The 286,520-nt window shown below is 41.5% G+C and overlaps 15 protein-coding genes and 4 long non-coding RNA genes across 35 annotated transcripts; 11 read left to right on the forward strand and 8 right to left on the reverse strand.

Annotated features, from left to right (window-relative positions):
* Positions 1-30,395: 30,395 nt before the first annotated feature.
* LOC109638726 (galectin-3-binding protein A) lies at positions 30,396-33,972 on the reverse strand. The gene is made up of 6 exons (XM_020101842.2): positions 33,832-33,972; positions 32,728-32,834; positions 32,350-32,553; positions 32,070-32,204; positions 31,666-31,957; positions 30,396-31,575 (listed from the first exon to the last, which is right to left on the reverse strand). Exons 2-6 carry the CDS (start codon positions 32,810-32,812, stop codon positions 30,576-30,578), a joined length of 1,716 nt encoding a protein of 571 aa, XP_019957401.1. The 5' UTR covers positions 32,813-32,834; positions 33,832-33,972; the 3' UTR covers positions 30,396-30,575.
* A 126-nt stretch (positions 33,973-34,098) lies between these two features.
* On the reverse strand, positions 34,099-42,441 carry cant1a (calcium activated nucleotidase 1a). 4 transcript variants are annotated; one of them, XM_069524793.1, is made up of 5 exons: positions 42,302-42,381; positions 41,420-41,490; positions 36,419-37,087; positions 35,123-35,326; positions 34,099-35,042 (listed from the first exon to the last, which is right to left on the reverse strand). In XM_069524793.1, the coding sequence occupies exons 3-5, from the start codon at positions 37,062-37,064 to the stop codon at positions 34,672-34,674; spliced, it is 1,221 nt and encodes a 406-aa protein (XP_069380894.1). In that variant the 5' UTR covers positions 37,065-37,087; positions 41,420-41,490; positions 42,302-42,381; the 3' UTR covers positions 34,099-34,671. The 4 variants fall into 4 exon arrangements, with proteins under 4 accessions (XP_069380894.1, XP_019957403.1, XP_019957402.1 ...); XM_020101844.2 differs by lacking the exon at positions 41,420-41,490 and having other exon boundaries at positions 42,302-42,441; XM_020101843.2 differs by lacking the exons at positions 41,420-41,490; positions 42,302-42,381 and adding an exon at positions 39,813-39,942.
* Positions 42,442-43,186: 745 nt separating this feature from the next.
* syngr2a (synaptogyrin 2a) lies at positions 43,187-46,780 on the reverse strand. The gene is made up of 4 exons (XM_020101889.2): positions 46,506-46,780; positions 45,008-45,245; positions 44,727-44,863; positions 43,187-44,586 (listed from the first exon to the last, which is right to left on the reverse strand). Exons 1-4 carry the CDS (start codon positions 46,602-46,604, stop codon positions 44,389-44,391), a joined length of 672 nt encoding a protein of 223 aa, XP_019957448.1. The 5' UTR covers positions 46,605-46,780; the 3' UTR covers positions 43,187-44,388.
* A 794-nt stretch (positions 46,781-47,574) lies between these two features.
* LOC138407690 (uncharacterized) lies at positions 47,575-48,422 on the reverse strand. The gene is made up of 2 exons (XR_011241020.1): positions 48,243-48,422; positions 47,575-48,111 (listed from the first exon to the last, which is right to left on the reverse strand). It is a non-coding gene; the product is annotated as an uncharacterized lncRNA (long non-coding RNA).
* LOC109638674 (transmembrane channel-like protein 6) lies at positions 47,633-55,503 on the forward strand. Of its 3 annotated transcripts, none has more exons than XM_020101764.2 (19): positions 47,633-47,755; positions 48,033-48,139; positions 48,419-48,550; positions 48,672-48,804; positions 48,903-48,990; positions 49,067-49,327; positions 49,407-49,582; positions 49,668-49,812; positions 50,234-50,377; positions 51,467-51,618; positions 52,378-52,468; positions 52,893-52,990; positions 53,079-53,174; positions 53,266-53,341; positions 53,423-53,556; positions 54,131-54,307; positions 54,585-54,663; positions 55,183-55,261; positions 55,358-55,503. In XM_020101764.2, the coding sequence occupies exons 1-18, from the start codon at positions 47,706-47,708 to the stop codon at positions 55,255-55,257; spliced, it is 2,214 nt and encodes a 737-aa protein (XP_019957323.1). In that variant the 5' UTR covers positions 47,633-47,705; the 3' UTR covers positions 55,258-55,261; positions 55,358-55,503. The 3 variants fall into 3 exon arrangements, with proteins under 3 accessions (XP_019957323.1, XP_069380892.1, XP_019957324.1); XM_069524791.1 differs by having other exon boundaries at positions 48,918-48,990; XM_020101765.2 differs by lacking the exon at positions 50,234-50,377.
* Positions 55,504-55,554: 51 nt separating this feature from the next.
* LOC109638703 (heterogeneous nuclear ribonucleoproteins A1 homolog) lies at positions 55,555-57,109 on the forward strand. The gene is made up of 5 exons (XM_020101797.2): positions 55,555-55,779; positions 55,960-56,042; positions 56,156-56,251; positions 56,351-56,497; positions 56,645-57,109. Exons 1-5 carry the CDS (start codon positions 55,701-55,703, stop codon positions 56,768-56,770), a joined length of 531 nt encoding a protein of 176 aa, XP_019957356.2. The 5' UTR covers positions 55,555-55,700; the 3' UTR covers positions 56,771-57,109.
* A 421-nt stretch (positions 57,110-57,530) lies between these two features.
* On the forward strand, positions 57,531-60,792 carry cenpx (centromere protein X). 3 transcript variants are annotated; one of them, XM_069524798.1, is made up of 6 exons: positions 57,531-57,635; positions 58,056-58,107; positions 58,204-58,257; positions 58,333-58,473; positions 59,447-59,522; positions 59,726-60,792. In XM_069524798.1, exons 1-6 carry the CDS (start codon positions 57,597-57,599, stop codon positions 59,787-59,789), a joined length of 426 nt encoding a protein of 141 aa, XP_069380899.1. In that variant the 5' UTR covers positions 57,531-57,596; the 3' UTR covers positions 59,790-60,792. The 3 variants fall into 3 exon arrangements, 2 of the variants coding, with proteins under 2 accessions (XP_069380899.1, XP_019957308.1); XR_002203352.2 differs by having other exon boundaries at positions 57,532-57,635; positions 58,333-58,421; XM_020101749.2 differs by lacking the exon at positions 57,531-57,635 and adding an exon at positions 57,749-57,966.
* Positions 60,793-62,427: 1,635 nt separating this feature from the next.
* On the reverse strand, positions 62,428-111,023 carry LOC109638671 (uncharacterized). The gene is made up of 3 exons (XR_011241016.1): positions 110,884-111,023; positions 109,540-109,677; positions 62,428-63,027 (listed from the first exon to the last, which is right to left on the reverse strand). It is a non-coding gene; the product is annotated as an uncharacterized lncRNA (long non-coding RNA).
* On the reverse strand, positions 76,942-78,259 carry LOC138407689 (uncharacterized). The gene is made up of 3 exons (XR_011241019.1): positions 78,118-78,259; positions 77,878-77,981; positions 76,942-77,072 (listed from the first exon to the last, which is right to left on the reverse strand). It is a non-coding gene; the product is annotated as an uncharacterized lncRNA (long non-coding RNA).
* notum1a (notum, palmitoleoyl-protein carboxylesterase a) lies at positions 97,986-103,565 on the forward strand. Its single transcript, XM_020101760.2, has 11 exons — positions 97,986-98,446; positions 101,122-101,174; positions 101,282-101,377; positions 101,687-101,747; positions 101,833-101,891; positions 101,983-102,085; positions 102,166-102,357; positions 102,522-102,619; positions 102,753-102,900; positions 102,983-103,030; positions 103,153-103,565. The coding sequence occupies exons 1-11, from the start codon at positions 98,118-98,120 to the stop codon at positions 103,454-103,456; spliced, it is 1,491 nt and encodes a 496-aa protein (XP_019957319.1). The 5' UTR covers positions 97,986-98,117; the 3' UTR covers positions 103,457-103,565.
* On the forward strand, positions 106,294-109,423 carry LOC109638670 (myeloid-associated differentiation marker-like protein 2). Its single transcript, XM_020101761.2, has one exon. The coding sequence runs from the start codon at positions 108,365-108,367 to the stop codon at positions 109,274-109,276; it is 912 nt and encodes a 303-aa protein (XP_019957320.1). The 5' UTR covers positions 106,294-108,364; the 3' UTR covers positions 109,277-109,423.
* On the forward strand, positions 110,940-115,596 carry pycr1a (pyrroline-5-carboxylate reductase 1a). 4 transcript variants are annotated; one of them, XM_020101868.2, is made up of 8 exons: positions 110,940-111,201; positions 111,488-111,559; positions 111,908-111,978; positions 112,143-112,322; positions 113,125-113,346; positions 113,446-113,538; positions 114,137-114,300; positions 114,597-115,596. In XM_020101868.2, exons 2-8 carry the CDS (start codon positions 111,493-111,495, stop codon positions 114,763-114,765), a joined length of 966 nt encoding a protein of 321 aa, XP_019957427.1. In that variant the 5' UTR covers positions 110,940-111,201; positions 111,488-111,492; the 3' UTR covers positions 114,766-115,596. The 4 variants fall into 4 exon arrangements, with proteins under 4 accessions (XP_019957427.1, XP_019957426.1, XP_069380896.1 ...); XM_020101867.2 differs by having other exon boundaries at positions 111,132-111,269; XM_069524795.1 differs by having other exon boundaries at positions 111,148-111,201; positions 111,492-111,559.
* On the reverse strand, positions 112,225-164,081 carry LOC138407688 (uncharacterized). Of its 2 annotated transcripts, none has more exons than XR_011241018.1 (3): positions 163,948-164,081; positions 163,660-163,735; positions 112,225-112,360 (listed from the first exon to the last, which is right to left on the reverse strand). It is a non-coding gene; the product is annotated as an uncharacterized lncRNA (long non-coding RNA). The 2 variants fall into 2 exon arrangements; XR_011241017.1 differs by lacking the exon at positions 112,225-112,360 and adding an exon at positions 123,460-123,594.
* Positions 115,785-131,937, forward strand: LOC109638744 (transcription factor MafG). Of its 3 annotated transcripts, none has more exons than XM_020101870.2 (3): positions 115,785-115,964; positions 126,478-126,543; positions 126,627-131,937. In XM_020101870.2, the coding sequence occupies exons 2-3, from the start codon at positions 126,508-126,510 to the stop codon at positions 127,077-127,079; spliced, it is 489 nt and encodes a 162-aa protein (XP_019957429.1). In that variant the 5' UTR covers positions 115,785-115,964; positions 126,478-126,507; the 3' UTR covers positions 127,080-131,937. The 3 variants fall into 3 exon arrangements, with proteins under 3 accessions (XP_019957429.1, XP_019957428.1, XP_069380898.1); XM_020101869.2 differs by lacking the exon at positions 115,785-115,964 and adding an exon at positions 116,437-116,720; XM_069524797.1 differs by lacking the exon at positions 115,785-115,964 and adding an exon at positions 117,890-118,049.
* On the forward strand, positions 134,803-144,735 carry LOC109638694 (ethanolamine-phosphate cytidylyltransferase-like). 2 transcript variants are annotated; one of them, XM_020101788.2, is made up of 13 exons: positions 134,803-135,274; positions 139,701-139,789; positions 140,256-140,417; positions 140,557-140,623; positions 141,099-141,183; positions 141,259-141,300; positions 141,865-141,997; positions 142,161-142,243; positions 142,338-142,415; positions 142,516-142,581; positions 142,675-142,740; positions 142,849-142,937; positions 143,394-144,735. In XM_020101788.2, the coding sequence occupies exons 1-13, from the start codon at positions 135,138-135,140 to the stop codon at positions 143,506-143,508; spliced, it is 1,212 nt and encodes a 403-aa protein (XP_019957347.1). In that variant the 5' UTR covers positions 134,803-135,137; the 3' UTR covers positions 143,509-144,735. The 2 variants fall into 2 exon arrangements, with proteins under 2 accessions (XP_019957347.1, XP_069380895.1); XM_069524794.1 differs by having other exon boundaries at positions 134,992-135,274; positions 141,259-141,299; positions 141,849-141,997.
* Positions 145,589-154,118, forward strand: LOC109638662 (guanine nucleotide-binding protein G(o) subunit alpha-like). The gene is made up of 10 exons (XM_020101753.2): positions 145,589-145,748; positions 146,080-146,215; positions 146,296-146,387; positions 146,488-146,580; positions 146,725-146,885; positions 148,704-148,832; positions 151,653-151,782; positions 151,914-151,985; positions 153,002-153,089; positions 153,762-154,118. The coding sequence occupies exons 1-10, from the start codon at positions 145,710-145,712 to the stop codon at positions 153,950-153,952; spliced, it is 1,131 nt and encodes a 376-aa protein (XP_019957312.1). The 5' UTR covers positions 145,589-145,709; the 3' UTR covers positions 153,953-154,118.
* On the reverse strand, positions 154,435-156,275 carry LOC109638663 (neuropeptide B-like). The gene is made up of 2 exons (XM_020101754.2): positions 155,826-156,275; positions 154,435-154,818 (listed from the first exon to the last, which is right to left on the reverse strand). The coding sequence occupies exons 1-2, from the start codon at positions 156,081-156,083 to the stop codon at positions 154,690-154,692; spliced, it is 387 nt and encodes a 128-aa protein (XP_019957313.1). The 5' UTR covers positions 156,084-156,275; the 3' UTR covers positions 154,435-154,689.
* Positions 158,502-161,477, forward strand: LOC138407687 (carcinoembryonic antigen-related cell adhesion molecule 6-like). Its single transcript, XM_069524792.1, has 9 exons — positions 158,502-158,760; positions 158,840-159,184; positions 159,279-159,536; positions 159,716-159,988; positions 160,419-160,497; positions 160,595-160,661; positions 160,985-161,106; positions 161,182-161,239; positions 161,316-161,477. Exons 1-9 carry the CDS (start codon positions 158,637-158,639, stop codon positions 161,331-161,333), a joined length of 1,344 nt encoding a protein of 447 aa, XP_069380893.1. The 5' UTR covers positions 158,502-158,636; the 3' UTR covers positions 161,334-161,477.
* rnf213a (ring finger protein 213a) lies at positions 163,590-193,596 on the forward strand. 3 transcript variants are annotated; one of them, XM_069524788.1, is made up of 67 exons: positions 163,590-163,911; positions 165,201-165,344; positions 166,206-166,360; positions 167,105-167,767; positions 168,223-168,383; positions 168,490-168,657; positions 169,029-169,234; positions 169,329-169,630; positions 169,720-169,979; positions 170,063-170,281; positions 170,385-170,577; positions 170,660-170,715; positions 171,014-171,188; positions 171,276-171,437; positions 171,549-171,647; positions 171,740-171,862; positions 172,010-172,193; positions 172,336-172,509; positions 172,652-172,804; positions 172,887-173,506; positions 173,639-173,798; positions 173,887-174,104; positions 174,399-174,536; positions 174,658-174,822; positions 175,096-176,368; positions 176,491-176,672; positions 176,785-176,940; positions 177,048-180,650; positions 180,746-180,870; positions 181,012-181,128; positions 181,209-181,333; positions 181,425-181,547; positions 181,651-181,706; positions 181,848-182,001; positions 182,093-182,234; positions 182,331-182,522; positions 182,624-182,754; positions 182,843-183,000; positions 183,076-183,282; positions 183,447-183,634; positions 183,767-183,884; positions 183,988-184,088; positions 184,176-184,358; positions 184,484-184,659; positions 184,767-184,869; positions 185,764-185,878; positions 185,969-186,176; positions 186,308-186,504; positions 186,598-186,720; positions 186,801-186,911; positions 187,138-187,380; positions 187,467-187,548; positions 187,661-187,695; positions 187,789-187,889; positions 187,974-188,130; positions 188,322-188,496; positions 188,853-188,947; positions 189,061-189,312; positions 190,223-190,355; positions 190,694-190,777; positions 190,871-191,051; positions 191,273-191,474; positions 191,557-191,634; positions 191,747-191,944; positions 192,165-192,254; positions 192,406-192,584; positions 192,783-193,596. In XM_069524788.1, exons 2-67 carry the CDS (start codon positions 165,245-165,247, stop codon positions 192,937-192,939), a joined length of 15,663 nt encoding a protein of 5,220 aa, XP_069380889.1. In that variant the 5' UTR covers positions 163,590-163,911; positions 165,201-165,244; the 3' UTR covers positions 192,940-193,596. The 3 variants fall into 3 exon arrangements, with proteins under 3 accessions (XP_069380889.1, XP_069380890.1, XP_069380891.1); XM_069524789.1 differs by having other exon boundaries at positions 163,633-163,911; positions 165,225-165,344; XM_069524790.1 differs by having other exon boundaries at positions 163,658-163,911; positions 165,222-165,344.
* Positions 193,597-286,520: the final 92,924 nt, after the last annotated feature.

Genomic DNA, 286,520 nt, shown 5'->3' on the forward strand with positions numbered 1-286,520 from the left:
ACCTCCAGAAGGGGTCAAACCACCAAATCTCAACCCAAAAGTACACAATATTTTTGAATAACTTTTTTTCGGAAAGTCGTAGAGACTTGGGCATTTCACACATAATAAAGGGGAGACAGCCACACACCCACACCAAATTTCATCCCGTTTCAAGCAAGCAGCGCAGAGTTATTCACCCTAGGGTGAATAGGGTTAGGGCTGAAATGAGGGTTAGGGTTAGGGTTAGGGCTGCAATTAGGGTTAGGGTTGCAGCCAGGGTTAGGGTTAGGGTTGGGGAGGAAATCCCATTGGAGATCAAGATATTCTTGAATAACTTTTGTTCTGAAGGTCATAGAGACTTGGAAGTTGGTTCCATCTCAACTAATGTGGGGATGCCCGATCCATTGGTACCATCCCCGAGCTTCTACGACCTCCAGAAGGGGTCAAACCACCAAATCTCAACCCAAAAGTACACAATATTTTTGAATAACTTTTTTTCGGAAAGTCGTAGAGACTTGGGCATTTCACACATAATAAAGGGGAGACAGCCACACACCCACACCAAATTTCATCCCGTTTCAAGCAAGCAGCGCAGAGTTATTCACCCTAGGGTGAATAGGGTTAGGGCTGAAATGAGGGTTAGGGTTAGGGTTAGGGCTGCAATTAGGGTTAGGGTTGCAGCCAGGGTTAGGGTTAGGGTTGGGGAGGAAATCCCATTGGAGATCAAGATATTCTTGAATAACTTTTGTTCTGAAGGTCATAGAGACTTGGAAGTTGGTTCCATCTCAACTAATGTGGGGATGCCCGATCCATTGGTACCATCCCCGAGCTTCTACGACCTCCGGAAGGGGTCAAACCACCAAATCTCAACCCAAAAGTACACAATATTTTTGAATAACTTTTTTTCGGAAAGTCGTAGAGACTTGGGCATTTCACACATAATAAAGGGGAGACAGCCACACACCCACACCAAATTTCATCCCGTTTCAAGCAAGCAGCGCAGAGTTATTCACCCTAGGGTGAATAGGGTTAGGGCTGAAATGAGGGTTAGGGTTAGGGTTAGGGCTGCAATTAGGGTTAGGGTTGCAGCCAGGGTTAGGGTTAGGGTTGGGGAGGAAATCCCATTGGAGATCAAGATATTCTTGAATAACTTTTGTTCTGAAGGTCATAGAGACTTGGAAGTTGGTTCCATCTCAACTAATGTGGGGATGCCCGATCCATTGGTACCATCCCCGAGCTTCTACGACCTCCAGAAGGGGTCAAACCACCAAATCTCAACCCAAAAGTACACAAAATTTTTTAATAACTTTTTTTCGGAAAGTCGTAGAGACTTGGGCATTTCACACATAATAAAGGGGAGAGAGCCACACACCCACACCAAATTTCATCCCGTTTCAAGCAAGCAGCGCAGAGTTATTCACCCTAGGGTGAATAGGGTTAGGGCTGAAATGAGGGTTAGGGTTAGGGCTGCAATTAGGGTTAGGGTTGCAGCCAGGGTTAGGGTTAGGGTTGGGGAGGAAATCCCATTGGAGATCAAGATATTCTTGAATAACTTTTGTTCTGAAGGTCATAGAGACTTGGAAGTTGGTTCCATCTCAACTAATGTGGGGATGCCCGATCCATTGGTACCATCCCCGAGCTTCTACGACCTCCAGAAGGGGTCAAACCACCAAATCTCAACCCAAAAGTACACAATATTTTTGAATAACTTTTTTTCGGAAAGTCGTAGAGACTTGGGCATTTCACACATAATAAAGGGGAGACAGCCACACACCCACACCAAATTTCATCCCGTTTCAAGCAAGCAGCGCAGAGTTATTCACCCTAGGGTGAATAGGGTTAGGGCTGAAATGAGGGTTAGGGTTAGGGTTAGGGCTGCAATTAGGGTTAGGGTTGCAGCCAGGGTTAGGGTTAGGGTTGGGGAGGAAATCCCATTGGAGATCAAGATATTCTTGAATAACTTTTGTTCTGAAGGTCATAGAGACTTGGAAGTTGGTTCCATCTCAACTAATGTGGGGATGCCCGATCCATTGGTACCATCCCCGAGCTTCTACGACCTCCGGAAGGGGTCAAACCACCAAATCTCAACCCAAAAGTACACAATATTTTGGAATAACTTTTTTTCAGAAAGTCATAGAGACTTGGGCATTTCACACATAATAAAGGGGAGACAGCCACACACCCACACCAAATTTCATCCCGTTTCAAGCAAGCAGCGCAGAGTTATTCACCCTAGGGTGAATAGGGTTAGGGCTGAAATGAGGGTTAGGGTTAGGGTTAGGGCTGCAATTAGGGTTAGGGTTGCAGCCAGGGTTAGGGTTAGGGTTGGGGAGGAAATCCCATTGGAGATCAAGATATTCTTGAATAACTTTTGTTCTGAAGGTCATAGAGACTTGGAAGTTGGTTCCATCTCAACTAATGTGGGGATGCCCGATCCATTGGTACCATCCCCGAGCTTCTACGACCTCCGGAAGGGGTCAAACCACCAAATCTCAACCCAAAAGTACACAATATTTTGGAATAACTTTTTTTCAGAAAGTCATAGAGACTTGGGCATTTCACACATAATAAAGGGGAGACAGCCACACACCCACACCAAATTTCATCCCGTTTCAAGCAAGCAGCGCAGAGTTATTCACCCTAGGGTGAATAGGGTTAGGGCTGAAATGAGGGTTAGGGTTAGGGTTAGGGCTGCAATTAGGGTTAGGGTTGCAGCCAGGGTTAGGGTTAGGGTTGGGGAGGAAATCCCATTGGAGATCAAGATATTCTTGAATAACTTTTGTTCTGAAGGTCATAGAGACTTGGAAGTTGGTTCCATCTCAACTAATGTGGGGATGCCCGATCCATTGGTACCATCCCCGAGCTTCTACGACCTCCGGAAGGGGTCAAACCACCAAATCTCAACCCAAAAGTACACAATATTTTGGAATAACTTTTTTTCAGAAAGTCATAGAGACTTGGGCATTTCACACATAATAAAGGGGAGACAGCCACACACCCACACCAAATTTCATCCCGTTTCAAGCAAGCAGCGCAGAGTTATTCACCCTAGGGTGAATAGGGTTAGGGCTGAAATGAGGGTTAGGGTTAGGGTTAGGGCTGCAATTAGGGTTAGGGTTGCAGCCAGGGTTAGGGTTAGGGTTGGGGAGGAAATCCCATTGGAGATCAAGATATTCTTGAATAACTTTTGTTCTGAAGGTCATAGAGACTTGGAAGTTGGTTCCATCTCAACTAATGTGGGGATGCCCGATCCATTGGTACCATCCCCGAGCTTCTACGACCTCTGGAAGGGGTCAAACCACCAAATCTCAACCCAAAAGTACACAATATTTTTGAATAACTTTTTGTCAGAGAGTCATAGAGACTTGGGCATTTCACACATAATAAAGGGGAGACAGCCACACACCCACACCAAATTTCATCCCGTTTCAAGCAAGCAGCGCAGAGTTATTCACCCTAGGGTGAATAGGGTTAGGGCTGAAATGAGGGTTAGGGTTAGGGTTAGGGCTGCAATTAGGGTTAGGGTTGCAGCCAGGGTTAGGGTTAGGGTTGGGGAGGAAATCCCATTGGAGATCAAGATATTCTTGAATAACTTTTGTTCTGAAGGTCATAGAGACTTGGAAGTTGGTTCCATCTCAACTAATGTGGGGATGCCCGATCCATTGGTACCATCCCCGAGCTTCTACGACCTCCGGAAGGGGTCAAACCACCAAATCTCAACCCAAAAGTACACAATATTTTTGAATAACTTTTTTTCGGAAAGTCGTAGAGACTTGGGCATTTCACACATAATAAAGGGGAGACAGCCACACACCCACACCAAATTTCATCCCGTTTCAAGCAAGCAGCGCAGAGTTATTCACCCTAGGGTGAATAGGGTTAGGGCTGAAATGAGGGTTAGGGTTAGGGTTAGGGCTGCAATTAGGGTTAGGGTTGCAGCCAGGGTTAGGGTTAGGGTTGGGGAGGAAATCCCATTGGAGATCAAGATATTCTTGAATAACTTTTGTTCTGAAGGTCATAGAGACTTGGAAGTTGGTTCCATCTCAACTAATGTGGGGATGCCCGATCCATTGGTACCATCCCCGAGCTTCTACGACCTCCAGAAGGGGTCAAACCACCAAATCTCAACCCAAAAGTACACAATATTTTTGAATAACTTTTTTTCGGAAAGTCGTAGAGACTTGGGCATTTCACACATAATAAAGGGGAGACAGCCACACACCCACACCAAATTTCATCCCGTTTCAAGCAAGCAGCGCAGAGTTATTCACCCTAGGGTGAATAGGGTTAGGGCTGAAATGAGGGTTAGGGTTAGGGTTAGGGCTGCAATTAGGGTTAGGGTTGCAGCCAGGGTTAGGGTTAGGGTTGGGGAGGAAATCCCATTGGAGATCAAGATATTCTTGAATAACTTTTGTTCTGAAGGTCATAGAGACTTGGAAGTTGGTTCCATCTCAACTAATGTGGGGATGCCCGATCCATTGGTACCATCCCCGAGCTTCTACGACCTCCAGAAGGGGTCAAACCACCAAATCTCAACCCAAAAGTACACAATATTTTTGAATAACTTTTTTTCGGAAAGTCGTAGAGACTTGGGCATTTCACACATAATAAAGGGGAGACAGCCACACACCCACACCAAATTTCATCCCGTTTCAAGCAAGCAGCGCAGAGTTATTCACCCTAGGGTGAATAGGGTTAGGGCTGAAATGAGGGTTAGGGTTAGGGTTAGGGCTGCAATTAGGGTTAGGGTTGCAGCCAGGGTTAGGGTTAGGGTTGGGGAGGAAATCCCATTGGAGATCAAGATATTCTTGAATAACTTTTGTTCTGAAGGTCATAGAGACTTGGAAGTTGGTTCCATCTCAACTAATGTGGGGATGCCCGATCCATTGGTACCATCCCCGAGCTTCTACGACCTCCGGAAGGGGTCAAACCACCAAATCTCAACCCAAAAGTACACAATATTTTTGAATAACTTTTTTTCGGAAAGTCGTAGAGACTTGGGCATTTCACACATAATAAAGGGGAGACAGCCACACACCCACACCAAATTTCATCCCGTTTCAAGCAAGCAGCGCAGAGTTATTCACCCTAGGGTGAATAGGGTTAGGGCTGAAATGAGGGTTAGGGTTAGGGTTAGGGCTGCAATTAGGGTTAGGGTTGCAGCCAGGGTTAGGGTTAGGGTTGGGGAGGAAATCCCATTGGAGATCAAGATATTCTTGAATAACTTTTGTTCTGAAGGTCATAGAGACTTGGAAGTTGGTTCCATCTCAACTAATGTGGGGATGCCCGATCCATTGGTACCATCCCCGAGCTTCTACGACCTCCAGAAGGGGTCAAACCACCAAATCTCAACCCAAAAGTACACAAAATTTTTTAATAACTTTTTTTCGGAAAGTCGTAGAGACTTGGGCATTTCACACATAATAAAGGGGAGAGAGCCACACACCCACACCAAATTTCATCCCGTTTCAAGCAAGCAGCGCAGAGTTATTCACCCTAGGGTGAATAGGGTTAGGGCTGAAATGAGGGTTAGGGTTAGGGCTGCAATTAGGGTTAGGGTTGCAGCCAGGGTTAGGGTTAGGGTTGGGGAGGAAATCCCATTGGAGATCAAGATATTCTTGAATAACTTTTGTTCTGAAGGTCATAGAGACTTGGAAGTTGGTTCCATCTCAACTAATGTGGGGATGCCCGATCCATTGGTACCATCCCCGAGCTTCTACGACCTCCGGAAGGGGTCAAACCACCAAATCTCAACCCAAAAGTACACAATATTTTGGAATAACTTTTTTTCAGAAAGTCATAGAGACTTGGGCATTTCACACATAATAAAGGGGAGACAGCCACACACCCACACCAAATTTCATCCCGTTTCAAGCAAGCAGCGCAGAGTTATTCACCCTAGGGTGAATAGGGTTAGGGCTGAAATGAGGGTTAGGGTTAGGGTTAGGGCTGCAATTAGGGTTAGGGTTGCAGCCAGGGTTAGGGTTAGGGTTGGGGAGGAAATCCCATTGGAGATCAAGATATTCTTGAATAACTTTTGTTCTGAAGGTCATAGAGACTTGGAAGTTGGTTCCATCTCAACTAATGTGGGGATGCCCGATCCATTGGTACCATCCCCGAGCTTCTACGACCTCCGGAAGGGGTCAAACCACCAAATCTCAACCCAAAAGTACACAATATTTTGGAATAACTTTTTTTCAGAAAGTCATAGAGACTTGGGCATTTCACACATAATAAAGGGGAGACAGCCACACACCCACACCAAATTTCATCCCGTTTCAAGCAAGCAGCGCAGAGTTATTCACCCTAGGGTGAATAGGGTTAGGGCTGAAATGAGGGTTAGGGTTAGGGTTAGGGCTGCAATTAGGGTTAGGGTTGCAGCCAGGGTTAGGGTTAGGGTTGGGGAGGAAATCCCATTGGAGATCAAGATATTCTTGAATAACTTTTGTTCTGAAGGTCATAGAGACTTGGAAGTTGGTTCCATCTCAACTAATGTGGGGATGCCCGATCCATTGGTACCATCCCCGAGCTTCTACGACCTCCGGAAGGGGTCAAACCACCAAATCTCAACCCAAAAGTACACAATATTTTGGAATAACTTTTTTTCAGAAAGTCATAGAGACTTGGGCATTTCACACATAATAAAGGGGAGACAGCCACACACCCACACCAAATTTCATCCCGTTTCAAGCAAGCAGCGCAGAGTTATTCACCCTAGGGTGAATAGGGTTAGGGCTGAAATGAGGGTTAGGGTTAGGGTTAGGGCTGCAATTAGGGTTAGGGTTGCAGCCAGGGTTAGGGTTAGGGTTGGGGAGGAAATCCCATTGGAGATCAAGATATTCTTGAATAACTTTTGTTCTGAAGGTCATAGAGACTTGGAAGTTGGTTCCATCTCAACTAATGTGGGGATGCCCGATCCATTGGTACCATCCCCGAGCTTCTACGACCTCCGGAAGGGGTCAAACCACCAAATCTCAACCCAAAAGTACACAATATTTTGGAATAACTTTTTTTCAGAAAGTCATAGAGACTTGGGCATTTCACACATAATAAAGGGGAGACAGCCACACACCCACACCAAATTTCATCCCGTTTCAAGCAAGCAGCGCAGAGTTATTCACCCTAGGGTGAATAGGGTTAGGGCTGAAATGAGGGTTAGGGTTAGGGTTAGGGCTGCAATTAGGGTTAGGGTTGCAGCCAGGGTTAGGGTTAGGGTTGGGGAGGAAATCCCATTGGAGATCAAGATATTCTTGAATAACTTTTGTTCTGAAGGTCATAGAGACTTGGAAGTTGGTTCCATCTCAACTAATGTGGGGATGCCCGATCCATTGGTACCATCCCCGAGCTTCTACGACCTCCGGAAGGGGTCAAACCACCAAATCTCAACCCAAAAGTACACAATATTTTTGAATAACTTTTTTTCGGAAAGTCGTAGAGACTTGGGCATTTCACACATAATAAAGGGGAGACAGCCACACACCCACACCAAATTTCATCCCGTTTCAAGCAAGCAGCGCAGAGTTATTCACCCTAGGGTGAATAGGGTTAGGGCTGAAATGAGGGTTAGGGTTAGGGTTAGGGCTGCAATTAGGGTTAGGGTTGCAGCCAGGGTTAGGGTTAGGGTTGGGGAGGAAATCCCATTGGAGATCAAGATATTCTTGAATAACTTTTGTTCTGAAGGTCATAGAGACTTGGAAGTTGGTTCCATCTCAACTAATGTGGGGATGCCCGATCCATTGGTACCATCCCCGAGCTTCTACGACCTCCAGAAGGGGTCAAACCACCAAATCTCAACCCAAAAGTACACAATATTTTTGAATAACTTTTTTTCGGAAAGTCGTAGAGACTTGGGCATTTCACACATAATAAAGGGGAGACAGCCACACACCCACACCAAATTTCATCCCGTTTCAAGCAAGCAGCGCAGAGTTATTCACCCTAGGGTGAATAGGGTTAGGGCTGAAATGAGGGTTAGGGTTAGGGTTAGGGCTGCAATTAGGGTTAGGGTTGCAGCCAGGGTTAGGGTTAGGGTTGGGGAGGAAATCCCATTGGAGATCAAGATATTCTTGAATAACTTTTGTTCTGAAGGTCATAGAGACTTGGAAGTTGGTTCCATCTCAACTAATGTGGGGATGCCCGATCCATTGGTACCATCCCCGAGCTTCTACGACCTCCAGAAGGGGTCAAACCACCAAATCTCAACCCAAAAGTACACAATATTTTTGAATAACTTTTTTTCGGAAAGTCGTAGAGACTTGGGCATTTCACACATAATAAAGGGGAGACAGCCACACACCCACACCAAATTTCATCCCGTTTCAAGCAAGCAGCGCAGAGTTATTCACCCTAGGGTGAATAGGGTTAGGGCTGAAATGAGGGTTAGGGTTAGGGTTAGGGCTGCAATTAGGGTTAGGGTTGCAGCCAGGGTTAGGGTTAGGGTTGGGGAGGAAATCCCATTGGAGATCAAGATATTCTTGAATAACTTTTGTTCTGAAGGTCATAGAGACTTGGAAGTTGGTTCCATCTCAACTAATGTGGGGATGCCCGATCCATTGGTACCATCCCCGAGCTTCTACGACCTCCGGAAGGGGTCAAACCACCAAATCTCAACCCAAAAGTACACAATATTTTTGAATAACTTTTTTTCGGAAAGTCGTAGAGACTTGGGCATTTCACACATAATAAAGGGGAGACAGCCACACACCCACACCAAATTTCATCCCGTTTCAAGCAAGCAGCGCAGAGTTATTCACCCTAGGGTGAATAGGGTTAGGGCTGAAATGAGGGTTAGGGTTAGGGTTAGGGCTGCAATTAGGGTTAGGGTTGCAGCCAGGGTTAGGGTTAGGGTTGGGGAGGAAATCCCATTGGAGATCAAGATATTCTTGAATAACTTTTGTTCTGAAGGTCATAGAGACTTGGAAGTTGGTTCCATCTCAACTAATGTGGGGATGCCCGATCCATTGGTACCATCCCCGAGCTTCTACGACCTCCAGAAGGGGTCAAACCACCAAATCTCAACCCAAAAGTACACAAAATTTTTTAATAACTTTTTTTCGGAAAGTCGTAGAGACTTGGGCATTTCACACATAATAAAGGGGAGAGAGCCACACACCCACACCAAATTTCATCCCGTTTCAAGCAAGCAGCGCAGAGTTATTCACCCTAGGGTGAATAGGGTTAGGGCTGAAATGAGGGTTAGGGTTAGGGCTGCAATTAGGGTTAGGGTTGCAGCCAGGGTTAGGGTTAGGGTTGGGGAGGAAATCCCATTGGAGATCAAGATATTCTTGAATAACTTTTGTTCTGAAGGTCATAGAGACTTGGAAGTTGGTTCCATCTCAACTAATGTGGGGATGCCCGATCCATTGGTACCATCCCCGAGCTTCTACGACCTCCAGAAGGGGTCAAACCACCAAATCTCAACCCAAAAGTACACAATATTTTTGAATAACTTTTTTTCGGAAAGTCGTAGAGACTTGGGCATTTCACACATAATAAAGGGGAGACAGCCACACACCCACACCAAATTTCATCCCGTTTCAAGCAAGCAGCGCAGAGTTATTCACCCTAGGGTGAATAGGGTTAGGGCTGAAATGAGGGTTAGGGTTAGGGTTAGGGCTGCAATTAGGGTTAGGGTTGCAGCCAGGGTTAGGGTTAGGGTTGGGGAGGAAATCCCATTGGAGATCAAGATATTCTTGAATAACTTTTGTTCTGAAGGTCATAGAGACTTGGAAGTTGGTTCCATCTCAACTAATGTGGGGATGCCCGATCCATTGGTACCATCCCCGAGCTTCTACGACCTCCGGAAGGGGTCAAACCACCAAATCTCAACCCAAAAGTACACAATATTTTGGAATAACTTTTTTTCAGAAAGTCATAGAGACTTGGGCATTTCACACATAATAAAGGGGAGACAGCCACACACCCACACCAAATTTCATCCCGTTTCAAGCAAGCAGCGCAGAGTTATTCACCCTAGGGTGAATAGGGTTAGGGCTGAAATGAGGGTTAGGGTTAGGGTTAGGGCTGCAATTAGGGTTAGGGTTGCAGCCAGGGTTAGGGTTAGGGTTGGGGAGGAAATCCCATTGGAGATCAAGATATTCTTGAATAACTTTTGTTCTGAAGGTCATAGAGACTTGGAAGTTGGTTCCATCTCAACTAATGTGGGGATGCCCGATCCATTGGTACCATCCCCGAGCTTCTACGACCTCCGGAAGGGGTCAAACCACCAAATCTCAACCCAAAAGTACACAATATTTTGGAATAACTTTTTTTCAGAAAGTCATAGAGACTTGGGCATTTCACACATAATAAAGGGGAGACAGCCACACACCCACACCAAATTTCATCCCGTTTCAAGCAAGCAGCGCAGAGTTATTCACCCTAGGGTGAATAGGGTTAGGGCTGAAATGAGGGTTAGGGTTAGGGTTAGGGCTGCAATTAGGGTTAGGGTTGCAGCCAGGGTTAGGGTTAGGGTTGGGGAGGAAATCCCATTGGAGATCAAGATATTCTTGAATAACTTTTGTTCTGAAGGTCATAGAGACTTGGAAGTTGGTTCCATCTCAACTAATGTGGGGATGCCCGATCCATTGGTACCATCCCCGAGCTTCTACGACCTCCAGAAGGGGTCAAACCACCAAATCTCAACCCAAAAGTACACAATATTTTTGAATAACTTTTTTTCGGAAAGTCGTAGAGACTTGGGCATTTCACACATAATAAAGGGGAGACAGCCACACACCCACACCAAATTTCATCCCGTTTCAAGCAAGCAGCGCAGAGTTATTCACCCTAGGGTGAATAGGGTTAGGGCTGAAATGAGGGTTAGGGTTAGGGTTAGGGCTGCAATTAGGGTTAGGGTTGCAGCCAGGGTTAGGGTTAGGGTTGGGGAGGAAATCCCATTGGAGATCAAGATATTCTTGAATAACTTTTGTTCTGAAGGTCATAGAGACTTGGAAGTTGGTTCCATCTCAACTAATGTGGGGATGCCCGATCCATTGGTACCATCCCCGAGCTTCTACGACCTCCGGAAGGGGTCAAACCACCAAATCTCAACCCAAAAGTACACAATATTTTGGAATAACTTTTTTTCAGAAAGTCATAGAGACTTGGGCATTTCACACATAATAAAGGGGAGACAGCCACACACCCACACCAAATTTCATCCCGTTTCAAGCAAGCAGCGCAGAGTTATTCACCCTAGGGTGAATAGGGTTAGGGCTGAAATGAGGGTTAGGGTTAGGGTTAGGGCTGCAATTAGGGTTAGGGTTGCAGCCAGGGTTAGGGTTAGGGTTGGGGAGGAAATCCCATTGGAGATCAAGATATTCTTGAATAACTTTTGTTCTGAAGGTCATAGAGACTTGGAAGTTGGTTCCATCTCAACTAATGTGGGGATGCCCGATCCATTGGTACCATCCCCGAGCTTCTACGACCTCCGGAAGGGGTCAAACCACCAAATCTCAACCCAAAAGTACACAATATTTTGGAATAACTTTTTTTCAGAAAGTCATAGAGACTTGGGCATTTCACACATAATAAAGGGGAGACAGCCACACACCCACACCAAATTTCATCCCGTTTCAAGCAAGCAGCGCAGAGTTATTCACCCTAGGGTGAATAGGGTTAGGGCTGAAATGAGGGTTAGGGTTAGGGTTAGGGCTGCAATTAGGGTTAGGGTTGCAGCCAGGGTTAGGGTTAGGGTTGGGGAGGAAATCCCATTGGAGATCAAGATATTCTTGAATAACTTTTGTTCTGAAGGTCATAGAGACTTGGAAGTTGGTTCCATCTCAACTAATGTGGGGATGCCCGATCCATTGGTACCATCCCCGAGCTTCTACGACCTCCGGAAGGGGTCAAACCACCAAATCTCAACCCAAAAGTACACAATATTTTGGAATAACTTTTTTTCAGAAAGTCATAGAGACTTGGGCATTTCACACATAATAAAGGGGAGACAGCCACACACCCACACCAAATTTCATCCCGTTTCAAGCAAGCAGCGCAGAGTTATTCACCCTAGGGTGAATAGGGTTAGGGCTGAAATGAGGGTTAGGGTTAGGGTTAGGGCTGCAATTAGGGTTAGGGTTGCAGCCAGGGTTAGGGTTAGGGTTGGGGAGGAAATCCCATTGGAGATCAAGATATTCTTGAATAACTTTTGTTCTGAAGGTCATAGAGACTTGGAAGTTGGTTCCATCTCAACTAATGTGGGGATGCCCGATCCATTGGTACCATCCCCGAGCTTCTACGACCTCTGGAAGGGGTCAAACCACCAAATCTCAACCCAAAAGTACACAATATTTTTGAATAACTTTTTGTCAGAGAGTCATAGAGACTTGGGCATTTCACACATAATAAAGGGGAGACAGCCACACACCCACACCAAATTTCATCCCGTTTCAAGCAAGCAGCGCAGAGTTATTCACCCTAGGGTGAATAGGGTTAGGGCTGAAATGAGGGTTAGGGTTAGGGTTAGGGCTGCAATTAGGGTTAGGGTTGCAGCCAGGGTTAGGGTTAGGGTTGGGGAGGAAATCCCATTGGAGATCAAGATATTCTTGAATAACTTTTGTTCTGAAGGTCATAGAGACTTGGAAGTTGGTTCCATCTCAACTAATGTGGGGATGCCCGATCCATTGGTACCATCCCCGAGCTTCTACGACCTCCGGAAGGGGTCAAACCACCAAATCTCAACCCAAAAGTACACAATATTTTTGAATAACTTTTTTTCGGAAAGTCGTAGAGACTTGGGCATTTCACACATAATAAAGGGGAGACAGCCACACACCCACACCAAATTTCATCCCGTTTCAAGCAAGCAGCGCAGAGTTATTCACCCTAGGGTGAATAGGGTTAGGGCTGAAATGAGGGTTAGGGTTAGGGTTAGGGCTGCAATTAGGGTTAGGGTTGCAGCCAGGGTTAGGGTTAGGGTTGGGGAGGAAATCCCATTGGAGATCAAGATATTCTTGAATAACTTTTGTTCTGAAGGTCATAGAGACTTGGAAGTTGGTTCCATCTCAACTAATGTGGGGATGCCCGATCCATTGGTACCATCCCCGAGCTTCTACGACCTCCAGAAGGGGTCAAACCACCAAATCTCAACCCAAAAGTACACAATATTTTTGAATAACTTTTTTTCGGAAAGTCGTAGAGACTTGGGCATTTCACACATAATAAAGGGGAGACAGCCACACACCCACACCAAATTTCATCCCGTTTCAAGCAAGCAGCGCAGAGTTATTCACCCTAGGGTGAATAGGGTTAGGGCTGAAATGAGGGTTAGGGTTAGGGTTAGGGCTGCAATTAGGGTTAGGGTTGCAGCCAGGGTTAGGGTTAGGGTTGGGGAGGAAATCCCATTGGAGATCAAGATATTCTTGAATAACTTTTGTTCTGAAGGTCATAGAGACTTGGAAGTTGGTTCCATCTCAACTAATGTGGGGATGCCCGATCCATTGGTACCATCCCCGAGCTTCTACGACCTCCAGAAGGGGTCAAACCACCAAATCTCAACCCAAAAGTACACAATATTTTTGAATAACTTTTTTTCGGAAAGTCGTAGAGACTTGGGCATTTCACACATAATAAAGGGGAGACAGCCACACACCCACACCAAATTTCATCCCGTTTCAAGCAAGCAGCGCAGAGTTATTCACCCTAGGGTGAATAGGGTTAGGGCTGAAATGAGGGTTAGGGTTAGGGTTAGGGCTGCAATTAGGGTTAGGGTTGCAGCCAGGGTTAGGGTTAGGGTTGGGGAGGAAATCCCATTGGAGATCAAGATATTCTTGAATAACTTTTGTTCTGAAGGTCATAGAGACTTGGAAGTTGGTTCCATCTCAACTAATGTGGGGATGCCCGATCCATTGGTACCATCCCCGAGCTTCTACGACCTCCGGAAGGGGTCAAACCACCAAATCTCAACCCAAAAGTACACAATATTTTTGAATAACTTTTTTTCGGAAAGTCGTAGAGACTTGGGCATTTCACACATAATAAAGGGGAGACAGCCACACACCCACACCAAATTTCATCCCGTTTCAAGCAAGCAGCGCAGAGTTATTCACCCTAGGGTGAATAGGGTTAGGGCTGAAATGAGGGTTAGGGTTAGGGTTAGGGCTGCAATTAGGGTTAGGGTTGCAGCCAGGGTTAGGGTTAGGGTTGGGGAGGAAATCCCATTGGAGATCAAGATATTCTTGAATAACTTTTGTTCTGAAGGTCATAGAGACTTGGAAGTTGGTTCCATCTCAACTAATGTGGGGATGCCCGATCCATTGGTACCATCCCCGAGCTTCTACGACCTCCAGAAGGGGTCAAACCACCAAATCTCAACCCAAAAGTACACAAAAATTTTTAATAACTTTTTTTCGGAAAGTCGTAGAGACTTGGGCATTTCACACATAATAAAGGGGAGAGAGCCACACACCCACACCAAATTTCATCCCGTTTCAAGCAAGCAGCGCAGAGTTATTCACCCTAGGGTGAATAGGGTTAGGGCTGAAATGAGGGTTAGGGTTAGGGCTGCAATTAGGGTTAGGGTTGCAGCCAGGGTTAGGGTTAGGGTTGGGGAGGAAATCCCATTGGAGATCAAGATATTCTTGAATAACTTTTGTTCTGAAGGTCATAGAGACTTGGAAGTTGGTTCCATCTCAACTAATGTGGGGATGCCCGATCCATTGGTACCATCCCCGAGCTTCTACGACCTCCGGAAGGGGTCAAACCACCAAATCTCAACCCAAAAGTACACAATATTTTGGAATAACTTTTTTTCAGAAAGTCATAGAGACTTGGGCATTTCACACATAATAAAGGGGAGACAGCCACACACCCACACCAAATTTCATCCCGTTTCAAGCAAGCAGCGCAGAGTTATTCACCCTAGGGTGAATAGGGTTAGGGCTGAAATGAGGGTTAGGGTTAGGGTTAGGGCTGCAATTAGGGTTAGGGTTGCAGCCAGGGTTAGGGTTAGGGTTGGGGAGGAAATCCCATTGGAGATCAAGATATTCTTGAATAACTTTTGTTCTGAAGGTCATAGAGACTTGGAAGTTGGTTCCATCTCAACTAATGTGGGGATGCCCGATCCATTGGTACCATCCCCGAGCTTCTACGACCTCCGGAAGGGGTCAAACCACCAAATCTCAACCCAAAAGTACACAATATTTTGGAATAACTTTTTTTCAGAAAGTCATAGAGACTTGGGCATTTCACACATAATAAAGGGGAGACAGCCACACACCCACACCAAATTTCATCCCGTTTCAAGCAAGCAGCGCAGAGTTATTCACCCTAGGGTGAATAGGGTTAGGGCTGAAATGAGGGTTAGGGTTAGGGTTAGGGCTGCAATTAGGGTTAGGGTTGCAGCCAGGGTTAGGGTTAGGGTTGGGGAGGAAATCCCATTGGAGATCAAGATATTCTTGAATAACTTTTGTTCTGAAGGTCATAGAGACTTGGAAGTTGGTTCCATCTCAACTAATGTGGGGATGCCCGATCCATTGGTACCATCCCCGAGCTTCTACGACCTCCGGAAGGGGTCAAACCACCAAATCTCAACCCAAAAGTACACAATATTTTGGAATAACTTTTTTTCAGAAAGTCATAGAGACTTGGGCATTTCACACATAATAAAGGGGAGACAGCCACACACCCACACCAAATTTCATCCCGTTTCAAGCAAGCAGCGCAGAGTTATTCACCCTAGGGTGAATAGGGTTAGGGCTGAAATGAGGGTTAGGGTTAGGGTTAGGGCTGCAATTAGGGTTAGGGTTGCAGCCAGGGTTAGGGTTAGGGTTGGGGAGGAAATCCCATTGGAGATCAAGATATTCTTGAATAACTTTTGTTCTGAAGGTCATAGAGACTTGGAAGTTGGTTCCATCTCAACTAATGTGGGGATGCCCGATCCATTGGTACCATCCCCGAGCTTCTACGACCTCCGGAAGGGGTCAAACCACCAAATCTCAACCCAAAAGTACACAATATTTTGGAATAACTTTTTTTCAGAAAGTCATAGAGACTTGGGCATTTCACACATAATAAAGGGGAGACAGCCACACACCCACACCAAATTTCATCCCGTTTCAAGCAAGCAGCGCAGAGTTATTCACCCTAGGGTGAATAGGGTTAGGGCTGAAATGAGGGTTAGGGTTAGGGTTAGGGCTGCAATTAGGGTTAGGGTTGCAGCCAGGGTTAGGGTTAGGGTTGGGGAGGAAATCCCATTGGAGATCAAGATATTCTTGAATAACTTTTGTTCTGAAGGTCATAGAGACTTGGAAGTTGGTTCCATCTCAACTAATGTGGGGATGCCCGATCCATTGGTACCATCCCCGAGCTTCTACGACCTCCGGAAGGGGTCAAACCACCAAATCTCAACCCAAAAGTACACAATATTTTGGAATAACTTTTTTTCAGAAAGTCATAGAGACTTGGGCATTTCACACATAATAAAGGGGAGACAGCCACACACCCACACCAAATTTCATCCCGTTTCAAGCAAGCAGCGCAGAGTTATTCACCCTAGGGTGAATAGGGTTAGGGCTGAAATGAGGGTTAGGGTTAGGGTTAGGGCTGCAATTAGGGTTAGGGTTGCAGCCAGGGTTAGGGTTAGGGTTGGGGAGGAAATCCCATTGGAGATCAAGATATTCTTGAATAACTTTTGTTCTGAAGGTCATAGAGACTTGGAAGTTGGTTCCATCTCAACTAATGTGGGGATGCCCGATCCATTGGTACCATCCCCGAGCTTCTACGACCTCCGGAAGGGGTCAAACCACCAAATCTCAACCCAAAAGTACACAATATTTTGGAATAACTTTTTTTCAGAAAGTCATAGAGACTTGGGCATTTCACACATAATAAAGGGGAGACAGCCACACACCCACACCAAATTTCATCCCGTTTCAAGCAAGCAGCGCAGAGTTATTCACCCTAGGGTGAATAGGGTTAGGGCTGAAATGAGGGTTAGGGTTAGGGTTAGGGCTGCAATTAGGGTTAGGGTTGCAGCCAGGGTTAGGGTTAGGGTTGGGGAGGAAATCCCATTGGAGATCAAGATATTCTTGAATAACTTTTGTTCTGAAGGTCATAGAGACTTGGAAGTTGGTTCCATCTCAACTAATGTGGGGATGCCCGATCCATTGGTACCATCCCCGAGCTTCTACGACCTCTGGAAGGGGTCAAACCACCAAATCTCAACCCAAAAGTACACAATATTTTTGAATAACTTTTTTTCGGAAAGTCGTAGAGACTTGGGCATTTCACACATAATAAAGGGGAGACAGCCACACACCCACACCAAATTTCATCCCGTTTCAAGCAAGCAGCGCAGAGTTATTCACCCTAGGGTGAATAGGGTTAGGGCTGAAATGAGGGTTAGGGTTAGGGTTAGGGCTGCAATTAGGGTTAGGGTTGCAGCCAGGGTTAGGGTTAGGGTTGGGGAGGAAATCCCATTGGAGATCAAGATATTCTTGAATAACTTTTGTTCTGAAGGTCATAGAGACTTGGAAGTTGGTTCCATCTCAACTAATGTGGGGATGCCCGCTCCATTGGTACCATCCCCGAGCTTCTACGACCTCCAGAAGGGGTCAAACCACCAAATCTCAACCCAAAAGTACACAATATTTTGGAATAACTTTTTTTCGGAAAGTCGTAGAGACTTGGGCATTTCACACATAATAAAGGGGAGACAGCCACACACCCACACCAAATTTCATCCCGTTTCAAGCAAGCAGCGCAGAGTTATTCACCCTAGGGTGAATAGGGTTAGGGCTGAAATGAGGGTTAGGGTTAGGGTTAGGGCTGCAATTAGGGTTAGGGTTGCAGCCAGGGTTAGGGTTAGGGTTGGGGAGGAAATCCCATTGGAGATCAAGATATTCTTGAATAACTTTTGTTCTGAAGGTCATAGAGACTTGGAAGTTGGTTCCATCTCAACTAATGTGGGGATGCCCGATCCATTGGTACCATCCCCGAGCTTCTACGACCTCCAGAAGGGGTCAAACCACCAAATCTCAACCCAAAAGTACACAATATTTTTGAATAACTTTTTTTCGGAAAGTCGTAGAGACTTGGGCATTTCACACATAATAAAGGGGAGACAGCCACACACCCACACCAAATTTCATCCCGTTTCAAGCAAGCAGCGCAGAGTTATTCACCCTAGGGTGAATAGGGTTAGGGCTGAAATGAGGGTTAGGGTTAGGGTTAGGGCTGCAATTAGGGTTAGGGTTGCAGCCAGGGTTAGGGTTAGGGTTGGGGAGGAAATCCCATTGGAGATCAAGATATTCTTGAATAACTTTTGTTCTGAAGGTCATAGAGACTTGGAAGTTGGTTCCATCTCAACTAATGTGGGGATGCCCGATCCATTGGTACCATCCCCGAGCTTCTACGACCTCCGGAAGGGGTCAAACCACCAAATCTCAACCCAAAAGTACACAATATTTTGGAATAACTTTTTTTCAGAAAGTCATAGAGACTTGGGCATTTCACACATAATAAAGGGGAGACAGCCACACACCCACACCAAATTTCATCCCGTTTCAAGCAAGCAGCGCAGAGTTATTCACCCTAGGGTGAATAGGGTTAGGGCTGAAATGAGGGTTAGGGTTAGGGTTAGGGCTGCAATTAGGGTTAGGGTTGCAGCCAGGGTTAGGGTTAGGGTTGGGGAGGAAATCCCATTGGAGATCAAGATATTCTTGAATAACTTTTGTTCTGAAGGTCATAGAGACTTGGAAGTTGGTTCCATCTCAACTAATGTGGGGATGCCCGATCCATTGGTACCATCCCCGAGCTTCTACGACCTCTGGAAGGGGTCAAACCACCAAATCTCAACCCAAAAGTACACAATATTTTTGAATAACTTTTTGTCAGAAAGTCATAGAGACTTGGGCATTTCACACATAATAAAGGGGAGACAGCCACACACCCACACCAAATTTCATCCCGTTTCAAGCAAGCAGCGCAGAGTTATTCACCCTAGGGTGAATAGGGTTAGGGCTGAAATGAGGGTTAGGGTTAGGGTTAGGGCTGCAATTAGGGTTAGGGTTGCAGCCAGGGTTAGGGTTAGGGTTGGGGAGGAAATCCCATTGGAGATCAAGATATTCTTGAATAACTTTTGTTCTGAAGGTCATAGAGACTTGGAAGTTGGTTCCATCTCAACTAATGTGGGGATGCCCGATCCATTGGTACCATCCCCGAGCTTCTACGACCTCCGGAAGGGGTCAAACCACCAAATCTCAACCCAAAAGTACACAACATTTTTGAATAACTTTTTTTCGGAAAGTCGTAGAGACTTGGGCATTTCACACATAATAAAGGGGAGACAGCCACACACCCACACCAAATTTCATCCCGTTTCAAGCAAGCAGCGCAGAGTTATTCACCCTAGGGTGAATAGGGTTAGGGCTGAAATGAGGGTTAGGGTTAGGGTTAGGGCTGCAATTAGGGTTAGGGTTGCAGCCAGGGTTAGGGTTAGGGTTGGGGAGGAAATCCCATTGGAGATCAAGATATTCTTGAATAACTTTTGTTCTGAAGGTCATAGAGACTTGGAAGTTGGTTCCATCTCAACTAATGTGGGGATGCCCGATCCATTGGTACCATCCCCGAGCTTCTACGACCTCCAGAAGGGGTCAAACCACCAAATCTCAACCCAAAAGTACACAATATTTTTGAATAACTTTTTTTCGGAAAGTCGTAGAGACTTGGGCATTTCACACATAATAAAGGGGAGACAGCCACACACCCACACCAAATTTCATCCCGTTTCAAGCAAGCAGCGCAGAGTTATTCACCCTAGGGTGAATAGGGTTAGGGCTGAAATGAGGGTTAGGGTTAGGGTTAGGGCTGCAATTAGGGTTAGGGTTGCAGCCAGGGTTAGGGTTAGGGTTGGGGAGGAAATCCCATTGGAGATCAAGATATTCTTGAATAACTTTTGTTCTGAAGGTCATAGAGACTTGGAAGTTGGTTCCATCTCAACTAATGTGGGGATGCCCGATCCATTGGTACCATCCCCGAGCTTCTACGACCTCCAGAAGGGGTCAAACCACCAAATCTCAACCCAAAAGTACACAATATTTTTGAATAACTTTTTTTCGGAAAGTCGTAGAGACTTGGGCATTTCACACATAATAAAGGGGAGACAGCCACACACCCACACCAAATTTCATCCCGTTTCAAGCAAGCAGCGCAGAGTTATTCACCCTAGGGTGAATAGGGTTAGGGCTGAAATGAGGGTTAGGGTTAGGGTTAGGGCTGCAATTAGGGTTAGGGTTGCAGCCAGGGTTAGGGTTAGGGTTGGGGAGGAAATCCCATTGGAGATCAAGATATTCTTGAATAACTTTTGTTCTGAAGGTCATAGAGACTTGGAAGTTGGTTCCATCTCAACTAATGTGGGGATGCCCGATCCATTGGTACCATCCCCGAGCTTCTACGACCTCCGGAAGGGGTCAAACCACCAAATCTCAACCCAAAAGTACACAATATTTTGGAACAACTTTTTTTCAGAAAGTCATAGAGACTTGGGCATTTCACACATAATAAAGGGGAGACAGCCACACACCCACACCAAATTTCATCCCGTTTCAAGCAAGCAGCGCAGAGTTATTCACCCTAGGGTGAATAGGGTTAGGGCTGAAATGAGGGTTAGGGTTAGGGTTAGGGCTGCAATTAGGGTTAGGGTTGCAGCCAGGGTTAGGGTTAGGGTTGGGGAGGAAATCCCATTGGAGATCAAGATATTCTTGAATAACTTTTGTTCTGAAGGTCATAGAGACTTGGAAGTTGGTTCCATCTCAACTAATGTGGGGATGCCCGATCCATTGGTACCATCCCCGAGCTTCTACGACCTCCGGAAGGGGTCAAACCACCAAATCTCAACCCAAAAGTACACAATATTTTGGAATAACTTTTTTTCAGAAAGTCATAGAGACTTGGGCATTTCACACATAATAAAGGGGAGACAGCCACACACCCACACCAAATTTCATCCCGTTTCAAGCAAGCAGCGCAGAGTTATTCACCCTAGGGTGAATAGGGTTAGGGCTGAAATGAGGGTTAGGGTTAGGGTTAGGGCTGCAATTAGGGTTAGGGTTGCAGCCAGGGTTAGGGTTAGGGTTGGGGAGGAAATCCCATTGGAGATCAAGATATTCTTGAATAACTTTTGTTCTGAAGGTCATAGAGACTTGGAAGTTGGTTCCATCTCAACTAATGTGGGGATGCCCGATCCATTGGTACCATCCCCGAGCTTCTACGACCTCCGGAAGGGGTCAAACCACCAAATCTCAACCCAAAAGTACACAATATTTTGGAATAACTTTTTTTCAGAAAGTCATAGAGACTTGGGCATTTCACACATAATAAAGGGGAGACAGCCACACACCCACACCAAATTTCATCCCGTTTCAAGCAAGCAGCGCAGAGTTATTCACCCTAGGGTGAATAGGGTTAGGGCTGAAATGAGGGTTAGGGTTAGGGTTAGGGCTGCAATTAGGGTTAGGGTTGCAGCCAGGGTTAGGGTTAGGGTTGGGGAGGAAATCCCATTGGAGATCAAGATATTCTTGAATAACTTTTGTTCTGAAGGTCATAGAGACTTGGAAGTTGGTTCCATCTCAACTAATGTGGGGATGCCCGATCCATTGGTACCATCCCCGAGCTTCTACGACCTCTGGAAGGGGTCAAACCACCAAATCTCAACCCAAAAGTACACAATATTTTTGAATAACTTTTTTTCGGAAAGTCGTAGAGACTTGGGCATTTCACACATAATAAAGGGGAGACAGCCACACACCCACACCAAATTTCATCCCGTTTCAAGCAAGCAGCGCAGAGTTATTCACCCTAGGGTGAATAGGGTTAGGGCTGAAATGAGGGTTAGGGTTAGGGTTAGGGCTGCAATTAGGGTTAGGGTTGCAGCCAGGGTTAGGGTTAGGGTTGGGGAGGAAATCCCATTGGAGATCAAGATATTCTTGAATAACTTTTGTTCTGAAGGTCATAGAGACTTGGAAGTTGGTTCCATCTCAACTAATGTGGGGATGCCCGCTCCATTGGTACCATCCCCGAGCTTCTACGACCTCCAGAAGGGGTCAAACCACCAAATCTCAACCCAAAAGTACACAATATTTTTGAATAACTTTTTTTCGGAAAGTCGTAGAGACTTGGGCATTTCACACATAATAAAGGGGAGACAGCCACACACCCACACCAAATTTCATCCCGTTTCAAGCAAGCAGCGCAGAGTTATTCACCCTAGGGTGAATAGGGTTAGGGCTGAAATGAGGGTTAGGGTTAGGGTTAGGGCTGCAATTAGGGTTAGGGTTGCAGCCAGGGTTAGGGTTAGGGTTGGGGAGGAAATCCCATTGGAGATCAAGATATTCTTGAATAACTTTTGTTCTGAAGGTCATAGAGACTTGGAAGTTGGTTCCATCTCAACTAATGTGGGGATGCCCGATCCATTGGTACCATCCCCGAGCTTCTACGACCTCCGGAAGGGGTCAAACCACCAAATCTCAACCCAAAAGTACACAATATTTTGGAATAACTTTTTTTCAGAAAGTCATAGAGACTTGGGCATTTCACACATAATAAAGGGGAGACAGCCACACACCCACACCAAATTTCATCCCGTTTCAAGCAAGCAGCGCAGAGTTATTCACCCTAGGGTGAATAGGGTTAGGGCTGAAATGAGGGTTAGGGTTAGGGTTAGGGCTGCAATTAGGGTTAGGGTTGCAGCCAGGGTTAGGGTTAGGGTTGGGGAGGAAATCCCATTGGAGATCAAGATATTCTTGAATAACTTTTGTTCTGAAGGTCATAGAGACTTGGAAGTTGGTTCCATCTCAACTAATGTGGGGATGCCCGATCCATTGGTACCATCCCCGAGCTTCTACGACCTCCGGAAGGGGTCAAACCACCAAATCTCAACCCAAAAGTACACAATATTTTGGAATAACTTTTTTTCAGAAAGTCATAGAGACTTGGGCATTTCACACATAATAAAGGGGAGACAGCCACACACCCACACCAAATTTCATCCCGTTTCAAGCAAGCAGCGCAGAGTTATTCACCCTAGGGTGAATAGGGTTAGGGCTGAAATGAGGGTTAGGGTTAGGGTTAGGGCTGCAATTAGGGTTAGGGTTGCAGCCAGGGTTAGGGTTAGGGTTGGGGAGGAAATCCCATTGGAGATCAAGATATTCTTGAATAACTTTTGTTCTGAAGGTCATAGAGACTTGGAAGTTGGTTCCATCTCAACTAATGTGGGGATGCCCGATCCATTGGTACCATCCCCGAGCTTCTACGACCTCCGGAAGGGGTCAAACCACCAAATCTCAACCCAAAAGTACACAATATTTTGGAATAACTTTTTTTCAGAAAGTCATAGAGACTTGGGCATTTCACACATAATAAAGGGGAGACAGCCACACACCCACACCAAATTTCATCCCGTTTCAAGCAAGCAGCGCAGAGTTATTCACCCTAGGGTGAATAGGGTTAGGGCTGAAATGAGGGTTAGGGTTAGGGTTAGGGCTGCAATTAGGGTTAGGGTTGCAGCCAGGGTTAGGGTTAGGGTTGGGGAGGAAATCCCATTGGAGATCAAGATATTCTTGAATAACTTTTGTTCTGAAGGTCATAGAGACTTGGAAGTTGGTTCCATCTCAACTAATGTGGGGATGCCCGATCCATTGGTACCATCCCCGAGCTTCTACGACCTCCGGAAGGGGTCAAACCACCAAATCTCAACCCAAAAGTACACAATATTTTTGAATAACTTTTTTTCGGAAAGTCGTAGAGACTTGGGCATTTCACACATAATAAAGGGGAGACAGCCACACACCCACACCAAATTTCATCCCGTTTCAAGCAAGCAGCGCAGAGTTATTCACCCTAGGGTGAATAGGGTTAGGGCTGAAATGAGGGTTAGGGTTAGGGTTAGGGCTGCAATTAGGGTTAGGGTTGCAGCCAGGGTTAGGGTTAGGGTTGGGGAGGAAATCCCATTGGAGATCAAGATATTCTTGAATAACTTTTGTTCTGAAGGTCATAGAGACTTGGAAGTTGGTTCCATCTCAACTAATGTGGGGATGCCCGATCCATTGGTACCATCCCCGAGCTTCTACGACCTCCAGAAGGGGTCAAACCACCAAATCTCAACCCAAAAGTACACAATATTTTTGAATAACTTTTTTTCGGAAAGTCGTAGAGACTTGGGCATTTCACACATAATAAAGGGGAGACAGCCACACACCCACACCAAATTTCATCCCGTTTCAAGCAAGCAGCGCAGAGTTATTCACCCTAGGGTGAATAGGGTTAGGGCTGAAATGAGGGTTAGGGTTAGGGTTAGGGCTGCAATTAGGGTTAGGGTTGCAGCCAGGGTTAGGGTTAGGGTTGGGGAGGAAATCCCATTGGAGATCAAGATATTCTTGAATAACTTTTGTTCTGAAGGTCATAGAGACTTGGAAGTTGGTTCCATCTCAACTAATGTGGGGATGCCCGATCCATTGGTACCATCCCCGAGCTTCTACGACCTCCGGAAGGGGTCAAACCACCAAATCTCAACCCAAAAGTACACAATATTTTGGAATAACTTTTTTTCAGAAAGTCATAGAGACTTGGGCATTTCACACATAATAAAGGGGAGACAGCCACACACCCACACCAAATTTCATCCCGTTTCAAGCAAGCAGCGCAGAGTTATTCACCCTAGGGTGAATAGGGTTAGGGCTGAAATGAGGGTTAGGGTTAGGGTTAGGGCTGCAATTAGGGTTAGGGTTGCAGCCAGGGTTAGGGTTAGGGTTGGGGAGGAAATCCCATTGGAGATCAAGATATTCTTGAATAACTTTTGTTCTGAAGGTCATAGAGACTTGGAAGTTGGTTCCATCTCAACTAATGTGGGGATGCCCGATCCATTGGTACCATCCCCGAGCTTCTACGACCTCTGGAAGGGGTCAAACCACCAAATCTCAACCCAAAAGTACACAATATTTTTGAATAACTTTTTGTCAGAAAGTCATAGAGACTTGGGCATTTCACACATAATAAAGGGGAGACAGCCACACACCCACACCAAATTTCATCCCGTTTCAAGCAAGCAGCGCAGAGTTATTCACCCTAGGGTGAATAGGGTTAGGGCTGAAATGAGGGTTAGGGTTAGGGTTAGGGCTGCAATTAGGGTTAGGGTTGCAGCCAGGGTTAGGGTTAGGGTTGGGGAGGAAATCCCATTGGAGATCAAGATATTCTTGAATAACTTTTGTTCTGAAGGTCATAGAGACTTGGAAGTTGGTTCCATCTCAACTAATGTGGGGATGCCCGATCCATTGGTACCATCCCCGAGCTTCTACGACCTCCGGAAGGGGTCAAACCACCAAATCTCAACCCAAAAGTACACAATATTTTTGAATAACTTTTTTTCGGAAAGTCGTAGAGACTTGGGCATTTCACACATAATAAAGGGGAGACAGCCACACACCCACACCAAATTTCATCCCGTTTCAAGCAAGCAGCGCAGAGTTATTCACCCTAGGGTGAATAGGGTTAGGGCTGAAATGAGGGTTAGGGTTAGGGTTAGGGCTGCAATTAGGGTTAGGGTTGCAGCCAGGGTTAGGGTTAGGGTTGGGGAGGAAATCCCATTGGAGATCAAGATATTCTTGAATAACTTTTGTTCTGAAGGTCATAGAGACTTGGAAGTTGGTTCCATCTCAACTAATGTGGGGATGCCCGATCCATTGGTACCATCCCCGAGCTTCTACGACCTCCGGAAGGGGTCAAACCACCAAATCTCAACCCAAAAGTACACAATATTTTTGAATAACTTTTTTTCGGAAAGTCGTAGAGACTTGGGCATTTCACACATAATAAAGGGGAGACAGCCACACACCCACACCAAATTTCATCCCGTTTCAAGCAAGCAGCGCAGAGTTATTCACCCTAGGGTGAATAGGGTTAGGGCTGAAATGAGGGTTAGGGTTAGGGTTAGGGCTGCAATTAGGGTTAGGGTTGCAGCCAGGGTTAGGGTTAGGGTTGGGGAGGAAATCCCATTGGAGATCAAGATATTCTTGAATAACTTTTGTTCTGAAGGTCATAGAGACTTGGAAGTTGGTTCCATCTCAACTAATGTGGGGATGCCCGATCCATTGGTACCATCCCCGAGCTTCTACGACCTCCGGAAGGGGTCAAACCACCAAATCTCAACCCAAAAGTACACAATATTTTTGAATAACTTTTTTTCGGAAAGTCGTAGAGACTTGGGCATTTCACACATAATAAAGGGGAGACAGCCACACACCCACACCAAATTTCATCCCGTTTCAAGCAAGCAGCGCAGAGTTATTCACCCTAGGGTGAATAGGGTTAGGGCTGAAATGAGGGTTAGGGTTAGGGTTAGGGCTGCAATTAGGGTTAGGGTTGCAGCCAGGGTTAGGGTTAGGGTTGGGGAGGAAATCCCATTGGAGATCAAGATATTCTTGAATAACTTTTGTTCTGAAGGTCATAGAGACTTGGAAGTTGGTTCCATCTCAACTAATGTGGGGATGCCCGATCCATTGGTACCATCCCCGAGCTTCTACGACCTCCAGAAGGGGTCAAACCACCAAATCTCAACCCAAAAGTACACAATATTTTTGAATAACTTTTTTTCGGAAAGTCGTAGAGACTTGGGCATTTCACACATAATAAAGGGGAGACAGCCACACACCCACACCAAATTTCATCCCGTTTCAAGCAAGCAGCGCAGAGTTATTCACCCTAGGGTGAATAGGGTTAGGGCTGAAATGAGGGTTAGGGTTAGGGTTAGGGCTGCAATTAGGGTTAGGGTTGCAGCCAGGGTTAGGGTTAGGGTTGGGGAGGAAATCCCATTGGAGATCAAGATATTCTTGAATAACTTTTGTTCTGAAGGTCATAGAGACTTGGAAGTTGGTTCCATCTCAACTAATGTGGGGATGCCCGATCCATTGGTACCATCCCCGAGCTTCTACGACCTCCAGAAGGGGTCAAACCACCAAATCTCAACCCAAAAGTACACAATATTTTTGAATTACTTTTTTTCGGAAAGTCGTAGAGACTTGGGCATTTCACACATAATAAAGGGGAGACAGCCACACACCCACACCAAATTTCATCCCGTTTCAAGCAAGCAGCGCAGAGTTATTCACCCTAGGGTGAATAGGGTTAGGGCTGAAATGAGGGTTAGGGTTAGGGTTAGGGCTGCAATTAGGGTTAGGGTTGCAGCCAGGGTTAGGGTTAGGGTTGGGGAGGAAATCCCATTGGAGATCAAGATATTCTTGAATAACTTTTGTTCTGAAGGTCATAGAGACTTGGAAGTTGGTTCCATCTCAACTAATGTGGGGATGCCCGATCCATTGGTACCATCCCCGAGCTTCTACGACCTCCAGAAGGGGTCAAACCACCAAATCTCAACCCAAAAGTACACAATATTTTTGAATAACTTTTTTTCGGAAAGTCGTAGAGACTTGGGCATTTCACACATAATAAAGGGGAGACAGCCACACACCCACACCAAATTTCATCCCGTTTCAAGCAAGCAGCGCAGAGTTATTCACCCTAGGGTGAATAGGGTTAGGGCTGAAATGAGGGTTAGGGTTAGGGTTAGGGCTGCAATTAGGGTTAGGGTTGCAGCCAGGGTTAGGGTTAGGGTTGGGGAGGAAATCCCATTGGAGATCAAGATATTCTTGAATAACTTTTGTTCTGAAGGTCATAGAGACTTGGAAGTTGGTTCCATCTCAACTAATGTGGGGATGCCTGATCCATTGGTACCATCCCCGAGCTTCTACGACCTCCAGAAGGGGTCAAACCACCAAATCTCAACCCAAAAGTACACAATATTTTTGAATAACTTTTTTTCGGAAAGTCGTAGAGACTTGGGCATTTCACACATAATAAAGGGGAGACAGCCACACACCCACACCAAATTTCATCCCGTTTCAAGCAAGCAGCGCAGAGTTATTCACCCTAGGGTGAATAGGGTTAGGGCTGAAATGAGGGTTAGGGTTAGGGTTAGGGCTGCAATTAGGGTTAGGGTTGCAGCCAGGGTTAGGGTTAGGGTTGGGGAGGAAATCCCATTGGAGATCAAGATATTCTTGAATAACTTTTGTTCTGAAGGTCATAGAGACTTGGAAGTTGGTTCCATCTCAACTAATGTGGGGATGCCCGATCCATTGGTACCATCCCCGAGCTTCTACGACCTCCGGAAGGGGTCAAACCACCAAATCTCAACCCAAAAGTACACAATATTTTTGAATAACTTTTTTTCGGAAAGTCGTAGAGACTTGGGCATTTCACACATAATAAAGGGGAGACAGCCACACACCCACACCAAATTTCATCCCGTTTCAAGCAAGCAGCGCAGAGTTTTTCACCCTAGGGTGAATAGGGTTAGGGCTGAAATGAGGGTTAGGGTTAGGGTTAGGGCTGCAATTAGGGTTAGGGTTGCAGCCAGGGTTAGGGTTAGGGTTGGGGAGGAAATCCCATTGGAGATCAAGATATTCTTGAATAACTTTTGTTCTGAAGGTCATAGAGACTTGGAAGTTGGTTCCATCTCAACTAATGTGGGGATGCCCGATCCATTGGTACCATCCCCGAGCTTCTACGACCTCCGGAAGGGGTCAAACCACCAAATCTCAACCCAAAAGTACACAATATTTTTGAATAACTTTTTTTCGGAAAGTCGTAGAGACTTGGGCATTTCACACATAATAAAGGGGAGACAGCCACACACCCACACCTAATTTCAGCCCGTTTCAAGCAAGCAGCGCAGAGTTTTTCACCCTAGGGTGAATAGGGTTAGGGCTGAAATGAGGGTTAGGGTTAGGGTTAGGGCTGCAATTAGGGTTAGGGTTGCAGCCAGGGTTAGGGTTAGGGTTGGGGAGGAAATCCCATTGGAGATCAAGATATTCTTGAATAACTTTTGTTCTGAAGGTCATAGAGACTTGGAAGTTGGTTCCATCTCAACTAATGTGGGGATGGCCGATCCATTGGTACCATCCCCGAGCTTCTACGACCTCCAGAAGGGGTCAAACCACCAAATCTCAACCCAAAAGTACACAATATTTTTGAATAACTTTTTTTCGGAAAGTCGTAGAGACTTGGGCATTTCACACATAATAAAGGGGAGACAGCCACACACCCACACCAAATTTCAGCCCGTTTCAAGCAAGCAGCGCAGAGTTATTCACCCTAGGGTGAATAGGGTTAGGGCTGAAATGAGGGTTAGGGTTAGGGTTAGGGCTGCAATTAGGGTTAGGGTTGCAGCCAGGGTTAGGGTTAGGGTTGGGGAGGAAATCCCATTGGAGATCAAGATATTCTTGAATAACTTTTGTTCTTAAGGTCATAGAGACTTGGAAGTTGGTTCCATCTCAACTAATGTGGGGATGCCCGATCCATTGGTACCATCCCCGAGCTTCTACGACCTCCGGAAGGGGTCAAACCACCAAATCTCAACCCAAAAGTACACAATATTTTTGAATAACTTTTTTTCGGAAAGTCGTAGAGACTTGGGCATTTCACACATAATAAAGGGGAGACAGCCACACACCCACACCAAATTTCATCCCGTTTCAAGCAAGCAGCGCAGAGTTATTCACCCTAGGGTGAATAGGGTTAGGGCTGAAATGAGGGTTAGGGTTAGGGTTAGGGCTGCAATTAGGGTTAGGGTTGCAGCCAGGGTTAGGGTTAGGGTTGGGGAGGAAAACCCATTGGAGATCAAGATATTCTTGAATAACTTTTGTTCTGAGGGTCATAGAGATTTTGAAGTTGGTTCTATCTAAACTAATGTGGGGATGCCCGATCCATTGGTACCATCCCATAGCTTCTACAGCCTTCGGAAATGGTGAAACCACCAAATCAAAAAAAAAAGTACACGATATTTTTGAATAACTTTTTTTCTGAAAGTCATAGAGACTTGGGCATTTTAGGATTAATAAAGGGTAACCTGCCACACAACCACACCCAATTTCAGCATGTGTCGAGTTTGGTTTTTGGGTTGTGATTAGGGTTATGGTCAGGGTTAGGGTTAGGGTTAGGGTCGGGCTGTGTTTGAAGTTGTGTTTAGGGTTAGGGTTGTTTTTAAAGTTGTATTTAGGGTTGTGTTTAGGGATAGGGTTGTTTTTAGGGTTAGGGTTTATGTTTGGTTTAAGTTTAGGGTTGACTGGTTGGCTGCTGACCAAGGGTTAGGGTCAATTGCAAAGCTGCCTCACTTCAATACAGGCATAAGCATATGAACCCTTCAAAACAGCATATTTTTAAAACCAAACAGTTCATGTCAGAGTCACTTCAGTTGATATTTTGGACAATAAGCCTCTGTCTCATTTCAATATATTTTGACGTCAGCTTGGCCCACCTTGAACTGACACGTCCAGTGTATGTCCAGTGGAGAAAAGCTTAAAATTAGTCCTGTTATCCGTCTCATCTGGATAAACTGGGTTTTAGAAAAGAAAAGTACAAACACAGAGTTGCAAACACTTGATTCATTATTTATTTCAAAATTTAAACAAAGCAGGTAGGGACACGATGATGAATTGATACATTTTTAGATTTGTGAAAACACAATCAGATGCATGGATAATCCAGTAAGTAGCTGATTGCAATCTGTGAAATAAAAACCTGAAAAACTGATCAGGTGGAAGAAGTAATCAGATTATGAGATATTCTGGTCTCACTACAAAGAGGTAGGTGAGCTGGTCATGGGGACAGGGGTAGGCAAGCGTACTGTTTTCAGCGACATGAGCCAGGTTGTCCTTGAAGTCCTGCACCTGACAGATGTACTTGCCTTGGCACAGCAGCAGCAGCTGGTTATGAAAGAGGATTTTCTCCTGGTCGTAGTAGCTGTGTGGATACAGCCTTGTCATAGGGAGCGACTTGCAGTGGAGCCCTCGGTTTGAACATTCATATTGATGGGTGAAGAGAGTTGCCTCCCAGTGAATCGTGCTGTCCTTAAAGATCACGCTGTTGTGGAGAGGTGTGTTGAACGACTTGCTTTTGGATTGACCAGGGGCGGAGCTAATAGAAATGCTCCATGGCTCGGCGTTGTAGAGCCTCGGCTGGTACTCATCATCGTCTCTGTTGAACTGTGGGTTGGACAACATTTTGCTGAAGAGGAGAACATTAAACTTAAATGCTTTCAACATGTTATCTTGATACAGTCTCTTATGAGTGCCGAAAAGAGAAGAGTTGGACTCAAGCTCATACAGTTTCTCCACAGGGATCATGGGGAAACGAATGTGATTCAACAGGTCAGCCTGGGTGTCCAAACTGATGGAGTTGTCTTGCTCTTCGATCCAGCTCTCTACTGTCTGGAGCAGAAAATACTCATCTGGAACCACCAGGTCTGAGCGGGCTAAGATGGCTCTGATGAGCTCCACGGACAGGTCGGCCCAGGCTGGAGATCTCGTCAGGTTTTCATAGTTCCAGGCCAGGTACTGGATGCAGTTCTCCTGAAGAACCAGGTCCTCGGTCTCCTGTGCGTATTTGTAAATGGACACCTGAGTGTGAAACAGTGGGTCCTCTGGAAGGACTTTGGAGAAAAGCCGGGCCGCGCCCTCCATCAGCTGCTTTACCCCAAATCTAGAGGCCATCCAGTGGAGGCACTGCACAGAGGACAAGGTCACATCTATCTTGCGGGTGTAAATGTACCTATTGAGAGGAAAAGTATAGAATATGTATTAGAATTTTGAAGGACTTCTGAATGTTAAAGCAATACAAATCCTCTTAGTTTAAATATACCTAATGAAGGAGGTGAAATAGGGTTGGCAGGGTTGGCTGATGTCGACAGTAATGTTAGAAATCTCCTCTGAAGCATTAAAGAAAGGAAATTGCGAAAGGATTATTTTGTGTGCACAGATCGTTGTTTCCACCGTCTCCAGAGTCCCTTCCTCTTGTCTGTTTCCAGTGGCGCTCTTGACCAAGATCAGGAAGTCACAGCCGTTTTCACTGTCAAATATTTTTCCGAGGTCATCAGAAAGACTGAAACCGTGGTCCAGCAAGTGTCTAGAATCACCGGTGGGGGAATCAGTGCCTGGAATCACAAATCATTGGGATGAAGATTTGAGTGAAGATGAGCATGAAGAGCTGAGATCAGACATTATCTATTTTTGCTGAATCAGAGCTGTAGAAGTTTCTCCACCTACTTTCTGTTTCACAAATGATTCCAACATCCTCTTTGTGGGAGCAGTCAGTTACTCCCCAGCCTTTGAAACCACAAGTAAACAGATGATTCTCTGTGCCTTCACAGTTGATATCATCCAGCCAGATGGGTCCAGTCACTGTGCGATGTGAAATTAAAGAGAATACATTTGTTACTTGTTATGACAACAAACAGCACATACAGAGGGCCTCAAATAACAATTCCTCACTCATAACAATAATTTCACTGCCCTCTGGTGGCAGATGAATGGAAGTAAAGGGCACCTTCTCCATAGTCCTTGCCGATGACAACTGACTTTGCCCCGAAAAAGCGGAGCTGACGACACACCACCTGGGCCTCAGCCATGTCCCAGCCGTCGTCACACACTGTTCCCCATTTGCCTTCATGGAAGACCTCCACGCGGCCCTCCGAATTGCTCTGAGAGCCAAACAGTCTCAGGTCACCTTCCTGGGGCTCCGCCTTCCTCTCTGTGTGCAAGGACAGGTCATATTCACTAAGGCCCCAAGGTCTCAAATGAGCAAGGTCTAAATATGCAGAAGTGCTTAATGTGGGCCTTGCAGAATATAATCAGTATTAGCCTTGTTTCATCATTAATTTACTTGTTTTATACAAATGAGGATGAGGTGTATGAGGTGACTCACTGTGAAGGTTGAATCTGAATGCACTTCCGGTGACATGGGGAAGAAGCAGAATCCACAGAGTGCATATGTTTCGAAGCATCAGCATTTTTACCCACAGCTGCAAGACTCTGATAGATAGATAGATGACAAAAAGGATATGCTCTCATTTCTGTCCTTAACATTTTAAAATTATTATTTTGCTTCATGGTTGTGTGGTGCAGGGCTTATAGAATTCGTTTTTGTAATTGTGATGGCCGCAGCAGCAGCCACACACTGTACCTCGGCACCATGGTGGTAGCCTTTCTTTCCTCTGTTTAATTTGCTTTAGGTTTTCTTTTCTTAAAATGCATATACACAGGAAGCAGATAATAGACAATAACTGGACACAAATTAATTAGCAGATTTTATAGGTTATTTATCTGGAGTAGCTTTTGCCCACTTTGCTGTATTTGTCAATTTATTTTTAGAGTTTTCAGTTCCTGGGGAAGTCGTCTGGCTGGGCCATCAACAGGAGGTCCAGCTAAATTACACAGGCTTCAATAGTCTTCTTTACCAATTGGACTGCACCATGTTCCTCATAATGATTGGGAGAGACATTGTTTTGTTATTTTGATTTTTGGTTGTTAACCTTTTGACTACGGTTATGATATTGATGTTTGATTATTGTTCATTAGTTAATATAAGATAGCATTATACCGGCATGTTTTGTGGTTGTTTAAATGTCTTAATCTACCCCCCGTTTGAATGGCCTGATCAGCCACTATATATAGATATATTGAGGTCAGTTTGTGCTGTTCTCTTCAGTTCTGTCAGGTTGACTTTTTTTTTACCCAAATTTATTGTAAGATTATTTTTGCTTTTTGTAAATACATTTTTTTTTTTTTTCATAAAGCAGCTTTGTTTCTCGTCTTCCTGCTTTGTCCCTGACAATAGTAATATATAGGAATTATGACAAACAATAATAATAATGATTCATCAAATATTTATCTGATATCATAATAAGTGCATTGTTAACATACCGATTCTTTTAAATAGCAGTTATCGTCATTGTGACACCCTCATGTGCATGGAATTATTAGGTGAAGTTTAGAAGAAAAACCCTTAGATATTAAGAATCCACATTACCTTCTTCTTCTTCTTCTCCTCAGCTGTCTTGTTTAAAGTGTGTGGTACAAGCATCAACTCTTTATGTCCTTCTAAAAACAAGGGGGGTTAGAGCTCCACTTCTCCAATTCTGCTGTTTTCCCTAAGTTTCATTTCCCCCCCAAAAAAACAAGGTGTTGCAAAACTGTTCTTTTGTCCAAACGAAACCGAACACTGTCTGACCTTGATTTAACCAGTCATGTAGCAAGAAGATCCAAAATATGTATTATATAACAAGAACTCAGAAAAGAGGAATCAAGATTTTACTCATTTAGCACACCTCCCCGACAAAAAACACATTGATACAATATAATTAAATTTTTTCCCACAACGAAATCCTTCAAAAAATTTTTTTTACGAAGAATAAAAACAGGCTTTCAGTGATTCCCCCTGATGATATTAATGTTTGGTGTGTACAGAGTGATGCAGTTTGACATGGAGCAAAGGGGAAACGACCTTTGACCTTTTGAGAGTGTACAGTATGTGCATGAAAATGTATACTAATCACAGTCTGATAAATCAATCGTTAGTACATTCATTATAAGAAAGGCTACAGTACTGTTGAGGAAGGAGATGATGCACAATGAGAAATGCTGGTATTGTCAGTTCTGACACTTTCTCTTAGCCACGGTGGGACCACGCTTCACAGTCTCAGCCCACATGTTCTCCTGCTCGTACTGAAGAGGATCCTTTAAGGGCCTGACTTGTGTCTTTTGCAAACTTAATGAGGAAGCAGCGAGTGCATTAACTTCAACAGTGACTGGCTTGTAAACAAAATAGAACTACAGTGCAGTGGCCTCAAGAGCAAGTCTCCGAGTCCCGTTATATGAATTCCAAGCCTTCATACTTCACGTCGCCAATCTTGGTTTCAGGTAAAAGGATGTGGCCGTCAAGCGTGAAGGCCATGATGTACGTGGCTACCTTTTCAGCATCCTCCTCCGACTTGAGTGCCAGAATGATCTGGTCATCTGTGTTGGGGACAAACTTGAAGGAGGAGAAACCGTGAGTGGGGTTGAGAGGACCCACTCGAGCCACGACGATGTCTTTGAAATCTGGCGAGCAGCTGAGGGCAAGGTTCGTGGCGCGACGCTCGTCCGCCGTCTCTTCGTAGCGGTCTGTGCTGGCGCGGCGGGGGAGGAAAAACCAGCGCTGCAGGTTGTCGCTCCACGCTGCTGACTCGTGGATAAGATAACCTGCAGAGATTAAGTGAAGAGTAAAGCATAGATAAGAAAGAGAAGCAAATGTGCATTACACCAGATTTACATTAATTTACCTGGAGGCTCTATCCCTGCAGCGGACTTCAGAGATTTGTACCTGGGGACCCAGTTCTCGTGTTGCACGTCCCCTCTGAAGCCAACTACTTTTACCCATTCCGGGTTGTTGTTGACAAACACGCCCTCAGTCGTGGTCCACTCCTTCCCCAGACCACCAACGTACAGGTGCTCGTCTTTCACTGCCAGCCACTCAGCTTTGAACCCTATCAGGGGAAAGTAACAGCACCAATACGTTAATGTAAAAATACTCTATCATTATCATTATTGTCTGTGTTGTTGCGGCCTCAGAGCCAGGCGTAACAATCCCCCAGATATGTGAAACATGCTCCCAGAGAACAAATCTCAGTTCTTTTAATGTAATACTGACAACTCTCCTGTTTGTCACTGCTTTTAAATACTAACTATTTTTTTAACACTGTACTATTACTGCCATTTTTATAATTGTTATTTATTTATTTTTTCTATGCCACAGTTTTTAATTTAATTCTAAAAGCTTTTTTTCTTTTGTCTTATGTGGCTTTTAGAATTGATCACACTGACTTATGCATATTTGACGTGGAGCACTTTGATTTTTATAATAAATAATATTGGCAAACGGTTAACTATTGTTTAACTAAATTAAATTTAAAAACAGCATTTTGGCACCGTATCAGTTTTAGTATTAAAATACTAAACATACTAACATGCCTGAAAATACCTATCACATGACCACTACACTGGGCAGTGTGTGCCGGTGTAAACATTTACTCAGACAACAGCTTGTCTCTTACAGAAGAATTTAACTACATAACAGCTGATTGCAAAGACGACAGGGTCAGCAACGCTTGTCATTAATTTTCCATGTGGCGTCATGTGGTAGGAGTCTGACGAATGAGTCACATGACTCATGACTGAAAAGACCCAATCAGCAAGGTGTCATAAAAGGGAAGTAGTGTGGCGTATCTAGGTTACGGTAGCTAATGCCTTTTCAAACTAAAATGTCTGAATGTCGCCTTCTCCTTTGTGGGCCTGGAAGAGTTATGTAAATCAAACTATCTTCAAGGGAAATCTCTCATACAACTCATCAACATCTGAAACATGACATCAATCTCTAACCTGACACTTTGGTTTAGTGAGAAATCAGTGGAGAACACTGATTTAGACAAATAAGTCTAAATCAGTGTAGTGCAGTTTAAAATTAAAGTAGAAATATTTGCAAGTGTTACATTACAAGTACAGAACTTAAGTACTTCGCTACTTTCCACCAGGGTATTCAGTCAGGTTCTGAATAACATAATCGTAGCATACATGCTGACCTTTGGCAACGCTGCCATCGCCATCAGGTAAGATGACCCAGGGCACAGCTTTGTCCCCGTCAATGTGGTAGACCACGCCCGTTCTGTCATCTACGCTGTACAGCTTCCCGTTGAACACCACCAGCTCAGACAGCTCCATACCCCTGCCTTTCTCCGACAGGTGGCTTTCCAGCACCACCTTGTCCGTGTCCCAATCAATATCCACCTTGTCGCCACTCTTTGACACCAGCAGGTACCCCCGCAGCATGTAGCTGAACCACGTCAGCTTCTTGTCACTACGAGAGTTTGTGTCCAGGTCAGCGATGACCCCGATGCGGTAGCGCGTGCCCTGCGGTGTGCGCTCAGGCAGACTGAGAGGGTAGGTGTCATTATAATGGCCATCGGACTGCCGGGTGTCACCGTGGGCGGCTCGCCAGCTTTGTGAGTTGTTGGGGCGGGAGCGAAAGCCTGAGCTCAAGTGCATGAAGAGCAGCAGGAGTAAAGAGAGGGCGAAAGCCACGGCCACGATGGACTTCCACTTGAGGCGGAAACGAGGGTCAGTGGTGTTGGCCATAGAAGCCAGAACGGGGAGGCCTCCTACGGAGATGTGCAAGGAGTTCATGGGCTCATTCTGCTCCAGTCGGGTGTAGCCTGGGGGGGCACGCATGGAAGACAGAGGTCTGGAGTGACCTAAAGAAAATAAGAGAAAGACAGATGATGAGTTATAACCCACTTGCAGACCACTAAAGAGACGACGAGTTACGGCCTCATCTGTGGTGTTCACTCATTCAAAGTTTGACTAAAACTTCTTTCAGACACACACTGAACTGGAGTCAGTTGCTATGGGTCTTTCTCGGGAGATTTTCCTGCTAGCCCTCTAGTAACATCTCCAGAGAATGTCCATGTGAGGAATAAGTCGGGAGAATTCACCATTGCAATGACGTTTCTAACATGTGACGGATGCAAAACAAATGATGATTCAAACTTCTCCAGATAAAAAAGAGAAACAGTACACGTAAATGACGCCAAAGAAAATGTAAACTTGGAAAGATGACAAGGTTCGGGAGCTTTTGATGATAAGGGCCGACTCCAGTGTCGATGTGCTGCAAACAAAATCACTTGCGCTCTACAGCAGAATTTATACGTCATGTCCTGCCTCTACGCTCCACTAAGGCGTCCACCCCTAGCCTGAACGCTACGGAGATTTTCCTGCTGCAATCTTCATATGTGATGGACCAGACCCATTTGTCCAAACATTATCGGAGTTCATGCCTTAAAACTGCTCAAGTGGCCGATCTACGGATTACAGTTTATACTAAAGGTCCCACAGTAATTCTACAAGTAGGAAGAGCTAGTATCTAAACAGTATAACCTTTTCCAAACCTTTTTAAAAAAGCTAATGTCACATATTGTTCCTTTCAAAGCCTCTTCCACAGTAAAACTACATTATGTAACTGTAGCTGCTGTCGTCTCAAGGATGATCGTAAATGGCAAAAATATTTACTTTTGTTAAAATGTGTTAAGATTGTCTAAGATTTTAGCAGCCGAAGAATAATGTGGACATCAGGTAAAGGAAGGATGTGATAGCAGTAACCGCCTCCATGTACCGGACTGAGTATTGGTGTGTTTGACTCCTTATGGATGTAATGTTTCACTTCTAAAAGCAAGAAAGTATGATGTCTTCTTTTAAAAGTCACAGTCTAGGTTTTCACTTTTTTGGTCTAAAAATTCCTTAATCCTGCTGATGAGAACTGAAGAAAAATTTTCTTATAAAGTAAATAAGCTTCCTTTAAAGCACAACATCTGTCATATTTAGAAAATAAACCTAATCTTACTCACCTACTCTCCATCCGGGTTCACCTGAAATGAAATCTATTCTCGTGACCACAGGCAGATCAGAATTCACAGCTATATTTTACACGTCGCTAAGTAGTTCCTGGTAGGCGCTGACCCAAGAGTGTTAGCAGGGTTAAACATTACACGTGGAGAAGAAAGAAGTCTCAGGTTGAGTGAATATCATATGGCCTCTGGAGAAGCTTGTCAACGTGGAGGCTGGGAGGGGCGAGCTCAGTAACAATGAACTGGTAAACAGGTGGAACAGGAAATACATGGTGATAATACAGATGGCTGATGTGGCCTCAACAGTCACAAATCACGAAGAAGAATTTGTGATCAAACTAAAATGTTGAAGTTCAGCTTATCATTAAAGTCATTAATTTAGTAAAAAAAAACAGCTTCTCTACTCTTTTTAATATGTTTGAAATAATACTGATGATAATAAAAAATAATCTTTAGATTAATCAATAATGGAAATATTAGTTAGTTGGAAGAACGTTTTGGAGGCTGATGCTGATTTTAAGGAGTAAAAAGTGATTCCTCCCATAACAATTTCAAACCCTAATGACACAGGCCTGATATTTTACAGTTTCACATAAACTTAATTACAAGTAACTATGAATAAAAAGAAAAAAAACTGATACAAGCAAACATATTGAACATGGAAATGAGAAAATAAATATACTATAATACTTTTTTTTGCCTTGTGCATTCTAGATAAGAACAAAATGTCATATCAGCAAACATAAACACTGATTCTGTCTGTGAAAGGTTCATATCAGCCGATAACTCAATCAGGCTCTAGTCGTAGCCTTAACTAATACAGAACTTTATGCCCTGAGCTTAAATGATTAGTAAACGGCAACTATTTTGTTGCAATTTGAAGTTTCCAGCGTTATAAAGGTACACATTTTTCTACTTTTCCTATTCTTATATGAAAGAAAATTAAATATCTTATAGATGTTAATATTACAGGGTTGTTTTCATTTATGTTTTCTATGGGGTCTAATGTCTGAAGCTAAACAGTTCAAATGATTCATGGAAAATAATGAAAAGAATAATCAATAAGGAAAAATAATCAACCATCATAACTTTGCATAGCTGAAGAAAATTATGTTAAGAAGTAGATTCTTCATTCTAGTAAATAAGAGCGGGAGAGGAGGAATATTTAATTATATGATATTCCTACATAAAGTTAAAATAAAAACTAATGAGATGTATAAATTAAATTGTCACTGGTCTGAAAGCTGCGTGTTGTTCTCAGTCAGGCTCTGTCGCCTTTAACTCGCAGCTAAATGCCTCTAAACGTGGCCTCGGGAGCGTCACACACACTGTGGCCTGAACACGACTGAGGTTCTCTGAAAGTAGAGCAGCCAGTGAAAGAGTCTTTCATGAGCGAGGGCCCTGAGCCAAAGAAAACAGCACATTATGACAGCAACATCAGGGCCCACACACTCCTGGCAAAAAAACGATCCTTCTCTGAAATGCACCACCAAGTGGCTTGTTGGTTATTTAGCTAAAAACACTGTCTCACAGCAACAGAGTCCAATTTGAACTTTAATTTACTAAACCAGCTTACCTCTTCGTCTCCTCCGACCAAAACCCTGAGCCGGTGTCATCAAATTTACCTCCACGACCAGCCCTGAGCTCTAATGTCTCGTTCTGCTCATTGTTTGTGGTGCAACTATGACAAGGGCTTGTTCTAGAGCAAGTGAACTTTAACTGGACTCGGAGGATTACGATTCAGTCCAAAGGGGCAAATCTTGACGGAGGCCAACCAGTTAATGAGGTCGCCAGTTCATGGAGTGGCCAGGCACCAGAAGTCAGGAAAACATTTGCACAATAACTTCACCTGCGTAAAGGTGAAAAGCCTCAAACCCTGCAGGATGAATAGTTAAAAGGAAAACCTGTGGCCACTATAATGACTTGATCACTGCATAACAGGTAAACTCCTGTGACGCAATGAGCCTCGAGTGCTCTGACCAGACCGAGGCCAGAGATCGGCCTGATAACGACGGCAGAGCAGTGAACTCTGGGGCCACGGGAACCTTCACTTACTCAGACTCTCTGTAACATTAACTGATTGAACTCCCTCTGGCCTTCAGTCCAGAATAAAGCATTTAAAGGAACTGCAGTGAGAACTGCAGAAATCATCAAACAAGACACTTGAGACTTTCTCAGTACAGCCCAGCTGCCTTGTTGGTTGGCCGATAAAACTTTTGGAAAACATTTTACATGAAAATAATGTTCATTATCTTTATTCAAGTTCTGTATATTTGGTTGAGTTTTCTTTCATTTATAGTTTAAATTGTAATAAAAAACATTTCATATACGTTTGATAACAACATCTTAGGGATCATTAGCAAATATATATACAATATATATACACATCTGCCTATATATCAGTAACACTAATAAGCATTACCCTAATATTGCTATCAGCATCAATCCTTTAAAATCCATATGAATTGTTTGTTTGTATATGCATCTATTAGACTGTAATGTGTCTACTTGTTACTCTCTGTGCCACTGGGACACTGTGCAATGACGATAAAGGCTTTGATTTGAATATCGGTCGGGCAAATTCTCAGAGTCAAATTGATGATTTCCATATATTTTAGGTTGTGCTGTAAAAACCTACTTCAGTCTTAAATGCTTGATTACAAAGTTCACTGACACTTTCAGGGAGGTATTAATTCAGCCATAACAAACTTGTTTTCTGCCGAGGCTGTAGTTTGCTTTACACTGGGAGGTGTTTCTAATGTGCCCAACCCATCGGCAAACATGAAGGCAGAAGAAGACAAGAAACAGCTTCTACTACAACTTCATGAATAATTATGTATTGGAATTAATATCAATAACTCCTGTTTCATTAGATCATTGAGGCCAGAGCAGTCATTTATAAAATCACTAGATATTTATAACAGTATTGTAATCTCCAGATACTATACTAATCAACTCTACTAACTGAAGACTGAATTATAGTGACGAGTCGTTCCTAACAAGGAGGATTTACGGGTGTGAAAATGTCAAGTGTTTCTGCTTTGAGCTCCGTGAAGGAGGACATCTGGGATGGTGGGCCTCAAGGGGAGAAGATCAAGGAGACAGCAGTGTGTGTGTGTGTGTGTGTGTGTGTATACTTTTTTTTGTTGCCTCTTTAGGACTTTCTCCAGCATAAACACTGACCTTGTCAGGGCCAGTAGACCTCATGGGACCAAAGCTCAGTCTTTATGAGGAACAACTTCATTCCTGAGCTCCTGGTTACATTTAGGGATTAGATGTGAGTTGTGGTTAGGTTAAGATTAGGGTTTGGCAAGAATAGGTAATAGTTACGGATAAGATTAGGCCGTCTACAATTAATATAAGTCAATTCAAAGACTTGTGTGTGTGTGTGTGAGGACCAGTTTGAGCCCACAACCTACAGAGTGAGGACATTTTGGCCGGTCCTCACTTTGTGACTGCCCCCCCCCCTTTAGTGGACTGTTTTGGGGTTAAGACTTGGTTTTAGGGTTAGGGTTAGAATTAGGCTTAGGTTAGGTTAAAGCTAGGTTAGGCATTTACGTGTGATGGTTAAGGGTTAGAGCAAGGGGCTAGGGAATGCACTTGAATGAGTGTCCTCACTAGGATATAAGTACAGACGTGTGTGTGTCTGTGTGTGTGTGATGCCATAAATAGTTCACATTTAGCTGTAAGGCAACAGTTGCACATCAAGGACCAAAAACAGATGTGTGTTACACTGAAAACATGATTGTTCATGTGTCTTTGTCCAGTGATATTTAAGTATCTGTCCTTTAGCTGCAGACCCCTGGAACTCTACTACTACTACTCCACTCGTCTACCTCTCCTCCACACACACACACACACACACACACACACACACACACACACACACACACACACACACACACACACACACACACACACACACACACACACACACACACACTTGCAAGTGGGATGTTTGTGTGTTGGATGTGTGTTTTAGCTGGTGTCCCTGCCCTGCCTGCAGCACAGAGGTTAACACACACACACGCCAGCAGACCTCAGTGGGCAGACTCACTCACTCACCGCAGATGTTAGATGTTGATCCGCAGCTCACATGTCAGTATTCTTCGGCTCCTTCTTCCTCCGTTGAGTCGATCAGCACAGACGCGATCATTACTTCCTGTATACCGATGACGACGGCACCGTGCACTGCCTGCGCGCGCCCTGGATACAACAGGCTCTGTGGAACGCTGCCTTCGCGTGCACTCGGAAATATGAAAACTGCAAACCAAACCGTACTGTAGATAGAGGTGAAGGACATGGCAGCTCCCCAGAAGTGTAGCCAAGAGCGTCTCAGGCTACTTGAAATGAAGCATAGGATAATAAGCATGCAAGTGTGGAATAGTGAATGGACCAGGGACCCAAAGGGTGAGAGGACCCCGGGTCTTATGTCTGCAGAAAAACTCAAAAATCCAAAATGTTAAGAAAGAGATGCAAAATGACCACACAAATGTAATCTTGACATGTTGCACAGCTTTGTGGCTTTTCTGCTAAACTGCACCCGTCAGTGGGGAAATTGTGTCTCCAGGATTTAATGACTGAAATATGACACTTTGGATCAAAATGAAAACAAAAATCACCCATTCTTATGGTAAATGTTATTCCCTTTCTATGAATCTATTTCGTCGTGTTTAGCTGCACTCTCAATGTAGATAGTTGGCTAGTTCAATGAGTTTATGTTGTTTATAGTCTAGATATGTGAGAATATATGAATCATACAGCATTCTTATGTAAAACATACATACAATACACTGGCTGTCTGTCATTGCACCATTATGGTGCCGTCTACACCCTCCACAAGGTCTCCTACACTCACCGACACAATCACAACTCAAATATTTACCAAGGGAGACCACAGCCCTGCAGAGTCCGGCTCCTTCTCTACAGGAGGATATAAATCACCAGAGCTTCAAAACCAGATCAGTTTTTATTTGACACACCTTGTGTTATACAGAGAACTGTATAAGGCACTTCAATGGGGGAATATTGTAAAGCATGTGTAAAAAGGTACGATTACAAACAAGGAAAAGCAAGAGGGGAAAAGAAATGTTGAAAACAATGGTTTGATTGTCATGCACCTGGACTGAAAGGATTAGGTAGGATAATAAATATTTCATTTTCCACAACACTGCAGAATTCCTGAAATCAAACATGTGATGAATCAGTTAAAGAATAAAAAGTGAAACTGAACTAAATAAGGCACATGGACTTCTACAGAGGTAACAGACAGAAATGGTTTGGCTACCTCAAAAATAAACCCCCTTAAATAATAAACTAAAATGTTGGATTTAAACCATCACAACTAACATTAAATCAGATATAGGAAATTAACTGCTCCCAGCCTCAGTGCATAAAAGCCATTTTTTCAGTGGTTGGTGATTTAAAAAAATTAACAAAAACATGGCGTAACAGTGGTTACAGAGGTAACATTTTCAAGGCACCCATAGATTAAATAACGTGGGTTTGTTTTATGAGCAAAAACGCACAAAGGAAAATTTTAAAGGGACCGATTTCCTGTTTTAAACTGCTGCAAATGGATTTGACATTCAAGAAAATGTGTACTTAACAGTAACATATTCATAAAAAATTTTTTATGCATCTGAACAATGCAAAGCAGATTTCCAGACAACAAAATATCCCTAAACTGTTTGTTGATTTGTGCTTTGACATTAGCAGCTCTCAAATTGCACTCAAAAATGAAACTAAATAAAGGAGCACAGGAAGAACTACTAATGTTTTGGTACAAAGAAACAATGGCACAGTCATCTTTACTCTTAACAAGACATCTCCTAAAAAGATTAGATCTTTAGAGTTCACTTGCTGTCTGTGTGTGTGTGTGTGTGTGTGTGTGTGTGTGTGTGTGTGTGTGTGTGTGTGTGTGTGTGTGTGAACAACTGTGAACCCAACAGCCAAAATCGACCAAAACTTAAAACATCGGAACGAACTTAAAATGCATCAGTGCACCCAAAAATATGCAAACACCTTTGCAGGAAGAACATTGGAGTGCAGAGAAGCATCCAGGTTGTAAATGAAAACATTGGCACATGTCTTTACTTGAAAAAAAAAAAGAAAACTCCCCTGTTCATTTCATGCGTTTGAATCTCAGTCCTTCAATAAGCTGGAGGTTGGTAGTCCCCTGGTTGCTCCTGATTGTGGGAGAAAGGTGACTGCTGGTAGCCTGTGGGACCACTGGGGTAAGGGGCTGGTGGGTATGGAGTAGTGTGGTCGGTAGCTGGGTCTCTGTAGTCCTGCTCAAAGTCATTCACGCCCTGACGATACCGTGCATACGCAAAGTAGGACGAGAGAGCCTGTTGAGAGAAGTGTGAGACAGTGAGTGTATTGTTTTCACGGCCCTCAGCTTTAAACCAGCTCAGCTCTGTGCTCTCAAATTAAAAACCTTTATTAGTCAAATGACAACCACCCCAGGACAAGAGGATGAGGGGCTTACCCAGGTGATGATTGAGAAGAAGGAGAAGGCCACAATAGCCCGTGCAGCATCACTAGGGAGAGCAGACTGATCGGGAGTGTGGGACCACTGGCTTGCCAAGACACAGAAGCAGATGAACCACAGAAATGTCCAAGCGGCTATAAAAACAAACAAACAATACAGCTCACAAATGTCACAACAAAATACGATGACAACATTTACCTTAACTGAACTGCTGCACTTCCTGTTTTTGGGTACATTTGCTTTATTTTAGTACAACTCCAGTGAAACCAGACTCTCACCTGAGAAGCCTAAATCTCCTATGACAATGTATTTTCTCTCCTTGGCGTTGCTGATCTGTGGGAAGTAGGCGTCCAGAACAAGGAAGACAACGCAAGCCAGGAAGGCCAGGACTCCGATTCCCACCCCGTAGCTGCAGGCACTCTCGTTGCTGTTAAAGATGCATTTGGCATCTTGCTGTTCAGCTGAGTTAATGTAGCCCTCTGCTGTGATAGTTGCAAATACAACAATGGAAAACAACTGCAGAGAAGAGACACACAGGGTTAATGCCAGGAAGTAAAAAGCAGCTGCAGGGCTGCGTGACTCCTTTCCCATCACATGATTCACATCACAATGAAGCTTTCACCATAAAAAGGAAACAAAAGTCAAATTATGTTAAAACATCTATTGAGCCACTTCACACAGTGGAGCTGAGCAGACGACCCAGGGGAATTTCAAACCCTGATCTATTTCAACACTGAGAGTGGAGATTAATCCATCAGTCGATTAGATGACTGACGGTAAATGAATCAGCAACAATTTTGGTTATCAACTACATGTTATGGTTTATCCAAGCAAAGGTGGTACATTTTCTCCTGTGAAGCATCTCATATATGAAGATTTCCTGCTTCTCTGTGTCTAATATAATTTCATATGGAAGATCTTTAGGTTAAGAATTGTTAATCAGTCAAAATAAAGATATTTCAACATGGACTCAGAACTTAAATTGAGTATTAATTGACAAAATCAAATCAAACTCTTATTGATTGTTCTTAAATCCTCTGCAGTTTTGTTTTTCTGGATTCAAGAACTAGACTCAAACACACAAAAAACTGCTTTATAGTGTTAAATAGTTTTTTTTTTTTTTTTACGTTTAATAAACTACGAAATATGTCAAATAAAAGAGACACAGCAGCAGCAAATAACTATAAACAGATGATGGAATACGCGAATGTACAAGTAGACCCTGTGCAGAAGTGTTTGAATAGTGTTTGTATGTTGTTAATAAAGTGAATCATCCATCTTGGTGAAATGATGCGTTGGAAAAGTTTGCATCGCAACAGGTGACGCGGCTGCACGAGTGCAATTTCCTGATGGTTTCTGAGGCTGAAAACACCAGAGACCGAATCAATCAATCCCCATCAAGCTTTCTACACTTGAAATAATCACTGGTCTCGTTTTTAAACCAGAATCACTGAGAAAAGCTATTTAAAAGCCAAAGTCATCCCCCATCTGGTGGCGGTTAGTGCGGTGACACAGCAACAGGACGTGCTGGCTAACGTTAGCCAACGTCTAACTGGTGCGACGGCAACAGACGAAACTGACACATGATTAAATGTTTATCTGAAGTTTTAAGCTTCGCTCCTGTTCCTGCTCGGTCTCATTACACCGAGCAGCCGCGTCACTGGCCGGCCAGTGTCGAGCCCGGCAGCGCACATCTGTTCACACGGGGTCGGTCAGATGACAGCTGGCTAACCCTGGTGCTAACTGTGATGCTAACGCAGTGACGGTCTCACTCACCCAGCTCAGGCAGCGCAGGATGGTCTGAGGCTGTCTGACAAAGTTCATCACATCGAAAGCACCACCGGCCAAAGAGGCCCCGTAAGCGCTGGGCTGCATTTCTAGAATGAAAGTGATTATCGATTATGAGCTATCGATGGCTCGAGCCGCTGGACGATCAGGAAACTTCCTGTCAAACTTTTGGACAGTTTCTTTTTTGACAGAGTGAAGCTTCCTGAAAACTTTACTGAGCCCGCCCCCTGCCGCGGTGCGTTCAGGTGCTCCTCGTCAACTGCGGACGCTAAAGTTTTCACCTTCACTTTTGTTCCTGCCCCACAAACTGGAAAAATACACACCTGTCCTTTTTCAATTTTAATAAAGTGGTTCATACTTTATCCTTCTTTAAATATTCATCCCTAAATCGTTTTAGCTTGCCAATCTTCAACGTGATGTACAAACTTGAAAATGTAAAACATCCCTCTCTCTTTACATCTAAAAATAAAATATCTACCATGTCTAAACTCATTAATGAATCCGTTGTCAGTCTTCTTTTAATTTGCACTTCTTTCTTTCTTTTTTACCACATTATTCTATCTTCTGTGTCTGCATGAATGGACACTGATTTGAATAATTAAATTTAGCATTACAGTTTCTCTCTGTGGCCACTAGCTGGCAGTAAACAATCAGGATTCTGAATGCACTCACTTCAAGAGACTGCAGTTCAAAGTAGCTTCAGGTTGATAAAACAGCTTAAAACCAGACTAATGCTTCCACGTGAAACTTTCAATAACACTATGCACTTAAAATGTTAATGTAGACATTGTGTACAGATATGCAGGCAGGTAATGCTGGGCACCAATAGCAAATAAGTCACAGCTGTGTTGAGAGAAAGGGGGAAGACTAAGAGACACAGGAAGTGAGATGTTTTTTTGCCAGACTTTGACTGCTGCTGCCATCCTCTTTGTCTTTCATCTGCATCGTCTCTACATTTGTGACATTTGGTGACGAGGGGGTTGATAACCCAGCAGCTCGGTGATAAGGTTCAGACGGAGGACGTGTGAGGATTTCAACAAAGAACAGTGAAGATTGCTTGACTTAACATAGTGGGAGGATAAACAGAGGAGGCCCTTTATTGTATGCAATTTCAGGTGATGAAGAGTGATCCTCTGGGAGCTGTGCATTTACAGTAAAATTTGATTATCCGAGAGCGTGGGGCACAGCATGAGCTTCAATGTCAACATTTGTCAAATGGATTCTGATTCTGACTATGAGTAAGTTCACTTTCTGACTTTCTGGTTTTTAACTTCTTTTACTTATGTTTTTAGATACACTAAATGTAAATCAATTGTTTGTCTGGACACAACAATGATGGGCCAGTATGCACATTTCAGAAATCTGAGGTACTGTATGAAAACTGGAGCCACTCTGTACCTGCAGCTTCAGCCGATGACAACTCAAAACGTTTAAGCTTCTGTTTGAAACTGTACATGCTCCTGTACTGAGGGTGCTCGGTGCTTATAAGTTCCTCCGTTGGTTGTTCTCCTGCAGGAATCTCAGAGAAGGTCAACCAGGTCAGGGCCTCATCCTCAGTGAACCAGCAGATAGCACCCAGGGGTCCCCTGAGACCCTGCAGTTGGATATGATTGAAAGCACAGGTACAAATACAGATTGTTTACAGTTTAATGCAACATAAATCTTTTGAACTTTGAAAAGTTGATCCTGCAACCCATTCAAAGTAAAGATAAATGGTTCTCTTACACTTTAGTTCCACTGGTCAGTGTTCAATTAAACTCTCTTGAAGGACTCAAGGGTATGGACGATGCATTCTGAGAATATACCACCATCCTTGCATCTGATAAACATGTGCAAAAATACAGAACGATAATACAATTATTGCTGCTCTGAAAATGTTTCTGTCTGAAAATGTATTTCAGAGAGCTGGTCGTCCTCAAGTGACCACATGAGGGATGAGGCTCTTGATGCTGAGCAGATCACATCCCTGCGGAGGCACCACTGGTCAGCTGCCACTCAGAAAGTCCTCTCTCACATGCCGAGCTGCACCACTGGTGAGCTGAAATGTGTTTTGACTGTTTAAGTTGTCGTCTGACCTTCTGTAGCAATTGGTAAGATGAGATGAAAGTTTCCATTGAAAAAGTCAAATCTGAGTATTCTCCATTGTCCACACAGGGAAACATAATGCTGCAGAAATGTCCAACAAGAGGGACCAGCTGGTGTCAGACCTCCGAGGCCTCGCTGTGAGAGAGGGCATGCGGAAGCTGCGGGCAATGCCACTCAGCCTGGGCAATAAGATGGAGCACAGGTACATGCGACCCTGGAAACATGAGGTTGCCAATAAAATAGAATACATACAACTGCGATAACACATTTTAAATAACTCCCTCGCCTGTCATTTACTAGGCGTCTTGCTTTCAGTGACATAGCTGAAGGTTCATATACCAGCAGAAATATTCCATGCCGCAGTGGTCACTGTGGGCGCATTTCAAGGGTGAGTATTAATGTTGTGCTTATTCGCAATGAGGTATAAATTATTGTGTGCATCATTCGTGTTTTTCTCCCCTCAGACTTGTCGTCACTGCCTGTTCAGCTGCCTCACCATCCTCGGTTCCCTCCAGCTGTGGAATTCAGCCATGAAGAGGGTGAGCGGACGTTTCGGAACCGGAGTGCTCTCCTACTTCCTGTTCCTCCGAACCCTCCTGTGCTTGAACCTCCTGCTCTTCGTCATCAACGGCCTGTTCGTGGTCATCCCTCAAGCCATCTACCCTCCTCCTGGTTATAACTCGAACCTGGACACTTTCACTGGCCTTGAGCTTTTAACGGGCACGGTGAGGTGGCGTTAGGTCAGAGCAGTGTAGATATGTTTATTCCTTTCTCTTGAACCGGATCTCTTGTTATCTGTGGCAGGGCTACCTCTCTCAGAGTGTGATGTTTTATGGCTACTACACCAACACCAACATCACAGTTTGTCATGCTACTCATTCGACCCATGGTTGCCACACGGTGCCATACAACATACCTGCGGCCTACTTCCTCACCATCGCCTTTGCTTTCTTCATTATCTGCATCATCCTGGTATACAGGTTTGACCACCAGAGAATTATTCATGCATTTATTTCATTCCAGTCCACATGTGCTGTAAGTTTTATGGCTATATTGTTCCTGCAGCATTTCCAAGTCCTTTGGGAGAAGTTTTCACGTCCTCAAGTCGAATGGTAATCTGGCAGTCAACGTTTTCTGCGCCTGGGACTTTAAACTAAGCAAGAAGACGTCTGTCAGATTTCAGTCAGAAAAAATCAGCAATCAGCTCAAAGTATGTGGTCACTTAAATATTCCTTCAGACTCACTTTAATGTGAAAAGGGATAGATGGCAGAAACCCTGACGATGATTTTTCGTTTCCTTGTCAAACCGAAGCGTTAATGTGAGGTTGTAAACCGTTAAAAAAATGAACATATCATTATTTTTTTAAATCCTCTGTAAAACTGAGAACAATCATTTTGACAGACTGAGCTCACTGTCAAATGCTTAGTCACTATAAAAAACACCATAAGTTTTAATGATGCATTTCACAGCCAGACTTCTCAGCCTGCACACAAACAGACTAAAGGTGGCCATTTTCTCACAAGGGGAAGATTTTTAAATATCTAAATCGAATCATCAATTGCAGCTGTCACATAGAGCTGAGACACAAATGTTGCTGGCTGAATATCATTCACGCTGCTTTTTCAAACAGGAGCTCCTGTCTGAGATGATTACAGGAGACAATGAAAAGAGCTGCATCCAGAGACTCTGCCGCCTCATCGTACACTTGCTGGCGTGGACTATGTGTCTGGCAGGCATCTGCCTGGGCGCCATGGCGGTCCACTACATGTCAGAGGTGTGAGAAAACTTGTGCAAAAACGGAAGTGCAGCCAGACACGACAGAATTCATGTATATATGCAAAACGTATGAACACTATATTACAAAAATAACCCTAATAAGTTCCTTCCTGTGCAACTTATTTACTTCCCCTTTGTCTGTCCTAGCAGATGTTCTAGATGTTTTTTTTCTTCCTGTTATTTTATGAAAAACTATGTGAAATGTTACACATACAAATATAAGAGGAAGATACGTGTTGGACAAAAAATGTTTCCCCCCGTCATGTCCTTTAGAAGTTGGGACCTCCCATCTGGCAACACACTTCTCAAAAGTTTCTGTTGAACAAAATGTGAAGTCAAAGTTGAACTGTCGAAGATTTAAACACAGATAACACAGTGACACTGACATTTTCAGGCTTATTCCTAATATAGATTTGTCTCGTGTTTCCTTCAAATGAGCATCATCAGATTTTTTTTCTTTTCTTTCAAAAAACTTGCGTTTTGCATTCTTAATAATAATAAACACAGTTACGCTATAATTATTATGCTTTGAAAGCCCCCAGTGCAAGTTAGGGCTCTGTGGTCTCAACCTGGTCTCTGTAACAGTGAGAACGTCTCTGCTGGAGGATCTCAAAAAATGCAAAGATCTCAAATATCACCAGGAGCCAGTATAAAAAGGCTAAAAGGGGTGTATGTGACTACTGAAGCAGAGCCGCTGAGTTCTGAACAGTCTGTACTTGTTCCAAATGCAACATTCATCAAGAAGCGAGTAGATAAAATCAAGTACGACTGTTTTGCCATCTCTAGGATTTCAAAGATTTTAAATATAGTTCTGAGGTCGGGATTTCCTTGCAACAGGCTTATTATTATGTGACGGGTTATTGGAGTAAAGCTTGGTAACACAATTCATTCTTGGCTCATTGCCTGTGAAGCAGATTAACATACTTTTTCCACAGCAGCCAATTTGACTTCTCTTAGCAGGAAAAGCCAAGATGGAACTAATAAAATCATTCAATCAATAAATTCAAATCCTGGTAAAAAGATTGATTCAACTTTACTTTTCCTCAACAAGGTGTTGGTCTGCTGTGAATTCTCTGTTCCTTCACAGGCCACCATTAAACCCGTTGGAGACGCTAAGGGGCTTCTCTTGTCTGCAGTGGTGTCAGGCATCAACCTGCTCCTCCCAGGCCTCTTCAACCTGTGTGCGTGGGTCGAGAAACATGACTCACCCAGTGTCTGTGTCCATGTCTCCATTTTCAGGTGAGACAGAACCATGGAAAAAACACACAAAAAAAAAATCACAATCATTCATAATGACTAAACATTCATCTTTTAACAATAACGTACTTTCAAATGTTCTTTGATTATTATTATTTCATTGACAGAGACAGTTTTCTCTTTCACAGGTTTTGATTAAAGATAAACCAATGGATGGCAACAAGTTGACTTATTTTTTTACTATTTACTTGGTCTTTTCATTTGGAGCTTTCAGTGGATAAATATAATTTTGGAAGATACAGCTCTAAGCACCATATTTGATATATTTGGTGTTTGAGATCAGTCTCCTAATACAAATTGGTAGTAAAAGAAACTGCTGAAATATTATCATAATATATTTGAATCATAAAGCTTGCTTTGCAAATGGATAAAAAAAAGTCAGAATTTTAATCATGAAACCCATAAAACAAATTTTGGAACATAACAGCATATACACCCCACACCATTGAGCCCATATATTGAAATTGGGTGTACAGGTGTGGCTAAACTGAAAATGTGCTCCAGTAAGGTAAATAAAAGTACAATGCCATTATGAAATGGCGTAAATATACTGCATTCAATTAAATTCTATAAAAGTTCATATAAATAGAAATGAAACAAGCAACAAGTACTATTTAGATTTACAAAAACAATAAAATTAAACAAAATACACAAGATTATCACATCTTGTATGTTTTATAGTGAAACCTTAAGCTGCTTCTGTCAAATGGAAACTATGTTGTTTCAACATATTCTTCTCAGGAACCTGTTGTTGAAGATCACTATTGTTGGACTGCTGTGTTACCGCTGGCTGGGGAGAATAGCTGTGGAACCAGAAAGGCAGAATATCAAGGTTCAAACAGTCCGATTTCAAACCACCATAATTAAAGTTTGTAGTTGGTGTAAAGAATGTTGTTACAACAAATAAGTCATAAAATAGAAGAAGAAGAAGAAGATTTACTTTTATTGTCACGTAGAGGTCAGATATACCGTTCTATCTATGCACTCTTACATGTGGCTCTCTGTAGTTTCTATGTTTTGTTTTTTCCCTGGTAAAAGGGGGTTGTTTCAGTAGTTTTTCCTGACTTTAAACTGAGGGTTAAGGGCAGAATAGGTTGCTCCTACTTAAACACTATGAGATAAATTTTGATTGTGAATATGGGCTATAAAGAAAATTTGATATATTGCTATATTTAGCAGATATGCTACTTTTGTGAAACAACATTGAGTCCACTTTTTGCAGATTGTCCACATTTATGTGTCTCTGTTGTCCACAGTGCTGGGAGAACTTTGTGGGACAAGAAGTGTATCGCTTGCTCCTGATGGACTTTATCTTCACGTTGCTTTACACCTTTTTGGGAGAGTTCCTGTGGAGGCAAGTTGGTTCTCTGCCCGCAAGTCATGTACCTTTATTTTTCTGAAAGCATTGTTCTCAGTTAAGCTAACCGCCATCTTTCCTCCAGGCTCTTTTCCAAGCAAGTGCGGGGAAGGAACAGAAAGCCAGTGTTTGACATTGCTCGTAATGTGCTGGAGCTCATTTATGGACAAACTCTTACTTGGTCAATACACAGCATTACACCACATTTTGGAAAGCATCTTAATTCATAAGAAAGGTGAGTTAAACATTAACTGGTCTTCTGTTCTTCCCAGGCTCGGAGTGCTGTTTGCTCCACTTCTACCCGCAGTGCAAATTATAAAACTGCTTGTGCTGTTTTACATCAAGAAGGTCAGTTTACAAAGTTCGTCTCACAGTTGCTCGCTGTGTCTTTTGTAACAAACAATATTGTTTGTCTGCTTTGTTTAACAGAGCAGTCTGATGGTAAACTGTCAGGCCCCCAGAAAGCCCTGGAGGGCCAGTCAGATGACAACACTGTTCATCACTATGTTGTGTATCCCGTCATTTGTCAGTGCTGCCGTGGTTGTCACTTATACAATTTGGACGTGAGTGAAATTTGCATATCTTATGCTCGCAAAGTTTCGACACCAAAAGAGTGAATGCCCCTCTTTCTGCAGCACATATTTCCTTAAACACCTGCTGACAGTAAAACATTTTACACACAATACTACCACTCACACAGGCTGAGGATTTTCTGCTTTTCTTTCTGGTAAAAGATCCCTTGAAAAGACCAAAACAAACAAAGATCTTTACCCACTGATAGGTGTTTGGACCAAGTTGCACACACTCATAACTATCAGTTTATCAGTTATTGTTTTTGTAAATCATGGTCCATGAACTATCTTCTAAGGTATCAGTGACAATGTCAAAAAATCTGTATTGCAATGTTTAAGAAAGTGGAAAGAAAATGTTTGCTTATAACTGCAGCACTAAGCTGTTTAAAGTAATTATTATTCCAAAAGGAATAGTTTTGCCAAAAAAATCTCAATTATAGTCCTGTTCTTTATAGACTTGAAGACACCATGAAAAATAGAATAACCATGTCAAACATAGTTTTTTCATATATCAGTGTGTTGCTGTCCAAGACTGCGTCATATACTCTCTTGTTTAAATTCACAGGATTAAACCCTCATCAGGGTGCGGACCTTTCAGGAATCTCGACACAATGTTTAAGTCAGGGAAAATGTGGGCCCAGGAGCTGAAGGAGGCCAACCCAGTCTTGTCTTGGCTCGGCTGGGTCTACAATTCTCTGGTGGAGAACCCAGTTTTCTTATTCCTCGCCAGTGGAATCTTTTTGTGAGTTTCCAAAATCATTTCTTTTGCCATATTATAATTTGATATGTAGGTTTTGCTGATTTTATGCTGCTAGCAGAGCCTCAGATTCTCCTTGCATAGAATTTGAGATTAAAATGCAACTTCAGGTGACTGTATCTATAGTTTTGAATGCATTATGATGGTTATATTGAGAATCTGCGACCTTGAAAACATTTAACAGTTGTGACCTAGTGTAAAAATGATCTATATTTATGCTCTTTGAGTTTAAATGGATCCTTTGTGCTTTTTGTTGTTTCAGATTGGTGATATACTTTCACGCCCAAGTTGTTGATGGCCAAAGGAAAATCATAAGTCGGTTGGAAAATCAAATTGAAAACGTAGGCATGATCATTTTCTTTAAAGAATGCAATGAGTCTAGAGCAGTGCTAGCCCTCTTTAGCAATAATGCTAACATCCTCACAATGACAATGCCAACATGTTTAATGTTTAAAACGCCCACCATCTCATTTTAGCATATTACCATTCTAATATTTGCTGATTGGCATGAAACACAAAAAACGATAGGGACTGATTGGAATGAGATTAGTATTAAACCATACTGGACTATTTGAATTTTTTACCGACTGATGGCGCCAGAGGGAAAAATGAAATTGAAAAGTTAGAGGCCATTCTGAGTGGGACATAAAGGTCTGAACCAAATTATGTGCAAATCCATGTCGAAGATATTTGAATTAATGAGTGAAAACGTTGTGGTGGCTGAGAAACTACAAAGGGATCGCCACAATCTGTACAAATCACTCTTCTGTGCTAGCATTGCTAAAAATGCATGACAGCTGCATGGCAGATCGATATTGAATTCAGTGTATATTGTGTGTATGTTTTGCTTTTATTTACAGGAGGGTAAGGACAAAAAGTTCCTTATTACCAAACTGCAAGCGATTTGTGAACAGAATAGTCTGGTTTCTCATTGATAAGGTGGGTGGTGTCATTGCTGTATATATTATTGTGGATGCAGTGTATCTTTTCACTGTTTTAAGGATCTCATATATATTCCTTTTTCTTGTTTTTCAGGTTGTGGCTGAACAGCCCATCAGTGACACCTCTGATCCTATCTCTGCCAAGATTGTTGTTGTTTTACTCTATATATACTGTACATATATTGTTTGTATACTATATGCAGAATTATGATATTAAATGTGTTGTGTACAAAGACAAAATACATTTACTGTTATTTGATTGAGTGACCGCCTTGAAGTGTTTTTGGGAAATTAGAAACATTGTTTCTTTTAGGCATTTCCCAAAAACAAAGGCAGAACAAGTTGAGTGACCTATGGGCAGTTACTCAGATCATTTCTACAAAATTCACAGCGAGGAGGAGGAGTCGAAGGAGGTGATGTAGAACAACACTGTATGAATGCACTTTGCAGCAGGTTACAGAGTCAGTCTACTCTGTAGAGCAGGTTCAACACACATCAGCAGCTCAGTGAACTCTGGTAAGTAAAAGCATCCTTGATTTCACTCCTCATCTGCAAAGAGACTCAGATAGTTAATCAAGATATTCCTAATTTTCAGAAATTAAAAAGTATTTTTCAGTTTTTTGCAAATTCTTAGAATATTCTCAGAATTATGTGATTTAAATCATTTTAATAATTCTGTACTCCTTCTTCCTCCAGATAACATGGAAGCAGCAAAAAGAAGTGTGTACATCAGCCTTCCAAAGAAATGCATGGCTGCTTTGGGTAAAAACTATGAACTGGTAAATAATTTTCTCGGATTCTTAAACTTGGGCTAAAGGGAGTGTCACTTTCTTTTTGACCTAAGCTGCAGTATAAATATATGAAGCTCATATTTTTTTCTGGTATTTAACAGGACCATGGACTGGTTGTAAAAGATCTTAACCCATATTTGAATGAAGGATACATACAAGCTTACTTTAGAGAATGGGGCACTGTCACAAGGTGTAAGGTGAGTACTGAAGAAAATACAGCTTTATAAGTGACTAATGTAATCATGAAGATCTGAGATTTGTCACAAAATGAAATCTTATGTTGATTTGGATTACAGATTAGCAAGATCTCCGACAAGAGCAACAAAAAGGCTGTGGCCTATGTGAGGTTTTCTGCGGAGGACGAAGCAGACAGAGCAGACTGGGCCGGTCCTCACTTTATTGGAGGCGATGAAGTGGAAGTGAGACGAGTTGTGAGTCCGAAGGTGAGCAGATGTCCCTCTCCTGTCAAAGCCTGTTCTCGTGACTGGATCTTATGTGAAGAAATGCTTGTATTTAAATTTTAATGTGTGGATTTGTTTTCTGCGTTTTTATTAGCTGAATAAATAAGAAAAAATTAATCTGTCTTTCAGATGGAAGAGGATGATTCAGACAAGCAGCTCGCCACAGTGTCTACAAAACCGAGACCACGGCGATCAGTGGGTCTGGGCTACATACTGGAAGATGCTCAGTGGTTAGATGATGAATTGGAAGAATAAAGAAACATATTTTTTTAAATATATACCCAGGATGGCATAGAACACTGTTTACTCACCTGATTATAAGCCTTGGATGTATATTGCGGTGAAATGGACCATATTAATCATATTTTGCATATGTTTATGTTTTGTTTGTCTACCATGAATGGGAAATAAAGTTGTACTCATTATTAGCAGTAAAATAGACATTCATGCCATTAATGTAGCCACTGTTGGAGAATACATGATTTACTTTCATCATTATTATGATACATAAATAAACTTCATGATTTCCCCACAATGCTGATCTTAACTTGTCTCTCTTTGTTTTTTTAAATAAACACATGAATGGTGTCAACAGCTTCTGTGTTCATTTTGCCTTATTTCCTTTCTCTCTTATGTCACCTCTTTATTTAGGATCAAATTATCCTTTATTCATCCTACAATAGGGGAAATTTGCAGAAATTCAGCAGCAAATGGGATGCTAACAATAAAAAGCTTCAATTAAAAAAAAGTAATACAATATAAACATGAGAAAATAGTAATAGCAGTAATATAAAACAAGTAAACATGATTGCACATGGAAAGATAATCAGATTGTAAATTGTACAAAATAAGTATTCACTAATTATATGTCGTGTTTTCAAATCCTCGCCAAGTAAAAAACAATAATAATAATAATAACAGCAGTTACATAAAAATATTCATTCATTTAAAGTAAAGTAAAATAACAAGTTGATTATTTCGGGTTTTTTTCTTTTATCGTCTACGTCAGCCTTTGCGTCTGACGTCAGAGATCACTGGCCAATCCCTAAGCAGAGCGCCAAGCTTCTCTCACAGAACAAACATGGCGGAGCAGCAGGATGCAGCACTTGGCTTCAGGAAGGTAAAATTAAACGATCGCTCTCCATAGTCAGATATTCACTCACCTTTACAGTCTGTTCTTGCATCTTTTTATTCTCATTAAAAATTGTCACCGACCAGAGTGTCGCTTTGTAGTCACAATTCTACTTCACTACTTTCGACGGAACTCTCGAGTTAAGTAAATGGAGTTTGGTACGAGGACAACACGTACTTGAACGCACCACCAGGTTGCAAACCAGCAGTAATATGTCTGAAATGTCAAGTTGTAGCTTTCTTTGTAAATGTGTATATTTGTACCTGCTGTGGGTTTTACAACAACTCTAAAGCTGTCTTTAAAAACTCACCACAAAAAGGTAAAAGTTCTGGAGTGTGTATTTACCCTTAAAATACGCAGATTATTATCCCCATATACACTTGAGTGTTTCATTCCTTTCACTCACAGGACACGGTGGATAAACTCTTGAAAGGTTTCTTCAGGGAGGAGAAAAACAAACGTGAGTTGTATAGATATTGTCCTGACACAAGTGACCTCCATAGTTTCTATGTTTTCTTTTTAATTCTACAACTCAACCATTCTCATTCTGTTACAGTAAGTGGTGATGCTGCCCTGCTGATGGCCGAGCTGCTGAAAGTGTTTGTGGAAGGTAAGAGACACGGTTGTGTAAAAGTCTGACACACAGCGATAAATGACCAAACTGATATTTCAATCTCATTTTCAGAAGCTGCCGTGAGATCACTGAAACAAGCTGAATCTGAGGACTGTGATCAAGTAGATATCGAGCACTTTGAAAAGATCCTACCTCAGCTGGTGCGTACATCAACACCGTTCAGACGTGTCCTGAGTGATCCGGGCACAAGTGGTCAGTGCTAAGTCTGAATGCACCCAAATGTGTCCTGAGATCAAATCACATGAGGACACATGTGGCCACATTTTTTCCTCTTTTTTAACACAAATGTGTCCTGGGCCACATATGAAGACTGCCCTTTCACCTTACATCCTCTGACCCAGAATGAATCAATCATATTTTTAAGCCTCTCAGGGCCCATATTTTGATTTGTTTGTAGCCACCATTACAATATCAAAACCGATTGATTGCTTACTTTTCTAAAATTGGCAAAATCTTTCTTCATAGTAAATCTGCAGCTCATATATTCCGGCTCTCAGACTCTCCTTACCCAGCTCTTTCTCTCTCTCGCGTCAACACATACTGACACACCAACATTTTCATTGGATGCACTCAGACTGGGTAAAATCAACATCATTTGGTCTTCGCAAACACAAATGCCATGCATGTTTATTTGCATATAGTATATACCAGTTGTGATCAGACCTCTCAGGATGGATGTTGATACCAGGTCTGAACTGAGGCAGAAATTCAGTTTTCATTTGTTACTCCAGAGCCACAAATTATAATCATGAAATGCAAAAGCCATTACCTGGTTGTTCAGAACAGGAAGAGTTTCATTAGGTGCTTTCTTGTTTGGTTCCTAAATTCTGAATTATTGTTATGATATACACTCTAGTTCTTTCAAAGGTCTTCCTCTTTTTGAGTTGCTAACTTTAATAATGCTAATAATGTGTTGTTGATTTATTCATGGGAAAAAATGTACAGTATGAAAGTGGTTCAGGTTCAACACCAACCAATCAGCATGTGAGATTTAGTGTTGTTATCAATGTTTTGATTAAGGTGATACCTGAAGTTCCATGTTTAAGTGGCTCTATCGGCTTGTATTCTTTATGTAATATGTAGTTTCTCGCATATATCATTATTGCATGGAAATATTTCCTTTCCAAAATTAATCCCATGGTTTTTCCTCTCTTTTGCATTGCAGCTCCTGGACTTCTAGCACAGCAAAGCCACAAGATGGAGCCAGAGTGCTGCCTGCGTGTCCCTACTTCAGTCCTATTGCAAGTAGTTTAGTTTAATGAGCAATGTTTATCTTTTTTGTATAACTGCAATTTCATTATCTCTCATATCAGAGATTACATTGAAATTCTCTGTCCATCTTTATATTAGTTGGGTTATTTTTATGTGCAAAGCAGCAGTGCTGTCCAATCGCCTCCCTGCTACCACCAATAAGGCCCACCTGTTCTTCTCTGTGCAACAACAGGTGCTTCCAGCGTGCTCCATGGCGCCCTTCATCAAAGCCTCCGGGAGCAGTTGGAAGCAATTAGAGTAATAAGGGGAGCAGCCAGTCCCTTAGATGATGACAAGTGCCAGGAAAAAAGGAGTACCCCCTCCAGCCACTTTGAAGTTCCCTTTTGCTGTCCTGCTATGTTTAGTTAGAGGTGGGGGGAAGGGCAAAGGGGACCTCAGGCACAGGGGGAAAGTTGAATGGGAGTGTGCATGCACAAATGTGTGCATGTGTTAGCCAAACATAGCAAGAGACCACACGCATAGATATTCTGTTTGAAAGGAAACATAACAAAACACATCGGAACATGGTCCAAGAGGAGCAGGGTGTAATTCTGAAGGTAAATAAACAAAAGAGGTGAGTAGTGGAGGTGCACTCTCTCCTTTCATCACAGCAAAGGGGGATGCTGGGGCTGCAAGGAAGAGGGTAATGTGGGGTTTTCTAACCCAACTGCCACTCATGGTTTTCCACTAGTGGGGTATTAGACCAACGTGTCTTCACTATGAGTCAGCATAGCTGCACAACACCTCACACTATTTATTTGTGTGGCTCTCGGGTGACTCACTATGCTTACAAATGCTGCTCACGTACAGCTGGAAGCAACTTGGGCTCAAACCTTAGAGCCCAGGCATCGGATAGGTGATCAAGGACGCAGCACCTGGAATTTGACCCAGCACCTTTGAGTAGAGCCCAGACTGGATTTGTGTTCCCAGGAGTGACTTCCACAGCAGGCCTTAGGAACGTTTGGTTGAGTGATGTTTACTTTAATGATCCTACAAGGACCATTAGGACAGAAAACTACTTTTTTTGAAGAAAATAATTTGTTGGGTTAATTATTACAGTCTTAATAGCAGTTGTGCCCCCTAGTTTTGTGAAATATTGTAAATTGCAGAGCTATTGCTTTCACAAGCTGGCTGTTTAGATGAAATGCCCGAGCAGACTCCTTTGTTAAAAAGTGTATTTTGTATAGATGTTTTGTAATGTATAACATTTCTGTTGATTTGTAAATCCTTGCAGATTAAATAAAATAATTGTGCTCTTGGGCCAAACTGTTTTTTTTCTTGTCCGGATTATACGTTTTCAGAAGTTCTCTGCACCGGCGAAGTGGTGCATTACTGCACGAGTTTCTCCTTATGCATCTTAGTAGAACAAATTACATCTGAAGGCAGTATTATTAAACATACGAAAGCAGTTAGGACAAGAATGGGGAGGGGCATTGAAGAGAGTAATGAGTTAAAGCTTTTCTTGATCATACATTAAAGGCAGGGAGTGTCGACAGCCAGTCCAGACGCTTTGGAGAAGCTCCGGAGTGAGAAGCTTTTCCCAGGAGACTGATCTGTCTCCAGCTCTCAGGCTGGGCTTTGAACGCCACTGCACATGGGCTAAGGTTCTCATCACTGCTGCGATATGTCTGTCTGATTGTAGCCATCAATATCGGTGCCGATTTTTATAGATGCACAAGTGATTGCCAGGGTGATTCTTTATCTTTTTTAATGTGAACGTCAAGTAAAATTTGTGGTTTTTTATTGATGTGACTGAGATGTGTTGTGGACAAAACCTGAACGTCTTAGGATAGTTTGGATAATTGGGTATTATTTCTAAAAATAAAAGCACCATCATGATAAAAATAAAGATAAGGACTATCCATTTATAAGTTCAGAAAGCAAAAATAGGGGCGTGAATCAGCTGAAGTCTGATAAGGCTGTGTGGTAACTAATCTTGGTGAAGGGTGATGTTTGATGGGGGGTGTAGTCGTCTGCATCGTTCTTCAGAGTTTCTGTGAGGGTATGTTAGGAGTATGTCAGATTTCTCTCCTTATTTACTCGCTCACTAGTCAGTTTTTTCTCTGTTAGAATGACCCAGCTTGTCACATCTTTCCAACTTTCTGTCATCTTGAAGCTCCTTTCTTCTGAAACTAAAGTCCCATCTGTGACTACTGATGATACAACCATTTCCCTGACTGCTGGCATCTCTGAAATATATGTAACAACATCCAAGCAAGCAAAATGTGAAATGCATGAGCTACATAAGAGCTTACTGGTGTGTATGACACATAAAGCTTTCACTTTAACCAATAATGTGTGCATAAAAACACTACTACAATACCACTTGCATCATTGCCATCATTAATGCTCTTTTAAAATGTAAGACCTGGTTCTTTTTTTAACCTGGTTGAAACATTTGTTAGAAAATATGTAGACCAATAATATCTGCCTTCAGAAAATCATAATACACAAATAAGCTACAGGTGCCATATATGCCCCCATCCTTTCAATTGCACACATTTGTGAGTACTTGTATGTATGATAAATATGCCATGGCGTGCATCTGTTCTCAGATGTATGTGCTTGCATGCATGTTATGCTTAATCTGGGGCTGTGATGCATTAGTGCTCAGGAGACAAGAGGCCCTTGTGGCCCCCTCATGGGCACAGAGCTGTCTAACCATGGAGGAATGCTGAAGGGGACATAGAGCGAGCACATTCTTCTAGGATGCTCCACACGCAACTTGTACACTCAGGAAAACTTCCAAACATTTACAATTCAGTATCCGTAAGCTTGCTGAGAAATAAAATGGATGGTTTACAATCTGCAGTAACACAACGTTTGATAATATTGGCATTCCTATCTGTAAAAAGGGCCATGGACACTTATAAAAGAATACATCAATAAGAGACATTTAGTTTAAGGCTCTGCTTTATTTCAGTTATAAATAGAATAGATATAAACCCTGTAGGCAGAGTAAAGAAGCACTGTTACGAAGGACTGATTGATGCAGTGCACTCCAAGCAAGCAACTGTCTTATTTTACAGTATATATTTTGTCTGTAACCTCTGGTGTACTGTCTTTGTGTTGTTTAGTCGAAATGTTTGTATCTGTTCTTTGTATTGTCTATTTGTGAACAAAACGTTTTACAGAAAGCTTGTGTGTGTGGAGAGAATACAACATCTCTGCTGACAGTATATATGTCTGCGACATGCCAGGTTCCCGGAGGCCCTGAGACTCTCTGAGGGGCCTGGGGTCCTAAGGCTTAGCTTTGTTAAAGAGCCACAGGGCCTATGCCGGGGATGATTAGAACATACCTGGCAGTTTGAACCACTTGGGCGCTCTGCTGGGATCACTCCTAACTGGTTGTGGCGCTTGGCTGTTAGTCTGAGGCTGGAGATGGTCTGCTGCTGTGCTCTTTGTATCGACGGGGCTTTGGTAGCCACAGGGGGCGGAAAGGATTCTTCCGGAACCAGTGAGGTGGATGATAAGGTCAAAGACCTTGGCATGCAGCTGAAGAGGGAAAAGGGGAGCAGGAGCGATGCACAATTAGGCCCACAGCTGGGTTATTTCTGGAGCTCTGCACTGCTACCTTAACTACATTACCCTCCTCTTCCACCCCAAGTCCCCTCTACCCTCTGTCTCCATCTCCCTCGTCAGTGTGGTGGCCTACGTGGTCAGGGCATAGGCAATAACAACAGAGTAATCCCCTTATATAACACTGCACAAACTCAACGAAACAAGACCGTTCAATTAATTTTGGGAGCACCTAAAAATAAAGAAGCTAGTTGCGGTGATGTCAAAAGAGTGTGTGTGTGGGTGGGGGGGGGGAGGAACTGGACTTGAACGACAAATTAATGCTGGGGACAGGAGGTCAGCGGAGCACGCTATTTTTAGGTCCCATCAAATGCAGTGATACAAAAATACTCCAGCATTGACCCTCACAAGATCTGTCAGTCACACTTAGAGCTGTGAACCTGAAGGTCACACACTTGGAATGATTAAAGGGCTGATGTTTGATGATACTTAAAAAGGAGCAAGTAACGATCTAAATCTCTTTATCTGGTGGTGGGTGGCACAGTGTGAGGTTAGCCTTTGTTAGACTTGTTAAAGGACTTCATCAGCAGACATGTGAAGCTCTCAGCGACGGGCTAATATTAACTGTAATAACACCATGCGGCTGTGGACAGAAGTGGTGAACGGGCCAAACTGCTGTCTGACTTTGATGTCAACTTTGAGCGATGATGGAGATCAAAAGAGATCACAAACTTTTTAGTATCAGCACAGCTTTATATCAGATTATCTGGAAAAAATGTCAAGCCTGAAGGAAGTTAACAAGAGTTTACACTGTGGGCATGTTTCCATTATTTTGCATTGAGCAAATAATGTTGTTCTCCTCACAAGTCTAGGAGCCAGCATGTTGACTGTCTGTCCTCACAGTGGTTGGGGGCACCGGAACTCTAAATTAGCACTGGTGAGTCAACAGGACAGCTTTCATGTAGACAAGGGCTCATGTCAGATTGCAGGAGAGGTCAGGGTGTAGGGGTCAAAGGTTTGGATGGAGTGTTGGTCCTTGTCTTTAACAGCTTCCTGTCTGCTGTGTTGTGCAAACCTTAGCAGTAATCCCTTGTGATACAGGTTCAAAGCAAAGAGCTTCCCTCACTCTATGGTACAGGCACGGGAATCACGACTCAGTCGCGTAGCTACCATTGGTCCCTTAATACACATTTAAATGAGCACTGAACCAAGGTTTTGCATAGTCTTACTAACAATAAAACAAATTGTTTGATTTTTATCATAAACTGTATGTGAAGATGGACGACAGTTTCCCAAAATTTTAAACCAAACCTTCTGAATCACCCCTGGTGGCTGGCTGTAGTACAGGTCATGAACCCAGATTCCATAGCAGATGGGACCTGAACAAAACTAAAAAGGCAAAGTACATTTTCAATACATTTTAGATCATTTCTGTCACTCTATGTAGTTCTTACAACACTGATGTATGTTCAAGTGTTTTCCAGCAAGTTTGGTTTTTAATTAGTTATTTGAGACTATAAAAACATGGTGAATCATGACTGACTGAGACTGACCTCAAATAGATCGAGTCTATGCATCAACAGGACATTGATACCATCTCAATAATAACTACTGCACAGAGTCTGGCTCCAAATGACATCAAAATGCAAGATGGCAGCACCCATTTTCCAAGATATTGGCATCATCTTTGTACAATGAGAGAAAGTGGACATGTGTTGTCCATTTTTATATACAGACATTGATTTGTATCCACAAAAGAAGCATTAGCCTGTCTGTCAGTGTGTTAGTGGGTAGGCCAATTGGTTGGTGCACCACTTTGATGCAGACTGAAATATTCAACTCAATGTTGGATAAGTTAACCTTTAACACCAATGTTTAATTTAAAAATATATAATGTACTGATGCTGCAGCAGAGATGGTGCACCTGTTTCTGCACATATGCAGTTCTGTAGTGCTGGAGGGAAAGGTGAAACTCTCGTTCATCGGAGACAAGGCAAAGGTGCTCTGCTGTGAGGTGTCTTTTTCTCATGAAAGTAAAGAGATATGGGAGAAGCAAATGGGGCTCTTTTTGTTTCTCTAGCATGTAAAAAAAGAGCGACTAGGAGAGATGATTTACCTATTTACCAACCTATTTTAACATCAGACTGAAAATAAACTAGACCTGCTAGAAACATACAGGCCTTGAGGAGGAAAGGTGGTTGGAGTTAATTCACCATTTTACATCTACATCACACAACTGGAGCTTGGAGGATGTATGGTTTCTGCAGCTCTGAAATACATCTTTAAGTTACATGTTTAGATTTTTTTGTTCTTAGGGAGAATTTCTAACAAAAAAGAAAGATACAGTAAAAGACGCTGCCAACACAAAATGACCTCTGACCTTTGCAGGCAGGGATGCTGCACTATTCTCTCCCATAATGTTCTACATTCATCTCCTCATTTCCAGGCATAAAATATAAACCCTCTCCAAAAACAGCAAGGGAGCAGATCCACTCACAATGAGCTGTAATGTAAAATACGCCTCTCCTGGAAAACAACAATAAATTTGAAAGGGCTTCAAAGGGGCTGCTGGTGCACTTAATTTTCTGTACATACAACAAAGCACTGGCATGTAAAACCACTCAATCGCTCAGCCTGAAAGGAAACACACATCTAACAACACACCGACAGAAACAGAGAGAGACTCCTTTGAATTTGACTTACTGTGCAAAGGCTTTTATGGTGTCTGACGGGACTGTTGGCAAAACTTTTTTCTCCTTCACATTTTCTCACTTCTGTCAGCCTTAATATGGCGATATTATCCAACAAAATAAGGAAGATGTCCACAGAGCTCCAAGTTTTTGTGTGTGCTCCTAATCAGTCTTGTTATGGCATTAAATGACCCAGCAGATGTATGTTCCTAATTTTTGCTAAAACCTAATCTTCTGTCAGGAACACAGCACGAGATTGTTTGGGTCAGACATGTTCACAACATGAAAATGTTTGAGGGATGGTTCCTTTATTGAGCATCCTGGTGCAGAAACCATGCTTTTTTTTTGTTTTACGGTACATCCCCACCAGCAGTGGTCTGCATCTTCTAAATATATGACAGCTCTTTTTTATCTGGAAATATTAATATTATTTGATTTGCATCCATCACGTTAAAAACGTCACTGACACATCAACTCACTCATTGTGAATTTTCCAGACATTTCTGGATATTCCACGGAAAAAGTTCCACTAAATGTCTGGAACAACTGACATTTGCACTCTCACATACGGCCCCTCTGGAAATTTTGAGGAAAATAACAGTTCATGTTTGTGCATGTCTAACAGCAGCCAAAGTAGAAACAGGACTATTCACTGTTACCAGACACCCTAGTGGCGTTAGATGTTGCAGTGATGCACAGGCTGAGGAACTTCAGGATGCACATCAATGGGAGGGCAATATCCTGCATCCTCGTTCCGTCATGTGTCAACGCCCAAAGAGAAAAGGCCAGGTGTCCCCTTGGTCCCCCTTCCATTTCCCCATCCAGTACTGATCCTGCTAACTAATGGAACCACCCTGGTACAGGAACCAAGATCGCTGAGCTGTGGAGATCTGTGGAAATGAGGACTTAGTTGACATGCAAATTGCTGCCTGACAGAAAATTTAGAGAGAGAAGTAATTTAGAGAATCGTTTCAGTGTTAAAGATAGGATGTGAGTTCAAGAGTTAACACTGATTAAATGATCTGTATAATTATACAAGAACATAATATACTCTGTTACCTACCCCATTTGACACCAAAACATTAAATAAAAACTGAGATGAAATGTGTTGCAGTGGTAGGAGTGACATTTGTACTGCAACATGCTTTTCATTAAGGTCTGTAAAGTGAGCTGCTGGTTTCTATTGTCTGGGCTAGATGAAGATTTTTTCCCGAAGTGAAAGTATTCGACAGAGAATGAGTTCAGAGTGATAATATGATAGATGATACTAAACAAACACTGATAGAAAAAATTCCTTTACTGAATCAAATTGAACTTTTATTGGTGACCCAACCAGGTGAAGAAATCGCAGACAGGACAGGGCATGACATGCACAGAGCTTTTGAGGTTATGAAACGTTGTGTTTGCTGACGGACAGCCCTATCTCCTTCCTTCATCTTTCACAGTTAAAGAAATATTGTCACAATATGAGAAGGAAGGTCAGACGCCCTGCAACAATATAGAAAAAAAACAGTCATCAGAGCAATTTTAGTCTTCAGTGCATGCCTGATGATGAGAGGGGAAGCGGAGCTTGTTCATCCACAGCTGAGTAAACTACTTAAGTCTATCTTATATGGCTACAGACATGATTTTTGAAATGGAAAACCTTCAAAATGTGGTAATGATAGAGATAGACAAACACAGCGATGTTTGATTGCCAGACTTCCTATTGTTATTTCACTGTGTTTGAAGTCGAGAGCGAAATCTTTGAAAAATGTCTTCAATTTCTGCACTTTCTCTGAATAAAAAAATAAAAAAAACTGGCGATAAAATCTGCTGGAAAGCATTCACAGAGGAGAATGCTTTGACACTGAGCTACCAAATACTACACAGGCAGCCAGAGCTGTGTCTTTCCATGAAATCACTTATTGTCCTCTCATACCATCTGTGTTAAACCTGTCCGCAGAAAGATAAGTATGTGTCTGTTTCTGAGCTGCCTATATGGCCTAATCACTTTCCAGTGAAGCTGCTGAGACAGATGGTACAGTTGCATCCCACCACTTTGCTGGAGCTCATATTGATGGTTCACAGACTGTTTACACAGTTTTCATTCATCTGTGCTATGACCATTCTCTACTGGATCCATTAGCCGAGCCCGAGTCGGGTGGTTTACATAGCAAAAGCCCTCTGGCATGTGGAGCCTGTGCCCTTTACCCTCTGCTTGTTTCGTGACTGCAAACGAGCAAAAACAAAGATGTATGTCCACGACTCATAAATGAACGGGCCTGGCGGGTATGGGATCTAAACACACACTGATGACTGTATATGTGTAGTAAATTAAACAAGTGACACAGAACATTATGCTTTGATCTGATAATTATGGAAGAAAATAACCTTGCAACAAGTGACTGATGGCATTACCTGAATTTCCCCCCCTACAAACAGCAAAACTGTCCAAGATGTAAATGTTGAGGCCCAGCAGGTGAAGCTTTGTTCTATGCTTGATTTTTCAATTAGAGTGTTTACAGAACCACAAACAAATGATTCCTGAAAACCTCCCTTAATAGTCTCAAGACTGTTTTGGTCATTTGGGGCAGTGGAGTTGCAAACACAACAGAAACATATTATCACCTTATGTGTTGATATGTGGTGCAACATTACCATACATTTTGAGTCGACATATGGTCACTTGACGAAAATTCACTCTCTTGTAGCTCTCACTACTGCAATCGAATGATGGATCACAGTGATGTGACTAGACTTTTTAACATTTCGAACGGTCCTTCAAACACAGCCGACAAATGTGTCCTTACATTCTCATACAACGAATGATCCAATGGGTGGATCCTCCTCAGTCCAACATAGCCCAGGATCCACTGCACAGCCGTTATAAAGCTAACAAACTAGCTATGCGTGCAGCAGTAAGTATGAAGTAAGTGCAGCTGCGCAAATTTGCTAACAATGCAAGAGCGATAGCGAGCAATAGCTTGAGTCGTCCGAAAGATGCAGCCCCTGATTGGAACACAGTCAAAAACTATAAGGGAAAATTCTGGTTTAGGCTGCTAATGCTATGTTCACCAGCTTGTTGCAGGCAGTTCAGCTAAGTAAGAAGCTGATGCTCATAAAGCTGAAGAGAGCTACATATTTCAGGGATATTTGTCATCACAATGAGTAAACCCCTCACACATTGTTTCCACATTGATATTATCAATACTACTATTTTTACTTTTCACATTTCAATCCTGGATAAAGGTAAGACACAGCGACCTAGCTTAAATGAACTATATCTTTCATTGTTATTTTTACCTCGAAAAGCCTTTGTGCTCCTTAAAGGCATTAATACCTGCACCTTGGTGATGCCTTTACTTGCCATTTAGCATTAAGTTGGCTCAACAATAAAGCCAAGGCTGAGGGGATGTTGTCAGGTTTAATGAGGCCCTCAGTGAAAGAGGGCTGCTGTGTCGGTACACCAAAGGCTGCTCCCTGAATTCACCTCCAGTGGACCAGAGTGGTCCTGCTGTGATTTGATGGGGTGGGGAGCACAGACTGTCTCTCCCCCACTGTCCGGGTGTGAAGGGCTGCAGTGGCAGTAGTAGCCCTTGCTTGAAGAGGTAGAAACCGCAGTGCCATGGAGCAAGGTGCCACAGAGCAGAGTGGCGTTGTGACACTGAGAAAGCCAGGCATTGGTGGGTGAGCACTCAAAGAGAAGATACCCTTACCAGGCCCAGCAACCGATGGGGGTCTTTCACATCAACTCAGTGCAAAGAGTAAAATAAGAGCCTTTTGGCCACTTCGGTCAACTTAAAGAATGAAAAAAAGTGCCAGCAAGGGCATAAACAAGTATGAACATATGGAGACAATGACATGTAAGAAAAAGGGGAACAGTGCCAAAACAATGACAACTGTGAAATCCTGGCCGGTATTTAAGAGGGGTACATGGGTCACAGTTTCACATGGAGTCCTCCGCCTCCAAACCCCATTCCAGTTACTTTGATTCTTTATTCATCCCTTTCCCCCGACTCCCTCAACCCCCCACCAACCACCCCATCCTTAAGTCCAGCTGATGGAGGCTCTTTTGTCCACCAGCACCCAGGCAACAACATCAAAGGGCTGCTGGGTGTAAATGCAGAGTGCCTGAAAAACAAAACAAAACTGATAAATAAAGAAGTCCTGGAGGGGATGGGAGATTTTCACAACAACCCTCCTGGAGAGGGAATGAAATAGAGCTACTGTGTACAGGAGGATATAAAGAAACTAAAGAAAGAAAGAAAGACCATCTCGCTTACTCAAAGTCATTTGTCAGACATTCATCATCATTTACTGAATACACAAAGGTGTAGGTTGGGTCATTCTCAGTTTAATGACAACAATAAGCAAATGAAATAAACGACATTAGGCTTTGTATGAGACCATTATGATGCTTTCTTTGTGCTGGATCATCAAAGCCCATTAGGGGATAGTGAAAGGCCTTCCACTGCCGTTCACGACCACTTCCTCATTCAGTGACAGCTGAATTGGAGGCTAGATGGATTGTTGTGCAAGACAATGTCACGCTTTTGGACTGAATGCTTTGCTTTGATCTTATTGGATGTCCTTCAAGCCTCAACAAGGGCTGATATGTTAACAACCAGTCTGGTTACTCTAGTTCTATCCTTCACCTACGGCCCTGCCTGTCAGAGCTCCGAGGGGAAGGGGACAGTGGGAAGGAGGGGGTATAAGTGGAGACAAAGACCTTTCATCTCTTCCCTCATATAGGACTCCTGTAGAGTCCCACTCGGTGTGGTGGCATTCCCTCGTCTTTTACCGTCAAAGTACCCGCCAGTGACACGCTGACTCCAGAGCCTGGCACCAGGTCTCCTGCCAGCTCCAAGCAAACCCTCTATTCAACAAGATGGAAGAAACACATCTACATCAGGGCCACAGCTTATAATTAAAAGTCCTAAGCCTCAAAGAGCACAGCATCTCCATCTCAATGGTAGGCTTCCATATGAGGCATTGGTTTAATACGTACTCAGTGTCCCACTAGATAGAGTTTTAGACAGAGGAGGAAAAGAGACATTAGGAGAACAAAGAACACATCTCCCATCCAGGATTAGAGGTTCACTCTTCCCTCAGTAGCCTGGATTGGACAGATCATAATCACATAATTGAGATCAAGAACCACTGTCTTCCTCTTGTCTCACTATTGCACAGTAACAACAAAAGCAGCAGCAGAGGGGAGTCCAGAAGTCGCAGAACGAAGATGAATGTAGCTCATGTTTGGAGAGCATGTTGTGTGATTAAGGGAAGCCCACATCAAACGCTGTGGCTTAAGAAAACCACCAGTTGAAAAACAAGATACTTCTTCTGTGCCAAGCAGCGCAGACTGGAGATGCTGTTGTTCAGAAGGCAGACCAGCCCAAACTAACCCGCCTGTCTGTCTCTTGAGACAAACAGGTAAATAAGAGACATCATAGATTCCTGAAGGACTTGGAACTTATTCTGAGTAAGACAGCAGGACTAGCTTCAGGGTTTAATTCATGATTAGTACCATGTATTATATAACATGTAAATTTAGCTATGTGTGAAATTTATTCTTAACCTTTAACCCACTACTCCCACATTTGGAAAAGGGACATGTATTTTCTATGAAAATAAATATAAAGGATTAAAATGCACTTTGCATACAATAGTTGTGTGAATGTAAGACATAGTAACAGGAATATTTTTCAGTCATTTGTTTGGCTTTGTATTTGGACAAAACCTCAAGGCTCTCGTGGGCTCTGTCATGTATCAGTGGGAAACATTGAATGGAAAGGATAGATAACACCCCCTTTTCCCACAGAGAGAACTGCCCTGGACAGAGGAGCAGCAATATTGTGGACACATGTGTGAGCTTGTTTACTTCACTTGGTTTATAACTGAAGGAATCTCATGATTCAAACCACAACATAGACTAAATTATTACCGCACTACACACTCTTTCCCTTTGATTGGAACTAGAGAAAGTGTGCATGTGTCGACCAACCTGCTGCTTCTACACACATAGGCACACACTTAGAGGACTCAGCAATCTCTTAGGTAAAGAGATGGAAAGTTTATTTCTAAAACGCTAATCATGAAATCTCCCTTTTAAACAATAAACTTTCAACTTCATTTCATCTCTCTCTCCTTGCCAGGACCACATCAAACAAACTCGTAGGTCAACAAGGGTCAGCAAGAGGATTTGGATAATGATGAGGCTCAAAAAAAAGATGGAGCATGGTGAAAGAGAGATGGTAGAATAAGGGGAGCCACTGGGAACAGAAAGGATGGGGCCATTGAAGAGAGAGAAGGTGCAAAGGCTAAGACTTGTAATGACAGACCCCCTGATTACATTGTTGCACAAATAAACAGGCCCTCTGCAGGCTCCCTGGAGTCCAGCTGCGGCACAGGACAGGAAAGCTTTCATTTCAGGGGGCGGAGGTCGAGCCAGGCAAGTGATGGGATGGGGCCTGGTTGTCTACCCACGCATTTTTCTCACATCTCCATCAGCAAGTCGGTGAACAACATCTCAATTTAGAAGCTTGTTGATTATATACCATTTCCTGCACCTACAGGCTTCCGAGAAAGGCCATCAGCATGTGGATTAATAACTGTCAGTCTCAGTGGAAGGAGGAGCTGCATATAGGTTAAAAAGAGAGGGTAAATAATGCTGGATATCTGTTTTTTGATGATGATGATGAGGGGGCCATCTGTATGGGGTCAGATAAGTGTTAGAGGAAAGAGGCTGAGAGAGAGAAGGTTCAGAGGCCCTCCAGCCACATCTGCAATCTTCTTTCCTTCACCTCAGACCATTACAGAGTCCTGGTCCTCTCTTCTTTCTGTGCCCTGCAGCTATAAAGGCCCACATCAAGGCATGCCCTTACAAATGTATGCCCCCCCATTAAGGGGCCATCATCAGATAAACAAGATAAACAAGTCCAATTCCTGGCAGGACTGATCAAAGGGCTCAATGTTAAGCCCATGGCCAATTTCAAGTATGAAAAAAATCAAACACAGATGAGATCACATGGAAATGGAGGAGGCTAATCCATTGTCCCTTTATGGGCACAGAAAACAGAAGGGACATTGAAGGGGAGGGGGATGGAAATGTTTTAAACGGGGGGGGGTTAAGGTTGCAGATAGATACTTTCTCAAGTGCAATCTAAGTTCCACCTGCATCTGATCACCAATACACATCACGAAAAATACATCAAGACAAAAAGGATTTGAAGGTAGTACCAAAGGCTCCACTTCAAGATGTTAAAATCATTTTGACCATCATAGCTGCAAAGACTTGGCTACAAGGATGATACAATTGCATCCCTCTACTTTCTATGGATTTACCTGTCAGATAATTGCGTCAACAGGACCAAAAATTTGCTTGAGTGGTATTTCATCAATCTTTTTCCAAAGATCTTGTGTCATCTTTCCCTTGTAAATCACCCCTTCCCCGAATGCTCGACCTTTTCACATGTCAAACTGAATAAATTAAAGTTGAAAGACAAAATCTTGCCAAGAACGCATACATGGATTCTTTTCAGATTTATTTTAAAAATTATACTCAAGACATCCACATAGTTTTATGTGAAAAGCAACATCAGGTGTAATAATAGTTTGTATGATGAAAAACAATTAACAAAATGAATATTGGTTAATTAGAATGTCTTCATGGGGTGTCAAGGTAGGACAGATGCCTGCTTTTGTGGGAGAAAAGGATAATTCAACTAGCTCTCTCTCAAGAGGGTCATATTGAATTGTAATCAAAAGATTATCCCAGAATAATCAAAGGGACCCCCCATGGGACCACCCACAGAGAGTAGAGAGACACATGAGGCTGGCCACATGCTCTTTTTACTAGGAGCTCCATGGTGTGTCCAGGACAGGAATGAGGGAAAACTACACAGTGTTTTTTCCCCAACATTTTCAAAGGCAGGGGTCCGTTTCTTGTGAATGACATCCTCATGTATTGGTGGCATAGATCTCATCTTAAGAATAAACACTTTTTCAGTGTAGGGTTCCTCTCATTGGCTCAAATCTATCATTTCAGAGCACATCAGACATATTTAATTCTACATTATAATTAGGTCATGCTCCCACAGCATAGATCAATGTTTGGGTTGCTGGCTTATCACATAATGGCAATAAGAAGCTGCAAGTAAGTAGTGGCTTTATTCTCAAATGATCCTGATAATGACAGGCCCAATCTAAATTTAGCTCTCGTCTCCATGACTGTCGTAGCTGGAAGGGAGAACTATAAACAAGGCTGGTAGAGCTTAGACAAGCATGTGATGGCTGCGCTGTACGAACCATGGGGGTGAGGGGGGTTGTGTGTGCACCACATGACGTTTACATACAAGGCCACAAACACTAGTTGATGCTTGTGGTTCATCTCAGAGCTTTGACTGACAAAAAATTGTATTAGATGAGTGCAGGGGTGAACAGTTCCTGTAATGACACTGTGGGGTATTTACCTGCAGTTTTTGCAATTTATCACCTGAGTTACAAAATAAAATGTCTCTTTAGATCCTTTAGACTCAGGGATAAATCCAGAGAGTTGAGACTGCTGCACTGTGAGCAAGAGGCACACCTTTCTCTCTATCTATTCTGTTCAGACCCGATCACAAGTGGACAGCTCTACTACGTCAGTTCACGCCTGGCTTTAGAATGTGTCACAGCCTGTTGTAAATGTGTTTGTGTGTGTTAGTGATTGAGAGAAAGAGAGTGAGGCCAGGAGAGGATGAGTGAATCATTGTGCTACATGCAACTCTACAGTGAAATTAATAAATCTATGTATGGGAAACTGATAAGCGAAACAATACTTTTGCTTCACTATAAAACTGTGGCAGTTAAGAGATGGAAACATTTGCTTTCACACTGCTAAAAGAATATGGCCACATGAGCTTAAATGCATCTAGGGTATTTTCACAGATGTAATTATTTTTGCCGGAACACCTGAGATGCATGTTATGGCCAGGCATGAACAGAACCAATGGCTGTCAGGAAAAACTTGAGCAGCACTTTGTTACCCAGAAGAGGGATTTGCACTGTCTCCATAACAGTTTCAACTATTCTCTCAATTTTGCACATTTATCATAAATGGTCCAGACTTGGTTTTGCCCTGAACTGGTATTCATCACAGTCCTACTTATACAGCTTTCCGATTGAGGAGATATTTTGCAATAGGGTAAAATCTGTTGTCAAGGGAACAATTTAGCTTGTGCTTGGGGTGAGATAAGTAAAGGTTTGCACATCAAGAAAAACTTTCCTTTTCTTCTCAGTCTGGGGTGTTGGGTGGAGGTGCTTGCGGTCAGTGGTGGGCATCGGATAGACAGACCCCACCCAATATCTTAAATCCTGGCTAATTAAAGGACCATGAGTCATCCATAGAGATTTGATGGGTTCAAAGAGACCTGGGTGTCCTCTGCTGTAATTTGAAATTACTGATTTCTGTTATTAATTATACATCTTAAGTGCCTTTGATGAAAGCTGCAGACTATTCTTGATCAAGACGACATCATGTCTGGAGTAAAAAAAAAAAAGACTTAAGAAAGCAAAGAAGCCTCAATGAATCAGATGTTCTGGGAAAAATCAGCTGGTCCCGTTTCATTGTATCATTATTGTATTTTTGTCTTGCTTTTTTGTTTGTTTTTTTCCGTTAAAACACCCACATCTGATGTCAGTGCACCACTGTCATTTCAAGAGTAGTCTTGGGAGCTGAGCAGGGATTGTGATTGAACTCCGAGAGCTGCCCCGAAGCTGCACTTTGAGGAAGAAACCGCACAACCACAGATAATGCTTTACAGTCTGCTAGTCTCAACTACTGTCATCAGATTTTCACTCTGTAAGATGCCAAAAAATATTGTCATCCCGGTTTTCCTCCGGAGCAAAGAGCTCCGCGTTGATGTAAAACTGAAGACAAGCTTAAGAAGTGTACATAACTCACTGATCACAGAAACTGAAATTGACGTCGTCTTTATTAATCCCTGAGACCTGGGAAAGGTTGTACATGAATGCACCCATTTAACAAAAGAAACTTGATTTAACCTGGTGCAACTAGCAGAATGATCTTTTAAGAGCTTCTCTATAGCTGTTTTCAGACATGAACTGCGGATGATGTCCACATTTTTTTGCAGACTTTTCCTCCAAGTTCCCATTTTCTACAGCGACCTCTACATGTTTAGCAACTCTTTTTTATCCTTAGATGTTTGCATTATTTTACTTTTTTTTTTACATTGCTAGAAACATAATCAACGCACGCTCTGAATGATGTCTCACCTGGGCTCAATTGGACATTCTTTTCAGTTTTTACTCGGAACCGGCAGACATTTTTGTTCTCACATACAGCCCCTACAGATAATTTCAGGAGAATATCCAGAGTTCAGTGCATGTCTCATCTTCAAAATGTCCATGTGGAAACTAAAATAAAGAGGCAACAGTGAGAGTTCTGGACAGACAGACTCTTCTCACATTGTCCTCACTGTTGGGATCATCCGGGCAGCCTTTGTGGAAGACAAAAAACAAAAGCATTTCTTTGAGCACACAATAAAAACAAAACCACCTCCATTGAATTGGTTGAAGACGAGGAAGGCACGAGATGCAAGTTCAAACACTGAGAGAGTCTCTCGCTCGTCTACTTTCCACTAGTGTAAAGACTTTTCAGGAGACAGGGGAAGGCATGTCTCTTTCATCCCTCACCACAGACAAACAGACATATAAAAACATCCATGTTGAAAAGTGGCAATAGTCCTTTTAATTCCAGACAAAACCAATGTGAAGAACTTAATTATAGAACGGGGGCAACCCATCCCCTTTGAAAATTACACTTACAGTAAGACCTTTGAAGCAAATACATCCTTTATCCTATTTTTTTCTTTTGTTCAATGCTTTGTCTCTTGTAAAGCATGCCATTGACTACTGTGGTTTCTAGTGGCTCTCAGTCTTTTCTCGTCTGTCTCCATCTTTGTCAGGCATCTGCTCATCAAAGGCTCACTATTGGACAAACACTAGAGGGCAAAAAAACTTGAAAGCCCATTTAATGTGTTGATTTTTAACACATTTTTTACATAATCAATTACCAGTCCCAGATTTGCATTCAAAGAGTTTACACAAAATAATCAAACATCAAAGCCATTGCTTTTGCAGCATATTAATCATTTACAATAACTTGCTATCAAATAAATACAATACATGTCAGAGGGGAAAGTATTAAGACACCACATTTGTTGTGGATGTTGTTTTTATTGCCTTTTGTTGACTGAAGTTGTAACACTGCGGTGATGTTCTTAAAAAGCCACAACTGTTGCTACAAATGAGCCAGGTGCTCCTTCCAAAACTGCTCCAAGTTGCCAGCTGCCAAAAGAAAGAACACAATCATCTATCAACTGTTTAATCAACACAAACATGTGGGAAATAATCCAACTGCACTTGGAACAACCTCAAAAGTGCAGTGCAATCCCATGACATAATGGCCATAAATGAAAAACAGACATCAACAGACATTTTGTTTGATAAGGATGCTGTTAATTCCATTCTGTTGTACGTGGATGTCTGATACAAGTTAAAGATTTCCTCTGTATTAGCTCATTAGTTTCTCCCCATAAAGCTCAAAATCTCCACCTGAAGCCAACGTAGTAAACCGCGGGAAAGTAAAAGAGGTGCATGCATTGGGGCTCTTGTTTCACTCTCATCTTTCTCTCAGGCAGGCATAGTGGATGTTCTGCCAGGTCTATGCTGAGGTGTTGGGTTCGGTAGTAAATCAGCTTGGTCTCCCATGATCAAACACTTGTCGTTATTTCCCGCGCTTTCATGTAATCTCATAAAAGGCAGACTGCTCTGATGGACTGAGCTCGCCTGCCAAGTCAGTCAGGCCTCCTAAACTGGCACCTCAGTGTGCGTGGCTCCGATGGTTTGTTTCAAAACTCAGGGTTTAACGACAGCGTGAGGAGCATCCTTACGTCATTGTGCTACACATTAAGTGTACTACCTTTTTCTTCATTCATCACTGAGATGGACCCAAGTAATGTACATGGCCTCGTTTCACATGGATTGGACAGTATATATATATTTTTTTTTTATGCAACACTTCATTAAGATCACTAGAAACAACTAGACCTGTGTTATATATTTTTTGGACTTGTGAACTTATATTACTTACATCAAACCGAGAGAAATCTCCAATTTCATTCAAGGTTACAGGAAATGTAGTTTTGGTCGCCTTTTAATTGCATCATATCAGCTTTCCCATTGCTTTGCCTGTCTCTGCGATAACCACCAGGGAAAACAAATTGCTAGCCAGTTAACAGTTTTTATCTTCCACTGTTTGTATTGGTCACTTGTAATCAATCGTGATTCTTCATTGCAGTCTGCTGCGTCAACATGAATAAAACTATATTACCTCATCTGTGACTATGATTTGCCCGGTAATAGTGATAAAGACAACTCCTGTGATCCCACACTGCATCAAGACATCATGAAACTAGGTCTTTGGTGAGCAAAGGCTTGAGAACTTTACATTGAGTAAATATTATCGGAAAACGTGCCATTTAGTTCCAGTAAAACATAAAAACTCCGAATGAAAAATAGGTGGCAAGAAGAGATGACGCATCTTTGTGGAAGACTAGTAAAATGTCCAAAACTGCTGCAACTCAGAATGAAAGAAACAAACATCAAAGTCAATAGACTCGCTGTTTGATCTCCCCAAGTTTTGCCTCTCTTTTTAACATTTCTCTGGCCCGTTTATACTCTGGTCTTCATTATCCTCCTCTGCCCTTAAAATAATTTAAAATCTATTAGGGTCTGACATGCGAATAAGGCTGACAGGGGAATACAGCCTTTCAGCTATAGAATAAGACAGATCTGTGCAGTGACCCCTCAGAACAACATTTACAAGCCAATATCACTTTATCTCCTACCAAATTACAAATCATATGTGGGATCTGGCGTCGCTTTGAACGACAGTGCTGAAATGGATGTTTTCCTCTTAACCTCCGGGGAGGTTTATGGCTTGCTTTTTGACAAATGGGCAAGAGCGACATACAATGCTTACACACAGACACAGAGTCCCTTCTTAAAATAAAATAAATCGATAACCATAAAAGGCAGCTGTGTTGGATCACTGCACATTAGGAATAAAATTGGGATTTTGGCTGCTGTGTAAAGGCTTTTCAAAAATGGAGCAGGCCGCACACCAAACTGATGAATGGATGGTGGAAGCTGGTGTGGTCAGGATGTATCAAACATGTGCTGGTAAGCCAATAAAGATCAGGAATACTGGCAGCTGCAGGATAACTCATTCACAGCTTTTTGACTTCTGGCCAGCTTAGGCAGGACTGAGAGACCATCAACATTACAGGTCCTCCACTGAAACATTTTCCATGGAATTAAGTAAGAAAACTGTGCCCGTGGTAATAACAGAATGTGCTTTGTATTTGTGTATGAGTGTTGTTTTTGTGTTTTTAGGTGGTAGTAAGTCAGCATGTGTTTGTTTGCGTGTGTGTGTTTGTGTGAAGCCTCAGAGAGACAAGGCCACTTGTGCCCATGGCGTCTGGTAGAGCTCGTGACTGCGCCTGTTTAACTCCACTAACAGAACACTGTTCCACAAAGCCCATCACGCAACCCACAGATGTCCCACAGAACAGACAGGACTGCACCGCAACCAACGAGAAGCAGTAATAACCCCCCAGCCCCCACACACACACACACACACACACACACACACACACTGCGGTCCAGTCAGCTGGGCTGAATCTTCTTCACAACATTAACTGTGGCTTTAAACATGGTGAATTTTTTTTTTTTTCTCATTTAAGTTGCAGATGAGCATAACTGAGTATTGCATCCAACAGTGAAGGTGAATAGAATTTTGTTTGCACAGCTGTAATAATTACATAAAATAAATCAATAATATGTAACGGACACAGCGCCAAATTTTTCATAGACATTTCCACACTAGAAAGCAGTTTCAGAATCACTGGAAATTGATCAAGTCATTAGTTAAGCTAAAATACAAAGCAGGAACATTTCTTATGAAAGACGTAGTACATAAAAAATTGTCTGGTTTAACTGTAATGCATAAAGATTGTTATTTGGTTTAAAAAAACAGCACAAAAGTCGAGGCTGTATTTATGGGGTAATTGCACAATAAATGCCTTGCATTTATAAATGCCTTGCAACAGTGCAAGATATTATAAATGATAAATAAATTAATCATTATTAAGTAAATTACATGGTACTATAATATGTTTATAAATAACTGTGGTGTTAAGAAGCATTACTGAGATTACATAAAAGATTTGGGGAATTTTTGTGCTTTGGATTGAACACATAATTGCAGTGATGTAAGTTTTACATTGAACAATATGGAAAATAATATGGAGAGTTGATTGACTGAATGCTCTCCATCATCACATATGTGAAAAGTTCCTCTATAAAACAATTGATTTGGCTTAGAGACTTAAAAGCAGTATGAACGAATATTGATGAATGAATTCTTGTTAGTCTGAAAGACTCTCTCTGGGAATGGAGCAAAAATTTTAGCGAAATCTGCATGTCTTTTGGTGTCTTTACATTCAGAGTTAGTCTGCTCGAGTTGCCTGGGGCTGCCATGCAACATGGGCTCTGACTTCAAAGCCTCCAAAGAAAATATATAAATACAAAACCATTAGCCAGCTTGTTTTCTTTAGTTAACATTTCAAACATACTGTGGAGTAGATCATGTTTTCAGTCCCCTTCCCTGTAACTAGAATGCTGATGTTGTTTTTCGGAGGGACCTGGGGCAAACTGCACTGGCCCAGCTGGAAAGTCTTCAGCACCCTTTAAAAAAAAGTGTGCACAAACACAACCGAGTCAGGCAGAAAACAACCTCCTTTGGATTGCGTGGACATAACTGCCAACTGCCTGCTAGGATACAATTTACATTTGGCCCTCAGCACAGTGGAGCCACAAGCATAGGTTTCAATGTCAGCAACGGGTTAAACATACAGTATACAAACCCATAGGGTAGTAGCCTCACTGAGGAGAACGAACAGTCGACGCTGCCGAAATACATTGTTATATCGGACATACCATGTGTGTGTGTATTTGAAGGGGGCGTTGGTAAAACCCATTTTTATTAGAGACGCTAAGACGTTTATAAACAGAGTCACTTGACACAGTGAACTTAAGATTTGAGGGTGATCCTCTGTGTAGACAGATTACCACTTCATTAAACAAACCAAGACCTCAAAGAGTAACAAGCCCTTGGATACGCATACCATTGGGAGAGCGAGCAACCCGGATCCTCCAACCACATGAGACAGTAAAAGGCTGTCTATCCCAGAGGTTATTACAATTCCAAACATTTATTGGAAGGAAATCAAAAAATGCTTGTCTTTTTTGTCTTCCTTCTTATTTCTGCCCACAAAATTACATTCAAGCAATAAAAATGTTTATATGTTAGGTAAATAAGTGCTTGGGAATAGCACTTTAGGGGCTATTTTTAAAACCATTCTGAGCTGAAATAACACCATAAAAAGACACATGAATCAGTAAAAATAATACTTGGAAGAAAAAAAAAATAAAGCCCTGCTCTGTTTTTTTTAAGTAGCTATTATAAAGGCACCGGCAGCTGTCAGCAGAACAATACAGCACGACGAGTTTGACTGACCATAAAGGCATAATAAGGCACTGGCTTCAGCAGTATGAAAGCATGCATGGGAAAACTCAGTAATAAAAAGTGAGAAAAGATACTTGGATTATGGTTCTATCAGCTAACATTGAAGGAGAGACCAGTCAGGACATCTATCTTCTTAAGTCCAATCATTCAATAAAGCCTAGTTCTACTCTCAGTTAATGGAAAAATATGACATTGAAAACAGGAATAGTTTGACATTTACACTTGTTCACTTTCTTGCCGAAATTAAGATGAGAAGATTAATAATACTAACAACAGTTCAGTAAAAGTGAAGCTAAACGCCGCAGCTGGTTAGCTTAGCATAAAAAATTTGAAAAAATTAAATAGCTAGCCTCTGTCACATGTATGCATTGCTTCAATGCTTGAAGTTGGGCGTGCCTGATGCTTGGTGATGGCGTAATCGCCATAACGACAATGTCAACAAAAGTGAAAGGTAAGACCAGGGATTTAATTTCTTGGACAGGCAATGAGGTCAACTTTGACTGACAGTAAAGGTGCTTAAAATCATGAACACCGGTAAATTTCAGCACAATTGGGTCCAGTCTTTTTCCAACGTTTTTCACATATGAAGAACGCAGCAGGAGATTATCTGCAACAACATGGACATCTCCAGAGTGTTCAGGCAGGAGTTAAGTGCATGTCTGAAAGCAGCTTATGTGGTAACAATGTTTTACATTCTTTGCTGGTTGAGAAAACCCAGTCAATGGTATTGTCTACCAGGTGAATGCAGTTGACTGTGTCGTTCAAAGCAGAAGTTGCATTAAGAGCAGTTGTATAAGTAGCAAAAGTGATGCGTTTTAAAACGCATTTAATAGCTTTGTGTGGATGTACTCTCACTAATTAACAAATTGTTTGCTGTATGCTACACTAAGCTAATTTGCTACTATCACTAGCTTTACAATTACCCAATAGTCACAAATGCTTTGTAATTATAATCATGTCGTCCTACATACGACAAGTCACCAGATTTATTACAACACCTTACAACACCTTTTCACAGAACTGCATGAGTCTAATTCTCATGTAACCAGTTTTTGGTCAGTCGAACCAGTCTGGACATTGAACCTCTGATCCAATCAGAGACAAGAAACAGACAAGCAGTGACACGGTGACACCACCGCAGAGGAAAAACAGACCTGTGCTCACTTCAAAGAGCCTGAGGGATGCTTTTAAAAATCACACCCGCAATAAACTGCAACAGGAGTTCATCTCTTTTCCATGACATGAAAGGGAATTTCAAAGTTACATCTCATCGAGTAGTCCCCCTCTCTCTGTCCCAACTCTAGTCCTAAACAAAGTTCCTATCAGTGATGGACTGGTGGCGCTGCGGTTCTTTATGTGGGAGGTGTTACCATGGGAGCAGCCAAATTATTTACATTTCAAAGACAGAGGACAACACGATGCTGTTTAATGTAAGGACGGAAGAAATAGCAGGCCTTAATTTTAAAATGGTGCTACTCACAAATCACTGTAGCGACTTAATATAATGTCTATGCATGAGGGGCTGAACCTTTGGTGGCTTTCATCCTGTTACCCCTGGACTAAAATGACAGAAGTTAAAATGATAAATATCTCATGGAAACCAGCGGAGTTGATCTTGGCAAGGGACTAAATTACATACCAGAGAAAGAGCTGAAACCCTCCTCCCCCACATGACTAATTGAAGTAATTACAGACAGGACATGAAAGAGGTGCCCTGCCCTGTCAACTAAATGAGTGCATTATATCAACTCTTCACTTACTCCAACAGGATAAACATGAAAACAAAACAAAAAAATGCCAGCAGAGGTATAAAATTACACACAATGTGAACAGAACAAAAGAGAAGGAAAAAAAATGGAAAACTTTTAGATCATCATTCGTCACCTGGAGGAAGTTGACCAGCAGGTTGTCAAACTCTGACATGAAAAGTATTCTAAGAGGTCAGATCACAGAAAGAAGAGACAATATAGGGCCGGAAATACTGACACATGCTGTCATGTTAGTTTCAGAGACCAGGTTTTTACTTTACAAACAGAGCTGCTCCATGAAAGGGAGGACGGTGGCACAGAAGACAGGTGCAGGTCGAGAAGGTGACAGCTGACAAAGACTGCAGTCGAGAGCTTTGAGTGAAATTATAGCTGCATCTTGAGCAGTTGCAGCTCCCTCCTGAGGTGGCTGTTAGAAACAGCATTGGCTGCTTCACACGTTCTCAGTTAGGTTCAGAAATATGACAAAAAATAGGTAATTGTTAATAAACTACTAAAGAGTTTATTTAAATCAAAGGGCTGCAGAATTTTTCTCCAGATGTGGTTATTCCCTCCTTCACAGCTACCTGAGCACTTGAGATTAGGCGTCAACAATAAAAATGTCATGAATGTACACAACCTTTCATTTGAGGATGTTGTGAAGATGTGTCATTGTGTCATTCTTACAACAAACTCCAAGTAACTATGCTGATTATAGTTTGTTTTATATACTTGTGTAATGAATATTATATCTTTAAAACCTTGAGTTCAAAAACCAGATGCAGTTTTAGAATGAGAACATCCCATGGCCTTTCAAGACCTGGTTTATTATTTTCCACCAGGCAGCTGGTACCATGTGATTATATTATATTAATTGAAGGGATTTAGTGTGATGTCGCATAGCCACACCTGCATCAATGCTGTCTGTATGCATCAATAACTAAACTAAACTAAACATGACATCAATAAGGGTTAAACTGCATTCATTTTGTGTCACAGGTGTGATTTAGTCCCATAGGAAAGGGAATATGACGCCCTGAGTCACGAGGACTGAAAACCAGTGGAAGATTTAACTCAAAATGATAAATTAATTAAATTGAATCAGTTTTTAACTATATATATTTCTTAGTTTTACAACTGAAATATCAAACACAGGAGCAGCCTGTAAACAGTGCTGTGAATCAGACCATTAAGATCATAAAGACAGGCTCTGCTCATTTCACCCTGTTCCATTTGATATTCACTTGTCGATCATCTAAAATAGATATAAGCACTTCTGTTTCCACAAATTTAATCAACAAACTGTTATGGTAAATGTACACAAGAAGTTATATTTTTGACACTTAAATGCAAACTCTAAAGCTTGTCACTTCCTCATTTTGTACTGCCTTTTAATCGAATGTAGATAAATCTAACCCCATGGTACAAATTTATTATAAAATGATTTCAACAGAGTCTAATTTGGGTGTAAAACGAAGAGCAACAACACATAGCAAGACCAGAGGTCTGACCGACCATCATTCATTTTTGCATTCATTTTTACCCAGGCACATTCCATGGTTTCCTTTGATTCGCACTCGTCATATTTGGCACTCACGCTGTGTTGAAAGAGAAATTAGAGGTAAAGATGACAAAAGCATTCTGCAAATTACAAGGCTTTGTGTTTACTATTCTGAGCTCGGACATGACATTCTGTTCAGCGGCATGCAAGTCTTTCGGCTTTTTTTTCTTATCTTCAGGAAAAAGAAAGAAAGTTTTAAAAAAAAGAAAATACCGCAGCCGAGTGGAAGTACAGAGTGAAAAAATAGGAAGGCCGTAATTATAGCTGAAGATGAAGAGTGAGTCCCCATCGGGAACACTCATCTGCTCATCTTCATTTGTCCCTCACATGAAAACGCGGCCAACTCTGGACTTGTTTAGCAGAACATGTCAACTGTCATTCCAGTAATGACTATATATGCTGATGTAAGAGTGTTTGGCCCTTAATGCCATCCTCTGATGACTTCGAATCAACTTGGGCTGGATTGAAAGAAAACTTGAGCTTTGTAACACCATTCTGAGAGGTAATCAGCTGAGACAGCGGTTTTGGCTCATGAGCTCAATGCAGCCGGAATATTTACAGTTATTTACATTCAAATGCCTGTGAGAATGGCTATTATCTGTGCATTGTTTTTCAATGTCTGCCATTTGGACATAGATGAAAATGGACTGTCATGTTGACTAAATACTTGTTTCAAAGATAAAAGATCATCCGCAGAAAAAAAGATGTCTGCAGAGGATAACAAAACTTTGACGTCTTGGATTTATTCCAAAGTTTTTCTAATTAATGTCAACGTCATCCTGTAGGAAGTAGTAATCTCTCTTTCGTTCTCTGTCTTTTGAACTGTCACAGCAAAACCAGGAGCAAAACCTTTGAATCAGTAGAATCACAATAACACCAATTTGATATGAAAACTCTGATATTAATAGTTGAATATCCATTGTTATAAAAAAAATTAATAATCAAGTGACTGTGACAGTGACACTAATTAGTTAATAGTTAAATGTAGGTGTCCACTTGTATGATAAAATGAAACTACTACTTTTTTAGGTTAATTGGTGTGGAGCTTTAGGGGTGTTGTTAGATAGATTTTGATACAACAATTTCCCTGTTTCCCAGTCTTTGTGCTAACCTAAGCTAATTGGCAGCTGTCTGATGTTGAGTTTTTAATGGTGCCACAATCAATTTTCTAGAATATACTAGAAAGCTCATGAAAGTATTTTAAACTAGAGGGACGCTTGAAGAGTGCCAACCTCTGCTATGGCTAACGTACACCTCACCATTTTACAAAGAGTGGAAAAAAAATCCTCAGTCCACCGGTTTCACCCGCATCTGCTCCAAAATTGAATAGATTCTTTCTCATCCCTGTGAAAAGTTTCCTGGAAATGGGTTTGGTAGTTTTTGAGAAATCTTGCTGACAGACAGACAAACAAAAGACAATGGAAACATACCCTCCTTGATGTAGGTAAAAATTTCAAACTACTCCTTTAACAATCTGAGGTCGTATTCATCAGGTTGGTGTCTAATTAAGTGTTCTTTTGAATCAACAAAAAGAAAAAAAATGTGACACCAGGAAGCAGACTGATGATGGAGACTTAATTAACAGCCATTCACAAGTCTTCACAGTTCAAATATCATAGTTTTACAGCTTTGATCAGGAAGTCATACCCTTGACCTCTGCCATATGTGTGTGAGCAAAGTGCACATACACAAACTAAGATCCCTGAGCATCATTATTTTTCCCTTCAGGCTCAACCTCCTGTTCTCAAGTGGATATCAAAGGCCTGCATTTACAGTTATCTCTGCCTGGCTGCGCCACGGAAGTAATCACTGCAGGTCAGGGGTCAGTGCTCTGGCCCAAGACAGAAACACAACTGACTGACGTCTACTTCAAAGGAAAGCGATCCTCTGGAAGACTGTTGTTCTAGCTCTGGATATCATAATCGGGAGGGTGGGAAGGGACAGTATGGAGAGAGAGCTGGGGAGTGTGTTGTCGGGATGGGTGGAGGGCAGGGGGGGGTGTCTCTGAGGAGAAGAAGAAGATTGAAAGACTACCTTTGAATAATTAGAATCAAAGAACGGGCTCAAGTTTGGTCTGCTTAACCTCTGTAACAGAAACAGAGAAACAAGACAAAAACATAATTTTATTCTGTCCTGTTATTCCTCTGGTAGGCGAAACCAAAAACCATGTCAAACATAATGGAAAATATTTGAGGTCTTCTTTTATTAACCAAGAACAGCTTTGATGTTTGACGTCTTTATTTGTTTTAGAAGAAGAAAGGGAAGGGGCGATATGGCATGCAAGCAATCGTTTTTTGTAGAGAGCACACAAAAAAGGGGGGAGGAATGAATGATATGAGTGCAAAATCAAACTTGTTCATTTTACATAATCAATTAAACATGATTATCGGCCCTTTCAAGAGCACCAAGATCAAAGACCAGTAGAAAATGATCAAAGTGGTAGCATTTCTTTGGAGCACTAACCCTTTTTCTGCTACTGTGTTCTGCTTCGCTACAGATTTGACGAAATGACAAAAGTCTGGTTTGCAGTAGTTTGTATTTTACCATCTATATTGATGCTGCAAAGAAGGCTGACTTATGACCAGAGTAAAATATCTTGTCATATATAAATGTGAATTGTGATTTGTTATATCTTGACTTAGTAAAAAATTTTGGAAAATGCAAATCCAGGACTGAGTCTGCTGACTGTCTTCAATGTTGTGGCTCTCAGAGGGAACATAAAACAGCTCTGTTATTGTAGAGTACGAAATATCCACACTACTTTTATTAGGTTCTACTTATCTATTTCTGATAGTTGTGACAATCAACCGGTAAACTGTGGAGCAGAGTAGGTGACTTTCACCACCTCAATTTGAGTCGTAATGAGGCAAAATGGATGAATAAACAAAAAGTGTAAACAAATTATTATTCCAGTAGGTTTAATGTGGATGAGATTCACATCTCTACACAGCCACTCTTATTCTACATGTCTGCAAAGCTGGAAAATAAAGTTGGTGCATTTTGACCCGAAGCTATGTGAGTAAGTCCAAAATAGCAGCTATCAAAGGCACAAACCACAGGCCGACTTAAATCCATGAGTTCAGCGACTAGACACTTCAAATGCAAAGAAACAGTATGAAAAGGAGCCTCTTCATGTTGCTGGGTGTGAAAACAGGTGGAGGGGGGCAAGACAGAATCTTTCATGGACATCCTGTCAAGAGCCAAGGGCGTGGGTGGAGCAGCATCACAGCAAATGCAAGAAAAGTCAGCGTTTCAGGGTGGTCAGCGGGAATGGGTACAGAGGGTCAGAGACAGTGTGTGAACTATTCTACACCAGGCCACACCATCCCATCTTGTCACTGCATCCTTGTTGGCTTCGCGTTTCCTAACTGGTGTGTGTGGGGGGGGGTCATCACCCCTAAATGACAAGTCTGAGCCACAGACACGTTGCTCTGTTAGCTCTGCATTGGATTAGAGGAAGAGGAAAGCTTAAAAGCCAAAATATAATACAAAATTTGCTCATTTGACCCTCTCTGACTCTCTCCACTCTTTGACTGCATTCTGCCCTGGAAAATGTGATGAGGAAAATATGGAGCCTATTGGAAGGGTTCTGAGAAAACAAAATTGTGCACTGCGGACTGTGCTTTGTTTAGGTCTAGTGTGTGTTATCTGCATTTACAAGCTCATTTCCTTACTTGTCCACTTCCAATTAATGCTGTTGCTCCAGTATTCGCTGCAATTCACCAAGAGGTCAGTAACGAGGTGGCACTTAATCAATTGGAGTGAATGGAGTTTAATTGCAAAAATAATAATTTACACCTGCATCTAGAAAAAAAGATCCACATTTTATTTCAATTTTGACAAATAAAGTATAAATTATATTAAAATATAATAATGTCCCTTTGTTTTTTTTTACAGGGAGGGCAATTTAATGATTGTGACAGGACAACCTTCCTCAAAGGAAAGTATGAAGGACCAGGGGGATTGTAAATAAAGTAGCGTATGGTGTGTGACATCACAAATACTTACAGAAGGGTATTTCACTATTGAAAATATAGAAATCTAATATAATCAAAATATATAAATTGTTGCTATTCCTTATATCAAAAACATAAAGAAAATTGGCACACTTTTTTTCATCCCACATAATTAGGGGCTTCAGCTAATAGACCCCCCATTCACTCTAAACCTTGCCAGTGCCTGCCATTGTCACTGCATAAAAGTAGTTGTTCTTCTTCGTCTTCTTCATTTGGTTTATTGCCGTCAAGGTGCCTCACCGCCATAGTTTTAAATATTGCATTTTGCAATGAGCAATTAAAAAATTGGTCTCCAATTAAATGTAATCTTGGAAGCAGTTTATACGACAGACACTCGGAATGCTTTATAGGAGCAAACAACCTGACACGGAAACAAGAGAAATTTTGGTATGTTCTAACAAGATCAACAAGTCACATCAGATCATCTGCTGGATAAACCTGTGAAAATAACATAGACTGCAGAAGACTTTGGTGTTACCTTAGTGTAAACAGTCTTACACAATGCATTACAGAAGCACAAGAGAGAAGAAATTTGATCTAAAGCCCAAGAGGTGGTCTGTTTAGTTTGTAACAACTCACACACATCCACATCCATTCACATGCATAGACATACTGCTGAATCATGCCAAAAAGGCTATTTGATTTGCGTAAAACCCGGGAGAAGTGACGTCCCATCCAACAGGATTCACACGCTCCCCGCTCTCCAGTACAAAGGGACAGAACAACAATATTATGGTGTCCACTGAGTGCCTACCCCCCAGTAAAAACATTTCTGTGAGAGTGGGCTTGACCGACCTCCTCTCCCGTATAAAAACACAAAGCCGAGTGTATTCTGACAGCTGCTGCCTGGGTGCCCTGCAGAGAACAGAAGAAGAGCTTTGAAGATCTTGACCTTCTGGAACAATAAACGTCCATCATCAAACGCTCTCCTGAGACAGACTGCTGACCCACAGAACCAAGTGCCTGCTTGTGATAATTCATATCAAACTGTAGGGATCACTGTGTCCCTGTATATGTGTCTTTGTTTCATGCTTTTAGGGGCAAAGATGTTGTGGATCTAGACATGTGACTGACAACATGTGGAGTAGAGTTTACTACACTGCTATATGAATCCTACCACCCTCTAATGCTTATGTATGATGACATAATCTCTATTATGATGTGGTTTCAGCATCATAGTGTATCCATGTCTGCAAGAAAATTGTCTCCTTTAAGTTGAGCATTACTCAGTTTGAATCATCCTGGATGTTAAAACCTTTTTCACACACTGAAATTGACTACAGGCACATCATTACATCAATACTAATCAGCATTTGGAAAATGAAGTGCAGTTGGTGCTGAGAGAAAAACAGCCAAGCCCGACAGGTACTTTTTTTGTGTCTGAACCACACCTGAACCTGATTTGTTAGAATAGATAGCCCAGCCAAAACTGGACCAGACCCCAACCGAAAGTCATTCCAAAAACAATTTCCAAAGCGCACCCAACTCATTGGGTACGACAGCCTCAAGTATCCATACTCTAGTGCAAAAAGGATACCATTGACAACAATCAGAGCCCACTTCTCCCTAAAATGTGAACTTTTTATTTCACCATCTTCAGTAAAAGATCATTTGGAGTAAACGTCAACTCAAACAAATAGTTTCACAGTTGGAAAAAGCCGTGATTTGTGGACTTGTCAATAGTTAGACAAGAAGATTGACATCATTCTCATGTAAGCACAAATAAATATGCATCCGCGAGCGCATGGGTAACTTAGCTTAGCCCAAAGGCTGGAAACAGACTGGAGACAAAATCTGCTAACCAGAACATTTGTAGCTTGCTTATTAACAAGTTGTATCTTGTAATACAAATATGTCAAACTTCTCCTTTTAAGATCAGCTAATAAAGCAGAATTAATAACAGATGAATACTATGGTGGTATTATCTTGAAAATTTGAAATACCTTTCTACACAAGGCCTCTGTAGTATCTGTAATGGGATCAGAGGGGTTGAAGGGTAAAATGGCTCATCTGAATTGTCTTCAAATGTAGGCACACCCGTGTGCAATATGGAGCTTTGTGTGGCTTCAAGGTCAAGGCAAGACCTCTTTCCCTTTGATGGCAAAAGGAGGAAGTGCTGCTATTTACCACCTTGAGAAATAGGCCAGGTGGTGTTTTTTTTGCACATAGTGAAACACAAACCCAAAACATGAAAGCAGAGCACAAACAAACCTGCTGATGGGGACGAACTTTAGGAAACACTTTTATTGATTTCCAGCTCCCATGCTCTTTCAGTGTACACAAACTGTTACACTCTCATTCACTCGGCTTTAGTGATGAAAAGAGATAAAACAAGCCTTTTATCTTATATAACCTTACATTAGGATAACTGGCAAAAGGTGTTGCAGGGCAGAGATGCCAGCTGGGTTCTCCTGTTCAATACGCAGGGGTACGAAGGCCCCTTGTCTCTGTCCACATGTTAATCTTTACAGGGCACTCAAGGAAGTGGCGTTGACAGCCTAGATTTGAGGTCAAGAGAGGGCCAGGGGTCAAGCACTTCCTGCAGACATGAAAGCACATCCAAGCACACCTTGCTCTTGGTATCTGTCGTCCGCCCCCCTGACCATCTGTACCTACATAATCTGGGGCTCATCGGGCCTAAACAAAAGCCATGTGTTAATTACCTTTGAAGGTGTAATGACTTCAGGGCTGCAGCCGATCTTCATCTGGTTTCAAAGCAAGGGCCAGAGAACAGGTTACGCTTCAGACACGTTACAGTTGTCCTGTACCTGCCCGCCATGCTTTCATTTTGGAGGGATAACGAAACCTCTTGGTTTGCCTAAGAATCGTCACCCGTATCGAATTCAGAGGTACAAAACTGGTTCCCTCTCACTTTTGAGTCCTAAACAAGTAAATTAGGGCGAAAGTTCTGACATGTGAGAATTGGGCCTACACCTGTCCTCCAGATGTGAGGCCATTCACTTTGGTGGAATCTCGGTTTTACTTTCCATCATAATTGTGTTTGCACTCCACACTATTAGCAATATGACTAGTTGGTGGTAGCACCTAGTATTTAATTTTAAGGACCTATGGTAAAGAGAAAAAAAACTTTTATGCTGTAATTTTTTTTCTGATACAAGGAATGTGCATTATTAAGCGATAAAAACAAGATAGCAATGAACAAAAGGTGTTGGTAACAATGTGCTCATTAGTCATCACAAAAACAAGATGATGAGTCCTGATGACGGACCTTCCAGCACTCTTTGTGAGTAAACTCTGAGTAACACTTTCTTCTTCTGACCACCCTCTTCCTGACACAGAAGAAAGGGAAGTGGGTGCAGTATGTTCTCAAACAGATATGTTACCTTGTTTTGAATAAATGTTTCCACTGGCTGACCACAAGTGACCTTAAAAGTAAAGATGAGATCTTTGCGGGAAGACACCCAGATTTCAATGGCTTAGGTGGCTTTGTAGGAAGTAGTACTCTACCTCGATTAAACTGGCTTCAATACATCTCAGTCCATGTTTCTAATTAGATCACACGATTATAATTATACCTACCAGTGTTTGTAAGAGGATATGTGCTGTATGCATCGGAATACATCAAAGAGCAGTGCGGACTTGGCAGCCACATGAGTTATGTACTGTCAATCCCACTTCAGCCTCTTGAAGATATGCAGTCATTCTCTACATCCTCTCAGCTGAGAATAAGCAAACAAACTCTATAATCCTTTGAAAAGCTGTTTTTTTCTTTTGAGAATCCTAAACTCTAGTTTCCAGTCAGGGGGCCCCCCAGACACCTCTTGATCCTCAGGGCATCTACGGGAGAGTCTGTATGATGTGGGAAGGAGAGCCCTTCTGAGCTCCTGACCTACAGGTAAAGACAGACAGTGGTCCTGTGATGCTGGCGCTCTGCAGAGAGGCAGTGCTGCCAGCCAAAGAGGTTGGTTATAAATATCCACCTCACACGACACTTTCCTCCGTTTCCTCCAAAAGCAAACACTTCAGATTCTGCCTTGTAATTTATCACTGGGCTCTCTCCCCCGCGGAGGGAAAATCAAGGGAAGGGAAAATTTGACTTGAAAGATTGCAGTGTGTTCATTTGCTTTTATTTTCCATGTTTCACTTTGTCTCATCATGTTGCATGTTAATATTTATTAAACTCCATCTGGTTTCAAAAGCATCGCAAAGTACACTGTATTAGAGAATCTGAAAATGGAACTCGGCTTCAGAAAGACTCTTTTTTTCTCCAAAATGACACTTGACAGTTAGTGTACTGTTAGTGTACTGTTAACTTTAAGTACTAATACTGTATGTGTGACGCACAAGCTAATGTGTGTCTCAGATGTGTGTTTCTTTTATTTCGAGACGAAGGGTGTAAAAGCAAAGATGATTTCGGATTACTGGGAGAAAATTCCCAGGCCTGGATCAGCCTGTGGAAAGTAATCAAGTAGCACACTGATGTCACTCTGATGAAAGGCGGGCCTGTCAGACAGTTGGCGACTATGGGTGCTCTTTGGCATGGGCAACAGCCTGCTATACACCAAAATATGACATCAAAGCAGGTACCAGGCCAGGATAAGAGGCTGGCACTGATCATTGTCTTCTTCGATTACAGTAGCCTCATCTTCTTGCTGAGAGGATAAAAGAAAACGTCTGCTTGGTGTTAAGAGAGTGTCAAAAATAATGAGGCACATACCATGCGCTTACGGTGTCCCAGTGGCTCAATGGACTGAAGCACATACCATGTACTCACAACAGTGAGGGCCGACTTCCCGGACATGGATTAAAACTAGTCCAAGACTACGAAGTGGATATTTCTGCCTTAAGTCTGGGAATAGTTTTAATCCCTGTATAACATCTCTTTATTCTTCATGTTATTGTTCTTTATAAAACCACAATAGAACTAAAATCTTTAAAAATGGCAATTCTAAACTCTACTCACATTCCTTCTTTAAAGTCTACATTCTCAAGAACAGTTTCAAATACAGCTGTCTCTCATAATTGAATAATGAACATGTTTTACAACAGGGTGTGGACTTCAAAAGAATTTCCCCATAGAGACTTCCAGGTTAAAGGACAGAAAATGAATAATGTGTTGTGGTTCCACTGTCATGACCTGTAATAAGGAGTTTTCAATGTCTTTTGGCAAATCTGTGGCATAAATAAACATTTCCGAGACAAAAAGACTAAATTCTTCTTCTGTCTGTGTGGAGATGAGAGTGGGCGCAGCAGGAAGGAGGGCTGCCGCCTCTCTGATGATAATAATAGCAGGTCTCAGATGGTAATTGGTCTACGCTCCCTCCTCTGTCGCTACCTTACAGAGGGCATTGCAAAGGGTGATTCAGGCGCTAGGTATGAATGGAAAACTCCAATGCCGCACACACACACACGGGTACCTCAAACAGCAGGTCCACCTCACTCATCCTACTGTGAACCGACACATTCCTGCACATGCATAACATGCATGTACCCACATCCTGACAGACACAAACATCCATCCTGCTTATTATGAATGATGAGAAAAGTGTTTACAGGCCACAGCAGCTATGTTGTGACCACCAGTCAAATGAATGATCAACAACAAACAGCTGACCTGTTAGCTGAACTATTTGGTTACCCCTTGTTGCCCAAGAGACCCCTAATGCATGCTGTCCTATCTTGAAAGAGTTCATTTTTATCAGACAGGGCATCATCTGTAACCAATAGACGGCCCCGCTCTTACGAAATGAGAGCCTGCTCGACAGATGTCTCCTGCACTCTCTCTTCTACCCCTTTACATTCACATCTAAGATGGCACCTCTTGACTTAAGAAAGGATCAAGGTTGTTTACTGATTCTCTGGGTAATATCAGGGACATGTGGTGAAGGCACATGAAAGCAACTCCACAGTGTGTTAACACCCAGAACCTCTGTACATGTTTGTTTTGGGTTTTAAACAATAGCTTCAACATGAAATTAAGGGGACCCGTTTCCGGAGGTTTGCCTCAAGTTGACACAGAACAGAAGCTGAGGCTGAAAATGTTTTCACAGGGGAGGTAGTGTCAAACATCATAAATGATAGATACACTTTCTTTTTTTTATGCAGAACGGCGTCTCCTTTGTGACAACAAAATATCAGGTCTTTTTGAAAAACTCAGCAGAAAATTGTTAGCCAGAGGAGAAATTGAGAGTCATTACTGCAATATACACAAAACTTCTGAAGGAAATAATTTGTAACAACTGAGTTTTGCTCCATAGATCTCCAGTTGCTGTGGCTTAATACCGATAAGTGTCAAGCCAAATGCAACCTTTATGGGATTTAATGTCGTCCCTGACCTGATGTATGTTTTATGCTGGTGCTGTTTAGTTTACTGTTTAGGAGAGGGTGACAATTCAAAGGAATTTAAGGAAACTCTTCAATAAAATATAAAAAATATAAAAGTTTTATAGATGGTGATCTCTCCTTTGTTCTTCCAGTGAGGACCTCCACCTGTTTCTGATGATGTGAGCCAGAGCCTGTCCCTTTCAAGAGGCTGATCCCTCCTGATCTCTTTGATGTAACCTGACCTAACAGTTCCAACTAGCAGGATTTGATGATCACGGATGGATCCTCGACAACAGCATGTGCAAATCAAAACTAACAGGCATGGAGAGACGGACAATGGGGATGTGTGAGCAGAACTGGCAGGTAGACGTAGACAGTGAATGCTCGCAGAGCTATGATGTGTCCAAACACCAGGCAGGCAACAGTCACATGATCGATGCTGCCAGCCCAGACTTAAGCAGTAAAACCTGTGGATCTGTGAGGGCACATGCAACTGATCGGAGATGAAAGACAGGCTTTGACTTTCACAGGAGGCCAGGGGTTGGGGTGGAGGCTATAGGGGCACTTCTGAGGGACTGCCATCAGAACAGCTGGGTCATATACAAATTACCTAATTCTAAGATTAATCCATTAGGGCTTATATGATTAAATTTCTGACTACACTACACAAAGATGATGGGAGGCAAAGAAAAAGAGGGAGAATTACCAGTGAAAGCCAGAAAGGCTTAGCACTCTCAGTTCAAACAAGGTGCACAGGACAGAACAAACCACTGTGCGCCAACAGTAGCAAAGCAAACCAATGCTTCTATCTCCGTCTCCAGTCTCACACGGTTAGATAATTTCAACACAGAATCCCTTGTGCTCTCTCTCAACCAACACATTTAGATCCCTCGAAGCGCGATCATCTGCAGCTCACACCTCTCACTCACTCGGGTCAGAGGATGTTTTGACACACAACCGGGGCATCTCTTCATGTTAGTGAGTGTGTCAGAGGCCAGCGTCCATCTGTGAGTGATTTAAGGGTTACATTTTTGGGGATGACGTGTGATAAAACAGGGAGGTATGGGTCAAAGTGACTAGACTCAATCTGTGACAGAGTCTCTCCTCCTGGGCCCTACCACATGTTTTAATCTATGCAAGCATCTGTTTGAAGTTCCCAATGAATACCATCAGTTCTGCTGGTGACTTCATATCCATCTTACCTGGCTCAGAACAGTTCAACATGGTTTAGGCACACTCATTAACCACAGGGGCTACATTAAATGATACATTTTTTACTTTGTATTTATGCTGGGGCTGAGTTTCTATCAATATTTTCATACTTCAAGTCACAAAGAAGTCCCACTCCCCATTCAGAAATGTGTCAAACGAAATTTAGACTTCTATGGTTGGTCCCAGCTGTCACCACTCGACGTGATTTCTTCAAAAACTACACCAATGTCTGTAGACACATGATTCACATCTGTGCTGTTGTAGACATTCAAGACATTATTGTCACCGTACAGGTAAATGCAATTTTGTGTGGAGCAAGCCTGAATAATTAGGTTACACACACAAATTGAGATGATAAAGTAAATGAAAAAGCGTGAAATAGCAGCTATAAACATATCAAAATAGGATGATTATATATGTAAATAATTATATAAGGAATCAAACTACGGTAAATTAAGTGATAAATCCAAATAGAGGGGATATTGCACAGAACAAAACATTGTACAGATAATTACAATATATATTGCACTTGGGAGTAGTGGATAAATATGACAATAATAAATAAATGGCAAAACATCTTCTAATCTTCTAAACTGACGTAACAGTGACTTTTTGCTTTTCATAAAAATGCAAAAAGAACAGCAATTGACGTAAAAATATGTATAACCGCTATTTAATGTGGAATTAACTTTAGGAATCCTGGCAATGTCCATTCCTTTCAAATCTAAACTGATTTACAGAATTAGTCTTCCTGTTGTGTGATGAATGAGCTCAGTCTGAGACAAATATCAGTAAAAACACCACCATGGAGAGTATACCTTGATGAGTAATTACTTCTGTTGTGTGGGCTCCGTGTAACTTAAATGAGAGGTTGTTCGAGGGAAGCCTACCTCAACCATAACGAGGCATTCCTGTGTTAAAAAGCTGGCTTCCCATCGGGATGCTCTGCTTGACTTAAAATATACAGTAGACCAGGAAAGTTTGGAAGAGACTGAAGAGGGAGGGAGGAGGCGAGACTCAGGGGGGAGAAAGACTGATGGTCGCTTTGATCTTCGGAGGCCTGTCTGGATTTACAAAAAAAAGAAAGAAAGAAAGAAAAGAAAAGACAAGTGTCCAAGTCGCTTTTTCTAAACCCTAAGAGAACGCGAGGAAGGCAAGTATTCAAGTGATTCTTAAAAAGAAATATGTGCATTTTAACATAGGCTTAATGATGATACTCTCTTAACAATATCATACTTTTGCTTATCTTAAAAATAACAAGTGAAATATTAACACTCTTGATTTTATTTTTTCTTGGTCAAACATTATCTGCAAGAATTTTTATCATGATTTGTTTTTGTGTTTTGTTCCCACTTGAGTGTGTAACAAAATGCGTATTCTCACCTCATAAATTTGTGGTGGAATGGGAAATGGGCATGTTAAGGCCAATAAAAGCCACCAGATCAAATGAAACATCGCGGATCAAAAGAACCAACGCATGGGCATTTTTTCCCCTCTATAAATTAAAAAGGGGGGTAGTCTGCCACGCTTGATCATGCCCCGAGTCCTGCCCCGCTCCTGCGATTGGCTGGATGGACACGCAAGGGGGGAAAGTTTGAATAAAATACAAGAGCATGGCACGAGTGTTGTCGTTCAAGCTTGCGCGCTTGTCCAGCAGTTCTCTTGGATAGATGGGTAAAGAGTTATAGGCACACTTCTTGAAAGTTTCAAATACTCAGCGAATTTGACGGATGACTGTGACTGATCTGAGGACTTGTGCTTTTAAGTAACATTAAAACGTATGCCTTTTTCGGAACGGCCGGCGAGGTTGTGGGGTCTTTTTTTGTGCGTAGTAGTCGTTTATTTTCTCCTCTCCATTTGTGAAAACGGTTGTGGCTCCGTGACGAAACGCTGCAAGGACGGGCATCTAACCCCGAGGATACGATGACAGCGATTAGAATGGTTTCATCAGTGCTGGTGCTGGTGCTGATGCAGTCCGGAGCGCTTTGCGCACGGAGGTTCCGGGGTGGCCGCAACCCACAACCGCGGCGCGCACCACCTCCTCCTACGTACCGGGCCGACCGGGGCGACACCACGGAGAGCTTCCCTCTGGATTTCACCGCCGTGGAGGAGAACATGGATAACTTCATGACACAAGTCAAGAACCTCGCGCAGTCCCTGTACCCGTGCTCTGCGCAGAAGCTCGACTACGACATGAAGCTGAACTTTTTGGAGAATACATCAGTCACCTGCAACGACGGAAGTCCTGCGGGGTATGTACCAAGTGAGAGACGCATTAAAGTGTAACAGTTCCGTGATTTCCATGAGATTGGATCACCATCAGGTCAAAGCAGAGGCAACTGTGCAGCAGTTCGCCCTGGAGCTACAGTAGGAATTGTTATTTTGCGTAAAGAGTACTTCAGCAGGGCGCACCTCATCCTGGAGGACATCCTGCTAACCGAAGTAAACCCACATGTATCTGGCTTCAGGACACCGGTGCTCGTCTCAATAAACATGTTAGCAGACTGCGCGCAGAGTATATCAGTCATAGTTTCCCAAATTCGTTTTAGAATTATATGAAATAGGAACATTTTCAAAAAATAATTTTCCGCGACAGTACAAAGGTCCAGTCGGGATAAGATAGACAGCTGCTTTGTGTCAGCGAAGCGTGAAATTTGCGGATAGCCACATGGCCTATGCTTCATTTCCTTTGCTTCAAATTAGAATGCAGGATTTGCGCTGCAGAAAGTTTAGATTTAAGTTATCAGACCCCCGCCCATCTTTCTTTCTCTGCCTCCCGCTCCGTCTCTCTCTTTGCTTGTTGCACTCAGTGCGCAAACTGTTGACCGTTTTAACAGTAGGTTTTCTCTACTCATTTCTCTGTTTGCTTGTGAACAATGGATCACTACTTTGACATCCACTCCTGACACTGTCGTTAAGCGAAAATCAATTTGGCTGTAATTTGGCCTGCATGATTTCTCTACTAAAGGGGGATAAGCCATGGCACTAAAAGCACATTAACATCCGACAGAGCCTTGTCTCTTCTATTGTTTAACACATAAACACGTCTCAGTCCTATAGGCACTATGTTATGTTCCATTTGGTAAAGCAGAGAGTAAAACTGTGGGTTAAACCAATTCTTATATAAATAATACTGTTGACTGAGTAATGGCAGGTGGGGATGACTCAGATAAGAGGGGCTAGCAGTTTTAATTTTTTCAATATGAGCCATGCCTTAAGGATAGTGCACACAACTTATTCTACAAACATATTCTAGATTCTTATAATAAAAGTTTGTGCCACAATGAAAGAAAAGCATTTAAATTGCGTAGCCACATGAGGCTTTAATGCCATCATGCAAGGGAACTCATCTGGGACCAGTTCAGTGCAGACTAGACTGAGATGTGTTTTGATGTATATATGTGTCTTTATGGATTTACTATCCTGTCTTAATTCCTTTTAAACCCCAGAGTGCCTGGTAGGGATAGATGTCCCCCCATTGTGGTAAAGCTCTTAGCTCTTTAGAGACGCAGCATGAGGACGAGCACAGAGGACAGTTCTGGCAGATGGCCATTCCATTCACTACACATTCGGTAGTTGAAATACTAATCCATCAGCTGCTAGCAGTAATTTCCAGAGATGTATTGTCACAGTTAACAGACAAGTGAGGATGAAAGGTTAAAAAAAAAAAAATCCTTCACTGGACAGGATGGTGGAACTATGTGATTCATCTTTTGGAGTTGCACTTGATAGAGCGAGTGGGTTGATGCAGCAGCGCCTTCACTTCTTGGCTTGTTTCGCTTGCCAAACCCGCCTTCACTTTGTTGTTTGGAAGTAGTAAGTAGAGTGCACGGTCCTCAGCCTACATCACTGACTGTGGCTCGAAATAATAGTACAAGACATCAGCTTTAGCCAAAATGTGATTTGGTGTCTGAGAAAACAGCTCAGAGCTTTAGCCAAGTCTGTTTTCTTTTTCTCTTAAGTTTAGTCACTGGTAAAGTCGGATAAATATTTGTAGAATTAAACACCCCTAAGCCTCACAGAACTACATTTGGAACAACTCATTTCTGTGGCAAAAGCTACTCTGCAGAACAGAAATGCCGTCGTATCCATCATTATGTTTGTACCTGGTATTGATCATTAAATGTGTTGAAATATAGGTGATGATCAGGAGAATCAAGGGGTCTTCTGGGCTGAAAACATAACGCACATAAAAAAAACTCACACTTATCTTTCCCATGGGGCATTTAAGGATCCATGGGATATCTTGAGCTTGTTATGCACAGCCACAAGCCAAATTATGTTATGTCTCTAATCGTATCATTACTGTGGACAGGAGCCTTGATTATATCTATACTGCGTGGGATGACATCAGCTGAGGAATGATGAGCTCAGACTGGAGAGATTATGATGGTACATTACCAATTCTTGCTACATTAAACATGAGGAATACCATCTACAGGCATCTAGAGTGCAAAAAGGGATAGGGGACTGAAGGATGTTTATCTTCTGCCTGATCACTAGATCAGTTCCCTAAGTGCAGAACATACACACAACACTCATTGTTCCTTTCACTGATTTTATGTTGGCAGCATTACATTTCTGCTGTTTTCTGTCACCTTTTTTAAGATAACAATCCAAAACAGGACATCTTTGTTTAGATAAAAACGATGAGGTCATGTTTGTTTTTGTTTCATGCCTGGATACCATGGCTGGCGGTGGAAACACTGAGGTTAATACTTTTCAGTGTTTCATCTTTCTCTCTCCAGTGCATCGTATTGAACTTGTGGAATGTGTCTGTTCCTGTTTGATGTTTATCATGTTTGTATTGCTACGCATGGCAATGTAAAATAAACTTTGAGGAGTCTTATTCACATATTTTCAATATTTGCATAACTTATACACCTGCTATAATTTGTGGATTTTATGTTTTTTGGGTGTCTTGTAGGTACTATCTGAAAGAATCGCGAGGCAGCAGACGGTGGTTGATATTCTTAGAGGGTCAGTATTAACGATGCATCTTACCAATTTCATTTCATCCTAAAATTCATGATCATTGACTGTGGTTGATTTGTGTGAAAAATTAAACATGCTGTGTTTTTGTCCAGGTGGCTGGTACTGCTTCAACAAGGAGAACTGCGACAGTCGATACGAGACCATGAGGAGATTGATGAGCTCATCCAAGTGGCCCCAAACTAAAACAGGTCAGCCTCAACAAGTCATGAATGTTTAACTATTCAAACTGCTGTGTGACACTGTGGTCTGACCCTCTCACACAGTGAAAAAAAGTGCTCTTAGATCCCACTGTGTCTCAGAATTTAAAAGGATCAGTGCTCATCTTCAGCGTTTTTGAGACGAACACTCTGCCACCTGGCGCCCACTGCTGTCGGAACAGAGATGCCTCCCTCTCTCATTGCAGTGTAATAACTGTAATCAATGTGGTAATGATGATGAGGAAGAAGAGGATGTTGTCTGGGAGTGCCAGGACGGTTAATGATGATCTGTTTCTGCAGGCACGGGGATCCTGTCTCCACTGCCGGAGGAAAACCCTCACTGGTGGAATGCCAACATGGTGTAAGTTGACTCTTGTTTTTGTGCTTAGTGACACTCAGCCTTTTAATCATAGGTGGTAAATTTAACCTTTACATTGGTTTTGCAGGTTCATCCCATACTGCTCCAGCGACGTGTGGAGTGGCGCTACGGCCAAAACTGAGCAAAGTAAGAAATGACTGAAAGATCAAAAATTATAACATACTGTACATATCTATAGTGCTGATTTACAGTGCTACTTTCTTTGTCTTTTATAAAGGTGGCTATGCCTTCATGGGCTCACTGATTATCCAGGAGGTGGTGAAGGACCTGCTGAACAAAGGTCTGGACAACGCAAAGGTCCTCCTCTTAGCAGGGAGCAGGTGTGTACACATGTGAGCACCCTTCCACATCTCATTCCTGTGTAGCTACCAGTGTGAAAAAGTCATGTTTCTATGTGCAGCGCGGGTGGCACTGGGGTCCTGCTGAACGTAGACCGTGTGGCGGAGCTACTGGAGGGACTAGGGCACACTGGGATACAAGTGCGAGGTCTGTCGGATTCTGGCTGGTTCCTGGACAACAAACAGTACCACTGCACAGACTGTGTGGACGCTGTCAACTGTTCACCCACTGAGACCATCAAAAGAGGCATAAAGTAAGTGAGACAATTACTGTTATCATAAAATATTAGAAGTCAAGATTTTGTAAGATGGTAGCACTAGTCACCAAAATAGTCATAGTAGTGTTTGAGTCAATGTGATCATCAGGTGTATTGTACAGACACCATGTCTCATCTGTACTTTTGACCTTCCTGGTCAGGTACTGGGGAGGAGTGGTGCCAGAGAGGTGCAAGCAGACACATCAAGGAGAAGAGTGGAACTGTTTCTTTGGATACAGAGTATTCCCGTCAATAAAAAGTGAGTCTTATTCTCTACTACGTATGTATGTATGTATGTATGTATGTATGTATGTATGTATGTATGTATGTATGAATGTATGAAGCAAGGTCCAAGTCTAGTGTTATATTAACCTCCTGTTTGCCCTGTTCAGGCCCTGTGTTTGTGGTCCAGTGGCTCTTTGATGAGGCCCAGCTGACAGTGGACAACATCCAGCTAACTGGACAACCTGTGCAGGAAGGCCAGTGGCGCTACATCCAAAATCTGGGCATAGAGCTGAGAAACACTCTCAAAGATGTCCCGTAAGTTTCTGCATTTTATTTGGAAAATCTAAATTATGTCTAAAGCATGGGTTCGGATTGATTTTTTTCTTTTCTTTTTCAGGGCTATGTTTGCTCCAGCATGCCTATCTCATGAAGTTATCACCAGGAAGTGAGTATGATGTATTGTTCTCACCTCCCTTTCTAGTGTGTTACTGACAGAAGGAATTTGAAACCGTGAGCTCAGGCTGTTCTACATGTGAGCTGACACTGCCCCCATGTGTTGTCTTCTAGTTACTGGATTGACGTGCAGGTTAAAGGTACCTCCTTGCCCCGAGCACTGCACTGTTGGGACCGGAGCCTCCACGACAACAGGAACAACAAAGCCCCGCCCAAAGGCTGCCCGGTGCATTTGATCGACAGCTGCCCATGGCCACACTGCAACCCCACCTGCCCGACCATACGAGACCAGTTCACTGGACAAGAGATGAACGTCATTCAGTTCCTCATGCACATGGGCTTCGATGTGCAGAAGATGGCTCAGCAGCAGGGCATGGACCCCAGCAAGCTACTGGGCATGCTCAGCAGCGGCAGCTAAAGGGACGGACGGACACACACACACACACACACACACACACACACACACACACACACACACACACACACACACACACACACACACAGACACACACACACACACACACACAGCGTCTCCAAGCTATAAGCCTGGGCAGTGCTGTCTGCTCTTTCTGGCCAGTCTCCCATGCCAAATACCTCCAAGTACCCATTCACCATCACAACCCATTCTACCTATGGTCTATTCCCCTCTGACCTCCTGTTTACTATAGTCCAAACCTCATGGTTATACAAAGGGGCTTATATTTTGACACACAATCCCTTTCCTCAATGTACTGGTGACAGGTACAGGGGCAACACGCCACCATGACAAGGCACGAGACTCTCTGCTACTCTAATTATCTTTTGCTTTGTAAAAGAAAAGAAATTATCACAAATGTAATCCAGTTTTAAGGATGCTCATTGATGTTCTGTTTTTTAAAAATATTATTTTCATCCTTCCAAATAGACTATATTAAGTGTTAAAGGTTCATGGTGTAGGATTTAGTGATATCTAGTGGTGGAGTTGCATGTTGCAGCTGAATACCCCTCACCTCAACCTCCGAAGGAGAATGAAAGAGAACCTGTGGTAACCTTCAGTTGTCATAAAAACTCAAAAGGTGTTTAGTTTGTCCAGACTAGGCTACTGAACAAAACATGGTGGCCTCCGTAGATAAGGCCTGCTCCCGATGTAAATATACAGTATTTAAATATAAAGGGCCCATTCTAGGGTAAAGAAAACAACAATTTGTTACAACTTAGATTAAACACACGAGTGAAAACAACATTAGGATCATTGTATATTCAATTTCTGCCAATAGATCCTCTCTTTCACACTGGACCTTTTAAGAATGAAAGAAAATGTCACATTGATTAAAGGATGCTAGTAATTAGTAACTATATAGTATATAAGGGTATGATTTTGTTCAAACTGTTATAAGGTTGGGTTATTTTACAGCAAAAAGCTAAAGTATCGTTAACAGGGACATATGATAAGTTTAGAAAAGCATTAGATCAGAAAGAAAATGTCATATTTACCTCTACAACAGAGAGAAACAACCTAATAACACTGTAACCCCTTTTATCAACACTCTACATAGTTAGGCTGCAAACTAGGGCTGGACGAAAGGGCCAAAAATCATATCAAGATAAAAAAATATCCCATCAGTCTATACTGATGATTGTAACAATAAATGTCACATTACTATTTCGTTAAATTTAAAGATCGATTGTTGCTCCTGAGTGATGGTTGTGGTTTTTAACTCTTCCTTATGTGCAGAAAATTACAAAAAAACAGTAAAACATTTTACAAGTATGAGGTAGACAAATATCTGCCTCCACATGCAATATACTGTATATATATATTAAACAGTTGTTCTATTCTTGAAAATTATATTGCAATAATTATCAATATTGTTCTATTGTCCTGCCGTACTGCAGGCATTGAGGTCACAAAGAGACAAATATCAGAGTAATCAAAAAAAAAAGAAACCATATATTATTGTTGTGATTATTACCCTCTTGACAGTGTTTAAATCGGAGTGGCATATATTCGACAGCTGTGAAAGATGCCACGGTGTCCGGTTCAGTCTTGTTCTGAAACTCATTGCGGTGCTAAAGTGGACCTGGAAACACTTAGCTGGTCTGTCAGTTATTGTACGTACACACCACAGTGCCATTACATCTAGTCTATACCTCTTTCTCACAGGCTAAATTGCCACAATAAGATGGTTCAGACCCAATCGAAGGTGTCACATTCATGTTAGGTCACCTCAGTAGCTCAGCAATCCTCAGATCAATGCAATGAACATTTAAAGGGAGACAAATACTGTGTATTGTATATTTTTTTAAGTATTTGTATAGGTTCTTTTAAGTGTTCACTATTGCAACTCCCTTATTATATTTCATAATAGAGATCACTTTTTAATATAATGACAATGTTGTATGTAATGATGTCTTTATATATGATGTTTTTTAAAGGACCTCTATTTTGCATTACACCGGAGAAGGAAAGGTATTACAAATTGTAATTTTATTCTGTAACATATTTTTTAACAGATTAAAAAAAACTCAAGCTACATTGGTAATTTACATATTTATTTTGTTATGTAAATCATATTTATAAGTGCTATTTTGACAGAGAAGTGATTCTTTGTAAATTGTAAATACATTGCTGTTTTTTTTTCTCTTTGTGTTGATTGCATGTCTTTGTATCAGACCTGAAAGAAACGTCACATTACATAAAGTACAAGGTAAATATTGCTGTGTGGTCTTGCAATTACTGTTCAGATGATGCTAATTACTGAAGCCATTACTAGCACTATTCCTTGTAACATAATTCTCATTCCTATTTTACACTGAGTAAAAATCTGTTTATCAGGTGGGAAGGTCAACAGCTCCCCGAGGCACCAAACACAGATTGATAATAGATATAATGCTCTTTACATTTTTAACAGTTTCTGTTATTTATTATAAATTATAAAATATTTTTTAATAACGCATATTAAATCATGTAATGTTTGAGTTTTCAATGAAGTCAAAATGACCTATAACTTGAAGGAAGTTGACGAAATAAGATAATCCTTTATTCGTCCCACCAGGGTAAAATTTAAACCCAAATCTAAGATACATTTTTACAATACATTTCTCAGTTCTGCAGCACCAAAGAGAAGCTGAAGCAATTTGCCTTTCAATCACCTGTAAACACAATACATACTATACATACACTCAAACATTGAAACAAGTAACTGTACAAACCATCAAGATCCATTTGACCAATTTGAGCAGTTTCTTGCTCCAGGATATTCCGATCCATGCTGAGGAAGAGCCAGATATTGAACCCCTAACTTTGCTCAAACCTGAGCCTATTTACACACCCTAACCAACTTCAGATTTTGTTACAGATTCGAGTATTTCACCATCTCAGTTTTGGACCGATTTGGCATCTTTACTATAAAATAATCCATTTGAATTTATGGACGGGCTTTTCGGAACAGCTCAGGAAGTAGAGTGAGTCATCTGCAACATCAAGGTTGATCAAAGATCAAAACCATATACACAGAACGTCGACACTGTTGGAATGACTTCAAAGCAAGTGAACTACAATGTAAGAATATGGACTAAAAGAGACCATTTATTATATTCTTAATCATTACATGCATTGTTCTTCCTTAATGTAGCCTCAAACAACTCGCCTCACACAGAGATGAGGAGCAGCCACAAAAGTTTTCTTTCTGAATCCAAACCCCAAGATTTTTAATTTTCAAACACATAATATAGATGTTTTAAATAACTTTTAAATAACTTTTAACACATCGAGACACTCAAGCAGACCCTTTACCCTTTCGCTCCCTTTATAATGTTCAGAAATAGAAAGAGTGCCTGATTATAATACTTTTTATGAAACAAATGTACATACATTCATTTATCATGACTCATATACATTTTCCTTAATTCTTTCTTTTAAAATAATATATTTATAAAAATTCAATGCATGGGATTCAAAACCATATATTGTTTTTGGAGTGCACCGTCTGACACGCCTACAAAAACTCTTTTAGTTCGTGGTTTTCTGTAAGAATCACCTTGCACACTGCAAATCACAGCATGCTAATATCACAGGTTAGAGTATTTTAAGTAACTGCTAATCCGTTTCCACTTCCTTCTCACATGCAAAGCTCAAATCTGTCATCACATGTGTATAATCATCCCTCTAGTCCTGTATGTAATTTCTGTCTCTAATGGGAGTCTTAGCCTGCCTCCCTGTCATTACACTGCATATAAATGCCAGTTTCTTACTAAGGCAGCTCTGACTCAGCCTCTCTGGGTGCACCCTCGAAATACGAATCCCATACTGCCTGCCACATGTAGCCTCCCACCCCTCTGTGGAATATAGACCCCCTATTTATAGAGCTGGCGAGGCCTGTAACCCTGTCCTCGGCACAAACTTTCATTTAAACGGCCACCCCTTGCAGTCCATCAAGTACAGACTGACACACACACACACACACACACACACACACACACACACACACACACACACACACACACACACACACACACACACACACACACACACACACGTACGCACACACACACAGGACATACAGGAGGGAGAGGGTGTGTGTTTGTGTGAGGAAGAAAGAGTGGGAGACCAAATCCAAGAAGCAAAGAGAGACAGAAACAGTGAGACAAAGTGCAGGAGACAGAGCCAACAGTTTGAGTGATTTTCACTGGCAGTTAAAGGCCTATAGTGAAGAAATTACAAGGGATCATGGAGTAACAGGACCTGACTGACAAGACAACAAAGTACTCCACCTGTTCGGCAGCAAGGGCTATTGTTGGAAGACTGATCTCGGCATACAACTTTCAGAGGGGAGCTTACTGGACAAGCTCTTTCTTGATTTTGAACTTGTAATACACTGGACAGCATGAGGATCGAAGAGAGCAAGCAAAGGAAAACCAAGGTTTCTAAGGACATACGCCACAGCTTCGAGTAAGACTGGGATCAAACCCTTAATCTTATAGACAATATAAAAAGGATTGTTGTATTTTATTTCTATAAAATAGTTTCTATATGCATGTTTCATAGACTTGCCATTTCCTTCCTAAAGAACTTTCCAATCAAAAAGGATATTTTATCACTTAAATAAAGTCATTTACTACTGCAAACTACTGTAAAAACATCTACAAAACAGTGTATGAATGTAACTTAAACACAGTGCTGTAATTACAAAGTAAGCTCTGGGTAAACTGACAGACATTTGTAATTAAAGACCAACTATAAAAGGCAACAGAGGAAAGGGTGAGGTCTACATCGACAGAGGAGACCGCAAGGACACCAAGACAAAGAACAGGACGTCGAGAACCTAACCAAAAGAAACAACACACCATGGATCCTCTTGGAGGACACTACCTCAACAAAGACGCTGTATTGTCACCTTTAGGTGCAGCCCGAATGTGCCAGATGCTCCTAGGCTGCACCATATTGGCCCTTGTGTCCCACAGTGCAGGCTACAGCGCCACCTATGGAACCTTCTGCATGTTTGTGTGGTGCTTTTGCTTCGCTGTGACACTGGTCGTGTTCACCTTGGACATCACGCGGCTCCACACATGCATGCCCATTTCCTGGGATAACTTCACAGTGGCTTTTGCCATGCTGGCAACTCTCATGTACATCACTGCCTCTGTTGTCTACCCTGTTTACTTTCTCCAGACAGAGTGCCCAGATGAAAGCTGCGAGATCCAAATCTACCGAATTGCGGTCACTGTCTGCTCCAGTGTCTGCTGTTTCCCCTATGGAGTTGAGGTGTTCCTAACTCGAGCCAAACCAGGGGCTGTGGTGGGTTACATGGCCACGGTGTCTGGTCTACTCAAGGTGGTCCAGGGTTTTGTGGCCTGCATCATTTTTGGGGCTCTAGCCAATGACAGTGAATACAACCAGTACATTGCTACCCAGTACTGTGTAGTGGTGTACAGCCTGTGCTTCTCTGTGACTGTGATAGTGGTCATAGTGACAGTCTCTGGAAGGAGCTCAGCCCTGCGGTTCCCTTTCGACCGATTCGTAGTTGTCTACACCTTCTTTGCTGTGATCCTTTACCTCAGTACTGCACTTATCTGGCCCATCTTCAGTTTTGATAGGAAATATGGAACCACCGACCGTCCTGAGGACTGCCCACGCGGAGAATGTCCCTGGGACAGTAAACTGGTGGTGGCAGTGTTCACCAGTGTAAACCTAATCTTATATTTTGTGGATCTGATTTACTCCCAGAGGATCCGCTTTGTCTCCAGATCTGCTGTCTAAATGTTACTCCTTCAAGACTATTAATCCTCTGAGACAAGTGGACAGGTTTAAGCATCCAACAAGCCTTCCACAATCATGTCTCATTGAAGGACCCATTCCCTTAAATCCACATTTATGATGTTATTTCTGTGTAACAGTTTTTATTATCAGTATTCAGCATTATTCTAGTATTGAGTATCTTTGCTCAGCAGCCAAACTGACAGTATTACCCATGATACAGTAGTAGCAAGAAAAGGCTTTTCTTCAGTTGTGTAATGACCTACCAGGGAGAACATGCCAGGTGCACCGTTCAGCTGATCTCAGCAATTTCTTGCACCGAGGACTGTGGGAAATACGTCCATCTCAGCACCAAATCCATCCCTCCTCTCCAACTTCCTTTGGTGGTCTCAAACAAGACAGACCTATACGAGTGTGTGATAATGTTTAGAGTATCAGAGCAGTGCTGTGTCAGATAGTCACCATCAGTCTTACAAAGACTAAGAAATGTATTTAATGTATTTAAACAAATAAATGAATGAAAATGTGTCTCATAGAGAAGCATAGTAAATGTTAAGTGTTACAGTGTGCACTGAATGTAGCTGTTGGTTTTGGCTTTACGGCCATTTTGTTGTTGTTGCCTAGGTTTTTCCCCCAGTAATATTCCTAATATATGTAATGTCAAATTTCACATTAATTAGGCTTTTCCAGTTATCCACTGAATTTTCAATGTGTCTGACACATGGAAGTTTTTGAGGGCAGGCTAAAGACAGTATCAAATTTATTATTTGTGATAAGAATGATCATGATGTGTAATATTTTGTCTTTTGCTACATTTCTAATGTGTCCCATGTTTAATAAAATATCTAAAATGTTGTTTTTTTTTCTTTTTCTTTTTCATGTTCATGTGTGAACGTTTACTTGTAACTTTCAGGAAACGGAAGACTCCTGTGTTGGACAAACAAACCAGAAATCTCCTTTGTACAGTAAATTGGCAAATGTTTGAATGACATGAAATTGGTGATGTCAATGGTTAAGATTTGAGATTCAAGAGTCTTTACTGCCATTTAACGCTGCATGCAATTCTTACTTTGCCAGTCCTCCGTTGGCATAAGTTAAATACAAAAAGGATTAAACAAAAGAATAAAATTATTTTACAAATCTGAGCTTAATTAACTATGTGTTAAGCCTCCTCACTGTGCTTACCTGTATTGGATTGGATTTGTGTTGCCTTGCTATTGATAAAAAATCATTGTTGATTTTTTTTCATTATCCTCGGGTGCACGTGCATTATTGGTTGAGAAGTACATTTGTTTCATAGCTTGATCAAATAAAATAAAAATGGCACTATCATCAAATGTATATTGTACTAGAGTGAAGTATGAATCAGGTTTCCTTTTCAAAGGATTTGTTTATATTGTGAGATGGATGAAGGAAGTCAGTCCTGAGCTCCCATACAAAACTTTTACCTTTACCAAAGTCTTGCAGGGGAATGCTTCAGTAACTTTCACTTTACTTGTAGAAGTCAAGGCTCACATTAATGAACAAGCTAGCAGGAAATGGAGCAGGACTGTGGGGGAAACAGGTAGGTTTCTTCCTTCTGGTCTCTAACTTGGACGTACTTCACTTACCATTGGCTTCGAGGGTCGCAATAACTCGTCTCCACGTCGTCCCCGTGTCGTTCAAGCTTTTCTCCAGCAGATGTTAGCAGAGTCCCGCCATCCTGGACTTCTCTGCCTCGCGGCTCTCACATGACGCAACTGGCTTTTTCGGATTTGCAAACCCCGCCCATCAAGGATATGCTTTTCCAAGCCGCCCGGCGATTGGTCAGCGATATCACATGTCCCATTAAACGCGCGAGCTCATTGGCTCTCTCGCCCCGTCAGTCAGGTTTCTCTCCGCTGTACAGCAAAGAGAGAGCAGTGGTGTCCACGTTGACAGCTGTAAAGGTGAGTTTGTGGAACCATCCCCGTGTTTCCTGGTTGTTCTGTGACCTCAGGGACTCCTCCATATATTAGTAAGTTTATTTTGTGCATTCGCTGTTAATATTAACATGGCTGCTGCCGCCCTGTGTTCAGAAGAGTCATTTCGCTTAATGAGGAAGTTAGTTTGTTTACTGCCACAGCTCATGGGGCGGATAGATATGTCTATTGTTAAACTGGGCAAAGCCACCATTATCTCTATTAAATTGAAGGGAAATGAATGTCATGCCTAATCTGTGTGATTTCCACCCAGGTAGAATGAGTGTGGGGTTCATAGGAGCTGGCCAGTTGGCCCACGCTCTGGTGAGAGGCTTCGCAGCTGCAGGTGAGCTTTAAGTCAGCCTGCACCATGTTTGAATCCCACAGTTACACATGTGGCTTTGGCGAACACTGTCACTGTTTGCCAGATCTGGGCCACAAGTAAGCCACAGCAATACCGCATGTCAACCAAAGGTGGCCCGGATATGTTTTGGGTTATTTAGCCCATATTCACTATTTATCACATGGGCCACTTTCAGTTAACACCAGAATTAAACGTGGCCCAGAGCACGATTTGTTTCCTAAAGTAGCCCACAAATGTACGATATCTGGGATTATTCTGATTTGATTTGTGTTGTTGATGTATGTTGATTGCAATCAGTCAGTGATATGTTTTTTTGGTTTCTTCTTTAAGGCGTGATTGCCACCCACAGAATCACAGCCAGCTCCCCCGACACAGATCTCCCCACAGTGCAGGGACTGAGGGTGGGTATAGACAAATAAGAGGATGAGTGTTGATGTTTGTTCCAAAATTAATTCTGTATTATTTCAGGCTGAGATTTTGCATCATGAAGAAAACATTGCTGTGCTTGCACAAGATGATTCACTGTCCTTACTTGGAAATACTAAAATACATGTCCTTTGCGCAGAAACTGGGTGTAAATCTCACCACCAGCAACAAAGAGACGGTACACAAAAGCGATGTCCTCTTCCTGGCCGTTAAGCCCCACATTATTCCGTTCGTGCTGGATGAGATCGGATCGGACATCGAAGATCGTCACCTTATTGTGTCATGTGCAGCAGGTGTCACCATCAGCTCCATAGAGAAGGCAAGTCAAATCCCTCTGTCTGCGGCATTACTGATTAACTGAAAGACAGTCAGTGTACATGCATTATACACAGTTTATAACCTATAGGTATGTAAAGGTGAGTAATGTGGATTTCAGATCCAGCATGTAGTTGCTCGTTTGTTCATTGTGGAAGCGAAATAAAAACCCTGCTGTTAAACCAGAAAAACACATTATTCAAACTGAAGTGTTGCCCAACATTATAATTGCAATCCCTGATGTTTTCTAGTTTCACATCAACATCACATTGATATGTATCTCCCAGCTCTTGATGATGGATAATGTGGGTAAAATTCATGCCTTTTCATTAAGCAACTTCAGCCTATTGGACATTAGGAACATTCACTGCCACACAATATCTAACACAAAGCTCTCTCTGAGTTTTTGTGGCCTGATCTCAGCAGAGCCTCCGGGAAAATAGTTGCATGTTTGCTGCTTGCATTAGAAACACTGTTTTTCGAAACCAAAAATAAACAGATATGTTGTTTAATCTCCCAAAAGCAGGCACAACAATGACTTCTGGAATATTTATTATATACATTTTAGATGTTCGCCTTTTTAAGCCATGCATCTTAAAACAGACCCCCCACCCCCCCCAAAAAAGCCCAAAAATGCTGCCAGTGTAAAACTCTAAGAAAGAATTCTCAGCGTGTGACTTTAGTTTTTGGACAGGCTTAAAATGTCATTTATTATCCTTTAAATTTATAAACGCAAGTGATTTCAATTTTCTCTGCCTCGTAATCTGAAGGCATTCCATGAAATAGTGCATTGCTTCCCTTTGCAGAAGCTGCAACAGTATGGCCCTGCTCCAAAGGTGATGCGTTGCATGACCAACACTCCAGTGGTGGTGCGTGAAGGAGCCACTGTGTATGCCATGGGCACCCATGCAGAGGCGGAGGATGGGAAGCTTCTGGAGCAGCTGATGGCCAGTGTAGGATTCTGCACTGAGGTGGAAGAGGATCTGATTGATGCTGTAACGGGTCTCAGTGGCAGTGGCCCTGCTTACGTGAGTTAATTACATTAATATCTAGTGTGTTTGGGAATAATGACTTACTTAAATAAATTTTTGCTCAATGGATTGTTTGTGTTGCTTGTGGCTTTGCAGGCTTTCACAGCCTTGGATGCTCTTGCTGATGGTGGAGTGAAAATGGGCCTCCCCAGGAGACTGGCTGTGCGCCTCGGAGCCCAGGCCCTGCTGGTAAGGCCTTTATTTTCTGTACAAATATACTTGTTAGATGGATTTGTTGTCCAGCTTTTGTCTGATGATTGTTACTTAGTATAAATGCAGGTTTACTTGTTTTGTTGAGTTTGATTTGTTTTCATCTGTTTGTTTAGTTAGGAGGATAACATGTCCATGAAGGTTTTGTGGAGGGATGGGGCATGCTCCATGGAAAAACAAGACATCCTGGATCAAGTGGGATCCAGGATGGGATCCAGGATGTCTTTTTTTTCACTTTCAGGAGGATATTTTGTATGGATCTAGAGTTTGTACAATTTGGTGTGGCTAGATTGAATTTTAGGGTACCTTTTGGTAGAGGCACTTCTGATTGGTATTTTAGTTTAAAATATGTAGTATCTTTTCAGACAGAACCAGTTTAATCTTCTGGTGATGAAATGCAGACCACAATTAGTCACTCTTTTCTCACTAATGTTAATTAATTTGCTCTGCCACTGACAAGTAAATCCTAATGCTATTCTGTGAGATGAACTCCTGTTTGAATAAAAAAGACTTTGTTTATGACATTATTTGTGCTAGGTTGGGCTGATGTCAATCTCCCTTTGTGTTTCTGTAAAAGGGGGCAGCTCGAATGCTGTTGGACTCAGAACAGCACCCTGGGCAGCTCAAGGACAATGTGTGTTCACCAGGGGGCGCCACCATCCATGCCCTGCATGTTTTGGAGAGTGGTGGATTCCGCAGCCTCCTGATTAATGCTGTGGAGGCCTCCTGTGTCAGGACTCGGTAGGTTGATATGAAAGAATGTGAGACAAACAAAGCAACAAATCATATTCCCTGTCATAGCGGTGCATGAGAAATGCTTTTAAGTTAATTGTCACACTCAAGTGGCCAAAGGGTCTTTTGAAGTTCAGAATTCAGACAGTAGATGGAGCCATGTGCCAATAATTTTAATAATGTCAGCTGCTTACTAATTACCTAGTGATGAGGTTATTATTATGCCATTAACTGTGTTGAGCTAAATATGTGTGTTGCATGCTACTTTGTAAAAGTCTCTGTGTTACTGCCCTTCTTTTAAAAAGGAAACTTCAGTTCTTGGCTGACCAGGAGAAGATCTCTCCAGCCGCCATAAAGAAAACAACTCTGGACAAAGTGCTTCAGCAGCCAGGAGTGAACGCAGAAGCTGTAGGAATCCGACCCCGTGGTATCAGTTTCTTTAACAGCAGTAACCCCAGGACCAAGAAGAACTGAATCCGCACATTTATTTCAATTCGTCACATCACTGACAATCCAGGATAAGCTGTCAGTAAATGTTGTCAATAAACCACCACTGGCAGATGTCCTCTGAAACATAAGCTAAACTAGTGAAATGTTGTCTAGAAAAAAAAAATCATCTGAATTTGGGATGATACCTGATGCATGTTATTTTTGAAATGAAATGCATTTCCTTTGAAATGTTTTGTATTGTTCATTGATTCCCTCCCGAATTAAGGTTCAGTTCCTGTGCTATCACATTACTTCCCTTGGTAAGTTAATGGACTTCGAGATATGTTATAATTTAAATATCTGTGGTCGTTAAAGTTTTCAAAATCTTCTCTCACTTGGTCCTTTTTCTGTGGTAGTTGGAAAAGTAGGTTTACTAGTTAGGGCACAGTCACACATACGCAAATGCAAAGCAGGGTTTTAAGTGATAGCAAACTATGCTGTATGCCTATACAAAGCCAAACATATTGATATATAAAAAAACATAATGCTTATATGAGCTCTTTGACTTGATCAGGAGAAAACAGGTTTTTGATATGCAGTAGAAACTTTATACTGACACCAATATACCTCATATTATTGATTTTGGTGTGGATCACTGCATGCATGTGCATTGTTAGATCATGGTGGGACATTAGCCATTCTAAGTGCCTATGTTGTGGCGTGGTGTTATTATGCAGTTTCAAAGTATGTTATTAAAATAGAATATGAAATTCTACTCAAATCTTTTACAAACAAAATGTGAACTGTTATATTTTATGTTGTAATGAAGCTGGGTTTTTTCACATGTACTTCTATTATTAAACATGACAAAGAAAACTTTGTGGGTGTGTTTTTTATTATAGTAACCACTGTTTTCCTGTCACCTGGCAGATCTGAGCTTGTTACACTGTAACAACGTGTAAAGTGTTTTTTTTTTTTTTGTTTTTTTGGTGAGAAATGTTTCTCATGTTTTAAAAAAGAGGATCCTGCATGAATGAAGTCACGTGGCCAAACACGATGACGTCTGGCTTCGATACAAGAGAAAGGGAATCAACAAGGAGAGCACGAGCTGGAGCGACGGGAGCGCTCCTGTCAGAGAAACCGACGATTCGGCTGCGGCTCCGGGGCTCTTGGTCGCCCGCATGCCGCTGTGAGAGGAGCACCGCGACGGCTACAACTCCGGAAGAGCGTCGTTTGTCAGTCAGGTGGGTCTTTGCAGCCAAACACGGCGGGGCTGCTGTTGTGCTGAGTGTGCATGCCTTCGCCTCGCTGCTGACAAGCTGGCCGCGGCTACTAGCTCCGTGAGGCTAGCATACGAAGCTCCTCGCGCGTCAAGCTAGCGCGGTTCGTATCAAGTGCCTGTTTTTCAAAATAAAAGACGCGCGCTGTCAGGGGTGGACTTGGGGTTTTGTTTTGTAAGCGGAAACACTCGTGTGGACGGTGAGAGCTGACAATAGCTCGGGCTCCTCCGGTGCTGAGATGGCAGCTAATCTTCTGTACACACTCCCGCTAACAGACAGTGAAATAAAATAACGTGTCATTGAGTTGTGTGTGGGGGGGGGGGGGGGGGGTTGTTGTGGAGGGGTGGCCCGCCGTGACGCGCGGTTCCCCAGTTTGAGGAGTCACCCGCGGTGTAGTGAGGACGGCTGAGCACGGGGATTTCCTCGCTCGCTTGTTGTTGTAGGCGGGGAGTTGTTTGCCACTCTCACAAGGCGGTGGTGGTGGTCGTGGTGGCGGAGGACGAGACACGGAAGAGTCGCGGAATGTCACCGGCTGTGTGACCGGGGGGTTCGCCTTTGTGCCGGAGCCCGGGCGTCTCGTCTCGCGTCCGCGCGGTGTCACGGCTCCTCTCCGCGGGTCCGTCAACTCATGCGCCTCCCGCCGTTTAAACCTGCTGCTTCATCACCTCCTTGGGAAAAGGGAGCGAGAGCGAGTCGAGGCTGCGCTTAAGCCGAGATCAGGTTGGTCGCAACATGTATTTTGAAAATTGATTATCAAAGCTGAAGCAACGGGTTGTGCTTTTTTTGTGCAGCTTCACAACACATGCAAAAATCTAAAATCAGTTTAGGAAATGCATCTAACCCATCGTCTCCTACTGAATTGATCACCTGAAGTGACAATTCATGGTTAAACTGCAACAATGGCAAACCAACCCCCTCCGTCCTTGGCTTTTAATATCACAACCAGGTAATTACGCGCAGTGTTATCTTATCATCACAGCCGAGCAACAAGCGGCGGTGCTTTTTTTAATTTTTTTTATCTCATCATGCTGAATCATCACAATGATGTATTTTAGACGGGAGCAGAATCCACCCCGAAATATGGCACCACCGGACAAAGGTCTGCTCGGTGGATAAGGGTCGATGTTTATCACCGGGGAGATGGATCGAAGCGGTGCTGATCTGTCCCCGCGAGTCAGTCATCAAGTCATGAGCATCAAGTGATCACCATCATGCATTTATCAATAGTCTCTCATCTACATGCAGCCGGGACTGTGCGCTTTATTGCCGCGCTGTCATGATGTTACCAACAAACAGGGTGTGAGTACATTTAGACTAAGTGCTTAGGTGTCAAGTGCGATGTCAAAACCATGTGAAAAAATGCACGATAAGCAATATATTAAGCCTGCGCTGTTTATAATGGAACTGGTGACTTATTTAAATTGGGTCATGTGTAATTGTGGGATTATGGCTAGTTGATGACACCACCTTGTTTTTGTGTTGTTTGAGATAAATTGTTGGTGTAAGATTGTATTTTTTTCATCCTATAGATAAGCAGCTATCTTATGACATTATTTAATACAATGAAACACTTCTCTCCTTGTATTTTGGAGCTGGCAGATGCTCTTGTTTCCCTGATGAAATTTACCGCCTATTAGAGTGCACGCTTATGGAGGGCAGGTAATGAATTACCCACAGAGAATCTCTGTGCAATTGGAAAAGTCACCTTGGAAACTGTTGAGCGTACACAGGCAGGGCTTAACAGATAGAAGTTCCCCACGCTTGCGCCGATATTCAACTTATTTCATCATCTCTCCTCATGCGAGCAGGGCACTGAAGTGTGTTTAGCAGACAGGCCAGCCACATCAGAAGCTCAGCTTCTCAATAAAGCGTAATGCCCATCTCTGCCTTTCTCTGCAGGTAACAAGAACAGATGAGGGCCCATATAAGAGCCCAATGGGGATGGCGGTGGTGTGTGGATGGAGGCAGGGAGTGGCGGAGATCAGCTCTGAGATTTATCGCCTCTTGCATTGTGGTAGCGAAGATGAAATAAGGCTGGATGCCACAGAGGTGAATCCAGCGCACAACTCATACCCAGTGGCGATGCTGGGAACAGGCAGGTGGTGGTAGGAGGAGGTGGAAGAGGATATGTGAGGTTGATGAAACACAAGGCAAGACTTTAGTGTACAGTCTGGCCACCAACCCCTCTGTCTGGCCAACACAGCTGTGCCTTGGGAGTAGTTACGCCTATTCAGCACCATTAATAGCCTCAAGAAAGGAACACAAATGTGGGATTTGTCCACAAAAGTGCTGCTTAAGCTGCACGGGGAAATGGGAATGCCTGGAAGGAAAGGAGAAAAATATCAATATAGTTTTTCTCCCGCTTTTTTGCAACAGGGAGTGAATCATGGTGATGAAACCTCTTGCAATTGCAATGCAGATTATGATTGCTTAGCATTGCGATATACCCGCTCCACTTCTCAAAGTACTACTTTCATCCAGACAGAGTAGCGAGTGCGTTTGATGATTTTCTGTTTGAGTTAGACTTTGCGTGTTCATTACTGCCCTCTGTGTGTTCATAATTTACATTAGCTAATATCGGACAGAACATGGGCAGTGTTAGTGCAGAGCGGTCCACTGGTGGCTGTTTTTTTTTTCATGTAACCTACTTTCATCCTGCCTGATTTATTGGTGGTAAGCTGACATTACAAAATAACTTATTTAACCGTACCCATACTTGAGGCAAAGTTAACATTAAACTAGTGAATCACACAGGGAAGAAACTGCCAGTTTCCTTGTTCCTTGTAGCATTTAATGAGACAAAATAAGTATCTTGAACCCATGTTCTTGGCTGAAGAAAGTTAAAGGTAGTGAAAACTTGTCTATACATGAGCAGTGTATTAACCACTTTAGAGTTATCCTCAGATCATTATGAATGCCAGTAGATCAAATCAACAGATTCTCTGTAAACAAATTGAAGCATTCAGAGTTTGTACACTACCTGTTTAAACTGTGCTTTATATGCTGCAGGATCCCGCATTAATATTTTTATTACCTCCACTGTCCAGTCACTATCTTTTTACTAGCACCATTAGACAAAATGACAATCTATTAATAAATGTGAGGTGCTATTTTAAATACAAAATATTTGGAATTATTAAAGCAATGTGATGAACATTAAATCAGCAAAACACTCCTCTGGGCAGTCTGCATTGCTTAATACGACACTGAGCTATTTATTATTTAGCTGCCGTACACAGTAGTGTGTGAGCAGTAGAGTGAGCAGCTTGTACTTCAGTCTCTTGTTCAAAGAGAACATTCCAACATTGTGGGCGAACATACTAGTTGCTGTGGGAATCAAACCTGCAACCTTTGAAAATCCGAACCTCAAACACTGAACAATTCTATGATATGGGATTAGGATTGTAATCTATTCCAGTACTTTAAACTTTAGTTCAGACTAAAGTATGGGAGGAAATCAAACAGAGGTTTGATCCGCACATTGCAGTGATCAGTTGAGGTAGACGAATTAAAATTCTTAGTACTGAGTGCTTGATATTATTAATTCAGACTATATTCTGTAATGACGTAATTTACATTTTTGGGGGGGCAATCACATTGAGTTTGAAGCTTCATCAAATGTCCCGTAGGCAGACATCAACAATCACTTGTCATAATCTGAACTGAATGGTGGCTGACAATGTTATTAATAGAAATTAGCATCTTGTTGTTTTCAGGTGATAACTGCGGACTATCAGAATGAAATCTTTCCCCAGGAAAAAGAATATAAGATGATAAATTAGTTTTCTTGCTTGTTTTTTGTTATTTGTTGATGCTGCTGAGCTCTGTTTATTTGATAGCCTGAGGGATGTTTCACTTGAAGAGAATCCTCCTCAGATCATAGCTGTGCAGCGGCACTAATCATAAAACGTGAATTATTTCTGTATTATTTCACTTGAAATTGCAATAAAACTGGCAGAACTGCAGTAGTTTAGCCTTTTGTGTTGCAAAGGCTGTGTTGTAGCTATTATATGAAAGCAATATGCATTTCATATGTATGCAACCAGTGTAGTAAAGCTCCTGGATATTTTGCCAGTGTGTGGGTCGCCTGCAATCCTTCCTTCCTCTGCCAGTGCAAGGCCGAAGTATCAAGAGCCATTCTCTTCCTGTTTAATCAGGTCCTCCAGGCAGATAACGTGGAAGACCAATGAAGTCTCTCCTCTTGTCCTGCTGCTTATACTAACAGAGCAGCTTCAAGAGTAAACAGCATCTGCTGAGCTTGGAAATGGATTCTCTAAATATCGAAACATTGGTTAATCCAAACCAGTGCAGCCCGAGTCCCTTTAAATAACCCTCACATTATCAGTGACTTCAGAAAATACAAAATCCCCTGAGGGCAGTGATTCATGTTTTCACTTTAAACCACATGAACTAAATGCAAATTTCAGACGTAAATGTGCCACATGCTCTTCTGCATGGTACAACCCACTAGGATCCATATGGGGCTTTTTCAAAGCTAGCATCTATCACAGTGCATTGTTTTATGGTGTCTATTTTTAAATAGCTACACATATTTAGTGTTAGTTGTGTATGTAAACCTTTTGTATAAACAAATGTGGATATTGTGAGCTAGGAAATGAAATGAAGTTGCACAATATTTACAGATTTGTAATGTTCTCTGCTTCTGTAACTCACTGTTTATCTCCATCTTATAACAACTTAAATATTTTTAGACTGATCTGAATTGGAGCAAATGAGACCTTACAATTAATTATTAGTCCAAAACCATTTGTCTTTATCCCGAGAGATCAATCTTAATTTAGGAGTAATGGTATCTATTTAGCATTTTGCTGCTTCAAAAGCATTAGGCTGTATAAGAAAGAAGCAATTTAAATGCTTTGATCACTGTCTTTATTACCAATGTATAAACAAGATAACTTGAAAAATTACACCTTCCCGACTTTTCCAATTGCCTCTAACAACCTGTGGACTGATTTTTATTTCAAGGAATTTAAATTAATTTTCTGCGAATATCCAAAGCATGTGCAGTTTGTGCTCGCTCCTGAGTCGATTACTTCCCTCCTCAATGACCAGCCTCCAGAGTCAAATAAAGTCTCCAGTCTCCAATATAGTTTATGATGAAAACAGTATAACTTTAGTTACCTCATCTATTAATATGATGCAGGTCAATTACATCCAGTCTTGCATGTCATGTCACTGTTGATGGAGTGAGAGCATGCGTAGGCAGTTGGATGCTAACTGCAGCTCACTTAATGGCCACCGGTGTCATAAATAACAGGGGTTTTCTGACATATACAACCTTTACGTTTAAATACCACTATTATAATTATTTTATAAATCCAGAATTGCACCAAAATTATTAAGATGAACTACATAAAAAAAGTCAAATTACTCAAGGGATTCTCAGCTGTAACATTTCGATTACTGTTTTTCTGACTGTATGTGTATAAGTGGAATACAGTTCTTTGTATACATGTAGACATCAGAAGCTTCTGGCCCTGTATTCACTCAGACGTTTCTCACACCCATTATATTTTTCTCAGTTTTGGTTGTGCAGTAGTATTTCAATATTCCTATAATTTATTATATTTGATATCACATTTTTTAATTGTCATATAGTCATATGTGGAAAAGGGGCTCTTCTGCAGCAAGCATCTATATCTTTGGATAAAACATAAAATCCCCATTTTTTAAAATATATCTGTCATAATAAAACCTGGCCCATACATCTATCCGCAAACTAGAGCATTATCAGGATGATGAACATATTGTTGCTAACAACACTATCGTATTTATTTCAGGAGTTAGGCTTTTGAAAAGTTGAGATATGATTTTGATTACTTGCTATTTTAATATTGCCCTAAACCCAAATCAAAAGTATTGGCTCAGTATTTCCCCTCTACCACAAGCGTATCACATTTCCCTCTGAAAGCTGCTGAATGATTTCCCCTCTCCCCCTTTTTGTCACTCTTATTTCACGCTCTGAATACTTAGTAGTTAATAGCTTCCCTCCCCTCTTCCAGTCATACCCTTCTCTCTCACACAGACACGCTTTACACACTGTTGTCTCCATACACAAGTTTACACCAGTCTTCCAGTAACTCTTCCCGAGCTATCAGAGGAGTCTGGTTTTTAATTTGCAGTTAAATGGCGCCCGACACATGGAGCTCGCTTGATAATTGACTTCACTCAGCTGAAGGGAGGAATGATTAGATCTGAATATCTAAGCGATCTTTTCAACTCTGAATTAGAAGGGAGGGGGAGAAAGTAGTGACTCTGATCAGGCATGAAGTGTTGAGAATGACTATTTATGGCATGCATGTTGGCTGGCTGCATTAAGAATCTCAACCCTGAAAGAGAAAGTGGACAGTACAACAAATAAGCACACAGTATAAATTAATGATCTTAAGTGTGATGAGACAGCCGTTGACATTTCCAGTATTTTTCACTCATGCTTTTTGCTATCTTTGTGGTTATCATCAGTCTGTTTCCTGTGGAAAGTCCATGATATAGGCTACAACCTCATACATTATTGATCAGGGGAAACTGAGTAGGTGATCGTAACAACTTCACATCCACCTCTCTTCTTTTGTGTTGTGTTAATCGTCTGCAGGTTTTTGCAAAGACTGAGTTAAAAGTGGTGCTAAACCATTCTGTCTCCTATAGGGCCCTATTTCCATCTGGGCCATAGCTCTATAGATTTACAGACCTTCTTTACAAGTTTGGTCGAAGCAGAAGAAAAAGATTCAAATCCGTTTTATCAGCAAAATGAGCCACATTGCGTCTCCTCTCTTTTGGAGTGAAATGTATTGTTTGGTGTGAAATAATATTCAGCTGTTAGTTTCACAGAACTGAGTTGCCATTGTTGGATGCTGCCTGTGCTTTCCTGAAAACAGTCTTTCATCAGCATGCACGTCCACTGTCTAGTTTCATTCACTTCATTAGCAGGCTGCCAGTGCCAAGTGCTCGGACGCCTCATTTCAAGAATTGATAATGACAAGTTGAATTTATATGTGCTTGTGTGGTTTTAGTAATCTGTCTCTGTGTGGACCCGTGCGCATGCGATCAGATATGTGATGTGCAATCCGCTGTCATGTCTCCGTGAAGCTCGCACCCCATTAGTCCTCCCCAGCCATATTTAGTATTCAGAGAGCGGGCGCTGTCGTAATCTGGGTTCTGAGGCAGGTTGCTGGGGTTTTTGTTTGCACTTATGGCCCTGATAATCTTGTTACACTGCTGTCAAGTGGAGCTGGCTCTCCCTGCAGCCGTCAGCCACCATCCTCGCCACCTTCAGTACCAGAAATTCACCGCCACCCCCCACCTCCCCACTCGCCGCCCCCACCAGCCTACCGCCATTTTAGAGACAACCGTTGATGGACGAGCCTTGGATGTATCCTTGAGGAATCACCTCCTGAGCATCTTTATTCAGCCTCCCACCCCCGCCTCTGTCTCCCATCCCTACCTTAGGCAGTGAACGACAGTGATAAATATTCATCAGGGGATGCAGTGTGTGGATGCTGTAGCCTCGGTTCCCCCTCAACAAAGGGTCCCCTAGCTAATGGTGTCCATCCTTGGCAGCCCCCCTGGAGAGAGTCTGTGGAGGGGATGAGATCATTAAAACATGACACGGGCTCAAGGCTGGACCTATCATGTCACATCAGCATTTATCCCACCAGACTTTTTTTTGGCCCCACTTGAATCTCAACCTAAGGCGACCCCACCTTCGTGAGCTGCCCTCCATAGATTTAGATGAACACAGACAACGGTTGAAGGTTGGCTGGGTTGCTCTCATCGTGTTAGTTCAACTTCACAACTTCCTAATTGGCACCTTGGTTTTGGTCCTTGCTGAGATCAGTATTTTTTTCTCTCCCTCTCGCTCAACCTGTTCTTCTCAAGCTCCTCTAAATGTGTCGAGCATGCATTTTTCACAAGGCTGTTTGCTCTCTCTCTTTTTCTTCTCACCCTCTTTCTCTGTCCGTCTCTCTCTCTCTCTCTCTCTCTCTCTCTCTCACCATCCCCTCCTTCTCTTTCTCTGGGTGACCACACTCAGCATTTTCTATTTCCTGTGGGTGTGATGTCTCTCCTCCACAAGCAATCAGCTCTGATTTGTCAGCATTCTTCCAGGCGATTCATAAAAATTCAGCAAGCTCTGACAAAAGATGTCTTGTGTCCCCCACTCTTGCTCCCTTTCTCCGCTGACCCCGTGCTCCAAGCTGCAGCTTTCACCTTCTGCTCCTTTTATTAGGGACACACAGAACACCTGAACTCACTAGAGGAGAAAATACATGTACTTGATTGTGACCGTAGAGAGAGTGAACTTGTCAAATGCAAAGGCATTCTTTTGCAATCAAGTCTAAAATCTCCCTGTCATTTTGTAGGAGGAGTTATAAGTGTGTTTTTCCTTTCTTTCTTTGCCTGGCTGTGTGTGTGCGTCTCTGCGAGGTATGAAATGCCTTGTAGTGGAGGGGAGCAGCTGTGCATTGGACCTTGTCTGTGTTGTGCTGCCATGCCCTGTCATTGGTAGCCGTCTGTTGGCAGCAGCCTGTGCTGGAGGGTTGCAGCCTGGGCACAGTCCTTTCACAGTGTCATATGGTGAGCTTTTCAGCGTGCCAAGCCATGCCTACTATGTTACCCTACACAGCTGTGTGACAGAGTACAACTCCTCGACCTGGACAATGTCCCATCTCCCTGCATTTTCAAGACTCCAACTTGTTTTTGAACGATGTTGGGTCCAAGCTGCTGAGGGGAAATTGATAGGTTTAGTATGAAATTTGGAAGATGCAGCCCCCCCCCCCCCCCACACACTCTCACCCCAGTAGCTATTAGTGGAGTACTTTCCTGTCTATTTGTCCATTATCTGTGCATCATCAGGCAGACCATTATCCCATTATGTTTTGCATCTGTGGTCCAAATGCTTACTGGAAATGAGTCACCACAAAGGCCAGTGAAACGTAGGTGTTACTATCAGTCAGCTATTCATAGATATCCCAACAGAGATGAAAAGTATCACATTTAAAAAGTCCTTTGCAGATCCTGAAAGGCTTTTTAAATGGGCATCCGCAGCACGGAGAAACATTGCCATTTTATGTGCAGCCAGAGGACTCTTTGAAGTGAAAGCATCAAGAATCCAAGTCACAATCTGACCTCATGTTATGTCCCCAGCCTGTGTGATAGTGTCGTATTCAGGTCATTTTTAACAAGCGCCTGTCTCTCCCTGTTTGGCTCAGGTGACCGGTCCACCTGTAGCACACTATTGTTGCCATGGAAATATCCTGGCCATCTTAGTGCACTGCAGAGCTGCGACTCACGTGCTTCTTTTTTCTTTTTCTTCGCTCACAGAGCTTCTCCGCACAGATCACACATGCACATGATGACTGGCTTACTGAGCATGTATGCTTCAAAAACATTGTTCACAGACAGTAGTTCCTCTCTGGATTCTTTGTCTCCTCTTTTGATGCAGTTGTAAGAGCCCACATGCATTTGTTTATGTGCTCTGTACAAGCACACACTGATGGGCTGTGTAAATCAGCTTACCAAGGCAATGTGCTGGCTGGGCTGACTGTGGTGGATGCCTGTGTCACCGACACAGCATTTACTGTGTGTACTGTAAAGCGCCCAGGGCCATGAGTGTGTGCGTGTTGATGTGAGCATGTACTTATCTGGTGACAGAGCTCACACGGTGAAAGGCACCCAACCTTATGTCTGTCTTAACACCAGTGGGTTACATTTCTCTCCAGCCCAGCGTCTTCTCCTGGTGCTCCCTCAGTACTGACATTGCAGAATAAACTGCAGTGCAGTGCTTTTATTCTGGATGGTATTTGAAGCTCTGCAGTGGTTTGAGCATATCCCTTTATTTCATTGATTTATGGGATCATAGTCCCACATAAATCTAGACAGGTGTGTCTGTGTAGGCTGGATGGCTTATCCTGTGAAACTCTGTCCTGTGCCCCTTTTTATGAATGTGTTTTAGGTAATGATGTATGTACTGGAAAAAAAGCTTCATTCTTTTTAAGTCCATTCATATATCCTTGGCTCCTTGTGCCCTGAAAGGCCGTACAAAATAGAAAATCTTGAGTTTTGTTTTCCAAGAAATCATTGTGAAATGCTGCCAGTCTCCTTGTGACTCACCCGACTACTCTTTGAATGCAATGCAGGATTCAAGTGACAAATCTTTGAGGCACTTTCCGTTGACTTGTTCGGGCTCGTCCTACTCAAACTGACCTATATATTGGAGGGGGAAGTGCATATGCCAGCAAGTTATTTGTCCGTGGTGGCAGTAATAGTCCAGCTAGGATTCGCTCAACAGACTTGGCAACACTTACAAGGAAGTCTGGAGTCCTTGACCCCCTTTGTGCAAGGACTGAGTCACAGTGTAGCTCCATTGAGCTTTAGTACATTCTTAATATTTCAAAGAAATTAGCTTCCTCCTAAGTTTTTTTCTAGTGGTATTATACTAATAGTATTTTCTTACCCGCAGAACAACCAGCACAACAGGTGGACTCGTGGCATGACTACCCAAAACAAGGGAAACAAGGCCTTGAAGGTAAATAACTTGCATGACACAAAAGTAACACTGTGTCAATGTGAATCATTTTATTCATAACACTTACTAACTCCTATGTGCAGGTGAAACGGGAGCCGGGGGAAAATGGCACCAGCCTGACAGATGATGAGCTGGTGACCATGTCAGTGCGGGAGCTGAACCAGCATCTACGGGGGCTGACGAAGGAGGAGATCCTGCAGCTGAAACAGCGGCGGCGCACCCTTAAGAACCGGGGCTATGCTGCCAGCTGCCGGGTAAAGCGTGTCACCCAGAAAGAGGAGCTGGAGAAGCAAAAGGCTCAGCTGCAGCAGGAAGTGGACAAGCTGGCCACAGAAAATGCCAGCATGAAGGTGGAGCTGGATGCTCTGCGTTCAAAGTATGAGGCTCTCCAGAGCTTTGCCAGGACTGTGGCCCGCAACCCTGTCACCTCAGCCAGGGGACCAATGGCATCTGTCATAGGTCCCCTCATCCCTGGTAAAGTAGCTGCAACCAGTGTCATCACCATCGTAAAATCCAAAACGGAGGCTAGGTCGTAGTAGCAAAAAGAGCGGGAGAAGGATTTTCAAGATTAGTCAGTGCATTGTAACATGGCACAGGATCACCTGTGTAAGTTCTCAGTTTTACCCCTTGGCACTAATCCTAAAAATATGCTTCCCAATGTCACTCTTAAAGTACGACTCAGCAGTCTGCACTTGTCAACAGACACGTTGTGCTTTTAGATGACACAATCAAATTGTACAATTCAGGATTTGACAGTTGGTTATTTAGAAATTGTGATATATTGGCAATACTAACACATTTAATTTAAAATGTGAATTCCGGTTGCAAGTATTCAAGAGGGCAATATTGGGTGGCATCGATTCCCTGACTGTTAATGGCCTGTAGATTTTTGGTAAGATACTGTTTGATGTGTTAGTTTACTGTAGACTTAGCTATTCAGACTTTTCCGTCCTAAGAATTGGAAATTGTGCAACATAAACAACAGAAAGAGCCAGTGTTTGTCTTTCTTAAAGGAGACATCTTATACTCATTATTAGATTCAACATTTTATTGTGGATTGTTATTTGAAAAGGTTTACATGCTCTAATATTAAGAAAACACATCACTGTCCATTGCCGAATCGTTTCCTCTCAGCCTCTGTCTGAAGCTCCTGTCTCATTAAGGTTCCCCCTGCCCGTAAACAATAATGATGACTGGGGAAAATATACACTGTAAAATAGAAGTGTTTGACCTTTGTGTAAAAATGTCCCACGCTAGCAACAGCAACAGGCTTGAAACAAGGTCAGTAAACAGCTAGGCTAACTCAGCTTAGGTTATTGGTATCCCTAGTTCATGTCCATGTTCTAAAATCCAAAGTCCAAAATCAAAGATAAAAATAAAATGCGAGCACGTACTGTAAGTCAACAGAGTAGCAGCAACAGTACCCAAAGCTAATGGTCGAAAACTTTGAAGACTGTTAAACATGTTAACATTGATAAACAATAACCTTATCTCTTGTGTTAGCTTGCAAGTTGGCCGAGGCCTGCAATTGAGCTCCAGCTTAGCGATAACCAGGAAGCATGAGATGAAATGACTGGAATAAGAAAAGGTTGGGGATGTTATTAAAAATAAATTTCAACCCCTGGCTCTTCAACCCATTATCTTTTGGAAGTGAAGACAGAGAGACCTTGCTTTTGTGCACTTAAGGGTACAATGTCTCCACTGCAAGATGAAGCAGCTATTAAACGCTTCCTGATTGCCACTCTCGATTTACCTAGCTTTGTTAGGGTACGTGCCAGACTAGCTACTAGGTGTCCATTATGCAAACGCGATGCTGAAGTATCGGTCGGACTACTGGCTTCAGGAGAGAAGCTTCCTTTAACACAGACTTTGGGCTTTAAACTTTGCAGACCTTTTTATATACACAAAAAAAACTACATAACAAACTAGAAAGAAAAATTGAAAAAGCATAATATGTCTCCTTTAAAACCCTTTTGCTTGTTATTATGCACTGACTTCAATTAGGTGATTAACAAATGGTTGCAGGATCGTGGTGTGGATGCTACAGATGTCTTCAAAACAGCCTGACTAACCCAAAACTAGTAAATTAATCCTATTTGTGATTTTGTTGGTCGTCTGTCAAGAATATAAACGTGAAATAATGCTCTCAAATCTAGCATTCATTTCTGTTTATTCATCTGTGACAGGCTTTAATGAACTTGTCATTATCAATATGACTGGTAGATGCAATAATATACGTATGCACTGAAAATACAAAGAGGTCTTGCATATTTATGGTTAAGTGGAAACGTTAAAGCTGATCAGCATTTCGTAATGATTTTGCTTCAGAGCTGAGTGCCATTCCAATATGAAAAGATTCTTCTACAATATCTAAAAATCTGAATGTTATCACAGTAATATCCTCATGTATTGTGGGGACAGTGAAATCCACAAACATTTTTGAAACATAATTTTTGCTCATAAAGAAAATATGTTGGAGTTGTTTTTGTTCAACAGATATATATTGCATTTTTTTGTAATTACTTGTCGACAGGGCCCTCAGATATTTCCAAAAAGAAAAAAAATCTTTACACAAGCTTTACTGTTTGAATTGTTAAGGTGTAGAAAACTTTGTCTAAGGTTGGGTTCTTGATTTTTATTACTTGGTAGATAACCTTCCATTGTTTATAGAAATACAGAAAAAGAAAACGTTAAAAAAAAAATCCTGTGACATCTTTTTTGCAATTGTACCGAAAGTGGCTTACTATTGAAGTCTGATAGCTTTTTCTAGTGACTAGGCGCGTACTGTGGGGTAGCGCGTGATGTGATGTGTAAGTGACAAGTTGGCAGTGTCGTTCACTGTATAGATGTCAATGCTGTGCTATTTAAAACAAATACAAATCTGTAGAGCTAAACTAGGTGGTGTGAACAAGGTCAATTGTCTTTGTGCGTATTGGCATCTGTGATATCCTCTGCTTCCTCGGTGTTACAAATCATATTGTCATTAAGAGTTTACTACATTGACCCGTATAAGACAGAATTGGGTGAAATGGCATTAGTGGACATTAATTCAAAGGCTTTTACCTGAAGCTCAAAGTGACACTGTCATTACAGAATCTGAATTATGGTTGCACCTGGTGCTGGATGCCCTCTAAATACATCGTCTGCAACCTGAAAGTAAATGACTCCATTAAAGGGCACATTTAATTGTTGTATTTACTTCAGCCATTTAATTAGTCTGAATTAGATCCCAGAAATAGAACAAGCAACCAATCAAATTTACCTTCCCACAGACTAAAGGAAATGTGAAGTTAACAACCGATTTTATTGTTTACCTGTGTTTGTTTTTGTCTCTTCCAATCGTGACGAGAAACCCTGCGACTTCTCAAGACTATAACTATAAAATTGCATCAGTGAACTCATAGGATAAGTCGCCAAATGGCGCAGCATCTCGTGTAAATTAACCCACTGGTCTTCAGATTGTCCGATTAAAAGCGGTAGAGTTTGGCTGAGGTTTTGTATGCACTAAGCTCCTGCTTGTTTTGCTCAGGACAAAACAGGTTACTCTAAAAAATGAACAAATGATTCTAGATGAAAAGCGGGGATGGCAGCTCTGTTCATTTTTTTTGATAAAAATAATAATAAGCATGTCATAAAGGGCTTCAATCCTCACTCAGAAAGAGACACAGCACGGACACGTAGAATTACAATCAACAACAGCTGCCAGCAGCGCTCCCTCTGTGCCAAGTGTCGCGTCGCTCTCCTGGTCCTCTAAAAGGAATTTAACAGTGAAGCAGTTTTACACCTCAAGGTGAAAGTAGTTGTGTAATGACATTAACAGAATGCACTTCATCCACGTCTCACTCTCACTCCTGCTGGTCAGAACGTCGTACAGTGTCGGCGAGGTGTTAATCTACAGTCACTCTCAAAGCAGCGCCTCAGCAAAACTCCATGCCGGAGACCTGGGCGCTGGTTATATTGTCTGTGCGCCAGTTGCCTATGCTATCCTCATCTCGTCAACATGCTTAGCTGTCTACATTGACTGGTTAACTGTGGGAAAAATATGTATCCGACTCTTGACATAGCCCAGTATTGATGTTGGCGTCGTTAATTGCTGTGGCTGTCTTGTGGAGTGAATCTTTTTCGTGTCAAGTGTCTTTTAAGGTGTTCGAGCGGCACCGTCGACCAATATCTCAATCTCCGCCAGAGATGACGACTCTCTCCTTCTCACACATACGGTTGTATAGTATGTAGCTACAGTAGGTATTAATCACCATTGTGAAAAGTGACCCTTAATATGCAACTCAGTGGAAAAGGTGTGAAAGAGTAGATGTAAGAGTAATCAATATTGTCAAAGTGACTATGGTCTGTTATTTAATAAACCTTGCTGTTTTGTAGTTTTTAGTTTGTATAAAGTTTTATTTTGCCCTCAGACTTTGCATCCCTGGCCCTTGTTTATAGTAGCTAACATAGTGTAACAGTGTATAGAGATTATTTAAAGGAATCATGGGGTTGCACTTGAGCCTTACTCCCTCATTACTCTGGTCTTAAATTAACTGAACTGCAGATCCATAAATTGGACTGAAAGATATTGCTGTAGTATACAGTGTCTTAGGTTTTGTAAAATGACTGCAACAATAGATTCTATCACAAGGGCCACTTGCAATATCTGTTTTGTTTTTTTTATTTCCCTATGGTATGCCAGGTTTTGTGGGTCTATGTGTGTGCGTGTTTGTGTGATAGAGGTTCCTCTGCTGCTACACCAGTCATTAATGCTTGTCGTTTGCTGTAGCACCACTCACAGCGTTTCTGTTCTCATTACATGTTGAGTGTGTATTTGGAATTGATCTTAACACTGTAATTTGTTCTGCAGATTAACATTTTAATCGGTTGTGGCTATTTCCTTTTTTTTTCTGTTTGTTTGTTTTTTGTTTTCACAAGCAACCTGTTAGAAAGGAAAAATAACAGCACTTGTGTGGTGGTTGAATTTAGTAGCTCTCCAGACATTGGCTTTTGTTTTTACATGAAATTATGCTTTGTAAACAGTTGACTGTGCAGGTTCTTCCCCCTCTTATACTCCATGGAGCGGGTCTGTGTTTCAAAGGTATAAAAATCTGACAAAAGCGAGTAATACAAAGTTAATAATCTGTTTTGTTATTTTTCTGTATGGGTTGTAATAAAATATTGTAGTACTTTGTATGAAAACAGACAATAGTTAATTGTAACTATTTATAAATTAAATTATTGTACTTTTTGCAATCTGTAGATAAGTACTATGTATTCATATATACAGTAACAACTGTGGATTTAAACGTGATTCTCTGAGGTGTCTAAGTTATTGATGTATATATTGTATGTTTGTTGATACAGCTTACTTTATTTTCTATAAGACCAATAAAATGTTTTGAAAAAGGATTTTGAGTGTTGCTACATTGCTTTTTCGGTGCTTTTAAACACTGTTTAAATTGGGTTTTGTCATATTCTGTGGTGTCATTGACCCAGTTTGATACTTGTAAAAATAAACTGGCGGGGACTGATTATTTTTTTTTTTTGCCATCCAGGGTGGGTTTTAGAAGACAGCGATCATTTAGATGGCACAATTTCTTTTTCTGTGATCCAAAAAAAGCCACTGGGCGACCCACTTTGGCTAACCTCAGTGGACATATTTTTGGCCCGACACGAGTAAAACATTAGAGTCATGAAGGATGTCTAGGTGTGCTTGTCCTAGATTAGGAGGAGTAGTGAGTTAGTCATCTCTGCTCCCCGTGGGGCTCCCGAACCCCCCCCTCTGTCTCAGCGCACCTCATCAACATCACCCTCCTCAGCAGCATCTCAACCCCACCACATTCCAAACTCATCTCAGGAGAGAACCAGCCGAGACAAAGAGGCAGATGGCTGAAGACGTTCTACATCTTACCACTCCACGCTGCAGGGCAAGTGCAAATCCCAGTGCCTCTGCACCATTGCAGCCTGTTATTGTTCCTCCTCCCTCTCTCTCTTACATGGAGCAGGCTCCTACAGGTCTGTGTGACCTGTGCCTTAACACCCCCCGCCCCTCCCTTGGATGCCTGCCCCAGACAACCGGATGGCCTCTGAAGAGTTGATTAATTTAGCGAGATGGGTTAAGGTGAACTGGTGGGCAATCTAGGGCAGCATTCCTCATCTTCACCCACTTCTGCAGCAGGTGTCTGCCCCAGTTCTCAGACCCACAGCCTGCTCCACAATTAATGTTGCCATCCCCATCAGTGAGGGCTGCTCATTTACCACGCCTGCCCTGTGAAAAGCTTGGCTGCAAATGTCCCTACTGCAGAGGACGGGCGTGCTTATCAGAGATATACATTGGGGTGTATTTCTTCCAGTTTGCATCAGCAGTTATTTAAAAACACTTGAGGCTGTAAAACTGTTACGAGGTGTGATGGTGCACATTAGAGAGCAACAAAAATGATCCTCACGTCAAACACCAGTTGTTTTTAAGCAGTAACGGATCTGATAAAAGATCCTAGACAACTAAAAAGCCAAGGCACGAGATGTTTGCAATATTACCGCTCGACAGGAGGTCACTGTGCACTTGCGTTGCAATGTGTGGACCTGCGGCTCCCCCTGCTGGCACTTTGGTGTCAAGACTGTGTGTGATTTTCACGGGGCTTTTCCACAAGATGATGCTCTGTCCCTCAACAGAAGGATTCCCCTACAGTGCATCACTTTTAGCAGACAGCAAAGACATTGATTTTACCATGCAAGTCTGTTATTGTGAAAAATGGCCTGATATGATGTTATATGCTACAACAAACTTTTACCAGTGAGCTTTAGAGCTGTGCTCATTTACAACTGACGAGAAGTCACACTCAGGTTTATATGAGTTGACGGGTTAAACAGAGGCAGTTATTTTACATATTGTAACTAAAAAGTTAGTAAGAAGTAAGTAACACCATTATCATCACTATCATCATCATCATCCTCACATCATCCTCACCATCATCACCATCATCACCATCATCATCATCCCCATCATCATCACCATCATCATCACCATCACCATCATCATCACCATCACCATCATCATCACCATCATCACCATCACCATCATCATCACCATCATCATCCTCACATCATCATCACCATCATCATCCTCACATCATCATCACCATCATCATCACCATCACCATCATCATCACCATCATCATCCTCACATCATCATCACCATCATCATCCTCACATCATCATCACCATCATCATCATCATCATCACCATCATCATCCTCACATCATTATCACCATCATCATCACCATCATCATCATCATCACATCATCATCACTTCATCATCACCATCATCTTCATCACCACTATCATCACCATTATCATCACTATCACCATCCTCACCATCATTATCACCATCATCATCATCTTCATCACCATTATCATCATCATCATTATCTTCATCACCATTATCATCATCATCATAACAGCACCATCACTATCACCATCATCTTCATCACCATCACTATCACCACCATCATCACGTCATCATCACCATCATCATCATCACATCATCACATCACCACCATCCTCATATCATCATCACCATCATCATCCTCACATCATCATCACCATCATCATCATCATCATCACATCATCTTCATCACCATTACTATCTTCATCACCATCATCTTCATTACCATTATCATCATCATCACCATTATCATCACTATCACCATCATCACCATCATTATCACCATCATCTTCATCACCATTATCATCATCATCATTATCATCACCATCATTATCACCATCATCTTCATCACCATTATCATCATTATCAGCACCATAACTATCACCATCATCTTCACGTCATCATCACCATCATCATCATCATCATCATCATCATCATCATCATCATCATCACTATCATCACATCATCACCATCTTCACCATCATCATCACATCATCACCATCTTCACCATCATCATCATCATCATCATCATCATCATTACCCCTTGTCATATCAAATTGGAAATGTTTAAAACTTAATACTTTGTTATTTGGGTAATAATTAAAGATGATTAATTTATAATCTTGTAATAATATCTTGTTCAGGGACACGTGACAGTACATCGAGGTGAATGTGCAGATCTCACAGGGGCAGGTTGTTTCTGTGAGAGTCCAGCACAGCCAATATGTCACATGACGCAGGAATAAAACGTCGCTGTTATGTAACAACATGTCGGCTGCATTCGCCGGCACCTCATCGTACGATCCAACTTCCATCAAGTCTGCGGTAATCACCACGGAGCTTCACGGTAAACCTTTTCAAAATAAAATCCACACAATGAGGTCGCGTTGTGGAGTCATGAAGAGTTTCCTGTTTCCTCTCGGTTCGTCTGCTTTCTCCCGCAGACTTGACGCACCGTGCGTCGTGCGTGGCTGCGTCGCCGGCAGAGGAGGCGTTTGCGCATCGCACCACAACCGCTGCTGCTGCTGAGGAGGAACCGGCTGTCCTGCGCTGAAAGTCGGGGACACGCAACCGACACCTTCCCCCCATCACCCCACTCTCACCTCACAGTCATCCCTGCAGCCCAAGCATTTCGCTTTTAGAGATTTTACTCAACTGCGTCAAAATGATCAAGAACAGACACCACTGCCACCAAGTGAGCGCAGCAGCAGCAGCCGGGAAAGACGCAGGGGCGACCCCCGGCGCTGCACCGTGCAGTCCCGAGAAGAGGAGGCGAAGAATCCGGGTGTGGTGCGATGGTTGGTGAGTAACTTGACGGGTGACTGATGGTGTGATGAAGATGCTACGATGTCTTTTGCATGGAGCACTTGTGCTGTACGTTTGATTGTGTGAGCCTCGCACCGGTACAGGCCTGCAGCCGGTTACAGGGCTGCTGCTGCTGCTTCATCCGTAAACTTTAAATTCAATGTGATCTAACATGAGGGGTTAGAATGGTCTGACAGATCATTCAGCACAATGCTTTTTGAATTGATCTTATCACTGGAGCATCCATGTCTCAGTTTTCCACCTCAGTGGTCACTTTTTACATAATAACGTCCATCACAATAGATTTACTGTATGTGAATATTGGGTGCAGTAATTCATCATAACTCCCACTAACCATGATGAGAGTGACATTATGTATTAATATATATATGTACTCCTTCTTGCTTTGCAACACCTAATAAGATGTTACACATTCACCTCCACAAAATTCCACTATACGTTTTAACTTCAGTCAACATTAAGCACATGCAGATTGCACACTCTCCCTACTGTTTACTAGGATGCTACAATGACCCCTCTACAACCTTTGCCTTCTCTCAGCTTGATGTAATGGGGGGAAGAGTTACTAGAGTTTTACGACCAAAGGCCTTCCATGACACACAGGTGATAGATTAACGTGAACGCACCTAAGGCCAGGGTAAAAATAAGCACATGCCTCAAAGTGTAGCAGGTTGTTTATTGGCCCATGTTCCACCCTTCCACCAGGTTTCAAGAACATTGCTTCTGTAGATTTAGCCTGCTAACAGACAAGCAGTGAAAACATAACCTCCTTGGCTGAGGTAATAATGTGAGTCACTGCAGGACAACTGTGTGCTGAGTTCTGCTTGTTGCTCTTTGTCTTCAATAACCTTTTAACTCTTACAACTGTGGATGACAGGAAATAACCTCGTCATTGACAGGTAAGCCTGATGAAGACACTGAACAGGTTTAATGGATAGTTCTGGGTGGAGTTACACTTTGTTTTTAAAATTGATTGGAGGCATTAAAATCTTCTACAGTGTCGTCTCGTCTCAACTTCAAGCTGTGTCAGCACTCTGATATGTCACTCTCCTCCCCTTGACTCTTTTAGTCCACTCTGATGCTGAGCTCCACTGAAACGTATCATATTCACAAAATTTCTGCTGCTTAATTTTTAAAGAGTCATTTCATCCAAGTTCCATACTAATATTAACATACAATATTTTCCAGTTTATCCTGATTAAAGGGATAGTTCACCCACTATCCCGATGGAGGGATGGGTGAAGTGTTTGAGTCCACAAAAAACTTTTGGAGTTTCAGGGGTTAACAGCGTTGCAGCCAAATCCAATACAATTGAAACTGTGACCGATTCTTCAAACGTGGTAGTGGCACATGACGTATCGACAACATCCACTTCCTTTCAGAAACAATGTCCACAGGCCTCGTAATGAACTGTTTCTCATGAGGCAGTATTTTCTGCAGAAGGTAGACAATAATGAAAGCTGTTGACGCATTAAGTCTTTGGCTTATCAAGAGAAAGACACCACGTGGCTGAAAATGAAATTCTTCCCTCGAACATATTAAGTTGGTAATGGAATTTTCTACAGTAGATTTGAGTGAATCGAGGAAACGGAGTAGAGCTGCAACAATGAATTGAATACCTGATGAAATTAATATTAAAAAAATCTTCGAAAGTTTCTCAAGCAGAATGTTCAATGGTTCCAGTTTCCCAAATACGAGAATTTTATATTTTAAATGAAGGCAACCGGAATAGCATTTGGACTGTTTGTTGAAGTAAACAAACAACTTATAATTAGCTGCTTGGAGTTAAAACAGCAACTTGTCATTGTTTTCTGACTTTTTATAGACAAAACTGATAATTGATTATCTGCATCTAGCATGGTGACTCCATGGTGCAGCAGCAGGATTATGGAGGCTTTCTCTTGTAGAATTCCTGCCATGTAGGTGTGGCTGCCCATCCATGGTTTGATGGCATGTTGCAGAATATTTGGGATGCCGGAATATTAACCGCTGGGGTGAGCATGCAAAGAAAGCCAATGGCAACAGCGCCCATGTCATTAACCTCTCTAACCCCTCCAGCCCACACCTGCTATATGGATACTGCAGTGCCCGTCACTGAGCACATTGTTCCCTGAAGCCCAAATGGTCATCACCATGCTCTTACTGACATCCATGCACCGTCAGCAGTATGAGGGGAAAATTCCAAGGAGAGCGCAGTCAACCTCATCTGCTGACATTTGACCCTTCCCCTCCGCACAGAGAAGCTCTGTGTTCTTATTTGTCGGCCTGGAATGAGATGACAGGGGCTAAAGATCAGCTGTAAGAGGAGCATCATCAAGTGTGAGGTCAAAGTCCACGTCCACTGTGGATCTGCTGAGTTGGTGTGTACATACAATCTATAAAAATGCTATTTACAGCCTTGGTGAAGCAACGCTGTGTTTTTCACTCAGGCTCATGACACTATTGAAACTACTGAATTTTCATCAGGTGGAGCACAATACTTATCTAGTCTGTTTTAACTTCATCCCAGTGGCCATAATACAACATCGTCAGAAAATTCTCAAATATCCCAAGAATCTGAATAGAGCTGGGAAAATCTGCCTTTTGCCTCCATGCACCACACGCTTGGAATGAGCGGCAACATCACATACGTCTCGTGATATATTCTCACCTTGTACACATAACGTCTGTCTGGTTTAGTTCTTGAGAAGCGTATAGGATTGTTTGGGTGTCCGCTAACAGTCTGCACTGCATAAATATTTCATCCCCTCTACGTGGCACTGCCAAGATCCACCCAGCAGCTGAAAAATACAACAGGACTATACGGTGACATGTTAGGGCGTCTGGCTCGTATAACACCCCAAAAGCAGCCTCTCTCCTTGTGTTATCTAACTCTGTCTGGGTCTCACAGCTTTTCTTCTCTTTTCATTCACCTCCAAACCCCCCCCCCCCCCCACACACACACACTTTACTACATTGTTCCTTGCCTCAGACCCTGAACACATGGATCCCATATCAGCAGATTGACGACACAAGACGCAGTAAAACTCTTGGCTTCCACCTTTGTGGATTTTGACAAAGTTGTGTATGTATCTAAATCGCCCGGTCCAGCCTGTGTAAAGTAACAATGCAGCAAGACACAGATGCTGTTTCTCATTAGAATCGCCCGAGGCTAGAAACAACACAGGATTCTGTGACTGTTGTGGCCCTGCACATACTGTAGAGTTGGCAGCACTCATCCATTTTTGTAATCTATTTTTGAGGATGCTATTTATAGTGTTGTATAGCTTTTTACTCCTGGGATTGCTGATGCATAATCTAATGCACTAAAGACGATGCAGTTGCCAAATGTGTGTGTTTTTTCCCCCGCTTGAACATTGAGTAATCATTAAGTTGACATTATGACTTTCTAACTTAATTGTTTATTCAGCATTTTCTGTTTGTTGTCCTAATAAATCAAACACATCATCGAATATAGAGCCCATTCCTCCACCAAGACCCAACAGTCCCCTTAAATTCAATCAAGCTGCTCTTTCACCCACTCAGATATCAGGTACCCAAAGATCTGTGAATTATTTCTGAGGGAAAATGTTGAAGACACGCATCTCACAATGTTAAGGACAGTGAAAAATATTTACTGGATCTGCTGCCTGATCTGGATCCACACCAAAATTGAATGGGCATCCTTCCATATGTTAATCTGTTCAGTTGTTTTTGTGTAATCTCGTTTATGAAGGAAAAACTACCAACACAAAAACAATGAACTGACTGGAATGCCACTCATGATATTATATGTCAATATCATGTTCAAAGTGGAAAGAAAAGAAAAATGATCAGACTGATTTCAGCCGCCGGTCGTATAGTGAAAGTGAAGTCTAATGCCCATCGGTTCTCTACTACTGTGCTAGATTACCATGTTACAATCTCACTCTCCGATCCGTGCTAATCTAATTATCCACAGATGCTATCATTGGCCTGAGCAGGGAGAAAAGGGAGGAACACATTGCTGCTTTCACTCTTTTTTGATCATATGATGTGGGTGCGTTACACCAGTGGGTTGTTATATCAGTAACACTTTAAATACACAAGGATCATACTGGTGATTTGCATGTTTTAGCCCATGGAGTAAAATTCTGATCATTTCCTGCGTTTTGGCTTCTTTAATCATTCAGCCATTTCTAACTTTGAGAATAGTGTTCATTAAGACGTCACCTTGCTCTTTGCCAGTGCACCAGGCCTTATTCACCACATACTCTCCAGTATCGGGATGTTGCATTTTTTCATTTTGATGAAACCCTGATGGAGCCAAACCTTGTTACTGGTATGCCAGAAATTCACAGGATGCATTATCTTTGTGCTTTTTTGTCAGATAAAATTTAAAATTAAATATGTGAATATTCATGTTTTTTTTCCCCCCCACCAGCTATGACATGGTGCATTATGGCCACTCCAATCAGCTACGGCAGGCCAAGGCCATGGGAGAGTACCTCATCGTTGGAGTGCACACAGACAGTAAGGATGAAACAGTGATCCTTACACTAAAATCATTGTCGCTATCATTCCTACAACTTCAATAGAAGCTACTTGGCTACTTTGCTAACATTTTTTGAAGTCCAACTCATCTCTACCTGACATTTCGCCCAGTTCTGATATTTCTCTCGCCTTCACCGTTATGATTTTGCCTGTACCTGCTGAATCTGGGGAGTCATGGCACCTGTAGCATCTGGATATTTCCCTCAGTTCCATCATTACCAGCCAGGCACCAGCTGAGTCCTACACACACAAGAGAGGTTGTTGCGACTCAGCGATTGTGTCTCACCCTCCTGTGGCACACCGGCAGAATTCTGACATTTTGACAACCCAGAATGACTCCCTCAGTCAGGGTCAGCACAGATACCAGCAACAAGGCGATGATGCATTACATTTTTCTAAAAGTTCATTTCAGAGATTTCTCTCTCTGTTTGTTTTTGATTTCAAGGTGAGATCGCAAAGCACAAGGGTCCTCCGGTCTTCACTCAGGAAGAACGATACAAGATGGTGCGGGCCATTAAATGGGTGGATGAGGTCGTGGAAGGAGCGCCTTACGTCACCACCCTCGAGACCCTTGACAAGTACAACTGTGACTTCTGTGTGCACGGAGGTACTACATGACACTTAGACACACAAATTGATTGGCAGTCATAAAGCTGGATCACTGATTTTGGAGAGCGGCTACTGATGTAACTAAAAGAGTTTAATTGATGTGTACTAGCGGGGTCTCACAGATGCTGTCATTTCAGATGATATAACTCTAACAGTGGATGGTAAGGATACGTACGAAGAGGTGAAGAAGTCAGGACGCTACAGGTGAGCCCCTTCAAATATGCACCAGATACTAATAACAACTGGCCATGGTACTGAGCAGAGTGCATACCTCCACCAAGGCCCAAGAGTCCCTTTAAATACAATCAAGCTGCACAAAACGTGGCCTAGATGTGCCTAATTATTATTATAAGATCCATGAATTAGTATTTAGGTTCAATGTCAAAAAACACTGTTAAAGAAAGTGAAAAAAAAAGAATCCTGGACCCAATCCCCGATCCAGATCCGCAACAAACTTGAATTATTTCTTCCCTGAGACATACCGCATCCTTCCACTAAGTTTCGTTGAAATATGCTCAGAAAGTTTTGTGTAATCTTGCTTACAAACAAACAAACCAACCAACAAACAAATGGGCAAGGGGTAAACATCACGTCCTTGGTGGAGGTAATAACAACAGTAGGGACGGGATGCTGTGTGTGTGTTTCATTAATTGTTACACTGTGTGTTATGTCGTTTCAGGGAGTGTAAGAGAACCCAGGGAGTTTCGACCACAGATCTGGTCGGCAGGATGCTGCTGATGACAAAAGCACACCACAGCAACATTGTGAGTGCAGCTTTATTGCCTCTCAGTGATTTTATCACACAGAACGAGTCTAATTCTACCCTGTGTTCTCTCTAGGATAGTTCAGACTATCAGCAGCACACAGACAACTTTGGAAAGGTAGGTACCAAACATATTTCCAGCTTATTATTGTTATTTCACTTTGTCAATATCAAATCTCCAGCTCAACTACCAAACCTTCAGCAGACGCATGTTTGAAACAAAATCTTTTGTAATTTAGTTTAAGCTGCCATGTGGGCAGGATGTCAACCATTGCCAAACAATGGTTCACTGTGCAGCCACAACAATCAAGTAGTGGGCCCTTGCCAGTGAACAGTGAATGGCGACTCTGTTCCTGCTTGGGGAAAGTAACTTAAAGTCACCAAGCAGTGGTTTTGAATGGTTGTGAAGGCAATAGATGGTCTCCTCACATCTGAGCATTTAAGATTTCAGGAAGAGTAATGCTGTGAGTTTGGCGAGGGCTGAATAAATTCACTGCGTTTGAGTTAAGCCACCGACCAAATGTGACTACTGCTACTCACACCACTGGGTGGCGATAATGCAGCACACTTATTCTAGTTTGAACTGCCAGGCACTCTGCAGTGATGATATATACCAGAGTTTATGGGTGTTACTGCCATACTCATTATGCCTGTTTCTGGATTATGGGGGTCGCATGCTCAGAGGGGCCACAGTCCCTGGACGGGGGTGTCTCAGTTCCTGCAGACGTCACAAAAGATAATCCAGTTTGCCTCAGGCCAGGAGCCTCAGCCTGGGGACACCATCATCTATGTGGCAGGAGCCTTTGACCTCTTCCGTATCTTTTTAATGACCAGACCTGCAAATAAGCTGTTGTATGATTACGTAGTTATAATCCAAATACATGTATAATTTATCTTCCAATGTATGTATCATCATCTTGTGAACTGTTACATAATTTACTATAATTTGCCGTCGCCCTTGACCGGTCTCCTTGTCAGACATTGGCCACGTAGATTTCCTGGAAGCAGTGCATAAGCTCGCAGACAAGCCATACATCATAGTGGGGTTGCACTTTGATCAGGTGAGCGTCTGGCTTTTTTTATGAGACTTCACTGCCTCCTAAAGTCCAGTGTTGCCATTTTCTATACATTTTGATCATGTTCATATTTTTCTAGGAGGTGAATCGTTACAAAGGGAAAAACTACCCCATTATGAATGTCCATGAGAGAACGCTCAGCGTCCTGGCCTGTAGAGTGCGTTCATGCTCACTCTCCATCAACACAAGGCACTGCACATACTTTATATATTTTTCACATAAATACAAATCCTTAATTTGTGTGCTTTCTTTCACAGCATGTGTCAGAGGTGGTGATTGGTGCACCCTTTGCAGTCACAAAAGATTTGCTGGACCATTTCAAGGTATATTAAACTTTTGCCACAAGATAATAAGTAGAAGTAGAAGTAAGAAGTTTCCCTCGATAAAAACACTTTAACATGGTTCTGTGTCAACAGGTGGATCTCGTTTGCCATGGAAAGACAGAAATATACCCTGACAAAGATGGATCTGACCCTTATGCTGTAAGACCATAAACACTGCCACATCATATGGACATTTTTAGAAATGTTAAATAATCCACATTGATGGTGCATCAGAGTTTTTAGAAAAAAATGTTCCTTCATACCCAGGAGCCAAGGAGGAAAGGGATCCTGCGCACTGTCGACAGTGGCAACAGCCTCACCACAGATGCCATCGTGCAGAGGATAATCAAAAACAGGTAGAATATCTACTGTGCAAAACAATATTTTTGAAGTTAAAACCATAGACTGTTTATAAAGAGTCTCCACTTCCTACCACTATCCAGAAATGAAGCTAACAAACGCTGCCATTTTGTGTATTTGAGTCTGCTCAGTAGCGTTTGGGAGATGGAGTCGTTTGATACATGCCCTCAACCAACATCAAGTAACTCATTAAAAGCAAACTCACTGGAAAAATTAGCACTTGAATAAACACCAGTGTGATAAACCTAAAATAACAGAAACCATCTTTGACGAAAAATGATTTGGCATGACTTTTTCTTTTAGTTGGTCCATATCCCACCATTAACATGGAGGAGGTGGGAATTATGCCCTGTACTGCAGCCAGCAAACAGGGGGCGATCAAGAGCCATCATGTTGCCCATCTTTATATACAGCCCTTACACTTTTTGTCTGATGTGCTTTGTGTAATTTAGGTTGCTGTTTGAAGCGAGGAACCAGAAGAAGGAGGCCAAAGAAATCGCTGTGATCCAGGCCATGAAGCGGAAAGAGGAGGAGAAGACTAAAGAAAGAGCCCAGGCTGTGGTGTAGGGGAGGCCCCCCCCAAAACAAAAGGCAGCAACAAGTGTCATTACAACGCTGACAAGCTCAATGGAGTTAATCTCATGTACAGTTTAAAACAAATCCTTTATAAGCTCCACACACGATCCGGGCTCAGAACAGCAGCCTGTTTGTGGCCAGAGTGGCACAGTCTGCTGCAGGCTCATCAGGTATACCATGTGTGTTAGTGTTTATTAATGTACTCTACATATGCAACTACATGTTCATGTCAGTCAGACACACAGAATTATGTAACTGCTGAGGTTTGGACGATACAAACAAAAGAAATGTTAGAAGAAGGAAGTAATCACCATGTCTTCAACTGTCTATTTTATGTTTTTCCGAATTTTTTAAACTCCTGCACTAGTTTTATTTTTGGATTTAAAAAAAGAAGACAATTTTTAATTTTATTCTATGGATTTGGGCATCTTAAAAGCAAGTGCAGAGATGCTGGTCAGGCATTTAACTATAGCAAGAAAGAGATTTCACTCGTTGTTTCCGAACAACGGGCTCAGGCCCACAACTGATTTATCCTTGTATATACTGTATGTACTGTACGTATATATTATAAAGTGATTGCTGGCGGTCTGGAGGATGATGAAACCACTATAACGTCAGCTTTTCTTGCTTTGACCTTCTGGGACCTCATGTATATATAACAGATCCTGCTCCAGACTGCACTGACTTTTCATAAACCACACAAGCTGTTTGGATTTTGTTTTAAGAGCAGGTTTGTAACTAAAAAGAAATGCACAGTGTTGAAACCTGCACGTGTTGCCTTTTGAGTGCACTTTTTATGTTTCTCTTTTTTTGAACCAACACTCCTTAGATTTATTCTGATATAGAGAAGGCTACAGTCAGATTTTACCTTTAGTTTTGATTACAGAACTATGACATAAAACAATGGACATAAACAACTCATCCTGTCTCTATATCCCACGGGATTAAATGATATATTTTTTTGTAAATGTATATTTTACTCACCTCCTCTACATTAACCAATGTATAGATTCATATTGTCTAAAAAGCAAAGTAAAATATCTGTGTTTCAAGTTGGAATGTGTTCAATGTCGGTTATAATGTTAATGACAACTCCAAGTTGACAAATACTGTAAAAACTGATGGTACTACAGTGTATTATGTTGACTGTAATAAGAAGTTAATCTGAAATGCTGTTTGTCATCTTGTGTTCACTAAAAGAGAGAATGTCTACAAGGATTATCATGTCCACTTCATTCCCTCAGTAATAAGGCTATTGAGCAGGCTGCACATCATGAAAGGTAACTTTGTGTTTTGGATGCAGATTTGACCTTTGATTAGAAAAGATGATCTTGAATTTTGCAACATGTGTCTCACACAGAGTTCGTTAAATGTCAGACCATTAAGATCAGATTATTTTAGCAGCAGACTGGTACCCAGCAAAGTTGTGTGAGCTTATTTATACTACAGCAAAGGTCAATAGGATATGTACGGGGAATGTGTTTAAACTGGAAGTATGAAGTCCCTTGACTAAGTGCCACCGACCTTTCGGTGCATGTTGCCAGTGCAGATGATTAAACAACTCGCGTGTAATTTATTGACAAATTCCCCAATTTGTGGTCATGCTGTACTTTTAGAGGCATTGGTGATGTTTCGTTATGAATCTATCTATCTATCTATCTATCTATCTATCTATCTATCTATCTATCTATCTGTCTGTACATCCTTCTATCCATCTATCTATATAAGAGCTGATTCATAAACATACATATATAAACAACATAGACTTTTTTATCTATCTATTTGTTTGTCTGCCAATAATGATAATAATAATAATTGATGTGAATAATTTGAAAAGTAACTAGTCACTGGGCTATGTTAAATAGAATACATGAAGTATTGTTAGTTTAAAATGGAAATACCAAAAGTAAATGCAGCCTATCTCAAATGTAGGTTATTGGCTTCATTTCACCAAAGAAAAATATATTTTTTCAATATTCACCAGTGAGGTCAAAAGTGTAAAGTTCATTTTTGAAGAAAGTCTGTTTTTTCCTGGCTGACCTGAACGCGTCTCTGCCCTTTAAAGCACTGGGCCTTGCACATGTGCCTCTAATGAAGCTTTATTAAGGAGCTGATCACTTTTCTCTGTGAAACACAAACACTTGGGATCTGAAAACAGTGACGACTCACCGGAGAGAGGAGCGACACCAACCATGCTGTGTTGTCTAAAAGTCCTGCCAGCTCCTCTGCAGGTAGAAGTACTTTGAGTACAAGTTTTTTTTAGTTCTTGGATTCATTTCTTTAAGTCACATTGAAAAAAAAGACCAAAAAAGCTATTACTAGCAACTAAAATCATCTGATGATTTCTTTTAACCTTGCTGTTTTTATAAGTAGAATAATTGATGGATATTTGAAATGAAAAATGGAATCAACTCATTTATACACACATCCATAGGTCGAGCTTCTCCAGGTTGGCAGTTAAATAAAACAATTATTTTAATAAGTTGCAAATTGGTTTCTTCATTGTTTCTAAAGGAAGAATGAGCTACGTAAAGATCAGTACACTCCCTGGTTTCTCTACAGATCTGCATGGGAATTTGCCTCCACCAGGATGTCACAGAAGAGGGTAAAAAGGCCAAACTCCAGAGCTCCAAAATAGAACAGGATCTTTGTGAACATGCCAGGACTGAGATGAACGTGGTGAAAATCCTCATGCTTGGTAAGTTAAAGGTATTTACTGTATTTTCTCCCATTTCATCATGTTTGATGAGGTAATGACTCTGTGGTTTTGTGCATCAGGAGCTGCAGAGAGCGGGAAGAGTACGCTGATCAAGCAGATAAAGATCATCCACAGTCATGGCTTCTCCAAGCAGGAGCTCATCAGTTTTCAGGTAAAGACCCATCAGGCAATTGTGATGGAAATGGAGCATTATTATTATTATTATTATTATTATTATTATTATTGATAATTAGCGATAACTCTTTTTACAGGCTTCAGTGCTCGATAACCTCCTGACCTCTATGAAGTTTGTCCTTCGTGGAATGGGGATGCTGAGGATAAACCTCGCCAACAAGAAGAACAAGGTGACGTCATACAGACTGCTGTTGAGTTTTAAAATGCAGTTTCATCAAATCTGCTTTTCTAAGTTGAACCGCCACTTTATCTCACCAGATGTCAGTGTTTTATCAGGGGAGCTGTGTATAATTGAGATATTTTGCCTCATCCAGGTGCACGCTCGCTCCATCCTGTCCTGTAGCCAGTGTTTGGGGGATGACCAGGAGCTGCTTCCCTTCGTGGCCCATGCCTTGTGCGCGCTCTGGGCCGACCAAGGCGTGCGAGCAGCTGCGGCCAGAGGCTACGAATTTGAGCTGAACGACTCTGCGCTCTAGTGAGTACAATGACCACAGGTGATCAACACTGCACGGTAACACGGCCTGATCATGGCTGACGGTGGAAATGTCAAAGGAAATTGCTTTTGTCACACCTTGTTGATACAGAGCAACTGTAAAGCCGGTGCTGAGAATAAGTCATCTTCAGGATTCCTGAAGATATTTGTGGAATCGGAAGCTTAATTGGGGCCAAATGTAAAAAGCACTGTTAACAGATATTAGCAGAAGCTGGAGAATAAGGAGATGAAATGGACTGAAGATGAAGATTTGGGGGCTTATGATGGAAGATTGTACAATACATTTAATTTCAAATGACGTCGATAGATTATGTAACAGAAGTTGGATTACAGACAATATGTTTACCGGACTTTTAAAAAAATATATAATTGTGGTCAGAACACATTTGTCCAATTGCTGTCCTGCAGCTGTGCAATTACATCCTTTCAGTTCACTCAAAAAAGCAGCCTGTATAATGTTATGAAATCCTAACTCACTACTCTGCATGGATCATTTGTTTAAAGGGTGTTGAATCATCAGCTGAAGGGTGGATTGTTAACTGAAGAGGGACACATCTCGCTAAATGTCATCATACTGCTTATTGCTCCTATTTTCATGACAACTATGAGTTTGTTTCCCCTCTCCCAGCTGACACAGCTAGTGATATAAAAGGGCGTCTTGTATTTCTGGAGAATATTTGATATTCCTTTTTCTACATGAAGCTAATGTTACGCTTTCTTTAACTTTTTGAGAAAGGGCTTTTTCGATGGCTGACATTAATTGAAATTTGTTATGGATTCAAATTAAAATCTGGATCTGGTTAATTTTAAATCCAGTTTGTTGGTTGGTTTATTTCTCAGATATTTACAGATTTCTGTGGCAGAGGGATGAGACAAGAAAGAACCCATTCAATTTCGGTGATTATTCAGGATTGTCGTTGTCACGTTCTTTAACATCGTAAGGTATTTTCTTTGACATTTTCTCAGATTCCCCAGGCAATAATTCATGGATCTTCATTGAACAAAACGTATATTTAGGGGAGTTCACTGAATTGAAGGGGACTGTTGGGCCTTGGTGGAGGTATGAGATCTACTGATGGCCATTCTAGTTACATATTGCACCAACAGGGAATTCATGCTGAGCTATGAGCCATGTTTGTACTGTACATCTCTAAGTTGCTGTTATCAGACCTTTTTATAACTCTTCCTTTCATACTTTTATTCTCTTGTTCATCTACTGTTATTGTTCTGACCTTCCTGCATAGCTCATATTAAAGATGCCTTCGATGAACTTACAAACGACAACACACAATGAACCGTGACCACTGCTGCTGACATTGTGTAAACTCTTTAGAATGAAGGTTAAGATTTTTTTTCCCCAGTCGCTTGTCTTTTTGAATGAACTTGAAATAAGTTGACTGATTAGAAGTCCTTATCTCGTGGGCAGCAGGGAGCAGGTTTGCCAAGTCACAAAATGGCCAGACAGAGAAAGATGAAGATGTGACAGCTTCATTATCGGAACTCAATTAGGTTTGGAGCTGCAGGATGATATGAAACTAGGCCAGTTCTTTTTGGTGTTCTCACTCTGCCCGACCCCACATTGATTTGTTCCTCCAGGAACATTGGATTAGACTGTGTCTTGACACGCCTCGACTTTCCACATTTGAAAATGACTTCAGTGACATTGGGGTTCAGCATGAATTGAACTGTCAATGTCCCTAAAAAGAAATTTCCATGTGCAGCCTGTGTTTTAGAAATCCACCCTAATCTCCATTATCAAATCAGTTCATGATGTGTATTGTTCTCCTGTTGCCTCTCCAGTTTCTTTGAGAACATGAGTCGAATCATCGCTCCCAACTACGTTCCCACCGAGACAGATGTTCTGAGAGTGAGAGTGAGGACCTGTGGAATCATTGAGACGCAGTTTCAAGTTAATGAAACAATATTTCGGTAAGACTTATGAAACTAAATTCAAGAGTGGTTTCAAGGTGATAAACACCAACAACCACAACATTAAATCAGCACAATGTTGTGGCTGGTGCCCTGCTCTCCACATACAGTATGAATAATGTGCACCAGCACTGGAAACTTAATGTTTTATAATAAGTTCAAAAGGGTAAAGGCTTTAATGATTCACATTGAACTCATGGAAAGTTGCCAGAAAAGGTGGCATCATATTTTACATTTACTGTTGCAGTAACAATTAAATTCCTGAATGTGCACAGTTAATATTAAAACAATATTTCACATTTTTATACTCTTGAGATAATTGGATTTGTATTTTTGCACCGTTGTATGTACAGTCAGGGAATTCATGCGTGATGGTCAATTCTCTTGAAACATTTAACCAATTCCAAACGTGAAAAGTTAAATCAAGAATATAAATCTGGATTTTACACATGAAAACCACATTAAATTCCTCCATTGGGATGTCACTGAACAAACTGTAATATGTACAAGTACTGACAGCAGCTCACAAAGTAACTCAAGAAGCCTTACAAGACACAGACGGGGCTGTTTTGCCTGTAATACATACATTGCAACTACACTTTATAATGTAAATAACAGTTACGAGTTAATGGCACACACAATATTGTGTAAGTTCACAGAACCTGACTGAATGTTGGCTGCGACGTGTCTACATACACATGTCACAATTCAGTTTTATTTATCTGGTGAACTGAGGGTAGGGCATAAAAAATTTTAATTGGTCACAAACACTGACAAGAAAAATATACAATCAAAATACACTATATGCATGAATACAACCCAAGGCCTTAAAAAGAATAGAATAAAACCAAACTTGGAAATAAATCAAACCTCAAGATATGAAGTGTATAGATGAGACACCTGTGACCCACTAGATAAAGTGCATATGCATATATTAAAGAGAGGTATCAGGTTTATTGCAGAGTGGCCTGTAGTTTTATTTGTGAGTTATAAGACTTTGAATTAATGTGTATTTTCCATGGTATTTACTGTCCATGGAGTCGTCATACACACTTGAACATGCTGCTCTCTGAGGATGCAGTCGCCCCTGGAGACTTAACCTCCTCTAAACCGAGGGAGGCTGCTGCCTGGGCACGACTTGGACATGAAATATTGATGGCCTCACTCCACCTGGTTATTCCAGGAGTAAAATATGGAGGGAACATAGTAATGACGCACCAACACCTCCTACCCTTCCTCCTTCTTAACTTTTGTTTCCAGAATAAGCAACGATGCTCCCTGTGTACTGTCACTATGAAGGCAGTCACTGCATGGGTCATAGGAAGCTGAATTCATGCTGTACAGGGACTTCATGCATATTACATACACTGTCGTTAGAATCGGGATGCTTAACTTTGTGAAATGGTAAATTTTATTGCACATTTTTTCAGAGTATCTGCAGGTCGTAAAGTCATAAACCATATTTAATTCAGTTCCCTCAGACACTGTATCGTAAGCAGAAATATTTTCTTTCACTTCAGGAATGTTATTGAATAGAATTGCATTCAGTTAGAAATAAATGCATTGTTTTAAGAATTGTGGTTCACAAACCAAGAACAGTTTAGAGATGGATGTATTTTTGATAATCAGCCAAGGTTTAAAGACATTTTTTACACAGATGCTACAAAGAAATTAACTCATCAAATGTGTGCACTAAAGACCATGCACAAGAAAATGGTATAAAACAATCTCCTTTTAATTTGATGCTCAGATTCTATTGCCTGCTTGTATAAAGTCAAATGTTTAGTACATTTTATATTGTGGGACATGCTTCGGAGCAACTCAGTCTCACAGTTCGCTCCAAATGGCTAAATTCAAACATTATTTCTCGTTCTTTATTTTCTAGGTCCTTGTCTTCCACTTAATATCTGGGGGAAAAAAACACGGAGACCTTTCTTGTGCTCACAAGCGATGATTTTTCCGCGGCACAGAAACGACGGCTGTCAAATACCACAGTTAACACTTATTGTCCCCCAGCTTGTTCAAACTGACTCTTGACCTGGAGCGTAAACGCTTCGTTGCCTCTGACATGACTTGTGCAATCATGCACCTGGAGACTCTGTCCCAAATCAAATCATTACCTGTGTCACCAAGACCCTCGGCTTCGCTTAGTGCCAGATTGTGTTTTGAAATAGATTGCTCCAATTTTTGCCAGGGTGAGACAGTTGAGCTATTTTTCAAAGGTTTGTCTGGATGGAGGTGAGTTTTCCCCGGACAACAGGCATCAGTGAAGTTATCTATGAAATGTATTTGGAATATTTTACTTGAACATGGTTATTCAGTCCCTATAATTTAATAAGAAATACCTGCGACTGTCTAGAATAATTCAAGGTACTACTTCATTGCCTGTTTTAAACCTGCCTGTTGGAATGGATTGTGGTAATGCTACAGAGACTACTTCAGAATTATTCTTTGGCCTCTAAGTTTTTTTGGGTGTTGGATGTTGTGTGCGCAGCAACAGTCTCTGTTGCCAAGTGAAGTTTGTATTAATCCTCCAATGAAGATTTTATATCCCACTTCTGTTGTTTATCTGAGGACGGAGAAGAAGACATTTTAAACTTTGACACAGACCTAAGGCACATTTCCCCGCCACCCCCACTGACTCACACCAAACTGGGCACTACACTTTCACTTCCAACTATCAGTACGCATGTGTGAAGACTATAAGATGAGGGATTCTGGATATGTGCTCCACACTTTAGTGGCACATGGTGAAAATGCTGCCCGATGAATCACGTTATTCCTCTTTTTGTACTTGATATTTTTTTTGCTTGTTGACAGGTTGTATGATGTCGGGGGCCAGCGGAGCAAGCGGAGGAAGTGGCTCAGTTGCTTTGACTGTATTCAGGTCGTGCTGTTTGTCGTGTCCCTCAGCAGCTATGATATGACCCTGATGGAGGGCCCCTCAAGGGTATGAAAACCACTGATGGGTTGTAATCTCACGTGGTAAATCAAGTATAATTCCACAATTGATATTGAATTTAAAGCTAACATCCTTCATATACTCCTTGTTTTTCTACTTTTCCGTGTTTTTTCTCAAAGAATCGGCTGCAGGAAAGTCTTCAACTCTTTACATCAGTGTGCACCAACACGGTCTTTAACAGCACATCTCTGGTAAGCTTATTTTAGCTAACTTAAAGATGAACGTGTTTGGGATTCAATAAGGCATCATTTGGGTTTTGTTATGTCTGCTGCGCCTGTTTAAAGCTCATTTAAATTAAGTCTCTGAAGCTCTGAGTGGCTTTGCAGGTAGCAGCACAGAGCTATGATTGCACCTGAAATGCATAATTAGCAAACCAATTCTAATTGCATGTTGCATGTTTTGTAAATTGACTGTGAGCACTGTAAAATACTGTAATGAGTTTGTTTTGTTTTATAGTGAAAATGTCTGTTACCATTGATGAGCATAACAATTACTGTGTGTCTACACTTCAATCTATGGCCATTTCCACTTGCATCATTTGAAAATATTAAAAATTCTGGCTTAGAGATTCTCTAAAGGTGCTATGAGAAGGACGAATTGCATATTGGTGGGAGATTGCTCAAATTTTGACACATTATGTGGACCAGGGCATGAACTTGGATGGATTCGGTCACTTAATTATATATTATCTTGCTCTGAACCAATGTAATCAGTGGAGGCACAATAATTCCATAATCAGAAAAAGACAAGTTTATCACTGTATCATACAAGTGCTTTAAGACAAAAGATGGGGGGGGGTTAGAACAAGGCTGAAAAGATGAAAATGAAAAGTACAAGTGATTACAGTTCTACAAAAGCACCATGAGAATAAAAGCAGTGGAAGAGAAAAGCCTTGCTCTCCACAGGCTCACTCACAGGAGGATGAAAGCAATTTTACATTTCATATTTGCAACATATTTTGGACCCAGACCAACAAGTAATTTATGTCAACAGCTTTGAAATAACTTCTGTATTTAACTTGAATGTGGTGCAAAGATTTAAAGAAACTTGTTCTCTCTTCTTCATCTTTATTTGTATTTTAACAGCAGCATTTTAAGTTGCCAACCGTCTAATGATCCTTTTTTAAATCTTGCTTGGATGCAGGCTCTAATTTACCACTGAAAGACATCAGCCACATTTTACATGTCTGTTGTCTTTTCACTCACAGATTCTGTTCATGAACAAAACTGATCTTTTCCGGAAGAAGATCCTATATTCTGGAAGACACTTGAGAATTTACCTTTCTGGTTATACAGGTACATTGTAAATTGTATAGTTTTGTGTATTTTTTTACTAACCCTGATTTTAAGTCATGAAGTTTCCATATGAGTCTGTGATTATTTGTATTTTTGTTTGAGAATCAGGTAAATGATAAAAGATCAGATCAGGAATCTGGTGAATCAACTTTTTAAAGCTATATTTCCAGTGTTGAGGCCTTGAACCCATACTTGAGTAACTCTGTCATGTGTCTAAAGCAAGGTTTTTCTATCTCTGGCACAACTCTGACAGCGTTTCTCCAGAGATTACATTCTGAAGAATTGGTTCAGGATCTTTAAACCCTCAGGGAATTGAGAAGTTTCTCTTTGTTTTGCTGGATGGATCGCTGTATCCTCCAGGTCCCTTAGATAATCAGAATTCCTTGTGACCAGAGATCTTCACAGAATTCATACAGTCCTGTGCATGTATCATTCTGGAGAGCACGTCCGTACATATTTCATGCTTTATTGACACACAAATCCCTTGACGTCAGTGCATCATGATTTGTGTGTGTATTCAGGGAGTTAAAGGAAAACTTATTATAGGATTCCCACCAGAAGCTGGTCCCATGTTTTATCAATAGTTTATGACTTGGAATAAAACATCTCTTTACTGAACTCGACTGGACGTCTCTAGATTTGTAATTTGTTCCTTCTGTTGTGACAATCCAGGAGCAGACAGTAACGTGGACGCTGCAGCCCACCACATCACTGCCATGTTTTCATCGTGCAACAGCAGTCCGGACAAGCCGGTGTACCACCACTTCACCACGGCTACAGACACCACCAACATCCAGGTGGTCTTCCACATGGTCATAGATCAGATCATCAGGGAGAACCTTGCAGCTGTGCAGCTGCTGTAAAAGTCTCCTGAAGACTAGTTCCATTTTATTCTGTTATTCACAGCAATGGAATTTAAATTCTATCTCGGCTGTACAAATGTTTTATAATTTCAGATAAATTAAATTAATTTATTTTAAGCTGCACATTTTATTTTAAAACATTTTAAATAAAAATATTTATTGATAAGCACGTCTGGATATTTTATTGATTAGGGTGATTTCCCCTTTATAGAACAAGATTTCCTCAAATCTGAAGATGCATCACAAATGGAAAAAAAATATTAATGAAAACACCAATATTGAGTGTTTTTTCCCTCTCAAGTCTTTTTGACATGCCACTAAATGACCACTAAGTGAATAATTCATCTTTGTGTAAGAGTAAATATCTTTCTAATTGGTTTTTAATGTCAAACACAGTATATTAAATGATTTAGTTACCTCCAGTGTTCATGAAGAAGAACAAGCACTAATCTGTTTTCCATTCAGTAATTTCAGCAAGGGGCTGCAACATGATTCATTTATTAATGAAAACTCAGTTCAGGTATTTACATCAATGCTTTGCTTTTACAGTTTAAAGATTAATGATCATTTTAATCATAAAATCAATAAATAAAGTGATGACAGTAAATTAAAAGTAGCACATCTTCCATGTGGTGCGACACCTTTTGTTAAACTTCATATTAAAATATAAATTTTTTTAAAATGTCATGCCCTCGAAGTTTGCTTCATCCTGCAGCAACAGTTGTCGGCTTCACTGATCAGTCTCCTGCACAATCCGAGGAGTCCAGGGAGAGAAGAACGTCCGCTTTACACTTGAACGAACCCTTGACCTCCTGGAGCAATTCACAGCTCTGCAGGTTTGGTGTAATGTCTTTGATGCAAACAGGCTGTGGAGAGAAATTGACAAATCACACATTTCCATTAGATTGTGCTTCAATCAGACAGTGTGATGTTTGTCAAATATTACCACAGAAAACTGGTATCAATCAATAACATGGACCTCATCTCAGTAGTTCTGACCTACCCTAACCCTAAATACATTTACTCTGCACACATGCATGAGTATGTTTAAGGTATTCTTCAAAAGTCTTCTCTTACTTGGCTTAATGTTTGCCAAGTGTACCTAAGAGTACATTTGTAGCTAAAGAAAATCCCATATACACAAAGCATGAAGTCAGCTTTAAAGGTAAAGAGGGTGGAAATGCTCCACTAGCTTCATTACAATGTTTCAACACGTCTATGAAATCATAGATAAATGTTAACCATCATGATAGAAATTGACAGTGACCTTTCTGCTGCATACACAAACGTTTTACCGCTGATTTCAAAAATCTTTCACTTGTAATAAAGTAGATTTATGTTACTGTAGTTATTTAAGAATATAAATACTTCTACACCAACCCCAAGACCATAGTATTGCAGTTACAAATGTTTTTACAAGTCTTGAGTAGTGGATATTTCCAGACTGAACAGCCCATGACAGAAGTCTGAGTTGGTTTCATGAGATAATGTATTAAATTAAAAGGTAAATTATATCATTATTTATACAAGAAAGTATTCTGGTCTAGTGATGAGATAAAACATTTTTTTACACTAAACTATTGCTGGAGCTCATTTAAACTCACCATTGTATGCAACAGCGCAGAAAGAAAATATTACTGAACATTAAAAAAATTTAATCAATCTCACCGTCAGTAAGACTTAAAATCACTAATAGTTGATGTTCTGACATTTTAAGGTAAAAGTCTACAGGTTCAACAATTAAACCGATTTTAAACGTGGATGCACTTTTGCGCCCTCGCACCGAGCCCTTGCCGTGCGTAATGCGTAATGGCCATCCTATCCAACCCATAACAACCAGCAGTTAAGCTGATACAAAAAGATTATCACTTACCATTGTCTTCAGAATGGAGTTGCGCGAAGTTAATTCAGAAAACAGGCTGTTGGTCGCAGACTCTCCGCTGTCTGACGGCTCCAGCTCCGCTCTCCTGACGTACGGTGACCTCCGGATGCCGGACAACAAACCGGACGCTCTGCCCACCGAGTAGTAGCTTGGCCCGGCCACCTGCTTGTACCACGCCTCCGTAGGACTGCAGGCGATGAGCGCGGAGATCAGCACCATGCGGAGGATCAGGTTAGCGGGCATCTCCATGTCGAGCGGTGAGGTTCGGGTCCTGAGCTCCTCTGGACTGGTCCTTCCTCGTTGTCATCGCTCACTGACTCTTCTTCAGTCTACTTATAGAGACCCCGTGATCACGCTCACTGTTTCGTCAACGCAGACGGCTCGTGGGAGGTCGATTCACGGATAACACCCACCACAGGGAACTCCACAAAGTTACAGCTTCTGGGAGGTTTGAAAAATTAAGTTTGTCTTAAAGGTCCAGTGTGTAAGATTTAGGTGAAAGGGATCTATCGGCAGAAATTTAATGTAGAATAATCCTCATGATGTTTTCACTAGTTCGTTTCATCTAAATTGTATGAACTGTAGTTTTCTTTACCCCAGAAAAGACCCTTTATATTTAAATACTTTATATTTAAATCGTGAGGTATCCTCTCTACGGAAGCCGCATATTTTTTTTTTTTTACAGTAGTCCAGACTGGACAAACTAAACACTTTTTATGACAATTAATGGCTGCTACAGTTTCTTTTTCATGTTTGGAAGGTGAGGGGTGTTCAGCTGCAACATGCAACTTCAACACTAGATATCACAAAATTCTACACACTGTACCTTTAATATCCTGGAATCAATTGAACAAAAATAATAATAGTGGAGCTGTATAACCAAAATGATTTTTAAATACTTTTCACACCTTGTTTTGTTTGATTCACTTATTTATTTTGTCTTCCTAGCCCATGATGGAGTTCCATGTACATATATAGTCTGCAACTCTTTGTCATGTGCCTTTTTGTTAATTTACACACAATAAAGATTTCCATTCCTAACTAGAATGGCACTTAGTAGATGTAAAATGTAATGGATTCTTTTTTTGCCCCTATATCCCATCATTTCTGTCTCGATTCACAAAGATCCGTTTTGTAATTTTTGCAAAATCCTGCAAAAAAACCAACGGACAGGGGTAAAAAAAAAAAAAATCTCCTTGATAAGGCAGGTAATTTGATTCTGTCTAATACTAAATCCACAGTATTTCACTGTCTCATTGGTCAAACTAACAAACATTTCATGGGCTGAGTGTCCCAAGATCTATTTTTCACATGGAAGCTGAATTTAAAGTATGTACAGGACGCAGATGACAGAAATAAGGGGAATATTTAGCCAGTGTATTGTTCCGGTTGACCTACAGAGCTTCCCACAAGCGTTTGAAAACTGATTACAAAGGTAAAACCATCATTTGTCTGTAAGTGGAAATAGTTTCATACTGCACACACAAGCTCGAGCTGGACATTGGTGCTGCTGTTTCTGGCTGGTAAAGTGCAGCACTCACAAGTTACTCAACGCTTTATTAAAACGATAATATCTCACAGGATATGAAGGAATCCATCTCTTTCAGGAGTGTTCTGTGATGCCTGGAAAGTGGAGTATCAACAAATCTCCTCATCTCAAGAGTTGGTTTACTTTTTCCAGAAGTTTAAACAAAAGTAAAAACAAGATTTCTTCTGAAGCTGCACTTTCCTCTTCCAGATTTGAACATTTTGGAGCCAAAATGAATAAAACCAGAACAATGATGAAGGTAAATCTGACCTGCAATTAACTGCTGTGACCTCTTATCTTCAGAGAACCCACAAATAAACTTTATTCGAACAACAACCAACACAAAATCTGAAATCTAAACTTGTTCTCTTAAAACAAACACAAAGACAACTTCAGGAATCCTAAGTATTGATGTTGAATGTGAGTTTTGGATACAGGATCAATTATTGAACCGAAGCTGAAGGTGTCTACTGGCTCACACATATTGCATCTGCTTTAAAAGATGATTCCTCTGTTTGTACGTCACTCGTCTGTGATGTAGATTACTGGCCGACTCTAGGGGGCCTTCATTTTAGTTGGAATTTACCACCTTGAACTACACCTTTCAATCAGATGGATGAAAAACACATTACTACATAAACTTATACGCATATGATACATACTACACATGTACAGTATACTAAAAGTAAGAACTTCTTCACAGAAGTTTATTGCGTTGTTTTTAATTTGTCTGCTGGGAGCCAAAATTTATGTCAACCGTTCAAACGCATTTCAAGGTATATGACTGTATCTCCCCCCTCCTGGCTTTCCCCCAGGGCTTTAGTGAGTACCAGGTTACATAATACAAAAAGTTACCCTCATATGCAGACAACCATCACTGTAACTACCTGATAAAAGTCTCCAGCCGACACTCGGGTGTCACACTTGGAGTCTGTTTGTCTGATTTTACACAGCTTCCTGTGAAACCACAAAAGGCTTTACACACCCTTTCTTTCAAATGTGCAGTAAAACTCCTGCAGACAGACTCAAAATATACTACCAGCTTAAAATGGAGTAAACTCTTACAGTTTGCATGTAAATATACTGAAAACAATGAGGAATAGGACACTTAATCAGCACTATCTGTGTTGCAGTGCATCTGCCTGTTCTTTCACCACAACAAAGTCACATCATAGATAAGTGACACATTTCCTTTTAGAGGGGTTTCATATCAATACCAGACATGTAATTGCGTGTCTGAGGTGCCTGTGACCTGATTTAGGGGTAGACAGCACATGCAGCCTGCAGAGCTGATTGATGAAGAGCTTTTAGATTGCTGGTCTGTCACTGAGAAGAGTTTCAGCATGTTCACTGAGCACAGAAACCTAACCTGGACACTGAGGCTCCTGCTTCTGTCTGGTAAGAACAACACTTACATCTCATTTAAGGCAATGTTAAAATCAATAAATAAAATATGCATTTATTACATTTATCCCAGGTGTTTTCTGCAAAGAGTGGAACGTGAAATATCAAGACAGTGTCTGTGCAGTGAAAGGCTCAGCTGTCGTCATTCCATGTTCATTTGACTATCCCGAAAAAGAGAAAGTAAAAGACGTCATGTGGGGTCATGAAAAGTATAATATTTTTGAGGGGCCTTTCATCTGGACTGGGATGTCAAATGATTCCTCAAGATTTCAGTATATTGGGAACAAACTTCACAATTGTTCTCTAATAATAAAGCAAGTAGAGCATAATGATACAGGTAAATATGCATTCAGATTCATAACCAAATCCAAAAATGGCAAGTGGACCGGCGCAGAGGGCTCGATATTAAAGATTGTTGGTAAGTTTTCTGTTCTTAAGAATTTATGAAACTGTGAATCTTCTGCACTTGATTCTGTTAAGTTTGTAAGTAAAGCAGCACTTTGTTCCTCTAGATTTGCAAACTGTGGTGACAAACACGGACAGACATGGAGCGATAAAGGAAGGTGACTCTGTGAATGTGACTTGTAGAAAAAGCTGTGATGGCGGTAACATCTCATCTGCTTTCATCTGGATTAAGAACGGAAAGTCCATCTATGAAGGACCTTCACTTTATTGGAGAGACATTTCCCCTGCAAACTCTGGAAATTACACTTGTTCCCTCAAAGCTCACAGTGAGACGACCTCAGGGGTCGTAAATATTAATGTTGAATGTGAGTTTTGGACACGAGATCGAGAACAAAGAACAAATTAAAACTGTATGACAATGAAAATGAATTATTCAGCGAAGCATTAAGTGTATTGATGTTTGGAAAACAAACCTCAAAATAATTATTTTTTGAGTTTGCAACATGAGTTCTCCGACAGCTGAATAACTCTTTTTTTTCCCCAGATGGCCCTAAGAACACATCAGGTTCCGTCCGACCATCGACGGAGGTGGATGATGGCAGCAATTTTATTCTCACCTGCAGCAGCAGTGCAAACCCCCCGGTGGAGAATTACACTTGGTTTAAAGTTGATGATGATAAGGATATTAAAATTGTTGGAGACAAGTCTGAGCTGCACTTTAGAGAGGTTTCTGTTGCCGCTGGTGGCCGGTACTTATGCAGTGCCACCAACAGACATGGAAGTCAAAATTCTACAATAGTGACTTTAAAAGTTAAAGGTAAGTTGGTTCAGCTACAACAGTTGCATGATAATAGGTTTTATCGCTGACACTTTATTAGGTACACCTCCAGAATTATTTTCTCTGAGGTCCCAGGTAAAGTGTACTGCTATACATTATGCTCAGCATATCGTGCCGTCCAGTTAAATAAACAGCAGTGCTTAACGTATAATTTGATTATGACACACCGGCAACTAAAAACTGTAAAAGAACAATAAAAGGAGAACGTGTATTGCAGAAGAGTTTTTATCGGATTGAAAAGGATTGTACAGGTGTACCTAATAAAGTGGACACTAGATGTGCACTGATGAAAGTTTTTATTTTAAATGATCACAAGAACAGTTGATTTAGATTGATTTTCATGTTTTGACTTGGATCTGACGTAAGACAAAAATACCTGTCCTCTTACAAACTGCCTTTTTCATCGCAGCACATTTTCCATATATATTTATTCTTGCCACTGCTGCTGCTGCACTTCTGATCGTTGCTGCCGTTATCGCCGTCACAAGGTAAGCTGTGTTTACACTGTGTCACTACAGTAGATTATTATTGTGCAATACTCGTATAAAATGATAACGTGATGATGTGACAACGTCTGGGTTTCAGATTCAATAAAAAAAGGGCAGAGAAACCAGAGGCTGATCATGTGGAGGACCAGCAGGAGACACCATCCGTAGATATTTACTTTTTAAAGTTTATTATGATTCCATTGTGTTCCTAATAAAGTGCCTGGTGAGCGTGTATATTGAACGTTGCATATTAAGGGTTAATGTGTTGGAGGAGTTGCACTGAGGTTGTTCTGTGCACATGTTAAGCAGGTTTTCAAAAACTTAAAATTTAACCCACATCCAAATTCTCTGAATGCTTCAAGGAAATCAGACACGAGACCACATAGGTTGTTTCTGTTGTGTGGGTTTAGCTCAGAATCGAAACGTCGGATGACAAGAACACTGTTCCACGTTAATCACACTATGTGTTATTCTTGATTGTATCTAGAACACGTTATACCTCAACTGGCCCAGATCTGAAAACAGCAATGAGGGAAATCAGTGCGAGGAACAAAATATAGAATGTGTCTACACAACCATTGACTTCAACACCAAGAGGAAGTCAAACATGTGAGCTATCTCTGCAATTTTCTTTCACAAAATGAATGTTACATTAGAGGAGCTCATCAACTTTATCAACTGCAGGAGGCGACAGATGGACTCTCATAACAATGATGAAGGTGTGATCTACAGCATGGTGCAGGTAAAGATCAGCAAGCACTTGCATTTTGAAGAACTGATGATTGTCATAACTACAGATTCATTGTCTTTCCCTTTAGTTTCCATTGAAACATTGAACGCTTCATACGCTGACTATGCCTGAAGAGGAAAACATGTGAAAATGTAATTTTCTTTTATAAAAACTGGAAAAAACATTGTCCATCAACCCCGGAACATCCAGAGTCAGGTGGACGTTAAATGAAAGTTGGAGCAGAAGAATCTAAAGAGGAAATTCACAGCATCCATCTCTTTAATAATGACCCATATTCACATTCTCAACTCTGCCTCTGACAAAGATATGTTTATTTTAATAAAGATGTTTTTATTTCTTTCCCTTGTCGAATGTTAGTTGATTGGTTAAGGATGTTCTTGTTTCGTGCTTTGTGGCATAATGAAAATTTATTTACGTTCTTGATATGAAGTAAAACTAGACTAGACTTTCATTGAATGTGACACAATTTTTCTCACAACCTTTTATCAAGGTCCCGTGGTCTGTCTTTATATATTAAACTCTGTGTCATCCCACTGTAAATCTCACCTGGGCCTGCTTGTTGTCCAGGGCCTCTGTGATGAAGGATGTGTATGAAATGCAACACATGTGCTGTTAATATGCAAACATGCATCATTAATAACCATATAAGCCTCCTGTCTTTTGGTAGAGTCACTTAGTTGCAGCCTGATGGGCAAAATGGCTTTGACGTGCATTTTGTACATTGTATGTGAGACAATAAATAACTCTGCAAAGCAATATAGTTCTGTGAGTGTCACACCATGCAGACAGCTGCTCTTACTTTCACTGTTGTCCTTAACTTAACTCGTCATGTTCCATAAACATTCGTTCTGACGATCTGAAATTTTATGTAGAATAATCCTCATGTCTTCACTATATAGTTTCATCTAAATTGTATGACTTGTAGTTTTCCGTACCCCAGAAAAAGCTCTTTATATTGAAATACTTTATATTTACATCGAGGGGGGTCCTCTCTACGGAGGCTGCCATATTAGTCCAGACTGGACAAACTAAACACCTTTTGAGTTTTCATGACCACTGAAGCTACCACAAGTTCTCTTACATGTTTGGAAGGGGAGGTTGAGATGAGGGGCATTCAGCTGCACCATGCAAATTCACAAAATTCTACACACTGTACCTTTAACACACCCGTGACCTGACAGTTCATCCATTGTTAACATGGCAACAAAACTCAGATACAAAAGTGGACTGTGAAGCTTTATTTTGCAGAGAAAACTTTTGGCACGGTTGTCTGGTTGAGAAGACAAAAAATAGTCCCTGCACCCACTCGTGCACATTGTTACCTCCACTTGTCCACCTCACAGGTTATTCTGCCCTCTGCTGGCAACTGAGGAGCAAACCACTCCTCAAGTGAGTGCAGTTTGTGTTGAGCCTCCATTGCTGGGACACATGGAAAACACAACTGTCCTCAGTGGATGAGTGGGTGTCAAGTGAGAGCTGTAGATAATCAAAACAGGATGAAAGGCCGTCCCGCATGCTGTGCGTGTTGCCCTTTACTGAGAGCTTACAGGAAAGGACAGGATATTGTGAGTGACCGACACAGCTCACCCTGTCAGCTACATCACTTTTTCTTTTTTTTAGCTGGATCTAGAGAGACAGCATCCTGCAAGAGCTACAGTCATCAGTTTTCTAACTATTGGAACCACGCAGCTTTAAAATGAAAGTGAATCCAACCTGTTTTTATCTAGGTGACCTGCTTATAAAGTGTGGACATGGTGCCGCTTGCTGTGTGCAGCACGCCTCTTTACATGTTCATTTTCTACTCCTTTTTCTAACGTCGGCCCCTAACAGAGTCCTGAGTCCCACCATCAGGGAGATTCATAAACAGACAGAAGAAAACGAGTTGGACCTTAGGCAAGTTCATGAAGATGCTTGAAACAACCTTGTAGTAGAACCTGAGATCATTATTATTATTGATTATAATTATTGACTGATTTTATTGAAACAATAACATCAACTCTAATACAATAAAATGTTGTATAGTCACATATGATAAGAATGGAAAGAATAAAAACAGGAATAGAATTAATCTAGTTCCTTGTTCTATTTTCTTTGCTCTTGATCCATTGTTTTTTTCTCATTGTAATGCACTTTGTAAAATGTTTAAGATAAGTGCTTCAAAAATGACGTTTTGTATTAGTACAATATGAAGCATTATACACTTTAACAGGACGTTTGTGGATGAAGACAACTTATTAAAAGGCCACTCCATGATTAATAATCATCTTTTTTAAATGTACATTCTTGATGAATCATTGTGGTCAGAGGGATCGCTTCTCTTTTCCAGAAACTTACTGGTACGAATCATAAAGAAACTAAACTTTTTGTTGTCGACGCCCATTTTCAATAAAACGAAACCTTAGGGAACTTACGGAAACGAGTGAAGAATAGCTCCGACCAGACGTGACTCTGCGCCCGGTGCGTCGCAGCTCCGCATGATGAGATGAGCTGTGGGGTTTTTTGGTTTCGCAGAAAAACAGGAAGAAGAAGAAGAAGTCAGATTCAGGGATTCGGTTATTAGCGGAACACAGTTTCAATGCTTTATAGACGATAACGTGCAGATCTGAATGTTAAAGTGAACTAGTCCACAGCGAACTGGAGCAGCTCCTGGACCAGTGTCACCGGTGAGTCCGATCTGGCTTAAACACCACGTCATTCACCTGACACATGTTCTTCACATGTTCTTCACATGTTCTTCACCTGCACGTGTTTTCGATGTCGCTGTTGCTTCTGTGAGGTGAGTCAGGAACAAGCCGAGCGGGCTAACGTTAGCTGCGCAGCTCATCACCACACACTGCGCAGCGGGCCAGTGGGTTCTTAGTGAGTTTAAGCAACGACACTTGTTCGGAGTGACTTCGTTGCGTGGATACAGTGAACACACGTGTCGTGAAGCAGCAGGAACGCTCGCAGCCATTGTTGGGTTTGTTTCTGAAGCGTTTTGACTGTTTGCAAAATGACGTTAGGGCATAGACTGTATATAAAGAGGCTGGAACCGACACCGGAAGTGAAGTCCCGCAGCACAGCCCCCTGATTGGCTGCGCCTCGGCACCGAAGATCTTTTACTGAACAGGAGGATTCCCTCCACACCTGGAAAAGATGCTCTTGCAGCTTTTTGAATAATTTAAATATTGTAATATTTCTTTATTTACTCTCTCCAGCTCATTTATATGATTTACGTGACACAATCAACTACCCGGTCGTGTGTATATACTTTTAGTTTTTCTTGCGCACCAATGTTTTGATTTCTACACATGAAAGCATAATTTTACACATTTTATTGAGAGAAACTATTATAAAAAATATTGATTCTCATTCACAACACTGCCTTCTGTAGGTTTAAGGCAACTGTAATCTCCGATTTTGGCCAGAAATTCAAAATCCTGAGGGATTAAACAAAAACACACCCATTACTTGAAAGCATCTATCTAAATGATAATATAATAATAATAAAAAATATATATTATTATTATATTACTCATATTGACTTGGACTATTTTAGGTCATTGATGATTTACATGATGTCTATTTTTAGAAAGCTGTTTTTCCACAGCAGCTAAACCAAGAGTGTCTAAAGGGAGTGTCTCAGTGTAATTTGTCTAACCTGTTTATAAAACTTCACGCTGGTGCAGTCTTTTATTTTTTTAGTCAATTGCCAGTGAGACCCTCTGTTTTTTCCCTGCCTTTGGCTGAAATCATTAACTAGTCTGTAGGTGCGTCATGTTGCAGTTTTATCTTTACACTGTTATTTCCATCATTTATCTAAATGTTTCCAGTTCAGTTCGTTTGGTAAGACTGTCCAAAGTCCAGATGAAAGAAATGGGTGTGTTCAGAATGATTGTTAGGCAGAAACTGTCAGAATGGAAAGTGAAAGGAAGTTGCTACATGGTGTAATTCAAGGGACATTTCATTGCAGACTTGTCCTCCCGTACTTTAGCAGAGAACAACTCAAGCCTTAAGATGAAGTGTTCAAAATGTGGCCATAATGTTTTGGAGAAGACAGCCAAGTTCTGCAGTGAGTGTGGCATGAAGTTGACTTTCCAACCTGCAAACGCACAGGGTGAGTAGTTTCATGTAGAAATGTGGTTTGATAATTTACAGTTATCTTCAACATTCAATTCATGGGGTCTTTATAAAGACTGTTTGTTAATACACCATACAATTTTATTTGGAGAACTCAAGTTTACTCTACATTAATATTGCCAGTTTTCCATAGAGGTCATAATGAGAAATGTAACGTGTGTGAAATAAACATGGTCATTAATTAATTCCTTCCTTCCTTCATTCATTGACATCAATGAAAATGTTGAAAAACATTAAATCGTTCCCGGACCCATAACAGACATCTGTCGAGTTAAATGAGCAAGCTTAGATATGTTGTTAGTAAAAAATGGTATCACTTTATATAAGGGAACACATATCAACCATTAACTAGTTGCTCATTAGCATGGATATTAGAGGCATAGTGGCTCTTTATCAATCATTATAAAGCACTTATTAATGCCTTATTCTTAATGACCTTATTCTGCAACTACTCCATTGATTAACAGTTTTCCCTTAATAACCTCCTAATTACTGCTTATTGATGGTAAGTAAGGAAGTTGTTGTACATGAATTACAATCAAGTGCTGGGATATGTTTACTTTGTGTATTCCCATATATACAGTGTTACCAAAAAACAAAATAAAGGGTCCAAATGAATTAATATGGATAAAACATGAAGGCCTTTTTATTTATTTATTCATTCAAGTCAAGATTGTTGTCAAAAATGTATTTTTTGTAGCACTCCTTTAAATCTTTCATCAGACATCTGATGTGATTAGAATATGGATAAAACAAATTAGGCTACAGCTATATGCATTACTGTAGATAAGTCTCAATACTTGATGTCCAATTTAGTTTTAACATGTCTTCATTCCAGATGCAGAAAGTCAACCCCAATCCTTGAAAGCAGACTTGAAAGGTGCGACTGAGAAATCAGGACCACAGAAAAATGTCCCACCTGTAGACAGCAAGGAATCCAAGAATTCCCCCAAACGACAAAATGAAGAGAACATTGGCAACCAGAAGAAGAAGGTGATTATATCTCTCACTGATTTGCATTTTAGTTTTTAAGCTCAGAGATCATTTTGCTTTATACTGACAGGTTCTGTCCATCCCATTTAAATCAGCGTGGGAAGGCTGAACAACAGAAGCATCTTCTGAAATCTACATCCTCCAAAAAGATCCATGAAGTTGAATCAGCATCTCTGTAAAACTAAACATTACAAGCTTGATTTTAGGACTGTTGCACTGTTGGAAACCCAATGAACTGGCAACTCTGTATTTTTCTAAGGTTTGGAAACTTGCGCAAATCTGTTACTTAAGTCTTTACTTAAGTTAACAAAAGATGATTTTATGAAAAAATTATTCACCCAAGAGTTGAGTCTGAATGCCACAATCTATTCTTATGACTTCCTATGAATAGGAAATGACAAACTTATGTTGATATTTTTTGTTTGGCCTGGCTCAGGTTAATCCCTTTTGAAAAACAAATGCATACAATGAATGAATGACATAGAACTAATTATATATTCTAGTTTGACAGTCACAACTGTAATATAGGGATATACAACAATTACCCCCTTAAAATATTTTGAAACTGAAACGTTACCCTACTCGTGGGACATTCCAGCGTGAAATATTAATAACACAAAACATAATTCTACATACATTTTAAAAGTAACTTACATGTTTAATACATGCCAACAAAACTAAGGATCTGTGGATTACCAGTAAAGTGGATTTTAAAACTGATCCTCTCCCTTTTTGTCATGATAGAAGAAAAAGAAGAAGAATAAAAAGAAGAAAGATGGCAACATAGTGTCAGACCAGGACCAGAGCCTGTCACATGTCTCCCTGGAAGACGACCAGAGGACGCAGGACAGAAGAGGCTCCTCTGACAGTGAAAGCTCAAACAAAGCAGTGGATGAAACACCAGACTCACTCCAAGATGAGGTCTCCTTAGTGGACAGCCAGCCCAGTTCCCTAGTAGCTGACAGTCCTGCTGCACCATCTGAAGACGCACAAGTCATCCAAAGTGAAAATCCTGCTGCGACAGCGAGGCAGTTGGAGGAAAGTCAAGGACACTCTAATGAGGTAGAGAGCAACGCACAGAAAGCAAATGAAGATCAGACACTCGAGACAGCAGTGGCCGACACTCCGACTCAACACCCCACGTCAGAGGACAAGGGTACGACTCCTCAGTCAGGTACAGGTAAAGAGACCAAGGCTGCTAACCCTAAAGATCAAAAGGCTGAGAGAAAAAACTCCAAGAAAGAAGCAATGGCCACCGAGCAGCCATCACAGGACCAGAACGCCAACCTACAACCAAGTGTGAAGCAGAAGGGACAAACCAAACAGAAAGGAAAGAGTCAGCAGGACCAGAAACAGAAGCAGACTCTGGCAGCCGAACAAAAGATGGTTTTTGGAACATCGTCAAAGGTAACAGGTTATTGTCCTTACTGAGAAACAGAAACCTACATTTTAATTTGTCAACATCAGTTTCATGTGTTTAGGGTGTAGGGCAGGCAATCTATATTTATTCCTTATTATTTTAATATTCAAATTAAATTTAAATGTTGAATTAACATTTTTAATATAAATCATAAGCGATTCACTATAAAATACAGTAAAAATGAGTTGTTGATAATCATGCAGCAGGACATCTTTCACATGTTGCAATGTCTATATCTGTAGAAAAGACGTGAAAAGATTAGTTGAAGGTTGACAGTGTTATTATTATAATATAAATACATTGATATATATATAAAATTAAAAATACAATTACAGCATTCATATAGTATTTTTAAATATTTGAATTCTCTCTGACTCAACAACATTCCAACAGCCCCATGACCGTATATATTTAGGATACATATTTATTGATCTTTGCACAGGCGGTCAGCACAGGCTCAAGTGTTGATCCACAGGAGAAAGTAGAGCACATGGAGGTGCAGAAGTCTGGAAGTGGGCAGGACTTGACTCCAGAACAAAGCTCAGACGACGACAGTGCAGACAACAGGGAATCCAACAAGCCTGCTGGCCCACCACCCAAAAAGTGATGACATTCTCTTTGATGGCTGCACACTATTACTTTAGATCTTTTTTTGGGTTGCGTAATATTTACTGCAGTATATTTGTGTTTATTTATTCTCATCTTTTAGACCGACCACGAACCAGACCATTGCAGCGCAAGACAGACTCACGATTTACTTCCACGCCGTTTTATCGAAGGATTTCAAATTTGATCCGAATGAAGATCGTATCTTCATCAGGGCTGGGTCTCTCATTGGGTCATGGGACGAAGATGCAACTGAGCTGCAAGTGACCAGGTATGTTTTCCAAAATGGTCAGTGAAGTTCAGATAGTGGCCACCTGCAGCTAAAGCTGTTTTCAGACATGAACTCGGGATTCGAATCGGGTCCAGATTTCCTCCGGAGGTTGTCTTTCACACATTTCTTCGATTTTTCAACATCATTCAGCCGAGGACATCACGTGTTTTTGTTAACAGCACATCGGCTCCGGCATCGGCCCTTATCACCAAAAGCTCTCTCGACATCTTTGTCTGTGTCTTGTCTTGTGCTATTTTCAGCCTTATTTTTGCATCTGTCTTGTGTCAAAAAAGTCATCATCACTTCCACTCAATCACCAATGCCTCATCCGGTCGCCTTGTAAATTTGACTTTCTTCTCCTCCTCACACAGGTGTCTCGAAGACCATGGTTTTCTTGTTGAGGGCAGTCTGATGACAAAAAAATCTGTAGCTGCCTCTGAGTCGATACCATACAAATATGTTGTCTACAACAGCAAAAAGCAAAAATATGAGTATGAGTTCATTTACAAAATTGATTCTGGGAACAAGACTACCAACAGATGTTTGTTTGTCAAGACCAGGTTCCTCAATGTAGAAGGTAAATATAAAATTGACTTTTGCCATTTATAACTAGATGATTTGAATTCAGGATTTTTCATTGTTATCCTGAAACATCTGTCTGTTTGTTAAAGGGGACTGGCATCAGTATGATGACATCATCTGTGCCCAGCCATCCAAAAATGTGCTCAAACGTTTAAAAGACAGCATTAAAGACACCCTCTGGCCGGAACAAAGGACAAGTCTGATTCAAGGCAGAGAGATCGCTGGGAAAATAATGCTGTCGACCATATTTGATCTTCTCAGTAGCTGGAGTGAGATCAATCTGACAAGTTTTGTGATCCAACTGAATCAGTTCTTTGAGGTTTACGGGGAGCCCTTTGTTTACGAGGAGACACATAAGAAGTGGTACGCCTTAAACTATGGAAAAGATGATGTAAGTTTATAATCTTGGCACAGTAAAATTATACGTGGTTTAGAAATAACCAGGTAGATCTCAAATTTCCTGCGGATTTCTCCTCTTAGGTGAGGAACATGCTGAAAGAGTTCATGCTGAAGAGCCTGACTCCTCAGTTGCTGAAGGATGGAGATGGGGAGATGTTCTACATTCCAGACCCCATGAAGGCGGCTGTGATCATGCTCTGTGTATGTAAAAGACATGCTATCCGTCTAAATGAATCTGAGCTTTATCAGCTCTGCAATTTGCTTTGCCTGCCCAAACAAAGCAAAGAGGATTTCCTTCAGTACTGGGCAGATTTCTCAAAGGATGTCATTAATCTCAAAAGGTAAGTACCGAATCTTTCCCAGTCATCCATCGTCTCCAGTAAATAACTTAAAATGACTGCATATTTGAATATTTTTGTTGTAGTCTCCCAGAATATTTGGCATCTCTGATAAATTCGGTGAAAAAAGCGGGAAAGCCCCGATGGCTCCTGGTGCTGCCGCTCCTCCACCTCCTCAAAGGCACCACAAAGCCCTTTGAAATACCGAATTCTGGTAACTTGAAGTACGGCCCATCCTGGGCAGGTTTGCAAGGCCTTGAAATGGGTTCCTCTGCAGGAACATACATGAACAGTCAAGAGAGAAAGTAAGAGTCCCCCTAACTTTGTCAAAGTTGAGCTTACACAAGCCATTTATCTGCAGATAGGTGGGTGTTACTCTGCTCTTTCTCACCACTCTCCTGTTTTCAGGGCACTGGTGAACGTGATAAAGAGCCACAGTCACTTAATGGAGGTGGATGCACTTCTCGCACGATCCTGCTTGTTTCTGATGCCAGTTGATGAACTGATGGAGTGGGTCGTCAACATTGACATTGAGCTTTTGGACATACTTCTTGTGTTCTTTAATAAAGCTCCTCAGGAAGTTAGCTACAGTACCTCTGAGGTGAAGTGGAAACATTTGTAAATAATACATTTCAGGGTTAGAGTGCATCAAATCAAATTAATCTTGGATTTCTGTTTTACAGGCAGTGACTGACATTCTCGCGCACATCCAAATGCAACTAATTGAAGAAAAATACAGGTGACTCGCTCTTCTAAATTTAGCAGATTTTTTTTTTAATTGGATTGTTAATGCAGGAAGTCACTGATTATTTGTGTTTGTAGGCAAACTGTCATTGTCTAAACTCACATTTGAAGACAGGTTTGTTCCGTGTTTTTGTATTTTGAGAGTAAAATGTACATTTTTGAGAATAAAGTAAACTTCTCTGGTCCAGCAACTGAAAGTTATGTGAGTTGCCGGCATTCTAAGGGTTTAAGGGTTGACATGTTTCTGCAAGTCGGTCATTTCAATTTTGCATTCTTCTTTTTCCTCATCATAGTTATTTTACTGAGGCTTATAGGAGAGAGTGTCTTGCAACAGCAGTAAAACTGTTAGAGAAGATCTGCAGAGCAGTCAGACCAGCATCATATGCCCAGGACTACACCAATATTCCTGTAGCCTGCATGAATCTGGTTGCATCAGTTTCAGACTTTGTTCATTGTAAGAAACAACAGGTATGTGAAGTCAATCATTATCTTTTTAACCAGAATTAAGTTTTGCTGATCTCAAATAAACTTGGCCTGATTATAATTCTTGTTCAGGAGACTCAGGACGGAGACAAAGAGCAGCAATACGCAAAAGACTTGATCACCTCCCAGGCGATGAATATTATGAGAGACTGGATCAGTCGCACCTTCAGACATGGTTTGCTCAACACGTCCGTGACATCCATGTTTCAAGTGAAGGTCACAGCGGAGATGGAAGTGAGCAGTTTTGTTATATTTTGTAAATAAAACATATTGACATATGCTTGCAATGCATTTCTGTCAGAGAATACTGGTTAATTGTACCTTTTTGTTGGTCTTGATTTACAGTTTTGGAACAACATTATTGCTGTCCACTTCACAGATGAAGATTTCACAAAAGAATGGAGACAGACGTTCACAAGGGATTTTGAGGGCAAGTACAAACAGGTACGTCATCAACGTTTTGCATATTTCAGTAAAAAAAAAAAAAGTTTAACAATTTAACATCTTTAACATAATTTCTATTTGTGTGGTTTAAGGAATATGCTGTGGATCAAATTGAATTCTACTGCACAAAAATAGAAGAACTCAGTGATTCCCATCCACATATTTCTGCTAGTATTGAGAGGTGTGCTCTTGAGGCTGTTACATCTTTGTGCCAGGTATGAAGACTTCCCATTTTTGCTCTTGCCATGCATAACTACATTAATATGGTGTGTTCGATTAGATTATTTCTGCCAGCCACAGGATCACTGCACCTATCTAAAATATGCACAATAATCCTCGTTGCTGTTTTACTTCTTATACAGACCAAGTCTGAGGGCAAACTGTTTGAGAGGCTCAAGATAAACTGGAAGTTTGGGAAACTCCTCTCAACAATCATCCAGAAATCATGGCCAAAGGACCGTGAAGGAAACTATGAAGAAGATGAAGAAGTGGTTCTCAGGCACCTTCTCTCCTGGACTGCAGCCAAAGATGTTTTCAAACTACACGGTATTTCCTCACGAAAAAGAAAAAAAGATTTAGACATGGTTAGGGGAGTGATGGCCTGTCATGATCTCAAACACCGGGTTAAGCACAGTAGGTGTTGCTGTTGATTTAGACAAAACACTGACAGAATTTTTTGCTGTTGCAGGGGCAGAAGAAAAGCTGATTGAGAAGCTCTCTCAGGATGCCAGGGATAGATTTGCTATTGCCATATCATCCTTCACAGCCATCAACAATCAACTGGTCAATGGAAAAATTAAGATCAGTCTGCTCAACATCATTCTGGAGAAGAGAGATTTCTTCCTAGAACTGCTGAAAATCGGTAAAAAGTCAAAATAAGTTTGAAAGGTTTCTCCATAAATTTGTTTTGCATTTAATCAAAGTAACACCTGAACATGCATATGTTCATGTGCACTGGCCTAATAGAAATATTTAGATTTGTACGTGTGGTTTGATATTGACAGATTGCCTCTCTGAGAATGAACAATATAAAGATACTGCCAAAATGAAGAGGCTGTTGCAATGCAGACAAAACGAAGTGAATGCTGTGTACCATGAGAAGAAGCTTGTGGACGTGTTCTTAACAATGAGCCACAAACTTGAGGAGCACATGACAGGTATTGTATACGGTGAATCAATCAGTTTGGTTTGATCCTAATGTAACAACTTTAACACCTGCTTTTTCAAATCACTCGACAGTCAATGTTGCCGCCATGGAACAGAGACAACAGGTCAACGTTGACGTCATGCCCCTCAACCTTTTCATGGAGGTTCATCAACTTGATAAACTGCCATCTGAGATGGCTGGCATTGTCACCTACTTCAGTCTGGGTGAAGAAATCAAAGAAATGGCGGAGGCCCTGTACACCTTCAGAGACAGCTATATATTCCAAGTGTGTTGGGAGCAACAAGCCAAACTCTGGGTCACAGAAGAAGTTATTACTGATGATCCCAACGAACAGGAAGTAGCCGACATTATGGCAACACCAGAAATGATGTACGAAGAAGTTTTCGTGCCTTGCTATAAAAATTACAAAGACATATACACTTCTCTGAAGAACGGCAGCATAATGCTCGAGGAGGTCAACCAGCTCTTTGGAGCATACAAGGGCAGGTACGAAGAGCTTGCGCAGGACCTGGACATCATGTGCAGAGTTGATAAATCAACCGACAAAAAGTGGACCAACAGCAGGGTTCAACAGATTGAGCAGTATCATGAGCTTCATTTTGCCGTGGCCTCAGCTCAAATCATCATGAAGGTTAAAGAGACGCTTCATCTCCAGGGGGACTTCAGGGTTCTCCAGACTCTCACTGAAGTTGTAAGTGGTTTTATATAATCCCACAAATTTACAATGAAAATATAACCTCCTTTGCAGAGGTAATAATCTCTAGTGGGTGTGATTTACCCAGAACTATTTTATAAATCCTAACTTTTGTCTTCCTAATTTCAGAGTCACGCAGACTTTCAGAAAGAGCAGCTCAATCGGATCGACAATGACTTGATGCAGGCAAAGAAGGTTCTGGTGGACATCACTGAGCCCCGCAGACAGTGTCTTCAGGAGCTGGGACTCAGAGGACACTTTGTAAAATGGGTCAAGGATGCACTTGAAGGTAAAAAGTAGTCATTTTTTAATTGTAGTTACAACATAAAATTATGTATATTTCTCATCCACGCAAATTACTTTATAAATGTTACCAGATATCAACGAGTTGAAGGTGTTTGTTGACTTGGCTTCCATCTCTGCGGGAGAGAATGATATGGATGTGGATCGCGTCGCTTGCTTCCATGATGCTGTCCTTGGCTACTCCTCGATGCTTTATGAGCTCAAACCAGACTCTGGTTTTCCTGCCTTCAAAGACGTGCTGAAGAAGCTCTGGAGAGCTTTGGAGAACGATAGCAACCTACCGAAAAAACTGGTAAGAGGACACCTTGCTAATTTTTGTACTATTAAACTAGACCGGGACCTGAATTTGGATATGAACTCGACCCTGAACAGTTACTTATTGGTGATGGCACAGTAATTTGGAGACACTTTGTGATGACAAGAAATCCCTGAGATGATTTGGGGTTATGTCTTAACAATATATCTGAAACACATTGATAATTGATAGTACAAATAGTAAATGAGCAACAAACATTTATATGAATTTACTGTGCAGTAAGGCTATTATAAATAACAGCGTATTTAAGAATTGTATGATTTCTTTTAGCGGGACAGTGCACGACACTTGGAATGGCTGAGGACTGTAAAGGACAGCCACGGATCAGTGGAGCTGTCGTCTCTCTCCTTGGCATCAGCAATCAACAACAAGGGTATCTACCTGATCAGTGCACAAAGTGTAAAAACGGTAAGTATCGACATTTTAAAGTTAATTGCATTCCTTTGGTCATGCAGCACAGATGTTAACTCTGAGAACAGAGTTCCCTCAAAATGATGCATCAGGGTGCGTTTCTGTTTTCTCCATATAGTTGAGTCTTGACACCGCCTTGAAGCTGCAGATTTCTGAGGAGCATGATGAGGGTCAGCAGATGCGCTGGTACTCTCTTGAGGATCTGAGGGAGCTGCAGAATAAACTCATGCTGATGTCTGGGAAAGGGGATCAAGGACAGAATGAAGTTGATCACTTTTCAGAGGTACAATGAAATGTTTCACTTTTATTTAAGGTCTTTTTGTTTAGCATGGAAGCTTGAATGCTATTATGAATACTAGAAATACTTGTACTTCAACTTTTATTACATTTATTACTATTATTAGAGATTTTGCAAGGTCTGGTCCCTAAATTATATTAAAAGATTAGTTACGTTTTCCGTTTTATCAATACAATTGTGTTTCCTGTTATGCTGAAGAATATACTGAATGAATATACTGTACATACACAAATTTTATAAAGTTTCTTTATTTTTCAGGTTTTTGCCAGTGTTCAGAGACTAGCTGAGGCATTTATTGCCCTCTACACTGCTGGGAATCCTTTGTTCAGACACTGGGAAGCACAAATCAACTGCTGTTTAAGCAGCAATGAACCCAGCATTATGATGGACTTTAACCTGGGCAGTGTTCTCAGTGCTGTCATTGTGGAGGGCTGTATCGAGGAGCAGCTCCCTGAACTTTGCAGGAAAATGGAGAAATGCCTGGACTACTGGAGGGATTTTGTGGACAAACAGAGGTCCCAACATTACTATCTTAACTACTTCACAGCCGAACAGATCGTTTACCTGTGCAGCAAGCTGACTCAGCAAAATGTGGCCAATGTGGAGGACGATGTTCTCATGATGCTATCCTTTGTCAAGCAAAATTGCACATCCTTTGACTTGAGGCATGTGTGGCATTCACTCCAGTATGAAATCCTCACAAAACCACAAGAGCAAAATGAGGACATTGAGTTTCAGACTTTTGTCATGGTGCCAAGAAACGAGCTGGGAGACTCAGACTTTATCAGCGAACTGGATCCTCTACAAAGTCTTTTGGAACAAGCGAATGGTTCCCAAAAATTTGATCTGATATGGAATGCTTATATGAAAGACATGAATAATTTTCTCCCGCATGTTCTTGATATAAAAAATCTTGGGCGACTGTTGGAGATACTGGTAAACAGAAAAGAAGAAAGTGAAGAAGACATTTCTGATGATTACATGGGGAATCTCATCAGGAGGCAGCTACCTAAAGGCTTGGTCACAGGAAAGCCTAACTTGATCATTTGCCCCCAGGATGAGGTCCTGACTTCTTGCATCTCCATTTACATGAGTAGCGAAGGTGAGCCACTTCCCACCTATGATGAAGTCCTCTTGTGCAACTCCTCAACACCATATGAACAGGTGGAGCTATTCCTCAGACGCTGTCTCAGCACCGGTTACAGAGGAGACAAGATATACTCTCTACTGTATGGAGATCTGCTCACTTATGACGTGAGCTCTAAACTTGAGAACTTCTTTCAGAGATTGAAAATGCAGAGCAGGAAAGACTACAGACTTGTCATCATCTGCAGCTCAGAGAGAGAACATGCTTACCTTCCTTCAGCCTTTAGCCAGTACAGATTGCACATAGTTCCCCAGGAGCCATTTCCAAGGATCAAGAGTTACCTCCACAGTCACTACATCGTCCCAGCAGATCAATGCAGTGCTGCAGGTGCATTCACAGACCGACTGTGCGTTGGTGTTGTCTCATCCAAAAGGGCTGGTGTTGGTGCGTATATATTAAATAAGCAATTTGAAATTGTGAATTGATTGGTAATATTGTTCACATGATGACCATTCACTGTGAATACTATCAATACCTCCCATAATGACCTTTGCTTTTAATTGCAGGTAAATCTCTCTACATCAAGAGGCTGTATGAGAAACTAAAGCACTCAACCAAAAAGCCGTCAATGAGGAAATGCATTCGCTTAATTGAACCTAAGGTGGATGAGAATGTTGTCCTTCAATCTCTGTTGGACGGCCACAAGAGTAAAGAACTCACAATGTTCCATTTTGATGTCACATCATCGGTAATAATGAGTTTCACATTGATGTTGAGCTTAGAGTATTATAGCCTTTTTAATAAGGTAGGTGTCAACATACTGCATATAATCTGAATAAGACTGTATTTTTTCTGTGAAGGTGCAGAAAGGCCTCAATGAGTTTCTTTTCAAACTCTTGATTCTGCGCTATCTGATGGATTCTGAGGGAAGGATGTGGAAATGCAGTGACAAGCATCTGTATGTCATGGAGATTTTAGAGCCATCTCTTAAGACAACCAGAAATGCTACACGACCGGTAAGAGTTCTAAAGCGTTTTGGCACTAACGCTGCTCATGTGTTATCTGATTTTAAACTTTTTCTGACCTTAGGGTGTGGTTTTATCTCCTTTTGTTACCTGCGTAGGCTCAAACTGTGAACAGCACATTCATCGACGTGTTCCCAAATATTTTCTGCCGACCACCCAAAGAGGTGCTGATGATTGAGATGAGCAAGCAAGACTATCCTACCATTGTGAGCAGTGATGACCCATTGATGGATGATAAGGAATTCAGGAGTACAGCCTTTCAACGGACATATCAGTATCTCACACGATTTCATAACCACACTGATCTTGATGGGTTCACATATCAGGGAGTTGAAGGGTCACATGTGGAATGTCTTCAGATGCTTCTCATGTACTGTGGCATTATTGACCCATCCTGGGCAGAACTGAGGAATTTTGCAAGATTCCTTAACTTTCAGCTGCAAGACTGTGAAACATCTGTTTTTTGTGATGTCACTGTCACTGGAGACACACTTACTGGATTCAAAACCTTTGTGGTGGACTTCATGATCCTGATGGCAAAGGACTTTGCCACTCCATCACTCAGTATTTCTGACCAGAGTCCTGGCAGACTGCAGATGGACCTCACTGGTCTCCGAGATGAAGACTTGGCTCCTTTTTTGATTAGAAGGAGATGGGAAAAAGAACCACATCCATACATCTTCTTTAATGATGACCATGTGTCCATGACCTTCATTGGTTTCCATCTTCAGCCCAATAACCAAAACTCTGTCGATGCCATTGACCCTACCTCTAAAAGGGTGATAAAAACGAATGTCATGACAAGGGCATTGTATGAAGGCTTAAAACTACAGAGAGTCCCTTTCAACATCAACTTTGATTGTCTGCCAAGAGGGGAAAAAATAGAGCGAATCTGCAACGTTCTCGGTATCCAGTGGCCTCTTGACCCTGATGAAACATACGAGCTCACAACTGACAACATTCTGAAGATGCTGGCAATCCATATGCGGTTCAGGTGTGGCATCCCTGTCATTATCATGGGTGAGACAGGGTGTGGTAAGACAAGACTCATCAAATTCCTCTGTGAGCTGCGGAGGAGTGGAGTGCCCTCTGAGAACATGAAGCTGGTCAAGGTCCATGGAGGGACATCTTCAGAGATGATTTACAGTAAAGTCCGAGAAGCAGAAAATGTTGCTTTAATCAACAAGGAAGAGTATGGATTTGACTCTGTTCTCTTTTTTGATGAGGCCAACACTACTGAGGCCATCAGCAGTATTAAAGAGGTCCTCTGTGACAAAACAGTCAAGGGAGAAAGGTTGACACACCACAGTGGATTGCAGATAATTGCAGCATGCAACCCTTACCGAAAGCACACAGATGAGATGATTCAGAGGTTAGAATCTGCTGGTCTTGGCTACAAAGTTGGATCTGAAGAGACAGATGAAAAGCTTGGATCGATACCTCTCCGTCAGTTGGTGTATAGAGTTCAATCATTGCCCCCCAGCATGATCCCTTTAGTGTGGGACTTTGGCCAGTTAAATGATCTCACAGAAAAAATATACATCCAGCAGATTGTGCAAAGAGTGGTTGAAAATAAAATAATCCATCAAAGTTACACCAAGTATATCGCTGATGTTCTTTCAGCCTCACAGCAGTATATGAGGAAAAGAACGGACGAATGCAGCTTTGTCAGCCTGAGAGATGTTGAACGCTGCATGCAGGCTTTTGTTTGGTTCTATGACAACCACGCCATGTTGTTTGCAGAACTTGAAGAGTTTGAGAGTAAACAAAACTCTGATAAAAATGAAAGGCATCAGAGACAGTCTGAGGTCAGAGACCCAGTTATCTGGTCTCTAGTCATGGCAATCGGAGTGTGTTACCATGCCTGCCTAGAACATAAGGATAAATACAGAAAGAAAGTCAGTAAAAGCCTGCCACCAGCATACAGCCCAGCAAAAGTAATGCAGGAAATTTCACTCATGCAAGATCTACTTTTAAGTGGCGTGCCTATGGGGGATACTATTGCAAGAAACAGTGCTCTCAAAGAGAACGTCTTCATGATGGTTCTCTGCATTGAGCTAAGAATCCCTCTCTTCTTGGTTGGAAAACCTGGAAGTTCAAAATCTCTGTCTAAAACTTTGGTGGCAGATGCAATGCAAGGACAAGCTTCTCACTCTGACCTCTACAAAAGGCTGAAACAGATCCACTTGGTGTCCTTCCAGTGCAGCCCCCACTCAACACCAGAAGGCATCATCAATACATTCAAGCAATGTGGACGCTTTCAGGAAGGAAAGAACCTGAGTGAGTACATTTCAGTTGTGGTTCTTGATGAGATTGGCCTGGCTGAGGACTCTCCAAAGATGCCACTGAAAACCCTTCACCCACTGCTAGAAGAGGGATGCATTGATGATGAGCCTCTCCCGCACAAAAAGGTGGGCTTCATTGGTATCTCCAACTGGGCTTTAGACCCTGCAAAGATGAACAGAGGCATTTTTGTCTCCCGCGGTGATCCTGATGAGAAGGAACTGATCGAAAGTGCGAAAGGTATATGCTCATCTGATGCAATGGTTTTGGAAAAGGTCAGGGATTTCTTCCAACCCTTTGCAAGAGCCTACTTGAACATCTGCCACAAAAAAGGCAAAGGGTTTTTTGGCCTACGTGACTATTACAGCTTGATTAAGATGATTTTTGCAGCTGCCAAGGGCTCTCAACGGAAGCCAACTGCAGAGGAAACCGTGAAAGCAGTGCTGAGAAATTTCAGTGGCAGGGATGATGTGGATGCAGTTGCTGTCTTTACCGAAAGACTACAGATGGCACCCAGCCTTGACAACATCAGTGCCATTGAGTTTGTGAGAGACAACATTCAGGCAGTTGGACAGGAAGAAGATTGTCGGTACTTGCTGGTGCTGACAAAAAATTATGCAGCCCTACAGATCCTGCAGCAAACCTTCTTCTCAGAAAGTTGTCAGCCCGAAATAATCTTTGGATCCAGCTTCCCGAAAGATCAAGAGTATACCCAAATCTGCCGCAACATCAACAGAGTAAAGATTTGCATGGAAACAGGTCAAACAGTTGTGCTCCTAAACTTGCAGAACCTCTATGAAAGTCTCTATGATGCTCTCAACCAATACTACGTCTGCTTGGGAGGACAGAAGTATGTTGACCTTGGACTCGGAACCCACCGGGTGAAATGCAGGGTGCACAAAGACTTTCGGCTAATTGTCATTGAGGAAAGAGAGGTGGTGTATAAACAGTTCCCAATACCTCTCATCAACAGGCTAGAGAAACACTACCTGGACATCCACACTGTCCTCAAAGCTGAGCAGAAGAGGTTGGTGGATGAATTGGAGAGATGGGTGAGACTTTTTGTGTCTCTCAGCAGTCAAAACATGGCTAATACTTACAAGTACCAACCCCCAGACGTCTTCATCGGCTATCACTCAGACACATGTGCTTCTGTGGTTCTGCAAGTGATAGAGAAGCAGAAGGAAACTTTAGAAATCTCAGATCCAGACAGGCGAGTTCTTGATGAAGCTAAACTCGTACTGCTCAAATGTGCTACACCAGACTCAGTGGTGCGGTTGGACTGCACAGGGCTTCCCAAAGTAGAGAGTGAACATCTGGCTGGGGTCTACTTTGAAGAGCAGAATAACAGTTGTTTGGCTGACTACATACTTCATCACACAAGGCAGGAGGTCTATGGCTGCTCCTGCTTCACAGAGGTAATTTTTAAAGTTATTGCACAATATCAGTGTCAAATATATCCTACAGTTGTTAGTCTTTTTAGGGTTTCACTAATTACTATTTTAAATCATAGGTGACAACATTCTCCAGACTTTTGACGACATCTGACTTGGAGCCACTGGAGCAAATGTTTCTCAGTGTTGAGCTTCTCTCACTTCAGCAGTTTGACACAGAGCACTCCTTCCTGAAGAAAATCAGGTTTGTTGATATATTGGAGAACATATTATTTCACACTTCATAGCAGTAATGACCTATTCATCTCAAACCTGTTAATATTCTCAACAGTCAACAGGTTACTTTGCTAAGGCATGATCTCAGTCTAAAGATGTTTTCTTGCAGGAACTTCCTCACTGCTGAAAATGGAAGCAGTAACATTGGACCCTGCAACAAGATCCTCATCATCCAGTGTGATTTCGATGAAGCCTCTCACAGTGCCAACCTCATTGCATCTGCAAAGTATGTCCAACATTTCTTCTCTGTTGGGTAGGCAGCAATTTATGGTTTTGCCATATTGAGTTTTTGCTGTTCATTTTTAGGTATTCATCCATTAATGAAATCAACAAAATAGCTCAGGAGAGCACAGGAAGCAAGGTGTTTTTCTACTTCATCACCAGACTACCAAGAATGGAAGGCGGGACTTCCTATGTTGGCTTCCATGGAGGTAAAGCAAATACAACTGATAATTTTTTCATAACTTTTCATCACATTGTTTGGTGAGTAGAGGATAATCTGAGACATGCTTATACTTACAGGACCCTGGAGGTCAGTTCACATCGATGACCTCAGACGATCAGAAGACATTGTTTCTGACATCAAAGCCTTGCAAAACATGACTATCAGTCAAATGTTTGAAACGAAGCTGAGTCTGCCTGAGGGTAGGTGGTTGATAAATCATTTATAAGAATAATATCCATTACATATAATGTCTTCAAATTGAAAAGAATTGATGATCTTAAATTACAAATGTATTTTGTACAGCTATGGAAGTGGATGATATGTACACTGAAAATGAGCACGAGGAAGCAGAGAAAAATGTGAGTATATACATTGCAAATGTTTGCGATTGAGGAAAAATACTGTCCTGTCTCGCACTGTTGTCTGACAACAGTGACATGTAATATTAGTCTGGGTCACTTGTGAGACTATTTGTTGACCTGTGTGTCCTCCTGCTACAGGCCTGGGACAATGTTCTGGACACGACGGCATTGCTGCGGAGTTGTGTTCAGAGTGCAGTGGGTATGCTGAGGGACCAAGTGGAGAGTGGTCTCCGCAGTACTCGGAGAGTTGAGATCCTACTGACTCTTCTCATTGACAATGATGAAAGAAATGGTACAAACAATAACTTCAGTATAAAGTTTTAATTTCTTGGTTGAATCATTTTCATTGTGATGTTTCATGATACTCTCAAATATCTTGCCAGGTGAATTCCTGAAAACTGTGAAAAGACATCTTCACTCATTGCTGGCAATTTATGATGACAACACATTCTCATCCATCAAAAGCAACTGGGTGATCAAGGAAGCCTCAAACATTGATGCCTTGCAAGAAGGAGGCACCTTCAGGTGAGGGATACAATACAAAATGTCACAACATTTACCTATGTAGATATATTCATATCTTTTTGGACAGCACTATTAACTTTTTTGTGGTCATGACAGACACACCTTATGGAAGCGTGTTCAGGCTGTGGTCGCCCCCCTCCTGGCACAACTTGTTTCAGTCATTGACCGTGACCAAAACTTGGACATCCTTCTTGATGGGAACTGTGGTGAATCTGTTAAGAGGCTGTGGTTAGATATCTTTGGCAGTGATAAGTTTCTGGAGATCCCACACCTAACAAGAGAACACAAGTAAGTGGTGGTAATATTGTAACTTGTAAAAGATAATGGACTACTCTTATATCTCAAAATTTACTTTGCATGTATAAACTTTTTCTTTTCTCTTTTCACAGCTCTGAGACAAGAACCATCCTTGTACAGAACTACATTGCCCAAGACAAGAACATGAGCTGTAGCATGCCCTTCAGCTGGAGGATCAAGGACTACCTTGAGGAGCTCTGGGTTCATGCGCTTCAACGTGAAGGTAATTGACTGTTCTCAGGTGCTCTCCATATTTCACTACTGTCTTTTTGTGCCTTTTTGCTTATATATAATTTCCATATGTCTGTTAGGCCACACTCAAAAAGAGTTTGATGAGTTCTTTTGGAAGACACCATTGGGACGATTCATCACAAAAGGAGACTTGGAGATGCAAACAGAGTTTTTTCAACGCTACCTTCAAGATTTCATCTCCATGACAATGAACGTGACTTGTCAGGAAGATCTGAAGGTTGTTTTTTTGTAAATTCATATTTTAAAACGGCATTTGTCTGTATATATTAATGCACACTATCTATTTTTACAGCTTCTGTGTGGTGCCTTAAATTGTTGTGCCAATGAGCTGCGATCAAAGCTCAGTGACAGTGAAACAGTGGCATCTCTTCCATGGGTGCATGCTGCTTATCATGAGTTCAAAAACCGGCTGCAGAACCTCTCGAGAATGATCTGCATTAAGCCCGAGGTGACCCAGGACCTCCTAAGGAATCTTCATGGCAGAGATGGGGTTGAACTGGTGATTATTATTATTTATATTTTCTTTCTTCCTCCTGCTTTTTCAAAGGCTTTTGAATTTGGTGTGCATGATTTCATGACTTCAAGGTCAAATTATTTTTGGCCATGTTTATAATATATCTGCTGCCCGTAATCTTTAGTGATCTTATTCTTCTTGTCTCCAAGGTCCATGATGTGTATGCTGCCTTTGCATGTGTAGAGTACCTGGAGCCTAGATTCCTGGACTCAGATGCCCAAAGACAAGCCTGGCTCAGGCAGGTCAAAAAACTGCAGGTTCCCATTGAGTTAATCTGCTCTGAGGACTGTGTAAGACATTATGGAGAGAGGAGCAAGGCGATTGCATGCAGAGTCCAGTGAGTAATGCTTATTACACCCTTCCCAGATTTAGCAAATTGCGTTGGCTGTGTATGATGAGGTTGTGGTGTTTCTGTAGATTTTAGATGCTTGTAGCTATATTGACCTCAATGGCTATTTGTGTTTCTTAGAGCTGGATGGAATCGGATATTTTCTCTCTCTCTATTTGTGGAGCACATGTTTGGCATCGAGGAGGTTGAGAAGAAGCTCACACCTCTAGTTTTGGAGCACACAAAAAGGCTTGGCGAGGTTGGTAGTTTCTCTTACTGATTCAGTGGATAACCATAAAACTGTTTCCACAATGATCTCAATTATTCCTCCATCCATCATGAAATCTTTCTCTTCTGTCAAGGCACTGGAAAAACATTCAGACCTCAAAACTCAGGAGTCATTTGAGGCAGTTATTGGTTTGCTCAAATCCTGCAAAGATGGAGCCATTGAACGTATCTTTAGGTAGAAATTCACTCCTCTAACTTTTGCACTTTGTCAGAATCTCCTGTACTGTACGTTCTCTAAATAAGTTATTTATGATTTATTCAGGTTTGGTCTTCCAATGTGCCCAGTGTGTATGGGAGACCCCCATGATCCACTCTGCCTCCCATGTGACCACATCTATTGTCTAGCTTGTATCAAACAGTGGCTGGGACCTGGTCAGATGTACTGTCCCCTCTGCATGCAGCCAGTCGATGACAACTTCCCCATGGTTCCTACAGATGCCACAAGGTTGGTAATTGCATGTGGATTAGAGACAGATAAAATTATGCTTGTTTGTTTTGTTCCTCATGAAAAGCATAAAAAATTATGATCGGGTTTCAATGCTCAAACAAATAATTTCATGTTTTGTGTAGGATCAACGTCAACCAACGCGCTCAGTTCAGGAAACAGTGCAATGCCTTCTTCATAGACCTGGTGTCTACTGTGTGCTTCAAGGACAACGCTCCCCCCTGTTCAGCTGTCATACGTCATTTGCTGTCCTTTCTGATGGTGGAGGCCGACACTGTTCCCATTCTCAGAGCCAGCAGAGGTAAGTCACTCTTCTAAACCTGGTCACTTTGTATATGTACATACAACTATGTATCTGCTTCAACACATTCTTCAGTCCTAAATACCCTTATTTGTTTTTTTTGACAGATAATCGACAAATTCTGACAAAGGTGCTCTCTCCTTTTGATGACTCTGTGGATAAAAATCCGGTGGTTCGATCAGTGGTGCTCAAACTCCTGCTGAAATACAGGTAAGTTGCTACAATTGCACATTATGCACAGATTTAATATTTACATCTGCCAACGAGGTTATGTTTTCATCTGCGATTGTTTGTTTGTTTATCTGTTATTAGCAGGATTATGAGAAACTTGATGAACTCATTTGGTTCAGATCCGGATAATTTTTTACAGCATGTTTTGCGGACTGGAGTTAATGAGTCTGCAATATGGTGCAGAACCAAATTTAGATCTAGTGACTTTAAAGGCCTAGTGTGTAAGATTTAAGTGAAAGGAATTTATTGTAGGGGGATATACAATCTTCTACGGTCACTTTATATTTTTAATATAGTTTATAGTTGTATAAAACATTTTTATTTCTATAGTTACCTTATAGTTTTTATATAGTTTTTGTATAGACGATTAGCACGGGTTAACTTAACACAGTTCTATATTTATTTTCTATGCACATTTTCTGCAAATATTTAATATTCCTGCACATTTTAAATTCCTCTGTATATATTGAAATCCTATGCAAAGGTTAAATTTCTCTGTAAAAGTTTAATTTTGCTTCAATTGTTTAATTTCATTAATTCCTCTGTTCAAATTTAAATTTACATTCATCTCATGCCAATTTCAACGTATGGTCACTGTGTTATAAGTTAACTCTAATGCTCTAACTCTAATGCAAGTCAAGTCTAATGTATGTTCAATGTATGTTACTGCCACTGGACGCTTGAATTTTCTTTTGGGATCAATTAAGTATCTATCTATCTATTCTGCTGCAACATGCAACTTCACCACTAGTTGTCACTAAATTCTACACACTGAACCTTTAAATGTGGTTTGGCGGAGGTATGCACTCTCTGATTGCCCATCTAGTTTTAGCCATGTTTCTAAATTTTTAATGAGCTGCCCTGTTTTTGAAGCTTTGATGAAGTCAAAGGTTACCTGCAGCAGCATCTGATGGCGATTGAGCAGAGCAACATCTTAGAGAAGACGGACAAAACTGAACTTTACTGCTTGTACATGAACTGCTTGGAGGTATGCAACAATTCAAATTTTACTCAGGTATTGCTGTGTGTTACGTGGTGATACAGCTTCTTTTTACTTTTGACCATTTCCTTTCTATAGGATTCCATGTTTGAGAGGTTGCAGTTCAGGTCCATTGCAGACCAGCAGGTGTGTCTGCGAAATGAAAGTGCCTTTCTGACTGAGTACCTGCAAGTACACAGTCAGTCTGCTGAAACAGCCACTGTGGAGTGCCTGCAGCGGGTGGCCAGAGTGCGTATGGACCTTGATATGGCTGCCCGCCTCATCATAGAAAAACTCAGATCCAAAGGTGTGTCACTGGGGTGAAATGTCAGGATTAGTTTCCTACGTAGATTTGCCTTGTGTCAACTTGCTTGTTTGTGTTTAACTGAGTGTGTTTAAATGTTACTCCTCTTTCTCTTTTAATTTTAAACTTCCCAGAGTCCCAGGATGGTGATAAAAGTGGCACTTTAGCCTTCCTGACAAGTGTGATGGACTTGTGTAAGCAAAGTAGAAACGATTGGTATCGTGTCTACTTGATCCGTAAGATCTGCAGCCAACACGGAGTGGAGTTTGTCCTGAAACTCCTCAAAATGGATCAAATGCACTGGCTCTTCCCTGAGGAAGCTCTGCAAAAGGTTTTGATATCCACAATTTTGTGATCAGTGTTACTGAATCATTTTGTAAATGTAACCATAGTAAAAACTGTTGTTCATTTTCATTTCACCCAGAGAGAAGAAGCCACCGCAATAGACCGGTATCTTGTGTGTGGAGAAGACTACAAGACAATCAGAAATGCTGTTGCAAAGGGATTGATGGACGGCAAAGTGGATGGACTGGATGAGACCTGTGAGGTAATGTCACATCACTTTCTCATTAGTTACTCACAGTCATATCTCAGGACTCAAGTCTTTCTTTTGCATTGTCTTCCTAGGGGTGCAGATGTTTGCCACAGTTGAAAACAGTTTATCTCCTGCTGGCATTGTACAGAGAAGTCACCTCTCTCTACAGAGAAGCCAATGCTTGCTTCCATCCAAAGCCTGAGGTAGGTTTTTACACTACGACCCAGTGAACGACATATTTTGTTTGTATTTAATACAAACATTCAATTTGTTCTCCTGAGAGTAACAAGACCAAAACCAACCAAAGTGTGAACTGTTGCTCAAAATTCAAATGATTTCCACATGTCCTGTACAGTTCTGCCATGTACACATGCTTTTTTAAAGTTACTGAAACTGACTGATTACTTTATTACATCTTTGTCACTTTAGCAATTAGAAGCCCTGGCTTCCTACATTCAGACCTCCAAATTCCTTGGCAGCCAGACTGTGAAGCCGTTTGCCTTGGCTCTGGTGACCAACCAACTCGGGCTGTTGACTGTTCGTCCTGGGGCCTCTGGCATCCAGTGTGTCCTGGTGGAGTTAACTATACACCTGGCTGCTGTGTTGCACTGTGGGAACCAGGCGATCTTAGCCCCCCTCCAGCAGCTTAGCACAGCACCTGCCAACATGCAGGTAGGTATAATGTAAGCTGCTTTCACTGTAGCCAACTTTTCCTTCTCTGAAGTGAGTTGCATGTTTTTTTTGTGTGTTGGACACAGGCCGCCTTCTTGCCCAGCATGCCGGAGGACATGCTAGCAGTGGCTCGGCAAGCTCTGCAAACGGAACCACTGAGGTGGTACTGTAAGTAAAAAAACCGAAGAACTATACTATTGAACATATAAAATATGTCAGATGAAAATGCTACACAGCCGAAAATACTTTCATAGTCATTTTTGATTAACTTTCTCCATAGATTGTAAAAATGGTCACCCCTCCACCATCGGAGAGGTATGTTCAATTCCATTTGACTCGTAAGTCTTTTCCCAGTATATTTGTAATTTTTCTATTTATTTGCCTTTTCTCCTTTTTATTCCTCTCTAGTGTGGCCAGCCCATGCAAACAAGTCATTGTTTGGACTGCGGTGTTGTGATTGGAGGAGAAAACCACCAAACTGTGGCAGGATTTCAAGTTGCACAAAATCAGTAAGAGGCCCATAAGTTGACAATTCAAGAGGAACATTTAAATAGTTTTATGGCTGGATGTATTAATGCATTATCTTCTGACAGGGTTGACCGTACCCAGACGGGCCACATCCTTGGTGACCCAGGTCGTAGGGACAATCCAGATATGCTGGACACAAAGAGCATTTCCCCTTTTCCCTTCAACATTGTGCGCATGCTCACTCACATGGCCATGCTGCTTGGCGCCTGCAGCCACCCACAGGTAAATAATGAGTACAGTTTCAATGCAGATCATTCTTCCCTGCAGCATCTTCTCGAGGGAAGGCAGACTCTTGGGAGACATTAACTAACGTGTTCTCAATACAAATCCCATCATTCTAGTCATATTGGGTTGTTGATATCCTGCTCAGAGGAGGGAGTGTCATCAATTAGCGACTGTGCTTGCTTTTCTAGTCCATCTCTGCCATCATCAAGCCTCCAGTCCCTGACCCAGGAGCATTTCTACTTGCCCACTTGCGGAAGGACATGGAGCATCTTCTCAGATCTCTGGGCAAAGGGACAGACGACACAATCAGCACTGTTCACCTACTCATCGGCAGCCTCCTGGAACCTCATCAGCAACTAAAATGTAAAGAACAACTTAACCTAAAGCTGCAACATTAAGTTGCCTCAGACCTGTTACCTTTCCTCGCTGTGTATTTTATCACTGTCCTACAAGAGGAGAAAAGAGAAAGTGTGCCCTCTAGTGATCAGAAATTGTATGGGGCCATTTTGCAATTCAAGTCTAATAGTGTGTAAGAGTGTGTAAGGTTAAAGTAATTTTAAGTCATTAATGTATACAAATCTAGAAGTTCTAGGTCAAAGTTGTCCTTTGTAATGTTATTTCTAGCTTTGCAAATAATCCAAGCCAATGGTAATGTGACTACTCTAGCAAATTTTCTGGATTACTTTCCACTGTAAGGATCAGCTGGTCTCTTTTTTCAGGGCCTGTTCCCTTCAAAAATCATCTCTCCACCAAAGAGACGAGAAATGGATGGGAGGTGGAAGTGAGCAATGCCATCGTCATACCTCAACTGAAGGTAGAAACATTTTTTTTGTTCTAAATAATAAAAAAAGCAAACAGGATAATATCATTAAATAATCCTTCCTGTTTGTGAGAGATCTGCACATAACATCATCATCTCCTCCTCAGGACTTGTCTCGACGGCTAAAGGAAGTGAGCGCATTCATCCAGGCTGACTCCCGCGTCTCCGCCAATCCAGTCATGAAGCTCATGTTCGGAGATCCTCGTCTCTTCCTGACCTCACTTCCCCCAAATTCTCTGATCCATTGTTCTGCAGTGTGGAGCTGCAGGGAGAAAGTGTCTCTGCTCACCCTCTCACATATTGTAGAGCAGAACGAAGGCAAAGACACCCTGCCGGTGCTCTGGAGATTTCTGCATAGAGTAAGAAAACAGTGGCCAAATTCACATCCACTTTTAAAAGACAGCATAAGAATCCTGTGTCCTGCTGATAGAAAAGCTCCAACAGTGCATCATAGGCATATTAATGAGTGGTTTATATTCTGAAGAGGATGCATAGTAATATATTGCATAATGGCTATAGAATTTGTCAAATTGAGATTTATTTAGTGTCAAACATTATATAGTCAAACAATTATTATTTAGTATGTTATTAAAACAAACCTAAAAACATGTAGGCCTATAGCTTAACATTCTGAGATTTTGAGGGAGAAATTCAAAGAACAAAGTCGTAATTTTATCTTGTTGAGCTTTTCTTTAGTACAGGTTTCACAAATACACACAATACTTTGTCTTTTGGCACAGTATCGTCACATTATCATAAGTATCAGGACTTTGAAAAGATTTAGAAGAAATTCTGAGAAAGAACCACACAGGCTTAGAGGAAATAGCCTCTTTTGTGGAGGAGGTTTCATAATCATAATCATAATCTTCTGATTCTGATAGTTTTTTGAGATTAAATGAGAATTGTTCAAGATTTTATATCCAGGAGTGAAACACAGATTGTTTTTTTTATCCTCATTCTCGCAATATTACAACTTTTTTCTTGGTAAATTACAACTTTATTCGTAATATTATGACTTTTTTCATTAAATTACGACTTAATTCATAATGTTTTTTTCTCCAGTATGGCCCTAATCCTCTGACGTATATATATATCTTTAACTAGTGTTAAAAATAAAAAAATTAACCACTGGGATCATACAGTTAGATTTCTGTGGCTTCAGAAAAAAGGTTTGTATAAGGTTACAGCTCAGTTACACAACACATTTTTGGGATCAACCAGTTCGTAAATATCATTAAACAAGCCACTATCTTTTTATTTTCTCTTTAGGAAGCAGAGCTGCAGCTGGTGAAACACCTTCCTGACGTCCTCACACTGCAGAGGGATCTGGTCAAGAAGTTTCAGAACATAACTGAGCTGACTTTTGGCACCATTGCAGAGTTCCTCCACAGTCAGAAAGCAGGTAATGAAACTAACTGTCTGCACCAGTGCTTCTCAGCTTTTTCAACAGTATGACTCATTTACACAAGAGATGCACAGTTCCACGCAACTCCTAATTACCGCATTCTCGGAAATGTCATAGTAAAATAGCTGGCAACGAACAGCTTAAAGACCTGCCTGCCAAGGAGTGAGTCGTTTAACCTGGGAGGGGACAGTGATTGAGTGGTCTTGAGAGAGTGATCTCTTCCACACGTCCAAACCACTCTAGTGAACAACTTGTTTTCTCTTTTTTAAAATATTTTACTGTCAGCTGACCTGTGTACATTTTGAAGGACATTTAAAGATTCTTCATTTGTGCAGTTGCGCTGAAAACCTGGTATGAGAAACACATCAAACTCTTCTTGACGACCTGGAATCAGCTGAGAGTGTCCTTGGCAACCAACGGTAAATATAAACACCAACAAGACACATCCTGTTGCACAAACACTGCTCTGTCCTGCTTTGGGGTTTAATGAAACTTGGATTAAAAATGTCCAGGTGAGATTAAGATCCCAGCCGAGTTCTGCGAGAAGGACCTGGACCTCAACAGTGACTTTAAGGTGCTGTTACCACGGCGACAGGGCCCAGGCCTGTGCTCTACAGCACTTGTCAGCTACCTCATCGCCATCCACAATGAGCTGGTGTACTGTGTGGATAGACACACCGGAGAGGAGACCAGGTGGGGGCGCTCATGCCACATTTATCTCACTTGTACATGTTTGACTGGAGGAATACAGCTTGATGTAACATTAGTGTTTAACTGAGTTTGCTGGATGGTGAGATACATTTTTACATTTGAATGCATAGCAAGAAAAAAGGACAGAAAATGTAGGTTTGCAGCTTTACTATAATAAGGAGACACTGTCTCTCAGGTGACCCGTGGGTTTATCTCTTCCCCAGCTACAAAGTGAGCCCTGCAGATCTGACGGAGCTGCATGTGATTCGGTATGAGCTGGAGAAAGACCTGATGCCCCTGGTTCTCTCCAACACCCAGTACAGCATTGAGAGAGGCCAAGAGACAATTCATGAGTACGACTTGCCCAAGATCCAGCAGCAGATTGTGTCCCACTTCCTGCTGGGCAAACCTCTCATCACTCTCAATGTGAGCAAATGACAAGCCGAATTAAAGTAATTTGTGAAGACACAACTTTCCTCATGCATTTTTTTCTTGTCCTTTACCACAGGGTATCCCAACGCTGGTGAACAGACATGACCGCAACTATGAGATTATCCTGAAGGATGTAAAAACAAAAGTAGAGCAAGTAAGTTTGGATTCCCAGTAGCCCACTGGAGCTGCCATTTATCACATATAACCCATGTTGCTGTAGAAAGCCCCTCACACAGCATCTACATTCTGTGTGTGTGTGCTAACAGGAGCCTCTTCAGACTCTCACCCTGTTTGCCGTGGCTGGCGAGCTCCACTCCTACAGCGAGGTGTGTGAGGCCTTGTCCACGCTGGAGGTGGCCCTTGGTTTTCTTGCTATGACTGGGGGAGAACCACACATGCAGCTGTCTTGCTACCTGGAGGAGGTTCTGCAGATGGGAAACCAGTTGGCCCCACACATCCTCAAGGTCGGCCTATCGGAGGCAGTTTTTTATTTATCTTCCTCTCGCTTCCACACAATAACGATTCTGGACAGTTTTTTGATTACTTTGTTGTACAAATAATATGTTACTGATGATATACTTCTACTCCCTGAGTATTTTATTTGAATCGACAAGGTCTTAATTTGTGTGGATCTTTTTTATGCACTGAAAAAACAACTTACTTCTCTCCCTGTTTGGCCTGCAGGCACTGAGCGTGTGCTGTCTGAAGCACTGTGTGGCGCTGTGGCAGCTGCTGGCTTCACTCAAATCAGAAAATATGCTCCGGCTCAAGAGGGTAAAGCATCACACTGCTGCCAGTATACAGATACAGATGATACTGTTATTTATATGAGCAGGAGTAGAGATCTGACTCAATGATGCATTTTAGTCAATATAGGTGGTTTAATGAATACTCATTTATTTCTTACATTCCCTGTGTTCTTCAGGATCCATTTGTTGAAGTCTCAGAAAAGTACAAACAGGCTCTGGGTGAGGATGAGCACAGGCTTCTGACTGGCTTCTTCTCTAAGAGCAGCGCTGACACGTTCCTGCTGGAGATGCACGAGTTCCTGGTGCTGGTTCTTAAAAAGCCCAACGCACCTGACACCTACAGGCCTGAATGGGGGTAAAAGCAAATGTTGTTAATTCATTTATTTGCATTCCCCTGACACTGTCTTCAGTTACAGATAAAAGTCGTGCTCAGGTCTGAACAATGTCTGAACATTGGGACTGTAATATTTTGTGCTCATGTGTGTTTGTGTACCGTAATTTGTATTATCAATATCTGATCACTGATTTTAAGGTCATGGTTTGTCTCTTAAAGCTTAAAGATGACCCTGGTGTCCTACATGGAGCGGAAAAACCTGGAGATTTCCCCTGAAGTGGAGGAGCTCTTCCCAGATGAGATCTGCCTCTCCCACTATGTAGAAGCCTGGAAGTTCATTGTTGCCTTCAAGCAGGAGAGCGGTCAGAGGCAGTGACGTGGAGATGAACTGGGTTGACTTTGTTTCTGCCTTCTTAATTGAGTTGTCATTGAATCCCTCAGATGAGCGTTTACCATCATGACAAACTTAACAGGTTTGAAGATGACTGTGTGATATAATCAGTATCGTACACACATTTATGCAGGGATGTGCCTTCAATAAGAGCACCAATATTATGCTTCATGGTGCCATAAGTGTATATTTTACATGCTCACTTATATGAAAATGTTCTGCTTTTCTATCATTTTCTTTTTTCCTATATGTACAGAGACTGTTCTGTAATTCTTTGCTTGCACTTTACACACTTGTACTGTGAATTTATCTGTCATGATGAGGCAGAAAGAATCAGAATTCTACTCAGGTACAAAATGTGGAAACTAAATCACCTGGTCATTTCACATCCCTTAATTCAATGTTTTTTGTGTTGTCATTTTCATTTGTTCTCTGTATCATTGTACTGTCGTGTTATGTTGCCATGTGAACGTTGCACTTTCTTCCACTTTTTAGATTTGCTGACTTTAAAGATAATGAAGAAAAAAACCACATTTGAATTTAGATATTCATTAATTTAGATTTGATTGGCACTTAATGATGAGCATCCATTGAAAAAATACGTGAAAATATATATTTCTTACAATAAAGCACTTATGTCAACTTTGTGTGCTTGAGTGTGTTTTCTGTGTCATGGGATAATACATAAATACTCCTGTAACGACTGCATATTACTAATTTATTTGTCTAATTCTTTGGTAAAATGATATAGCAGCATAGGCCTGTGTACTGTGTGTTTTTTGCTATGTTTTAAATGCTGTCTGCTGAAACTGAATAATTTCCTCTGTCAACTATTAATTGAAATCAATTTGTTAAAAATCATCTCGTCATATCAGAGAGTGGCAATAAAAGATTAAGCCACAAGTTGAAAAGTTGATGTTATGCACTTAGACAATGACAATAGGTGGTTTTAATTGGAATTAGAGCAACGTGTTTTCAAGACCAGGTATTTAAAGAAATTTTTACTTGGTACCTCCTTATAATTGCCATCATGTTGTGAATCAGTAGATTCTCAACAGTGTTAATAATGTACGTCATGGGAAATTGCTCAGTATTTACATGTTACATCACTGCCACACATCAACAGAGGCTGTCCATGATGGAGAGCTCAGGAAGTGGCTGCCTGCCTAAGGTTACATGACTTTCTGACCCTCTGTTGGTGGGAGTGCAATGTGTTTCTGATCAGGCTGATGGAAATGATAAGGACAAGACTGCCGCTGGACGGCTCCTTAATTCGATTTCCTCTATACCACAGCAGTGTTTAGCACAACAATGACAAATGGAAGCATGCGACTTTTAAAGTAAACCATGCCAGCGACCGCCCTCTGGGAATCTGCAGAAGGAGTAAATGATATCCATAAGAGAAATCATAGTCTATGGGCGGTACAGTGGTGCAGTGGTTAGCACTGTCCCAGAAGGTTCTCAGATCAAATACCAGTTCAACCGGGGTCTTTGCATATTCGCCCAGTGTCTCATGCATTTTCTCTGGTTAGTCTGGCTTCTTCCCACAGTCAAAAGACATACTGACTGGGGATTAGGTTGACAGGAGACTCTGAATTGATCATAGGTGTAAATGTGAAAGTGAATGGCTGTTTGTCTCTGTCATACAATGGCAACCTTTCCAGGGGGAACCGCAGCTCTCGTCCAAGGACAGCTCCAGCTTCCCCTGTGACCCTCAAAGAATAAGCGGCATAAATAATTGATGGATGGATAGTCATAGACCATTTCCCTCAGACACTAAAAGTTTTACTCACTTGCACGATGATGCATCTCTTACAATCTTACAATCATCGGACAGTTGCGTAGTCCTATGATCATGTTTTCCGTTTCAAGAGGCTGAAAACTAATGCCGTCCGTCAGCACATTCCACCGGGGCTAAGGTGATGCTGATGCCCTGGCCTCGCCGCTCATTAGCAAGTGTGGAAGTACTGTACATGTGGTTAATAAACACACACTAATGGGTCATGAGGCGTGATTTGCGAGATTCAGTCCTGTACAACAAGCCTCAGTGAGCAAGCTCAATCACTTTTGCTTCCACTTCTGTAGGCTTCAAAGCCACCATGCCAATGGTACAAAAGGAGGGAAACAACGAGGCCAAATTCTTTCTCCTGCTCACTGTTTTTTTTTTTTTTTTTTTGTCTTTGTCTCTTGATGAGGAGGAATTAGGGGCAAAATTGCCGTGCATCATGGCTCACACTTAATGATATTCATGCATGATGGACACTTGGGTTGGGATCAGCTCAGCTGCAGTACGTTGGCTGTGTCTTCAGAACTTTCAGTGCTTTGTCAAAGAAGTCTGCTCTGAACTTTCCAAAGAAATTAATCTGTAGGACAATTCCAGTTAGGCTATGTGCTTTACTCCTCCCCAAACCTGTTACACCTTCAGGGACCACTTGATCGTCATTACTCTGCAAAGTAACTAATCAGGACTTCACTTCACTTCAACTTGTTAAAGTAGCTCAGACCATCTCAAAACCCTTTCCCTGGTGGTCAAATGGTTGGAGACATGCTTGATTTGAATGTGGCCAGTAAATCTGGCAATCCCCTGTTGCTCTCTCTTCTCAGACCTGTTCTGAAAAATGCAAATCAACAATAAATGAAAATCAAGCAATGTCAAATCTAGGTCAGCAATCTGAACCAGTTCCCTTTTCTTTATATATGTCCTGAGCCGCTCCTGTGTATCTTTTTACCTTTGAGAGATGCCCTATGAACTTTGCAATTCCCTTAGAATAATATAAAGTTCAGCTTTGCACTGTCACTGCACCTTGATCTGTTGAGGAGCAATTCAGACTTTAACCCTTTGCAAAACAGCCTCAGATATTCATCAACTTTACACCTCGGGGATCCGATATCGTTCGCAGGCGCCGTCGCCAGTCAGTCGCTCTCGGGCCAAGAGGGAGCTAAGATTTTAATGATTGCAGCATGAAATCAGTGCTCTGAAATACCCCTGAGACTCCGGCAAGCACAGCACAGCAACTGGCTACTGTATTTTCTATGGGGCATTACATTTGCTTTACCGGCGGTCTGGGAAAATGTTTTCTTTAAATTAGCCCTTCAGGGTGCTGCTGTTATTGCATTATTATCAAATTAGTGTATTTTAATTACTACGTCATCTAAAATGTATGTGCCAGTGGGTCACGGTGGGGTGAGACCCGTGTCCATGCTCTCAGGTTGCCCCGGCTCTGCTGTGCAATGCTGAGAGAGAGAGAGAGAGAGAGAGAGAGAGAGAGAGAGAGAGAGAGAGAGAGAGAGAGAGAGAGAGAGAAAACTCTCAGCGAGCACATCTGTGAATTATATTAACTAATTGTGTGCACTTCTCCCTGCACTCAACACTTGGGTTGTCCTCCAAGCACAAGGAAGAAGTTAAGAGCCCTGCTGCCATGTTGTTCTATTAAATACGTGAAGAGAAAATACAATTACTGGTTAAGTGGGAACATACCACATGGGATTATGAGAGGTGCAGCGTTTCAAGATTTCAGAGTGATTTGATTTTTCGCTGTGTGCACGGGCAGGTTTCCCGGCAACACCGTTCAGAGACATGCATGCAAACAAGAGGGCGGAAAACAGACGGCATGGCAGAGAACATTTAATAAAGACTCCCCTGCATCCAGAATTCACATGCATTTAAAATATACAAAAACATAAAATAGAGACAATCAGTTCTGATAGGAAGCATGTGTGTCAAACATGTTTGAGCTGGAGCATGCAGATAAAACAAAACAGCAGTTAGCTACAATATGATGGGAGTTTTATTGAGTCCCTGAAGATCCAGGTGGGGTTGATCTTACCTTGGGCAGAAAAACTTAGACTTAAAATTTGCCCTGATTCATTACCACAGCTTGAATTTCAATACCAAACCGTCTGCTACAGGCAGACAGCGCTGCCTTTGGGTCCTGGAACAATAATACCACATATTGAATCAGATTGTTATGGTAAGATGAGAGGGTGTTTGAGAAGCCCAGAAATATGTCGAGCATTTCCCAAATAATAGGGTTACGTTTCAGGTAGTGAGTTACATTCACATTGTTAAGAGGCTCATGTTGCTTTCACTGACTTTTGTTATGGGAAAAAAAGGGCGCTGCATTAAGTCGAAGGCGGAGGATACAAACCAGACTTGCTCAGCTGTGCATTTTGTTTGAAGAAAAACAATATGGGGAACTGGCTCAAGCCTGGGAGACGAATACTAGTACACACTGCAGCAGAAAGGGTTTCTTCTTTGTTCAATTGGGTCTTCTTTATTTCCTTGGTGGCCATGTTTTCTACAGAAGATTCCTTTGGAGTCCTGTGTTCATTTTGTCTCTCCCAGGATCCGATGAAAGCCATCTGTAGATACAGTATTCTGCATTAAGTGAGGCTGATTATGTCTCAGGCTGGAACTCCTTATGAGCTTTCCTGCAGGAGCAACACATTAATCACCTCATGATTTATTCCATATCTCACAGGAAAGTGGATGGTGAGCGAGTCTAACCCACACGAGATGGAAGACATGACTGGTCCCCGAAAGTGGAGCCAAATATGCTGAACGCCTCCTCTATGTCAACAGACGGGACACGGACCAAACTAAAATATCACAGTACACTTCAAGTGAATTTTGGATGTTTTGTGATAGGTTTCTGTTAAGTTTGGTCTGAATTGGTTATTTGATACCATAAAAACAGGGTGAAATATCACGAATCAGGGATGAGACTGACCTGCGATTGGTGGAGCATGTGGGTGGGCTTGACCCTGACACTGAGGCTCCAAATCACAATCTCAACTGCAGATCTGGCTCCAAATGCAGTCAAAACCACAAGACAGTGGTACCCTATCGATATTTTAGCTTTATTTTTGTACAACGGTGGGAAGTAGATACATATCATGTCCATCTTTATTTACAGTCTATATTTAAACCTGACTTACTGGCAGCTGCAGTTCTATAGACACCACCTTAACACCAGAAGAATTTCCTCTTTTTTTCCTGACCCCCGATGGTTGGATTTCTCAATTTCAATTACAAAAGAGAAAACACCAACGGTACGAGCCATTTAAAGTGATAAATCCTGGTGTGAACAAGTTTAGCAAAGACTGACGAGCTTTGCAAGTATTATTTCCAAAGAAATTCTTGCATGTCTGCCAATGTCTTATACCAACAACATCACACTATTATTGAAATGGTAACATTGATGCCATAAATCCAAACTATTCATCCAGAGACACAATATTTTTAATGAGTGAAATGATATGTAAACTTTAACTTACATTTGTAGCTACGCAAAAGTCTACATGTGACCAATCTCAACACTGTTTCTTTGAGCCCCTCACCCACCAAACTGCAGCCGTGACTCATGGGCTGCTGGGCTGGGACACCGGGAGCTGCTCGTCTGTCTTTCCCAGCAGATATTTCTTAAAGAATTACCACTTCACTTCTGCTGCCAACAGGGGTATAAGTCTCTGTACCACATGTGCCACACAGAGGGAGGGATTCTAGGCTGTACTTTTCTTCCTTTCTGTACATTTAAACATCTAAATTTGACTGAAGGTCTCTGCAACTTTCTACGTCCCCACTCAAGTTCCCTCTTTGCCTCCTCACTCTGATTATACATGTTTGTCATTCAGTTATACACAGTGATGGATTGCTAATCTAAAAAAAAAAAATGACTGGAGCGCTTGCCATATTTATACATCCAGGTTTTAGTCATAAATGTCCCTAAATTGTTGTTATGTAAGATTTCCAGAAAGTTGTCAGTGTAGAAATGTCTTTCTTCGAGGGGTTTGGATCTTGTTGCATATGAAACACAACAGAGAATCATTTTACATCAAGGCTGAGAAATGCCTCAAGCTTTTTTTTTTCAGCTTGAAAGATAGAAAACAGTTTCTGTCTGGCACACAGTGGAGCGTGTTATATAATACAATTAAATACTGTTCTGTCTGTCTCCTCTTTGTCGTCCTCTCTTTTTTCCCCCGTTCTCTCACATGCCTCCTCTTTTTTCTTTCTCTGTTGCTTTCTTGCATCTCCCTTCATTCACTCTCTTCTGCCTTGTTGTCTGACAGCCTTTGGCGGTGAGCAGATAATGACTGTGCGAGAGGTTTTGTTTACCGTGGATACCGAAGGATTAGAGTGATAACTACTGGTGCCATTGTTGTGACAAGCTGAGGAAGCCTTCCACGGTTAATGGAGGTGCTGACAGTTATCCTGTACGAGATTAGAGAACTTGGATTATAGTTTGCTTTTCTCCACCTGGTGATGAGAGACACGAATAAAAAAAAACCCAGAGGGACAGGGTATTCCACAGCCTGCAGATGTTATGAACATTGGCTTGTTCATGCTTCAGACTTTTTTTAGCTGTAGTCCATGATGCACAGTCTGTGACGTCACTTTTTACCTTGACCTTTCACCTGGGTATTCCCTGATGCCCGTTGCGGCCCACGGAGGGAGATGGTTCTTCTACCTCCGACTGAACTCTCCTGTGGTTATGGCCCAGGCAGGTGTTAAGTTTCACAGCGCCTCTCTTCTTGGCCCCAGCACAAATACACAACACCCTCTCCGATTGCACTTGATAATATTTATCCTCAATTATAATTCCTCAGATATGGATTCTTCGGTGGAGTACAGTGGCAGCAGACAAAGCGGAATGGCCTTGAGCCCCCCGATTAGGCCTTGCTGAGGTGGATTCTCCATGAACCCCAGACAATTCGCGTTCTCTTCAGCAGTGGGGCAAAATAAGCAATGCAGCCATTAAGAGCTCCGGTGCAATGGTGAAACTTTGCTGTATATTTGTCCTTGTGACGAGTGAGTGCACATACTGCTATAGCGACACGTGAAACCAGCAAGGATACACACTAAGTGCCACATGTTAGGGCTGGTCGGAGTTTAAATAAATTCATCTTCTTGTGAGCTGAGGCCTTGTCTGCTTTAAATCCCCCAACTCCAAAACAAGGCAGAGTCAAAAGTATATTAAATGATCCTTCACCATGGTTTCGATGTCTATCTGTCGAATCTGTCACAAAGTATTTGCAACACTTCCTGTGTCTGTTTCGAAGTAAAAGCCCTCTAGTGAGTCCAGTTATTTGTTTTATCCAGGTTTTTATTGTTGTTGCCATATTTATGGAAATTTGGTTAGAAGTTCGACAAAATTTGGATGGAAACCAACCTTTTGAAATTTGGTACAGAGCTTGGTGCTTTTTCTCAAAAGAAGTTTGTGTGTGATTGAACACCAAATCAATCAACTGAAAGTCACATGATGGAAAAAGCTATATGGCAACTGCTGACTTCATTCATAACCATACGTGGCCCCTTATACGTGTAAATGGACATATGATCCACTGTTATATACATGTATTGTAGTGTATTGTATAAGGTTACCCAAAATATAGCAGTTGTCAAGCAAATGTACCTGTGACTGTGAAGGAGACTTTTTGGTAAATATCCAACCTCTGTTGTACATAAATGACAATATTTAACTTGGCCAATCAGGAAGTATATGCATCCCATTATGTATGGACCTTATTGCTTAAAAGTGTGGCACCTCATATGTCTTAAAATCATCCATCTCTTCTGATCAGCCAGCATTAAATAAAAGCTGGAGCTCTTATTGAGGATCAGCCTGTGATTTGTTGGTTGTCTTGGCTATTAGAGATGGCATCAGAGGATTGAGGATTTTCGAGCAGGGGAAGTAGATGGAAATAATGAGGGGAAGGAACGGCTGCCAGCGCCTGCTTTTTTAACCTGAACACACATAGAGAGATCTGTGTGTAATATTGTTGTTACTGGCAGAGCCTATTTTGGGCAAGTCAGCGCTACCCTGTGATGCCCAGGAACGACATGCATGTCATTTCCTGCCAGGGGCAGTCATTTGGTTATTACTGCTGCTCACTGGCAGCCCGCTCATGTTCTCTCTCTGATTTCCAAAATGAAACATGTATATTTTTCTTTTGTCGACAGCAGTGATATTTCCAGGCAAATCAAGATTGCGGTTCAAGAAGGCTTGTGGGCTCAGAAAACTGCAGTTTAAAATGAAATATATGAAATGTCTAAATCAGACCATTTATAAATATTCTCCAGAAGTGCTCTTGGCTTTGAAAAATAGCCTGTTTACTCAATTGCCATGCCCCAATGGGATGGATTTCCAAAATGTATACATGGAGCTTGCACAAACAATACAGACTAATTACAATGTATCTAGAATTACATGAATTTCAGCTGGTGATAACAGGAAGGTCACATGTAATTAAATGTTATTAACGAGCGTACTGACTAAAATGAATGTTGTTTGAATGTTCTGTATCTAAAGTAAATCTGCTCCACCTTTCTTTCCAAATGTTATTTATAGAATTCATTGGCCTGATGGGGCCACTGTCTGCTTACATTATACTCAGCTGTTGGAGAGATGGTTCGTGTGAAGTCTGAGGCTCAGCTCTGCAACATTAAGCAACAGAATACTTAGTGAATTCAGATATTTAACAAAGCAGTTTGAAACATTTGTGTAAATTTGATTAACTTTAGTAATCCAAAGTGATCAAAAATGAAGTTTGGAAACAGTTTTCTTGACTAAACTTTGTGTTACCATCAACTCATACCGCACAATTTACCAGGGATTTATTTCACTTGGTTTTCCACTATTAAGAAAAAAAGCAAAACAAAAGTAACTGGCAAAAAAACCCTTTAAGTTTTTAAGAGGCAAGTGTTTTACCCTCATACGGCCCCACAGCTGAACATCAGTATTCCACAGCCATCAGATAGTTGGCCTGGTTGATGGCACAGCCGGTGGTGTGGGCTGTCAGCCAACAAAGGACTAATGGCTAAATTATTGGACGCAAGCAGCTGGGCCCAACAACCGATACACACGATTGCACGAGGGCCTACGTGTCTGGACTCGGTGCACTTTTAAAGTCACGGAGATGGAGTAAGAGAAACAGTGAGAATGGCAGTGTACCTCTTTGTGGTGTAACATTGCGAGCATGTGGTGTGAAAGGAAACATTCAGCAGGGGAACAGCCCTGAGATGTCAGAGTACACTCTTAACTGCAGAGGGGAGGAAGGATCGTATGAGCTCCTTGACCTGAAGGTCTCATGTTCAGCTGAGGGGTCACACAGTGGATAACAGCAATGAGCTCATCGCAGCAGATACCATGAAGTTTGAGTATATAGCCACATACAGTGGGGCTGATTATAGTATTTCTCCTTTTCAACTTTTCATTCGTCGTTAATGCCACAGCAACTTCATATTGTCTGATTTATGGACTAAGCTCATGACATACACAGTTAAGTGTATCGTTTATCTCGAAGCAGGCGGAAACATGGGTCAAACTGCAGTTTGTGTCTGACTGAGTAAAGGGTTTTATCAGTCGTGATCCCCGGCAGTGCCTCGATGCCCCGGGCCGAGAGGATGAGTGGCGCTAGAGGAGGAGCAGGCGATAACCTGTGGAAACCTCCCACCCACGCAGATAGCACAGAGCTGTCTCCTAACTGGTCCATGTTCAAGGTCAGCAAAGCCTGTCGAAGACAGTTTGTGCAAAATGTGCAACTTTGAATCACTGTTACATGGTGATTGATAAATAATTCACAGCCAGGCATATGAGTTAAAAACAAACCACAAGCACCTGGTGTTTTGTTTGGGCCTTTGAGTAAGTGTGTAATTATAAAAAATTCCAGACTGATCGCATGTTATACTCTTATTTTCTCACTGTGGCCACTTTTAGTAACAATGACTGCTTTAGAACCTTGTGTCATTTTACACTTCAGGGCTATTTCAATGGACTTTGTAGGCCGCCTGGCAAAAGGGACCTACAGAGAGCACAAAACAATTGTTATTGTGGACTCACATAATCGCTGATCTCGGGGGACCATTCCCAATTGTTTGCTTACCTTGTAGCAACGCCTCTGAGTCTTTACATCTTTACACATCCTTAGATGGAAAGGCCTTTATTCCAATAGAAGGTGAATGACAGAGAGTCATCAAACCCACTCGTCAGGGATGATCAACATTGGAGTTGAATCTTCTTAAGCTATGAAAAAAACAAAGGGACCAACTTTTAAAAAGATTTGTGCAAGAATTACTTCAACCAGAAAACCCCATTTATATGTTATTTTCATTCTGCAAAGTCAAAAATTGGTTTATTTCAATATTTTGTGATAGTTACAATCCAATAAATTACTTATTTCTTCATGCAGTGTTTGGAGACGTGATGTTATAATTTTCCTTCCGTCTAGTTCATCCTGCTGAGTTGTTTGTTGGCGCATCGCTCTGACAAAACAAATAATTTGTAGAATTCAGAAGAGATCAGAGTATTCATAGCAGTTGGCTTCACCCCCACCATATCCCATATTATCTGTTGTAATTATCACATGGATAACACATTAGCTTTTAAAGTATTTTGCACCATTACATGGAAAACAATTTAAAGATTCCACGGAGAGGAGACGAGCAGTTTGTCATTACCAGGACATTTTGACACGTCGGTAGATCCTCTTCAGTCCTCTGGGTCAAAGTGAGGACTCGGCTGCTTACTATGTCATACCTTGACACTGGACCAAAATCTGGTCAACCATGTAAATCCCTGACATACATTATACAGACGATCTGAAGAATAACATTAATAAATCTGGTTATGGGCATTGGGGGATGGAAGGAGGCGGCTCGGAAAATAAAGAGAGACAAAAATCAAATAAGTATTTCATTTCCTTTTGAACTTGCGGAGAAGCCTCGGCGTGCGCCTGGTTTGCATCACTGTGTGATGACTTTACCACACAGCCTCCTGCACCCCCTTCAGACTCATCCATCTGCAGGTCTTTAGTGCAGATGAGCAGACAATGATGGATCAGAGTTTATGCCAGAGAAGTGTTTAACATACTTTCCTCCTCATTTCAGAGCAAGAGCCGCCATTTAATCACTTGTCATGAGGAGAGAGAGTGATACAGGAAGTGTCATTCAGTTTGTGTCCTTTCCTTATGCTCTCATAGGATTTATGTCACCACGGACCTCTGCTCTAAAAAGGGATGCTCTAAAAATATCCTGTCAATCTGATGCTACCCTGTAAATCATTTGAATAAAGAGCCATAAGATGTCAATAATTCAACATAATGTTAACATTCAGGATACTCGTGTAACATCTGAGAGCTGCCCAGAGTTCAGAGAAGCCATCAGAGATTTATATCTGTTTGTACCTATACATCTCCTCTCTCCTCCACTCCTTATTATCTTGATCTATGAGAACAGATAATTTATCTTCCCCATTTGTTATCACTGACAGGACCCATTCCTCCTAACACATTAAATAAACCTCAGTCTCTTCAGTTCCTGCAGCACATATGAAAACAAACAAACACACACACACACACACACACACACACACACACACACACACACACACACACACACACACACACACACTTATGTCTGTGTTATCAACAGAAATCAGTGATTCTAATGCTGTTTTTTGAAGCCAGAAATTATTGCTGACTACACAAACAACAAAAATCCTGCTATTTTTTGTATTTTTAGAAGCTGTGTCTTCACCAAATATGTAGAATGACGTTTAATCAAAAGAAAAGCTCCATATATGTATTTTTTGTTGAGTTCTTTTTTAAGATAATTAGCCCTGGTTTTTAATATCTTTTTATTTATTTAATTCCAGTTATCTTCCTTTTTCTTAAAACCATGAAAAGTGAATGAAAATGAAGAAAACAACATAATGGAACTGATATAATAGGACCTTATTTCTTCTTTTAATAACTTATTGGTCTGCATTCAGTTTGATAGCTCAATTTTGGATTATCTTAATTTACACACACACACAGACATACACATGTTATTTGCGTTCTATTTTAACATTCACATTCAGTTATTCCCAACCCGTGGCTCATGTTTCAATGAGAGAGCTTCTATTAACAAACAAAATGGACATTTTCTCTTGTTTTTTCAGTTTCTTTGTCTGCTAATCAGCAGAGATGTGGAAAGGTTGTTGATGCTAATGCTGCGCGGCAGAGCCTTCCGACGCGCCGCTGATGGACTGTTTGCTTGGACAGTGCCGCCGCGATTGAGAGGCGATGACGGCCAGAGGGAAGTTGTCAGTCAGAGTTGGCCGGTGCTGCCGGTGCTAACAGGTGTGAATGTGTCACCGTCTCCATGTCTGTAGCTGAGCTGCATGGAAATGCACATGTTCAACAGCTGCAGGTTGTGCGAGTGTATGCGTGTTTGTGTGTGTGTGTGTGTTTATGTGTATCCTCATGGTAGGGTGGAAGGATTATTCTCTGAGGGAGGAAGCCCTGAATACCTCCCTCTATTTTCTGTCAGCGCCGCAGGTCCTCAGGGTTTTCAATGCTCCGATATAGTGGACAAATGTGTCCACTAAATTCTAGCGTAACGACCTTGGACGTGAGAGTCCAGAGGTGACAGGAAGTGCTGGTCACCCTGTGTGTCCCTTATGAAAACCAGTCAGCCGTCATGCTGGCTCTTATTGGCTCTTAGGAAAGCCAATTTGACTTCCTCTGTGTTGGCCTGAAGGAGCTGTGGCTTTTCAGCAATATGTGGTTTTAAGAGTGGCCAGTCACTGGCTGAGCCCAGAGAAACATCAACTCCAGCCCTAATCTGTGCAGATTGTGGTCTGCGGTCCTTATCTTGTTTTTCTAAATCCAATGCAGTGCTATTCATGACAGACAATAGTGCTCTGAATACAAAATGTGTGCTTGAGAAGCAAATGTAGATTTTCTGGGCATGCTGAATGAATTAATCATAATCTATTGACATTTTTCTTCCCATGATCATCTTCACTATATTGCCTAACACTCCTGACACTTGTGTGGCCACAGTAACACTTATCGTAATTGCTTTTGCACTGTGTTGGCCATAGAAACTTCCAGTGGTATATTGACACAGCACCTCGCTTACCCAGCGGCCTCCAGCATGATTCTGGATGCCTGCGCGATGCCAGAGACGTCAGCCCTCCTAATCATCATCACTTCCTAGCGAAGATGGAGGATGAGGGGATAATGGTACGCCTGCTGCTGCAGCGTGCGGTCACAGCATGGGACAGTATGATGTAATCTGGACTCTGGGGAACTCCTCCCTGTGCTCTGCCCAATAGAGCTTGGCAGGAGCCATAATGACTGAGGTCTATTTTTCTTTACTGCTTATGTGTAAACCACTTTATTTTCTGCCCAGGCATTACGATGGGCATCTGCCAATTTTTTGCATCTTTGACGTCAACATTTGTTTGTTTTGTTTGATACTATAAATGGCACATTAGATTTTTTTTGCCAGGAATGTTGAAATTATACATTATGCTCCGTCACATCCAAAAGAGCCAAATTGCGTCACACAAACTACAGTTTTGGTTACATAAAATAAGTTTGTTTGACAGAGAAAGACGTTTGTCTTGTTTCAAAGCGTATACTTGCCACAGCCAAAAGCTTGATCAGTAAATTGCATGACGGATAGATTTACCCTCTAAGCTCCCTGAAGACTGTATCCTCCAATCCATCCCCTGCAGCAATACTACAGCATTTCTGACTATTAAATAAGACACAGATACTTACACAGAAAAGCTCCATCTGATGTTTTAATCTTGATTTTCCATGGACCTTGAAATTCCACAGGCTTTTACTGACAATGTATTATTCTCTTTTTCCCCAAACATGTGTTAAGATTTACTTTGGTGAAAGTATTAGTACTGTTATTTCTCTTGTTTTTTCTGTTGATAAAATAATCCATGTTCAGCAGAAACTAATGGTGTTGTTCATGCATCAACACCTACAAGTCAAATACAAAGAATATGCATGGTATGAGCAGCTTGGGAATCTGATGGATAAAATGAAAGTAGAAGATTGGTAAGATTTAATATACAAAGCCTACAGCTCACTTTATCCTGACTATTGATCAATTGAAGTAATGACACCTACTGTACTACGCTTGTGGAGCAAAGTTTGTTTGGTGGTTATGTTCGAAAAAGAACAAGCATAGAAGCAACTCAAAGTACTGAGGCATATTGTAACATACATTAAATAACCCTGTCTCTTGAAAAGGATTTTTCCCTAAACTGCAACGAGTGCTGTGCTTTAAAGGTTCAGGGTGTAGAATTTAGTGGTGAATTTGCATGTTTCAGCTGAATACCCATCACCCCCCCCCTCCCCTTCCAAACATGAAAAATACCTGTGGTAGCCTTCAATTTTTATGAAAACTCAAAAGTTGTAAAGTTTGTCCAGTCTGGAGTACGATAAAAAACATGGCGGCCTCCAAAGAGAGGGCCCCTCCCCATGTAAAAATAAAGTATTTATAAGTATAATATAAAGGGCCCATTCTTGGGTAAAGAGACAACAAGTCTGTTTCATATAATTGTACAAAATTAGATGAAACAGACTAGTTAAAACATCACTAGGATTATTTTATATTAAATTTCTGCCAATAGATCCCTTTCACCTAAATCTTACACACTGAACCTTTAACTGTTTAATTATAAACACAGTTTTTATAAACACTGTAGCAGTATGACTTTGTTGGAACTAAGGACCTCATATTAAATATACATAATAATATTCATAACAAATCCTATTGTCCCTATGTGTACTTTGCACAATCCCTCCCGTGGTGCCTATAGTATTTTTTATATTTAATTTGTTTCCTATTTTTAAATGTTATATATTGATACACCATAGAACATTCCTTGTATGTGTAAACCTGCTTGGCAATAAAAGCAGATACAGGAGCTCTGATTTTATAATCTGATCTGAATCTAAATTATTACTGCTTTGTTACAGAATGAACAACTCTCCTGCAGTACCCTCGCTGATCTAGTGATGGCAGTCTGGCTCCATTCACGCTGGTGCACTGGACCTGGTTGGCAAGTTTTTAAATGGGCTTCTGTCCCAGCATGTTCAGTCCAGGAAAAGGAGAATTATAATAAGTTATTAAGATGTATTGACACCAGATGTGCCCTGCCCCTGTTCTACAGAAGGGGCAAAGAGGTGCAGGCACTAATTGGCCATCTGACCAGTCTTTTACACATGCACGTATGAACACACAGGCACTCTGTAGCCTCATGCTTGCAGTTTGTACAGATACACACTGATTTCATCGAGCATCCAGCATGACCGTAGACGAGGCAGAAAATTTGACAAAACTTGGATGAGGAGTGAACAAAAATGCAAATACCATTTAGGTTTTCTTAGTTTTAGAATTTCTACAAAGTCCTGTGTGCATTCACAAATAAAACACAAGACAAAAAAAAGACTATCGTAAACACACAATATACAATGTTAAAGAAGATTTAATTAACGTAAATATTTATGGGGCTAAACGTATATATATTTCCACACAACGTAAACTTCATTTCATACAAACGAGGTCAAATCCCCTAGGACACAGTTTTCCAAATAATGTAAAATATTAGATTTGATTTAATTTATGCTTCACTGGTTTGGTCAGTTTGAGTTGTGCTTTTCTTGAGAGTGTGTTACCGGCCTCCCACACACTAAGCTGTAAACTCTGACTGTTTCTTTAACTGAAGGCAGTTCAGGGTCACAGGTTATCAAGGAAAGCTCTCTCTAAGATGATGTCACTGATAACCTCTAACAGACTGAGTGAGGTCCCCTCAATATAAACACAAGCCGAAAATAAATTTCCCTGCCATGACACGCATTTAGATTTTGCCCCAGGCTGTTTACTTAGATCATCGACATGCTGTTTTGTGTTTTGGATGTGTTTGTTTTGCATAATGGCCACAGAGGCTGTCATTCAAACTGCAGTATCTGGCTTTGATCACCACTGAGGCTACACCGACCCTCCACATCAACACCCTTATTGTTAAAGACGTGCAATTCTTTTACACTCACTAACTGCCAGAGTCCTGGAAGCACACAGATAAACATCGTCTGACCACTTCAACTGACCAAACGTCTTCAGTGCACTTTGGTATAGACTGTATGCACAGCTGTACAGATTTTTTGGAACTGAACAAACACTCTAATGGTGTCGTTGGGGATCTAACACAACTGAACATGCTATTGTTCAGTAACATTTAACAGCTGAGGACACATACAACAGCATTTGCACAAAGACACCTTTCTGTGCTTCTTTATTTGTCCAGTTTCTGTTTGTCTGTTTGTTTAGCACTGGTAATACAGTCCTCTCTACAACAGATCCAGTGTGAGTGAACATACTGCAGCTATACAGTAGTTACTATTAGCAATAAAATAATTATTGCACATTTACAGAAGTTTTGAAAGAATTATCGGAGGCAGTCATTGGATTATTATGCATCTCTAGGTGGCAAATTTTGCAGAGGAACTACTGAAGGGATCTGCTCATGTGCACGAACGCAACATTCAGGACACTCAGCAGGGCGTCTTTTTTTATTGCCAGTAATATGGGCTAAAATCATTTGTTCAACAGTAGTTGAAAACCTCCTTAGCCTCTAGCAGGCAGGAGGGGGCTGAGACTTGGCCAGTGTTAAAACAGCAATGTGGGCCCAAGGTGCCATTAGTGGCTGTGGAGCAGCTGGAAGTGATTCCAAAAACATGGCGAGGAGGAGGCAGTTTAAAACCACATGGCTTCGACTGGGTTTTCACACTGTTCTTGACAATTTACAACTAATGGCTTCACGCAGTCCCAATGCGACTCTGTTTGCGTTCGACGAGAAAGACAACAATGATGACGGAATCAAAGTTGCACGAGTGCGTTTTAATGCGCAGCACAGCAGCAGGGCTACTGTATCGTAGGTGTTAATGGTCTTATGGAGGGTATATGATCCCACATGGAGAGTGAAGGAAGGCCATCTGCTTCCTTTCTCTGACTCCAAGAGAGAGTTTGTTTTGGGTGTCCAAAAGCACTGCCTTGATTTGGATATTGATTTAACACTGGCCGGATATGTTTTAAGTTATAAGCAATGGCACCTTATGAGTAAATGTGTATTTAGAGCAATAATCTTTCACCCACAGATATTTGCCTTTCTTTGCATGCAATAGATACACAAACAATACATTTCCCAGAAGCTGTTGCTAATATTGGTGAATCCAGACATTAGTTTTGGATTATATAGAAACATCTTTTTTTTTAAACAACAAGATTTTAGTCAGCAATTTTTCCCTGATGGAACCCTTGTATCTAATCTTGTGCCAGTGGAAATCACCTAATCATTCTCCTTGTGCTTGTCCTTTGTGGATCGGCTGTCTCTCATACAGTAGAGTAGGTAGACAGGCCTGTTTAAAAAGCCCACCTGAATAAACTTCCTGTGCTATCTGCTCTAATTATGGGATTATCCCTCAGGAATTCTTATGAATACAGCAACACATTCACAGATACACACGAGCGTACATAGAAACATGCACGATCACAACCGTGCACGCTGTTTTGTTAGTTTTGTGCAGCATTTCTAACATGTTGTAACTCTAAGTAGGCAGACATACACTAATGCAATATTAACAACAACTCAAAGCTGCAGGGAAAGTTTAAAAACCAAACAACAAGTGGAGAAATACATGCAGACTCATCCTTTAAATTATGTACAACCTCTAAATGCACCCTGCTCTTCTGGCCAAAACTAAATGACCATTATTCAGTGTTAAATTCACCAAATCTAATAGGCTATGAGCAAGATTGAATTTATCAGATTTGCAATGTTATTATCCAATCTGAAGCAAGAATATTTTCTTGCCCAACTCACAAACAGGCTCTCACTGTAGGTTGAAGTGAGGGCGGTGCGATGTCGCCCTAATCAGCGTGTTGTTTCCATCTCTTTGAAAATAAATGGTCCTAATAGCACATAAACGCTGCCTGTTTTGTTAATAGCTGAACTGGCTGTTACATCCACAGGTCAGAGAATTTGCTCGCTATCCGCGTGATGTCTATCTTGAACGTTCGCAGTCCATTTGCACAAGGTCACAGTGATTAAAGATCCGAAGTTGTACATTTTAAACATTGTTCTTTGCAACTCAGGAGCTCAGACCCCTGCCAGCAATTGTGTCACCGGCTTCCACTATCAGATCCCACAATCTGAATACTTCAGTGGCTTCAACTCAGGCCACGAGGCTTTAAAAACACAGAATGAGCTCAACGTATGCAAACATATGCAATCTGGTGTTCTGTGATGGAAAATGTGTAGATGCATTTCTGGTTTACTTAAGTACCAGGTCCACTCTGAAAACTTCTAAGTCTTTAACTGTAGCTTGAAACTTGAAAAAACAGATTTCTTTATATTAATATCAGGCGTCCATATCAGCAGAGCACTCGGCCGCCAGCAGCAAACCACTACTGAGCGGCTGCATCTTCTTGTGGGATGCTGCGATTGTAAAGCTAATCCTCAGAGTCCTGCACTATAACCAGACCATGTATTTCTTTCTCAGAAAAGCCATGCTGATTTACATTTATGGAGCATGGCAGTCTTACAGTATACAGTCCCACTGCATCAGTAAAAAACTGATTTCTGCTCTATGTGCAAACGTTTGCATCTCTGGCATCAGTACTTTTATTGTATCCCTGTCAGCACATGTGAAACAGATAAGTACATGTTTAACTTCTGAAGATCCTATTGTAAAACATGAGGATGTCATTTTTTATCTCTTTTTGTACATTTTGCCTCAAGTACATTTTATAACCATAAACATTTAATGTATTTACCCAAAAAGATTTTTGGATGAAAATCCAGTGTCAAATATGCAATTTAATGTCATAGAGTTCAACACTGATATGATTTTATATCAGACACTGCCTTCGATGTTAAATATTTGATTTATCTACCTATCTATCTATTGTTTTATTTTTTTAGTGTCAGTCATTCCTTTTAGATCTATTTTGAGACTAATTTGAATCAAATAATCACATTGACTCCAAACTCTGTAAACTTAAGGCTCTGGAGTCCTCGCCAACTGGGAGGTCCCAAGACTGATGAAGAGGGTCTGCGGAGTTGCCTGTGGGGGAATGAGCTGGGGGAGTGAGATGGGGCAACAGTAAGACGTGTATCTGTCATGTTTTGGCAGTTTCCTGGCGTTGACTAGTTTCTCCACCACCTGGGGATGATGGGATATTTACAGAGCGTGTGGGGCGGATGGAGCGAGACTAGAGGGTGGCCAGGCGCCCTGGTTCCTGCCCTTCACACGCATGTGCAGGACAGTCTGTATTTTTAACATGTGATGTGTTTGGGGGGAGCGTACGAGCGTCCAAATATTTTCCTAACTGATTTTCTGTCAGCGGCTTTCTCCAAATTATGCATCTGATTCATTCTGTCATGGTTGAAAAGGTCCTTTCAGCATAAGTGCAGGCTAGTCCCGACCAAACAGAGCGTCACACAGAAACACTGAAGACTTTTATTAAAAGCTTTGTTGATCATTATGCAAAATCATGGACTTTTAGGAGCTAATGATAAAACATTTGGAGCCATGGTTGTTCTAGATAAAGGAGTTCAGTTGAATTTAATGCCCAATAAGTACATAATAACCAGCATAAAGTCCCTGACCGACTTTTGCTGAAAACAAGCCAGGCCTCATTCTTTCAGTGCTGGCCATGTTTTCTGTGTTTGATCGTTGCTGCTGGGCAGACCTCAGATAGTTAAGCTTACATTTATTCAGTCACGCGAAAAATCTCCTTAAACAATGTGTAGGCCGTAAAGATGACAATCGCGGAGAGGTGCTTTATGGGCGTGTGTGAGGTGCAGCAGCCAGGCAGGGAGATGTATTTCACTTTAATTTCCTCCACAGACAGCAGTCGCCACGGCTGCAACAGCCCTGGCGAGGCACACTCAGGGATGTTATTGCTCCACTTTCTGATACTGTACATGATAAGAAAAATAGCACGAGTCCCTGTAGGCAGAGAGGGTACAGTGGAAGGGATTTATGAGCTGCTGAAAATGGCACTTCAACAGATATTTTAACTTGTAACGTTATACTGTAACTCAGAAAGTGCTTGTGTTTATCATATACTGGAAATCTTCCCCTGAGGAAACAACAGGGTTTTGAGGAGAATATATGAATGTATATGAATATGATTATTTAGATTACAAAAATGTTTGAGTTTAACATTTACTACCCACATTGTTGTCGTCTATATTTCAAGATTCTTGTGGGATGTCCTTGCAAGCCGGGGACGTTTAGGGTCTCGCTGTGATTTGACAATTAATGATGCTTTCAGCGGCCTGCATTCCTCCGTTAGAGGAGAATATAAGAGGTCATGACCTCCATGCATCACTGAGTCTTCGATTTACACACGTCAGCGTTTCAGACCACAAGAGAACAGGTTAGATACAATGCAATGAATTAGCGTTCAAATGAAATGTTTGCATACGTCCTGACTTGCTGTAGAGGTACTTTACACCCTCCTATGTTAATGGTATAATAGCTGCATTCATACTTGGCACCAACTTACCACCGAATGGTTCCCAAGCAAAAGGAAACAAACAATATATTGTATTTTCTCTTGGGAAAAACTTTACAAGCTTCAGTAGCTGATTCTGTTGAGCTGACCTGGCAATCCCTCTTTGTTTTTTTTCTCAATAGAACAGAGGTGTTTAGAAAATAGGTGTAACCACTCTGGGAAAAAGATCACATCTGCTGTCGTTAACGTCAGCACAGAGATACTGGTTTTAAAGCCGGAGCACGAATGTTTCCAGCCATGCAGGATTATTAGCCAGGACACTGAGCAGTGAATGTAGCAATTAACGCCCGGTTGTAGTGGTGTTGTCAATGTTATGAGGTGAGTGACATGAGGCAGAACATGACCATAACAGGTGGAAGCAAAGGTCAGGAGGGAGCAGGTCTCTGGAAAAGGCCATTATCAAACTTGTAGAGCTGTAGAGGAAATTTAATTTCCTATCTGGCCACTGTTAAACTCAGACTGGCTACTTGTGCAGTAGCCAGAGACTACCAGGGCAGGTCTGAGGGTGATGGAGCTCGACTACTGCTGCGCTCTAGAAGTTAATGTTTTCTTGGGTATCTCTTATAGTTAGTTGCACCTTTCCAGAAATAAACTAAAGTTATATCTTTAATCACCTTTAACCCTCGAAACTGACCAGCTAACATGGTGGTGTTTCTCTCACTTATATCCCAGGTCAGAGAAGTCTGACATGTTGGACCGGTTCTCCAGAGACCTGTATGGCTCTTTTGTCCAGTATGAAAGTTGCGGTCCTGCCCTGCGTGTCTAGACGGAGGAAAAAGGAGAAATATCTGCCAGTATGTACTGTAAAAGGACTCATTCTGAGGGGAGGGAGTTTAATTACTTTTTCCTTCTACGATAACCTCTTATTAACTTTGACATTTACTCTCTCGTGCCAAAAATTAAAATTAGAAGACTTACGGTAAATACTTGGAAAACAAAACAATTGTGACAATTTTATTTTGACACTGGCTGCACAAAATGTGACTTATGCTGCATTCATATGTCCTCCGGAAGATCCTATTCCATAAGTTGGGAAGTCATTGTTGAATATGAGAAATACATGGGCGCTTGAATAAAATGGGTTTTATTAATGCTAAGAGTTTTTAAACAGTTTCACACCTGTTCCAATATCTGCATAATGAAAAGCAAAGAAAACGAATCTGGTAGGACAGACATACACATAATTTAAAACACATGCATGTCATTATAAAGACTATATAAGAATTATGTTGATTTTTATTTTTGAATTATGATGTCAGCAATTCAGGTAGCCCAAATTTTTGCACACTTTCTGAGTTGCTGATCCGAATTGAGATGGTGTGAACACATTTTTTACCATTGTTACGACATGGACATTAATTCAAATTTTGTTTTTAACATTTCTAAGTCACTCATTTTCCTCTTCATCACAAAAGATTACAATCCATCCATCAGTGTTGCAGCAAACTGATGGTAAAATATGATAAAAAGAGAAAATAGCTCTTGTGGATTCGACCACTTGTGGGGACATCTCACTGTGTGGCCTCAGGATATTGACGAACCACAAAAAGAACGTGAAAATAAGAAAGAAATCATAATTACGGCTCATACAGTAAATCAGCTCAGAGTTAATGTGATCTGAATGTGTCAGTGTGTCAGTGATGTAGAGCTGGCTCAGCCGAGCCAGACGGATCGACTTTCAGTCATTACAGGGTTTTAGATGACTGACAGACTGAACAGACATTGTCCTGCTGCCTCTCTCCGTGTCGCTGGCCACTGAGCATCTCCTGAACTAGGCCTCGCGGTGTTAAACCACCGGCTCAGCCAGCGCGTCACGACTGGCAGTGGAGAAAAAATAAACAGCCCTGGATTATGATAATTGGTTGGTCAGCTCCAGCTCAAGTGCGGCACTGAAGACATGCTCAATTAATCAACTGTTCTGCTGAAACCTTTTTTTTATAACAGGCACAACAATAACCTTTTAACAGATGGGAATCATTTTCCTTAATTAAAAAGAGAAATAAATACGGCCTTATGACAACACATCACTGTGGTTGTTACACACACACACACACACACACACACACACACAGACACACACACACACACACACACACACAGACACACACACACACACACACACACACACACACACACACACACACACTTCAGCCATGCCCTCAACATTTTCTCAAGCTAAGCCAGGAGTAATCAAGACAATTGCAGAGTGTCTTTTTATAAGTCTGTGTTAGTTATCTTAATTGGACCTAAAATCACATGACGATACTTTTAAAATACACAGAGACATAAAAGACTCAAATAGCAGTGTTATTACAGTGTGATATTAAAGCTGTGTTATAACTGTAACCTTTACTACAGAAAATATTTTTTCCGATACAGACATGATCTCGCATGTACTTGTAGAGCAAGAGTCTTAATTCAGTTTCATTTAATTAAGTTTTTTCAGACTAATCCTTTAATCTGTCTCTTGGGGTGGAGCTGCTGGCACTCGACTGTACTCTACATACCATCATATCAAACCGATGACTACATATCTAAAATCTGCACGAGGATTAAGAATGGGATCAGCAGCAACTCTTTTGCATTTCACACCCATCAGGAGTAGAGGTTGGAGGAGCTTCTGTGCGTGCAGCCTTGAATAAAGAAAGTTGGCTTTTGGACTTTTGAGCCGCGCTGTCGTTGGGGGCTCTGAGATAATGTCTGTCTGTTGGTGGGCTGGCCCCGGCTGAAATATCTCAACAGCTTTTGGATGGATTGAATTTAAATTTTGTCCAAACAGTCCTAAGGTTTTGGCGATCTGCTGACTTTACCTCTAGTGCCAACATGAGGTTCACATTTGGGGTGTATGTTGAGTAAAATGCTTTGACAACCACTGGACTGATCGGCCCGGCTGACGTCGGCTCAAAATACTATTTTCCTATGACCAAATGTCTCAGGTGCTCTTTGTGTTCAGGTCGGATTAGTGCATGCAAACACTATGGGGAATATTAACCGCTGAACATTAGCATGCTAGCATTGTCAATTGGAGCATGTTAGCATTTAATTCAAAGCCCTGCTGTGCTTATGTACAACCCATAGACTATGTATGGACACAGTGTCTCCACTTCCTCCCACTATCCTGAAATAAAGCCCGAATATCCTGGATACGACGGCTGCCATCTTGCAGTAATGATGTCAGTTGGAGCCAGTCTGTGCAGTAGCGAGGGGGGATGGGGCCAATACACACACAAAACCACCTTTTCGCTTTTATTATATCAAACAACCAAACTTACTTCAGCACTTTGAAAAAGTATATCAGTTTTAAGAACTACCTAAAATAACAGAAACCATCTTTGAGAAAAAAATATTTCATGTGTGCTTAAAATGTTTGGTTTGTTCCTTGTCTCATCCACTAACATGGAGGAAGTGGGACTTAGGATCTCTACTACAGGCAGCCACCAGGGGGAAATTGAAATGCTTTGGCCTCACTTTTTGGGGAGCAGTCATGTCTCCATCTTTCTAAACAGTTTATGCTACAACGTCAAACTGTAATGAATTTTTAATCCTGTTATATTTATCATTCACTCATCTTCAGGCTCTTAGTTAGTGATCTAGCTCCTCCATTAGTGTTGCCACTTTTTTTAGTGCATGATATATAATCTTTAGGGTCTATGATGAGTTCTCACTTATATTGCATGTTGCAAAGACCCACCCTCCTCCTTTTTTCATTTTTTTTTTTCATTCTTCCTCCTCCTTTCTCAATCAAGCCCCCTCCAATGAAAAAGAAAAGGCCCCTGTGTCACGAGAAACCACACTCAGTCAGACAGACCGTGGACCTGGTTTGAAAGAATCTCTCTCACTGAGTCTATTTCTATTCAGAGTGACCCGGGCTACTGGCGCTGGGCTAGTTTAGAGTGGACTTTGGGAGGAGACAGACTGTAATCTGACCCTTAATCCATTTTAATCAACAATAACACACTACCTCCAGTCCCAGGGCGAGGCTGCATAGCCTTACTGAGCCCCAGATTTACATCTCGGTGAGGCAACGCTGAAATATGGCTTTGATTTATTCAGGTTTTATTTGGCACAAATTGTCTGAGTTACAGATCACATTGCTCAGCCCTTTCCCCCCAGGCGTTAATAGAAAGTGCTTTGACTTGTGGTTAATTGCAAAAGAAGGTTGATGGCACAGGAGCATTTTAGCCATTATCGTCTACTGGTTTCTACAGTGGCAAATCGACTTAAATGACATTTAAGAAATAAATTACTTTTGAGTACTTATACAGACTCACTTCAAACTTGGACTTCACATAACCCCATAAAGAATTTTGAGAAAAATTTTCTGGTATGGGAGATCTGGGTCATTTCTACTAGGTTCATATTACTGGCACTGGAAACCGAAACTGGCAGAAGTGTATCAACTACAGAATTAGAATGATTATCTCTTAAACATCTTCAAATATTTATAATAATCGACCATAATATATATGTCTGTATTGCACATTTAATGTCTTTTAATCAGATGTACAATGACCCCAATAAAAACACATCATGCAAGTGTTACCTTTCTTAATATCTTATTAGGTACGATTAGTGTGCTGAGCATCAAAGCAGTAATCTGACAAGATAATGAGAAAATAATGTTTTCGGCCTGTTTGGGTTATACTGTGTTTACTTTAATTCCATCTGACTTAATTTCATTTGTTTCACTTTATCTGATGTAAGAAATCATCCATGCAAAAGACTAAACACACTACATGTAATACTTTAGGGTGATGCTGATGTGAATCCCATAGACCGTATATAAGGATGGATGACTTGACCACTTACCGAATTTGAAGCCAAAGCATCTTGATTGACAACTGAGACTGACTCGTGATTGTTGAAGCACAGGGCCTCTCTGGAACAATACAAACAAAATCCCATTTTACAGCTCAATGAAACTGAATCAATGTGGTCATTAAGCATTTTGATTGTAATCAATAGTAATGTCTTTAAAATACCAAGATGAAAACAAATTATTGTAAAAGGTGTAAAAGTTTCAAGGAAGCTACTAAATAAATAAATAAATGGACAAATAAATTAAAGACTTCTCATAAATTGCATTGGTACTTACTCCCTATGACACACATACTGTATTTTTAGACCAGACTCAGCATGACTCTCTAACTTCACAGAGTTAATTACACTTGCTGAAGTTGTATCCTTCCCTATTACACCCCCATTAATGGTCCCATCCGACCATGACAAGTGCCCTCTTTGTTTAGCAGGTCCCCTCCGAGTGACAGGATGTGTTAATATCACTTGGTTGATTGGTTGTGATAAGTCTTGCACGCTGCTGCATTTTTTTTTCTTGTGTATTCAGGCCTAGTGTCCAGCAGAAAATCTAAAAATCTGTGCTCGGCTGGCTATGAATTGGCCTCTTTGTCTGTCCCTGCAGATCAAAATCATCAAGGCCAATGCTGTGCCCTTGTGCGTCGTCGCCATGGGAACGGGGACCGCGGCTGCCAGCGCTCCGCTGTTTGCTTTGGCTGGAAATCAAAGCGGTAGTGGAGGTTGGGATTGGACGGGGTGGAGTGGGAGGTGATGTGGCTTGACGTGGGACGGTGGAGGTGATACATCGTCTTGAGGTAGCCCGTCGCTTTGTCCCAGTAAACAGGAAGCCACAGCACACTGGTCCTCCCTCAGGAAGGGGATCAGGTTTTCCTGGCCACCTCTGCCCTGTCATCAGCCCGACATGCTCCTCCTGATCCTGACAAGATCTGCATGTGTCACAACCAACAACACGACCCCACCCCCTGCAAACCTCACCCTACTGCCTCACTCAACTTGTTTACTTTGGCGCAAATGGCTGAAACCCTTGAAAACAGATACGACGGACTGTTGTAGATGTTAGAATATCAACCGCCTCACAAAAATCAATAAAGCTGCTGTTCACAGCCCATAACCCATTCACAGAAAGCAAGCGGGCTATTATGTGCCAGAAAACCACACTGTTGCTCTTTTAGCTCTTTTATTCCCCACAGGATCACCAGGAGAATTTATTTCAGAGTGCAGATCACTTACACTCAGTTGGTAGTATATTAGATACACCTAGCATGTGCCAATTCATCAGGTGTTGAGTTTGAATTTGTATTTATTGTCAGTTCCATTGTGCAAATAAAGTTATCTCGGTTTGTCGTTTTTTGTGGGCGCAATTTCATATTCGATGGACAAGGCCATTCATCACTGTCAGAGCTGCGACTCGCTTACAGCCCCTTCACTAAAAGAAATCCCTGTTTTGACAGGCGTTGTGGAGGCAAGCGCAGCTGAGGCTGGGGCAGGCTCTGTAGGGGGTCCTCTGGCTTACAAGCCTCCAACGTCCCCAGGCCCTCTCACATTCAGGTGTAAAACCCTTCGGCCAGCGCAGCCAGGCTAACATTGCTTGGGACTTGCAGCGCCACACTGTCTGCTTCAGCCCCCGAACCTCCCTGACTGCTACTAAAATAGAAGCAACCTCACACCGAGACATGGCTTCACAGCTAGCATATAAAAATCTGAATATTCAAAGGATTTTCAGCTCATCCATCATTTTTTTATACTGAAACAAACCTGTTTTTTTTTTTTGCAGTAACTCTGCAGATGATTTCAATGCTTTATTTTTTGGAGTTGTGCAGTGAATTAAATGAACCGGGTGGGCAAACTCAATCATAGATCATCCATATTCTAAATGTCTAGAACCTCAGTGGTTGTTTAAATCAAAGAATAAAACATTTGTTCCCTTATGTGGAGAGATTTCACCCGATGTTACAGTTACAACATTAGTCGAGTGATGTTTGTGGATTTATGTCAAAAACGTAGTTAATTCCTCATTTTTTCACACACTGTAAAACTGTTGTGTTCAGGTTTTCTATTGGGTACAGGTGATACCCTTTATGGGCCCATTATCCCAGATGATCAACAGATGATTCCCCACACCACTCATGTCTGTTTCCTGTTCAGCAGCATGGTGGATATCAAAACCACACATGTTCCTTCAGCGCTCCTGACGGCCCCCTGAGGGTGAAACCTCGGCTTCTTCCTCCTCTTCCTGCTACTTGCAGGTCAAAGGCGTCGGCCTGTTGGAGAGACGTTTCCAACTTCAGCTCAACTGGATTCACACTGAAAGAGGACGGTTGGAGAACACCAGTGGCAACTTCTGTGTCTTAGGGAACAGAAGAGATAAAAATCCTGTGAGGGCAAGTTGACGCGAAGAAGGTTTTGTTTACTAAAACAAGCCGAGACACAGGCCATCAGATGACCCCAAGAGGAAGTGAGCAGAAGAAAAGGAAGAAAAGAAGTTGGGAGGGAGAATAACAAGATCTCTATGAGAGGATACATCAGATGATCTTGTCTTGCCAAAATATTGTATTTTTTCTAGTACATCATGTTCTCTGAACTGACTTGAATGGATTGTTTGACAGATGAAATCAATCTGAAGTTAAACCCCTCTGAATATTATGAATAAGGAGATTTTGACTGGATCTCAGAAAATGTTTCTATGGCCTCATTAGTGTCACCACTGATTTCCCCTCACGTATTGAGCCCAGGTCTCCTTGAGGGACCCCTGTACCATGGAAGCGGATCTGTCGAGTGGAGTGATGATGATGGGAGCCTTTTGACACATGTGTACTTTTACAGTGAGAGGGCATGCATAATGCATGCGGCTTTAACCAAACATCCAGCGCCTAGCTCTACTGGGGTGTTATCTGGTGTCCGACTCGGGCTCTCTTCCTGAGTGGGATGGTGTATCAAATTCCTGGAGGCCCTGTTTCCTCCAGCGTACACATGTAAATACTCACAGGCAGCAAGTGTGTGCACGAATGCACACATGCGGGACAACACAAAAATACAATCATATAGTTTCCAGCTGATCAAGCACCAGATGTTGAGGTTTGATGCCGAAAAAGTGGAACAAAGGAGACAAAGACCACTAATAATAATAAAAAATAAAGCCAGCTTCGATTTCATACTCGTGCCATGGCAGATCAGTAAATGATTCTGATAGATTTCAGTAGGCAAGATATAAAGAAGTTGTGATGTGAAAGTTGTCTGGAACAAAAGTAAAAATAATGGTGTCTGTGGTTCTTACAGGACTGTCTCATACGAACCCAATCATTTCATTTGGATTGAATGAAATGATTTGTTGGTGGACCTGTTTGTAGCAGGCTTACTGACGGGCCTGCCTGTGCTTTTCAGGAGCCAGAGAGGCGGTCAGGCAGATGCCACTGAAGCAGTGACAGTCAGAACTTAGGGAGCAAGTCACGGGAAACTTGGCTTCTAGCAGTTGTCAGTTAGCATGTGTTCATGTGTCTTGGCGGCATAGCTTTGACAAGAGGTTGATGGGAGGGGGTGGGATGTATCTGTTCTGCTCTTGTAAGCTATTCCAGGATTACAATCCTAGCTTTAGCAGCTTTATCTCCTGGATTCCAATGGAGGCTGTGGGCACGTCTCTCAGGTTGTGTCACAAAGACGCAGAGATGTATTCTTATTGTTGAAATTCATGTTCACATTGACATTTTGTGCTCATTGATCTGGAAAGTATTTAAAATACATAGGAGGGTAAATATCACATGAAGAGAACAACACTATAAAACTATATGTTATCAGAAAATCAATTGATTTCAATGTGCTCCAATTTTGGCCATTTATAGGTTCATGATCATAATTTGGGGATCTACTAATATAGTTTTAGCGGCAAAGTTCAAAAAACACATTATTATGTTCTATGCCACACATTGCTGCAGCACGTCTTTTTATAGTCCGTCTAAAATCATTCTTTTAAGCACTTCGTTTGACGCCACAAAAGCCAAGTTTCATCTGATTCGTCAGCTGATCATCAGCACTTGCCAGAAATGTTACATCCCCTACCCAGGGGCGTCTCGGTAAATTAAAACTCCGTAGCCACGGTAACAGTATTGGTTTGTGCCTCGCCAGTTTCAGTAAAACTAACCTCGAAGTCGACTTGTTCGATGTTGCATGGTGACATGGAAGCTTTACCGAAAAGGTATTCAACCACTGAGGCCCCTTAATGCACTTTGGGAGCAGTGTTACCTGTGAGAGAGTAAGACTTTGGCCTTAGCAGAGGTTTTATGTGCACAAAAAAAGAGAGAAGAAAAATCCAGAAAAAAGCATAATATGACCACTTAAAGTGTTGATTGCAGAGTTTCAAAAGTGAGGCCATCAGGACCTGTTATGAAACCCGGTCAGGCCCACAGCCAGCCAGAGGAGTTTTCTAAACTTCAGCTGAAAGAGAACTGTACCCAAGGTGCCTTCCAGGGTCCATTTGACTGGCTTTACACTCTATGTGCATTATATGACCGCTTTGTGGTTTCAGCCAGCTGCGGGCCTTCCCTGAAAATGAACCCCTGTGAGGAGCTGACTTATATCTGTGTGTTTATATCTGTCAGAAAAAAAGGGCCAGACTCAGTGCCGTGACTGAGGCTCCGCTGCTGATGTTAAAGTTTTTATAATTCTCTGAAGCATAGACGTACCCTAGGTTACTGGGGAGTGTGGATCTGCAGGCTGGGCACCAAAAGAGTCACAAGAAGTTTTTCGACAAATTACACATTCGAGCTTTCAACTGTACATAGACATAGACAAGTAGACAGGATTCTGCCCCCCACTTCTACTGTACTTAATTGGTCCCAATATTTGAATTGTTCATAATCACCTGAATATTTTATTATTTGTATTAATTTCTCTTTGGTGCATTAATGTAATGCATTTTGACTCTCTGCACTTCTTTTTTTTCTTTTAATTCTCCTTATCATCAGCTTAAACGATACAGTAACAAATGAAATCATTTTTGATTGACCCCATTTTCACATCATATAAGTGGTAAATGTAAAAATGGAGACAATCATCACTGATGTTCGAACTACAGGAGTCATACTGTGTATGGCGAGCTTAATGCTGGCTTCAGCCAGTGTTGTGTAACACAGTAAGTGTGGCAAGCTGTAAGTGTGTGAAGTGCCAGGCTGGAGCAGCTTCCTCATTTACAGTAGGTCGTGAGAGACTAGGCAGAACGTGGGTCCAGGCCTACAGCTGCTTATTTATTATGGAGCAGCCACTGCAGTAGACAGGAGCATGAGCAGCAGTCACGAGAGGTCCTCTAGTGGCCTGGCCTGGAGGCCAAAACAGTGTCTGACAAAAGCATAAACATATGGGACCTCCCAACCCACAGGAGCTGCACCGCTGCCAAACACCGCCCACTGCACCTACAACCACCATCACACTTGTTATGTTCACCTCCATTCAAAAACCACACTTTTCCACCAACAGTTTGTTTTAGAAACGAGCATTTTGTGCGGCAGAAACCCGACACGGCTTATGTTATGATTCTGTAGTCATATACTAATTAAGCATAACAGGAACTGTGCAGCGTTGAACTTGATGAAACACTGAGGACGATGGACAGAAAAGAGGACCAGTTAGTCAGGGTAGAGCTTAGTGGGTCCATTCAGGCCCTACATGTCAGCAACATAATTTTAAAACAGACACGCTCTGCATGACCATGCCAAGGTATACCAGACACTGCATAAATACTGTACCTCTAAAATTCATGTTTTGACTTTGGACATTTACTTTTGCCCATTGAAATAATGTCTGAGCTCACTGAGTTTACTGAAACTGAATGGATATAACAATCTCAACAGGTCCCTGGATTTCTTTATTCCGATACGATAACATATTGAGGAAGGCCGTTTGGATACAAGGTGTCTTATCAATCGAAACTGTTCCGATGACTGTCATTGGTGCGTGGGGAGACAACCAGAAGCCTGTAACCTTTCTACAATTAGCACACTCAGTGTTTCCTGAGCTGAGCCCTGCACAAACTCAGACAGCATTTCAGCACCATGGAGCCTGTCTCTCTCAGCCAGAGCAACAGCTTCCACCCCCTCCGTCCCACTATCACTCCCGGAGACAGAACAAGGGATGTCTCAGCTGGACCGAGATCAAGAGAAAAGGAAAAGAGAAGCGGAAGAGCTCTGACAGACCCTGAACTTGAGGGACAACTTCAAAAGGACTGACCTGAAAAGATAGCTGCAAGAGGCAACTGTCTGACCAAAGGGACCTGTCTTGAAAAGGAAATTCTCTCAGCATCTGCTTGCCCTAATGTGTTTTAATGAGTATATAACTAGGCCATGTTTTAAAGGTTTTTATGCACGTATTGGACTTTCTTATAGAAGTTGGGTCATGGTCAACTGATGGTTGGTATAGTCTGAGGATGATGCATTAAGAAAACTCAGTCAAGCCATGACAACACAGAATTATAGCCATGTCATGTGTTCTCTCTTGCAATCCACCAGATATGATAAATTCATTTATATGACTAGAAGCAAATGAATAGCAATTCAGCCGACACTTTAAAATATCACTACAGGCTCCACCAGCTCATTTCCATTCTATTTTGTTTCTATATGTCTCCTGATTTAAATAAATGTCTGTCCCCCGATAAGCCATCACCCCATGTGCAGGAGAATCTAACTTGTCAGTCACGTTATATGTTTGGACGTTTGTGTTATTCCACTCCGACTCTGGTGGCCTGGTCATGCTTTAACAATGGCAAAGGGTTGACTGACTCTAAGACACATAAACTAATGTGGTGGAATGTGTCTCATGTTGTGCAGGGTTTCCGACGTTCAGCTAGCGTGCTGAGAGGTGTCATGTTATTTAATTACATGCAGCTTACAGCTCCTGTCTGCCTACAGGGCCACTCCTTGCCTCACATCTGTTTTAATATGGTTACTTTTGCAGAGAAAATATGAATGTGAGCTTTTGTTTGCACAACTTTAATTGGCCCTTAATTAATATTGTCATCCCAAGACCAGGCCTCAAATCATGCTGGCAAATTAAGGAGACAGTGTGTGTGTGGAATGCGTCTCCATTTCAACACAAACTGAAGTGGGAGACGGCGGACAGAGGAGGTGAAATCCTCTTATGAGAACAGAATGAAATGGATCCCAGCTTCACGTGTGGTATTGCTAACATGACAAGACAACATCTGTTTTCGCAGAGTCTCCAGGCTCAGCCTCAAGACGGAATTATGTTTTATTTAGGAACTAATATTTCCTCCTCAGTGATGTTGGAGTTGGAGAGGAGGTTTCCTGTTGCAGAAATTGAAACCTTTACTTGTTGAAATGGAGAGTTACCTTGGCGATGGCCTTGTCTTTGTCATTATAGAATTTACTGAAAGATGAAACCATATCCTATTGAGGGAAGTCAGTATTTGCTTGCTGGAGAAATACCTCTGTACCTTTGCTCCTTTGCAATTATCCCATCCTGAAGTGGAAGGACAGGCAATATGTGGTGAAGCAGCGGTGGGAAAGAAAGACAGCGTAAACTCCAGTAAATGTCACGTTTGTAAGTTACTCCATGCGCTTGATTTTGGGTCGATGGCGTCTCACTGCCACCTCACATTCTCATTTCCAGACACACAAAACCAGAAGTAGTCTCCAGGGCTGAGTGAACACCACATGAAGGCTGTCTTTGTCCTCTGTGGCCTTGCTACTGTAGCTTACTGACACTGGAGCAGTGGCCTGCAAACAGCGGCATGTCACCCAGGAGGTGTCAGCACAAATGTGACTGACATCAGTCTGTTTTGTTTTTTTACCACCAGTTTGTATTTTCTTGTGTGTGTACATGACTCTGACTTTGTGTTGAGTCGTTTGGATGTAGCTCATTGTTCTTGTTTATATTTGGCTCCATGTGCTGTGTGGAAGCACAGGAACTACTTGTGGTTTTGATCAATTCAAAAACGAGGTAGGACTGTGTTAATCAAGCAAACATGACATTTTCTGACACTCTCCCTACATAGATTTATAAACAGACTGCAGAGAAGACCTCCTTCATCAACACAAGCATATAGACAGGGAGATTTATTTGTATTTATATGCCACATCATGGCTCTTACACACGTGTGCTTACACTTACACACACATACAAATGTGCCATACTTGCTGCTGGAATCATTATTTCCTAAGTTGCATGTTGTCTTAGGGCTTTTACTATTTCGGTCCTGCCAGTGTCATGCCTCTATAAAGCTGTCAGTGTCACTGCTGGCCCCTGGAAGTCTGCGGGTTTAAATCCCTCTAAAGGTAACAAGCCAGTGTTTCTGTGGACCTGTTTTTATCAGCTCAGGTGAACTGTCACCTTGCTGGGTCACCTGAATGCTGAAGGCATGTTAACAGTGTGTTACATAGCAGTCTTATAATCTGCTAATTACTTCATTTAATAGATTATTAAAGATGATTCTCTATAGCTAACACAAAGCCACAAAGCAGCGGGGAGACTTGAATATGAAGGCTGAAAAACTGTATAGTCTCAGACATTAAAGTATGAATTATTATAACCACCCTCTGCTAAAATGTCCTACCTTGTTGTGGAGCTTGTAATAGACTCAGACTGTAGCACGTTCTATCGGCCCATGTCTCAGTCTGCCATGTAGACATAAGGCTGGTGGGAACCACTTTTTCCAGAAGTCACGTGACATGTTTCCAGACTGTTGGCAATGCCAAACCAAACGGTCAACCTCCATACAGTCTACGCAGTACATGCAGCTGGTTCAGGTCCAAAGCATTCTGGGAATGGATCCACCACAAGTGTTGTGTGAATGTCTGTGTGTGTTAATCTGTGTGTGGTGCAGCCTGTGTGCTTGTCATAATGAGCGTGTCTGAAACATGCCAACTTCCAGTGTCCACATCCACCTATCCAGCTAACTGTAGTGCAGTACACACGACCCACCGGGCCAAGCCAAACAGCTGCTCACCCTCCTATTCTCCCTCTGCCTCGGAGCCGAAGCAGCAGACAGGCACGCTCCATCTCTCAGAAAAACCAGAGGCCAAATACCACAGCGCACCTTGCTCACAGCAGTTTACCACAATGCACCACAGTGTGCTAGAAGCTTCATCTGGGTACTTTGGCCATTTGTTGGAGGGTTTTTTTATAAAAAAAAGCAACACACGTGCATTTTGTGTTTAAGCCTCACCATTGGTGATACAAGCAGGAATCAAACCCCTTGTTCTTGTTGCTTTTGCCACATGGTAATTATGGACACCAGTTCCAACATATCCCACAGTTCACTATCATGATTTATTAAAAACACAATGGACATCCTCTGAGTCTACAACATACTGAGTCTATTGATTCCTTAAGACTTTCTAGCAGAGCATTGACTTCTCCGTCACGGTTTCTGCTCATTCAGTCATGAGTTTGGTTGATTGGTCCCAAACAACTTTAACTCTTATTTGGGATTGACTGCTTAATATTAAATGAAACCAGTAGCGTGCATTTGAAGAGGTCAAAAGTTTGGATTCTTCCTCAATAAAGGGGGAGCATGGGACAACTCTGACCTCCCCAGAGAGCGTGCCAAACACCTGACCTTCCCACAACATTCAGTGGGAGTTCAGATCGTAAGGATTTATGGGAGAAGGTGAGAGGCTCTGGCACGGGCTCTGCCCCATGACCGGCCCTCAGGGGTCCTGCTCTCCCTTGTGTGTTGACAGCGTTACTGCGCATGTGGACCCCTGAATGATTGGCAGAGCTTTTCTCCCAATTGTTAGGATCTTTATAACCTGTGGCCTGGCTACCAATGAGCTTTTCCGCTCGTAATATCTCACCCTTAAATGGATCTCTCAGGTATTTCGGCCTCTCAGCGTGTGCCTCCAGTGTGCTACAGGAGCCCCAGGACTTGGTTCATTAACTCTGCATTGATTGCTCGAGTTTGAAAACGTCCGGCAACAGCAGGTATAATGTGACTCTATGAAAATGCACCAGGAGTCCCCAAAGAGTAATTATGGCACAGAGAAGTAGGTTTGTAAAGGTTTAATGTGCCTTGTATAAAATCTGCATTTCTCCATTCTGAATTGTGAGAAGTCCTGTTTGAGTAACGATTGCCATTACTGCTCCACATGATCATAAAGAAGGTGTTTATTTAGCTTTTATTTGCATTGCCTCTAACTTTTCTTCATTCGTCAAAAAATATTAAATTTCCCTTGTTTTGGCAAATCATACAGAACTTTTTTATTCACAATGACAGAACCTTTGCATTGCAGCTAAATGCTCGCTTATCTACCACAATGACAGAACTTGAGGTTGTAGTTCAGGAGCAGTCCCCCGTTTAAAGCTGCGTCAGGCCTGTCCAATATCCCTGCCTGTGGAAAACTGGCTTAGTTGTGATTGATGAAGGCCCTAATGTTGTGAGCCGTCCCAGGTGAGCGGGCGTTCAGAAGTGTAGTGCTTCAGGGTGCTGTGCGATAACATTGGAGCTGTCCTCCCTGCCACCATCCTGCTAGGAGCCTCATTCATCATGGGTATGGGATACTGCTCGCTTCACAGCAAGGCTCCAATATGATTCGACCCTTCTCTGAATGGGTTATGAAGGAAACGCAGGATTTGCGCTGCTGACGTGACTCAGCTTTCAAAAAAGCATCCATTTTCACATGATCTGAATTCTGTGACTTTAAAGCCTTCTGAATTCATGAGTGAAATACTTTTAAAAATGACAGTCTTGCTCTTTCTGCTCTCCTGAAACTACTTTCTGTTGATCTTCTGTCTCCTGAGACTGATGCAACTTCCCAAAAGCCCTAATTCCTCCTTCCAACATTAAGGCTGTGATCAGAACAGCAGAGGCTCCTGTCCGCAGGAGAGCGTCAAGATATCCCAGGCTAATTACATTTAGAGGAGTTGAGGTGTGCTTGCTCCTGCCATCTCCGTCTCCATTGCTCTTGATTCCTGAGAAAGCAGTCTGGTTTCCAGGTCCTGATGGGCTTTCTGGCAGATGAGACTGAAACTCTCACTGAGAAACCTCTGTTCCCAAATGCTTACGGAGAGGCAGGAATTTACTGTGACCTCCCGATTGTTTTTGATTGGTGTTGAGCAGTTTACCCAAGGTATTCCCATGTAGTAATTATTGTGTGAATAGACTTATTATAGGTTAAAAGCTGCTGCAGAGTCAAAGAAACACCACAGAGTCCCCTGTTGCTTCAGAAACCTTTTGGCTGCAATGTATCATAATTATTTTCTGTGTCTACACACACACAAAATGCTCTTTAGCAAATTGCTCATGTAGTATTGATTTTACTGCTTTAGTGTTTTCAACTGTTGGAATATCTTCAGTTTATCTCAATTTGTTAATTTAAAATTTGCACCTTGTAATCCACTGAAATGGTTTGTTGTGATAATTCTTACGTTGACTCTACGATTCCTCTTGTTTGTAAGATATTAATAACTTGAATTTAATACTTATTATGTACTTGATTGCACATTATAACATAGACATAATGTTTAATTCCCTGTTAAAGGGAAATGCACTATAGCTATCTTTTAAATAGAATATTTATAATAATGTAATTGAAGGCTCAGTGTGTAAGCTTTAGGTGAAAAGGATCTTTTGGCAAAAATGTCATATAAAATAATTCTATAATGTTTTCACTAGTATGTTTCTTCCAAATTGTATGAAATTGTTTTCTTTACCCTAGACTGGCCACTTTATATACTAAACATATTTTAAGTTTTTATGGCAACTGAAGGCTCTTGGAAAGAGAGGGTGAGGTGAGGGGTGTTCAGCTGCAACATGCGACTTCACCACTCAATGTATTTATTTCATTGTCAGAACATATGATTTTATTCAAAATAAGTCCAACATAATGATCCCAATTTTTAATGTTTGTTATTTATTGTCTATAATTGGCAGTTAATGGTGCAACATGTGGACTGCTGCAATGAAGCTTACACTAAAAACAATGGAAATAACCAACATTTTAAAATCAAAATATCAACAGGACCTTTAATACACAATTTAAACTCAACATCCTGTACTAATAGTCAACCCTCTCTCAATTAAACACATGGTCCTTCGTAAACAATGAGATGGCTGTTGGGTGTTGAAACATGTGTTTATCTTGGTGATGTATTTAGTTGCTGCAGGCCTTTGTAAGAACAGGACACATGTTCCATATTCCTCCCCTTTAATTAGGCCAGACTGGAAAAACTGACCACACTCCTTGTTTTTTTGGTGCACGCCTGTGGAAAGGTGTGCGGTGGGCCTGAAAAATTAATACATGCATGGCATCTCCCTACCTGCAAGATTTATAACCAAGCATGCTGGACACACCGCAGTGGTCAGACTTTAAAAAAATCATGTGAAACAAGGCTTAATTTTAACGTCTGACAGTCGGGGTTACCAAGCCAGTTACCACCAATAAACAAACACACTCCTTTTCTTTCACCGTTTGAAAGGTCTTGAAAATGAACCAAAATATTCTCAGTGGTGAATGCCCAGGTTTGAATGAGGCAGCTTATGTTTAACCACCATCTACAATTCACAAGAAAATATGACTAAATTTGTTCTGCATTTATTAACGGAGCAGATATTTACAGAAAATGCCAAATAAGTGGGTGGCTGTGTCATGTGGTTTTCACCAATTTAATACCAAAGTTGACAGGGTAAGTACTGGTGCTACAATTGGTTTACATCCAATGTTTTAAAGGAACGATTTAATCAGGAAAAAGATACAGTATGTGACTACCAATGGTGTTTGCTTCCATGATATAAAGATAATAGAATGACAAGTTACTGTTATGAGAGTCTAACTGCTTGAAACATGCAAAGATGGCCTCATCAGACCTTCAGCAAGGAAGGGGTTGTAATATTGTCAAATGAGTCAACATTTGTGCAACAAAACACCTGAACAGACTTCCAGTTAAAACAGAGATGGGCTGGGTTTCCCGTCTTGGAACCATTTCTTTTTTTCTATTAAAAGAAATGGTAAGAACGAGCCCATTTATGAGGCCCTTTCTCCTTGTTTGTTTTCCCTAGAAATTCAATGAAAGTCAAATTGTTTGAGCAAACAAGAAAGGCTGTAAAGGTGGAAAATAGTGGGCTGTGGTGAACGAAAAACAAATGGGGCAGCAGGGAAGATGCCGTCTTGAGTCATTCCTGTCCACACAACGATGACCCCTGTTTTTCTCTTTCTTACTTTCTCAAGGCAGGTAGGAGTCATCAGCTGATGTTAATCCATGAGCAAAGTCTTGTGCGTGTAATGCTTCCTGCTTTCTTCTATGCTAACAGTGTATCAGCCACACTCTGCCCCATACGTGGCCAATAATAATAATAAAACAAACAAAAGTAGGTAGTCTGCTCTTATTTCAGCTAAAGATTGTGGCGTCAGTATTTTCAACATATAACAGCCACCTTTAGTGGCACATGTCTTACATGGGTGTCTGTTGGCCTAAACCTAAAGAAGGATACCACATAAAGTTTGATTCCTGCTGGAGGACTATTGTTGCACGTCAACCCACTTTCACTCTTGTTTCTTTCCTCTAGTTTGAATAAAGGACAAATGTCAAAAAATGTCAAAAATAAATCAACAATGAAAATGTCTCCAGGACATGTTTTTAGATGAGTAGTTACAAGTGAGATTTTGAATGATAAACAATGATCCTAGATTGTGCATGGATGGAAGGATCGATGGATGGGTGCAAGGATGGATGGATGGATGGATGGATGGATGATGGACGGAGGAATGGCTGGATGAATGGATCCTTTAGCAACTCTGCAGATGCTTTGAATTACTTTTAAAAACAGAGAATAAAGTTTGTGACTGTTGATTTGAAAAGTGGTAAGCTAATGTTAAATGTTAGCCTTTAACTTTTATAAATACATACATGTGACTGTGTTTACATTGACTGTTTGTCCTATGAGATTTAATGGTGATGCTTTCTTATTGCTTTATTTTTAACTGAATTTAACATATCTCATCTTTTTCCTCATAATAACCATTTTTGAATTTCCTTTCTTATACTGTATTGACAGTTTCACAAACTGTACCTGCAGTTTTGCACCTTGATTTAAAACAGTTGAGTAGATTATTTTTGATTCTAGAAACCAGTGAGTTTATGGGTCTTTGGCTATGATGATTTGATGTTTCATGGCCTCATTATAATCCATGAACATATAAAGGGACACATGTATTGGATTTCCTCAAATAGAGACGGGCAGGGGAGCGTTTGCCAGCTACGTCGACCAAGTACAAATGTTTATTTTAAGAGTGATGTTTGAATATTGTTTTATTTCCATGCACTGGTAGACTTTGCCTCAGCGGGTCAATCTGTCTCTGAGAGATGTTTGAATGCAGAACCTGGATTCAATTCATATTGTGAGTAAAGGGGGGGGGGGGGGGGGATGCCATGATAAGAGAATCTGCTGTATCCAAGTAAAATAAGCAAAAGACTGGCATAATTTATTTTTGAACATGACCATGGGATAACGTCGGGATATAGCCCATGTGGGAAAATACCACAGGTAAAAATCAAATCCAGGGTGTCACCTTTTGGGAATGTTTTGGGAAATTCAAGTTTACTTTTCATTATGTTTATACAGGATTGTGTTTCATGTGCAATAAAACACCATTTGGAGGCATTCTAATAAAATATGAATTTCTTGAATGTATAGTCTGCTGGCTCCACTAAAATCCTGACTTGATGTAAGGTTGTACAGCTGGAGTGAGGCTTTTAAATCAAACTGCTACTGCTGATCAGCTTTTTGACATCAGACCAAAAAAATTATTATTTTCATTAAATCTGAATTATGGATATTTTTAAAACTAAAAATGTTTGGGAAAGAAATTCAGACTTCTTAGAAAGGAAACCAGGTTACAGCCAAGATGTCGCATGCCAAAAGAAAATGAGTTTGTCAGCAATCTGACATTGAAATAATTATTCAAAAAAGACATTATATTGAAATAAAAAAATGATCAGTACATCTATAATCTTTAAGGCTAATCCTAAATCCAAGGTGTAACATAGCTACTGAAATCAATCAGGCTGGTAAAAGGCTGAGTGTGAGTTATAAAAGTGGTTTTGTGTCTGAACGCCATGGGAGGGACAATTTTCTATTCCTCCCTAAGTAAATACTACATATGCAGTGGGTATTAGGCTCCATCACAATCCCTGGCTATTTGGCAGGCTGTTGCTAATGGAAGCATGGACCTGAATGGACGTCACAAGCACAAGGCTGAACAAAGAGCCCCTTTCTGTGGGCCCGAAGGTGCTGAAAGGCAGGGTGAGGGTGGCAGGCCAGTATGGAGCACCACTATCATGCTGGGCGTTGTATACTAAAGCTCACAGACAAAGGCGAGACATGTTATCCCCACTCCGATGCCTGGGACCTCTACTGTAGGTTCGGGTTAGTTACCGGATACTGTTTCATGAAAAGTTGGAGATGACGAGGTGAAAGACAACGGACACAGTTTTCAGTGATTATATGCATCTGACATCTCATTAAACATTTGCAAAAATGTAAAAATTGCTGAACACTGCCGAGTTTCCTGGATTGAATGATTGGATTCAGAAGCAGACGCGACAAAGCTTCATACCTCATTGACTCTCTCTGCCACAGTGTTTTTGCATCATATAACGTAATTTAGACCACATGTGCCCACACATGCCCTCTTGAATAGGAAGCAGTGAATGTCACAGTCTTTCAAAATCCTGGGTTTCTCCTGTTTAAGAATTGAAAAAAGACGGAAGACGTGATTCACAGTCAGAAACTGATCCATAACTAACTCATCTTAGAAAGCTGCTAAGCTTGTACAACAGAATTGCCTTGTATCTGCAAAGCACTGATTCATAAATGCTCTGTTATACGTTGTTGATAATAAAAAGAGAGTGTGGCAGCAGTATATTATTTAAAGAATGCATTAGCACAACTATAAAACTGTACATAATTTAGCCCTAAGGTATAATTTGATGTCTTCTCTTTTTCTTTTAAACAGCCTTATCATTCTTTATTTCCGGGCCTCAATAATAAAGCTAATTGATATTGTTTTCCTGAAAGATTATGCACATTATTCACCTATATTCTACCTGAGCTGATCACAAAATATTAACTTTTAGGTGATTCACAAATTTAATGTTTTACCATGCTAAAGAATTTCTTGAATAGAACATTAACCGAAAACATGTCACCTGTAACCTTCAGTCAGTCCTCAATAGCTTTTTACCATCTGCGGCATTTGAACTAATCTAAACAGAAGAGTTTTGCTGCAAAAGGAATAACAGGAATAAAACTCTTTTGTTTCAAGAAAAGAAATGCAAGGATTGTTCATCTTTTACTGCACCAGCAATATACAGGTAGAAGACATAAATCATCATTGAGCATGACCTTGCCCTGACCTTTCTCATAACCTGAGTAACCCCAGTAACTGGAGTATAGTGTGCACGTAAATGTGCCGACTTTCATAATCACTGTTATTACTTAACAACAGGTGGTATACTTCTTTCTAATTACTCTCCGTGTAGCAGTTGCGTGTGCGAGTGGTGGAGCAATGGGTGGCCGTACAGTATGGCACGAATCTGAGGCTGTGGACAGGGAGGGCTGAGCACGCTAACCAAAGGAAACCCTCAGGGCCACGCGACAGGAGCCGTGGAGCCACTGAAGTGATCCCCCCAAGCCTCTGCATACAGTCTGCCTTTTACCTCCTTGTGTGTGCACAAAGAGGAACTTATCCGAGTCCCTGGCCCTCTCCCTTTTCACCACCTCCACCCCCCCCTTGCTCCCTTTCGTAATGAGATGGAGTCGGGTCTTGCCACTGCATAATAAAAACCTGCGTCCATCGCCAAACAATCACAGCAGGCCAGGAAGGAGAGAGCATCTAAAATCAATCCAGAGGAGGGTGGATGACCTGAGAGAGCAAAGTGGAGCACAAAATAAGTGAGGGAACTTTCTTCTACTTCACATGTAGCTAAATTCAACTTTTAGTCAAAGTTGCACCAAACTGCTCATAGATAACAGTCTCCTGAAATTGCCTGACATTTTCATAAAGATCTATTATAAGTAGCTGGGAATGTTAAAGACAGGGAAAAACAAATCCTTGATTTGACCTCAGATCCAGTCCAAAAAGTTCTTTCTTCGCACACGTCCCTACAGAAATCTGTTCTGTAGTTCTTTTGTAATCCTCGTGACAAACAAACAAACAAAACCAACGGGGAGCGAAAACCTAACCTCCTTGGTGGAAGTAACAATCATCAGATACCAGGTGGGAAAGACAATTTATATTAGAAGTTAGAAGATGTTTGATACCTTGATATCTTGTCATCATCAAACTCACATCTTAGAGAGAAGCCACCTTCACCCTACAGCCCTGACTTTTCTCATCTCAGCCACACCTGAAGTCCGAACCCCATCTCTCGCTCATTGTGTCTGAGCCTCAGCAGCCACGTGTGCTGGATCTGTCACCAACAGAGAGTACTGTAAAATGTTACGTTTCCTCTGGCAGAGTCTTTTACAACACAGGGGCATGCAGGCCACACACAGCTCCCAGAGATCCAGCGATGAGAATAAATAAACCAGGGGAGCCATCCCTGACACCATGTGTGGCTACATACAGTGCAGACTGGTGGGAAAACAAAGCTGCGTCAGGCGTGATTACCTCCTCACCTTTTCTCAGGATGCGCTGTCACGGTCGTGTGTGGCGGACAGAGAGGTTTCATCTAATCACCTCCCTGTTAGGTCATAATTGAGCTTCACCAAAATAACAGGAGAAATCATATTGTTTTTCATATTCATGACCAATTAAAATACATGGTTTGACTATTTTACTCCCATCAGCTCACCTTCTGGGATGTTTGTCTCTTCTTTGCATTTAAAGCACGTAATCATTTATCTCTGTTGCACTTGATCAGCAAAGAATGCATTATCAAGGATTATATCCAGTTATGGAATGTATTACATATTAAAATGTGTATATTATAGCTTTTATTGTTACAGTATGTTCAGTATCAAACAGTGTCTACTCAATAGACTGTTTAGCTTTTGCCAGCCGCTTCTACAGGCCAGGTAATAGTTCACATTTTACTTGTTCTATATGCTTGTTAACACAAACTGAAATCCATTTTTACATTTTAAGTGTTGTTACATGTAAAAAAGAATAGTGATGAGTGTGTGCTGGGCTCAGTGCTGCCCATAAACGTATGTGACCTATGCTCACTTTCTTAACCCATGCAGACACAGCCTAATTGAGAAAATCACAAACATGCACAATATTTGTTCAAGCGAGATGAGAATTCAGGGAGAAGACATCTGTCAGACCTCCCCTCCTTCTTCAGCACCTTGATAATTACTTCAATAAATTACGGAGGAATTCAGAGCCGGGCCTCCAGGCTCCATTAAGGCTCCGAGCTGTTTGTCTGACGTATTTATGACCAGACTAACGTTTGTAATACAAGGGTGTCCACAGTCTATTGCTATGGGATTAAATGTGCAACAGGGAGTGTGAGATTTATCTTGCAAATTGTGCAATGGAAAAAATATCAAGTATCTACTTTGACAGCTCAGGACGCTCAGCTCGACAGCAGATTCTGACCATAACTTCATTATCTTTATGAGGCGCTCAAGTACGTGCCAATCAAGACAGATTGTTTATCCAAGAAAATCCTGTAAACACGCACCTGAGCTCAGCTCCTCTGCAGGTTCTCAGTGAATGTCGAGGTGCCGAGGAGCATTCTCCTTACAGTAATCCAGAGCAAAACAAACCATCGTCACCGGGATTGAGACTGACAGTGCTGACATTTCTGCAGGTATACACTGAAACACACACGCATAATCCATATTCCTGAAGCAGGATTGGCCTCCAAATTGCCCCCATAGCCTGTGGTCCTTCTGTTTGTTGTCGTCCACTGCGGCTCATAGACTTTAAATAAACACAGCTTTGATAAGCCAGGGGCCAGACAGTAACCTCTGACCCACAGCAGTTCCGATCGGGGTGCTGGGGCATGAGGTTCACCAGGCGACACAAGCGGAGCTCTAAATTAGCGGCCCTTTTTCTACAGAGGGAGGTTTATAAACACTGCGAGTGGATGAGTGCTGGTAGGAAATTGACTTTGTCCAGAGTGTGTTGACCGGGAAGAGAGCAGAGGTTAAGAGGTGCAGGGCCCAAAGGAGGGATGGGATGTTGGTATTATTTTCACACCCAGTGGAAGTTCTAATAAGCAAAATCCTTTAATGAATACACTAAGAACATGATAACATCAGTTCCCATTAACCACAGAAAATCATGGTTAAAATCTTGTATTTAAAGTATGGTCTTAATTGCAGCAATCATATATTGCATAGTAATTTTCTCATATCATTTCAATAAACACAGTCATGTCACTGTGTTGCCGATAAATTCAGCTTCTGGTTCTTTTATTTGTTCCTACTCTCACTGAAGTTATTCTACCGCTCCTTCAAACTGTGTTTATATATATACACTATATAAAATTATAACTGTTTCCCAACATGTCCCAAGATAAATTCAGGGAAAATAACTTCATATTGTATAAATATTTCCCTCCACAGAATAAGGGCCCTTGGCTTATTTGTAGTGGACGTGGCCAGGGATGCAGCCAGCCAGAGGCAGTGGCAGTCTGAGGCCTCTTTGTAGGACGTCGAACATGCACCAAACCACAAATTATCATTGGAGCAGGACAGGCCTCCTGCACCATAACCCGGCCCACCCGTGCCTCCCACGAAAGCTCTGGATTTATGGCATGTATCCAAATAAACACGTCTGAACATAATGGCAGAGAGAATCCCTGGGTGAGAGTGCATCTGAGAGAATCAAATCTCAAACCTGTATAAGGGATGTATGCTGCTGTCATGACCACATGCTTTGTCAAATAAATCTTAAAAGATTATGACATGTCTCTAAATAAATGCATTCGACCATAAGGGTACAAACCCAGAACATCAAGAATCATGTAAGTACATTAGCATGCAACAATTTTTTTGTTGACGATGGTTATTAGACATCATCTTCGGAAGAGATGTGTCTTTAGTCTGCAACAGAAGATGTTTAGATGTTCTACTGACAAGCAGCAAACCGTTGTGATTTTGTTGAGTGGCTAGGTGTCCCTAGCAGTGAGGGAGCAGCAAGCCGATTGGCTGATGCAGAGCGGAGTGGACGGGCTGGGGTGTACATCCATGTCCTGGATGTAGACTGGGCCCTACTAGTGGGTTGAGTATCTTGAAGCAGATACGGGACGCCAGTGGCAACCAGTGAAGAGAGTGGAGGAGCAGAGTGGTGTGAGTGAACTTAGGAAGGTTGAAGACCAGTCGAGCTCTGGATGAGCTGCAGAGGTCGGATGGTACTAGCAGGCAGACCAGCCAGGAGGGAGTTGCAGTTGTCTAGATGTGAGATGACAAGAGACCTAACCAGAACCTGTGCGGGCGGCCTTCTGAGTGAGAAGGCAACACAGATAGTTTCTGCATGAGTGGTTGATGTTCAGTATCTCTCTATGTCTCTTGTATGGTCTCTGAGCTTTCTTCAGCTTTCCACTGCTACTTCCAGTCCTCACCATGTCCTTGCTTAATTCACTCATTTTTCTTCATGGTAAATGAGGTGTGCTGTTGAGTAAACATTGCTTAGGAATGTTTACTTTTGTCTCTTGTATAATTTCTGCTCCGTACAGTAGTCACACTTGTGCAGTGCCGAGTGGAAATCTTTCCAGCAGTTCTTCGTCATTTGTAACCATCCACCCGGGTGGGATTGCTCATTTTAATATTCCCCTGTCTGTTGAAGAAATGAGTTGCATAGTGTTTTTGCAAGATTTACCAAATGTTAATAAGAGGATGTCTGAGTGTACTCTGTGTATTAATCACTGTTTATGTATTTATATAATTAAGGTGTACTAATCAGTAAAGTTGGATGTTCATTAACAAACGTACTAAAAAAACACAAAAACATTTTGAATCATTTAAGTACACAAGTCAAGAAAATATTTTAATATGTTGTTTTTAGACATTTTAATAAAGAATTGTTAGATATTATATCCTTTTAATATTTGTATCCTAGTAGTAAAAGCATGGGGTCGAGCACGGAGGATATACAGTCATGAATATTCCTGACCAAAGTTCTACAAGAGAAAAAACATCCCAATGAAATGAATATGCATTCATGGACATTAACGAATCTACAACAACAAACAGTGTTGTGTTCATCTATCAGAGGAAATACCAAATTTGCTGCCTTCCACCTGAGGTTGTTTTTCTTGCAACATTCTGTTGGAGGAGGTTTTGTTCCATGCACCGGCCTATATGCTAAGATTTGCATGCGGAGTTGATGACATCAATAATTTTGTCACTCTGCTGACACATTATGATTTATGGTTTTTCCCATGCAGCAAAATGTTCCCTTGCTGTTTCTTTATTACATTTTAAGCCTATTACTGTATAATAGGGAGATTACAGCATAATAAATGCTTGGAAAAGAGCCGTGGGTTGAGCTAATACAGCGGGTTTGATACTAATAAAGTAGCATGGCTTGTGGGTAAATGTTTATGTTATTTTACAGCTTTGACGAGGAAAAAGATTTCCATTAATGACCACAGTGATTAATGTGAGTTATTACCTTGTATTCTGAGCAATGTACTTCACCCCCTCAAGCTTCACACATTCCAAATGTGGATTTCCCACTCGTAGATTAATGCTTAAAATGAAGTTTGTATTTTTAATGCAGTTCCAGCACTCTTGTTTGTCAGTTTGACTTTTTGAATTGTTCTCAGTTGAGTTGCACTGATTTTGATGCCTCAGAATGATGAGAGAGGCGTATGAGACAAGAGGTAGACTAAGGTAAAAAAGGATGTCAGTTCGATATCGAGTGGACCTTTTAAGCTCAGTAATTACCCAAACTGGACAACCTGCTTTCCGAGCAATGCAGCAGCTTTTGTATATTTGCCCAGCGAGTGATTTGCAGAAAGACATCCTTGTAAAGGCCACCGGCACTGCTCTCAGAGGGCGCTCCCGGTGCTGACACGTCGCGTCCATCAACTCCAGCGCAGCTGTCAGCACAGAGCACACCATCCACTGCCAGTCCGTTCTCTTCAGCCGCATATGGTACAGTACGGAGCGGAGAGGACCAAGAGAGAGGTAACTATAGAGCGAGCAAAGATGCCCGTTAGCTGTTGACACACAGTGTTTGATTGCGTTTAAGTGAAGTGCTGAGGGATCATCACCACCTAGGGATTCAAATAAAATAAACTCTGTACGCTGCTACACGTGGATCCTGCTTGAGGATGTTTGTGGGGATACTGATTATTTACGTGAAAGCATGTTTCTGTGTTGAGGGAAGGATGTACAGTGGCCTAAACGTCTCAAGCAAGCGCGTTGAAGGGAAGGGAGCATAGTTACTTACTGCAGTCAAGTCATGGATGTAAGTAAGTATACTCTGCTTATTTAATGGTAAACATCCACTTTCATTCACTTCCATTGTGCCTATGTTTCCATTGTGCGGCTTTTGCGTTCATGTTTTGTGTGAATCTGCTTGTGTAAGATGTCTCGTCAGGAAACAACAAAGTAAAAATGAACCTGTGAATTATAGCAATCGGATCCTTTTAAAAGGATTTCTAAAAAATCAGTAACATGGCCTTAGAGCTGATGGGAATGCTGGAAGTGGAGCCCTATAAAGCTCTGATGGAGAGAATGAGTTGTACAGTTGTCAGCACCAGACTGATGAGGGTCGGGGGAGCGTCAGTGTTGATGCTGAAGGGGTTAATGTCGGCTCTGAGGCCAGAGGGAAGTCTTTACTGGGAATCCCATCTCGGTTGCCAGTGGAGGAGTTGTTAGAAGTGTTCATTAATCATAGTTCTAATTTGTTTATGCTCCACAGCGCTGACACCGACTGAATATTATTATAGTGACAGTGGTGGAGGTGGGAATCTCAGTGAGTAGAGTTGTCATTGTATTATATTATTAAAGGACCAAGAGGGTTTCCCACTGTTACATAGGATGGCAGCTATACACGTGTCTATGTGAACCTTGTTAAATGGAAGAATCACAGAGGCCTAATGCCAATTTAAAAAATTTTTAGTAGTTAAGTTCTATAACGAATCAGTAACTCATGCATATTATTGAATATTTTTAAGTTTAACTTATACCAATGAGAGCATATATTGGTTATAAGAACCAAAACCAGTTCCTCTCATATTTCTGTCTGGAGATATTCTGAGAGGAGCATGGCCAGGCCAACGACAGGTTACAGTCTGTAACCTACCTACACGAATTGCACTTTTTTGGCTGTTGTGTTTCCTGTTAATAATGATGTTTTTCAAGGAAAAAAATTCTAATGACGAAGGAATTAAACCAAGAAAAACACTCAGCGTCTCTTCCTCTATTTGTTTTATTGGTTTGCTTGGTTTAATGTTGTAAATCCACAGCTCCATCCATCAGAGAAAATATACGTTCTGTATATATACGTCTGAGGAAACATTCTCTTCTTGGCCAAGTTTAATTAAGAGGGTCAACAGGCAATATATTTAACCGAAGTTAGTTTTTATTTTTACCTAAATCTATTAAACATATTCAAATCAAACAAATCCAATAAACAGGGCTGAATGTATATTCAAAGAAAATGAATGGGTGTAAATGTAGCTCTCAGACATTCTTTTATTCACTCTCAGTATTGGACAAGGTCTTGAAAACTGCAAAGCCACATATAACTCATGTACAACTCATGTATCTGAGATATGTATTTACTTCTAAAACTAGAAATAATACAAATAGCTGACATTTAAGATTTCACTATTTATACCAAACGTGATATTGTTTGCTTATTTTCCAAATATAGCTCACATTCACATAAATAACCTTTTCACTTAAAGTTGTAATTTATGGGGGGGAAAAGTGAAAAAAGTGAAAGACCGTATTGTCTGGCTTCACCAGAAACAGATAAGGCTAAAGGTTGCTATGGAAACTCGGCCACCTGGAGCCAGGAGTCCAATTTGGGAAAACCACAAAGTCAACATGAATGCGTGCTACGCTCGGGAGAGAATGAAAAAAGGTTGTGATTGTGCAGGCCATAATCAGAAGTCAAAATATATAAACTAAAAAGACCTTTGGATACAGTGACACATCGTCATTCATTTCCATCATTTCAAGTAAACTATCAGTGTGGGGCACAGGCGGAGGCACGATGACACATTTACAGTATATATAATGTGGGACTGTCACTAATGGAGAAACCGTATCCTTTTATTTATCCAAGGCAAGGCCAAAAGCTGCCGGGGTTACACGCTTCCTTTAAATGTTTTAAATCAACCACATCATTTGGGGGGGAGACATTAAGCTAATATCTCCATAGTCCCACCGACGTCTGACATGAGGACTGAGAGGCTCTGTGTGACTGGCAGGGTGTAAGACTGTGGAAACCTTAGAATACCTTGTTTTCACTCTATTACCTTTAAAATGAACTTTCAGTCATGTTTGGGGGAATATATTTTTTCATCAGTAACAACATCCATATGTATAGTGTATAAGTTTTCTAATCTAATATGTGTTGAATGTAAGACATTGCATGAACCCTGTGTTTTATTCACACCAGGTTTCATATCCAAGTATCAGTATTTTTCTGACCATTTCCATTAACAATATCATTCTTTTATCATGTGCTATATATTTTCCATGATTCATTTTAGCCACTGACTCCAGTATTTTTCTATTTTTTGCTTTTTTAATCTGTGTTTAGTATGTTTTGTGTATGTCTGCTTGCGTGTGCGTGCATCCTTGCTTGTACTTCATTGCCTCCCATCAAAGAAGATATTGTATCTCAATGGGAGCGTCCTGATTATAAAATGGACGACTGCTGCAAGTCAAGCAGCTGTCACCAAATCATGCCGAAGCAGCCGCAGGAACCTGGAGAGCAAGTTGACTCCCACTAAGACAGGCCAAAGTGATTTCTTTGGTCGCACTCCATGTCGCATGCAATAATAATTATAACATACATAATTATTCTGCTCTGCTCCATGAGAACTCTTATCATAATAAACAGGATTAATAATGGAATCATACAAAAGGAGGTTTAAATGCCTGTCGCTCATACATGATGTCATGCATACGAATGGGTGGGTGAGGCATTTTCTTTTTAAAACTATGAAAAAGTACCCACTGCAAATCCCCAACAATAATATAATGTATAATCCTCTGTGATATCATATTAAAATACAATATGTATGCACTTTAATAAACAGTATGTATTCATCATTGAATTAACAATAAAAAATGATTGTGTTCTTTTACATTTTCAGAAATGGGCCTTAAACAGTAGGAAAATAATCTTCAACCTCAGTGAGGTCAATGATAATAAAGTTTTATACTATTATAGCTATAACGTCTGACAAGAGTGTAAAATATTTTACCATCTTGCTCCTCTCCATCATACCTGACCTGAAGCACGAGTTCAAACAAACAGTCGTAGTCATGAAGCATACCACAATAACTATGGTAATGTCATTAACAGCACACAGACTGAGAATCAAGGTTAGAAAACAGTTCAGTAATTAAAGGTCTGTTCGTCAGATAAAATAATACATACAGCTCTCACTCCAGTCATATGTCATATCACTTCTAATAAGAACAAAACAACAGCTCCTCCATTTGCTTGTCATTCGCTCACTGATGTCATTTGAAAAGAGGGAAACATGACGAACCAACCACACGTCAGGGACTAAAGCTTTTATTTTTTTCTTATATCAGTCTGGAGAAAAGTCCTTCACTCTGCCAGTTTTAGCACGGGTGACTCCCGCCACTGGTGTGGTACCTGTCCAAGAACAACTTGTCTGAGGTCGCTGCCGAGCCGGAGTCTGACACAGTGATTATAGGTGGTGCTCGGGGTGAGGAAAGCTGTGGTTTTTGTGCTGAATATCTGAGAAATCCATTGTGAGCTTCACTTTCTCTGAGGCGGCACTTGACTGAATTATTTGCGGTAGAGAGGAAGCAAGTGTGTCCCCAAAGCTCCCTGTATATTTAAGCTGGACGTCAGTGTGGATTGGCCTGCGTGCGCTGATCTGCCATATCGTTGGAACCACTCGTATTCAAGTCGTGACTGATCGGTGTCTGTGTTATTTTATCTGAACGGAGGATACTGGAAAGATGAGGGGCTGAGGATCCACACAAGTGAAAGGATGGGAAGATATGAGACGCTCGACACTCGTAAGAACCTAACAACACTCCAATGGAGTCATTGTGCACAACAGCACTTAACTCGTGTGCCACAAAAATCTCCCCGATGGTGAGATTGAGATGAAATGAGCACCTGTAAGTTTGGAAAAAAAAAAAACTTTCTACCTGAAGAGCCACATTGTCATTCATGTTACAGTCCATCAGCTGGATACCTGCCACAAATAACATCCCAGAGGCTCCAGGGAGCCATATCACAAACTTTGAGGCGCTTTTTTTTCCTCTTTTCAGACAGAACTGCCTCATGACATGCTGCAGCAGGCTCACGCAAAAAACAAATCATACACTTGACATGTAACATCTCTGTGTGCGTGTGTTTGTGTGTGTGTGTGTGTGTGTGTGTGTGGTGGGTGTGAGGGCCGGCTGACATACGCGTGGCATGTTTTCGGGGAGCAAACGCTGAGCTCGATGCGTGCATGGATTGTCATGACGTGTTTCGTGCTGCTCAAGACACATTGTAAACTCCATCAGTCACCCAATAAATCCTGCTGGAGGGAAAACACAACACAAGATATATGACTGTTTAATGAACGCGGGCTGAGGCGGAGGTGTAGCGGACTGGACTCAGCCTGAATGGGGTGTATGGGTTCAGCGAGAATGGGGTGTAATCCGCTGGGAGTGGGTTCAGTATGGAGAGTACGGGGCTACAGGGGGGTAGACACAAGGCCCTAGTCACAAGGGGTTAATTGTAGGTGTTTAAAGAGCACATGTCGTTAAAGAGCCAGTGGGTGGAAAGAGTTCTATTTATACATGGCAGAGGTAATAAGGTGAAATTATTCTGTCCGACAGAGATGGGATGTGACCACAGAAGGCTGGTGGAGACTCCCCTGCCCTGACTCGGACTCCTGAGAATGTTTTCAGTCCAAATACAGGGCTGAAACGTAAGATTGCTAATTAATTCCCATTTACATACAGCCGGCTGTGGTTTCCATCGCGCCCTGCAGCCACGGCGCCCTGTCACTGCGGGGGATTGATTGACTAATTAATGATTCCCCAGATGCAACAATTAAACTGAAATTAACTTAATAGGCCTCAGACGGTATTATGCCACAGTAATGTTTTCATTACTCATGTTTACATGATAACACATATAAACACAGGCGTGCACATGCAGCGAAGAATCACACGAGTGACCTGAAGGCTCTGAACCGCCTGGATCCTCTCTCGGATCCTCTCTCAGTTTTATTAAGGAAGTTGTTATTCTATAATTCCATGATTAACACAAATCTGTATGTTTATGGCACCGTGACTGTAATCTTCACATTGAGATTTAAGAAATAGATGTAAGGAGGGGCTCTGAAATGAGAAAAACTTTGATATACGAAGCCTTTTAATGCCTGATGTAATTATTACAGATGTTTTTAATATTTTCATTCATATCATTTGCCTTATTTAGTTTTGTCTTGTTTTGCTCTGTTGTTTTATTCCCACTTTGTAACTTTGTTTGGATAAGCCTTATTGAAATAAAGTTTGATCATTGTTTTATTATTGTAAAAATCTCTCCAGTGATTAAAAGCAGCTTTCCTTGCTCCACTAGAGGGAGCAACTCCATAGGGATCAGATATAGAGGTCCCACATGATAGTTTGATACCCCACCAGTCTCTCTCACACGCACGCACACACACACACACACACACACACACTTGTCCTGTAGAAGCGAGACATATTGTAATTCCTAGATTTTATCACAGGCTTTAGCACAGTTAGTTTTCTTTTGAATCTCCAGGACTGGCACGTCATCAATGTAAAAATAATAATAAGGTCAATGTGAATGTCAATGTTTGAATGAGTGTATAAGCATTGTGTGGTTTAATATGACCAAAATATGAGAGTGGGTCTAATTTCCATGATTCCAAATAAATAATTTAACTTAAAATGTAAGACATTTGTTAATTGCTGAAACTGTATTTCTAGGTTGTTTCCCATTAAAACAGAACACATGAATGTACATATTCATTATTTGGTTATGTGTTAATAACTTAAGTATTTCTTTAAGAGAGGAAACAACACACACGTCATGCACTGGTCAGTGAGGCGTGGTCCCTGCCTGAGGATGTCCACAGGGAAGAGTTTGTGGTTTCCAGAAACTGATCATGGGGAAGGGGCAAGAAACCGAAGAAAAAAGGAAAATGCAAACTTAGCAACCTGCCAAAATCATCATGCAATTTCTGGAGCACTCTAAAATGCCAAGGGAAGCCAGATCACCTTCCATTGCTTGATAGTTTTCTTAAATGCTCAACTTCCTCTAAATCCCTGTTAAGCAGCATTTTTTTTTTGTCAGCCAACTGATTTTTGAACATTTGGAGGGAGGAAAACAGAGAAGTAGCAGAACACGAGAGAGGAGTGAGGCTGTGATTAATAGATGCTTCCATAAATGAAACGTCTGTCATTCATAGAGCGTTTTTCCCTGGTGCTCAAGTTACACGGACTGAAACGGCATTTGTCCGTATTAGCGAGGGCCTGGTTTTTTACCCTTCCTGTCTGCCTGCTGCTAGAGGAGAGAGGCCAGAGTGCTATGGCATGACGGTCAGTGGCACCCACCCTGCATTTCCATCGGCGCCTGCTGTCCGCGCCAAGGCTGAAAAAGGTGAGATGGCTGATATATACACTCGCACACATGAGGCTGTCAGAAATCAGCGAGAGGCCACCTCAGTCTTCAGGAGGCAGAATGTGGATTCGGTCTTATGGAAAAGCAGTAAAGATCCATCCTGCCTTCAGTGAGAACGTGAATTCCCAGTCAATGGGTCAAGAGCTGGTACAACTCTGCTCTTTTGGCCATTACGCTCATGGCTTGAAGCAGCAAATGACACATTACTCTGCAGCAGACGGGGAATAAATAAAACTCATCAACATGGGTGACATGCTCGCAGTTGGCTCGCCCATCGTTGACAGTTAAAACGTCACAAGCTGGACGCATATTTCATTATGTGTGCTTTTGATTTAAACGCAAGAAGAGTGGCCCGCTTCAGGCAAACTCACACACAAACGGTGATTCACTGCCTTTTGTGTAAATATTCTTTTTGGCTCTTGTCTTCTGGTTGTGTCTCTGTATTACTTTTCCAGAGTAAGGGTGACCTGCCTTGGTCATGCAAGGACCTGTCTGGGCCTTCCTCGCTTCATTAATTCATTTTGGCTTTGCATGAAAACAAAAACACAACTCCTCATCCTCGACAGATAAATTGTTATGTTGTAATTACGCAGTTTGGACACTTCTTTGTCACCATGCAAAAACCTGAAACTAACGATGATGTAACTATTTCGCTTAGCAGTGTCTTAAATCAAAATGAGCCTGACTACAAATCCCAGTTATTACATGAAGGTATTAGAGATTATAGTCTGTCTATTGTGTCACTCTCTGGGGTTATGACAAAGTGAAGCATCAAGTTTTGACAGCAGACAAAGTCTCATTTCAAAGTGTTTATTTGCTTTGAAGTGAAGCCGAGCAGACAAACAGAGCGATTAGAAGATTAAGAACAAGATGACACCAGTCACCTTTTTCTATGTGTATCTGAGAACCTGCTCCGTTTAAGGAAATCTGATACTGGCTCACATCAACACATTTAATAACTGTGTACAGGTTCTTAGTCTGGGTCACATCCTGAAAACTATGAAGTCATTATGATTTTTGCAACAACTTGAGACGGCACTTAATTTCTGTCTTGGAAGTAGCAGCAGTTTTTTTTCCTCTCCCTCTCTCTGTGTAATTCTAAGATGATGGTGAGACTAATAAATGTTTTAAGCTCATGGAATTTGTGGTTGACCAAAAACGAAAAAATAGGAACAATCTAAAACTAAAACTAAAAAGAAGGAAACATGACAGGTAAGCTTGTGTGGCTCACTCTTACTGTTTTACAGCAAATGAAAACACTTGAATGCATCAGCAGTTATTAAAGCACAATTTGAACCCTAAGAAAACACACTTTTCAACATCCAAATCAAGCTAGAGAGACCGGTGCTTTTGCAATCAGCAAAGTTTGTCTAAAACCTACAAAACCCTCCATTATTTTTCTCTTTTCTTTAGGAAGATTCAATCCAAATTTATAAAAGACCTTTTATTAATAGCCACATTTTGCTAATCTATGTATTTAATGACCTCAGGCATTTTAAAGAAGCATCCTATTGGGTCATCACATGTACCTAGGTTTAGAATAATCAAATTATTCTGCAGAATCAGAATTGAGGTTTATTGTCAAGTAGGTATAAACACACAAGGAATTTGCTGTGGTGTCTTAGTGCAAGCATACATATATAAAATATAAAAAACAGTATACAATATTCTAAACACTAGAAACTAGAAAAAGGATATGTGCAACATGAATGGTAGATATTTACAATTTGATGTATTCACAGCATAAACAGTTTTTCTGGTGTGAGCTTTTAGTCCTGCAGACTGCTAGGATTCTAGGAGTATTTCTATCTTTATTGAGATAGAACTATGTAAGTTAAGTAAATGTACCAACTTTTGGTAATACCAGTGAGTCTAATACGGCCCTGGCCCCTGTTCCAACCTTGCCTCCCTCAATTAAACCACATTTCATCAGCACTGACCCAACAGGAGTGATAGCACTGTGTTTATTTTGTTGTGAGAACCCAACAGTGGCCTTTTGATGGGATTCCCAGCTCTGTCCGGGTGAGGCAGCTGCCGGAGAGATCATCGTCTGAGTTCGCACGGCACCCGCTGAGAGCCCTGTGCACCATGGGAGAAGCTCTCCCAGATAATTTCCATAAATATGAGTAATGTGCCTCTTTTCCACTTTGGTGAGGGTCCCTCAGGGAGGACACGGGGATAAATGCTTGCGCCATGACATCTCCAGACCAATAAGTTATCCGCAAATGCGTTTCTGGATTCACAGAGATTTGTTTATTGATGTTTAGTAGCAATTACCAACATTTCAATGAGGATGAGATCATCATGTGTCTCTTCATGTAAGGAAATGTTCAAAACTCAGGTGTCTCATGTATGGTTTGGCTAATTTATGTTGTATAAGAAAATATGTAGACAGAACTAATACTAATAAAGGAATTGAATGAAAACATGAAAATACATGCTCTTAGGTACAAAACACCATGATTATATAATTTTTTTAGTACACAAAAGTACTAACAAAACTATCAGCTGGACCTAAACTCAATTGTAAAAACATAGACTCAATATTCCCCAAACTCTGGAACAGGACGAACTTCAGTTATTTTCATTTCATTTCATTTGGTAGTCCTTTCTCTCCAGTTTTATTTTCTCTAAACAGTAATAAAATACAGATACTTTATATCCCTGTGTCTCGGTCCATTTAGTTTAAGACTGTCATCTATGTCATCTTCTCTGTTTTGGTAAAGGTCGCACTGTAAGCCACTATACCTGGCTTTAGGCACAATTAAATTCATGCAGAAAGGTCTGCACGGGTCAGGAAGCCGGCTCGTCCAAAATCAAAAGAGGCTCTATAAAACCCAATGCTTCTGCCAGTGTTGTCGTGAGGCAGTGAATAAGAGGAATGGTCATAACTTTTTATCATTGGATGGACAGTCAGACAGGAAAAGAACATAAAACAGTGAAAACATGGCTTTCTAAGGGCTCTTTTTTCTCACATATAACATGTGTTGGTTATGACAATACAACAAATCAAGTTTCTAACTGGCTTAAAAAATAAAATTTGACTGAAACCATACTTTGGGGACAGAATTGAAAATCTCTCAGTGGTTGGATAATATTTAATGAAAGAAAATAGAAAAAAATATAACTATAATTTTAAAATCATGAAGAGATCATCTTTTTATGTTTAAATAAATAAAAGCTAAAACATGCTTTATATATTTCAACGAGAACTTAAAAGTTCATGTCCCCCTATTCCCATTACAGCTGTTACAGATGTTTATTCCTTCGGGGATGGTAGGGTCAAAGGGCAAGGCTTCCAGTGCTTGTGATGGTTTATGCCGACTAAACTAAATAAATCAAATCCTTGCACACCAGAATATTACAGTTGGTTTTAAGTTATTGTTCTGTGAAATGTAATTTGTAGTTCTGTGCTCACTCGCCTCTTCACGCATCCCCTATACCTCCACCTACACACACACTGCAAGTTCAACTGTGCTGGGGACAGTAAATCAGACTCCTCTGAGGAAGCCATTTGTAAGAGCCTGACATCCAGCTTCCTTTTTCTGATTGCTGATTACACCTCAGAGTTTCTGAATGCAGCTTTGCTAGTCACCTCAGGACCGATGCGGGACAAGGTTAAGAAACCTCCGAGCTGTAAATTAAGCACATACATTATCTGTGGCCCCCAGATTTGATCCGCTGATCACCGTCTCCTCTTTGCAGAGGCCGACGTGAGCCTTCCTATCCTGGACATGATGAAAGAGAGGAGAGCTCTTAATGGCTTTACCAGCGTGCAGAATCCCTGACTTGTCTTATATTAAATCACTGCTTATATTTCTTGCAGCTGGCGAATGGCAACTCAGACACTGACCACAAACCAGTTCCAAACAAAAATCAGGATTTTAATACTTCAAAATTGGGCATTAGTGTGCATCACTGCCTTAATGGACACATAAATATTGTTGCATTCCCTCAGTTTGAATATTTCCAAGGACACTGCAACACATCACAAGCCAGGGTCAGAGTGGTTCCACGTCTTTTCTTTTTTGTTTTTTACTTCAAGGCAGTGGCCCTTCAGAGGTCAGCTTTTAGGCGTGACATGCAAAGAACAAAACACAATGGTCCCGTGGCTGGTTTAAGACTTAGGATCGGCAAATGAACTGTATCGATGGCAACATAAATCAGATTGATTGAATTTTAATAGCGGCACCTCCTCCTCTTACACAGTTAAAGATGAATCCACATGCTCACAATGTGCTTTGTGTGGGCCGGTCAGCAAACGTACCTGAGACATGGAAAAACTCCATAGAGAATAGATTACATATATTCAGGAAAATCTCAAAGAGCTGGCTCGGATTATGTATTGAACAGATCACAGCAGTCGCCGTTAAAATATTTCTCATACAGTTGCAAGGGAAAAATCTCTACATCATAAAATTGTACAAAGTTCCAGGAAATTATGAGCATTTCGTTATTAAGATATTTCATCCTTTTTATATACACTTTTGAGATTATTTAAGTTAATATCAACATAAGAGTACATCATTAAAGTACCTGCAGGCAATGATGAAAAAAACAACAATATTTTGTTCCTTTGTCATAAATTATACTATTATACTATGAGACTTGGAAGTAGTAACATTTGAATATTATTTTTGTCTATTGTTCATGTAAATGTTGGCTAATAATTTGGTTTATAATTTTAAAACATTTAAATTCAACTGTCGTTATACATCCAAAGCTCTTTGTGGATAAAAACATATTTTTTCTCTTTTTGTAAACAGCGAGGAGATAATTGAAGTTACAGTTTGGGACTCTTTCTCCCCCACTCCACCAAACTCAAAGCTTCATGCTGGAGCTTGTCGTCCCTCATGCGTCCCGTCCACGTCCAACTGTGAGCGCGTCGTAAAAAATGAGTAAAAGGCGGCTTTCATCAGTAATTGATAGGTGCTGGATTTGGTTCAGTGGCTTGTGTCACTCTTGCCACTGTGAGTTAGGAATATATCAGAGCTGGAGCCGGGAGTGTGAGGGCGGGGAGATGGTGGAAACAAGTGTGTCATGACCAGAGAGAGTGGCACACATGCCATGCTTGTCAGGATGACTAATAGCCCGGGGCAACAGGTCTCACTGTGGGGTGTTAACAATCAGCCAGGCCTCAGGTCGCAGCCTGACAGCCAGCCACATGATTGGGATACAAGTTGGTCACCTGCACTTTGTACGGCTTAACAGGACCTTTGTCTTGCTGAGCTTTAATCAACTGCTTTCTCCTTTTTTCACTGGAAAAGTTAACATTGATTCAAGGTGTAATACTTCACACAACGCACAAGTTTATTTAATCTGATAACAGCTCAAATTTAGAGATCATGATAAGTAAAAATGTTTTTGCCAATGACATAAAATGAAATGAGCGACAAGTCCGTTAACACGTGAGATCAGATCCCGTGCACGGATCACTTAGTCTCTGAAACTGAGATTCTTTATTTGACAGGTCGGCTCAGAAAATAGTGCATCAATTCAAAGTGACATTTACGCTCCCACTCACCCATAGGGGCTAAAAAAGGAGAAATGTCTCAGCTCAACATTCAAGATTCTCCCACTGACACACACTGGTGCATTCAAACTAATCACATCATAATATATAATGCAATCAACTTGACAAATCATAAATCTCAGGCCTTTAACACGTCGTGTGAAGTGTTGTATGGTATTGTTAGATCACTGTGTCATATTTGTAATGTAGAAAACTGTCCTGCCCAGTCAGTAAATAGCTTGTAATAAGAGAAGTGAAATCAACTAGACAGCCACAGGTTGGATCACTTCGTCAGACGCCTTGTTAGACAAAGCTTTTCTGTCCACCAGCTTCCTGAACAGGCTGAATTCCCTCTTCCCCGAACCTGTTCTATCACTGTGTACGAGAAGAGAGGCATCTTGACAGAGAAACACAGTTGTGTCACAATCCCCTAAAAATAACCCTCAGTAAAATAAACATTATTTGGGTTTGGAGTTCACCTGTTTCTTTTTTTAACCTCTCTATCAAGCTTTGGTTTGGTCACTGTCACAGATGCGTGGGTGCACAGGCAGCGTTTAGACTGGAGCAGACACGTGAGCGCTGCACCGAGCTGCACTCGAGAGAATTTTCTCGAGAGTTTTCTTCCAGGCTGAGCAGTGCACGCTGCCATTACACAGAACATTGGATGTTATATACAGCTGGTCACGCATCTGATACCACACATGCTGACATGAGAGATCCCTGAATCTGTCAACACAGTAATGGTGCTTTTTCTTTAAAATAACTCGCTGAGACTTAATATGATCATTAATAAAATCCCCAAATGACTCCGGCTAGAATTTTGAATTGTAGTTTAAATTTTTTTTATTTCTATATGTAGTTTTTATTTTCATTTATATCCCCATGTTTTTTTTAATTAGTATTATAAATCACTTGGCTGCACAACAGCTGAAATGTGACACTCCTTTACTTGAACATGCTGTACAGTCACAGGTAGGTGTGTTGTACATGTTGTACAGGTAAAAAGGCTACCAAAGACAATAAGACAAGATCTTGTTTCAAGTGTCAACAGTGAAGTCATACACACATTCAGAAGACTTTTTTCTTTTTTTGCCAACTCTGGTTCACGTCTCTTTCAATCATGCCTGTTCATTTGCACATCAGTGTAACACTGGAGCTCAAGTTTGTTAAAACGGTGTTAACAGCCAATTAGTCATGAGTAGAGGTGACGGATTTAATGTTTTCCAATGGCATTTTATTTTCCAGGTGAGTAAAGCTGTTTTTATATGGTGTGGGCAGACGGCCTTGCCCACCCTGTAAACAGCAACGTAGAACGTGTCAGGATAATAAAATAAAAAGGACCACCAGAAATTTGTTGAGAATTTAAATTGTTTTCTAGAATTAACCTTTTGAATGGCGATTGTTCGGTTGAAGCAGGATGTTCTGGAAATTAAGTGTTAAGCAACATAACATAAAAATGGACCAGTTTCAGTGTTGTGACCTTGCTTTTTAACCCTTTAATAACGATGTCTTAGTGAGTTATTTGGTTTGATCAATAATATATGTTGGAGCACTTTACTTTTCTTTTTGTAAAGCATTGTATGAATAAACTGACTCGACTTGATTCAGGACAATCACAAAGCAAGGGAACAGTAACAAGCTCTTTAACATGGCAGACCATAAAGAGCCTGTTACAACCAGCAGGAGCAGCTCCTGAAACAATCACCATTCGTCATCATGGCCATGATAATGAACCAAAGGTGTTTAGTTTGTCCAGTTTAAACTACTGCAAAAAACATGGCGACCTCAGTAAAGAGGACCCACTCCTAATATAAATATAAAGTAAATATAAAGGGCCTGTTCTAGGGTAAAGAAAACAACAATTAGTACTATTTAGATGAAATAAACTAGTGAAAACATCACTAGGATTATTTATGTAAAATTTCTGCCTATACATTCTTACATGCTGAACCTTTAAGTTTATAAAAAAAATTTCTAGAAACGATACAATTGTGACGGAATAATATAAAATCACTATTATTTAACCAACGGCCAAACATTTTATATAAATGTGTTTGTATCTAAGCTCCAAATGGATTAATTCCAAATACATGTTTGAGGTTTTAACTTTAACAATATACTTTTGTTTAAAGGTACAGTGTGTAGAATTTTGTGATATCTAGTGTTGAAGTTGCATGTTTCAGCTGAACACCCCTCACCTCACCCTCTCCTTCCAAACATGAAAAAGAACCTGTGGTAGCCTTTAGTTGTCATAAAAACTCAAAATGTCTTTAGTTTGTCCAGTCTGGACTAATTTAAAAAACATGGCGGCCTCCGTAGAGAGGGTCCCCTCAATGTGAATATAAAGTATTTATATATAAAGGGCCTTTTCTGAGGTAAAGAAAACTACAATTCATACAATTTAGATGAAACGAACTAGTGAAAACATCATGACGATTATTCTACATTAAATGTCTGCCGATAGTTCCCTTTCACCTGAACCTTACACACTGGACCTTTCAGAGGCTATTTTATATCCATGATGACCTCCATATATTTTCTGCTAAGAAACCTATAGTCTTTCAAATGTTCAGTGAGGTGACTTTTGCTTCGCTAAAATCTGGCATGATCGCCGTGTTATGTTAAAATCTAAATGATATGCGTATCATATTTCTCTCAAGGCAGTTGTTTTTGTGAGTCATGCAATAATTGAGGGGAATATTTCTCCTCCAATCCAGAGCTGGGACTGCCTTAGGTCTTGGCAGAGTCCTGCACATGCAGGCCCGGGAAAACTCCACTGAGCCTGTGATTAAGTGTCTTTATTTAAGCTCATGAACTCAAATGAGCAATCAGAGCCAAACCGAGGCTCAAACTTCCTCAAACCCAACGTCGCTGCAAGCGCCAAAGAGCGTTTCCGACCAACTATCTTCATTTCTCTTCTGTTAGCCGGTACCACAAATCATACTTTACTTTTTAAATTCACTTGAGTTGCAATGAAACAAAAATGCATGAGATATTTTTTAAGGTGACATTGCCGTCTTTTTCTGAGCAAGGCAGCTAAACTAAAGTGAAAAAAACTCAAATGCAGCCTTTAGTTCAGGACTAATGCTGTTATACTGATTGTAGGACATATTGACAAAGGAATTATGCATAATTATGGACAGAGTCTTGTCGTGGGATATAGTGCTTTCCTCTAAACTGACAGATCTGGGACATCCTGTCTCTTGGCCTCAATCCAGACGTCTGTCTCATTTCATTGTCAGTCTGTGCCGTCGTGGCTGTAGCTCTGTGTGAAATCTACATAATATTTAATGACTGTAATTATTAATGCGAATAAAATAACAATTGAATTTATCACTCTACACCACATGTTATGTTAGATCTGAACTATTACGACCTTTGGAGCAGTGGAGGAAAGGGAGCGTCATCAGAACAGGTCCAGAGATGAACATGACTGGATGATAAAGCATGTTTTGTCTTCTGTGGTTTTCATGAATGAAATTAAGTTTCCTGTGCGCTGGCAGCACGGTCTTGTCTCTACCTGTTCGACGGTGGAATTTTCTCATTCTCTCTGCCTGGCTCACATCATTTGACCCGATGAGCAGAAAAAGACAAGGAAGTCCTTTCATGGAAGTGTTTCTATTTATTCTTTTCAAAAAGATCCTGTGATGAGCTGTGTGATGAATACAAAAAAAAAAGTAACACTGGAACCTTGTGATTTAACATCCAGCTGCTTGTTTTCATCCACCGTATTGTTTCTAAGTAAACAACTGGATGCTCCATTAAGCTGAGTAAATTACAATAAGCTTTTAACACACATGTGATTTTATCTTTCTCTGTGTGACACTCAGGTATGACACCAGCTGGGCGTGGAGGCCTGAATGAGGGTGGGTGTGCAGACGTGCTAAAACACTATTTTTAGAAGCATTTACACGTATGAGGTCAGCTTTAGACACAACCCGCACCTCCGAGTGATTCAGTGGCACTGAGTTGTGAGAACCAGCCCGGCTGGTCAGTGATCAGACAACCACCAGACAACTTGATGATTTTCTCTTCAAATGTACAATGTGTGGTTTTTGACTTCCAGCGGTGTTTGGAGCAGTTTTTAGGAGGAACCTGCAGTTTTTGTGACATATATTCGACCAGGACTCACATATAGGTGCAGATACCCACCGTATATTCCCTGATGATGCTCTGCAGGCGGCATTAACAGTCACTGACAGTAAAAATCTGTTTCTGCTGATAGATAAAAACAGTAAATATAAAGAAAACTGCTATTTAACAGTAATGAAATATACGAAACAACATTTAAACACACAAATTGATGGGAAAAGAGGATAAAACAATTGAGGGGAATAAAACCATCCATCCATCCACTCATCCATCTGTTCATTTATCATCTATACTGCTTATCCTGGAGCAAATCCTGGGCAGGTCAAAAATAAATAGACCAGAGATGTGCTTGTCGAGTTAAATCCACATTTGTATATAACTTTGAGAAATATCTGAAAGGTTTCCTTGAGATAACGTGAATGGACAGACGGATTTCCACAATTTCCACACTAGCACTATTGCATGTGGAGCTAATGAGGTATAAATGCAACATTTACATACATGAAAAATATGTTGCCATAAAGATAAAAAAAAGTTGTAGAAAATATGATCTTAAATATATAAAAATTGAAATGACAAGATAATCATAAATTGCATGTTCCTTAACCACATCAACCCATATTGAATCATACACATATTTTACTGCTTTTCAGGGTATGACATGAATCATAGTTTTGATTATCTATAATTAGAAATCTAACTATTTTGATGAATGAATGCACTTTTGTTAACATTTGGTTTTATTCCAGTACATGTGAGTCAGGTTCATACACAGGTATGTAGGAATGGTGTGAATGTTTCAGAAGAATGTGTTTTGCAAGTCTGACTTTTCTTTTTGAAGGCCGTCACAGATATGACATTCAAACAGTTTATAGAAAGACCTATGTGTCTTCAGTCGTCTCGACGACAGACAGATTTATATGGTCTGCAGCTGAGAGCTTGGGGGATGCACGCGTTTTGTTTCTGTGCGCCTGTCGTATTGGCACGTGCGCGTAGTTCTCTGTGCTGTCTATGTGTCCCCGCCAGTCTCCTCTCTCCGCAAAAGCGTGTGTGTCACAGCCAGCACACTAACCTGTTTAACTCACTCGGCGCCTGAGCCACTGATGGGGGCCCTTTGCCGCTCCTGGCTGGTCCAGCCCCTAAAACAAGCTGTAGGGCTGCAGCAGCGGTTAGGACCCAAACCAAGCCTCCATTCACCTCATAAACCCAGCTGTTTATTTTCAGAGGCATTAGAGGAAACACTCGACAGGGCTTATCAGATCCAAACAGTCGCACGTCTTTGTTATTTTACACACAGGCCTCCTCTCAGCTCGGCCTCATTTTCAGTAATTGTTTTCTTTCTTGCTTGGTAGAATAACACGGAGGGCTACATTTAACACAAGTGGTAAGGGAATCCGTTCGTGTAAACAAGGCAGATACAATGCACACTGGGATTTTATCTGAGCCTTTTCTGTTATTCCGTGTTTTTTAAGGGCTGGGCTGGAGCAAATATTGGAGCGTACACGTATGTTGTAAGTGAAATTGGTGAAATGAAATACAGGCAATTGGATTCAAAGTTTGCAACCCCCCTCATACAGTTTGTCTCGATCACTACTTCATTACTGCTTCACCAAACCTACTGTTGGTGAATGTAAACTTTAAAGATAACAGGAAAACATGGAGAAATTGTGATGGTTAAATCCTTAATTGTAAATATTCTAGTTTTTTAAGCAAACAGAACAGAAAGTATTTCCTTACGCTGTAGAAGTGTTGAGAATATAACATGGTTTGATTATCAGGACACTGTAGTACACATGGTCAACATGGTGGCAGTGTTGCACTGTCTTTGGTACACCTGGAGTCCTCCGTGCCACTCAGTACCAAGCAGCTGGAGACAATGCTGAGGACTATGAAGCAGCAGCGTGGATCGACATGATGCACAAATCCAGACAATTCACAGCTGTTTGAGTTTATAGAATAACCACTGTGAGCTCGAATCATTTCTTCTTATCGAAAGAGACAGCTTTAGTTGAGAAATCAGTGAGTTTTCAGCAAGCAGGAAATGTTTGCAGTCACTCATGACTGACAACGCGACCTCTGTTCAGCCGCGAGGTCCTCAGACGAGCCAACATTACGGCCAAGTATCAAGGCAAACATCGTCCAAATCCCCCCCCCCCCCAGCCCACCTCTTTACGCTGCCAGCAGGAGCCCTCGTAGTTGGGCTGAGCTCCACTCTGCCAACTGCGCCATAAAATAAACACACAGTAAATCCAGCATGATTAACATTAATCATGATCACGTCACTGCTAATGCACCGACTGAGGGCCGTACAGTGAAAACACACTGACCGAGACACATGTCTGCACATGAGTGGGGGGTGGTGGGGGAACTGTCCCAGAACTGTCCCGAGATAACGAATACAAATCCACCTAATGAAAAATGAAAAAAGTCGAATGAGTTTCAGACGACGAATGACGTGACCCAAGGTGCACAAATCAACATAGGTGTTAGACACGGTAAACTTCACTTTATTTGCGTGACCCCTGTATCTGGAGCGAGCAGCACTTTGAAAACATGCAACTTTTTTTGGAAAAAAAAAAAGTCTCTTTTCTACTGTGGCAGTGCCAGACACAGTTTGACTAAAGGGTCCCGCAAGGCTTGTAACTTATTGTGGAGGGTTGGATTTCAGCTAAAATTAGCCATCAGACCCAATTTATTACACTGATTGAGGACTCTGAAAAATGCCAGTAACGGGCTCCCCCATTATAAAAGCGAAACCCTGAGTTGAAGATATAATGTTGCAGTTTAATTCAACCCACATCACTTGTGAGGCAAACGTGTAAAAGTGGTAGTAATGGTTACTTTGGTTTCCCTGAAGTATTGAACGAGCCTGAGACGCTTGGAAAAACAACGAAATCCCCGACCGGTTTTATGGAGGTGGCAAAACAAGCGTCTTTCCTTAAAGGTGACTTGACTTATTAAACCCACTGGAGGCTGTGACTTACGAGACGATAGACCAACCTCAAACTGGCACACTATCGCTCAGTCGGTTTTAAAACCAAATGCACCTCAAACAAGATCTGCTCACCATTAAAGACATGTAAGGTTTTTTTTGTCATTTTTAACATAGTTAAAAATAATTGAAAACATGTGAAACAGACATTAAAATTGCGTAATAGGCATTCATAACTATGTGTAAGGGGACAGTTGTATCAGTTTATAATTGTTCATTATTCTTAGTATTTGTTGCTTTTGCACAGTTCACCTGTTTCATAAAACCATGCTTCCTTTGCATGTAAAATTGTTTTCAAACAAATTAGTTATCGCTGCCCCGATCTTTGTTTGAAGGAACAGTGGCAACAGTGTTTCTCTGCAGGTTTGTACACAAGCTCATCTGAAGACAAATGGCCCTTTGATTGAAAAGCCGTTTCCTCCTCATTGTTTAAACACAGGTGTAGATTCTGGTGCAAATGGCAGCGGCTCCTCCTCCCTGCTCCCTCCCTTCGTCTTTTAAAATATATAACAGGCCAAATGGTGCCTCTGCTGAGCTAACTAAGGCAGGACCCTCCAGCAATTATCAGAGATTATTTGAGTACTACATCCCCACCCCGGCACACACATACACTCCTTGTTTAGTTTTTCCACCCTCTGCACTCAAACAACTCGAGCAGTAGGGGATCATAATAGTTTGCATTTTGTAACATGTCTGCAGCTTGACAGAGTGCACATGCCAGGAAACTGTCCTGCCACAAACCTGCAATACATGAGGAGAGACGTCGCTCTAGCTCTGCACAGGCACAAGAATATGAGCCAGTCTCTCTCCTTTTCTAATGTCATGCACTCACATCGCAGTGTCTACAAGTGAGCACAGAAATGTTGCTGTTGCAGCAGACGTTGAAATACATTAACAGCTTTCTGTGCTTTCCTTCTTTCTGCTCAGATTATGTGAAGAGGTTTTGCTTTTCCAGGGGGCAGTACGGATTCCTGTGCACGTCTGTGGTTGGCACAATTGCCTGTCTCGTGGCGCAGACCCTGGCTCGTGCCACTGGCATCCTTCGAGGCCCACACCCAGTGCCGTGCTGCACACTCTTCGCTACTGACATCCTCCACTCTGACCAGCGACTGTAAACACCAACGGAATGGACCACACACACACTTCTAATTTTTTAATGAGCTGCGTGGTGCAGAGGTCTGCATGCAAGAACATGCTTCTCCATAAATTTTGACTCTAAACTTAACCCTAACTTCTACTTGTCTTACCCTAACCCCTTAAGTTCACACCCCTAAGTTTGAAACATGTATATAATTTCAAATATATTGATTTACATCATGGGGACACATGAACAGTTGGACTTTAATTTTTTTTCCTTTTGTCTGACCCTCTGAGATGCATCTGTTGGGACCTTCAGGGCCAACTCCCAGTCTGGAGATTCAGACCTTGTTACCTTCTTTCCCCCACATACAAAGACACACAGGCCTCCAGCAATACTTACACAACATCCTACAACAGAACTGGAGTAAATTAGTGCTGACGACAAAGTAATGCAGAAGGTGCAGTGCTGAAGGCAGTGGGATGTTTGTACTGCACGACAATGTGTACTTTGCCGGCATCTGCGGGTTGGAGTCGTGTGTGTATAATGGCCAAGCTGCACAGTAGCTGACCACTCGATGAAAGATGCCAGTTGACAGGTGGGGCCACAACAGTTGTTCTAAGTCTTTGCACTCAGGGCCAGAGCCTCATTTCTCCTGGCTGTAACTTACTCATCTGTTCCAGCATGAAAGTAATCAAATATCTCTTCTGTGTGGAAGTGGAAAAGGCACCTTGTGGTTTCTGTGAAATCATAACAACTTGGAAATTCAAAACACACACTGCTATCTTGATCATCATAGCGACCTTTGACAGGAGCAACCTTTTCTGTCTGCGTTTTTTTAAGCACCTAATTAGTTTAAAGCCCAAGGCACCAATCCTTCACTGAAACAGAGTTGTTCAAGTTCATCGTGCTACAACCTCTGCAGCTTTACAAACACTCGGAGCACCAAGTCATCTTGTCTGCTGCTCTCTCCGGCTAAAAGTCTCACTCACAAGATTTACAACCTCAGGCAGAGTTGGCAGATAGAGACCTACTGCAAAAGGAAGTATACGCAGGACGTTGTGCTACTGTATGTCAAAAGTATTTATCCAAGCAGAAACCCCTGTTTTATTCATCATCATCAGCAGGTGTAACACATGGAAAACAGGGTCAAGTTATTTCTCTGCGCACGCTCCGTGGAGTGAGGGTGAGGCAGCTGCAGGGGGCAGAGATAAAAGTGACCGTCACAATCAGCTGATATGCACCAGGCCCTGAGCTGCCATCATGCCCTCCAGATGACTCCGCTGATTCATAGTAGACCTGTGCAGCAGCTCCTCTTGCACTGTAGCTTGTGCCAAACCTGCAGCACACAGTAAACAGCTTTGCCAATCCATCTAAATATTAGGAAAAGGAATGAAAGGGGGACGGGATCAAAAACAACGTGACTCAAAAGACCCTTCACATGGGCCGATGCGGACTGCGTCTCGCTCTCACAGCTCGGAGGGAGTGGTCAGGCTGCGTGTGTTTTCTCACCAGCTTTAAATAAACAAGCCCGACTCCAGATTTAATGAACAGGGAAAGAAGGCTGATGAGAGAAATCAATTTATTTAATGGCTGATACCGCATGATAAATAGTGGGATCTTAGCACCTATTTACTTATACTTATTATTCATTTTTGGAGGTGCCAATGACTGCGCAGTGGCCAAGAATTACACACCAACACATTTGTAGTAGCTGGTGAAATGTAGAAGTTAGTTGTAATATAAAGAACTGGTTTTAATGATAAACCAGCTGAAGGGAAGCTGCAGACATTTGACTGTCTCTACAACTCAACTAAGGTGATTTTCTCTCATCTGTCAAAGCAACATTTGCATGATCACCACAGTGTGGCACATGTCAACATTAAAACACAACTGCCCAACCCAGAGGAATACTGTAATTTCCATAACCTGTTGACTTTGCAAGCAAATGAGATGAGTAAATGTTAAAATGGCCGGAGAATAAGAAGGGACCAGTTAGAATGTAAACATGGTGGTGTCAGGACAGCTGTGAACACAGTATAGTTTTTAAGATGAGCTGGAACAAAAAAATCTTTGTGTGAGAGTTGAAATACAAGTTACACTGGGTGAGCAGCGCTGAATCCCTGAATCATTAAAGCCTTTGTCCTGGACTCGGAGGGGGGGGGGGGGCTGTAAAACTTTAAGTCAGTGTGACGTATGGGAATGTGTTTGTATTAGACGAATAAGTCACCAAGGCCGATAGTGTCAACTGATATTAGTTAATTCCAGATATATTAGTATCAGAGCGAATCATTTGAGTTTGTATATGTTTATCTTTGTATTAGTATATTCATGAGAACTTGCTGTATGGTCACTTAGACAAAACTCCCTGCTCCATTCTATGGAGTCCACACTGCAGTATGTGCATGTACACATACTGCAGGGGCCTACAGCGTGCACTACTCTATTAGCATGTAAAGCGGCTGAGTGGTCTAAGGTGCTGCATTTAAGCACCAATCATTGTGATGGTGTGAACCAATAATCCCCTTTTGAATCAGTAATGATCTTAAAACCCTCAGCTCTCTGTGTCGTGAATTCCACAAGGTGTTGGAAACATCCCTTTAAGATTCCAGACTATGTTGACACCATTGCTTCATGTGCACAGTCATGTTGTCAATCTCCCGTTCTACTGCATCCCAAAGATGTTCTATTAGATTCAGAGCTGGTGACAGGGGAGGTCAATGGAATACACTGAATCCATTGTCAGGTTCATGGAACCGGTTTTGCTTTGTGACATGGTGCATTAACAATCTGTGGCATTCAAATGATGATGGACTGGTATGAAAGGGCCGAAATTCAAATCACTGCATCAGGAAGATACCAAATTCTGTCCCTACCATCTACAAGCTTCTAGAAACAATTCTAGAGACCAGTTGTGCATGAAAAGCCCAGGCTATCAGCAGGGATCAGATCAGCATGAACTGAAGTTCCTGACTCGGCTGGTTGCATTATTTCTGTGAATAGGCAGGTTTACAGGTGTTCAAACTGATTTTTGCATGTAATAGAAAAATGGAATAGATCAAAATAAGAGAGGTCAAAGCATGTAGTATACGGTAAGAGTCCAAAATCCCATAATACATGACTGTAGTGGAATGTTGTCCTTAAAAAAACGTCTTTGTATTTATTCAACTTTTATTTATCCTAAAAAAACCTTGAGATTAAAATTCCTGCTTGATAATGTGACGTCATATGACAATTTGACTTTGAGACTTAGTGCAGTCTCTCTACTGTGGAAGATCAATTAGACAGTAATAACAAAAGATAGAATAATAAATGTAAATATGTTTGTTGTGAGGTAAATCTCAAGTGAAGGGGATCTGATCTTTCACCAACACAAAGTGCTCAGACAGAAGAGCCTTTTTATGCCACATCAGGGAAAAGAGAAATGTGCAGGAAAAACACAACCATGTCAGTGATGATTTTTCAGGGGTCAGAAAGGAGAAGATATTATAAAGTAGAAAAGAAAACAACATTATTCCATCGCAGTATCCATGACTGGCTGGCTTTCAGATCAGAGGTTGCAAAGCATTACTACCTCCATGCTTTTATCATCCCCAGCGAGAGCAGCCGGGTCGGGAGGATAAATGAGGAGGTACACTCCACTTCGGTGTCAGGTGGGTTTCAAGTTCCCACTCGCCAAAATGTTTTTAGTGTTGACTTTCACCTTGTAGTGTGCCTCCCGCTCTCCTGGGCCTACTTATCATGTACAACAAGAGTGATTGATGACCTGGGGGAGTGAACATCAGTTTCAGGAGCTGATGCAGCAGCCGGCTCATAATTCTTTGACTACGTAGAGATCAAATTAAACTCCACTTGTACTGAGTATAAAAGCGTATGTCTGATCTTTGAGGTGAGTCGGTGAGACAGTGTAGAAACAGGTGCAAGACTTGTTTGTCGCCCATGTTTGTCTATGTAAATAAATGTCCGTTTGGCATGCCAAGTGCTTTATTCATGTTTTGTCTGTCTTTCTTACTATTTTCAGGAAAAGTTTAACGGTTAATGATTAAACCCTGAAGTGTAATCATTTGTTAATAATCTCTAAAGTGTTAGTGGTTAATTATTTTCTTTTTAACACTGAAAACTATTTATCTGTGTTTTTTTTTATGGAATATTTACTATAAATTTCTTTGGCTGATTTTTATAAAGGCAGATACGTCACTGCAGTTGATGTTTTGTGTGATAGCTTTGAAACAAAGACACACGAGGCATTAAAAGTACAGTGCAAACATAGACAAGGTCCTTATTTATTTTATTGCTAAGCAAATATGTTTTGTTAATATGCTGATTTATGATATGTTGGGATGATCCACACCAACAGTCAATAGTTATTTCTGTGCACCTGTGGGTGTTCTATGATTTGTGGAGAATAGTCTATGATACCTTAGGCTGGATTCATTATTAATTTTCTTAATTATCATCTGAATTAATAAAATTAATTATTAATTTCCTTACAGCTCCCCAAGGTATAGTTCTGTAATACATATTGACATATATGATATATATGTCTAACATGACAAGTGTCTCCTAATCTAAATTGGTCAACATCCTCTTGTGCATAAAAATCACTAACTTGACACTAAGCAGCACAAATTATGTGGAGAACGTGTTATTTGTATGGAGATAAAAATAAGAATAACAGGGAAACAGAAATTGATGGCACGCAGAAAATGCTCCAGGTCACATTCAAATCTAAAAAACCTGGTATGTGATCAAGTCAATGCAGGCACGAGGCTTTTAAAAGCTGTTTGGAACACATCCACCGCACGAGTGGGCAGATGTAGCCGATAACCACAGACATCACTGTCCACCAGCTTTTGCATGTATGTTTAAACGGAATTAAACGCTGGACATCACACACAGTGGTGACATATTCTGGGCAGGCAGGTGGATGGACTACGTGTCTGTAGTCAGGTCAGACTATCCTGGGTTGTGCTGCTTTGATCCGTGGATTATGGTTTCATCATTTTAAGATGAGCTCAGCTCCTTTTCTCTGATCCGCGGGGCCCCTCAGATCTCATTGATATATTACCTGTCTGTCAGGATGTGCAGATCGTATCACCTGCATAGCTCCCCAGCTTGGATTATATAAACCCAGAAATGAAATATTATACATACTCTAAATAAGCAAAGTCATTTATATCGAGATTATCTCCCTGCCTATGACAACTTTGCGGGAGACAGATTTCTAAATTGAAAAACATATGACCACAATGCTGTTATTTAAGTGGTCGAATATATTTCAGACTGGTTGTTTTTTTAAGTAAACTGTGAACTAGTAGCTTATCAACTTATACATGGTGATTTAAGATCAAAGGGTTAAAATGATAAATAATGACAAAAGTAATAATTGTAGTAATATTCGGCATTATATAGTAAATGTAAGCATGATAAATTGTAGGGGATTTTCAGGGCCTCAAATTCAAAGATATCTGTCCCATATATATGCTTGATTTTTTCCTATCAAGATTCTTGAACTATTTTCTGGGAAATTGGTAAAAAAAATTGAGGTTGATCTCGATCCGCAACAAATTTGAACTGGCTCTTTCTTGACCCATGTCCATGGCTCATTAAGTTTCGAGGGAATCTATTCAGTGTATGAAATGGTCAGGCTCGAGGACATTACCTTCTTGGGGGAGGTACAATTATCGAAAAGAATCCCAAGAAAGTAAGACAATGCAAATATGAAACAATAATGCACCTACAAGCTAACTACCAGCATCAAAGCATTATTTTACGAGTACTATTTTACAAGATTATGCTTCAGTAAAGTCTGTGACAAAGTTGAGCAATCACTAGTGTTTTTTACAAGGCACATTCCTTTTTGAAAGGAATGCCAACTGAGTGACCTGAAAATGAGGCACTGTGCACAGGTCTGACTACACAGTGAAGTCACACATCAGGTCTTAAATACCTTCCATCTATTGGTCCTTCTTCACAGGCTCCTCCTGTAAGAGCAGGACTGTGCGCTTAACCTCATTTCTGCTGCAGCAGCGATGGCCTGTTGATCAACAGTGTGGCTGTGGTGTGGCTCTCGATAATGCAATGAGGTGCACGACTCTGACCAGACCAATAAAAGCTCCATTACAATAAAGATTAGATGGAAAAAGTCGTATGATTCAGATAGCGACGTCTGAACAGGATGCGGTTAATCATACACCACATGTCTTTCCCTGACTTTGCTTTGCAGGACTACAAAAGAAACAGTAATACAATTGCCCCGTTTTTTGCACTAGATATAAAGAAAGAAAGCAAAGACCTCTTTGGGTCATTTCTAATTTTGTTGCATGAATGTAAATTTGCAAAGTCACCTCCTTTTCCTTAGGAAAAGATTTCCTGTTTGTGCATTTGAAGTGAATTGCATTGAGCATGCAACCTTTGGTGCACAGATGCTGATAAACAGAGCTCCTCCACATGAACCTCGGAGCTTTTGGTCTCCACCGCCTCTGATGAAATGACTGAAGCATTCCTGGCGAGGGTGAGTCAGATAAAGAAACAGCATGGAGGCACATGCAGATTTCTCTTCAGTAACTTAGTCGAAGGGTTCTGCTCCACTCATGCACTCAGTTTTGCACACAGGATTTTTATATTTTTTACTAAACACATGTAAATATCGCAAGTCCATTGGAAGTTGTTAAAGGGAAAGTTCACCGAAAAATGAAAATTCACTCTTTACCTTCTCACCACTATTCCGATGGAGGGGTGGGTGAAGTTGTGTCATCCAATTGACCTTAAGGGCCAATATTCAAATTCAACCCAAAATGGCTTCATTTACACCTTTTTAGCCTTTTTGGTGAACTAACCCTGTTATTGCTGTGAGGTTATGTGTCATAATTTCAATTGCTGGGTGCTTTCACTCACAAATATTTTATTTTGAATTTAAAAATTAACCTTACTGAAAAAATAGCCCACAATTATTGTAGTGTTTAATTTCTTTGCTATCACATGTAGTGACGCTCAGGGAGAATAAATGTTGACGAAGACGCTGATGAATTTGACTTTACTGCCGAGCGTCACTCACAGCTTTCTCCACACTTCGTGCTAACACAAGATGTGTTTTCCTTCCAGTGTAATTAACATGTCAGCACAAGGACGGAGCCATTAATCTGCTCTGTTAGGCTGAAGAAAATAATTTGCAATGTGATGTTCATAAGTGTTACATTTAGTAGGTATACACTTAATGTGATGTTTGAGACAAGAACAAATAAGTGAAAAACATGAGATACGTTTTGTTGGAATTGAATTACAAAACGTCAAGCACAATAAAAAAGATTTTAGAATAAAAAGCTCTTTTTGTTCTTGTGATAAAAAAATGAATTGCTTATATTAACATACCTGAACCCCTCTGTATAGTTCTGTATGTAGATCCCACAGTCAATGAAATATCCTTCACCACCAACACAAAGTATACCTTCCTCACCACAGCTCTCAGACAATAATTACAGCCTTTTCATGTTGCATATGTTTTACGTTTCCTCTTTCGGACGACAGTGCAACCAAGCATTCCTCCACAAGACCCACAAAGTTTACCCAAGTGTGGTTTGGAGGCGAAATCTATTATCTGAGCGTCTGCTGATCTGACGATAGAGGAGCGAAGGGGGGCTTGCCGCAGAGAAAGGGGAGAACCAGTGACTCTGAACAGCTGTAGGTGCAGCCAAAACAAAAGTGTCTCATTAGGGACAAACATGGTACAGTAGGAAAATAAACACAGGCATCAGCGAGTCAAATATTTGCCTATTCTTAACGGATTGGTTGGTAATGCACCGGGCACCTCATGACTCAGGCGGTCACATGTGCAGGTTGATGTCTTTGCACTGTCAACAGAATCCACTTTTGATCAAGCCGCCGCCTCAGTTGAGACACACGTTTGACCCAGCTTTTGCTTACAAGGTGGGTGTGCCGCGGATACACTGTGGCTTCCTTTGTGGCAACAGTCTCATTTGAGCCTGTGTTACAGGGGAGAAAAAAAATCTAATTCACCCTGTGTTTGTACTCTGCACACTTTTAATCCACTGACAGTTTCCTGCCGCAAATCCTCCGTGTCGCACATCACACATCGTGTTGAGAAACCAACAAATTTCATGTGACTCAACAGATATACTATTACCCAGACACTATAATTAAACTTGTGTTATGAATGTCCACACCCTTCCATATATCTTCCTCTGTAAGTGTAAGTGGTGCAATTAGATCCCTCACCTGTCAACTCTGATTATTAGGGAAAGCACCTTTCGGGGTAAAGATTTATCATTTGGTTTAATTTAATAATTTGTTTTAATACAGTGGTTACTAGAAATGAAAATATAACAGCTCCCAAACTGGGATGTGGAGATTTCTCCATCACTGCACTGACTGGACTCTTTGAAAATACTATAGTGGAAGTCATTTTACGGATCAGTGTGTTTTCTTTTTGCAAACATATGTTGTGTAAGTTTATATAAAGTATGTAAATATATGGAAAGGAAATATAATATTTTGCAGTTTGACCTGCAATAGATTCAGGATTCGAAGGTTGATCAAATCTATGCAAACACAAACTTGCACAAAAAGACACAGTCGTCAAATGTTCAGCTTCTCCTTTCTGATATTCCTCCTCCAGACAGTAGCACGGTGGGCAGGAGGCCAACAATCTCAGACACAGACAGTATTAGGCTGCTGTCTCAGCTAATACTCAGACAATACATCCTCCAGACCGCCACCAGTGATTCACTTCAAGGCTGTTTGACAGACACTTTAGTGTATGGAGCAGATAGTTGTTCTAATAGTTGCAAAATGAAGTAAGATTTTTTTGGGGGGGGAGATATTTACTAACTCTTTATCAGCATGAGAAGAGACAGAGAGAGTGCCATGCTGCTGTTTGTGCAAAACACAGAAACTGGCTGAAACAATGTCGAACAATGCCACTTTGTCGTTTTGCTACAATACAGGTGGAAAAAATCATTGCGTTATCCCACCATGCTTTTTTCCGCAGAATTGTGTGTGATAGTGTGAATTATTTGGCTTTAGGTGCTTTCATCCCCTATCAACATTAGATACGGTCACAGGCAAAGTGCATTCAGGGGGTCAAAGGTCATATAAAACTCCTAGTGATCTGCTGCTTTGTCGTGTTCCTCACAGGGATCCTCTCTGTTAAAACACATCTAGTTCCTATTCCACCCCCCCCCTCACACACACAATGCACCCTCCCACTCATTTGACCTCTGACAACCAGGGGCCCCTGCGCCACAGACTATTGATTCCTTGGCATTGAACTTGAATCTCGGGGCCACGGAGGATACAATCAAAGAGGCATTGTCTCTCTCGAAGACAAATTGCAGACCAAACAATACTTGTTCACTTTCCCTCATTTCTCCATTCAAAGAACGAACCACTTATCCTCAGCTGTCCTGGAACTTTTTGACCATTCAGTCCATATGGAATGCATGCATTTCCTGTGTATAGAAGATGTCCTATTTACTCTGACGGATCACCGGATGATAACAATCTTCATACGCCCCCTGGTGTAACCCGACCAGTGTTGGTGGCAGGAAGTCACTGAAGTCCCTTGAATCTATTTGCAAGGGATAGGGCAAGATTTCATGACCTCTAACATCTGTATTATCACGTAACTACAACTACATTTTCACATTCACATATGTCATACAGTTATATATAAGAAAGAATGTAAAAATATAGCATTTCCTTATTCTTGTGCACAAGACTGAACTTATTTAATCGTCAAAATTCACTGGCTGTTTCTAATTACAAAGAGATTTCACTGTCATCACTCCTGGTAGCAACGTTGGCAGCAGCATGGCAGTGACTCAGAAGGATGTGACATAATTGCAAACATATTTTTTCAGCATGATTACGAGAAAAAAAAAAAAAGGGTCTTAATGATTCCGGTGGAACAACAGTGTGAAAACATATAGTTTACTTTACCTGAAGCTCTTTTGAATCAAATTAGGAAAACGTTCTCTGACCTCTTCTCCTGGTGTAAACATGAGGCATCTGAGTTCCATTACAATGAAGACATTAAATAAACAGTAGCCTGAAGAAACCAGGTGGATGGATGCTTCATTAAAAAGCAATGTTGTGAGTGGCTAATGAACAAGGGGGCGCCCTCCTGCTTTGCCGATTGTAAATACACAAATTTAACGAATATGTTCCCTGATTGGTGTGAAAGTGGACCCACAAATCACGCTACTGTATTCAGCTGCTGAAAAGTACTGGAGAAAAAAAGGTGGACTAACATTACTATTTGAAATTTGAACTGATCGCTGCACCTTTGAGTCAATCACAGCTTGTGTAAATTCTGAGCTAGCAGCCTTGAACGGATACAAAATAAATAGATGGGAAAACTTTGCAGATTACCAGCTTCCCTCTATCACGTATGTTTCATTTTTCTCCTGCTGCTGTGTTACTCCCTAGGCCTCAAAAAGGCTGCTACTTTTTAATGTCTGTGTTTAAAATGAAGTTCAAGAAGTTTAAGAAATTATGAGCCTCTAGAAAAATCACGTGTGTGTATGGATAAACCTGAGGATTGTGTGTAAGTTTTGATGGGAAACATTAGAAAAGAAGGTTGTTCCCCACCCTAAGTGGAGACCTGACCTCTGCAAGCCTCCAACGGCAACTTGGTCACAGCCCAGTCGACCCTGGTTGGGAGACTGATGCTACATTAAGCTGGTTAAACTGGAGGAAAGCCCCAAGAAATTTTGGTCTGGCATTGTCTGACTTTCCAATAATGAATGCTGCCCAATGTTTCCTCCTGAACTCACGAAATAGCCACAGGTATCGCTATTGAGAATTTTGCTCTGTCCCAACCGTGCACCTTCTGCCTCACACTTCTGTCTCACCATGCTCAGCTGACATGAAGTGGTAGACATTTTCCTCTGGCTCAGCTTGGCATCACTGGCTGCCCCCTTCCCGTGCCAAGGCTCTTAAAACAGCCCGTCTCTCTTTACCTGATGTCAGGTTATTCAAGTTTAACTTGAGTAATTTCAGACTTTGAGTATTTTCCCCTCTCAGTTTTCTCCTCTGGTCGACCTCAGTGGAAACATCACCTTGGGTACAGCGGTAGTCAACCTCCCTTCCAGGGGTCGTCTGCAGGCAGAAGTGTCCCGAGACGAGAAACTTCAACGCCCACCGTCACAAACTTGGTGAAAAGAATGATAGAAACAAACGGCGGTCTAGTTTGTCAGGGCCTTAAATTTCACAGCAACCTGGTGGGGAATCAGCGAGGTTGTAATTCTGTAACCCAGTCGAGCCGACAGCCTACAACAAGTCTACCATGATACGCCCCGGTCATATATCTCTCCCTGTCGTTACAAATTGTGATTATACAACTGTGTTATCTTTTTTCTGATTGCTACTTGAGAAATTGTTCCTAAACCTGTGGTGTTTGATTGCTGTTGTATGTCAGCAGGTCGGACGCCAGGTAGACAAAACTCGGGGTAAATTGAGGTGAAGTTATTATGACAAAACTCATTCATCATGCACCAGACTTAACAGTAAAAACATTCAGACAAAACAGCCCCATCACCAGGCCCTCGGTAGCATTGATCATATCAAAATGTCATAATAATCCATGATAGAAATAAAGATTAATCGTCTCAAATTTTAGTCCTGATTCAACATGATGAAAAAGGTCACCTCAGACATATTGGATTTCATGTAGCTTACATGGATTGCATTTCCCCCCTCCCCTAATGTTTCTCTCTACAGTGTGAAACCTCTCATGTCTCAACCTTTTGCACACTTCCCTGTCCAAATAGCCAATCAGGATCCATTTAGGCAGCAGCGGCCTGGAACAGGAACTGACAGGCCTGGCAGAGGTGTTCAGCGCCACATGTGAGCCATGGAAGTCCTCAGCAGCTCTGGGTTGAAATCCATACTGGTGGTTTGCACAGACACTGCTGATTACCACACTGCTGGTGCAGACGTGCAGGACAAGGTTGTCAGGTCTAATCATCTAATGGACGGAGAGTGAAGTCACCCCGGTGATGAAGGTGATGAGGAAAGTTTTATTTCCTTCAGCCTTTGATTCATTTGTCAACACCGGTATTCTGTGACATTCATCTTTCTTTTTTAAATCAATGAATATTTATAATATGCTCAAAACATCAAATAAATGGTTATAGACCTAGAAATGTCAATATGATATTTCAAATAAATATTTTCTGTGGGATTTAAATTGGTAATTGTAAAGCACTCTAGCAGCAGCACAGATAAGTGCACAATAACAAAAACCAGCCGCTTCTGTACAAGATAAATGCATCGTTACTTAGCAACCAGCTCTGTTATTTTGCTCTCCATTATTTGTATTTATCCTATGTAAACTCCAGCCCTCGTACCGCTGCTCTGCCACCAGATCACCTTTCAGGAGGCCTGCAATTTCACTGTCCCGCCTCCACGCTCGGATTAGTTTGGTTTATACAAAACTGGCTCTGGGCTTTGTGAAACCATTCAGACCACAATCATTGTTGAGGGCCCAATCAGACACTTCTAGCTCCAAGTTCCCTATTGCCTCTCTGTTTTTGTTACACTTCAGAGTGAGACTGTTTCTACATAAAGCAATATGATGCATAATTCTATGTGTTATAATTTAGAAATACTTTATGACATTGACAGAAATTGTCATTGTTTTGTGCTCAATAATAAATGTGTCTATACAAATTACAGATTTTATGTATGATTGTATGTCCTACGTATGAAATAATGTTTCTTATATACAGCAACAATAACTCATAATATTACTGTACCTCAGTTTCTGCACCTGCCTACTAAACTGCATATGATTTTTCAATAAAAAATACAATTTAAATATGCATTTGTCTTTGAATGTGTGTTAATGAATGCACTAAGGTACGACACCGGTGACCTCACCAGGACTCACTCAATTAAAAACAGGACTCCAAACATGAGCTCTAACACGTAAACACATCTACCAAAAGTTCAATTTCAGGTAATGCAGATTTAAAAACAAAAACAAAAAAAATGTCCAGAGACTCTCGAGTGTTTACTTTGTGAGCTCCCCCTAATTTGTCTCAATTGCTCAGTCACATGACTGAAACTGTATATGTCCTGTCAAAACCAGGCAAAATATGACAGATCACCACCGATTCGATTCATCTCGCATTTGGCATGTTTTGAAGTTGTGTACTCTTTCCATGGCGCCACACTAACTTGCCTAACATTTAATTAATTTCCTTTTATTTACACACAGCCTTTGCTTCCCTCGAAAAACGTAAGTCTATGCAGAAGTCGGGTTTTTTAATTATCTTTGAATACCAATAAAAGGTTCCTGCCAGGAAAAGTTGGCCGTGGTTTGGTTTGCTCCGAGTCCAACACAACAGTCCCATAAAAACATAATCAATTTACATTCCATTCATTAGCACCTCAGGGCATTTTCAGACATCTCTGAGAGTTGCTTCAAATATTTGCTAAAGCACTTTTTAAATCTGAATGCATTTTACGCCTTGTAAGAGTTTATGATATGATGTTTTTGATGTGGAATCTAGGACTCAGCAAACCTTTAATTGTACGCTGATGGTTTAAAAATGTATTTGAAAAATTCCAAGAAGGTTTACATGGAAGCAATAAACAAAAGGGCAAACGTGCATGGGTCTCATCTAAGGCTTCCCAAGAATTTTCTCTGGAATATCCTCCGGGGTCTAAGTTGTTTATTGAACCCAAAAGCATGACTGTTTTTGCAAACTATCCACAATCCATCCATCATCCAATAGCAAATCACAAAATTAGTCGTCTTCCACCCAGGGATTTGAAGAGAGGGTGTACTTGACTTCCTTTATGCTCAGAGGGGATAAAGGTGTTCGGAGAGTCTGCATTTGATGTTGCACAGACGCCGGGTGAACATCATCACATGCAGGGTAAATACAACCCTACTTGCTTCAGCCTAACATAAATACTAAAACACTTTTTTTAGTCAAAAACTGATCAAATATCCAGGGAGGATAATGAGCTGTGTGTGTTCCTAAATAGAAATGTGTCTGATTGAATCTAATGGAGTTCCAGGATCAGTTTTATTGTTCATTTATTTTACAAAATAAGAGCAAATAAATGAGGTGCTAATGATTTGGGTTTACCTCTGTGGTGACACTGCTTTCTATTTAATCCAGTATATGTGCCCTGGGATCGAAGTGCAACACTGGACCGCATCAGCTGAGAATCACCACGCCTTATGCAAGACAGGACAAAAACAAAAGATATGTCCGTATTTTCACAGGACACATTTCGTGTTGGACTGTGAACGTGCTTCTTTTCCCTCGCCCGGGCTTCATGCAAACTTTATAAATCAAGCCATCAGTGTGAAGACAGGTTGATGACGTCATTCACGGTCGATTTCCAGCAGCCGGCAGGGCTTTGATTAGGGCAGTAAATCTCCTCCTGTTTGTCCGTCCTCCTGAGTGAAAGGGCAGTTTAATGGTCAGCTCTCCATATGTTGCTGAATATTCTTCGCCTCTGACCGAGCTTCACAGAGAGACGTGTATTTGCTGACACTGGAATTATATTTCAGCGCCTGGGAACATTTTGTACTGAGGTTGACATTCACAAAATGTGGATTAACACAATATAAATTTACAAGCTGGCAATTGATCTGCAAAATATTGATTCTTCATTTAACTGTTTAGATCAATAGTTTGATTGATTTCAAGTCCACTGTGTATGAAGGGTTAGTCTAAATTAATTTACTTTCAATATAATCTTAATTTAGTGTATGGTCCAAACTATAAAACTACATATTTCCATGAACTGCAGTTTTAATGGACATATGACCCACTCTGACCCTTTGTGGAGGTCACAGTGAGGCAATTACAATGTTACAATGTCTCTAAAAATGGTACAAAACAAATAAATCAATAGCATAAAGGGAATCAAAAATCCCTTCCTTGCTGCATATTAACCTTTATATTCATTTGTTCAAGGTGAAAAGGTCATTAATACAAACCATTTACCATTATTGGTGTCCCGCAGTATCATATAAGCAACAAACAATACCCACTGGTGTGTCTTAAGCTGTATCAACAATGGGCTTAAAGATCTGACAAGATCACTGCTATGGCCTGAGAGTCTAAAGAGCAGAGTGAGAACAAAGTCCAAAGTCAGGACTGTATCACTGTGCAACAAAGGAGAGGCACTGTGAATATGAAACTAACATCATGATCCCAGCACTAAACCAAACATGCTACGTGTCGCATCAGCTTCATGTATACATAATTGATTACTGAGGTACCTTGAGAGTCACATTCGCCCAAACGGCCCAAACCTGCACAGAATATAATGAATGTTCAGGACTGGCTCATTACTCCAGTGTACACACGGAGACTAACATGGCATCCCAACATTCATTTGACTGTTGTCCGAGCTGTCATTGCTCAGGAAGCCTATGGTCTTAAGTGCTCAGCTGGTAAACAAATCTGGGTTTATTAAATACACACTTGTCACTCTCCACTAGCCATGCATGAGAAAATTTATTTTGACAAACGTTGCCCCACTAGACTTAAGTGTCCCTGGCTGACGCCAATAGATAAATACCTCTGAATTAGGAAATGGTTTGAATTTAGGTAAGGTATGCTTTTAAACCATGGATTTCTCCCTATCCCTGTGGCCTATCTAAGGTCAATAAACAGTCAATGAGTGACACTTCTAATTGCTTAATTCAATTGTCTTGCTGAAGTCTAAATGCGTGACTACTGTACACTGTGGCTACACGGTTTGGAAAAAAATAGTTTCAGAACATATTTATTTCAAAAAGTGTTAATTATTGTGTTTTAAAAGATAAAGACACGAGGAAAGAAAGAAGGACAGAAATAAAGAAGAAAAACTGGAATGGAAAAAATAAATAAATAAAACTGAAGTCTCTGAAACATGACATAACATGTTGTTCATTCTGTACATTCATCCATGCATGAGTGTGTTTATGTACCAGACAGTGCCACATACAATACGCCGATGTGAGACTGTGAACATGCATTCAAATGCACTCGCTCTGGTGAAAAGGTCAGACGCAGTAAATGGGAAATCTTTACTCATGTCTGGGCAAAGGTGCACATACATCACATTCATGTGACACTTTGCATACATTTACCATTATTGAGGTCAGGAGACTGAAAATAGTCCCTTCACCATTGTGGCATCCAGTAGTTGTCAGTTGCCAGGGTGTCTTAGGCCACACAGAGGGAGTCCCCCTTTCATACAGCCATCTGTCTGATCGCTGTAATACAGCAAGGCGGTGGTGGCACAAGTGAGTTGTCCAACCTGCCAACCAGCAGCGGGTGATTGGGCAACAGGAACAACAGTAACTCTGTGTGTTTGGGTGTGTGTGGTGAAGAAGGAGTCAAGCTTAAACCGGTGCACGATTCGGCTGGTTGCACTATATTGCTATAGGATTGCCAAAAGGCGTGTAGTGGCAATACACAAGTTTTGAGGAGAACTGAGGTTATTCTTTACTCAGCAAGATCTTCGCCTTTTACCGGCTCTCCAGCAAGGCAGGGCATTATGTGTTAGACCACAGTGTGGGGAGCAGCAGTGAGAGCTTCCAGACCTGAGGGAGACCTTGCCGGTTACCCTCAAACATGCGCACGCACACACACACACACACACACACACATGCGGACGCCAAGTCTGTGGCAAGTCTTGCCATGTAAGGTACCTGTGGAATCGTGGCCTTTGAGGCTAGACAAAAACACACTGAAAAGAGGGGAAAGATAATAATAGCAGGAGTGTATTTCATTTATTTTGCACTGCTTTGGCAGTTTTGCTAAATTGATACTAAACTTCTCAGCTCCCGTTACAAAGTCTGTGTTTTAATGGCACTGGACTTTGTCACAGCTGACACAGCTCCGTAAAAAGAAGAAAAATGTAATAAATTTTTGTTTGGGTTCTCTTTACTTTTGCTCTGGTAACTGATGCCATATGGCCAGTGTCACATGTAATCTTTGCTTTAGGTCCACGGAGCACAGCCAGGTAAGTGGACGACCTGACAAGAGGTTTGCATTGAAATAAAGGAATTTAATATTATTTTCAACAGGACCAGCAGGTCCTCATGTAATGTCAAACAACAAGAAAGGGTTGTTTGCATTTTATATGGGGCTGTATACGTGTGTGTGTGTGGGTGTGTTGGTGGGCTTTTGTTTGGCAACACTGACTTGACTTTCTGAGCGGAACTCAATAATTAATTAAGAATTCTTTTATATTTTGTTACCTCTTTGTTTCCTATTGGTTTTCCCTCTTTCATTTTGTCTGCAATCAACTCTTAACATCTCTCCTTGTTTTGTTCTCTCTTGTGGGCTGAGTCATTTCCATAACAACAGAGTCAGGCACAAAAAGCCTCTGGGCATGTGACAGTTGTGGGATGGGGGGGCACATGGACCAGGAGCGAGTGAGAGAGGGAAAGAGAGAGAGAGAGAGAGAGAGAGAGAGAGAGAGTGCTTGCCCATGCTAATATCTGCAGCTGGGCCTTTGGTTTTGTTCTCTATGCAGCTGGGCTGGATGAGAGAGCCTGGATTCCAACACACCCCCATCGGCATAAATCTTGCCATGCTTGAGGCTGCAACAATGCGACTGGGTCATTCTCTGCCAAGTCGGCTGGCTCTGCGCACACACAGACACACTCACACACACACACAGGCACGTACATGCTCACAAATAAATTGTTGTTGTGGGGGTTGTTTGTAGCTTCTCTTTTTTTTTGGTGGGATGCATATATTAATCATTTATCATCTGCTCTGTTATCTGACTGAGGCTAAATGAAAGCCCAGACGATGCTAATTATTCCTTTCAGTCTCATTGGCATTGTCTAACAAGACCAGACAAGATTGTGTCATGTGCAGGGGTCAAGTCTAAGATTCATTTTGATGATCTCCTGTCACCTTGTCTTGCCGTGTCGAGGTCGTCACTTTCCAGAATAATCACAAGTTATTCCATGTCCGTGCAAGTCTGCAGTTGTTCGGCAAAGACACTAAACATACTGCAAGACTGGGACAATCAGATGTGCTTCCTAACCTCTGACACATTCAGTGCCCACAAGACGGCTCCATTATAGCAGCAGAATGCATCCCGGCTGAACGAGCATGGACTTAAACAAAGTGACGCCTAGCCACAGTAACAAACTTGTTCTCAAAACATTTGCTTTCAGCGTATCATTAATAACGCCATAAAGAGCTCTTTATGTCTGAGAGGACAGTGTCACTTTTTGGAGTCAACTTTGACGAGATGAATGTGTGTGGCGAGCTTGAATGCTTCGCAGCTGGGCGTGAGCCGGGGCGCTGGTGACAGCGGGTACCAGGGCACAAATCCCATGGCAGAAAGGGCATCTTTGTTTGGCCCAGGTGCTCTCTGGATGCACTGCCCTCACATCCTGTGCAGTCTCATTCATTATGCATGAGTCGTACATTTAAAATCATGAGCTTCCTGTCAAAAGCCAGAAAGGGCCGGCCTGGCAAAGTGGGCTTTCTGTGGCTTCAGAGGGAGAATAGAAGCGTAACATTTTCAAGGCATTGAAAAGGCCTAAAGTGAAGCCCATTGTGCCGTGGGCATGTGTTTTAAAGCACATCATAGATCCAACTTTCCAAGATACAACAAGGTCTCATAAGGCGGTCAATTCTGTCAGCTCCCTTGACATAGACTTTCACAGTTGCTTCCCACCTCAGCAGGCTCTGTTCAGACCACATAAGTCTGCATTGTCTGAGTGACATGTAATGTGTTTTGTGCAGATTTTGGGAAGCTTTGGCTTGCAACAGTTTGTCATCAGTTGGTGCCACACTGAATAAGAATGCAGAGTCCACTCCTCTCATGTGCCCCTCTGGTCCCATGAGAAGATGTGGCTCAGTAATTACTGGAGGATTACAATAATCTACGTTTGGAAGCGTAACCTCCCCCTTGCCTTTGTGGCTCAGCACGAGATGAATCCAGTACAATTAAGCCATTTTGTTTCACTGCATGACTGTTCATTAGCATTATCTACACCAGTGGCTTCAGCTCTCAGACGGGGTCCCACTCAGGTTCTCATCCCTGCATCAGTTCCCTTGGTTACAGCTCTGTCTCCCAGAGTCTGGGGTCAGGGGGGATCAACCCCTAATGATGTGATCAGACTACAAGAGTTACCCTTGCACGTATCAGAACTATCTCAACAGAGGTCTCTCTCACACAGTCACAGTTACACCTTGTTATCTCCATTCTGGGCTACCAACATGTGAGAATGGTATAAATCACTTTTAGGGCTGACTTTCATGTGAAGCATATTGAATCCATTAGTGTCTGTGCTTTATAATCTAAAGCCAGTTAGCCATAGACCAGTGGGGTGCCGCACCTCTGGTTAAAGGGATCACAACCCTGAGCAGCAGCCATAGCCTGAAGCAGATCTTTTCTCTGGCCAACCAGTCAATATGACCAGGACCTGGACAAATGGCCTGGGCAGCAGCACTGCAGGTGGGGGCATTAACCATTCAAGAGACACTTCTGCTGACTGTCTGGGGATGGAGCAGACCACGTGGTCTCCTCTGGGCTTGAAATGATCATCTGGGGCAACTCAGCACAGCTTGACTTAAACAAGATTTGGAGGGTGAAACCTCTTTATCAGGGCTTACGAGGATGAGACCATATACCCGCTTTAGTAGATCCCAGAGATGTGATCCTGCTGAGAGAAATTCTCATAAAAATAATGACATTACAAAATAATAAGGTGGCCAATTCAGTGTTGCATGACAAAGTGAATTTACTTCTACCTCATTGTCTTGACAGTCCTCCAAGTACTTTGAATAATTGGACATGCAGTTATAGTTTGATTTCCCTTTATTTCCAAACAGTATGTACAAGTATTTCTATTTAAATCAGTCCTGTTTTTCTTGTTTGTTAGACTTTACAGGACCTTGGCCTTAGTCTGGTGGTCAGCAAGCCTTATCCTGATTCTTGTCACCCCTCATCTTAGGCCAAATCTGGGGCCAACCATAGAATATTGGCTGGTGATGAAAGGTAGGATATACCACCCACTGTTAGTTAGAGATTTAATCATGAGCTGCTCATACCACAGGCAGCAGCCTGAACAAATCCTGTTTGTTTACAGTAATACAATAAATTGCAAGTTTAATGCTCTACATGAACAGTTAATTCCAGATAACTTTTTCAGGAATGCTACACACACATACACGCACACACAAAATCATGCCTCCAAGACTTCAGGGGACTTCTCATGGACTTATATTACATTTGCTGGAGACTAATTTACAAACTTGCTGAACCCTAATCTAAACCTAAAATGCTAATATGGGGATATTATGACTGACAAACAGATTTAGGTCCCTACAAAATGACTAATACCTGCATCACACACACCCTCACACACATACACACACACATGCCCAGTTGGATTTAGCAAAATAACACAGGCACACAAAATAAACTCATAATAAATACCTTTTAGCTAACAGCAGGGTGTGTCGATATTTGATTGAGCTTCCAAGTTTGACTTTCCTTTACTATCCTGACAAGCTGTCATATTAAATATGTTATTGGTATATACTGAGATCACCCATTAGTGAAATGGAAAAATTAATTTGGCAGAGAAGCAGATTCCACTGTGAGGTCAGTGTCTGAGGGCCAGGGTCTGGATCGTTAGCAGCCTGCTGTGGGTCTGTCTGTGCCCGTCCCACAATATAAGCCAGCTATCCTCAGGCTGCCACAGGCAAGACATCCAGTCATAAGACTCAACAAGAATGGCATCAGTCACACTTTAATGGATCCTGGATTATTGTCCCTCCACCCCACAGAGCCCACGGGTGGGTGGTTGGCTCCGCTACGGTCTCCAGGACCGGCCTACGTTCTCCCTTGTGACCCTTGCCTGTGGGTATGCTCAGCATGATCGCCACTAACCAGAGGGTCAGATCCTGCTGGGCCCTGCAGCTCAGTGGGCTCAATTTTGTCAAATTAGTAACCAATCTCAAATCTTGTTCTTTGAGAGCACCTATAATCAGCCTGACAGCAACGAGGGACCAATATTGCTGAATGCAGGTGGACAGACAAGAACAAAAGCACTCCCACTTCATCCTGCTGATAACATTCTTTCACTCCGAGATTGGGAGGAAGTGGCTCAGGATGTTTTTTTGCATCCACATGAAGATAATCCTTTAGTCTCAAATTCTCTATATACAGTAATAACAAGCTGTTGCTGTTGAAATACAATTAATGATACCAGTGATATAATTCTGATAATTTCAGGAATTTTAGTGTACACAGTTGTGAACACATTATATCTGTTGTTAATGCCGCAATGACATTTATATCCACATTCATGTGAAGTATATTAAATTATGACTTTGATGGACAAACACATTTTATAAGTGAAATTGCTCAGTCCATTTTACTATGACATCTCTCACAAGAATTGAGAACTTTTGATAAGAAATGACAGACAAACCCTCATAGGCAGTGACGTATGCTGAAATAAAGTGTTTTTAAATGGAATAAATGAGACAGTAAATGTCCATTGTTGTGAGTCATTCAGCATAAATTTAGTTTCTAAAAGCAAACAGACCTCAGTGCAGGGTTCAGAAAAATAGCACTGCAGTGTGATTGGAGCTGCTCAATAAACTAAGAACAATTAACTTCTGTAAAGGCACCCTCTCAGACCAAGAGTTTGCTATCTGATCATTGGTACCACTTAGTGGGAACCTGCTGAGACCTCTGTTTATGCATTAACTGGGCAGCAATAATGAGCACTGGCCTCTCACCGTGCATGAGTCAAATCAAATTCCCTTGCCAATTAGAAGGAGATTTACACGAGGCCCTGTAGCACAGAGGCTAATCTTCTTGGGCGATCTACGGTGTTCCTGCACTAAAACGGCCTCTTATATTCTCATGGACCACTGGTGCTAGCTCTCGTGGTGGGATTTGTTTCTGTTTTCATATGTTTCTGCAGGATTGAGAGGCTGGAGCCAGTCTGTGTGTGAGCATCCTGCTTGTGGAACAGACCTGGCAAATGGCCCACTCAGGACATTTGACCCTGTGGATTTTTCGTTTTTTTGTGAGGTTTTTTTGGAGCTAGCACTTTTCCTTTAGCAAGGGCTAAAAGGCTCAAAAGGGTGGAAAGTAAAATATTTTCATAAGTCTCCTGGACGCCAGGTTGCATAAAAGGTTCCACAGGCGTTTGCATCAAACCTGGACTGTTGAGACCACAGATTCTGTTTTTGTTGCCATAAAACTGCCCTTTCCGAAAAAGTACATATATGTATATTCCATTTGCTTGACACTTATAAATTTAAATGACCTGAGAAATCAAGTTTGCTTCCCAAAGAAAAACATAAAGCTAAATATATGAAGCATATGAATGTAAAGATTTACCCATGGACTAATATGTTGGTGTGTTTTGCACACCCAAAGTAATGGGCGATGTGGAGTTCAGTGAACACACAAATGTATCTTATCCAAGATATCACTCACCAGATGGTAGAATGGAAAATGGTAGAAATGTGTATTTTTTTATATTTATCAAAATCAATTTTAGGATTTGAATGATTTAAGTGGTTTTTTTTCGGAGGCTGATCTTTTGTCATGGTCTTGGTTCGGTATAGTGGATAAGACCTCAGGTGAAAAGGTCAAGTCTGGGCTCAGTATCATAGGAGGTTTGAGAGCGTATCTACCTTTCTGTCATAACAGCCATAGGCACAACGTGCGTGAGCTACTGACACAATTTGACACTATGGAAAACAGAGGGAAGCCCCTCAAAGACCTGAAAGACCTCCCATGTGTATTAATGCAGAGTACATTTCGCAAATTCTCCTTTGGTCTTCGGGGGTGGTGGGGAAACTGGTGGACGGGGGGGGCAGGCCAGGTTCCTCTTTTGCCCCCTTCCCGCTTTGGTTGATAGTGGTGATTACAGGCTAGTTTGTTGGGGTTGTCTGGTCACAGTAATTGCAGGTTAGTTGTCCATCACTTCATGGTCTGCTGGCAGTGAAGAGAAAGGAGAACACAGAGCAGCGAAATGAAAGGATCTATTTTATCAGCTGGTTGAAAAAGATGGATGTGTTAGTGGGCTCCTCACCCTGCCATAATTACGAATAAATATGCGTTGCTATTTGATAACAAAATAAACTAAAATAGTGCCTTGGCACTCTTTTACCATAAGTTATAAAATACTTGTTATGCAGAATTTCCGATTTTAGTCCCTGTCTAAAAAAGTGTCCTTGAGAGAACCATTTAGCCATCAATCAATGCATTAATGAGGCTAACTGGTTACCTAAAAGTAAAAAAAATGTTCCAATGATATTTTAGGGTGTGGAGTTATATAAGGATGTTTATAAGTCAGAGCTTTATTCGCTGCTGGGGCTTTCAGAGGTGGCTATGCTGCCACAGGGGAGCTACATGGATTGGAAAAGCTATGAATATTCTTTCACCACATTCCCAGCCTTTTACAGAAAACCCACAATATGGACACAAACGTGTCAGCGTGCGGTATGTTCTGGAGGTACGGACTGCAAAAGCATCAGGTATGGAACAAAACAGTAACATGGTAATAAAATGATTAATTTTCTCTCACAGATGTTTTTCTTCTGGTATGTTCTGCCTTCATGACTTTATCAGTTTCCAGGATTAAGTCTGTTTGCTTATGGACAAGAAGGCAATTAGCAGAGTCACCCTCACAGATCAATGCTAGCATATCATTTGCAGTCACCCATGAGCAAACATGTTTTCCTTTTGAGCAGATAGGAGAGGAATGTCAAATACAACCAAGTCCAAATAGCTGTCTGCACATATTGAATCAATGTTACGTAACAGGAAAATACTCATTATTTCTTATCTAGTCTGAACCAAAATTCATCATAAGGTTGCCTGATATGTAGAAACAAAGCCAAAGAGTCTTTTTGTCACCCCACCCCAGTTCTCATCCCACTGTTCCAGGTGAACAATAGGTAAGGGACCCCCTGCTGCTTTGCCAGGTGACCTTATCACGGTGCCGCCAGCCGGCCCTCACTCACGCAAACAAAGGACGGCCCAGAGAAAATGCCAGTGCCGGTTCTCACAGTCACCCCGATAATATCTCCGTCCCCCTAGCCCCACACACATTGACATGGAGCAGCCTAACAGATAGAGTTGCAAATGGCCACTTCTATGAGTCAAAGCAGGCGAGGGTGGGACACTGGACATCCCCCCAGCGGACGCCTTGTTCTCCCATTAATTGATCGCTACTTGATCTTCGATGGTGATTCAGGGGTACTCTCTAGGGCAGACCACCAGTCTCTGTGATATGTGTGGGAACTGTGTGAAGGCCACGAAGGTGCACCTGCTAAATGGCCGTTTCGGCCTATTCCCCCAGCACCCTGCCCATTGTTAGGGATTTATATTCAGTTTCCTTCTCAGATGGCCGCACAGTGGAGGACTACTGAAGTGGGCTACTCTCTTTTCAGAAAAAAGGGGATGCTTAAAAGACAGACTCGCTAAGGTGGGGAGCATTGAAAGAGTGACACAGGAAGAACTGGGATGCAGAGACCAAGGGGGTATCATGACACACAGCGGTGATGTCAGAGGTTTTGCTGGACTTAACGCTTTGTGTAGCAGGCCAGATGTTTTCAAGGATGCAAGTTCAAGCAAGTTACTGATGTTCAATACGTAACAATAAAACAACAATAAGGAATGTGGGTTATAGACACTGAGCAGTATCTTTCAGTGGAAGGAGGATCACAAGCCAACAATTAGGCTTAATGACAGCCTGATGTCCTGTGGCCTGCTGGTTGACCCATGACCCTCATTTTAATGGGGGCTGTAATAAGGGACATTACTCTGTCAGTGTGGGGTCTCAGTCGGAGGAGGATGCCAAGATGAAAGGTGCCCACTGAAGTGTGGGCTGCAGGTGAGACGGCAGTTTAAATAGACAATGATAGGCAGGTGGAGTAATCATGTGAAACAACACAGTAGCCAAAGCAGGTTGTTATGTACTAACAAGCATTTCTCTTTTACTATGTTCTTCAGTTATCGGTTTTAATATATTTTAGTTATTTCACTCTCTAATCTGTTTTGCAGGTGCATATCATCACTGTGTCATTCTCACGTCTGCTCTCCGCTGAGGCTGTGTACCGCTGGCATGCCACTGCCGTGATCTTCAGAGAGAAGATAGAGAGGCGGAGGAGTGGTGGTGGGGTGGGAGCAAAGCGTTGTGGGGGAGGTTGAAAAAAAAAAAGAAGCCGGAATTACCAAATTTAAATAAAGTCAACTTTCCGGCCATCTGGCCAGTGTTTAGGATAGAGGGGGGAGCCTTGAAGGCTGGTTGAGTTGGAGTGAGAAGCCTCATGTTTGATTCTCAGCATTCAAACGTCTTAGCAGTACATCATCCATGATGTTCCCTTTAAGAGCACAGAACCATCAGTCTTAAGCATGTATCAGCAAAAACAACAACCACCAACTTCTACTACATCCAGCACTCAAACCTTTTTCTGATCGACAAAATATTTGCAGACACACAGTGGAACTCATTATTGGAGGGTTATTTGTAAAAGTTCAATTGATTAAAAACAGTTACAACCCTAACGATGAGGTTCAGCCCCCACTATTCAAAGTGCAATGCAGATTGATGAGTCAATCATAGGACACCCTGGAGTCAGTGTAAATGGATCTACAGACACGCATCATGGCCCAAGAAAAGTAGCACATGGGCTGGTGAGAGGAAATCACATCACTTGGATCTAGAATAAGGTGACCAACAGGACATATCCCTAAACCAAGTGGTCTTAAATTAAGGACAAAACAATGTGTCAGGCAATGATTGATCAGTCTGCAGTGTTTTGTCAAAATTCAGTCATCTTTGCAGCCCCACCCCCAGGCACTTCCTATAATCAAAGGCCATGCCCACCCATGGCTAATTAGACATTAAGCAAACGTCAAGGGGGGCTGATTTAAAG

Source organism: Paralichthys olivaceus, chromosome 5 (assembly GCF_024713975.1).
Source record: "Paralichthys olivaceus isolate ysfri-2021 chromosome 5, ASM2471397v2, whole genome shotgun sequence".
NCBI lineage: Eukaryota > Metazoa > Chordata > Actinopteri > Pleuronectiformes > Paralichthyidae > Paralichthys > Paralichthys olivaceus.

Coding starts and splice junctions, on each gene's coding strand:
- LOC109638663 (XM_020101754.2), bottom strand. CDS start 156,083: ATGGAGATGCCCGCTAACCTGATCCTCCGCATGGTGCTGATCTCCGCG. Junction 154,819..155,825: donor ACTCCATTCTGAAGACAATG/GTAAGTGATAAT, acceptor TTCTCTCCACAG/CCTGTTTGCATCAAAGACAT.
- notum1a (XM_020101760.2), top strand. CDS start 98,118: ATGACAGCGATTAGAATGGTTTCATCAGTGCTGGTGCTGGTGCTGATG. Junction 102,620..102,752: donor AGTATTCCCGTCAATAAAAA/GTGAGTCTTATT, acceptor TGCCCTGTTCAG/GCCCTGTGTTTGTGGTCCAG. Junction 103,031..103,152: donor CATGAAGTTATCACCAGGAA/GTGAGTATGATG, acceptor GTTGTCTTCTAG/TTACTGGATTGACGTGCAGG.
- cant1a (XM_020101843.2), bottom strand. CDS start 39,852: ATGACACCGGCTCAGGGTTTTGGTCGGAGGAGACGAAGAG. Junction 35,327..36,418: donor CGATGGCAGCGTTGCCAAAG/GTCAGCATGTAT, acceptor TTCCCCTGATAG/GGTTCAAAGCTGAGTGGCTG. Junction 35,043..35,122: donor TGCAGGGATAGAGCCTCCAG/GTAAATTAATGT, acceptor TAATCTCTGCAG/GTTATCTTATCCACGAGTCA.
- LOC109638674 (XM_020101764.2), top strand. CDS start 47,706: ATGAGCTTCAATGTCAACATTTGTCAAATGGATTCTGATTCTGACTAT. Junction 49,813..50,233: donor AAATCAGCAATCAGCTCAAA/GTATGTGGTCAC, acceptor TTTTTCAAACAG/GAGCTCCTGTCTGAGATGAT. Junction 50,378..51,466: donor CGGTCCACTACATGTCAGAG/GTGTGAGAAAAC, acceptor GTTCCTTCACAG/GCCACCATTAAACCCGTTGG.
- LOC109638703 (XM_020101797.2), top strand. CDS start 55,701: ATGCACTTTGCAGCAGGTTACAGAGTCAGTCTACTCTGTAGAGCAGGT. Junction 56,252..56,350: donor GCACTGTCACAAGGTGTAAG/GTGAGTACTGAA, acceptor TTTGGATTACAG/ATTAGCAAGATCTCCGACAA. Junction 56,498..56,644: donor GACGAGTTGTGAGTCCGAAG/GTGAGCAGATGT, acceptor TCTGTCTTTCAG/ATGGAAGAGGATGATTCAGA.
- LOC138407687 (XM_069524792.1), top strand. CDS start 158,637: ATGCAGCCTGCAGAGCTGATTGATGAAGAGCTTTTAGATTGCTGGTCT. Junction 159,185..159,278: donor CTCGATATTAAAGATTGTTG/GTAAGTTTTCTG, acceptor TTGTTCCTCTAG/ATTTGCAAACTGTGGTGACA. Junction 159,989..160,418: donor AGTGACTTTAAAAGTTAAAG/GTAAGTTGGTTC, acceptor TTTTCATCGCAG/CACATTTTCCATATATATTT.
- cenpx (XM_020101749.2), top strand. CDS start 57,895: ATGTGTATATTTGTACCTGCTGTGGGTTTTACAACAACTCTAAAGCTG. Junction 58,108..58,203: donor CAGGGAGGAGAAAAACAAAC/GTGAGTTGTATA, acceptor ATTCTGTTACAG/TAAGTGGTGATGCTGCCCTG. Junction 58,258..58,332: donor GCTGAAAGTGTTTGTGGAAG/GTAAGAGACACG, acceptor TCTCATTTTCAG/AAGCTGCCGTGAGATCACTG.
- LOC109638694 (XM_069524794.1), top strand. CDS start 135,138: ATGATCAAGAACAGACACCACTGCCACCAAGTGAGCGCAGCAGCAGCA. Junction 135,275..139,700: donor CGGGTGTGGTGCGATGGTTG/GTGAGTAACTTG, acceptor CCCCCCCACCAG/CTATGACATGGTGCATTATG. Junction 141,184..141,258: donor AAGCACACCACAGCAACATT/GTGAGTGCAGCT, acceptor TGTTCTCTCTAG/GATAGTTCAGACTATCAGCA.
- rnf213a (XM_069524788.1), top strand. CDS start 165,245: ATGAAGTGTTCAAAATGTGGCCATAATGTTTTGGAGAAGACAGCCAAG. Junction 174,823..175,095: donor AAGTTGATCACTTTTCAGAG/GTACAATGAAAT, acceptor TTTATTTTTCAG/GTTTTTGCCAGTGTTCAGAG. Junction 185,879..185,968: donor TGTACATGAACTGCTTGGAG/GTATGCAACAAT, acceptor TCCTTTCTATAG/GATTCCATGTTTGAGAGGTT.
- syngr2a (XM_020101889.2), bottom strand. CDS start 46,604: ATGCAGCCCAGCGCTTACGGGGCCTCTTTGGCCGGTGGTGCTTTCGAT. Junction 45,246..46,505: donor TCCTGCGCTGCCTGAGCTGG/GTGAGTGAGACC, acceptor TCTTCTCTGCAG/TTGTTTTCCATTGTTGTATT. Junction 44,864..45,007: donor AGGAGATTTAGGCTTCTCAG/GTGAGAGTCTGG, acceptor TTGTTTTTATAG/CCGCTTGGACATTTCTGTGG.
- pycr1a (XM_020101868.2), top strand. CDS start 111,493: ATGAGTGTGGGGTTCATAGGAGCTGGCCAGTTGGCCCACGCTCTGGTG. Junction 111,560..111,907: donor GAGAGGCTTCGCAGCTGCAG/GTGAGCTTTAAG, acceptor TTCTTCTTTAAG/GCGTGATTGCCACCCACAGA. Junction 114,301..114,596: donor GCCTCCTGTGTCAGGACTCG/GTAGGTTGATAT, acceptor TCTTTTAAAAAG/GAAACTTCAGTTCTTGGCTG.
- LOC109638726 (XM_020101842.2), bottom strand. CDS start 32,812: ATGCTGATGCTTCGAAACATATGCACTCTGTGGATTCTGCTTCTTCCC. Junction 32,554..32,727: donor ATTCAGATTCAACCTTCACA/GTGAGTCACCTC, acceptor CCTTGCACACAG/AGAGGAAGGCGGAGCCCCAG. Junction 32,205..32,349: donor CGGCAAGGACTATGGAGAAG/GTGCCCTTTACT, acceptor CACATCGCACAG/TGACTGGACCCATCTGGCTG.
- LOC109638662 (XM_020101753.2), top strand. CDS start 145,710: ATGCTGTGTTGTCTAAAAGTCCTGCCAGCTCCTCTGCAG. Junction 151,986..153,001: donor TCTTTAACAGCACATCTCTG/GTAAGCTTATTT, acceptor TTTCACTCACAG/ATTCTGTTCATGAACAAAAC. Junction 153,090..153,761: donor TTACCTTTCTGGTTATACAG/GTACATTGTAAA, acceptor GTGACAATCCAG/GAGCAGACAGTAACGTGGAC.
- LOC109638744 (XM_069524797.1), top strand. CDS start 117,936: ATGGGGATGGCGGTGGTGTGTGGATGGAGGCAGGGAGTGGCGGAGATC. Junction 118,050..126,477: donor TAAGGCTGGATGCCACAGAG/GTGAATCCAGCG, acceptor TCTTACCCGCAG/AACAACCAGCACAACAGGTG. Junction 126,544..126,626: donor AGGGAAACAAGGCCTTGAAG/GTAAATAACTTG, acceptor TCCTATGTGCAG/GTGAAACGGGAGCCGGGGGA.
- LOC109638670 (XM_020101761.2), top strand. CDS start 108,365: ATGGATCCTCTTGGAGGACACTACCTCAACAAAGACGCTGTATTGTCA.